Below are 254,166 nucleotides of genomic sequence, written 5' to 3' on the forward strand. Positions count from 1 at the left end.
TGTGTTTATTCTGCCCAAAATTATACTGTTTCTGAAGTAGCCAACAAAGGAGACAACATCATTCAGATTCTGGTCATAGGTAAATATTTTCACTCCTCAAAGCATCATGTCATTTTAGTTTCTTTCCACTCATTTTCTCCTGCTGCCATGCAGCCAATGTTCTCCCCGCAGATATTTCAGTAGTTGGTCCATCCACTGTTCATGAGGGAGTCAATGTTGAATTCCGCTGTACAGTTTCTCAACACCTGCATACACTTGGTGAATGTAAACTTATCTACTCTTACCTGAGGAAGAATGAGACCATCCTCCGAGTGCAACCCTTTCATGTCACTCAAATGCAGACAACTTTCATCATTGAAGGTGCAGTTTTGAGGGATTCAGGTTATTACAGCTGCATAGTCCTGCCATCTAAATGCATCTATGAACACGAGTACACACTTCATGGAGCCAATAACGTATTTCTTGAGGTCAAAGGTAAGGCTGCAGCAGCTCAAAAATGCTTCCAGAGGACCTTTCATTTTTTTTCTTTTTAAATAATAAGATGTAAGTAAAATATAGTTCATCGTGTCTTTTTGTGTGTTCCAGTGGATTTGGTCCCTCCTCTGTTAATCCACTCTGGAGTGATAACTTTGATGCTGTTACTGGGGGTTTGTCTTTGTTGGATCTCAAACAAACAAGGTCAAATAAATGCAATCAAAAATCATTTTTTTAGCAAGTCATTCTGTATGATATTAAGTTTTCTCACACTAGTCACACTGTGTACTTAAATATACCTGCATGTTATATTTTGCTTTAAAATTATATCTGTTTTGTGCTTCAACAGTTCACTCAGCTTTGTCCGGACCACGGTGAGCTTTAATTCAGTCCTACTGATGTTTCTAGAAGCTTCTGTATAGTGTGTACATAAACATTTTAGAAGAAGGAAAATGAATTTGCTCTGAGGTGTGTCTTAGTGTGTAAAATACAGTACAAATTGAATGCAAAAGTGAATGTGCCACTGAATTGTGTTTTTGTGCAGTGCAATGGCTCAGCAGGCAAATGCAAACATGTTGGAGGAACAGCAGGAGCAGAGAGAGCAGGAAGATCTGGAAGCACACGATGGTATGTTGAAAATGGTGTTTCAGCAGAGGCATACTCTGGAAAAATTTTTATAGAATTACATATGATGACTTGGAAAGTTGAGTTTAGTCCTGTACTTTTCTAATCCCAAAAAAGAACATCTGTGAATTCCCATCAACGTGCATACTCTCATTTTATCTGAAAGCTAAAATATAAAAATGTAAACTAATACTTCTAATCACATCTCTTTTATTAACTGCATAATAAAATTGCAAAAACTCTGTTGACATCTCAATAACAGAGCTATAAACAGTTGTTGTAAATAACGGTTTAATTTTGAAAATGCTAATAGCTTTTATTTTTGTCTCAAACATTTTTAAACATGTTCTTTTGTTTGTGTTTTTATTAGCATTCAGCTCAGAGGATGATCAAGAGTAAGAAAATGAATGTTTTTGAAATACAGTTGCAACTTTTATCAACATGTTTTTAAAAAATATATAATAACTAAAGCAGCACGAGAATTAATGAAATCTTTTCATTAACATTTTCTCTTCACGTGCCATAACAGTGTAGTAGCTGAGGGCTCTGAGCAGTCTGACAGTTTCGAAGACGTGTACACTGTAGTAGGTAAGTGAGTGCATAGTGTTTAGCTTCACTGTGCTGCAACAAATAGTTTTAAAGCCTTAATTTAATTTTAAAGACCATAATTTACATTTCTTTGGTTTTCAAACATGCAGATTCAAGAGATGAGTGAGATGAAATCAATCAACAGTGTGCCACATAACACATTTTGAGTATTAAAGTTACTGTTAATTTAATAGCTATCATTATAATGCAATGTATGCATATCAAGTGCAACATTTATTACCTACTGTATGGGTAGCAATTTTGTCTTCCTATCATCAGTTGAACTCAAAGTACTGTAAAATTAATAGCTATCAATATAATTATATTATTATAATACAATATACGTATACATAGTGAATCACAATTGGCAATATAAGAAGTGCAGTTGCTTATCAGATGCAACATTTATTAGTCATGGGTAGCTGTTTTTTCTTGTACATCCCAATAAAAAGGTTAGATTGAGCACAAAGTTAAAAGAATTAAACTTAATGTTACAAACTTATTATTGTGCTGTTTTCATTACTTCACACCAGCAGATCTGTTTTTTATAGTTCACTGAGTCTTACAGGAAGACCACAAGAAAGATTGTTTCATTACATGCTGCCTGAATTAGAAGAGCTAATTCTGCAGAGGTGACAAAAGTACACACATTCTGTACTTCTAATTAAGTATTTGTGTTAACTTGCGCTTGTGTTAAAAAGTACTCTGGTAAAAGTTCAAGTACTAATTCAACTTCTTTAATCAAGTAAAAGTAAAAAGGTACAAGCTCTGAAATGTACTCAAAGTAGGATTGTACAAGTAACTCTTTGGAGGACGTTTCTAACGGCTATTTTTTGTGTAAAGCGACATGAACCTGATATATTAATATAATAAGAAAGTGGTATTACATGAGAATACAGACATTATTTCAGCTTAAATTCTAATGAATGCACTCAGCTTGAATATGTTATCATCATTGTAGAAGGTAACTTTGTCTACACACATAAAGACAAATATTAGAATAATCAAGGGTTGCAGTGGGATTTGGCAGGTGGGGGGACTCTAAGATCAGTTGTTGTGAACCAGCGTAGGGAAAAGAATTAATCATTTTTATTGAGCGCTCCAGTAGATTTTCTTTGCATACAGGCTATGATCAGCTGACCTGTGCTGCTGCTCTGGTTTACTGCTCTTGGTGTCATGGCGTGTGTGTGTGGCAGGCAGAATTGGACCCCAGGATGCAGACTCAAACAAACAGGATTTATTGGAAAAATACAAAACAAACCTATACTGGGAAGGAACTAAACAAAAACCTGAGGAGGAGCAGGGAGACACACAGCGAGGGAACACTGAAGACGACGCGACAGAGAACAAAACAAAACTGAGGGCTTAAGTACACACTGGGTAATCAGGGCAAGAGGAAACAGCAGGGAACAACAGGTGAAGCAAATGAAACTAACAACATGGGAAGCAAAACTAAACACAAAGCACAGGGAACATACGACTGTCAAAATAATACAGGAAGTGACTAACCAAGGCGCACGCAGACTACATACGGGGGACTGGCACACAGACACGGGGCAGAGACACAGACTAGTCACAACACTAGGAATAAACTCAACATGAAAACACAGGAGGTCAGGGACAAGACATCATGACAAGACCATGGAGCAGGGGAGACAGGGACGAGGGGAACAAACGTATCAAAACAACTGAAAAACAACAAAACTCAGGGAAGACAGAACTAAACACAAAATGCTGGGCAGACGGCCCAGGACCATGACAGCACCCCCCCCTCAAAGGCCGGCACCCGACGGCCAAAACAGGAAACAAAACCAGACCAGGGAGGGAGGCGGGGGACCAGGACGGAGGGACCGGAACAAAAACAAAACCAGGCAGGGAGCAACAAAGGCAGGGAGCAAAACATCAAAATCACAAGGTTAGAACAAAAACAGCAGGGGCACAAGGCCGGGACAAAGTCCAAAAACAGGGACAAAACACAGGGATGAGAAAAAAAAACAACTGGATGAAACAAAAAGCGACGGCACAAGGCCGGAGAGCTCCAATGTCCAAAACAGGGGGTCAAAACAAGAAACAGTTCAGGAGCAATGACAAAAACAGAAACAAAAAGAGCAACGGCCAGGGGGAACAAACAGTCCATAGTTCAGGGGGCCGTCCAGGCCAAGGGGCCAAAAAGCAGAGTCCAAACCTCTCAGGCGGGCGACCGCGGCTCCAGCGGCGGCGACGAGGAGTCGTGGCAGGGGGCCGACCGCGGCACCAGCGGCGGCGGCGAGGAGTCGAGGCAGGGGGCCGACCGCGGCTCCAGCGGCGGCGGCGAGGAGTCGAGGCAGGGGGCCGACCGCGGCACCAGCGGCGGCGGCGAGGAGTCGAGGCAGGGGGCCGACCGCGGCTCCAGCGGCGGCGGCGCGGAGTCGAGGCAGGGGGCCGACCGCGGCTCCAGCGGCGGCGGCGAGGAGACGAGACTGGGGGCCGACCGCGGCTCCAGCGGCGGCGGCGAGGAGACGAGACTGGGGGCCGACCGCGGCTCCAGCGGCGGCGGCGAGGAGACGGGACTGGGGGCCGACCGCGGCTCCAGCGGCGGCGGCGAGGAGACGGGACTGGGGGCCGACCGCGGCTCCTGCGGCGGCGGCGAGGAGACGAGACTGGGGGCCGACCGCGCTCCAGGCGGCGGCGAGACGAGACTGAGGGCCGACCGCGCTCCAGGCAGCGGCGGCGGCGAGACGAGACTGAGGGCCGACCGCGCTCCAGGCGGCGGCGAGACGAGACTGAGGGCCGACCGCGCTCCAGGCGGCGGCGGCGGCGAGACGAGACTGAGGGCCGACCGCGCTCCAGGCGGCGGCGGCGGCGAGACGAGGCAGGAGGCTCGAACTGAGCCCAACGCTCCAAGTGAGCGTAACCCTTGGGCTTCAAACACGGCGCCGACTGAGCCGGACCCTTGGGCTGAACGGGGCCTACAAGGTGAGGCTCCGAATGTGCAGGCTGGGTCTGCGGTGTAGGGCACACAGCTACTTCACTGAGCAGCTGGGGCTGCTTGGGGGATGGACCAGGTGCATGTGATGGGGGGTGCGTGGAAGCTGACGCTATGGAGGGTGAGGGAGCTGACGCTATGGAGGGCGAGGGAGCTGACGCTATGGAGGGCGAGGGAGCTGACGCTATGGAGGGCGAGGGAGCTGACGCTATGGACTCTGACTGCAGGGAGGCTGAGGGAACTAGGGGGAACGAGGGACCAGGAATGGAAGCACAGGAGGGAATTAAGGAGACTAAGGGGACCTGAGAGACTAAGGGAGCTGGGGGAACTAAGGCTGACACTGGGGGAGCTGACACGGAGGGCGCTAAGAGCGTGGAAGCTGAGGACGGGGAAGCTGACACTGGGGAAGCTGACTGCGGAAGAGGTAAGGGGACTGAAGCTAACTGCGGGGAAACCGGAGTCGGGGGAGCAGGAGCAGAGGAGGCTGGGACTGAGGCTGCAGGGGGAACCACAACTAAAGGAGCTGAGGGACCAGAGGAGGGAACAAAGGGAACCTGAGGGACCGGGGAGACTAAGGGGACCAAAACTGAAGGGACTGAAGCTAAGGGAACTAGCACTAGGGGCCGCGTGGAAGCAGGCCGGGAGACGACTGGCTGCGTGGAAGCAGGCCGGGAGACGACTGGCTGCGTGGAAGCAGGCCGGGAGACGACTGGCTGCGTGGAAGCAGGCCGGGAGACGACTGGCTGCGTGGAAGCAGGCCGGGAGACGACTGGCTGCGTGGAAGCAGGCCGGGAGACGACTGGCTGCGTGGAAGCAGGCCGGGAGACGACTGGCGGCGTGGAAGCAGGCCGGGCGCTAGGGAGAGCCGGCTGCGTGGAAGCAGGCCGGGCGCTAGGGAGCGCCGGCTGCGTGGAAGCAGGCCGGGCGCTAGGGAGAGCTGAAGGGACTACGGGGACCTGAGGGACTGGGGGACCAGAAGTGGAAGTAGAGTGGGGGACTACGGGGACCTGGGGGACTACGGGGACCTGGGGGACTACGGGGACCTGGGGGACTACGGGGACCTGAGGGACTACGGGGACCTGAGGGACTACGGGGACCTGAGGGACTACGGGGACAGAGGGCACGGACGAAACCGAAGAGACTGCGACTAGAACTGAAGATGAAACTAAACTGATTGGAGAGACCAAGGGATTTAAGGGAAGTGACGCCACTGAAGGGGGCAAAGCTGAGGCAGGGGGAACTAGAGCGGCTGGAGCTAGAGCTGACTGAGGGCGAGGGAGAGCGGCTGGAGCTAGAGCTGACTGAGGGCGAGGGAGAGCGGCTGGAGCTAGAGCTGACTGAGGGCGAGGGAGAGCGGCTGGAGCTAGAGCTGACTGAGGGCGAGCCGACTGCGTGGAGACTGACTGAGAGCTAGGGCGAGCTGACTGCGTGGAAACTGACTGAGAGCTAGGGAGAGCTGAGGCTGAGGGAGCTGAAGCGGGGAGAGCTGCAGAGGCTGACTGAGACTGAGCGGAGGCCGGAACTAAAGCTAACTGAGACTGGGAGGTGGCTGGAGCTACAGCTGACTGAGACGGGAGTGACTGGGGAGGAGCTGCTGCAGGCGGCGTGGGTTGCTGAGGCTGAGGTGCTCCCACCCGCGGAACAGGAGCGGGTGCAGAGTGAGGCTTGGTGGTTGCTGTAGCGGGCGAAGATTGTGAGTTCAGTGCTCTGATGTGGGCTTCCACACGAACAGCTGAGTTCATCCATCCTGCGATAGTGGGCGACAGCAGCAAGCGTGGGTGAGCATTCAAAAGACCAAGCACAGCAGAAAAACCAACGGAAAAAGCCTTAGAGTCAGAGCAGTTGTAAATCCGGGAGGAGATTCTGAAAAATCTGTGAACCTCCGGTCTGAGCTCCTTGTCCATGAAAATAGCGGTGTCTGCCGGATCAATCGGAGAAAGAATGGATTCTGTGTGGTGAGGTGTGGCTGTGTGCAAGGTGGAGGTTTCGGGGACCGGTGTCAAAACAAAGTTATTACTGTTCATGTCAACACAGCCTTCATCCATAGAAGGCTGCCGAGAACTCACAGTGGCCGATGCAGGAGACGAGTCAGAATCTGGTAGCTTCGCTTTACTCCTGTGGCGCCGAGAATTCCGCTTACGTGCCGGCGTAGCGGGTCGTGAAGGAGGTGTGCTGGGGCATGACGAGGCCGGTGGAGGCGAATCTGATGCCAGGGAGAACCCGCCCAGCTTAATCCCTAAAGGCTGGGGTAGAGGTGGGGCAGTGGTATCGAGCGGTTGCTGCAGTGCGGCTGAAGAACAGGGCTGTGGCGGCGGAGGTGGAGAGAGCGGCAAGCTCTGACGCGGAGACCCTTTAACCCAGCTGGAGTCTCCCCAAGCGCGGTGAGAGCGGCGGAGCTGTCCCTCATACTCGGGAGCCAGCCACGGCTTCCTCCTCACCACTTCCTGCAGGTGAGCTTGCACAGCTAGCTGCCGTTCACACAGGTCTGAGTCCGCGGGGTCTTTGAAATGGTCGCGTCGTTCTGTCATGGCGTGTGTGTGTGGCAGGCAGAACTGGACCCCAGGATGCAGACTCAAACAAACAGGATTTATTGGAAAAATACAAAACAAACCTATACTGGGAAGGAACTAAACAAAAACCTGAGGAGGAGCAGGGAGACACACAGCGAGGGAACACTGAAGACGACGCGACAGAGAACAAAACAAAACTGAGGGCTTAAGTACACACTGGGTAATCAGGGCAAGAGGAAACAGCAGGGAACAACAGGTGAAGCAAATGAAACTAACAACATGGGAAGCAAAACTAAACACAAAGCACAGGGAACATACGACTGTCAAAATAATACAGGAAGTGACTAACCAAGGCGCACGCAGACTACATACGGGGGACTGGCACACAGACACGGGGCAGAGACACAGACTAGTCACAACACTAGGAATAAACTCAACATGAAAACACAGGAGGTCAGGGACAAGACATCATGACAAGACCATGGAGCAGGGGAGACAGGGACGAGGGGAACAAACGTATCAAAACAACTGAAAAACAACAAAACTCAGGGAAGACAGAACTAAACACAAAATGCTGGGCAGACGGCCCAGGACCATGACACTTGGTGGATGAAGTGAATTCAACAAGATGTAACCCAGTATTTAATAAGCTATCTACACTGACAGCATACAGTTGGTATAAAGGTTGAATCCAGTGAATGAATCTAAGCATCATCAGCCTCAATTTCAACTCATCTCTGCTACACTTATTTAACCTGACCACGAGCACCACAGCTGCTGTGCACAACACAGAGCTTCACTGTAAATTCACCACAGTACAGCAAGCTAACCTGTTTACCCTGCACTGTACTGCAGTGTTTTCATGCAACCTTTGAATAGCACAAAGTTAGCATACCTCAAGTTTTTTTACAGGACATTTCACAATATGAAACAACATATCTTCAAATCATGCACAAATCCAATATCTATTTTTAAATTGAGGATATTACATAAAAGCTTTAAATTTCAAGTTCATCAGAGGCCACTGAGCAGGCCTTACCTTTATATTTATATCTTCTCTTTCTTATATCTTTCTCTCTGAGTGAACTTCTCTGTCATTCTGGGAAATGCAGCAGCTTGACCTTTAGCTAACAGACACACTGTGACAAAGTGCACACAAACAGTTTGTGTGTTTGCTGATATTTGTTTAACTGATGGAAACTTTGTTTTAAATTACCTGTAACAAACTTTACTCCATTTCTTTTTGCTCCTCTTCAAAAGTGCCAGCTAAATGTTGAAGTACTACAACAACAACTTACAAACATCTGCACCCTGTAACCTCTGACTACAATGCTATAAATGATGCATAAATTATATGGTTTTATCATTTCATATATACAGCAAGCCCTGGTGATGGAGGTTACTCTAGTAAGACTGACTTCTGTGTGTAATTGTTCCTCCATTTACTATCAGATCACTTTGATGTTTGAAGGCGAAGTGACCGGACAAAACTCCCCTCAGCTGCATTAATCCTAAAGTGATAAGCCTGTTTTGAAATGTAAGGAGTAGAAAGTACCGATTTGTGTAAAAATGTAGGGAGTAAAAGTAAAAAGTTGTCAGAAAAATAAATACTCAAGAAGTGTACAGATATCTGAAAAATCTACTTAAGTACAGTAAGGAAGTATTTGTACTTCATTACTTCCCACCTCTGTAATTCTGTCATGAAAAGCAGTAAACAGAAAAGAGGCAAGAGTATATGCATGAGTGTATAAACTAGAGAAAACCACAACCACCTTTTAACTGCAAACTTTCCTACCACAGGTGATCTGCCTGCAACACCAAAGCCAGCATGTCCTTTCAGAACAAAGGGAAGAGCCCCCCACCCTGTTTCCTCTTTAGTCCTGGTTCCAGCTAATTCATGAGTGAGGGCAATGATACTCAGAATGAATGATGTTTTCTGAAAGCACAGAGGCTGTGAAACATCTGAAATCACACCTCTATCAGCACTGCAGCTGAAGAAAAACTTACTGCTTGTTCACCAACTTGCTGTTTTTTCTTTCTTCATTTAACATTTTGATTAAAAGCATACGTGTCCTTATCATGTCATACAATCAGTGCTTTATAAAATAGTGTTTGCTTTTACACAAAAGCATTGTCAGTACTGATGCTTTTTATTCTTCTTAGTGATGTTTAGATTAAATGTCATACAAATTTGTGACCTGTTATTTTCATCATACAATTATAAAAATACATAAAGTACAATAAAAACATTGTTTCCATATACTCATTGTGTACTGAATTCAGTAAGTAAATATAATAAATGTGTGTGTGTGTGTGTGTGTGTGTGTGAGATTTAACTCTTTCCTGTACACTCCTGAGAATGTAAAAAAGAAGTAAATAAATATAACATCTTTTCAGTGTTACACAGCCTGACATGTCCAAACATCACCCTGCATAAGACAAATAGGAGAAGCACGTTCTCCAGTATCATCGGGGGACTTACAGCCTGTGAACACGGGCATCAGTGTTTTATGGTTGTAATTTTTATTTATTTGAATGAACGTTGTTCTGTGGGACATTCGCTAACTGACTGAGTTCAGCTGTAGAGGTGGCCACTGAGGGGCATCGATTAGAATGCACAGTCCAGAGCTTTGTCACTGAAGATTTATTGTGGGATTGATGGAATGATACAACAGGATAATATCGCTGAGTGTGTGGGTATGTGTGTGGTTCTGAAAGAAACAGAAATATAAACATAACTAGCCATGGACTGATAAGTTCTCATCACCACAATACATAAGCTCACACATGCAGCTTAGCTTGTAGCATAATTCAGCCTAGTCATGGTTAGCATGGTGTAGCTTAAATGAATTAACAGCTTTAGCCTCCATACATGTAACTAGAACAGCTGGAACAAGGCCATCTCTATACATTCCAACAAACAAAGACACAGGAATAATAATAATAGTACTGACAAATATACAAATATTCACATGACTTGTGATCGCTATCTGGACAGCTAGGTCCGCCATTACACAAACTACGTTGCACTCGCGGTAAAAAATGCAGCCACGATAAGGCGATTATTAACTAATTACAAATGCGAACACTTACTACAGCTACACAGAGTACTTGGACGAATACTCACTTGTTATTGAACGCACACAGGGATTAATGTCAAGCCAGAAACTACCTACAATCACACAGGTCCAAACAATAGCGATCACAATACTAGCACTCTCCAGCCACTCTTCTTCTCCTCCCGACAATGCTACAGCTCACACAATGCTGCGCAGCGCAGCGCTCCCTCATCAGCTGGGTTCCGGTGCAATTGAAGGCTGATCTAGGGTCAGCCCTTTGTTACAGCCGCCCCAAATTTGTACTATCAAATTTGTCACTTGACAAAGGGCTGATCGGGTCCATGTCTGGGATGTCTGGGAGGGCGATGAGGCGCGCCACAGGCCTCGTATAGGTCTTGTCCTTGACCTGGACCACAGCTGTCCTGACTCTTCCATCTGTCCCTGGGATGACCTCTGTGACCCGGCCAATTGGCCACAGGGCCCGAGGGAGCTGGGGATCCACTACCATCACGATGGTTCCTAGTTTCAGTTGGGAGGTATCTTTGTGCCACTCCAGAACTGGTGTGCCAACACCTGGGTGTGTCTCCAGCGGCGGCGGCTAAGCATTTCTGTGTCAGTGTAGACTGCCTGTGGCAGTGATGGGTCCGGCCGCCCCATGAGGAGGAGATTGGGGGTCACAGGATCCACATCAGCCACATCTGTGGAGACATAGCCGAGAGGTTTGGAGTTTAAAATCCCCTCAATCTCAATTAGCACTGTCCAGAGGACTTCCTCTGGGATAGGCTGAGGCCGGATGGTGTCGTACAAGGCAGCCTTCACCGACCTTACTTCTCTTTCCCATATGTCCCCGAAATGTGGTGCATTTGGTGGGTTGAACTGGAACTGGATCTGGTATTTGGCCAGATGATCCTGGAGGGTGGGGTGCATTGCCTTGAAAGCATCTTTCAGCTCTCGTTCCCCTCCGCGAAAATTTGTCCCCTGGTCCGACAAGAGCTCAGCCGGTTTTCCTCTTCGGGCAATGAATCTGCGAAGAGCCATAAGGAAGGAGTCGGTGTCGAGTCCAGACAGGACATCTAAGTGCACGGCTCATGTTGTTAGGCACTTAAACAGAATGCCCCATCTTTTCTCATGACGACGGCCCACCTGCACTGTCAAGGGCCCAAAACAGTCCACACCTGTGGAGAAGAAGGGGGGTTTCATTAGCCGCAGTCTCGCCGGTGGCAGGTCGGCCATTCTTGGCACAGATGGATTAGCTCTCCACCTCTGACAGTCAGGGCAGGAACGCTGATGCCACTTGACTGCTTCGCGACCCTGCAGAATCCAATATTTGCGACGTAGCTCTGCAAACAACCGTTCTGCTCCAGGATGGTGCAGGCTCCTGTCGGTATCATGGATGAGGAGCTGGGACACTCTGTGCCGGGGGTCTAGGACCACTGGGTGGATGGCATCTAGGTCCAGCTGGTCACTGCGGCGAAGACGCCCTCCAACACGAATCAGCTGCACTGTCTCATCATACTCTGGGGCAAGACAGCGGAGCCTACTGGTGGCTGGCACTGGCTTGCCAGCCCTCAGTAGGTCCAGTTCCTCAGGGAAACTGTCCTGCTGGGCCCTTCTAAGCACCTCTCTCTCAGCTTCCCTGTAGTCTTCGGCAGACAGACATGCCTGGTCTGCAGCTGCCCCATGCAGGGCTCGAGCTACAGCCTCAGTCAATTCCCCAAAGGAGGAGCACTGATCAGTATCAGGCCCCAGTGAGGTTGTTACTGATGTAGTGAGGCAGCAGACAGTTGGCCTTTGCAGCTCCGCCACATCCTCGGCCTCTCCTACTACAGCCGCAGGCTGTGCCGGCCAAAGGTTTGTTACCTGTTGCAGGAAGGCTGGCCCATGCCTCCACCTGCTGTCACTGGCCAGCTCTAGCAGCGTCTTCCCCCGAGTGATGTCGTCAGCTGGGTTGTTGGCTGAGTCCACATACCTCCAGGCCTGGGCATCAGTAAGCTCCTGGATTTCGGCAACTCGGGTGCCGATAAATACCTTGTATCGACAGGAGTCAGACTTGAGCCATGTGAGGACTGTAGTGGAGTCAGTCCATAGAATGATGTTGCGGATGGGCCCAGTCAGCTCTCTCTGCAGCAGTGAGGCTAACTGAGCAGCAGTTAGTGCGGCACACAGTTCAAGTCTCGGCATTGACAGCTGTTGCTTTGGCGCAACTCTAGACCTCGCTGACAGGAAAGCCACTTCCACATAGCCATCTAGGCTCTCTGCTCGCAAATAAGCTACTGAGCCATAGGCTTTCTCTGAAGCATCTGCGAAGATGTGCAGGTCTCGATGACAGCGGGGGCTGTCCATTCCTGGGCTGACGTAACAGCGGGGCAGTGAAATCTGGGAGAGATCCTGCAATTCCTCCTCCCATGCCAACCAGGGTTGCAGCACATCATCAGGTAGGGAGGGGTCATCCCAGTCTCTGTGTTTGTCCCACAACCGCTGTACTAAGACTTTGGCCCGTGTCGTGAAAGGGACAATAAAGCCCAGAGGGTCATACCGACGGGCGAGGACTCTATAGATGTTCCGCAGAGTAGGTGTGGGGTGATCCGGTATCCGGTACTTGTACCCCATGGTGTCCGAGCTACAGAGCCAGCGAAGCCCCAGGGCCAGTTCTTGAGGGTCGGTGTCGGACTCCGTGAGCCACAGCTCATTGCTCTCCGATCTGGCTTCCTTTGGGAGGTGACTGATGACCGCAGGCATGTTGCTGGCCCACTGGCGCAGCACAAATCCACCCATCGCTAGCAATGCATTGAGCTTGTCAACCAGGTGTTGGGCTTCTTCAACAGAGCAGAAGCTCTGCAGGCAGTTGTCTACATAGAATGACCGCTCTATGGATACGCGGACATCCTCGCCTGGCTGGCTGTGGTCGAACACGTGCTTCTGCAGTGCAAATGTGGCACAACAGGGGCTGCAGGTTGTGCCAAATGGAAGGACTTGCCATACATACATGCTGGGTGGTTCCTCTGTCTTCAGGTTTCGCCACAGGAAGCGGAGCAATGGCTTGTCCTCAGGGAGCAACCTCACCTGATGAAACATACCTTGGATATCGCTGCTGACCACGACTGTGTGTTCCCTGAAGCGCAGGAGGACTCCTAATAAGCTTGCACTCAGCGGGGGGCCTGGCAACAGCAGCTCATTAAGATTGTCTCCCTTGTACACATAGGAGCAGTTAAACACGATCTGGTTCTTCCCGTTATGGGTTACCATGTGGTGTGGGATGAACCAGGATTCAGCTGCCCCTTCCAGCTCCTCTTCTGGCACCTTCACGGCATAACCGGCTTTCTCCAGCTTGTCTATCTCCGCACAATATGCCGCGGCTTTGTCAGGGTCTCTCCGCAGGCGTCTCTCTGTGCTGCGGAGACTGGCTAGTACTGCCTCCTTAGGTGCTTTAAGTTGTGGCATGTCCTTCACTCTGAGAAGGGGAGTGGTGTAGCGCTGGATACCGTCGACATTGACGCGAACAGTCTTTGTCTCTAGCAGGTGGACAGCGTCCTGGTCCTGCCTGGAACGTGTGACTAGCCACTCATTCTTGTAGGGAAGGACATCTAATTGCCACAGTCTCTCCACACTGTGAAGGAGCTCAGCCGTCGGGGAGAGAGTGGAGAGATGCAGACACTGCTGTGTGATGGACTGCTGCTTGATGTGCTTGGTTGGCCCCTGCAGGGTCCAGCCAAGCCGTGTCTTCACTGCAGCTGGAGCTCCTGGAGGACCCAGGTGCACCTGCTCCACAGGTGTGATGAGATGAGTGTAGTCAGATCCGATTAGCAGTAGAGGGCGCACCCTGTTCAATGCTTGGAGGGGAAGGCCTCGTAAGTGTTTATGCCTTCTCTGAAGGGCTTTCACAGGGTGGGTGTGCTCCGCCAGTCCCAGTTGGTCCGCTGTGAATGCTCTGTTTATCTTGAAGGACCTTTTTGGCTGATCAGCGGGTGAGAGGGAGAACGACACTGCGGCGCCGTGTATCACTTGAAGGTCCTGCCGCACGGTCCGAAGAGCCAGGTCTTCGGCTTCACCTCTCAGTTTGAGCCTTTTTGTTGCCACCGGGAGGATTATGGTCCGCTCTGATCCATCGTCAAGGATGGCATAGGTCTCAATGGCCAGGGGACCGTTGCGTAGCAGCACCTTGCTGACCTTCAGCAGTACTTGGCTGCATCCTGATCGCCGATCAAGGTATAGGATTTCATTGGTTGTGCTAACAAGGCACGCAGTGTTCTCCGTTTGAGGCTTGGCATTCACCTCATGCAATGCTTGCAGGTGTCTCCCTTTGCATTTCTCACACAGCATCTTCAGACGGCACTGAGCAGCTTGGTGCAGGCGACCGCATCGCCAGCATCTCCTGTTCGTCTTGATCCACGCTGTTCTCTGGTCCACTGTGAGCTGTGAAAAGTTAGCACATTGGTCAAGAAAGTGCTGATTATTGTTGCAATAGGGGCAGTACGCCGTTCTATTGGCTCGCTGGGCTCCAGCAGGTAGCTTTGCTGCCGTGGGGGTACTCTCGGGCTGATCAGCAGCAAGCAGAACACTGATGCTCTTTCCCCCTTTGCTATCACGACGTCGCTCGGGCTTGGACCCCGCGCTGTTCTTGTCCTCGCGATGCAGGGACTCATACACTGTCTCCTGGATCTTCAGCTCGTAGTTGAGCCAGTCAGAGAAGTGCAGGAGGCTGGGGATGGTGATGCGCATGGGATACAAGAACCTCTTGAATTCTGCCCGCATGTCTGGAGACAGCTTGGAGAGGAGTCGGGTGACGTGGGATCCGCAGCGGAGCTCTGTCTGTCCACTGTCCCCCAGCTGATCCAGCATGCCCACTAATGCTCTGACTTTCAGTGCAAACCGCTTGAAGCCACTGACATCACCCCGTGCCACACTTGGGGCTTCCATCAGGTCTGCAATCCTTTTGAGAGCAAGTTGGTGTGGCTGCCCGTAATGCTCAATAAGGCTTGCCATTGTCTCTGTGTAAGGATAGGAGGAGCTTGTGTACGAATCTGCGATGAGAAGGGCCTCCTCATACTTCAAGTGGTCGACAAGAATCTGGTACTTGAAGCGCTCTGTGGCGTCCTCTGGCAACAGATTCTCCAAGGCAACCTTGAGCCTGGCAAATTCCCTCGGGTCCCCTTTAGTAAATAGAGGGATAGTGGGTTTTGGACCACGGTAGACTAACTCACGCTGATGGATGCCGAAGTCTGACTCCCTCTCTGCTGGTACGTGAGGCTGGCAGTAGTCGGGGGTTCGTGGCTTTGGTACGGGGTGTGGCTCTGGGTGTGGCCCCTGTTGCTTTGTCTTTAAGTCCCTCAGCAGCTCTGTGAGTTCTGTAATCACATCTGGCCCCAGAGGTGGCAGTGGGTCATCTGTTACTGGAGGTGGTGGCTTTGGCCAGATGCCGTCACCTCCCGGAGGTGGCATATCTCCAGCTGTTGCTGGTGGAGGTGGAGGCAGTGGTGGGATCTGGTCCATGCCATCATGCTGCTGCAATGGGTGTAGCAGGGAAGCTGCCTGCTCTATTTGCTGAGAATGGGTAAGCGAGACCATGTGTGGTTGCGGGACCGGTGATGCTCTCTCGTCAAGTCGCCGCTGCAGTTGCAGCATCTGCCTTTGCATTCTCTGATTCTCCTCCATCAGTTGGTGAAGAGCATTAAGGACTTCTGGTGTAGCTCCTGAATCCTGCTTTGGCCGTGGTGTAATAGGCGTGCTCTGGAAAAGGGGGTCTGCCTCATCCGACACATGCCAATGGTTTGTGCCTGCTCCAAGCTGAGCATACGAATCAGCATACTCGACTGGTAAAGAGGCGAGAGGCGTCATCCTGGCGGGTCTCTCCGGTGTTCCTTTCAGGCTACGACAGGGTGGCTGACGCGGGGACAGGTAAGCTGCATCCGGGGGGCTGAAGGCCACTTGTTGTTCTGGGAGGGAGACTACATATTCTTCCATCCAGGCTGGTTGCCGCGTCATGCGTCGTGGGCGGGCACCCGCTGCATAATAATGTGTTTGCTGGTCTTGGGACATCTCTGGCAATCCTCAGTAACCACAATAAAAGGATCTCGCTGGAGCCTCCAAATGTTCTGTGGGACATTCGCTAACTGACTGAGTTCAGCTGTAGAGGTGGCCACTGAGGGGCATCGATTAGAATGCACAGTCCAGAGCTTTGTCACTGAAGATTTATTGTGGGATTGATGGAATGATACAACAGGATAATATTGCTGAGTGTGTGGGTATGTGTGTGGTTCTGAAAGAAACAGAAATATAAACATAACTAGCCATGGACTGATAAGTTCTCATCACCACAATACATAAGCTCACACATGCAGCTTAGCTTGTAGCATAATTCAGCCTAGTCATGGTTAGCATGGTGTAGCTTAAATGAATTAACAGCTTTAGCCTCCATACATGTAACTAGAACAGCTGGAACAAGGCCATCTCTATACATTCCAACAAACAAAGACACAGGAATAATAATAATAGTACTGTAGCGTCCCTCAAACAGACCACAGCGAAAGCTTGTGCCAGTTTACTTGCTGTTTATTTGGAACCAAACACAGGCTACTGTAGGCCGTAGCCAACGCCAAAACAACAGAACTGTTCCTAGGAACTACTGCAATGCTCATCAGCCGTCTCTCTCTCTCTCTCGCACGCGGGCCCCAGCCCACACTCCCACCCCCCATGCACTCAGCCAATCACCAGCATGTTCTCTTGTAGACTCTCTATCATAGGTAACTAGAATGATTGACAAGCTTTGCAGCCTCTAAGTCATTACACATTTAAGGACACTCAGTTAATCCTATTGCTGCAGTGTAAGAGTGCCTCTGCCTTAACTAAATAGGAATTCTGAACACTATAACGTTAACACATCAAGAACTTATAACTCAGTCTGTTACACTACCCCGGCCCCTCAAAGTCCCTCGCCCACGAGGGGCAGATAAAGTCTCTCAGATGACCAGGCAGCCTGTGAAGTCTCCTAGGGCGAGAGCATCCAGAGGAAGGAGCAGGCAGGGATGGAGAAGGGCCCAGGCAACGAGGCAACAGGGCTGCATCAGAGGGGGCCACTGGCCCAGGAGACACAGGGCTCACGGAATGTGGGTTTGAAACAGGGGAATCAGGCGAGGCCACATTGTTGGTGGGAGGACCTGTAGACTCCGGGTCTGCCTGTGATCCACTAAGTTGCCCCAGGAAAGTAGCTGTGCCCTGATAGGGAGCCAGTCTGTCACGGTGTAGGGCAACCTTCCGTCCCCTTGGGGGTAATTGGACCCTGTACACCACCTCCCCTAAGCGCTCCAGAATCTTACAGGGCCCAATCCAATCACTGTCCAGTTTGGGGCACCTACCCTTCTTCCTCTGGGGACTATACACCCAGACCAATTCTCTAACATTGAAATGTCGGCCCCTGGCGTGTATGTCATAGTTCCTCTTTTGCCTTGCCCCTGCACTCAACAGTTTCCCCCTTGCAAAGTCATGTGCAGACTCCATGCGATCCTGAAGCTTCCTTGCATACTCGGGTCCTGGTGGGACCCCAGCAGTGTCAGGGGGTCTGCCCATCATCATATCTGCAGGAGTCCGAATCTCCCTGCCCAACATCAGTAGGGCAGGGGAACAAGAAGTGGAGTCTTGGGCTGCTGAGCGATAAGCCATGAGGACCAGGGGAATGTGAGCATCCCAGTCACGCTGGTGTTTAGCCGTTACTATCGCTAGCTGCTCAGCCAGTGTGCGGTTAAATCTTTCAACGAGTCCATCACTCTGTGGATGGAGGGGTGTTGTACGGGTCTTATGAGAGCCCAATTTCTCACACATGGCCGCAAACACACGGGACTCAAAGTTCCTGCCCTGGTCCGTATGGATTGCTTCTGGTGCCCCGAACCTGCTAAACATCCCCTCCACCAGTGCATCCACAATGGTCTCAGCTTCCTGGTCAGGCAGGCTGTATGCCTCTGGCCACTTTGTGAAGTAGTCCATGGCTGTGAGGACATAGCGGTTTCCGCTCTCTGTACGGGGAAAAGGACCCAGGACATCAATTCCCACCCTCTCCATGGGGTATCCCGCCGGAAACTGCTGGAGTTGGGCATGAGACCTGGCCACTGGGCCTTTTCGTGCTGTACAGCTGTCGCAGCGGCGGCAGTAGTCCTCCACATCACGCCTATGCTGGCCCCAATAGAAACCCTGCTGGAGGCGGCGAAGCGTCTTGGTGACCCCAAAGTGGCCAGACCCTGGGGCCCCATGCATCGCCTGAAGCACTGTCCCCCGCAGTGTTCGTGGCACTACCAATTGCCACCTCGTTTCTCCTGTGGCCGGCTCTATCCAGCCCCTTTGCAGCATCCCATCGTTCCGCCGTAAAGCGTCAAACATGGACCAGAGTCCTTTTGTGGCCCGTGATAACATGGCAATCTTCTCCCACTGGGGTTTTTTCTGCTCCTCAACCCACTGGAGTACCGGGCTGATGTCAGCATCCTCCTCCTGTTGGCGCTTCCACTCTTCTGCATCCACAGCAACCAGCCCCCAACTGTAAGACTGTTCCCCCAAACCTGCCACTGCACACCTTACGTCAGGCTGCGATTGGTCCCTCTCCTGAACCTCCTTTCTCTCACAGTAGTGGCATCCATCTGGGTCACAGGGTCTGCGGGATAGTGCATCTGCATTTCCGTGGCGGCCCCCAGGTCTGTGTACCACCTCGAAATCATAAGCCTGCAGTTCCTCGATCCAGCGTGCTAGCTGTCCTTCTGGCTCTTTAAAAGACATAAGCCACTGCAAGGCAGCATGGTCGGTCCTGATGGTGAAATTGAGGCCCCCGAGGTAGTACTTAAAGTGCCGTATGGCGCAGACCACTGCAAGCAACTCCCTCCTGGTGACACAGTAGCGGCGTTCAGCCTTACTGAAAATCCTGCTGTGGTAGGCAACCACTCTCTCTCCATCTGGTGTCACCTGGGCCAGCACAGCACCTAATCCAACACTGCTGGCATCAGTATCGAGGACAAAAGGCAGCGTGGGGTCAGGGGGAGAAAGCACCGGGGCCTCAACCAGAGCTTTCTGCAGTGAGGTGAAAGCTGCCTGGCATTCCGCTGTCCACTGGAAAGCCACACCTTTTTGGAGCAGGCGGAACAGTGGTGCGGCTATGCAGGAGAAGCCCCTCACAAACCTTCTATAGTAGGATGCCAAGCCCAGGAAGCTCTTTAAGTCCTGCACGGATCTGGGGGTGGGCCAGTCCCTCACAGCTTGGATCTTATCGTCCATGGTGCCAACCCCCCCGGCTCCCAGTTTGTGGCCCAGGAACGTGACTTCACGACGCACGAAGCAGCATTTCTGTGGGTGGAGTTTTAACCCTGCTGCTGCTACCCTCTCCAAAACCTGCCTAAGGGCCCCCAGGGCACCATGAAAGGAGGTACTGTGGACAAGAATGTCATCAAGGTACACCACACACTCTCTGCGTGGGATACCAGTAAGCACCTTGTCCATGAGTCTCTCAAATGTGGCAGGGGCATTGCAGAGGCCAAAAGGAAGAACTTTAAACTGCCATAAGCCCCCACTGGTGATGAACGCAGTCTTTGGTTTGGCCTCAAGGGCAAGGGGTACCTGCCAATATCCACTGCGCAGGTCCAAGGATGAGAACCATGAAGATCCTGCCACCGTGTCCAGGGTTTCATCAATACGTGGAAGGGGATATGGGTCTTTTTTAGTCACTTTATTCAGTGGTCGGAAATCTATGCAGAACCGCCAATCATCCTTAGACTTCTTCGGAACCATAACAACTGGGGAGGCCCAAGAGCTGGTGGATGGTTCAATGAGCCCAGCCCGTTGCATCTCTTGCAGGGCCTTGTCTGCTGCAGCCTGTCTAGCCAAGGGGAGGCGTCTAGGCCTCATCCGAATGGGTTGTGCATCTCCAGTGTTGATGTCATGTTGAATGAGGTCAGTTCGGCCCACATCACCTTCTGAGAGGGAGAAGCAGTCTTTAAAGTCCAGTAAAAGCTGCCATAGAGCGCCCTGTTCACTGGCAGTCAGTCCATCACAGTTCTTCCTCCACACCTCCCTCACAACTGAAACTCTCACTTCCTGATCAGGTTGTTTAGCAGGGGGAAAAAATGAGCAGAGATTAATGTCGGCTACAGGTGAAGTCGGAGCAGCTGGATCGCTGGGGAAGGCAAGGCTGGGGGTCGCGTCCGGTGATGATTTGGCTGTCAGCACAGTAATGGTATGGGCTGCTGGGCAGTCTGGTTGAGGTGGCCGCCGTGACATCTGGATAATGTGTCCGTCCGGGAAGGAGAGCGTTCCTCTATTGGTATCAATAACACAGTCCAGTGCCCCAAGAATGTCCAGTCCCAGAATACAGTCCTCAAGGTTTGCTACCCACACCGAGCAGCGGACTGACTTCCTCCCAACACCCAGGGTTAACAATGCCTCCCCCAACATGGGGGCCCGCTCCCCTGTTACTGTCTGGAGCTTCACTGTAGTAGGAAGGACAGTTGTTCCATTTCTGACAACATCAGGTCTCACCAGGGTCGCTGAAGACCCTGTGTCCACTAGGGCTGAGCAGCATAGTCCATCAACCTCAACTGGGGCATACCAGCAGTTCCCAACCCAAGTCCGGCCTAATGAAACAAGCTGCTCTGACAGCCCATCGCTAGCCCCAGCGGATTGTCGCCCGTAGTCCACATACTGAGCTGTTCCTCCATGCACGGAGGACCGGGACACAGCTCCAGGGTCCCGCATTGTCCCGGTTATGCGGACCCTTCCCCATTTCCCTGGTCCCTGGGGGTGCGGGGGCAGTCTCGGGCTAGGTGGCCCGGCTGTCCGCATCCCCAGCAGACCCCAGGCCGCCTCCTCGACCGTTGTTCTTTCTGTAGTGTGACAGCCCTCACCAGCTGGGTCAGTTCCTCTGCCCACGCAGGTTTAGCAGTGCCTGGCCCCATCCCGCTCGTGGTTCCCGCAGGTGATGGTCTTCCCAGTTCGGTTAGGGAATTATTGCTCCCAGCACACAACAGCTCCCTCTCCATGGCTAGTTCCAGGGCCTCTTGGAGAGACCTGGGATGAGCCAACAGTGTCTGGGTTCGCAGGTGGTCCGGCTGCAGAGCTTGGAGGAAGTGGTCCCGGGCTAGTTCGCACTGAATGGCAGGGGGCATATGGGCATAGGTCCGGTGAACCAGTCCCTCGATATCATTAGCCAGGGCTCGAATTTGCTCTCCTGGCTGCCGTCGCCGGCTGCACAGTTCAGAGCGGAGCAAGCTTGGAGTGGAGCACGAACCAATCCGCCTCTTCAAAGCCCCGACCAGAGCCTCGTAATCACTCCTATCCTCTGGGCTCAACAGCAACAGGCTTGACAGGGCATCACCAGTAAGGCACATAGCTAACTGGAGGGCTTTCTCTTCAGTGGACCACCTCCCAGCCCGCGCCAACAATTCAAACTGTGCATGAAAGGCTTCCCAGTCGGCCTTGCCATCATACCTAGGGGTCTTCATAGAGGCGCAGAAGGGGTTCCCACGCGCATGCATGTCACTCTCAGTACTCCCAACAGCTGTCCCACAGGCGGCACGTTGGACACCCGAGCGATTAGAGCATGAAAAGCCAGCTTCATTAGCCATATTGGCAGTCATTTGCCTCACCTGCTCTCTGTGCTCTGCAAACATCCAGTCCCCAGCTGAGCTGGAATGTCTGCGTGCATCTGTGTCAGTTTCCCGCTTAATCTTGGAGCAGTCTACTGGAAGCATTGTTGTTACTAGCCACCAAGCTCTGCAGCCCACACAGTAAGAAAAAGGCGGGAAAAGGGAAAAAAAATCCAAAGGCGAGCTTTCCGTTTACTTCTGACACCAGTTGTAGCGTCCCTCAAACAGACCACAGCGAAAGCTTGTGCCAGTTTACTTGCTGTTTATTTGGAACCAAACACAGGCTACTGTAGGCCGTAGCCAACGCCAAAACAACAGAACTGTTCCTAGGAACTACTGCAATGCTCATCAGCCGTCTCTCTCTCTCTCGCCCGCGGGCCCCAGCCCACACTCCCACCCCCCATGCACTCAGCCAATCACCAGCATGTTCTCTTGTAGACTCTCTATCATAGGTAACTAGAATGATTGACAAGCTTTGCAGCCTCTAAGTCATTACACATTTAAGGACACTCAGTTAATCCTATTGCTGCAGTGTAAGAGTGCCTCTGCCTTAACTAAATAGGAATTCTGAACACTATAACGTTAACACATCAAGAACTTATAACTCAGTCTGTTACAGTACTGACAAATATACAAATATTCACATGACTTGTGATCGCTATCTGGACAGCTAGGTCCGCCATTACACAAACTACGTTGCACTCGCAGTAAAAAATGCAGCCGCGATAAGGCGATTATTAACTAATTACAAATGCGAACACTTACTACAGCTACACAGAGTACTTGGACGAATACTCACTTGTTATTGAACGCACACAGGGATTAATGTCAAGCCAGAAACTACCTACAATCACACAGGTCCAAACAATAGCGATCACAATACTAGCACTCTCCAGCCACTCTTCTTCTCCTCCCGACAATGCTACAGCTCACACAATGCTGCGCAGCGCAGCGCTCCCTCATCAGCTGGGTTCCGGTGCAATTGAAGGCTGATCTAGGGTCAGCCCTTTGTTACAAACGTGTTTCCCAATAGCTTTGACGTGTAACATAACTCATCAAAACACAACAAAACTACAGCACTGAAATCTGACAAATAACACAAAACAGTATCTTTTCATTTCTTATTTATCCCATTAGTTTTTCTTTTTAGGCATTTTTCAAGACATACCAGCCTGAAAAGCACAAGAGTTGAAGTAATTTCTGCAGCAGCAGCCAGAAAAGATAGAACTACATCTACAGAGTGGTAGGAATACCAGGGCATTCCTGTATGGCCTTCAGGCAGTTTTTCTCTTGATCTACTGTGGCTAATGTAAGAATCTTAGCTGCTCCTTTCACTTTCAAGTGAAGCAGGTTTTCATACTCATCAAAAAACACAGGTAAGCCCATGATGGAAACTTCCTGAATTCCATTTGTTCCTCCATGTGACACAAATAATTTGACCTTAGGATGTCCTAAAAGGTCATTCTGTGGCATCCAGTCAACTAATAAAATGTTGTTACCCAGAGCAGCTGGCCTGTTGCCTTTATTGTTCCAGATGATTTTCTGTGGCAATTTAGCAAAAGCTGCAGCGATCTCATTTGTTACATCAAGCCTCTATCAGGGCCATCTCCTTTAACTTGTTCTTGTCACTAAATTGGTCTCTCTAGCATTATGTTTGGAATCACTCGTCAATAGTGATTTAAGATATTTGCAGAGCATGTATATAATGTGGTTAGCACTGTTCCTCACAGTGAGAGGGTCCTGGGTTTAAACCCAGGCAGGGATGTTCTTTGTGGAGTTTGCATTTTCTCCTTGTGATTGCCTGAGTTTTATCTGGGACCTCTACCTTCTGCCATTGAGAAAACATGATAAGTTAATGTTGCCTATTGTTACATGCTGCAGAGCTGAGTGTGTGCGGTGCTGCCCTTTTTCCTTTATCTCCTTCTCTTGCTCTCCAATTTCCCTCGCTCCCACTCAGGTGTCCCTTGTTTTCCCCAGTCTGCACCTGGGCTCACGCAGCAATTAGGCCATGACATTATAAAAGCCAGTGAGTGCAGAACTGAGTGGAGAAAGGAGAGTGCCAGTGGTCGCTGGTTAAGAGCAGTGTGTAAGCTGAAAGTGAACAAGGGTTTTGTTGGTTTTTGTCATCTAGTGAGTAGTGTGGACTGTAGAAGCAGAACCCTTGGCTGACTGTTTGTTTTGTGTTCCATTTGGGCAGGTTAGATTGTGTTCTTTGTTTTGAGTTTTCTTACTGATAACGATGTTGCTGTCTCCTTGTGTTGGGTCTCCTTATCAATATACCAGTGCTGACGACTCGTGTTTTTTTTCTGTTGATAGCAGCATTGCTGTCTTTTGAGTTGAGATTTTTCCTTTTTGTTTTTAAATAAAAACCAATATTTAACACTGACTGCCTTTTCCAGGCTTTGTTTATTGTTGCTCCCCACATCACCACACACACACACTCCCCACCCCCTGACCTCATCATAATGCGTAACACCTATCTTGACCTAGGACACACTTGCAAAAGAGATCCAGAATCAAATCTTTCTCTTCTAAATAAAGACTGTGACTCTATTTAATATTTTAAATTATCCCACAGCTCCAAACTAGGGTTTTGTGTGTTCAGCCTTTTAACATTTTGATTTAGATTTTCATGTTTGAGAATCAAAACAGTGCAGACTGTGCTCAAAGACTGACCTCCTGTGGTAAATCTTTGCTACTACAGCTTACTTCCTCCATCCATCCATTTTCTTCCGCTTATCCGGTTCAACTTCCTGATTGTTTTAAAGGGATATCTAACCCTATTGCTGCTGTAAAATGTTCTCATTTGATTGCACATTAAAAGTCACAAATGCATTAAAAGCGCTGCTGCTTAATTTTGACATATCTACTTTCTGGACAGCGTAATGATCTAAAAAATGCTGATATTTAAATATTGTGTACATAGAAGAAAAGTTGTTTGTAAATAGTACAACCATGTGACCTACTCCTGGATATACATTGATCTGGGTTCATAAGAAGCTAAGTTTGAATGCCATATCCAAACAGACACACACACACATGAATTCAGTGTACTGCAACTTTAGTTTGAAGTTGTATGAAAGCAGTGACATACAGCCCATAAAATTAAAAGCAAATAAAATTGTTTGAGTTTATCTGCCATTTAACTGACTCCAAATTATTGTCTATAAAATGAAAAGGTCTGTAAAATGAAAAGGTTTGGTCCAAAGCAGCACAGTCTGTTTAAATCAGCTGGATCAGAATTATTGTTTAGTCGGTCAGTGTGTAGTCTTAAGTCAGCATTCTACCGTGTCTTAGGGTCAAGTTTTATTTAGAAAAGACATGTATATGCATGACCATCTTTTTATTTTGCTACATTTGAGGATGAAGTTCCCCCTGTGTTAATCTGGGGGAACGGTATCTGATGGCTGTCCCTGGGCCATCAGAATGTGTTCTCCCAGTTTAACACAGGGGGAACGGTATCTGATGGCTGTCCCTGGGCCATCAGAATGTGTTCTCCCAGTTTAACACAGGGGGAACGGTTTCTGATGGCTGTTATTAGGCTATCAAGATGTGTTCACCCAGTTTTGGGTTATATAGAGCTATCCGCATGGGCTATATGGAGTATCTATCTATCTATCGATAAACATCTAAACAAAGAGAGAGAGAGAGCGCACGTATCTGATGGGAGCGCATTTGCAAAAAGTGGGACAACTTCGCCGAAACACGTTGTTTGAGCTTTCACGGTGTCCGTAGTTCTCTTGCGGCTCAAGCACGGCGGTGTGGTTACGAGCGCTGAACAAGCACGCGCGATTTTTGCCGCGTGGGCGGCGCAGAGACGCTGGGCAAACCGTATCTGATGGGGAAACGCGGCTCGACGTAACACCGGCTCCCGTCGTTCACTTCAAAGAGCCGGCTCTTAGAGCCGGATCGTTCGCAACCGACCCATCACTACTAGGGCTTTCTGCCTAGCCTTTAAACTTTAATCTGGCTCGTAACAAGTGCACGGATCTATAAGGGGTAAGCCACTATAACTAACGGGGCTGAACTTCGGGGCCAGCTGCAGAAGAATTCCTGACTGGCGGCATCGGAGAGCAGAGGAAGCGGGGCAGACGTTAGGATTAACAGTGGGTAGAAGCCAGGCGAGTTACCCCGCCACAGCTTTAAGTAGTGTTACACTGAATCAGTTGGGGTAATACTCTGCTGCTATTGAACGGAGAAGTTGTCACAGCCATAATCTGTGGGATCTAACACATGCAACCTTTGAATAGCATAAAGTTAGCATACCTTAGTTTTTTTTTACTGCAGCCACAACTTATGGACAACTGCACCCTGAGTACATTGCTATAAATGATGCTATAAATGATGCAATAAATGATTTTTCATTTCATATATTTGATAAGCACCAGTGATGGAGGGTACTCCAGCAGGATTGGCTTCTGTGTGTTATTGTTCCTCCATTTAGGCTCAGATCAGTTTTGTGTGTGAAGGCGCAGTGACCAGAAATAAAAATGTCCCTCAGATGTTAAACCTAAAGTAATGAGTCTGTTTTGAAAATGTAAGGAGGAGAAAGTACGGATAGTTGTGTAGAAATGTAGGGAGTAAAAGTAAAAAGTTAAATAAAAAATACTCAAGTAAAGTACAGATACCTGAAAAATTACTGAAGTACACTAGCAAAGCATTTGTAATCCCAAACTACTGCATGACACATAAAACGAATGAGCTTTTGAAGATATCACTGAATATTATCCTAAGATTGGATTTTAAAAACATGAATGTCATAGAAAAGGGAAAAAATGATCAGTGGAAGGTAACTAGGCATTTAAAGTATTTTATAGTGAAATGGTTTCAAGAATACAGTGTGGTGAGTTTGAATTTTTTGCTGAAATATCACATGGCACCACAGAAGGAACAACAAGTGGTTCATTATAGTTGTTGCACATTTACTCTTTGACCCTCTCTGTGGTTTCAGAGGTGACTTTAATAGGCCCGTTCAGAAGCTTTCACAAGATTCTCTCTAAAAGCGCCTCATTGCCTGTAATGATGAACGTAATAATCATTCTTCTGTGTGAGTACATAAACAGGTAACATCTACTTCATTCACTGGAGCTGTTTTCTGTCCATTTAAGCTGATCGGATTAATCTGATTTTTCACTTTTTCTTCAAGGTACCCTGGCAAATCAGGTCATAAGCCAAACCAAAGGTAAGTTCAGTTTTCTCATTACAAGTTATGTCTCTTCTGTATTCATTAATATTATTAAGCTGCCCTCCTTGTATATATAACACAATATCATGTCATGCAGATATTTCTCCTGCAAAGATCCTGGCCCAGCAGACAACTTTAAGTGAAAACAGTGACCTTTATTTAACCTGCAGCACATTTGGGAAAAGAAAAGACTCCATGGTTTTGTCATGGCGTGTGTGTGGCAGGCAGAATTGGACCCCAGGATGCAGACTCAAAAAAACAGGATTTATTGGAAAAATACAAAACAAACCTATACTGGGAAGGGACTAAACCAAAACCTGAGGAGGAGCAGGGAGACACACAGCGAGGGAACACTGAAGACGACGCGACAGAGAACAAAACAAAACTGAGGGCTTAAGTACACACTGGGTAATCAGGGCAAGAGGAAACAGCAGGGAACAACAGGTGAAGCAAATGAAACTAACAACATGGGAAGCAAAACTAAACACAAAGCACAGGGAACATACGACTGTCAAAATAATACAGGAAGTGACTAACCAAGGCGCACGCAGACTACATACGGGGGACTGGCACACAGACACGGGGCAGAGACACAGACTAGTCACAACACTAGGAATAAACTCAACATGAAAACACAGGAGGTCAGGGACAAGACATCATGACAAGAACATGGAGCAGGGGAGACAGGGACGAGGGGAACAAACGTATCAAAACAACTGAAAAACAACAAAACTCAGGGAAGACAGAACTAAACACAAAATGCTGGGCAGACGGCCCAGGACCATGACAGCACCCCCCCCTCAAAGGCCGGCACCCGACGGCCAAAACAGGAAACAAAACCAGACCAGGGAGGGAGGCGGGGGACCAGGACGGAGGGACCGGAACAAAAACAAAACCAGGCAGGGAGCAACAAAGGCAGGGAGCAAAACATCAAAAATCACAATGTCAGAACAAAAACAGCAGGGGCACAAGGCCGGGACAAAGTCCAAAAACAGGGACAAAACACAGGAATGAGAAAAAAAACAACTGGATGAAACAAAAAGCGACGGCACAAGGCCGGAGAGCTCCAATGTCCAAAACAGGGGGTCAAAACAAGGAACAGTTCAGGAGCTATGACAAAAACAGAAACAAAAAGAGCAACGGCCAGGGGGAACAAACAGTCCATAGTTCAGGGGGCCGTCCAGGCCAAGGGGCCAAAAAGCAGAGTCCAAACCTCTCAGGCGGGCGACCGCGGCTCCAGCGGCGGCGACGAGGAGTCGTGGCAGGGGGCCGACCGCGGCACCAGCGGCGGCGGCGAGGAGACGAGGCAGGGGGCCGACCGCGCTCCAGGCGGCGGCGGCGAGGAGACGAGACTGGGGGCCGACCGCGCTCCAGGCGGCGGCGGCGAGGAGACCAGACTGGGGGCCGACCGCGCTCCTGGGGGCGGCGGCAAGACGAGGCAGGAGGCTCGAACCGAGCCCGACGCTCCAACTGAGCGTAACCCTTGGGCTTCAAACACGGCTCCGACTGAGCCGGACCCTTGGGCTGAACGGGGCCTACAAGGTGAGGCTCCGAATGTGCAGGCTGGGTCTGCGGTGTAGGGCACACAGCTACTTCACTGAGCCGCGGGGGCTGCTTGGGGGATGGACCAGGTGCATGTGATGGTGGGTGCGTGGAAGCTGACGCTATGGAGGGCGAGGGAGCTGACGCTATGGAGGGCGAGGGAGCGGACGCTATGGAGGGCGAGGGAGCTGACGCTATGGAGGGCGAGGGAGCTGACGCTATGGAGGGCGAGGGAGCTGACGCTATGGACTGTGACTGCAGGGAGGCTGAGGGACCTAGGGGGACCGAGGGACCAGGAATGGAAGTACAGGAGGGAACTAAGGAGACTAAGGGGACCTGAGAGACTAAGGGAGCTGAGGGAACTAAGGCTGACACTGAGGGAGCTGACACGGAGGGAGCTAGGAGTGTGGAAGCTGAGGACGGGGAAGCTGACACTGGGGAAGCTGACTGCGGGAGAGGTGAGGGGACCGAAGCTAACTGCGGGGAAACTGGAGTCGGGGGGAGCAGGAACAGAGGAGACTGGGACTGAGGCTGCAGGGGGAACCACAACGAAAGGAGCTGAGGGACCAGAGGAGGGAACAAAAGGGACCAAAACTGACGGGACTGAAGCTAAGGGAACTGGCACTAGGGGCCGCGTGGAAGCAGGCCGGGAGACGACTGGCTGCGTGGAAGCAGGCCGGGAGACGACTGGCTGCGTGGAAGCAGGCCGGGAGACGACTGGCTGCGTGGAAGCAGGCCGGGAGACGACTGGCTGCGTGGAAGCAGGCCGGGAGACGACTGGCTGCGTGGAAGCAGGCCGGGAGACGACTGGCTGCGTGGAAGCAGGCCGGGCGCTAGGGAGAGCCGGCTGCGTGGAAGCAGGCCGGGCGCTAGGGAGAGCCGGCTGCGTGGAAGCAGGCCGGGCGCTAGGGAGAGCCGGCTGCGTGGAAGCAGGCCGGGCGCTAGGGAGAGCCGGCTGCGTGGAAGCAGGCCGGGCGCTAGGGAGAGCCGGCTGCGTGGAAGCAGGCCGGGCGCTAGGGAGAGCTACTGGGAACTGAGGGACTGAGGGACCAGAAGTGGAAGTAGAGTAAGGGACTACGGGGACCTGAGGGACTACGGGGACCTGAGGGACTACGGGACCTGAGGGACTACGGGGACCTGAGGGACTACGGGGACAGAGGGCACAGAGGAAACCGAGGAGACTGCGGCTAGAACTGAAGATGAAACTAAACTGATTGGAGAGACCAAGGGATTTAAGGGAAGTGACGCCACTGAAGGGGGCAAAGCTGAAGCACTGGCTGTGGGGACCGGGGAAGCTGACTGGACTGAGGTGACTGAGGAAGAGGGGACTGAGGTGACTGAGGACGAGGGGACTGAAGCTGAGGAGGATGAGGGGACTGAGGTGACTGAGGACGAGGGGGCTGAAGCTGAGGAGGATGAGGGGACTGAGGTGACTGAGGACGAGGGGGCTGACGCTGAGGAGGATGAGGGGACTGAGACTAAAACTGAAGATGAAGGGACTGGAGGTGAAACTAAACTGACCAAGGGGATCACAGAAAGAGAAACCACTGGAGGGGGCAAAGCTGAGGCAGGGTGAACTAGAGCGGCTGGAGCTGCTGCTGACTGAGGGCGAGCAGGCTGAGAGCTAGGGAAAGCTGAGGCTGAGGGCGCTGAAGCGGGGAGAGCTGGCACTGGGGAAGTTGAAGCGGGGAGAGCTACAGAGGCTGACTGAGGGAGCTGGGGCTCTGATGGGAGTGGCTGAGGAGCTGCTGCAGCTAACACTGGGGGCTCTGACTGCTGTGGCTCGGAGGCTGCTACAGTGGTCTGTGGTGCAGGCGGCGTGGGTAACTGTGGTGCTGCTGCTGGTGATGCTGAAGACAGAGAGTTCAGTGCTCTAATCTGTGCCTCCACACGAACAGCAGAAGCCATCCAGCCGGCAATAGTGGGTGACAGCAATAAGCGAGGGTGGGTGTCTAAGAGACTGAGCACAGCAGAAAATCCAATGGAAAAGGCTTTCGAGTCAGTACAGTTATAAATCCGGGAGGAGATTCTGAAGAATCTTCGAACCTCTGGCCCAAGTTCCCGGTCCAAGAAGACGGAAGCATCTGCAGGATCCATTGGAGGGCTGGCAGAGTCAATACAGGACATCTCTCTCACAGTGACTGATTCCTGCTTCTTGTCATGGGTTGCTGGCTCCGTGCTCCTCTTCCTGAATCGCGAGCGCTGCTTCCGCGTCTTAGGGAGAGGAAGGGAAGCAGAGCTGGCAAGAGAAGCAGCAGGCAAAGGACTGTCTGATGAGGAAGTGAGCCCGCCCAGCCTTTTCCCGAAAGGTTCGGGCGGGGGCGAATCTGATGCCAGGGAGAACCCGCCCAGCTTAATCCCTAAAGGCTGGGGCAGAGGTGGGGCAGTGGTATCGGGCGGTTGCTGCAGTGCGGCTGATGAACAGGGCTGTGGCGGCGGAGGTGGAGAGAGCGGCAAGCTCTGACGCGGAGACCCTTTAACCCAGCTGGAGTCTCCCCAAGCGCGGTGAGAGCGGCGGAGCTGTCCCTCATACTCGGGAGCCAGCCACGGCTTCCTCCTCACCACTTCCTGCAGGTGAGCTTGCACAGCTAGCTGCCGTTCACACAGGTCTGAGTCCGCGGGGTCTTTGAAATGGTCGCGTCGTTCTGTCATGGCGTGTGTGTGGCAGGCAGAATTGGACCCCAGGATGCAGACTCAAAAAAACAGGATTTATTGGAAAAATACAAAACAAACCTATACTGGGAAGGGACTAAACCAAAACCTGAGGAGGAGCAGGGAGACACACAGCGAGGGAACACTGAAGACGACGCGACAGAGAACAAAACAAAACTGAGGGCTTAAGTACACACTGGGTAATCAGGGCAAGAGGAAACAGCAGGGAACAACAGGTGAAGCAAATGAAACTAACAACATGGGAAGCAAAACTAAACACAAAGCACAGGGAACATACGACTGTCAAAATAATACAGGAAGTGACTAACCAAGGCGCACGCAGACTACATACGGGGGACTGGCACACAGACACGGGGCAGAGACACAGACTAGTCACAACACTAGGAATAAACTCAACATGAAAACACAGGAGGTCAGGGACAAGACATCATGACAAGAACATGGAGCAGGGGAGACAGGGACGAGGGGAACAAACGTATCAAAACAACTGAAAAACAACAAAACTCAGGGAAGACAGAACTAAACACAAAATGCTGGGCAGACGGCCCAGGACCATGACAGGTTTTCATTTATTTATTGAAAAATGGATTTGTAATTGAGAAACTGACACAGAAGCAAGATCAAAACGACATCACGTTCTGCATATCCAGAGTCGGTCTTCATCACAGTGGAAATTACAGCTGTGTTTATTCTGCCCAAAATTATACTGTTTCTGAAATAGCCAACAAAGGAGACAACATCATTCAGATTCTGGTCATAGGTAAGTATTTTCACTCCTCAAAGCATCATGTCATTTCAGTTTCTTTCCACTCGTTTTCTCCTGCTGCCATGCAGCCAATGTTCTCCCTGCAGATATTTCAGTAGTTGGTCCATCCACTGTTCATGAGAATAGAATAGAATAGAATGCCTTTATTGTCATTATACAGGATGTACAATGAGATTGGAGGGCCACTCCTGTTCAGTGCCATGTAACAGAAAATCAAACTCTCTAAAATGAAAATAAAAATATTATAAAAATATTATAATCTAGTATAATCAATATGATCAAGAGATATACAGAAAATAAGGGTAAAATATACAAAAAATAGAATGTATAAAAATATATACATACATACCTACATTGGTGCATCTGTACATTGTAAGAACGTAAATGCGTGTATACATATAATAATGAAGATGATGAATATTGCACTTGGTGAATGAATATTGCACTAGTGAATGAATACTGGATATTACACAATATAGGAGTGATAGATATTGTTCAGTATGAATAATATAATATTGCACAGAGATGTGGGTGTTGCACAGTTACGGTGGGTGAGTGTGTGAGTTCAGGGTGGTGATTGCTCTGGCGAAGAAACTGTTCTTGAGTCTGTTTGTTCTGGCTTTGATGCACCTGTAGCGCCTGCCAGAGGGCAGCAGGTCAAACAGGTCAAAGCCAGGGTGTGAGCTGTCCTTGATGATGTTCCTGGCTCTGCTGATGCAGCGGGAGGTGTAGATGTCCATCAGGGAGGGGAGAGGGCAGCCAACGATTCTTTGTGCTGTCTTGACTACCCTCTGAAGCCTGACCCTGTCTGCCTCAGTGCAGCTGCCGTACCATACTGTGATACAGTACGTCAGCAGGCTTTCAATGGATGAGCGGTAGAAGGTCAGCAGCAGGTTTGAGTCCAAGTTGTTCTTCCTGAGGACCCTCAGGAAGTGAAGTCGCTGCTGAGCCTTCTTGATAACAGCTGTGATGTTATCTGACCAAGAGAGATCAGCAGAGATGAGGACACCAAGAAACCTGAAGGTGTGGACCCTCTCCACACGCTCGCCGTTGATGTAGAGGGGAGCTGGGTCAGTCCTGTGCTTCCTGAAGTCGATGATGATCTCTTTGGTTTTCATGGTGTTCAGTACCAGGTTGTTCTCTGAACACCAGGCTGTCAACTTCAGGACCTCCTCTCTGTAAGCTGCCTCATCTCCCTTTGAGATGAGTCCGACCACTGTGGTGTCGTCAGCAAATTTGACGATGAGGTTGTTATTGTGGGCCGGACTGCAGTCATGGGTGTAGAGGCAGTACAGGAGGGGGCTCAGCACACAGCCCTGTGGGGAGCCAGTGCTCAGTGTGCGGGTGGAGGAGAGATGGGGGCCAAGTCTCACAGTCTGGGGCCGGTTGGTTAAGAAGTCCTTGATCCAGGAACATGTGAGAGGGGGGAGGCCCAGGGTGTGCAGTTTGGTGGTGAGAATGTCCGGGATGATTGTGTTGAACGCTGAGCTGTAATCCACAAAGAGCATGCGAGCGTAGCTCTGCTGCTGCTCCAAGTGGCTCAACACAGAGTGGAGAGCTACAGCGATGGCGTCCTCTGTGGATCTGTTTGCACGATATGCAAACTGATGGGTGTCGAAAGTGGGGGGCAGATGGTCTTTGATGTGCTGGAGAACCAGCCTCTCAAAGCACTTCATGATTACCGGTGTGAGGGCCACAGGGCGGTAATCATTTAGGCTGGTGACAGATGACCTTTTGGGCACGGGGATGATTGTGGCTGTTGTTAGGCAGGGGGGGATGACTGCTTGGGCCAGGGAGAGGTTGAAAATCCTGGTGAGAATCAGGGTGAGCTGGTGGGCACACGCTCTGATCACCTTGCCAGGTACTCCGTCTGGTCCGGCAGCCTTCCTGGGGTTCACTGCCAGGAGCATGCGCCGTACCTCATGCTCCTGGACAGTGAGTGGGGTGCAGCCTGGGGGAGGGGCAGGACTGGAGCAGATGGGTGGTCCTGAGGCATCTCAAAGCGAGCAAAGAAACAGTTAAGTTCCTCTGCTAGTGACACACTCAGGTCTCCTGCAGTCACATCACAGCCTCTGAAGTTTGTGATGTTCTGAATGCCCTGCCACACCTCCCGTGTGTTATTGCTGGACAGATGGGACTCTATTCTCCTCCTGTAGTCCGTTTTGGCTTTTTTAATTCCTCTTTTCAGGTCAGCTCGAGCAGCACTGTACAGAGCTCTGTCGCCTGACCTGAAGGCAGCATCACGGGTTTTGAGGAGTGAACGGACCTGGCTGTTCATCCAGGGTTTCTGGTTAGGGAAAACCCGGATGTTTTTGCTAACAGTCACATTTCCGATACAGAACTTAATGTAGTCCAGTACCGTCCCTGTGAATGTTTCTAGGTCCTCGTGTTCGAATAAGTCCCAGTCTGTGTATGCAAAGCAGTCCTGTAGGTCGGAGAGTGCGTTTTCAGGCCAGGTTGTAATGGTTTTTACAGTAGGCCTGGCTCTCCGTCTGAGGGGGGTGTATGCTGGGGTGAGCAGCAGGGAAAGATGGTCGGACTGGCCGAGGTGGGGGAGGGGTTTGGCTCTGTAAGCGTGCTTAATGTTGGAGTAAACATGGTCAATGGGGTTTGTCTTTGTTGAGGGAGTCAATGTTGAATTCTGCTGTACAGTTTCTCAACACCTGCATACACTTGGTGAATGTAAACTTATCTACTCTTACCTGAGGAAGAATGAGACCATCCTCCGAGTGCAACCCTTTCATGTCACTCAAATGCAGACAACTTTCATCATTGAAGGTGCCGTTTTGAGGGATTCAGGTTATTACAGCTGCATAGTCCTGCCATCTAAATGCATCTATGAGCATGAGTACACACTTCATGGAGCCAATAACGTATTTCTTGAGGTCAAAGGTAAGGATGCAGCAGCTCAAAAATGCTTCCAGAGGACCTTTCATTTTTTTTCTTTTTAAATAATAAGATGTAAGTAAAATATAGTTTGTCTCTTTTTGTGCTTTCCAGTGGATTTGGTCCCTCCTCTGTTAATCCGCTCTGGAGTGATAATTTTGATGCTGTTACTGGGGGTTTGTCTTTGTTGTTTCATTACATGCTGCCTGAATTAGAAGAGCTAATTCTGCAGAGGTGACAAAAGTACACACATTCTGTACTTCTAATTAAGTATTTGTGTTAACTTGTGCTTGTGTTAAAAGTACTCTGGTAAAAGTTCAAGTACTGATTCAACTTCTTTTATCAAGTAAAATAAAAAAAAAGTACAGGCTCTGAAATGTACTCAAAGAAGGAATGTACAAGTAACTCTTTGGAGGACTTTTCTAATGGCTATTTTTGTGTAAAGCGACATGAACCTGATATATTAATATAATAAGAAATTGGTATTACATGAGAATACAGACATTATTTCAGCTTAAATTCTAATGAATGGACTCAGCTTGAATATGTTATCATCATTGTAGAAGGTAACTCTGTCTACACACATAAAGACAAATACTAGAATAATCAGGGGTTGCAGTGGGATTCGGCAGGTGGGGGGACTCTAAGATCAGTTGTTGTGAACCAGCGTAGGGACAAGAATTAATCATTTTTATTGAGCGCTCCAGTAGATTTTCTTTGCATACAGGCTATGATCAGCTGACCTGTGCTGCTGCTCTGGTTTACTGCTCTTGGTGGATGAAGTGAATTCAACAAGATGTAACCCACTATTTAATAAGCTATCTACACTGACAGCATACAGTTGGTATAAAGGTTGAATCCAGTGAATGAATCTAAGCATCATCAGCCTCAATTTCAACTCATCTCTGCTACACTTTTTTAACCTGACCACGAGCACCACAGCTGCTGTGCACAACACAGAGCTTCACTGTAAATTCACCACAGTACAGCAAGCTAACCTGTTTACCCTGCACTGTACTGCAGTGTTTTCATGCAACCTTTGAATAGCACAAAGTTAGCATACCTCAGGTTTTTTTTACAGGACATTTCACAATATGAAACAACATATCTTCACATCATGCACAAATCCAATATCTATTTTTTAAATTGAGGATATTACATAAAAGCTTTAAATTTCAAGTTCATCAGAGGCCACTGAGCAGGCCTTACCTTTATATTTATATCTTCTCTTTCTTATATCTTTCTCTCTGAGTGAACTTCTCTGTCATTCTGGGAAATGCAGCAGCTTGACCTTTAGCTAACAGACACACTGTGACAAAGTGCACACAAACAGTTTGTGTGTTTGCTGATATTTGTTTAACTGATGGAAACTCTACGTTTTAAATGACCTGCAACAAACTTTACTCCATTTATTTTTGCTCCTCTTCAAAAGTGCCAGCTAAATGTTGAAGTGCTGCAACAACAACTTACAAACATCTGCACCCCGTAACCTCAAATCAAATCAAATCAAATCAAATCTACTTTATTGTCCCCACGGGGAAATTTGTCTTGGACATCGTACACAAAGCAAGCTGTTACCACAATAATACAGTATAACAATAAAGGTAAAAAAAACAAAACAAAAAAACAATAGAACACATATTGCACATGTTGTATTCCCACATAATTCCTACAGTGAACAAGCCAACAAATCAATTGGATAGAGCGTCAGAGAATGACAAAAACTATAAAAACTATATGCCTACTTCATTTAATAATCTAAATGAGGTAGGAATAAATGAGTTTTTGAATCTGTTAAGTCTGCAAGCCGCAGTTCTAAACCATTTGCCAGATGGTAACAGTTCGTATTGCAGGTTGAGGATGTGAGCGGGGTGAGACAATACCCTCCAAGCACGTCTGAGCACAGACTCTTCATAAATGGACTGCAAGTAGGAGTTATCACCTTCATTGCAGTTTGTACCATTTTCAACCTCTGAGTACAGCGCTATAAATGATGCATAAATTATATGGTTTTATCATTTCATATACACGATAAGCCCTGGTGATGGAGGTTACTCCAGTAGGACTGACTTTTGTGTGTTCTTGTCTCAGATCAGTTTGATGTTTGCAGGCACACTGACTGGAACAAACTTCTCTCAGCTGCTGTAATCCTAAAGTGACAAGCCTGTTTTGAAATGTAAGGAGTAGAAAGTACAGATATTTTTGTAGAAATGTAGGGAGTAAAAGTAAAAAGTTGTCAGAAAAATAAATACAAACTTTCCTACCACAGATGATCTGCCTGCAAGATCATCTGCAGCATGCCTGTATTCCATGTCCTTCAAAACAAAGAAAACAGCTTTGCCACCTACCATTTCCTCTTTAGTCCCGGTTCCAGCTAATTCATGACTGAGGGCAATGATACTCAGAATGAATGATGTTTTCTGAAAGCACAGAGGCTGTGAAACATCTGAAATCACACCTCTATCAGCACTGCAGCTGAAGAAAGACTTACTGCTTGTTCACCAACTTGCTGTTTTGATTAAGCTATTTAAGTTATTGAAGAAAGTGTTTGATACTGTTGGTCCTGTACTTGTGACTTTTACCACTCTTGTCTTAGCTCAGGGACTGTGCCCAGGATCTTTAAACATGCTATTGTGAGGCCCCTTCTTAAAAAGCCTCATTTAGATTCTTCAGTTTTATCTAATTTTAGACCAATTTCTCATTTATCCTATCTTTCAAAAATCTTAGAGAAAATTGTCTCTCAGCAACTACAGGCCTTCTTAGAATCAAATGATATTGTTGAAAAAATTCAATCAGGCTTTAGATCTAGGCACAGTACTTAGACTGCCTTGTTGAAGATTCATAATGATATTGCTACAGTATGTCTGTTGATAATAGATACCCGGTTATTTTAGTTCTGCTGGATCTTACAGCAGCTTTTGATACAGTGGATCATTCCATCCTTCTGTCTCGACTGGAGCACTTCGTCGGTATTCGCGGTTCCGCCTTGAAGTGGTTCATTTCTTATTTAAAAGACAGAATGTTTTCTCCATCCATCCATCCATTCGCTTCCGCTTATCCTGGTCAGGGTCGCGGGGGGGCTGGAGCCTATCCCAGCTGTCATAGGGCGAGAGGCAGGGTACACCCTGAACAGGTCGCCAGCCTGTCACAGGGCCAACACAGAGAGACGAACAACCTTTCACACTCACATTCACACCTATGGGCAATTTAGATTAGCCAATTAACCTAACCCCAGTAAGTGCATGTCTTTGGAATGTGGGAGGAAACCGGAGTACCCGGAGGAAACCCACGCAAGCACGGGGAGAACATGCAAACTCCACACAGAGAGAGGGAGAGGCCTGGGCCAAGGTGGAATCGAACCCAGGCCTTCCAGATGGTATTCTATCTGTGAGGCAACAGTGCTAACCACTGCGCCACCGTGCTGCCCAGAATGTTTTCTGTTATGATTAATAATGTATCCTCTTCATATGCACCTCTTTTATGTGGAGTTCCTTAGGGTTCTATCCTTGGTCCTCTTTTATTTTCCATATATATGCTGCCATTGGGGGAAGTCATATCAGCGCATAATGTATCTTTTCACTGTTATGCGGATGATTTACAACTTTATTTGGCTCTTAAACCAAATATGGCTAATCCGATTTTATCTTTTATTGATTGTATAACTGATGTTAAAAAAAGTGATAACTTTTTGGTTTTAAATCATCAAAAAACTGAGTGTATTTTATTTGGTGATGCTGCTGTCATAGACACCAGTGTTCTGCCCTTTAAGTTAAACATTACAGTTAGAAATCTTGGAGTCTTATTTGATCAGGAATTCAATTTTGACAAACAGATTCTAATTCTGTAGTCCAAACTAGTTTTTATTACTTGCGTCTACTGGCTAAAGTCAAATCTTTTGTAGATCGCACTGATTTAGAGAGGGCAATTGACGCTCTTATTAGTTCCAGACTTGACTATTGCAACAGCCTCTATATTGGTGTTCGTCAGTCTTCTTTGAGATGACTTCAGCTCGTCCAAAATGCTGCTGCTCGTCTCTTAACTAACACCCCTAGACGCGAACATATTACGCCTATTTTGTTCAATCTCCATTGGCTTCCTGTTCATTATAGAATTCATTTTAAAATCTTGTTTGTTTTTAAAGTGTTGAATGGATTAGCCCCACTGTGCTTATCAGATCTTTTAAGTTTTGCTGTATATGAGAGATCTTTGAGGTCTTCTAATCGTCTTTTACTAGATGTCCCGAGAACCAGGTTAAAGCATTGGGGTGATCGGGCCTGTCAGTGGAAGTAAATAAATATAACATCTTTTGAGTGTTACACAGCCTGACATATCCAAACATCACCCTGCATAAGAGAAACAGGAGAAGCACTTTCTCCAGTATCATCAGGGGATTTATAGCCTGTGGACAAGAGCATCAGTGTTTCATGGTTGTAAATTTTATCCATTTGAATGATCGTGTTTCGCAATACCTTTGACGTGTAACATCAAAGCACAAGAAAACTACGGCACTGAAATCTGACAAATGAGGCAAAACAATATCTTTTCATTTTTTATTTATTCCATTAGTTTTTCTTTTTAGGCATTTTTCAAGACATACCAGTCTGAAAAGCACAAGAGTTAAAGTAATTACTGCAGCAGCAGCCAGAAAAGATAGAACTACATCTACAGAGTGGTAGGAATACCAGGGCATTGCTGTATGGCCTTCAGGAAGTTGTCGTCTTGAACTACTGTGGCTAATGTAAGAATCTTAGCTGCTCCTTTCTTTTGCAGGTTTTCATACTGGTCAAAAAACACAGGTAAGCCCATGATGGGAACTCTGTGATAAATAGCTTCCTGAATTCCATTTGTTCCTCCATGTGACACAAATAATTTGACCTTAGGATGCCCTAAAAGCTCATTCTGTGGCATCCAGTCAACTAATAAAGTGTTGTTACCCAGAGCAGCTGGCCTGTTGTCTAAACCCAGGCAGGGATGTTCTTTGTGGAGTTTGCATGTTCTCCTTGTGCTTGCCTGAGTTTTATCTGGGATCTCTTCCTTCTCCTGCCACTGAGAAAACATGCAAGGTTAATGTTGCCCATTGTTACACGCTGCAGAGCTGAGTGTGTGCGGTGTCGCCCTTTTTCCTTTCTCTTCTTCTCTTGCTCTTCCATTTCCCTCGCTCCCACTCTGTCTTTCTCTAGGACTCAGGTGTCCCTCGTTTTCCCCAGTCTGCACCTGGACTCACACAGCAATTAGGCCCAGACATTATAAAAGCCAGTGAGTGCAGAACTGAGTGGAGAAAGGAGAGTGCCAGTGGTGGCTGGTTAAGAGCAGTGTGTAAGCTGAAAGTGAATAAGGGTTTGTAGGTTTTTGTGTACTAGTGAGTAGTGTGGACTGTAGAAGCAGAACCCTTGGCTGAGTGTTTCTTTTGTGTTTCATTTGGGCAGGTTAGATTGTGTTCTTTTTCTTGAGTTTTCTTACTGATAACAGTGTTGCTGTCTCTTTGTGTTGGGTCTCCTTATCAGTACACCAGTGCTGATGACGTGTGTTGTTTTTCTGTTGATAGCAGCATTGAGTTGAGATTTTTCTTTTTTGTTTTTAAATAAAAACCAATATTTAACATTGACTGCCTTTTCCAGGCTTTGTTTATTGTTGCTCCCCACATCATCCCACACACACACTCCCCACCCCCAGACCTGATCATGGGGTGTAACACCTATCTTGACCTAGGACACACTTGCAAAAGAGATCCAGAATCAAATCTCTTTCTCTTCTAAATAAAGACTGTGACTCTATTTAATATTTTAAATTATCCCACAGTTCCAAACTAGGGTTTTGTGGGTTCAGCCTTTTAACATTTTGATTTAGATTTTCATGTTTGAGAATCAAACCATGCAGACTTTGCTCAAAGACTGACCTCTTGTGGTAAATCTTTGCTACTACAGCTTACTTTCTGATTGTTTTAAAGGGATATCTCACCCATTTTGTCTCTATTGCTCCTGTAAAATGTTCTCATTTGATTGCACATTAAAAGTCACAAATGCATTAAAAGCGCTGCTGCTTAATTTTGACATATCTACTTTCTGGACAGCGTAATGACCTAAAAAATACTGATATTTAAATATTGTGTACAAAGAAGAAAAGTTGTTTGTAAATAGTACAACCATGTGACCTACTCCTGGATATACATTGCTCTGGGTTCATAAGAAGCTAAGTTTGAATGCCATATCCAAACACACACACACACACCCACACACACACACCCACACACACACACACACACACACACACACACACAAGAATTCAGTGTACTGCAACTTTAGTTTGCAGTTGTATAAAAGCAGTGACATACAGCCCATAAAATTAAAAGCAAATAAAATTGTATGAGTTTATCTGCCATTTAACTAACTCCAAATTATTGTCTATAAAATGAAAAGGTCTGTAAAATGAAAAGGTTTGGTCCAAAGCAGCACAGTCTGTTGAAATCAGCTGGATCAGAATTATTGTTTAGTCAGCATTCTACCGTGTGTTAGGGTCAAGTTTTATTTAGAAAAGACATGTATATGCATGACCATCTTTTTATTTTGCTACATTTGAGGATGAAGTTTCTACAAAGATTGTACAGCAATTTTGTAAGTTTTTATTTTATATGTATTTCCCAGTGCAGTGATAGTGATAGAAGCTGAGCATCCTGACTGACTTATTTTACAACGGAAGAATCAGAGCAGCTGATGAGGCTGCATTAATTGAATGCTTGCAGAGAAGCACAGACAGATGCTGTAGTAACTCTGGCTCTCATCTGATAAGCAGAGGTGGCAAAAATACAGACATACTGTACTTAAGAAGAAATACAGATACTTGTGTTAAACAAAATACTCTAATAACAGTTAAAGTGCTGAGTCAACTTCTTTACTCAAGTAAAAGTGAAAAAGTAGGCTCTGAAATTTACTCATAGTAAGAAAGTAAAAGTAGCTCTTTGAGGACATTTCTACCAGCTATTTTTGTGTAAGGCTAACTGAACCTGCTTTATTAATATAATAAAATTGGTAATACATGAGAATATAAACACTATTGCAACCTAAATTCTAATGAATGGACTTGAATATGTTACCTTCATTGTAGTAGGTGGCTCTGCCTCCACACAGACAAAAAAAAAAAGAAAAGAAAATGGGGGCAACTCAAAGATTGGTTGTAGTGGCTCTGCCTGGAGGAATAAATCACAATAATTTCTGTTCAGAGCTCCAGTAGATTGCATAAGCATAAGCAGCTGACCTGTGCTGCTGCTCTGGTTTACTGCTCTGGGTGGATGAAGTGAATTTAACAAGATATAACCTATTATTTAACAAGCGACTGATTTCCAGCCCTTACACTGACAGCATACAGTTGGTATGAAGGTTGAATCCAGTAAATGAATCTAAGCATCATCAACCTTCAATTTAAATTCATCTGTTACATTTGATGTAACCTGATCATGAACACCACAGCTGCTGTGCACCAACACAGAGCTTCACTGTAAATTCACCACAGTACAGCAAGCTAACCTGAACTGCAGTATTTTTATGCAACCTTTGAACAGCATAAAGTTAGTATACCTCAGTTTGTTTTACTGCAGCCACAACTTATCGACAACTGCACCCTGAGTACATTGCTATAAATGATGCTATAAATGATGCAATAAATGATTTTTCATTTCATATATTTGATAAGCACCAGTGATGGAGGGTACTCCAGCAGGATTAGCTTCTGTGTGTTATTGTTCCTCCATTTAGGCTCAGATCAGTTTTGTGTGTGAAGGCGCAGTGACCAGAAATAAAAATGTCCCTCAGATGTTAAACCTAAAGTAATGAGTCTGTTTTGAAAATGTAAGGAGGAGAAAGTACGGATAGTTGTGTAGAAATGTAGGGAGTAAAAGTAAAAAGTTAAATAAAAAATACTCAAGTAAAGTACAGATATCTGAAAAATTACTGAAGTTCACTAGCAAAGTATTTGTAATCCCAAACTACTGCATGACACATAAAAAGAATGAGCTTCTGCAGATATCACTGAATATTATCCTAAGATTGGGTTTTAAAAACATGAGTGGAAGGTAACTGGGCATTTAAAGTATTTTATAGTGAAATGGTTTCAAGAATACAGTGTGGTGAGTTTGACTTTTTTGCAGATTTTAATTTTCAACCCAAACAACAATGCTGAAATATCACATGACATCACGGAAGGAACAAGAAGTCGTTCGTTATAGTTGCTGCACATTTAATCTTTGACCCTCTCTGTGGTTTCAGAGGTGACTTTAATAGGCCTGTTCAGAAGCTTTCACAAGATACTCTGCAGATTCTCTCTAAAAGCGCCTCATTGCCTGTAATGATGAATGTAATAATCATTCTTCTGTGTGAGTACATAAACAGGTAACATCTACTTCATTCACTGGAGCTGTTTTCTGTCCATTTAAGCTGATCGGATTAATCTGATTTTTCACTTTTTCTTCAAGGTACCCTGGCAAATCAGGTCACTAGCCAAACCAAAGGTAAGTTCAGTTTTCTCATTACAAGTAATGTCTCTTCTGAATTCATTAATATTATTAAGCTGCCCTCCTTGGATATTTAAAACCATATGATGTCATGCAGATATTTCTCCTGCAAGGATCCTGGCCCAGCAGACAACCTTAAGTGAAAACAGTGACCTTTATTTAACCTGCAGCACATTTGGGAAAAGAAAAGACTCCATGGTTTTCATTTATTTATTAAAAAATGGATCTGGAATAGAGAAACTGACACAGAAGCAAGAACAAAACGACATCACGTTCTGCATATCCAGAGTCGGTCTTCATCACAGTGGAAATTACAGCTGTGTTTATTCTGCCCAAAATTATACTGTTTCTGAAATAGCCAACAAAGGAGACAACATCATTCAGATTCTGGTCATAGGTAAGTATTTTCACTCCTCAAAGCATCATGTCATTTCAGTTTCTTTCCACTCATTTTCTCCTGCTGCCATGCAGCCAATGTTCTCCCCGCAGATATTTCAGTAGTTGGTCCATCCACTGTTCATGAGGGAGTCAATGTTGAATTCCGCTGTACAGTTTCTCAACACCTGCATACACTTGGTGAATGTAAACTTATCTACTCTTACCTGAGGAAGAATGAGACCATCCTCCGAGTGCAACCCTTTCATGTCACTCAAATGCAGACAACTTTCATCATTGAAGGTGCAGTTTTGAGGGATTCAGGTTATTACAGCTGCATAGTCCTGCCATCTAAATGCATCTATGAGCACGAGTACACACTTCATGGAGCCAATAACGTATTTCTTGAGGTCAAAGGTAAGGATGCAGCAGCTCAAAAATGCCTCCAGAGGACCTTTCATTTTTTTTCTTTTTAAATAATAAGATGTAAGTAAAATATAGTTCATCGTGTCTTTTTGTGTGTTCCAGTTGATTTGGTCTCTCCTCTGTTAATCTACTCTGGAGTGATAACTTTGATGCTGTTACTGGGGGTTTGTCTTTGTTGGATCAGAAAAAAACAAGGTCAAATAAATGCAATCAAAAATCATTTTTTTATCAAATCATTCTGTATGATATTGTGTTTTCTCACACCACTCACACTGTGTACTTAAATATACCTGCATGCTATATTTTGCTTTAAAACTTTATCTGTTTTGTGCTTCAACAGTTCACTCAGCTTTGTCCGGACCACGGTGAGCTTTAATTCAGCCCTACTGATGTTTCTAGAAGCTTCTGTATAGTGTGTACATAAACATTTTAGAAGAAGGAAAATGAATTTGTTCTGATGTGTCTTATTGTGTAAAATACAGTACAAATTGAATGTAAAAGTGAATGTGCCACTGAATTGTGTTTTTGTGCAGTGCAATGGCTCAGCAGGCAAATGCAAACAAGATGGAGGAACAGCAGGAGCAGAGAGAGCAGAAACATCTGGAAGCACACGATGGTATGTTGAAAATGGTGTTTCAGCAAAGACATACTCTGGAGAAATTTTAATAGAATTACATATGATGACTTGGAAAGTTGAGTTTAATCCTTTACTTTTCTAATCCCAAAAAAGAACATCTGCGAATTCCCACCAACGTGCATACTCTCATTTTATCTGAAAGCTAAAATATAAAAATGTAAACTAATACTTCTAATCACATCTCTTTTATTAATTGCATAATAAAATTGCAAAAACTCTGTTAACATCTCAATAACAGAGCTATAAACAGTTGTTGTAAATAACGGTTTAATTTTGAAAATGCTAATAGCTTTTATTTTTGTCTCAAACATTTTTAAACATGTTCTTTTGTTTGTGTTTTTATTAGCATTCAGCTCAGAGGATGATCAAGAGTAAGAAAATGAATGTTTTTCAAATACAGTTGCAACTTTTATCAACACATTTTAAAATAAATGTATAATAACTAAAGCAGCATGAGAATTAATGAAATCTTTTCATTAACATTTTCTCATCAGGTTTCAGAACAGTGTAGTAGCTGAGGGCTCTGAGCAGTCTGACAGTTTTGAAGACGTGTACACTGTAGTAGGTAAGTGAGTGCATAGTGTTTAGCTTCACTGTGCTGTAAGAAATAGTTTTAAAGCCTTCATTTAGTTTTAAAGACCATATTTTACATTTCTTTGGTTTTCAAACATGCAGATTGAAGTGATGAGTGAGATGAAATTAATCAGCAGTGTGCCACATAACACATTTTGAGTACTAAAGGTACTGTAAAATTAATAGCTATCATTATAATGCAATGTATGCATATCAAGTGGAACATTTATTACCTATGGGTAGCTGTTTTGTCTTCTTATCATCAGTTGTAAAGCGCAATAAAAAAAAGGCTAGATTAAGCACAAAGTTAATGTTACTAACTTATTGTAGTGCTGTTTCCATTACTTCACACCAGCAGGTTTGTTTCTCTTAGTTCACTGAGTCTTAGAGGAAGAACACAGGAAAGAGTGTTTCATTGCATGCTGCCTGAATTAGAAGCGCTAACTCTGTCATGAAAAGCGGTAAACAGAAAAGAGGCAAGAGTATATGCATGAGTGTATAAACAGGGATGGCCACGACCGCCTTTTAACTGCAAACTTTCCTACCACAGATGATCTGCCTGCAAGATCACCTGCAGAATGTCTCTATTCCACATCCTTGAAAACAAAGAAAACAGCTTTGCCACCTACCATTTCCTCTTTAGTCCTGGTTCCAGCTAATTCATGACTGAGGGCAATGATACTGTTTTCAATATGAATGATGATGGTTATCAGCACTGCAGCTGAAGAAAGACTTCCTCCTTTTGCAGCAACTTGCTGTTTTTTCTTTCTTCATTTAACAGTTTGATTAAAAGCATACGTGTCCTCACCATGGCATACAATCAGTGCTTCATAAAATAGTCTACGCTTTGCTTTTACACATTGTTGGTACTGATGCTTTTTATTCTTCTTAGTGATTTTATGTTGATTTTATTATTAAATGATGAAAATAACAGGTCACACATTTGTATAACATTTAATCTTTCAATTATAAAAATACAATAATACATATACTCATTATGTATTATATTCAGTTAGTAAATGTGTGTGTGTGTGTGTGTGTGTGTGTGTGTGTGTGTGTGTGTGTGTGTGTGTGTGTGTGTGTGTGTGTGTGTGTGTGTGTGTGTGTGTGTGTGTGTGATTTAACTGTGATTCTTTCCTGTACACTCCTGAGAATGTAAAAAAGAAGTAAATAAATATAACATCTTTTCAGTGTTACACAGCCTGATATATCCAAACATCACCCTGCATAAGACAAATAGGAGAAGCACGTTCTCCAGTATCATCAGGGGTTAGGGTTCATGTAGCCTGTGAACACGGGCATCAGTGTTTTATGGTTGTAATTTTTATTTATTTGAATGAACGTGTTTAACAATAGCTTTGGCTTGTAACAAAACTCATCAAAACACAACAAAACTACTGTACCGAAATCTGACAAATAACAAAAAAACATTATATTTTCATTTTTTATTAATCCCATTAGTTTTTCTTACCAGCCTGAAAAGCACAAGAGTTAAAGTAATTTCTTCAGCAGCAGCCAGAAAAGATAGAACTACATCTACAGAGTGGTAGGAATACCAGGGCATTGCTGTATGGCCTTCAGGAAGTTGTCGTCTTGATCTACTGTGGCTAATGTAAGAATCTTAGCTGCTCCTTTCACTTTCAAGCGAAGCAGGTTTTCATACTGGTCAAAAAACACAGGTAAGCCCATGATGGGAACTCTGTGATAAATAGCTTCCTGAATTCCATTTGTTCCTCCATGTGACACAAATAATTTGACCTTAGGATGTCCTAAAAGGTCATTCTGTGGCATCCTGTCAGCTAATAGTGTTGTTGCCCAGAGCAGCTGGCCTGTTGCCTTTATTGTTCCAGATGAATTTCTGTGGCAATTTAGCAAAAGCTGCAGCGATCTCATTTGTTTCATCAAGCCTCTATCAGGGCCATACCATCTCCTTTAACTTGTTCTTGTCACTAAATTGGCCTCTCTAGCATTATGTTTGGAATCACTCTTGTCAAAAGTGCTTAAAAATATTAGCAGAGCATGTATATAATGTGGTTAGCACTGTTCCTCACAGTGAGAGGGTCCTGGGTTTAAACCCAGGCAGGGATGTTCTTTGTAGAGTTTGCATGTTCTCCTTGTGCTTGCCTGAGTTTTATCTGGGACCTCTACTTTCTGCCATTGAGAAAACATGATAAGTTAATGTTGCCTATTGTTACATGCTGCAGAGCTGAGTGTGTGCAGTGCTGCCCTTTTTCCTTTATCTCCTTCTCTCGTTCTCCAATTTCTCTTGCTCCCACTCTGTCTTTCTCTAGGACTCAGGTGTCCCTCGTTTTCCCCAGTCTGCACCTGGGCTCACGCAGCAATTTGGTCCAGACATTATAAAAGCCAGTGAGTGCAGGACTGAGTGGAGTGAGTGGAGAAGGGAGAGTGCCAGTGGTGGCTGGTTAAATGCAGCGCGTAAGCTGCAAGTGAACAAGGTGGTTTTTGTCATCTAGTGAGTAGTGTGGACTGTAGAAGCAGAAGCCTTGGCTGACTGATTCTTTTGTGTTCCATTTGGGCAGGTTAATTTATGTTCTTTATTTTGAGTTTTCTTACTGATAACAGTGTTGCTGTCTCTTTGTGTTGGGTCTCCTTATCAATATACCAGTGATGATGACTCGTGTTTTTTTTTCTTTCTGTTGATAGCAGCATTGCCGTCTTTTGAGATGAGATTTTGTTTAACACTGACTGCCTTTTCCAGGCTTTGTTTATTGTTTGTCCCCCATCATCCACCAGATCATGCGGCGTAACACTTATCTTGACCTAGGACACACGTGCAAGAAAGATCCAGAATCAAATCTCTTTCTCTTCTAAAGGATTGTGACTCTATTTAGTATTTTTAATCATCCCTCAGTTCCAAACTAGGGTCTTGTGTGTTCAGCTTTTTAACATTTTAATTTAGATTTTCATGTTTGAGAATCAAAACAATGCAGACTGTGCTCAAAGACTGACCTCTTGTGGTAAATCTTTGCTACTACAGCATTCTTCCTGATTGTTTTAAAGGGATATTTAACCCTATTGCTTTTGTAAAATGTCCTCATTTGATTGCACATTAAAAGTCGCAAATGCATTAAAAGAGCTGCTGCTTAATTTTGACATATCTACTTTCTGGACGCGGTAATGAACTAAAAAAATACTGATTTTTAAATATTGTGTACAAACAAGAAAAGTTGTTTGTAAATAGTACAACCATGTGACCTACTCCTGGATATACATTGATCTGGGTTCATAAGAAGCTAAGTTTGAACACCATATCCAAACAGACACATGTACACAGGAATTCAGTGTACTGCAACTTTAGTTTGCAGTTGTATGAAAGCAGTGACATACAGCCCATAAAATTAAAAGCAAATAAAATTGTTTGAGTTGATCTGCCATTTAACTTATTGACAAATTATTGTCTGTAAAATGAAAAGGTTTGGTCCAAAGCAGTATATTCTGTTGAAATCAGCTGTATCAAAATCATTGTTTAGTCAGTCAGTGTGTAGTCTTAAGTCAGCATTCTACCGTGTGTTAGGGTCAAGTTTTAGAATAGAATACAATGCCTTTATTGTCATTATACAGGATGCACAATGAGATTGGAGGGCCACTCCTGTTCAGAAAGTCAAACTTTCTAAAATAAAAATATAATATCCATCCATCCATTCATCCATTCTCTTCCGCTCATCCGGGGCCAGGTAGCAGGGCAGGAGCCTAAGCAGAGAAGCCCAGGCTTCCATCTCCCCAGGAAACTCATTTCTGCCGCTTGTATTCACGATCTTATTCTTTCGTTCACTAAAGCGCGTGACCATACTGTAGGTGAGGGTAGGAACGTAGATTGACCGTTAAATCGATAGCTTCGCTTTTACACTAAGCTCCCTCTTCACCATGGCAGACCGGTGCAGCGTCCGCATCACTGCAGATGCAGCCCCACTCCATCTGTCGATCTCCCACTCCCTTCTCCCGTCATTTGTGAACAAGACCCCGAGATACTTGAACTTGGGGCAGGAACTCGTCCCTGAGCCGGAGAGGGCACTCCACCCTTTTCCGGCTGAAGACCATGGCCTCAGACTTAGAGGTGCTGATTCTCATGCCAGCCTGCTTCACACTCAGCTGCGAACCATTGCACTGCGAGCTGGAGGCCACTCCCTGATGAAGCCAACAGGACCGCATCATCTGCAAAGAGCAGGGATGAGACTCTGAGGCCACCAAAGAAGAAGCCTTCTGCCACCTGGCTACGCCTAGAAATTCTGTCCATAAAAATTATGAACAGAATCAGTGACAAAGGGCAGCCCTGACGAAGTCCAACACCCACAGGAAATGAATACGACTTATTACCGGCTATATGGACCAAGCTCTCACTGCAGTTGTACAGAGACTGAATGGCCCGCTACAACGGGCCAGACACCCCATACTCCCGCAGGACCTCCCGCAGGATACCCCAAGGGACACGGTCGAATGCCTTCTCCAAGTCCACAAAGCACATGTAGACTGTTTGGGCAAACTCCCACGCACACTCAAATATCCTTGAGAGGATAAAGAGCTTCCACGACCAGGATGAAAACTGCATTGTTCCTCCTGGATCCGAGGTTTGACTAACGGACGGACCCTCCTTTCTAGCACCCTGGCATAGACCTTACCAGGGAGGCTGAGGAGTGTGATCCCCCGAAAGTTGGAACACACCCTCCGGTCTCCTTCTTGAAGATGGGGACCACCACCCCGGTCTGCTAATCCAATGGCACTGCCCCAGATCTCCACGCGATGTTACAGAGGCATGTCAACCAAGACAGCCCTACAACATCCAGAGCCTTCAGGAACTCAGGGTGAATCTCGTCCATCCCAGGGGCCTTGCCACCAAGGAGTTGTTTAACTGCCTGAGTGACCTCACCCCCAGTGATGGGCAAGTCATCCCCCTCGTCCCCAGACTCGGCTTCCACTACAGAAGGCGTGTCAATGGGATTCAGGAGGTCCTCAAAATATTCCTTCCACCTTCCGATTATAGCCTCAGTTGCAGTCAGCAACACCCCAACCACACTATAAACCGTGCGAGTGGAGCACTGCTTTCCCCTCCTGAGTCGCCTGATGGTTTGCCAGAATCGCTTAGATGCCGTCCGAAAGTCTTTTTCCATAGCCTCACCGAACTCCTCCCACACCCGAGCTTTTACTTTGGCCACTGCCCAAGCTGCATTCCGCTTGGCCTGCCGATACCTGTCAGCTGCCTCCGGAGTCCCACAGGCTAACAAAGCCCGATAGGACTCCTTCTTCAGCTTGATGGCTCCCTTCACCGCCAGTGACCACCATCTGGTTCGGGGGTTACCACCACAACAGGCACCAACCACCTTGCAGCCACAGCTCTGAACAGCAGCCTCAACATTGGAGGTGCGGGACATGGTCCATTCGGACTCAATGTCCTCAGCCTCCCTCGAAATGCTGTCGAACTTCTGCCGGAGGCGGGAGTTGAAGATCTCCCAGACTGGGGCTTCTACCAGGCATTCCCAGCACACTCTCACAATATGTTTAGGTGCACCAGGTCTGTCCAGCATCTTCCCCCGCCACCTGATCCAACTCACCACCAGGTGGTGCTCAGTTGACAGCTCAGCTCCTCTCTTCACCCGAGTGTCCAGAACATATGGCCGCAGATCTGATGATAGGATTACAAAATGAATCATCGACCTGCGACCTAGGGTGTCCTGGTGCCATGTGCACTTATGGACACCCTTATGTTCGAACATGGTATTCGTTACGGACAAACTGTGGTTTGCACAGAAGTCCAGTAACAAAACACCATTCGAGTTCAGATCAGGCAGGCCGTTCCTCCCAATCATGCCCCTCCAGATCTGACTGTCATTGCCCACTTGAGCGTTGAAGTCTCCCAGCAATACTAATATAATAAATATATAATAAATATAATAATATAAAAAAATATACAGAAAATAAAACAGTATGTATAAAATATACAGAAAATAAAATGTATAAAAATATATACATTGTAAAAAATGTATAATATATAATAAGTGTATACATATAATAATGATGGTGAGTATTGCACTTGGTGAATGAATATTGCAGTAGTGAATGAATATTGGATATTACATAACATAGGAGTGATAGATATTGTTCAGTATGAATAATATAATATTGCACAGAGATGTGGGTGTTGCACAGTTACAGTGGGTGAGTGTGTGAGTTCAGGGTGGTGATTGTTCTGCCTAAGAAACTGTTCTTGATTCTGTTTGTTCTGGCTTTGATGCACCTGTAGCGCCTGCCAGAGGGCAGCAGGTCAAAAAGTTCAAAGCCAGGGTGTGAGCTGTCCTTGATGATGTTTCTGGCTCTGCTGATGCAGCGGGAGGTGTAGATGTCCGTCGTGGAGGGGAGAGGGCAGCCAATGATTCTTTGTGGTGTCTTGACTACCCTCTGAAGCTTCACCCTTTTTTCCTCAGTGCAGCTGCCGTACTATACTGTGATACAGTACGTCAGCAGGCTCTCATTGGATGAGCGGTAGAAGGTCAGCAGCAGGTTTGAGTCCAAGTTGTTCTTCCTGGGGTGGCTGTAGCTCAGTAGGTAGAGCGGGTCACCTACTGATCGGAAGGTCAGTGGTTCAAATCCTGGCTACTGCAGGCTGCATGCCAATGTATCCTTGGGCAAGATACTTAACCCCAAGTTGCTCTCCAACTGTTCTGTCGGAGTATGAATGTGAGTGAATGTTAAATAATTAAAGCACTTAGCTTAATTAATTAATCATGGAAGTGCTTGTATGAATGGGTGTGCATGGGTAAATGTAAAACGTGTTGTATAAGCGCTTTGAGTGCTCATATCTGAGTAGAAAAGCGCTATATAAGAACTAGTCCATTTACCATTCCTGAGAACCCTCAGGAAGTGAAGTCGCTGCTGAGCCTTCTTGATAACAGCTGTGATGTCATCAGACCAAGAAAGATCAGCAGAGATGAGGACACCAAGAAACCTGAAGGTGTCGACCCTCTCCATATGCGCACCATTGATGTAGAGGGGGGCTGGGTCAGTCCTGTGTTTCCTGAAATCGATGATGATCTCTTTGGTTTTCATGGTGTTCAGTGCCAGGTTGTTCTCTGAACACCAGGCTGTCGATTTCAGGACCTCCTCTCTGTAGGCTGCCTCATCTCCCCTTGAGATGAGCCCGACCACTGTGGTGTCGTCAGAAAAGAAGACATGTATGTCATGGTTCTGGGCCTTATGCCCAGCATTTTGTGTTTTGTTCTGTTTTCACTGGGTTTTGTTATTTTCTAGTTTTGTTTTGATCTTCCTTATTCATCTTAGTTCTGGCCTTATCAGTTGTAGTTTTCTAGTTCCCTTTTTTCCTGTCTCCCCTGTGTCTATTTCTCTGTATTTTTCCCTGTTCCTTGGTCCATGTTTAGTTTTCCTCTGTGCCAGCCCCCTGTGTTAAGTCTGCATGTACCTTGTTTGGTGTTTCCTGTTTTACTTTGACAGTCTTGCGTTCCCTGTGTGTTGTGTGGAGTTTTGCTTCCTGTGTTTCATTAGTATGATTTTGTCCACCTGTTTCTCCCCAGCTGTTTCCTGTTTTCCCTCGTCATTCCTGGTGTATTTATTGTCTGCGTTTCCCTTTGTTCCTTGTCACGTCCTCCCTCATGTAGGTGTGGTTTTGTTCCAGTTCTGCCATCTGACCGTTTCTTCAGTTGTGTTAAGTTTGCCTAGTTTGTGTGTATTTTTGGATCATATTCTGTAAATAAATCTTCACCTACATTCAGTCCTGTTTTGGAGTTCTGCTTTTGGGTCCACCTTGCTTGCCACACCACCCTACCGTGACAGTATATGCATGACCATCTTTTTATTTTGCTACATTTGAGGATAACGTTTCTACAAAGATTGTACAGCGTTATAGCTATTGTCAGTTTTTATTTTAAATGTATTTTCCCAGTGCAGTGAGAGTGAAAGAAGCTGAGCATCCTGAATTGGGTACAATTGTCAGTCCATCAGACTGACTTATTTTACAACTGAAGAATGAGAGCAGATGATGAGGCTGCATTAACTGAATGCTTGCAGAGAAGCACAGACAGATGCTGTAGTAATTCTGGCTCTCATCTGATAAGGAGAGGTGGCAAAAATACAGGTATTCTGTATTTAAGAAGAAGTACAAATACTTGTGTTAAAAAAATACTCTGATAACAGTTAAAGTACTGATTCAACTTCTTTACTCAAGTAAAAGTGAAAAAGTACAGGCTCTGAAATGTACTCATAGTAAGAACGTAAAGTAGCTCTTTGAGGACATTTCTACCAGCTATTTTTGTGTAAGGCTAACTGAACCTGTTATAATAAAATTGGTAATTCATGAGAATACAAACATTATTCCAATCTAAATTCTAATGAATGGACTTGAATATGTTACCCTCAACGTAGTAGGTGGCTATGCCTCCACACATAAAAATAAATGGGGAGAACTCAAAGATTGGTTGTAGTGGCTCTGCCTCGGAAAATGAATCACAATTATTTCTGTTGAGAGCTTCAGTAGATTTTCTTTGCATAAGCAGCTGACCTGTGCTGCTGCTCTGGTTTACTGCTCTGGGTGGATGAAGTGAATTTAACAAGATATAACCTATTATTTAACAAGCGACTGATTTCCATCCCTTACACTGACAGTACACAGTTGGTATAAAGGTTGAATCCAGTGAATTAATCTAAACATCATCAACCTTCAATTTAAATTCATCTGTTACATTTGATGTAACCTGATCATGAACACCACAGCTGCTGTGCACCAACACAGAGCTTCACTGTAAATTCACCACAGTACAGCAAACTAACCTGAACTGCAGTATTTTTATGCAACCTTTGAATAGCACAAAGTTAGTATACCTCAGTTTGTTTTACTGCAGCCACAACTTATCGACATCTGCACCGTGAGTACAGCGCTATAAATGATGCTATAAATGATGCAATAAATGATTTTTCATTTCATTTCATATATTTGATAAGCACCAGTGATGGAGGGTACTCCAGCAGGATTAGCTTCTGTGTGTTATTGTTCCTCCATTTAGGCTCAGATCAGTTTTGTGTGTGAAGGCGCAGTGACCAGAAATAAAAATGTCCCTCAGATGTTAAACCTAAAGTAATGAGTCTGTTTTGAAAATGTAAGGAGGAGAAAGTACGGATAGTTGTGTAGAAATGTAGGGAGTAAAAGTAAAACGTAAAAAAAAAATACTCAAGTAAAGTACAGATATCTGAAAAATCTACTTAAGTACACTAGAACAATATTTGTACTCCCAAATTACTGCATGACACATAAAACAAATGAGCTTTTGAAGATATCACTGAATATTATCCTAAGATTGAGTTTTTAAAAACATGAATGTCACAGAAAAGGGAAAAAATGGTCAGTGGAAGGTAACTGGGCATTTAATGTATTTTAAAGTGAAATGGTTTCAAGAATACAGTGTGGTGAGTTTGACTTTTTTGCTGAAATATCACCTGTCTCCACAGAAGGAACAAGAAGTGGTTCATGATAATTGCTGCACATGTACCATTTGACCCTCTCTGTGGTTTCAGAGGTGACTTTAATAGGCCTGTTCAGAAGCTTTCACAAGATACTCTGCAGATTCTCTCTAAAAGCACCTCATTGCCTGTAATGATGAACGTAATAATCATTCTTCTGTGTGAGTACATAAACAGATAACATCTACGTCATTCACTGGAGCTGTTTTCTGTCCATTAAAGCTGATCGGATTAATCTGATTTACACTTTTTCTTCAAGGTACCCTGGCAAATCAGGTCATAAGCCAAACCAAAGGTAAGTTCAGTTTTCTCATTACAAGTTATGGCTCATCTGAATTTATTGATATTATTAAGCTGCACTCCTTGCATATATAACACAATATGATGTCATGCAGATATTTCTCCTGCAAGGATCCTGGCCCGGCTCACAACCTTAAGTGAAAACAGTGACCTTTATTTAACCTGCAGCACATTTGGGAAAAGAAAAGACTCCATGGTTTTCATTTATTTATTGAAAAATGGATTTGTAATTGAGAAACTGACACAGAAGCAAGATCAAAACGACATCACATTCTGCATATCCAGAGTCGGTCTTCATCACAGTGGAAATTACAGCTGTGTTTATTCTGCCCAAAATTATACTGTTTCTGAAGTAGCCAACAAAGGAGACAACATCATTCAGATTCTGGTCATAGGTAAGTATTTTCACTCCTCAAAGCATCATGTCATTTTAGTTTCTTTCCACTCATTTTCTCCTGCTGCCATGCAGCCAATGTTCTCCCCGCAGATATTTCAGTAGTTGGTCCATCCACTGTTCATGAGGGAGTCAATGTTGAATTCCGCTGTACAGTTTCTCAACACCTGCATACACTTGGTGAATGTAAACTTATCTACTCTTACCTGAGGAAGAATGAGACCATCCTCCGAGTGCAACCCTTTCATGTCACTCAAATGCAGACAACTTTCATCATTGAAGGTGCAGTTTTGAGGGATTCAGGTTATTACAGCTGCATAGTCCTGCCATCTAAATGCATCTATGAGCACAAGTACACACTTCATGGAGCCAATAACGTATTTCTTGAGGTCAAAGGTAAGGATGCAGCAGCTCAAAAATGCTTCCAGAGGACCTTTCATTTTTTTCTTTTTAAATAATAAGATGTAAGTAAAATATAGTTCATCGTGTCTTTTTGTTCTCTCCAGTGGATTTGGTCCCTTCTGTGTTAATCTACTCTGGAGTGATAACTTTGATGCTGTTACTGGGGGTTTGTCTTTGTTGGATCAGAAACAAACAAGGTCAAATGAATGCAATCAAAAATCATTCTGTATGATATTGTGTTTTCTCACACCAGTCACACTGTGCACTTTTATATACCTGAATGCTGTAATTTGCTTTAAAATTATATCTGTTTTGTGCTTCAACAGTTCACTCAGCTTTGTCCGGACCACGGTGAGCTTTAATTCAGCCCTACTGATGTTTCTAGAAGCTTCTGTATAGTGTGTACATAAACATTTTAGAAGAAGGAAAATGAATTTGTTCTGATGTGTGTCTTATTGTGTAAAATACGGTACAAATTGAATGTAAAAGTGAATGTGTCACTGAATTGTGTTTTTGTGCAGTGCAATGGCTCAGCAGGCAAATGCAAACAAGTTGGAGGAACAGCAGGAGCAGAGAGAGCAGAAACATCTGGAAGCACACGATGGTATGTTGAAAATGGTGTTTCAGCAAAGACATACTCTGGAGAAATTTTAATAGAATTACATATGATGACTTGGAAAGTTGAGTTTAGTCCTGTACTTTTCTAATCCCAAAAAAGAACATCTGCGAATTCTCACAGCGCACATACTCTCATTTTATTTCAAAATTTTTACATCTCAATAACAAAACTATGAACAGCTTAAGGTTTAAAATGCTAATAGCTTTCATTTTTTCCCCAGACATACATTAAACATGTTTTTTTGTTTGTGTTTTATTAGCATTCCACATGGAGGATGAAAAAGAGTAAGAAAATGAATGTTTTTTCAAATACAGTTACAACTTTTATCTGCACATTTTAAAATAAATGTATAGTAACAAAAGCAGCACGAGCATAAATGAAATCTTTTCATTAATATTTTCTCATCAGGTGTCAGAACAGTCTGGTAGTTAAGGGCTCTCAGCAGTCTGACATCTACGAAGTCATGTATTGTAGAAGGTAAGTGATTACATAGTGTTCATTGTGCTATAACAAATAGTTTTAAAGCCTTTTGACAGTAAATTAGATTTCTTTGATTTATAAACATGCAGATAAATGAGATGAGTGAGACAACTGACACATTTTGAATGCTAAAGGTACTGTAAAGTTAATAGCTATTATAACGAACTATACACATACATAGTCAATCACAGTTGGCAATTTAGAAAGTGCAGTTGCTTATAAAATGCAACCTTTATTATTTAGCTGTTTTGTCTTGTCTAGTGCAATAAAAAGGTTAGATTGAACATAAAATTACTAAGAATAAAACTTAATGTTACCAACTTATTATAGTGCTCTTTTCATTACTTCACACCAGCAGGTCTGCTTCTGATGGTTCACTGAGTCTTACAGGAAGACCACAGGAAAGATTGTTTCATTACATGCTGCCTGAATTAGAAGAGCTAATTCTGCAGAGGTGACAAAAGTACAGACATTCTGTACTTAAGTAGAAGTACAGATGCTGTTAAAAATGCTCTGGTAAAAGTTGAAGTACTGATTCAACTCCTTTACTGAAGTAAATGTGAAAAAGTACGGGCTCTGAAATGCACTGTAATATATAATACAGTATAAAAATAAAATCGTATTGCATGAGAATACTGTAACGTGTTGCTGTGTTGCAGGCAGGGCAGGACCCAAATGTAGGAAGCGAGGCCAGAAACTGAACTTGAGTTGCAGTTTTTATGAAGATACTTGAACGACCAAAAAATACAAAAGTTCAAAATCAAGGCAGGAGCAAAGACCAGAATTACTAAAGCCCCCATAAAAGGGACAGCCCAGGAAAGCGCACACAGCTTCCAAAAACACAAATGATGACACAACAACGGACAGGGGGAAAACACAGACAACACACGTTAATAAAAGAAGAAGAAACAGCTTGGGAGAACAAAACACACTAACGTGATAAAACTAAGCAAAACTAAACACAAAGCACACAGGACAAGTAATTGCCAAAATAAAACAGGAAGTGACTAAACGTGACACAACGTAGACTTGACAAACAAGGAGGCTGGCACACAGAGGTAATCTAAACATATGACTAAATGGAAATCTATTACAACACACGGGCTGACATGACACAGGGAAGCAAAACAGAGAAGACACAGACACCTGAAACACAAACACCCAAGACTTGACACAGGAGGGATAACACAGACCAGAACACAGGGAGACAGATACACTGAGGAGAACAGACACAGGAACACAGAAATACAGGAAGACAAGAACACAGGGAAACCAGAGTGAAATACAAAAATCCATAATAACTATAACCAAATACAGAAAACTATAGAAAACTGAGAAGCCAAACTATAAGAAAAACTAGTAAACACAGTTATAACAAAAAACAGAACTTCACTAAAAGAACTCAAAACACTGGGTCCAGGACCACAATACATACAAACATTATTCCAACCTAAATTCTAATGAATGGACACAGCTTGAACCTACATTGTAGAAGGTGACTCTGTTGCAGTGGGATTCAGCAGGTGGGGGAAACTCTAAGATTGGTTGTAGTGGTTCTGCTTAGAGAAAAGAATCACAATAATTTCTCTTGAGAGCTCCAGTAGAAGGACTAAAAGTAAAAAGTTGTCAGAAAAATAAATACTAAAGTAACGTACAGATATCTGAAAAATCTACTTAAGTACAGTAACACTTACAGCTGTTAAGTATTTGTACTTAGTTACTTCCCACCTCTGTAAATCTGTCATGAAAAGTAGTAAACAGAAAAGAGGCATGAGTGTATAGCGAGAGATGGCCATGACCGCCTTTTAACTGCAAACTTTCCTACCACAGATGATCTGCCTACAAGACCAAGGCCAGCATGCCTGTAATCCATGTCTTTCAAAACTTCAAAACAAAGGGAACAAAGGAACCCCGTTTCCTCATTAGTCCTGGTTCCAGCTAATTCATGACTGAGGGCAATGATACTGTTCAGAATGAATGATGATGTTTATCAGCACTGCAGCTGAAGAAAGACTTGCTGCTTTTGCAGCAACTTGCTGTTTTTTCTTTCTTCATTTAACATTTTGATTAAAAGCATACGTGTCCTCACCATTTCATACAATCAGTGCTTTATAAAATGATCTACAGTTTACTTTTACTCAGGAGCATCGTTGGTACTGATGCTTTTTATTCTCCTTGGTGATGTTTAGATTAAATGTCATACAAATTTGTGACCTGTTATTTTCATCATTCAATCATAAAAATACATATGCAATAAAAACATTATTTCTATATACTCTTGTGTAGAGCATTTAATGTATTTGTATAAGACCAATAGGAGAAGCACGTTCTCCAGTATCATCAGGGGACTTATAGTCTGCAGACACGGGCTTCAGTGTTTTATGGTTGTAAATTTTATCCATTTGAATGATCATGTTTCGCAATAGCTTTGACTTGTAACATAATTTATCAAAACACAAGAAAACTACGGCACTGAAACCTGACAAATGACACAAAACAGTATCTTTTCATTTCCTATTAATCCCATTAGTTTTTTTTTTTAGGCATTTTTTAAGACATTCCAGCCTGAAAAGCACACGAGTTAAAGTAATTACTGCAGCAGCAGCCAGAAAAGATAGAACTACATCTACAGAGTGGTAGGAATACCAGGGCATTTTGTAGGATGTTGCCTTCAGGTGAGCTGCTCCTTTGTGTCTCATGACAAACTCTATCCAGAAGAGGGCGTTATCCAGTGGTGTTACTGGCTTATCTCTGTGTAGCTTGGAAAGCCTCTGCATGTTCTTCCTGTAGGACGGGTTGTTCAGGACTTCCTGTATGGCCTTCAGGAAGTTGTTCTCTTGATCTACTGTGGCTAATGTAACAATCTTAGCTGCTCCTTTCACTTTCAAGCGAAGCAGGTTGTCATACTGGTCAAAAAACACAGGTAAGCCCATGATGGGAACTCCGTGATAAATAGCTTCCTGAATTCCATTTGTTCCTCCATGTGACACAAATAATTTGACCTTAGGATGTCCTAAAAGGTCATTCTGTGGCATCCAGTCAACTAATAAAGTGTTGTTACCCAGAGCAGCTGGCCTGTCACTTTTATACTTCCAGATGACTTTCTGTGGCAATTTAGCAAAAGCTGCAGCGATCTCATTTACCAGGTCAGCAGGAAGTTCACTCACAAATGTCCCCAGAGACATGAGGATGAAGCCGTGCTCTCCAGAACTCTGCACAAAGTCCTCCAAGTGTCCAGGAAGTGGTTGTGAAGGTTTACACTGAAACCCTCCTATATAGATAACATTAGGCATGGTGGGGCGAGGGAACTCAAACACAAAGTCCACTCTCATGAGCCACAGGTCTGCTCCCTGTAATAAGCCACTATATGTAACTTCTGGGCCAAAGAATTTATTGCAAACGGCTTGATACTGAGGACAGATTAAAAATATGTCCTGAGCTTTCCAGATGACATAGAAAATTATATTTTTGACTCTTTGTATGAAAGTCATGCTGTCTGTTAGTCCAGAACCAGTTATTGGGATATAAGATATTGGTGAAGGTGCAATGGCCAAATGTCCCTCCCCGCTAGTTGCGAATCGCACATTATAGATCAGAGGTACCTTAAGAGCATGAGCCAACAGTATGCCTGCACCCCATGCTGGGTCAGTGAGGACCAGGTCATATTTACGGGCCTTTAAATTACTCATCAAGTTCTCATCTTCAAACATGGTAGTAGCCATTTTGCATATCATTCCATGCATATCAATCATGGCATTAAACATTTCAATCTGCAAACTCAAAAAGCTAATAACAGAGCTCTCCCCCCTTTCTATGCCGATTACCTTTTTTACAGTGGGGTTAATAAAATCCTGATTAAAAGCTTGAGCAACAGGAACTGTGATTGTTTTGTAATGTGGGGAATCATTTTTGATGTACCAGCTTTTGTTGGTTCGTACCACATCGACAGAGTGGCCTCGAGCATGAAGAGCTTTGATAATGATGTCCATGTTCACCCAGTGGCTTCCTTCTAAAGGAACAATCAAAATCTTGCCTCCACAGCCAGCTCTCCATAACAAGATTACTGCAGATATAAAGAGAAGAAATGCTCTTGCATTTCTAGTGGGGGTCATCTTTAACCTAGAAGACAAAATAAATAAAAATCCTGCTGATTCACTCTGGAACCCTAGGAATAGATACAGTAAACTTCTGTAGCATCCTGGCTTCATTTTAACAAAACCAAATTCAGCAACATTTTGCACACAAGATCTGTAACATACCTTTTTTACATGAAGTAGCTCCAGGCTTGCATGTATTGACTTGTTTCTTAGATCTCAATAAGGAATTCCCTTGGTACGATTGAATATATAATTACAAAATCTAAGAGAGCTTACATAAGTGGATTATGATAAGCTTTTCTTCAGGAATGGAGAACAATGTGGCTTCTTTGTTGCAGTGGTGTGCAAGAGCCTCATGTGGATTTTGTAGATTTCCTTGTAATTGGGTTTGGGTTGTGGGAGCAGCAGTCTAAACAGAAAAGCCCAGACTTCCCTCACCCCAGCTGCCCCTTCCAGCTCATCTGGGGGGAATCTGAGTTGTTCCCAAGCTAGCTGAGAGATATGGTCTCTCCAGCGACTCCTGGGTCTGCCCTGGGCCCTCCTCGAATCACTGAGTTCATCACCCTATCCCTAAGGGAAATCTCAGCTACCCTTAGAAGAAAACTCATTTAATTTCCACTGCTTGTATCCATGACCTAATTTTTTTGGTCATTACCCAGTGACCATAGGTGGGGGTAGAACATAGACTGACAGGTAAGTCGACAGCTTTGCTTTTATGCTCAGTTCTCTCTTCACCACCAAAGATTGGTATTGCATCCGCATCACTGCAGATGCTGCGCCAGTCCATCTGTCAGTCTCGTGGTTGGATGCCTCCTGGGTGATGTGCTACCCTGAGGCATTTCTACCTATTTTTATATATCAGACATAGTTTATGCTTAAAGGCTTACACTAACACTATAAACTGATGTGTTCAATGGAAGTGCATTGAAGTTTTCCTGCTAGTGTGATTACAGATACAGTGAGAGCCATGTTTCCCAGGCTGCCACTGATGACATCCTAAAGCCTTCAGCCTGCAGCAAATAGAAGTAAGTAAGTAAGTAAAACTTTGTATAGCACATTTCAGCGGCAAGGCAGTTCAAAGTGCTTTACATCATAAGAACATCAAACAAATGTGCAGTAAAATCATTAAAAGCATTAAAAACATCAATCAATTACACAATAAATCATCAAAACATCAGAATCATCACACAAAATCCTTAAACCATCAAGCAGATACACATGATAATCATAGGGAGATGGTCGATGTGTAATAAGATATTTTGCTTAGAGCAGCTTCCACCCGGATTTGTTTGCAGACTACTAATCAAAGGCAGCTCTGAACAGGTGGGTTTTCAGCCTTGATTTAAAGGAATTTAGTGTTTCGGCTGTTTTTAAGTTTTCTGGGAGTTTGTTCCAGATTAAAGGTGCATAAAAACCGAAAGCTGCTTCTCCATAGAAAAAGGTGTGCTGCTGTCCCTGTGCAAGAAGATGATCCTACTGCTGCTTCACATAAACAAACAGAATTTGGATGGAGGACTGCATGGTGCAAGAGATTTTTGTTAGACAGATGGACTAACAGATGAAGCACTTATTTATGTCCAGAGATGGCAAACAGAAGGTGAAGCAGTTTCTTGTTTGGTGACTCAAGCTCAGTTCTCGGTGGTTCCCACACATTTATATTGTTTCTGTGGGGTGGGTGAGATTATGTGGACGTTATATAACTCCAAAATATGAATTTAAGACAGCCTGACTGGTTTCCTTAGTTTTGTTCATCTGAGTTGCACATAATGATTTTGAGCTTAATTGGCTTAAACTGATGCGTGAATGTCTTGAGCTATGTTGTTAAAATTGAAATGCTTAAGATTAAGAAAGTTTATACTGCAGTTTATGACCATTTGAATTTTTAAGTCCTTGTTCAGTAAACATTACGCTCATTGGCTGCAAGAAGCTTTTTTTTAAATAGAGGATTTCATTTCTGCTTTACTGGATACAAAATGTTTAAGATTTCCAGACAAAAACAACTTTGCTTTAATATGTCCAGTGTAAACATTTATAACCTGATCTAACATCAGCCTATGACAGCCATACCACAGTTACTATTAATATAAACCCACTTTTACTCTTTAACATTCAACTAAAAACAGATGACTGGCGTGTTTCTGGTGCTGTTGATCTATAAAAACATTTTTGTACAAACCTATTTGAATAACATCAACATTTAGCTGTAGATCCAGAGAAAAACGAATGTGTGTCAGTTAAACATTCTGCGTAGTGAGTCCTGCTGTCAGTCCGCTGTTTAACTCAGATGTCATTTCTTTGTGTCATTATGCACTCAATGCATCCGATTTCAGATACATATTTACACCAATAACCTAGTATTTAACTGTTTCATCTTTAAAACAAACATGACATATTGTGACTGTACTTTTACAGACCTTATGTGTGAAAAAATAATGGATTTCCTGCGAAAACATGAAAAAAATCATGTTTATTCACAGGTCAATTAAGACGTCTGTTTTTGTTATTTTTATTGATATTTCAGATATTTCAAAATAATAGGAAAATTCAGTCAGAATAAATTCTGTTAAGTCCCATTTTTTTTACAGTGTATAAACCTTCTCATTGCTTCTTTGGTAGTCATACAACAATATAAAACTGAAGTTGCTTTGGTGAAGCACCGTTTCCCCCATGTTTTCCTATTCTTTTGAGTATTCTCAAAAGAATGGAGAGTGTGAGTTCAGAAGGGGCTGCTTTTCTTTTCAGTGCTTCTTCAGGAGAAGGTGGAGGGGTGCACCTCACCACTGTCTCAAGACTGTCAGCAACAGCGAGTTCCTGGGGGAAACCACCGGGCAAAGCATTCAGAGACTCGCGCCTGAGAAGTTTGACAAGCTATGCCTTGAGCTCTTGAATATGGTCATAGATTTAAAACTTATACTTAAAAGAATCATCTTGCTGATTGAAGCCCTAGAAGAAAAAAAAAGCCAAGCAATCCTGAAAAATAAAGGCTACTAAACTAAATGCTGAAACATTGTAACAATTGTCCCTAATGAAACCATCTTCAAAGAACAACTCCCCATCATTTCTACAGTAAGACTGGCCACATACAGTTCAACAAGCATAGTACACTATATTGCCAAAAGTATTCACCTCTCAGCCATAAAATAATTGATTGTGTATTATTTTAACTTGTAATCTCTGTATTTACTGGTATCTGAAACTCAAATGTTACAGATTTCATCAATACGTTCACGATTTTAACTGTAATGTGAAAACGCGGCCATGCGGGGGCAGTGCAGGCTCAACTAAAGGGTGGAGACACAGATAGTCTGCTTGGTTTTTCAAATGTTTCCAGTGGTGAAGTAAACCTTCGACCTTTTATTCCATTTCATCAGAGAGCATTATCCGATATATCTGTTTGAACAGCAAAACAATTTGGTGAGATTTTTTTTTTTTAACATCCTCATATAGCTTTGATTTTGTACTGAGCTTCAATGAAATTAAAAAAAATCCTGTCCCTGAAGTGCCTTTTGTGCTCTTACTCAGAATTCCCTGCAGCCTCCACAGAGAATGCAGCAAGTGTGCTCAGGGAGAAGGGAAGTGCTATGAAATTCAAGACCTGGCAAGAAAGTCTGCTCTTTCCCAGAGGGGGTGAGGTAGAATGAACAAAGAAACTATTTAAATGGTATTATTTCCCTGTAAGGACATGTCTGACTCACATGTGTCTGTTGTATAGGCCTGTTGTCAAGTTTCACATGTACCTGCAAGAATAGGTTTTTTTTTTTTTTTTTTTTTTTAAAAACCTAATAATGTTTATGACATTGCTGATACCAGGGCATAAGGTATAAAAGTGAGACTTAGGATTATGTTCTACCGTTCAACAGATCATCATTCAAAACTAGTACATAAAGCTTAGCACAAAAAATATGTCCCAGTGCATTCATGTGGTATGCTTTTCCTCATGAAGGGATTTAGGGGAATCTGTGGGATTTGTTCTTGCCATATTGTATTGTGCCTTCTCCAGAACCAATGATAAATCCTCTTGGTGATGCCAGTAAGCACGCAAGGCCAAATGAGTGGATCGTATTGTTGTTTATTTATATGTGAAATGTGGACAAAAATGCAGATATTCTTCTTTAGGTAATCTTTAATCTCAAATGCAGAATTTAGATTAAAACCAAATACACCATACATAGTAATTCTATGTACTCTGCGACATACCAATCGTCATATACTGTTTCCCAAAAGATTTCCGGAAATTTCCTTGCTCCACCAGTGCCACATTTTATTACTAAGGGCTCTTCTGTTTCATTTGTGCTTTGTTGAATATTATTATTTATCACAAACACACTCACAATTTGACAGTATTTAGTATAAATGCCTACTTTGAGTATACTTTTATTCATGTTTCCAGTCTCAATGCAATATACTGAAAGCCTGCATAGGAAGAGTACATATTACAGATTTGAGTCACAGCCTGTTTCTCTCCACTCTGCAAGCAAGACACCCAAAGCTGCACCTGTGCAGCTCTGGCACACCTGTAGCACACAGAATAACCCCGATGAGGGCTACAATCATATCTCAAATATGACTTTAAGTAGCTGTGTATGTCCTTTGCTTCCATTTGTGGTTAGGTTAACTGTGATTATTAGAGGGTACTCCCAGCATGGTCAGGGACAATGATGTTGGCCCATTTGTAAATAACTGGGATGAAGAGGAGAGCAGAACCAAGGACTGACACCAAGAGGAAGGCCCACAAAAACATTCGATCCAGAACCTGGGCTACAAACTTCCAATCTTGAACAACCTGTAACAAAGAAGAAGCACATGCCATTCTCTATATTCTTAATAGTTATGGACAGAGTCATATATGGGCCAAATGAGGGTAATCAATCCATAGTTTCTTCCCATTTTGTAAAGTTTATGGTCTTTGTTATAATTTTGTTTCACAAAAGAAAAAAAAAAAACCCTCAAAACTCACCTCTCTGACCTGATTTTCTTTAACCACGTGCATGGTAATGTAGCGAATAGACTCCAAAGCAGCTTCTAGGTTGTGTCGTGTGTAGAGAAGTTGAGTGAGCTCAGGTGTTGAGTCCTTTATCCCATCCAGTCCCCCTGATTCTCTAGATCTGGCCACTCCAGCTGTGGCATAACGGTCCACGTGACTGCGCATGCATAGCAGCTTAGGAAGTCGATGCAGGAAAATTCTTCTCACCCATGGTGCCATGCCGTGATGTGTAGAGGAAGAGCGGTGGTGGATGTTGATGGCAAAGACAGTAATAATGATGGAAAGTGTGACAAAAATCATGGTAAAGACCAGATACTCCCCAATGAGCGGGATTGCCTTTGAAGAGGAGGGAATGATCTCCTCAATGACCAGGAGGAAGACAGTGAGTGACACCAGCACTGAGGTGCAGAGAGAGATCTTCTCACCACCATTTGAAGGCAGATAGAAAACAAGGATAGTGAGAAAGGACAGGCCAATGCAAGGAATAATGAGAAAGAGGGTGTAGAAAAGAGGCAACCTGCGGATAATAAAGAAGTAGGTAATGGTGGGATAGGAAGAGCTGCCATCAGCTCTCAGACCACGGCTGCCTGTGGCCTTCACTATCTCCCATTCACCATTATCAAAATAGTCCTGCTTGTCCACATGGAATTCCTCAAGAATTATGTCCACCTGTTGAATCCAGAGGGGAATCTCATTATTCACTCTTTATTACAGTGTTAATGTACTGTGCATGCTGCTATAGAGCAGAGATTCACCTGGGAGCCATCATAGGTCCAGGAGCCAAACTTCATCGAACAGTTCTGGAGGTCAAAAGGGAAGAAGGTGACATCAATGGTACAGGCTGACTTGTAGTTGGCTGGGGGTGTCCACGTTATTGTTCCATTGTACTTCACAACAGCCTTGGTGACAGTGCCCTCAAAACGTCCATCTGAACTATTTAGAAACATATGCCAAATTGTTAGCTAACAGCTTCTTTAATGGTAAATGTTAGAACTTCTACAGCATGCAGAGCATGTTCCTTTACTTGCTCATTTTCATTTGTGGTTCTCCCAACTTTTTTTCTTTATACTGCATGATAAGCATTTGGAACAACCGGAAAATGTAAAAAACAGAAAAGAAAAGAAAAGAAAAGAAAAGAAAAGAAAAGAAAAGAAAAGAAAAGAAAAGAAAAGAAAAGAAAAAAGGTATTCCATTGTATCTTTTAATAACTTATTTATATACCGTACAGTGACATACTTATCATACAGCACAACATCAGGCAGCCAGATCCTGTCTGAGGGAACTCGGATAGATGTGATGCCCAGGTATTCATCAGGATTCCACCTGAGTTTCATGTCAGTCCACTCCTACATAAGGGAAAATAGTGACTTTAATAATGAAAACCACAAATAATCTACCAATGAGGTGTTAAAGGACGTTGTGTGAAGAAGTTAACTGTTGTTTTTGAAAGATGTGGTATAATTATTATAATAATTATTATTATTAGTAGTAGTAGTAGTAGTAGCAGTAGTAGTGCATATTTGCAATTCATATCCTTTCTTGAGTCAGTTTTGTAATAATGTCATGGCTACACCTAAGCTAGCAGCTGGCTAACTTAGCTTAGCACAGAGCCTGGAAACAAGGAAAAGCTAGTTAGGAGGCATCAACTTGATTCGACAGGATCTACAGCGAGGACATTGACTTGTCATTGGGACTGAACAAATTTGGTAAAGGTGGCAAAGACAGGGGAAGTGATAAGGATTGTAACTAGAAGCCTGGATAGTAGAAAAATGGACAGTTACAAGCACTTGGCTTTCCCTCAGGCCATCCATGATGGAGATACACGACAGCACAACAAATACTTTATTTAGGTAAGGGTGTATTTGGCTGGTAAAAGGTACTGAGGAGATAGTTTAGTGATAGAAATACGATCCAAGCCATCAGTCCTTGCCAATTATCAGTTAGCCAGCTAGAATAGTATGGTAAGTTCCAACCAAAGGGCAGCACCTTGTAAATCTACAGCAAATGGCATAGAAAGGCATATCAGGGATATAACAAGGAACATCCATGAATACACTGCTAAGTGTGCCACAGTCAGGACAAGACAGAAGGTGACGTGAATGATGACAAAATACTAAGCTAGGCCTTTCCCCTCAATGGGTGTATCACTGGCAGATAAAGAAAGATAGTTTTTGCCGCACCAAGTATTGGTTAGAAGACTCCAAGTCCCAATAGGACACACCCCTGAAAGTACTTGAGAACAACAGTACAAAGATCCTTTGGGATTTCAGCTAGCAAGCAGACCAGATGTGGTGGTTCACAGTGAACAGAAGAGGTGAATTGTGACAGATATGGCAATCCCAGCTGAAAGGTACCATCAGGAAGAAGAGGCATAAATTATATTAATTAAGTATGTAGCTGAGTATGGTAAACCAATACCATCTACTGTATGAGCAATAGTTATCAATGAAGAGGCCATTGCCCTTTCACTTTCCTTTTTACATAATGTAATCCATTACTGTGAAACAGAACAACTGACCTGAATGGCAGGACCTGGTCTATGGGGATAAATCATAAGATATGTGGCAGACAGGACACCCAAGACCACAAAAAAGTAACAAGAACAGAGCGGAGAGGAAATGGCTTGTGGAGGCAGGTGCAAGGGACTCAAAAAATTAGAACACAGTGAAAACCACTAGACAATATTTAAACTGCCATGTAAGTCAGAGATTACCTTATCATTTTACATCTGAATTTTAAGTGCAATTGAATCTTTTAAAATAACACAACACATATCACCCCTTACACATAACTGGGAAAACACTTGTTTGTTTTTTTGTTTCTTTGTTTGTTTTTACACTGGGTTTAGACATTAACTCCCTCGCTTTGATGGATTTTATTTTATTTATTATATTTTCACTGGATATAAAATGCACCTGGACTTCTCTGAGTTTCTCCCAGTAAGTAGTGTCCATACAAATTTGAATAGCAACTCAACTACAGATTTTGCTGACATTTAGCAGAGTTGGATTCTATAGTCGCTGCGGCAATCTCAATAATATCATCAATAATTTCTGCACCAAATACTACCTACAACAGCTTGGCAACGCAGTCCTTTAAAGCATAAAAAAGAGAATGTAGGAGGGCTGAACTTCAATAAAAATAGTCTATGCTTCATTGGCTCCATATTAGAGAGTTGTTGTTTTCGCTGACCAACTTGATAAAGCCTGTGAGACGTGCTTATGTTTCAAATATGGTTACCATAATGAAACATACTAACACTATAAATAGTCTCAGAGTAAACTCTGTCACCACCACTGGTGAAGACTGTGAGAAGTTCCACAATATTTTACCAAAAAGACAAAAACATTAAGGCATGATGTACTGTAGTCCTACTGGTTATTTTTTATGCCCCAATATTTACCATGTTAGAGCCATCCCCATTACTCCAAAGGGTAAAAATGACACTGTTTCACATATAACATCTAAATTAGACAGGTTTTCAAAGACATAGCCCTTGTAGCTCATTGTGGTTATACATTAGACAGTTTTATCTGTCTGTGTACCAAACTATCATAAGCAAGCATGTATCCAAACCCTCCTTAAGAAATCAGGTTTATGGGGTGCTATTATTGCTTGTGGGGTTGAACTGGAGGCCCATACACCTTAAGGCTATTGCAGAGGCCAAGGTTCAAAATCTGTTTTGAGCCATTTACCACATGCATTTACCCTACTCTCTCCCCCAGCTTTCCTGTCCACTCCCTGCTGTTCTGTCATAATAAAGGCTAAAACGCACAGCTTATAACTGGCACAAAGCAATCTGTGGGAAACCTGGGCATAATTTTTAATCAACACTTCATTTTCAACCACCATATCAAAAATCTAGTCCAGTCTTGCTTTGTACAGATTAGAAATATTGCCAAGCTCAGACTGATACTCCCCAATGATATACTGCTCAAAAAACATTAAAGGAACACTTTTTAATCAGAGTATAGCATCAAGCCAGTTAAACCTCTGGGATATTGATCTGGGCAGTTAAATAGCAGAGGGGGTTGTTAATCAGTTTCAGCTGCTTTGGTATTAATGAAATTAACAACAGGTGCATGAGGAAGCCCCCCCCCCCCCCCCCCCCCCCCCCCCCAAATTAAAAAAAAATTTTTTTAATGGTTTTATAGGTGGAGGCCACTGACATCTTTTCACTCTCCCTCTTTACTGACATTTTTTTTTTTTAACTAGTTTTGCATTTGGCTAGGGTCAGTGTCACTACTGGTAGCACAAGGCAATACCTGGACTGGACAGAGGTTGCACAGGTAACTCCCCTATTATACTGGTGCAGTGAGTCCTGGGTTGCTCCCAGTGCACAACAATGCCTGGCCTCATGTGGTGAGAGTAAGCAGGCCAGTCCTGGAGGATAAAGGACCTGATACCATTTACTGGCCATCACACTTGCCTGACCTAAATCCAATAGAACACCTCTGAGACATTATGTTTTGGTCCATCCGACACCCCAGGTTGTACCTCAGACTGTCCAGGAGTTCAACAATACCCTTATCCAGATCTGGGAGGAGATCCCCCAGGACACTTGTCTCATTAGGAGCATGCCCAGACATCAGGCATGCACACAACCATGTGGGTGTCATACAAACCACTGAGCACCACTGCGAGTTGCAGCAATGAAATTTCGGCAAAATGGACTAGCCTTTTTTTTTTTTTTTTTTTAACTTTGATTTTCGGGGTGCCTTTGAATTTAGCTCTCTGTAGGTTGATAATTTTCATTTTCATCAAACAATGTGACATCCTTTCGTCTCTAACACATTACCCAGTTCATATCAGTATAGACATCCAGCTTGATTTTTTTTCCCATTGAAATCTGATGTGTTTTCAAAGTGTTCCTTTACATTTTTTGAGCACCATGTAACTAAACAACTTTCCACACCCTCATTTCTTCCTGATTAGATTATTGCAACTCATTGTATACATGCTTAAACAATGCAACAGTTTCCCCATCTACAGTTAGTACAGAACAAAGCAGTAAGGCTACTCACAAACACTCCATGCAGGGAACATATTACATTCCTTGCAGAGCAACACTGGCTCCCCATTTCCTGCAGAATCCAATTTAAGATTTTATCAGTTAATTTCAAATCATGACATGGTAGGGCTCCTCGTTATATCTCAGAATACTTAACTCCTTATTAACCAAACAGATCTCTCAGATTGGAGAATCAATTGCTATTACAGCTTCCACATTCACGCCTAAAAACAAAGAGGTGAACATGCTTTTACTGTTTTAGTTCAAGCACTGTGGAATAAGCATCCTCTTACAATGAAATAAGCTCAGTCAGCTCCCATTAAAAAAAAATACTGTACCAACTGGCTTTTGTACAGTGTTTTATAATCTGATATTTCATTGGTCCTCTTTGATTCATCTGTTTTGTTTTCATTTCCTCTTTTCTCTCATTTTATGAATTTTGTAATATTTTAAAGGCTCTACTTTTTGTAAATTCTGTGAAGCATCTTGTAACTTTGGCTTAGAAAGATGCTATAGAAATACTGATGGTGAAATGCAATGCTACATCATTTTCTACATGTAGCTATACAAGTGTACTTGCCTGTTTCATCCAAACATTAGTTGTCATTAGTTGGTTTTTCTCATCCTGGAATGGCAAAACAAGACATATGAACAAAAAAGTTCAAACTTTATTTTATGTGATACATCTGTGAAGCGTTTTTTTACAGAGCAGTGATTTAAATAGCATTTAGCCTTTGAACAAACTACTTTATGCCCTTTATATATGGTATGATTCCTTGGTAACACATTCATAGACACTATCACAGTCATGATTGGTGCTGCTTTATACTCACCACATCAACTAGCTGGGAGATAGCTAGCCCAAACTTCACACGGATTGTCTGGTTTAGGTACTCCACAGGACGAACCCATTTCTGGTAGTTTTCAAAGAGATATTTGAATAGTTTGTCTTCTGCTTTTGCGTAGGAGGAGAGTTTTGGAATCCCTAAGAGATGTGAAATGACACAATTTTTTAAAAATGTATAGGTTTATTTTAAGGTAGTTCAGGAAATATAGCATTACCTTTGATTTATCAAGCAGTCTCGGACTCCATGGTTAAAAACTAAGCCATTCCATGCTCTATTTCTGGTAATGTTTTGAAACAGCACTGCATTCACCTTTCTGACCTTTCTACTAATTTGACACCTCTCCAAATAGTGGACAAACATCTTTCATCACAAAGAAAGGTATTTTTAAATGTAGCAGGCATGAGTGGTGCATTTTTAGTGTTTCGCTGGAATGTTTGGATGCATGGAGGTCAGCTAGAGCATAATTCAGAATTTCAACAACATTTTTTTTCTTTCAAATTAATAGTCCACTGGCTGTAATACACCATCAGTTAATTGTTGCAGAGTTTAGACTCAAACAGATATCGAAATAACACATTGCAGTTAGAATGTGCTTCATACAGGTTTACTAATGACTTGTATCTATGCAATATTAAAATGTAATCAGAGAAAGCAGTGCAGCAGTTTGGTCCATTATGACAAATGATATGCTGTTTCGTCGCCACTGTAAGAATCTGATATGTCGCACTGTGACTCATATGCAGTGGTGATTGTAAATAATGCAGGCTTTCTCGTTTGAAGGACAATCCTGTTCATTAAAAATCACTGCTTACTAATGTATCTTGGCATATTTATTGCATATGTAACAAAACGTAAACATGACAAAAGTTAAAACATGACTTGAACTTGGATTGGTGGTGATGCATCATGGAATTGGTGTTGATGCTAAATTTTAAGCAAAGTTTTTTTGGGCTGATGCGCAAAAAAACCCAGAAGATCTACAGGGTGCAAAGACACACTGGGTGTTTGATCACCAAATTCATTTAAGCTTTCTTTGTCCTCTATATAAACTAGATTTATTTATAATCAAAGCACTTAGAGACTAGGTGGCATTGAATATGGTCATGACATTAATGCAGTCACACCATATGATTGGTGTCTCTTGTCCTGTCTCCCTCCCCTCACCCCTAACTGGTTGCAGGAGATGGCTGTCCCTCCCTGAACCTGGTTTTGCTGGAGGTTTCTTCCTGTTAAAAGGGAGTTTTTCCATCTCATTGTCGCCAAGTGCTTGCTTGTAGGGTCTTTACCTTACAGTATACAGCACCCTGAGGCAACTGTTTTAATGATTAGGTGCTTTATAAATAAAACTGAATTGAAATGAGCTGAATGGGTTCAAATGTTTTACAACTGCCGCATTGCTTTGCTGTATCTCCAGTTCAGAGAAGCAAATACTGATTTTTCACCTACGTGGTAATAAACTCAATTTATGGATAGTGAATATGGCTTGAAAATCTACCACAGGACTGACCACAAATATATGGTGTCACTCTCAGTGTGTGTGGATCAATAAAGACGAGGCTTCAAACACCCTCAATCAATGACTGTGTGATCAGCAAATTCATCATCCCTTTGAGCTTCTTCTGCACTGTCACCAGCGTCCTGCTTGGCTGAAAAACAAGCTGGAGAATCTTCTGGATTCTACATTCATCACTGATGATTTATTGGTAAATTGGGAATGCCCACAGTCATAAATGAAGAAGTATAAAAAATTCAGAATGTGCCATGAGGAAAAACCTGGAGCTCAGTCACTGTCAGTGTCAGTGGAAATTTATACCTGAATACTGGGTAAAAATGTTTCACTCAAGGTGACGCTAGCTTCTGTTTGCTCAGTGCAGTGTGAAGCATCTCAAAAAACAAAGCATGTTATGAAATAAACATGGACTATATGATGGGAGATGTTGAGGATTGCAGTGATGAGTAGTCTACTTATCGAGATGATACGCTGCTACAGTCGAGCAAATATGTAAAACATCAGTAACAAGAGATAAAATTTTTAAAAAGTACTGGACAAATAAAGTACATATGCACAGTGTCAGGATGACAGCAGTTTCTTCCCTCCTGCTGGTGTAATTCATATTATATTTCCTTTCCTTCCTCTTCTACTGTTCCTCACCGGCACACGATATGTCACCACTAACTCTATTCTTTAAGAGTAACTTCAGCTATTCTTTATTCATAACCAAAAGGAATGTTTTCCATCTGTCTTATTCATCTGACATGACATGACATGAACATGGACATTATGCCTCTATTTCAATGCATGTCTGCATTTATGATTCAATAATATCTACCAAAAGACTTGAGTTAATGGTTGATCCCACAACATTAAAGTATGAGACCAAACTTTTGTCTCATAGTGAACTTTTCATCTATATAATTTCTATGTGTAATTTTTCATATATATATATATATATATATATATATATATATATATATATATATATATATATATATATATATATATATATATATATATATATATGTGTGTGTGTGTGTGTGTGTGTGTGTGTGTGTGTGCGTATGTTTATAATACCTTGTGGGGACAATTTTCCTGACATATACTATGTTGTGGGGACCAATTGCTCCTTGTGGGGACTGGAACCTTGTCCCCACAAGGGGAAACCCTGTTTTTGGGTCAGGGGTCAGAGTTAGGGCTAAGGTATGAATTGAGGTTAGGTTAGGGTTAGGGTGAGGTATGTGATGGTTAGGGTTAGGAAAAGGGTAAAGGTAAGGTTTAGGCTGTAGAAATGAATGGAAGTCAATGGAAATTCCCCACAAAGATAGCAAAACACACTTGTGTGTGTGTGTGTGTGTGTGTGTGTGTGTGTGTGTGTGTGTAAAAAGCTGTGCTTTGTGTTTGACCAATAGTCATAGCTGAATAGCTGACTTATTTTTCGATTGTCCAGCTGAATGATCAATTTCCAAACAACAGAAATCAAACAATGTAAACAGCTACAAAATGGGATATGTGAACATGTTGAAACCCATCACAGTAATACCACTGCTTATAACTGGACTCGAGTGATTTGTGACTTTCTAAATATTCTATGTTTCTATATATCTGCTTAAGTTAGGCTTATCTTTGTGTATGCAACCTGCTAATCTGTCATGAGGTGTCCCCAGTTCTTAAAACACTTACGCAGTGAGTTGCACAGGTAGCACCAGCACAGCAATGGCAGCAGCAGTGTAAGAGAGGTGGCTGCCCCTCCTGCTCCCCACATCATATCAGAGGTGGCACTTGATCCACGCAGCTGGTACCTTTGGCATCCCAGAGCTGGGAAATAAAATATTAAAAACAGTAGTTATTAAAACAAAGTAGCCTCATTGTACATCTCAGTATTGGGTAAATAAAACATGCCTTGGGTAAATCGCGAATCCCAAGTTATTCCTCTTAAAGCTGAATAAAAATCACATTTAGGATTTCAGGGAAAAGACTGTGCAAAACAAATAAGCATTGTCTACACTAAATAACAAACTGCAGTCACATAACATACATAATAACATCTGCATAAGTCAAGAATGTGTTCTAACCTCACCTTGCTAAGATGACCCTCTGCTAGGCATTAATTACATTTCCTACATGAGCATCCAGCTGCTGTTTCCGTACCTGCTCTGAGTCTATCCCATTAACAGTGATTAACAGTGGTTGTGGAGGTACTGAATGTCCAGACAACAGCAACAGTGCTGCACTAGCGCTCCTCCATTCCATGCAGGTTCTTTCTCTCGCCACAGATGCTGCTTCTCTCCCTGCTGTCTCCAATTGTGCACAGGCAACGCATGCTCATCCCCTCCTCCTCCTGTTCCTTCAGAGAATCCGCCCCCAGCCTCCAGCACCATCACCGTTATCCATCCCTCCCCTTTCTCTAACATTCTCGTGGTCACTAATAACAGGCAAGAATAGTCGCACCCTCCATGCAGCTACCTCACTGCCTCTCCACAGCAGCAAATGATAAGCTCTGCCACTGAGACTGTGCCTTGCATTTAAATAACAGTTTCCAGATCATTATTTGGTGTCCATTGCCATACATGATGCTGCATTTTAAGCCACCAGTTTCCCCTCACTGTCTCTGATATGTGAATACGTTTGCTTCCCTGGGGACAGCATATTTTGGGATGCAGATATTTTAACTTGAAATGGAAACATAATTATCATCCAACTTGTGTTGGAAATTCAATTTCCAAAGTCGGTTCAGTTTTACTGGGCATACTGTATTATTGTTACAATCTTTGTCTTGTAAAACACACACATACAGTAAACACACACACACACACACACACACACACTCACTCACTCACAGTTATGTTATTCTGAAATAAAAGACAATTTTGAGTGAGTTTGTAAAGCTTAGAATCTGTGTCTAAGCCCAATCTTGTTTTTTCAGTATTACAAGCTGTTAAATATAACCTACTATATGTTTCATGTCATCTGTGAAATGACTCTGGGAGAGCTACCTAAATTTATTGTTATAAAGTGTTGCTTTATTAAAAAAAAAAAAAAAAAGAAAATCCTGCTTATTCCAGGATTTGCATCCTCCTATTGGCATGTTTAGTGTGAATAATTCCAAATTGCAGACTTGAAGACTAACTTAGCAAACAAAAAACAAACCTCCATTTAGGTGAAGCAGAAAGTCCAAATGGACAAAAACAGAGCAGTAAGTGGCAGAAAACAATGTCTATTAATCCTAATCAGGGAGAAAGCTCACATACAGGGAACAAACAATATGATGCAACGACAAACTAAGGCAAATTGAGGCTTAAATATACTGAAGGCTAATCAGAAGGACAAGACACAACTGAGGAAAAGAAGGCATGGGGAAACTAATCAGTGAGAACAAGACAGGGGGTGTAAACTAAATACAATGCATAAGGGCCAAAAGACCAAAAGGGGCCAAAAGGGGGTTGGTCTGGACTTGGGGCAAAGCACAGGAAATGTAGCAGTGCAGAAGGCTGGCCAGGTTGCCAGCAGCGAAGACAGAGCAATTCAGGGGGGGGCTGTTCTGCAGCTGGCCAGGTAGCCAGCAATGGAGATGGACCTTGGCAGGAGGCAGAGGTGGAAGTGATGAAACACATCAAGATACTTGGTTGTAAGCTGGTGAATGCGATGAAGATCTTCTGTTGTTGTGGCCAGAGGCCAACAATGGTCCTCTCTAGTGGTTTGGCTGGAGGTTGACAATGGCAGAGGAGGAGACAGGTCACCTCAGGAGGCTTGAAACACAAAAGCTGAGACCAACAGAGGGACTGTTGGCTTAGGCTTAAAAAACAAAGACTTCTAGGCTGTTGAAGTAACTACAAACGTTGTCATTTCATCTAAAGCCTCGAAAACACCTAAATTATTGTGTAAACTAAATGACTCAAAAACACAAAACTTCATTTCTCTGTTAGGTTCAGGAGAAAAGGGGCAGCTGGGCCTCCAATGGGCTGGACAGCAGCATCAAGGCTGCAAGTGGGTCAGACGAGGCTAAATCCAACAGCTTGAAGACCAGTTCATCTGATGTAATGAAGTCTTTGGGCTGAAGACTGTGCACTTTCCCCCCCTTTCAAGATAGGGAGGCAGACGAGGAACTGGCTGCGGGACAGGTGAGTGGTGTGGCCAGGGGAAAACTAAGCCACCCCACTCTTATTGCTGGGGATTCAGGTGGAAGTGAGGCAGCAGCCAAATGGGACTGCTGTGGTGGCGAGGCTTGGGAGCTGGGCAGCTCCTGCAACAAGGCTTGAGTGCTGAGGCACTGGGAAATATGGAGGAGTGTGTGGAGTTGAGTTAGGAGTCAGTGATTTCATTTTGCTTAACTGTCCTTCCATTTGGGTGTATGTGAAGTAAATGTCCAAAATAAATGAGGACTGAAGCAGTTGAGGATGTTTGTGGATTATGTCTTTCATGGCAGAAAGTCCCAGTGTCAAAACATTAATGTCTTTGGAGTCAGAGATCCGAGCAGAAAATTTCAAAAGCCGTGAAAACTCCTCCATAAGCTCCCCATCCAAAATAATGGTGATGTTTGCTGTTTGACGCAACCATTTTTTGGTTGTGTCATGCTGTCTTATTAAGCATGGATAATATGAACTCAGACCATGCAAAAGGCAGGTGGGGTCATCGATTGTTGAGGTGCATATTTTTGTCCATATAGTGTATAATATAAAAAGGTGTGGCTGGGGAGGAAGTGGGTTGCAATGTGCATTACACATGTGCCAGCAACTGTAGGCTGGCTAAAGCAGCTCAAATAGTGTAAAGTGTATACCCTCTATGAGATTTACCAATGAGTCAAATAGAATGATATTACCTGTGTCATCAATTGCTGTGTGATGGAATTTATACCAGCTTACCCAGTGGACTCATTGGGTCGAGCTTGACTTCCTGGTCTGCCTGAACTAATGCTGTACTCAGTTTTTTGCTATAAAATCATAGCTTGTGGCAACAAGTATGAGAGCTTCCATTCAGTTCTGATCAGATAACATATTAGTTACATAAAATGCAAATGCATGTTTCTTATTTGCTACTTCTGTAACATATTCTAACTTTATCAATATAATATTAAGTTGCATTGTTCAGTTTTGGGAATTTAGACCCAGTTATTTAGACCCAAAAGTAACACGTTCAGATGGAAAGGTTTCAAAAACAACATCTGTTTACACATAAACGCAAGACATTGAAAATGCTGTAGTTCCCATTGCCAGGCCACAAGTGTGGATATAGGAGTCATAGTACCATAGTACGCATGTGCCAGTACCCCAGTTCTACTCTATTCTATTCTCGTTACCATGAAACAGAAGAGCATTGTGAAGATCTTATTAACTTCTTCTAATGCGTTTAGGATTGTGTGCTGTTCAAGTCTGCTGGACCCATTTTAAATGTTTACCAAAACTAAAATTATGCAATTTTTATTTATTTCAACTTCAGATTCCTTGTCTTTGGCTCATTTTCTGTGAAGAACACATTTTCAGTAACTTCAAACTGTAATATCCCTACACATTTATAGCACATGTGGTGTTCAGGTCCACTGGAGCCATGGGTCATAAAAGTACAGAAATGAGGTGTCACCAAATTGCTGGCTGTCTGTGGTTTCCAAGAAATGATGTGGGCTGAATATATAATTGGGAAACATTCTGAGGAAAACCCTGCCTTTTTAGGAGTGGACACATCCATGCCACTTTGGATGGCGCAGCTTTCATGTCTAGAAATCTGCCCTTATGCCCTCTGGCATTGGACGAGTGTTTTCAGTGGCCGCGCTGTCGTTTTGCCGTTTTCATTTTCAAAAAGTAGGTGCAGACGAAAACGTTTCAGAAACGATCTCTGTTTACACGCTGCAGTTCCTATTAACAGGCCACAAGTTAGCGGTGTGGATTTAGGATATAGGAGCCACAACCATAGTGCACATGTCCGAGTGCTCCCGTCTGCAAAAAGTGGTGTTTTAGTCCGTTTACACAGAAACGGAAACCGGAGCATTTTGAAAAACGCTCCACTCTAGAGCCCGTTGTCAAAAAGTATAGTTTTACACGCCGTTCTCATGTAAACTTTATTCATTGGCTCCAATCATTCTTCTCACATACAAGGTCTTGAATAATCAGTCCCCATCTACTCTTAAAGACCTTGTAGTACCACTTCACCCCAATTTGGTTCTATATAAATAAAATAGAACTGAATTGAAATTTAACTGACAAATTGTGCTTTTATTCATGAATGTGCTCTAACAGAGGTATAAGTCTAGAATTAACCATATATCTGGTCTACATTGCTTTGAACTGTGATAAAGTATACATCTCTTACGTATTTTTATATATATATATCAGTGACGTGCAGTCAGGGGAGGCAGGTGAGGCACGGCCTCACCTGTCATCGTGGAAATATAAAATTAAAAAATAAATTAAATGGTTATATTCATTCAGTGATTTGTATTTTAAAGTTCTTTTCCATTTAACTACACCATTTTTAGATTAGTTTTTTCAAAATCGCTGAATTTTTGCATTTGCCGGTCAAATACTAAGAGACGAACGGTGAGGCACCAGCCCGGCGAGCCGCACCACGGATTGCGCAATCCGTGGTGCGGCTCAGTATAGTCATTGCCAATGACTACTAACTGTGCTGGCATGCTATGCAGTGAGACCGGATTACTTTCCGGTCTCACTGCACTTTTACTATATGAACTAAATTTCCATATTTTAGCTGGTGTATATAATGCACAGTTTATTTTTTGTTTTTTCATTAACAACTGTATGTGTGTGTAATGCATTCTTGTGTTGAGCGATCATGAAACTGCTGCGAAGAGACACTAGGTGAGGCACGCAGTTCTCGTGCCTCATGGTAGGGGGCGCTGGTGAACCCAGGGACTCTACGACTCCTCGGCGGCAAGCTACCATAAACAGTTAGCAAGGCCAGTTAGTTTTTCCTGTTGCTTGGCCTTATGTTCAACATGGAAGATTACATAACTCAACTGAAAGAATTTTCTAAACTGGACTTTCAATCGAAGCAGAAGATAATAATTAAAGGAAGACCAACACCGGAGCTAAAAGGTTTGCTTCAGACTATGTTAATGTTAAACAAAACAACTGTTGCCAATCAAATGGTGAATAAGCTATATGTTTGTAAATCTGATGTGATGACGTCACCAGTCACGACCCTCACCGCACGTCACTGATATATATATATATATATATTTTTTATGAGTGAACTGATATGAAACCCAGAAATGCAGTGGATCTACCAGACCCAAAAAAAACAGGAAAACCAAGCAAGGGTTAAGCAACGCCCTACGCCCTACGTGATAATGTAAGGGGGGTTATTATTCAGCATGCACTTTGAACTCATTATGTCTCCATAAAGAATTGAGAGTAAATTTTATTGTGCTGTATCAGTCAATGAATAACCTGATTACCGCAGCTCTTTGTGCACAGACGCGTTTCTCATTTTCGGGGAACTCGCGGAGCTCCTGGGTTTCAGTCGGTTTTTAGCTCCTCCCCTCCAGATTACACACTCCTCGGTTTGGCGCTGTACAAAGCAGCTCTCTTGACACCGTGTGCTTTCCTGAATGAAAAAAAACAACAGTAAGCTGGAAAAACTTGGTTAATGTGTGACTGTCGTCATATCGACTCCGTGTTCCTGGAATTTACAAGTTTACTTTGTTACTCGATTAGCGGAAAACGGTGCTGAGAATGCGGATAGTCCGTGAATCACTTGCTATATAGGCCGCTTTTATTAAAGTAATGATAAATACCAAGCGGTCTAATTGTCAGTGTGTTTAAAGGACTGATCATTCTCAATAATTAATACGCTGCTGTTCGTGCTGTTTTAAAGATGCACTTTGAGTCCAGAACACTGACTTTCTATATTTGCAATGAGGGAAAATTACGTTTCGGAGGTACAGCACTTTTTAGTGCGAAATTGCAACTAATTTTAAAGAAATGCTATTTAAATCCATAACAGGGCATTTTAGGAAGACAGTGAAAGTAAAATGATGTGAGGAACTTGATTTTTCATTTCAGATGAAGCTGCTCTATTGCTGCACTGCTTTGCTCATGCTTATTCCCAAAGCCTGTGAAGGAGGCAACATCTTAGTCTTTCCATCTGACGGCAGCCACTGGATAAACATGAAAATTCTACTGAAGGCTTTGCACTCCAAAGGACATAATATCACTGTTCTGCGTGCCAGCAAAAGCTGGTACATAAAAGATAAGTCGTCTTATTATAATGCCTTTACAGTTTCAATGGAAAACACCCTGGATCAGAAGTTTGTTAGCAAACTCGTATCTGAGATTATAGAATTTGAGCGAGGGGCTGTACCCTTCACACAGTTTCTCTACATGAGTGTAGGGATGTTAGGCGCATTTGTTGAGGTTCACAAAGCTGTAGGTGAAATGGTAACAACAATACTAGATGACACTGAGATGATGAGAAAATTGAAAGACAGCAAGTTTGACCTGCTAATTGCTGACCCCTGTTGGTGTGGTGGAGTGATTTTGGCCAAATATTTGAGCCTTCCTGTGGTTTATAATGTTCGCTGGCTAATAGGTACAGAAGCTCATTTCTCCATAGCCCCTTCACCCACATCTTATATTCCTATAACAGGAACTGGCAATACAGACAAGATGACCTTTTTTCAGAGAGTGAAAAACATGGGTTTACATGTAATAACCCAAATACAAAGTGACCTCGTAGTTAGACTAGTATACCAGAAAATAACTGACAAATATCTTGGGTCTGGTCACGACTTTAATGAGTTACTGATCAATGCAGACATTTGGCTGATGAGAGTGGACTTTGTGTTTGATTACCCGCGCCCTACAATGCCTAATGCTGTTTACATGGGAGGGTTCCAGTGCAAACCTGCTAAACCTCTGCCTCAGCACTTGGAGGACTTTGTGCAGAGTTCTGGAGAGCACGGCTTCATCCTCATGTCTCTGGGGACATATGTGAATGAACTTCCTGCTGACCTGGCAAATGAGATCGCTGCAGCTTTTGCTAAGTTGCCCCAGAAAGTCATCTGGAAGTATAAAGGTGATAGACCAGCCACTCTGGGTAACAACACTTTACTGGTGGACTGGATGCCACAGAATGACCTTTTAGGGCATCCTAAAATAAAACTCTTTGTGGCACATGGAGGAACAAATGGAGTCCAAGAAGCCTTGTATCATGGAGTCCCAGTTGTGGGTATACCTGTGTTTTTTGATCAGTATGACAACCCGCTTCGTCTGAAAGACAGAGGAGGAGCTAAGATACTTACAATATCTACAGTGGACAAAGACAACAACTTCCTGAAGGCCATACAGGAAGTCATGAATGAGCCCTCCTACAGGAAGAACATGCAGAGGCTTTCAAAGCTGCACAGAGACAAGCCAATAACACCACTGGATAACGCCCTCTTCTGGATAGAGTTTGTCATGAGACACAAAGGAGCAGCTCACCTGAAAGCAACATCCTACAGAATGCCCTGGTATTCCTACCACTCTGTAGATGTGGTTTTGTTCCTGGCTGCAGCTGTGCTGCTGGTGCTTTTAACCATTTACTTCTGTATTAAATATTTATACACTGCAGTGTGTAAATATAAAGTGAAACGTGAGTAATGAGGAATGGTAGATAAGATAAGATAAGATAAGATAAGATAAGATAAGATAAGATAAGATAAAACTTTAATGATCCCACGACGGGGAAATTTGCGCATTACAGCAGCTCAGTACAGAAAACTAAAAATAGAATAGAATAAAATAAAATAAAATAAAATAAAATAGAAAAACACTATACACATATACATAAGCACTATATACAGAAAATATATAGTCAATACACACACGTATATATACACACATATACACACACATCAAAACACTATATACAGATATCAAAATATTATATAATTAATACAGCATTTTGACAACAAAGTGTTAAGCTGGATGTAATTTACATGTTTTTACATTTTATGTTCTTATATTTTAGTAAATTTCATGACTTTTGTGATGCTGATGATAACCAGCATTACAAATAAAACAACTGAAATGATTAAATTGACCACAATGTAATTGTTTCTTTTTTTCTTTATTATACAGGTATTGTTTGTGTTTTGTTAAAGGAAGGACCCAAAGCTTTCTTTTATGTAGAATAACTGCATTTAAATCAGATTCACTACAGTCAAAATATTATTCCCCCTGCAGTAATTAGTAGTAGAGGTATGACTGTTCTCTCTTCTGACCTCTCTGCCCCTCTACTGTATGTAGAAACATGGAAAGCCTGAGGGAGGGAGATGGAACAGGTATCAACAACAGATGTGACACTGGTTAGTTAACAGATGAAAAGGAGTTTCTGGAGGAGGAAGTGGGCTGGTTTGCACATGTACCAGAAAGCAGCTTAGATAGCACGCTGTATATGAGATTATTATTCAGATAATTAGAATGATATTTGGTATGAATATAGGTTGGAAAATAGGTGGAATTTATTTACAATAATTGAGCTAGCTGGGAATGTTCCCACAACATGTTAGCAAAGGTGGCTGCAAAAGCAGTGTAATCTCCCAGGTCAAAACTGTTTGCAGTGTGACATGAAGACTACAAACAGACAAACAGGTTTTGATATTGTTTCCATGCACATCAGGGGTCCAGACAGCTTTTCTCTTACAAACCAAGAAATATGTTGTCACATTTTTGTAATACAAAGTTACATTTAAAGTGAAATGTATGTGTCTTTAATTTAATCCTTTCAAAACTTTTATTGACCTTAAAACTTTTATTGACAACTAATCTGGTTACTAAATAGTTGTGCCATGATCAGGGACCTAAAGCAGGTTTAGCTGAAAACTCTAGGTTTGTTGAGCCTAACTATTCCAGAAAGTGAGCTAACTTCAACTCAGAGCCAGTTACAGACTCTGTGAACCTAACCTGCTCGCTGGCAGGTTTTAACCAACAAACTCTGAGTGTCTGTCTGATTCCTCCCCTCCTGCTGCACCTGAACCACCTGTCTGACACTCTGATTCATTTCCTCATCATAAAGTCGCTGTCAAAGCGTGAGAGGAGTGAATTAATCTGCAGTTGTTTATGTTTTTACAAGCACTGAAATCCCAGTTAGATGTGAGTTTGTTATTTTTGTACATAACATGAGCGCTTTTACAGTCGTTCACTCATCAACAGGCTGTAAGGACGGAGACAGCGATGATGTCACGGATTTATAAACAGCACAGCTGCAGCTGTCAGACTGTCAGTCAGTTCCTCTGAAACATTTACTGGAGTTATTGTAGCATCACTGTTACATCACACTGATCTGTAAGAAGCTTTGAACAGAACACACTGAACAATCATCAATCAATAGAATAGGGCCCTGTAGCCAAATAGCCATACGAGTAAGTGTTATTGTTTCACATACACTGTGAACTTGTTACAATATGTTACAGACTTGAAAGTAAATTTCATTGCATTTTTTCCATCAATGAGTAACATCATTACTGCTACTCTTTATGCACAGATTACATTACTGCCGCAACTGCTTCTCAAAAATGAGAAGCAGTTGCAGCAGCAATGTAATCTGTGCATAAAGAGTAGCAGTAACCTCATTACTGCTACTCTTTATGCACAGATTACATTGCTGCTGCAACTGCTTCTCATTTTTGAGGAACTCGCAGAGCTACTGGGTTTTAGTGCATCTTGCTTTGTGGTTCAAGACTTAAAAACTGAACTAAATGTATTTAAGCAACTTAAATGTTGCCAATATTTTGAAAGTTATGGTGTCTGAATTTCAGAGTATGAATCTCAACATGTTTTCCAATGAAAATCACCTTGATCATGGGCTCTAAAATGGATCAGCACACCGTGTCCGAATCCACTTGCACAGCAGGAGAATCCAAACAGATCAGGATCACAAGTTCATAAACTGAACTGTCATAAACTGCAGCAAAAACGTTTTTTATTAAATAAAACCTGACCTGAGGTCAGCTCTGCCCCCGGAGTCTGCTGCTGTCTCAGTCACTAACACACAGGTCCGTCAGTAAACTCAGTCTGAGCAGTTTCTCCATTTCTCCATTTTGTCCGTCAGGCTACAGCTGAAAAATTAGATTTTAAAAAGTAAATGTAAAATTAGGATTCAGCTGCATCTGATGAAAATTCGAGTTGGGCAAATGATGACAGAAGACATTTTAAAAGAAATTATATATTTTATAACAAATGTTTATTCTGCCTATGATGATGACAGAGTGGGGGAAGATGATTAAAATGACTCCTCGTGCTCCACACTGACAAATAAAATCCTCGATCCACTGGGTTAAGATGAAGGCTCAGCTCTTGATTTACCCGTTGTCATGGTGAATCCTGGTATCGCCGCTTCATTGATGATGGCTTGCTTACTTACGCACGCGCTAACTCAGGATGAACATACTCAGGGCAGATTGATCTAACTCTGATCAGCTGTTCTTCAATGGAAAGTCAGAGCTGCCCATCACAGAGTTGATCAGCTAGAGTATCAACAAACTCAGAGTAAAACTCGGAGTTAGTTGAACCTGCTTCCGGGAATACAGCCCTATAGCCATATGAGTGGGTGTTAGTGTTCAGCATGCACTTTGAACTCGTTATGTCTCATTACAGACTTGAAAATAAATTTAATTGCACTGTTTCCGTCAGTGAGTAACTTCATTACCGCTGCTCTTTATGCAAAGATTACATTCCTGCCGCGACTGCTTCTTATTTTTGAGGAACTCGCAGAGCTTCTGAGATTTAGTGCGTCTTGCTTCGTGGTTCAGCTCCTCCCCTCCTGATTACATATCGCTCCTCGGTTTGGTATATACTGTACCGGCGCTGTAAAAAGCGTCTCTCTTAACACCGTGAGCTTTCCTGATCACGGTGAGCTAAAAACACAAACAAAAAAAAATTGGGTTGATGTGTGACAGTAGTTCATACGACCGTCGTCATATAGACTACTGCATGTTACCGGAATTTAAGTTACTTTTGCTACTCGATTACCGGAACAGAATTCAGATAGTTTGTGAATCGCATTTAATCCGGAAGCAGTTAAAAGGTGAGTGTGTGCTATTTTTTCACTGGTGCTGTGTTTTTGTTTTTTCTTTTTGTTTGTTTGTTTGTTTTTTATTCATCAAATTATCTGAAAATTATAGAGATTGTTCAATAATATGCGCTTCACGATTAAAATTAATATGACGTAAATTAACTGAATTATGTTTTTGATTATTATTATTATTATTACTATTATTGAATTTCATGACATTTGTTGTCCTCTGGGGTCAAAAAGACAGTCAAACTATGCTGGGTCATATGACCTCAGAAGACAAAAGGAGTATGGCAGTTGGGAGGATTAGCGAGGGATAGACTTGCTATAGTAGGCCGCTTTTATTAAAGTAATGATTAATAACAAGGAGCCTAATTGTCAGTGTGTTTGAGGACTGATCATTCTCAAGAATCATTGCGCTGATATTTATGCTGTTTTCAAGATCTGATGCACTTTAAGTCAAGAACACAGACTTTCTATGTAGAAAAATTTACACTGATGAAAAATTAAGATGTTAGGTAATCTTGAAAGTAAGCGCAGCACTCTTCATTGGTGGCTTGAAATTGCAACTAAGGTTATTTGATTATTTTAGCTTTTTAAAGCTGTAACAGGGCTTTTTCACTATGATTTTTTTTTAAAAAAAAGAAGAAATTAAAATCACGTCAGAAACTATTTTTCATTTCAGATGAAGCTGCTCTATTGCTGCCCAGCGTTTCTGCTGCTCATCCTTATTCCCAAAGCCTGTGAAGGAGGCAACATCTTGGTCTTTCCATCTGATGGCAGCCACTGGATAAACATGAACGTTCTTCTGAAAGCTTTGCACTCCAAAGGACATAATATCACTGTTCTGCGTTCCAACAAAAGCTGGTACATAAAAGATGACCCATCTTATAACACCATCACAGTTCCAGTGGTGAACACTTTGGATCAGAAGTTGATCACAAGAATTGCATCTCAGATTATAGAATTTGAGCGAGGGGCTGTCCCCTTGATAAGTTTTATCCACATGAGTGTAGGGATGGTCAGTACATTTGTTGAGGTTCATGAAGCTGTAGGTGAATTGGTAACAACAATACTAGATGACAGTGAGTTGACGAGAAAATTGAATGACAGCAAGTTTGACCTGTTACTTGCTGACCCCTGCTGGGGTGTTGGAGTGATTTTGGCCAAATATTTGAACCTTCCTTTGGTTTATAATGTTCGCTGGCTGATAGCTACAGATGCTCATTTTTTTATAGCCCCTTCACCCACATCTTATATTCCTGTTACTGGAACTGGCAATACTGACAAGATGGCCTTTTTTCAGAGAGTGAAGAACATGGGTTTACATGTAATAACCCAAATACAACATAGCCTCGTAGTTAGACTAGTATACCAGAAAATAACTGACAAATATCTTGGGTCTGATCATGACTTTAATGAGCTAGTGATCGATGCAGACATTTGGCTGATGAGAGTGGACTTTGTGTTTGATTACCCGCGCCCTACAATGCCTAATGCTGTTTACATGGGAGGGTTCCAGTGCAAACCTGCTAAACCTCTGCCTCAGCACTTGGAGGACTTTGTGCAGAGTTCTGGAGAGCACGGATTCATCCTCATGTCTCTGGGGACATTTGTGAATGAACTTCCTGCTGACCTGGCAAATGAGATCGCTGCAGCTTTTGCTAAGTTGCCCCAGAAAGTCATCTGGAAGTATAAAGGTGATAGACCAGCCACTCTGGGTAACAACACTTTACTGGTGGACTGGATGCCACAGAATGACCTTTTAGGGCATCCTAAAATAAAACTCTTTGTGGCACATGGAGGAACAAATGGAGTCCAAGAAGCCTTGTATCATGGAGTCCCAGTTGTGGGTATACCTGTGTTTTTTGATCAGTATGACAACCTGCTTCGTCTGAAAGACAGAGGAGGAGCTAAGATACTTACAATATCTACAGTGGACAAAGACAACAACTTCCTGAAGGCCATACAGGAAGTTGTGAATGATCCCTCCTACAGGAAGAACATGCAGAGGCTTTCAAGGTTACACAAAGACAAGCCAATAACACCGCTGGATAACGCCCTCTTCTGGATAGAGTTTGTCATGAGACACAAAGGAGCAGCTCACCTGAAAGCAACATCCTACAGAATGCCCTGGTATTCCTACTACTCTGTAGACATGGTTTTGTTCCTGGCTGCAGCTGTGCTGCTGGTGCTTTTAACCATTTACTTCTGTATTAAATATTTATACACTGCAGCGTGTAAATATAAAGTGAAACGTGAATAATGAGGAATGGTAGATTTAATTAATACAGCATTTTGACAACAAAGTGTTAAGCTGGATGTAATTTACATGTTTTTACATTTTATGTTTTTATGATATTTCAGTAAATTTCATGACTTTTGTGATGCTGATGATAACCAGCATTACAAATAAAACAACTGACATGACTAAATTGACCACAATGTAATTGTTTCTTTTTTCTTTATTATACAGGTATTGTTTGTGTTTTGTTAAAGGAAGGACCCAAAGCTTTCTTTTATGTAGAATAACTGCATTTAAATCAGATTCACTACAGTCAAAATATTATTCCCCCTGCAGTAATTAGTAGTAGAGGTATGACTGTTCTCTCTTCTGACCTCTCTGCCCCTCTACTGTATGTAGAAACATGAAAAGCCTGAGGGAGGGAGATGGAACAGGTATCAACAACAGATGTGACACTGGTTAGTTAACAGATGAAAAGGAGTTTCTGGAGGAGGAAGTGGGCTGGTTTGCACATGTACCAGAAAGCAGCTCAAATAGCATGTGGTATGAGCTTATTATTCAGATAATTAGAATGATATTTGGCATGAATATAGGTTGGAAAATAGGTGGAATTTATCTACAATATTTGAGCTAGCTGGCAATGTTCCCAACATGTTAGCAAAGGTGGCTGCAAAAGCAGTGTAATCTCCCAGGTCAAAACTGTTTTTAGTGTGACATGAAGACTACAAACAGACAAACAGGTTTTGATATTGTTTCCATGCACATCAGGGGTCCAGACAGCTTTTCTCTTACAAACCAAGAAATATGTTGCCACATTTTTGTAATATAAAGTTACATTTAAAGTGAAATGCATTTTTTTAATCCTTTCAAAATTTTTATTGACCTTAAAACTTTTATCGACAACTAATCTGGTTACTAAATAGTTGTGCCATGATCAGGGACCTAAAGCAGGTTTAGCTGAAAACTGTAGGTTTGTTGAGCCTAACTATTCCAGAAAGTGAGCTAACTTCAACTCAGAGCCAATTACAGACTCTGTGAACCTAACCTGCTCGCTGGCAGGTTTTAACCAACAAACTCTGAGTGTCTCTCTGATTCCTCCCCTCCTGCTGCACCTGAACCACCTGTCTGACACTCTGATTCATTTCCTCATCATAAAGTCGCTGTCAAAGCGTGAGAGGAGTGAATTAATCTGCAGTTGTTTATGTTTTTACAAGCACTGAAATCCCAGTTAGATGTGAGTTTGTTATTTTTGTACATAACATGAGCGCTTTTACAGTCGTTCACTCATCAACAGGCTGTAAGGACGGAGACAGCGATGATGTCACGGATTTATAAACAGCACAGCTGCAGCTGTCAGACTGTCAGTCAGTTCCTCTGAAACATTTACTGGAGTTATTGTATGTAGAGTCATTGTTTGAATCACACTGATCTGTAAGAAGCTTTAGATGCAGAACACACTGAACAATCATCAGTGGTCACTGATCACTGATCAATGATCAATCATTTGTTGTGTTGTAAAAGGTCACACTGATGGAAAAATGTCTGGATCTTGGAGATTATGTGAATTTTTGAGTGAAGATGAGGCTGAAATTATTTTAAGACTTAAAAACTGAACTAAATGTATTTAAGTGACTTAAGTGTTGCCAATATTTTGAAAGTTATGGTGTCTGAAATTCAGAGTATGAATCTCAACATGTTTTCCAATGAAAATCACCTTGATCATGGGCTCTAAAATGGGTCAGCACACCGTGCCCGAGTCTACTTGCACAGCAGGAGAATCCAAACAGATCAGGATCACGAGTTCAGACCAGATAAGATTCAGATCCAGTTCAGGCTCCAGTCATTTCCCAGCTTATCCAGTCTGGATCCGGTCATAATGGCTTAATTTTCCCGACATGATCTGCATTCTTTAATTAAAATGGCTCATCCTCCCAAACCTGCACTGAAATATTTAAAATGCATAAAGCTGAGACATTTCTGATAACATGTTTGCCTTTACTGGTAAAGTTTTATATTCATTACAGACTTGGAAAGCTACTCTCCATGTTTTCAGCTAAATATGAAACTATGACTGAACTCTGACCTTTAACAGTAATGGGCTCGACACACGGGGAGCGACAAACGACAGCGACAAATGGGTCGCATCGCCACTGGGGTGAAACCGAACACACGGGACGCGATAGCGACGGCAGCTTTGCGAATCGCGCTCTTACGTCACTCGTCTCCAAGAAATGTGATTGGTTATGAAACTGGAGGGATTTAGACATTTTCAAAGCAGTCCGTGTCAGACACGGCAATAAAGATGAGGAGTCTGAAGATTTTATTGGAACTGACAGAAATCTTGCTGTTAAGTCTCCTCTACAAAAGAAAAAGACAACCTCGCGTTCATCCTATATTAGCACAAAAGTCCTCTCTATCCGTCTGTTTAACGTTAGTGTTACACCAACACGTTCTCATATGGCTGCCTTTTATATTTAACTCGATAACTGCCTGAAGTGTCATATAATATAGGAAAGTCAAACCCAGCTAAAACGATGCTTTCCTTCCTGCTGAAAGTGGTTGCAGACTGCAGTGTGTAGCATACTCTTCGCTCATTGGTCAGTCAATGAAACTCTTGCTGATTGGTTTAGTGCCACGCGACAGCGACAAAAGTAGAACATTTTCCAACTTTGTTGTGTCGCGTCGCCTGGTCGCGTGTGCACGTCTACGTGTACGAGCTTGAAATTTCACATGCACGAACGTCGCCGGTCGCTTAGCTGGAGGAGGGCAAGCGATTGTCGCCTCATCGCACAAGCTCCATAGGAAATGAATGGAGAGCGAGCGACGTCGCTCCCCGTGTGTCGAGCCCATAACTAAGTGAAACATCTCTGCTGTAGCTGTCAGAGAGCAGTCATCTATCAGTGAAGCTGATCTTAGATCAGATTAGAAATGGTTAAACTGGAAACATTAAAGCAGTTTTTCTCTAAATCTCATTTATCATCTTTATCCAGTAATGGTAGAAATGATTCAATTCTCCATTTAAAAATAAATAAAGTGAGGTTGCTATTCCATCATTAGATTAAAATTTTACTGAAGTATTATTTAAACAATTAAATGGTCATAAACTGAACTGTCATAAACTGCAGCAAAAACGTTTTTTATTAAATAAAACCTGACCTGAGGTCAGCTCCGCCCCCGGAGTCTGCTGCTGTCTCAGTCACTAACACACAGGTCCGTCAGTAAACTCAGTCTGAGCAGTTTCTCCACATTTTTATTTTCACTTTCTGTTTCCTGCATTTTGTCCGTCAGGCTACAGCTGAAAAATTAGATTTTAAAAATTAAATGTAAAATTAGGATTCAGCTTCATCTGATGAAAATTCAAGTTGGGCAAATGATGACAGAAGACATTTTAAAAGAAATTATATATTTTATAACAAATGTTTATTCTGCTTATGATGATGACAGAGTGGGGGAAGATGATTAAAATGACTCCTCGTGCTCCACACTGACAAATAAAATCCTCGATCCACTGGGTTAAGATGAAGGCTCAGCTCTTGATTTACCCGTTGTCATGGTGAATCCTGGTATCGGCGCTTCATTGATGATGGCTTGCTTACTTACGCACGCGCTAACTCAGGATGAACATACTCAGGGCAGATTGATCTAACTCTGATCAGCTGTTCTTCAATGGAAAGTCAGAGCTGCCGATCACAGAGTTGATCAGCTAGAGTATCAACAAACTCAGAGTAAAACTCGGAGTTAGTTGAACCTGCTTCCGGGAATACAGCCCTGTAGCCATATGAGTGGGTGTTAGTGTTCAGCATGCACTTTGAACTCGTTATGTCTCATTACAGACTTGAAAATAAATTTAATTGCACTGTTTCCGTCAGTGAGTAACTTCATTACCGCTGCTCTTTATGCAAAGATTACATTCCTGCCGCGACTGCTTCTCATTTTTGAGGAAGCCGCAGAGCTTCTAGGATTTAGTGCGTCTTGCTTCGCGGTTCAGCTCCTCCCCTCCTGATTACACAATTACACACTCCTCAATTTGGGATATACTGGACCTGTAAAAAGCTGCTCTCTTAAAACCGTAAGATTTCCTGGATAAAGAAACTATACTGATCACGGTGAGCTAAAAACAAAACAAAACTGGGTTATTGTGTGACCGTCGTCATATAGACTGCTGCGTGTTACCGGAATTTAAAAGTTAATTTTGCTACTCGGTTAGCGGAAAACGGTGCTCAGAATGCGGATAGTTTATGAATCACATTTAATCCTCGTGTTGTCACGGGGTCTTTTGCCATCAAAATACAGAAGCAGTCAAAAAGTGAGTGTGTGCAAACTTTTGACCGGTACTGCATGTTTGTTTTATTTTGTTTGTTTTTTTATTCATCAAATAATCTGAAAATAATAGGGGTTGTTTAATACTATGCGCTTCATGATTAAAATTACCTTGAAGTAATTTGATTGAATTATGTGTTTTTTTTTGAATTTTTGGGGTCAAAAAGACAGTCAAACTATGCTGGGTCAGAACAAAAGGAGTATGGCAATCGGGAGGACATAGCCCGCTTTTATTAAAGTAGTGAAAAATTGATAGTGATGAATTTGACAATTTTACAATGATGAAAAATTAACATGTTATGCAATCTTGAAAGTAAGTGCCGCATTCTTTATCATTGCACAAAAATTGCAGCTAAGGTTGTTTTTTTTTTAAACTGCTTTTTAGAGCCATAACAGGGCTTTTTCACTATGATTTAAAATAGAAGAACAAATGAAAATCACGTCAGAAACTATTTTTCATTTCAGATGAAGCTGCTCTATTGCTGCCCAGCGTTTCTGCTGCTCATCCTTATTCCCAAAGCCTGTGAAGGAGGCAACATCTTGGTCTTTCCATCTGATGGCAGCCACTGGATAAACATGAACGTTCTTCTGAAAGCTTTGCACTCCAAAGGACATAATATCACTGTTCTGCGTTCCAACAAAAGCTGGTACATAAAAGATGACCCATCTTATAACACCATCACAGTTCCAGTGGTGAACACTTTGGATCAGAAGTTGATCACAAGAATTACATCTCAGATTATAGAATTTGAGCGAGGGGCTGTCCCCTTGATAAATTTCATCCACATGAGTGTAGGGATGTTAGGCACATTTGTTGAGGCTCATGAAGCTGTAGGGGAATTGGTAACAACAATCCTAGATGACAGTGAGTTGACGAGAAAATTGAAAGACAGCAAGTTTGACCTGTTACTTGCTGACCCCTGCTGGGGTGTTGGAGTGATTTTGGCCAAATATTTGAACCTTCCTTTGGTTTATAATGTTCGCTGGCTGATAGCTACAGATGCTCATTTTTTTATAGCCCCTTCACCCACATCTTATATTCCTGTTACTGGAACTGGCAATACTGACAAGATGGCCTTTTTTCAGAGAGTGAAGAACATGGGTTTACATGTAATAACCCAAATACAACATAGCCTCGTAGTTAGACTAGTATACCAGAAAATAACTGACAAATATCTTGGGTCTGATCATGACTTTAATGAGCTAGTGATCGATGCAGACATTTGGCTGATGAGAGTGGACTTTGTGTTTGATTACCCGCGCCCTACAATGCCTAATGCTGTTTACATGGGAGGGTTCCAGTGCAAACCTGCTAAACCTCTGCCTCAGCACTTGGAGGACTTTGTGCAGAGTTCTGGAGAGCACGGATTCATCCTCATGTCTCTGGGGACATTTGTGAATGAACTTCCTGCTGACCCGGCAAATGAGATCGCTGCAGCTTTTGCTAAGTTGCCCCAGAAAGTCATCTGGAAGTATAAAGGTGATAGACCAGCCACTCTGGGTAACAACACTTTACTGGTGGACTGGATGCCACAGAATGACCTTTTAGGGCATCCTAAAATAAAACTCTTTGTGGCACATGGAGGAACAAATGGAGTCCAAGAAGCCTTGTATCATGGAGTTCCAGTTGTGGGTATACCTGTGTTTTTTGATCAGTATGACAACCTGCTTCGTCTGAAAGACAGAGGAGGAGCTAAGATACTTACAATATCTACAGTGGACAAAGACAACAACTTCCTGAAGGCCATACAGGAAGTCGTGAATGATCCCTTGTACAGGAAGAACATGCAGAGGCTTTCAAAGCTGCACAGAGACAAGCCAATAACACCACTGGATAACGCCCTCTTCTGGATAGAGTTTGTCATGAGACACAAAGGAGCAGCTCACCTGAAGACAACATCCTACAGAATGCCCTGGTATTCCTACCACTCTGTAGATGTGGTTTTGTTCCTGGCTGCAGCTGTGCTGCTGGTGCTTTTAACCATTTACTTCTGTATTAAATATTTATACACTGCAGTGTGTAAATATAAAGTGAAACGTGAGTAATGAGGAATAATGGATTTAATTAAGGCAACATTTTGACAACAAAACAATGTTTAGCTGGATGCAATTTGCATTTTATGTTCTTATGATATTTCAGTAAATTTCATGACTTTTGTGATGCTGATGATAACCAGCACAACAAATAAAACGCTTGACGTGACTAAATTGATCACTATATATATATATATATATATATATATATATATATATATATATATATATATATATATATATATATCCATCCATCCATCTTCCGCTTATCCGGGGCCGGGTCACGGGGGCAGGAGCCTAAGCAGAGAAGCCCAGGCTTCCCTCTCCCCAGCCCCCTCCTCCAGCTCATCCGGAGGGACCCCAAGGCGTTCCCAGGCCAGCCAAGAGATATAATCTCTCCCGCGTGTCCTGGGTCTACCGGGGCCTCCTCCCGGTGGGACATGCCCGGAACACCTCACCCAAGAGGCGGCCAGGAGGCATCCTAATCAGATGCCCGAGCCACCTCATCTGGCTCCTTTCGATGTGGAGGAGCAGCGGCTCTACTCTGAGCCCCTCCCGGATGGTCGCACTCCTCACCTTATCTCTAAGGGAAAGGCCAGACACCCTTCAAAAGGAAATTCATTTCTGCCGCTTGTATTCGCGATCTTATTCTTTCGGTCACTACCCAAAGCTCGTGACCATAGGTGATGGTAGGAACGTAGATCGACCGGTAAATATAGAGCTTTGCTTTTACACTAAGCTCCCTCTTCACCATGACAGACAGACCGGTGCAGCGTCCGCATCACTGCAGAAGCAGCCCCGATCTGTCTGTCGATCTCCCGCTCCCTTCTCCCATCACTCGTGAACAAGACCCAGAGATACTTGAACTCCTCCACTTGGGGCAAGAACTCGTTCCTGAGCTGGAGAGGGCACTCCACCCTTTTCCGGCTAAGGACCATGGCCTCAGACTTAGAGGTGCTGATTCTCATGCCGGCTGCTTCGCACTCCGAACCGTTCCACTGTGAGCTGGAGGCCACTCCCTGATGAAGCCAACAGGACCACATCATCTGCAAAGAGCAGAGATGAGACTCTGAGGCCACCAAGGAAGAAGCCTTCCGCCACCTGGCTAAGCCTAGAAATTCTGTCCATAAAAATTATGAACAGAATCGTAACAAAGGGCAGCCCTGACGGAGTCCAACACCCACAGGAAACAAATCCGACTTATTACCGGCTATACGGACCAAGCTCTCACTGTGGTTGTACAGAGATTGAATGGCCCGCAACAACGGGCCAGACACCCCATACTCCCACAGGACCTCCCAAAGGATACCCCGAGGGACATGATCAAATGCCTTCTCCAAGTCCACAAAGCACATGTAGACTGGTTGGGCAAACTCCCACACACACTCGAACATCCTTGAGAGGATAAAGAGCTGGTCCAGCGTTCCGCGACCAGGACGAAACCGCATTGTTCCTCCTGAATCCGAGGTTCGACTAACAGACAGACCCTCCTTTCCAGCACCCTGGCATAGACCTTTCCGGGGAGGCTGAGGAGTGTGATCCCCCGAAAGTTGGAGCACACCCTCCGGTCTCCCTTCTTAAAGATGGGGACCAAATTTAAATATATATATATATATATATATATATATATATATATATATATATATATATATATATATATATATATATATATATATATATATATAGTGGGATGGCTGTTCTCTCTTCTGACCTATCTGCCCCTCAACTGTATGTAGAAACATGGAAAGCCTGAGGGAGAGAGATGGAACAGGTATGAACAACAGATGTGACACTGGTTAGATAACACATGAAAAGGAGCTTCTGGAGGAGGCTGTAAAGTAGTTTGCACATGTACCAGAAATTGCAGGCAGGCTAAAGCAGCTTAAATAGCACACCCTATATGAGATTATTAGTCAGATAATTAGAATGATATTGAGTATGAATATAGATTGGAGTTCATATTGGCTGTTAGCATTTGATCTAGTGGGATTGTAGGTCGAGCCTGACTTTGTGGAGTAATGCTAGGCTCAGTTTATTGCTCTGAAATAATTTCTGCTCAGGGAGACAGAATCTGACAAAAATGCATGTAGAGCTTGTGGCTGTTGCCCCAATATTTGAGCTATCTGGGAACTTTTTCACAACATATTAGCAAAGGTGGCTGCAAAAGTAACGTAATCTCCCGGGTCAAAACTGTTTGCAGCATGATAGGAAGACTGTAGCACAGACCAACAGATTTTGATATTGTTTCCATGCACAGCAGGGGTCCAGACAGCTTTTCTCTACAAGTCAAGAAATATGTTGTCACATTTTTGCAATTAAAAAGCTACATTTAAAGTGAAATGCATGTGTCTTTATTTTAATCCTTTCAAACCTTTTATTGACAACTAATCTGAACTAAAACAGCACTTTGATTTTCTGAGAGGCTCCATTTCATTCTAACACATTTGTGACAAAAAAATGCCAATGCATCTTTCTGATTTGCTGTATATTCTAACCAAAACCCCACAGCATTGCAGTTACAGTTGTGACTTTTGACATTTCATTTCGCTGTCATCACTCAGTGAGTGAAGAAAAGAAGAATCAATCCACAAAATTCTGCCAGCACACTGACAATTTCTTTAAAACCGCACAAATATCAGCACAGTTAAAATGACATCATGTGTGGCTTGTTCTGTTTGCCTTTATTGCTAAGAACTAAGTAGATCAATTTATTGACTTATTATAGTGATATTAGAGTTATGTATAACAAAGGGGTAATTGTGATCCAGAGCTAGAAAAAAAAATAGATGCATATACGAGCATGCCAAAATTTCATTGTACTGATTCAGTCGTTGTGTAACCTCATTATCAATGATCTTTGTGCACAGATTGATACTGTTGTGTCCTTCACCTTCCAAAGGTTCATTGAGCCACTGGGATATAGTGCCTCTTACACTATGGTTCAGCTCCTCCCCTCTGGATTAGAACTACACATTCATCAGGTTTGGTGTACTGGTGCTTTGCAAGGCAGTTCTCTTAATATTGTGATCTTCCTGGATAAATAAACTACTCATAATACAGTAAGTATAAAAGTGTTGGTTTAATATGTGACCATTTCTATAGAAGGCACTAAATGTTCTTGAAATTTACAAATTAACACAGCAGAAAAGTAGTGCTCAAAATACTGCTGCGGTTTTTAAGTCACATTTAAACTTGCTTTACTGAACCTAATTGTCAGTATTTGTGATAGACTGGTCAGACCCAATATGCAGCAGTATGCATGCATTTAAAAATAAATGCCTTTTATCTGAAGGGACAAACATTCAACTGAATAAGTATCATTGTGGAAAGTAACCAAGTAAAATATGCAATAATGAAAAATGATGGAGATATAATATCATACCATTCACTCTTCTAGTAGCTAATGCTTTCAGCAGCGAATTTTTCATTTTATTTTTTTGTTTTTGAAACAAAAAAAGGTAGGATAATTTTTTAAAAAACTTCTAAAATGTTTGGTAAGAACCTTTGAAAAATGCTTAGCAATAACATAGTTTGAACACTGCAACCTAAACTTTCCTCAAAAGGTTTCTCACATGTTCCCAGAGTTAAGTTAGTTTGCACTTTCTTTTTTGACATGTATAAAATGACCCAATATAAGTCTGCTGGGGGTTGGGGAGTCTACCGCACTTGATTTTGGGCGAGAGGAGGGATACACCCTGGGCATATTGATAGTCTGCCACAGGGATAACAGAGAGAGACAGAGAATCATTCACACTCACACTCACACCTACAAGCCAATTTAGAATAAAAAATGAATCCCTGCTCTATACCCAGAGAGAACCTGTGGAGGAACAGGAAGGACATGAAAACAACACAGACAGTCTTTAACCAGCCAGCAGATCTGAACTCAGAAAACTCTTGTTGTGAGGTGACAGTGATTAGCAGTGCATTAAAAATGTCACATTTAAAATAAATAAACTGATAAGGTTTCATTCCTTTTGAATATACAATGTACTATTACTACAGTCATCAAAGTTGCCATTTAAGTCTGATAGCAGTCACAAGGTCATCAAGTCCACAAATCCTAACTTAAGTCAGGGTCAGGATTCACTGACTGAGCATGAACGTGATCACCAAATTCCATGGTAATCTAACCAGTGCATTTCAACAGTTTAAGGATGCAGAGACTGACCATGTTTAAAAGGAATGTTTTATACTCTGTTACCCCAATAACACTCCAACACATACTCAAAATATTTCAGGTGAATTGCTGTTTAAATAAATTTTGAAGAGCATTAAAAAAAAAAGAGATGCTCTGTCACCTCAGAAATCAGTTAAGTCCTGAAAATGGATGCAGAATGTTTCATTGACAGTGTTTCAAGAAATATGTTGTCACATTTTTGCAATAAAAAGTTACATTTAAAGTGAAACGCATGTGTCTTTGTTATTTTAATCATTTAAAGCCTTTTATTTACAACTAATCTGGCTAATAGTTGTGTCATGATCCTGGGTCTGTGACCCAGTGTTTTGAGTTTATTCATTGTCCTTGAAGGTTGTTCTTATTTGTGATTTCCTGTTTTATGTAATAATGCTTATTATGTATGAGAGTTTCTAGGTTTTTTTTTTTTTTTTTAATTCAGTCCTCAGGTTATTTTCATTAGGGTTATTTGGTTTTGTCTCTGCTTACTTTTCTTTGCCTTCTCTTCGGTGTCAGCTTCGTAGTTAGTCTGTGTTTCCCTGTTCAGTTACTTCCTGCTTTATTTGGTTAGTTTCTTATCACCTGTGCATTTTGTTAGATTCTGTTCAACTCTGTCTTGTTTTCCCCAGTTGAGCTCTCGCTCCATAATTTCCTCATGTGTGTATTTGAGCCCTCAATTTTTGACAAATGTTTGTCACATCCTCTCTCATCCATCGTGGGTAGTGTGTCTTGCTCTGTTTCCCAGAGAATCTTAATCAGTTAGATTAGTTGCCCCTGTAAAGCTTTCCTTGTTTCTTGTGAGTTACCAATAAACCTGAGTTTTGTGGTTCACCCTCCTGTGTCCTGCATGGGTGTCCACATCCTTTGAACATGCTTTGAACTGCGATAAAGTATTTTTACACATTTTTTTTTATGAGTGAACTGATATAAAACCCAGAAATGCAGTGGATCCACCAGACCCAAAAAACAGGAAAACCAAGCAAGGGTTAAGAAACGCCCTACATGATAATATAAGGGGGTTTTATTGTTCAGCATGAACTCATTGTGTCTCCATAAAGAATTGAGAGTAAATTTCATTGTGCTGTTTAAGTCAATGAATAACCTGACACCGCAGCTCTTTGCGCACAGATTGATGCGCTTCTCATCTTCGAGGAACCCGCAGAGCTACTGGGTTTTACTCGGTCGTGGTTCAGCTCCTCCCCTCCAGATTACATAATTACACACTCCTCGGTTTGGCGCTGTGGAAAGCAGCTCTCTTGACATCGTGAGCTTTCCTGAATAAAGAAGCAACACTGATCACAGTAAGCTGGAAAAACCTGGTTAATGTGTGACTGTCGTCATATCGACTCTTTCGTGTTACTGGGATTTACGAGTTTACTTTGTTACTCGATTAGCGGAAAACGGTGCTCAGAATGGGGCTAGTTTTTGAATCAGTTTGAACCTTGCTATAGTAGGCCGCTTTTATTAAAATGATGATAAATAACAAGGAGCCGAATTGTCAGTGTGTTTGAGGACTGATCATTCTCAGTAATTAATGCGCTGCTATTCGTGCAGTTTTAAAGAGTTGGTGCACATTGAGTCAAGAACACTGACTTTCAATGTAGAAAAATTACAATGATGAAAAATTAGGAAGTCACGCAATCTCGAAATTAAGTGCAGCACTCTTTATCGATGGCACGAAATGAAGTTTAAACAACATTAGGTTTAAGTTTTTAAAAGCCCGATTTAACTCTATAATAGTGTATCATGACTGTCATTAACAAAAACAAAAAATTAAATTCACGTCAGAAACTTGATTTTTCATTTCAGATGAAGGTGCTCTGTTGCTGCCCTTTGCTGCTGCTCATCCTTATTCCCAAAGCCTGTGAAGGAGGCAACATCTTGGTTGTTCCATCTGAAGGAAGCCACTGGATAAACATGGACGTTCTACTGAAGGCTTTGCACTCCAAAGGACATAATATCACTCTTCTGCGTTCCAGCAAAAGCTGGTACATACCTGTAAAAGGTGATTCGTCTTATAACATCATCACAGTTCCAGTGGAGAGCACTTTGGATCAGAAGTTCATCACAACGCTTGTAGCAAAGGGCATAGAATTTCAGCGAGGGTCTCTCCCTTTAACAAGTTTTCTCTACATGAGTGTAGGGATGTTTGGCACAATTGCTGAGGTTCACAAAGCTGTATGTGATTTTGTAACAGCAATACTAGATGACAGCGAGCTGATGAGAAAATTGAATGACAGCAAGTTTGACCTGTTACTTGCTGACCCCTGCTGGGGTGTTGGAGTGATTTTGGCCAAATATTTAAACCTTCCTTTGGTTTATAATGTTCGCTGGGTATTGTCTACAGAGGCTCACTTTTCCATAGCCCCATCACCCACATCTTATATTCCTGTTACTGGAACTGGCAATACAGACAAGATGACCTTTTTTCAGAGAGTGAAGAACATGGTTTTACATGTAATAACCCAAATACAAAACGACCTCGTAGTTAGACTAGTATACCAGAAAATAACTGACAAATATCTTGGGTCTGATCAGGACTTTAATGAGTTAATGATCGATGCAGACATTTGGCTGATGAGAGTGGACTTTGTGTTTGATTACCCGCGCCCTACAATGCCTAATGCTGTTTACATGGGAGGGTTCCAGTGCAAACCTGCTAAACCTCTGCCTCAGCACTTGGAGGACTTTGTGCAGAGTTCTGGAGAGCACGGCTTCATCCTCATGTCTCTGGGGACATTTGTGACTGAACTTCCTGCTGACCTGGCAAATGAGATCGCTGCAGCTTTTGCTAAGTTGCCCCAGAAAGTCATCTGGAAATATAAAGGTGATAGACCAGCCACTCTGGGTAACAACACTTTACTGGTGGACTGGATGCCACAGAATGACCTTTTAGGGCATCCTAAAATAAAACTCTTTGTGGCACATGGAGGAACAAATGGAGTCCAAGAAGCCTTGTATCATGGAGTTCCAGTTGTGGGTATACCCTTTTTTTTTGACCAGTATGACAACCTGCTTCGTCTGAAAGACAGAGGAGGAGCTAAGATACTTACATTAACTACAGTGGACAAAGACAACAACTTCCTGAAGGCCATACAAGAAGTTGTGAATGAGCCCTCCTACAGGAAGAACATGCAGAGGCTTTCAAAGCTGCACAGAGACAAGCCAATAACACCACTGGATAACGCCCTCTTCTGGATAGAGTTTGTCATGAGACACAAAGGAGCAGCTCACCTGAAAGCAACATCCTACAGAATGCCCTGGTATTCCTACTACTCTGTAGATGTGGTTTTGTTCCTGGCTGCAGCTGTGCTGCTGGTGCTTTTAACCATTTACTTCTGTATTAAATGTTTATACACTGCAGTGTGCAAATATAAAGTGAAACGTGAATAATGAGGAATGGTAGATTTTTTTTAAAGCAGCATTTTGACAACAAAATCGTTTTACTGTATGCAATTTACATTTTTTAATTACAACATTTTATGTTCTTAAGATAGTTCAGTAATTTTAATTGATTCTGTAATGCTGATGATAAACAGCACAACAAATAAAACACTTGAAATGACTAAATTGATCACAAGGTTTTTAAAAAATTATTCTTTTTTTTCTCACTCAGCTGCATTACCTGTTACGGAGGTTGACTTACGGAATCAAATCCGTAACGGAGCTCACTTCTATGTGCTTTTTATTGATTAATTATAATCTTGTTAATTTTTGTTATAGTGAATTTACTTTAATAATTTCATGCCAGACAAATTTGAGTAATGATCCTATTTGAATTACCGAAAGAGTTCTATTCAATTTGTAAATGCTGTTAGTTAAGTTGATTATTAATGTCAAAAAATAGCAGGGTGGTGTTAACATCCTGTATTACACAGAAGCTGTGTCCCACTTAACCCTTTATAGGGTAAGAGAGTTTCCTGGTAATTTCCACACACTTTATGATGACCATCCCAGGCTTCAGTGAGGTTAAAAAGAATGTGGCCATGAAGAACTGGCCTAATGTTGTTTAAAGTTATAATGTGCATGTTGTAATGTTCTAAAATACACATTCCTCTTACTATATGTGTGTTTTTCTTGTATTTTTTATATATACACTTCTTGGAATTTTTTTTTTTTATCATTTCTGGGCAAGGAACCAAATATGGTAACTTCATTTTATACATGAAAATGAAATTTTGAAAAATGTCACAAAAGTAATGAAGTCTTGTTATTTGTTAAATGTTGAATTTCAATGAGTGCCCTATAAAGGGTTAAAGTTATGAGGGAATCTAAAGAAAACTAAATGGTTGTTTAAAAAAAACTGTTTACCTTAAGTAAAGGCAACATCGCAGTGCTTTTCAACAGTTGAAGGATGCAACTTGCAAATGTAACTTTTTTAAAAGTAAAATGTTGGTTGCAACACGTTCCAAAGTAACGTGTTACTGTAATCACATTCCATTTTTCAGTAATGTAATGCATTATTGTACCAAATTCAGTAATCTCATTACAGTTACATTTATGTCGTTACTTGCGTTCCAAAGCTTCTTCAGACACGCTGGGCGGACAGAAAGTGGGGGAAACGTCAGACGCGTCTTCTTCTTCTTCCTGAGTCAGCTGTTTTTGGTTCGTGTGTGCGGGGAGGAGGCAATTGTGGAGCGGTCTACAGCTTTTGGTGAGTGGAGATTTGAACATTGTATTTTTATTGCACTAAAAGGACAAGAGCGTGATGGTAAAGTGCAACAACTGGACAGAAAACAACGGTGTTAGACTGCTACAACATCGGCTGTTTGCAGGCATGTGCGCTGACAGCGTGCTGACACGGAACTAGCGAAGGACCCAGAGAGTGATGTTAAAACTGAGTATGCTGAGACCCCATCCCAGCAGCCAAGACCCCGAGAAGCAGTCATTCCTACCTGTACATGTTGCTGAGGCTGGTTTTCAGTTTTGTGTCGCCGGTTTTGTGTTCAGTAAACACAAAGATCGTGTGTGACCGGCACTGTAGCCTCAGGTCACGTTATGGGGCAAAGCAATGTAACGAGATGTGTAACGAACTACTTTCTCCAGCGAGTAATCATGTAATGTACTGCATTACTTTTAAGAAACATAAGGAGTAATACGTAATAATGTACTTTTTTGTAGTAGCGACCCCAACACTGGCGAGGAGGGTAGACACCAAAAGCATTGATCTATCAGCGTCAGTATGATGAAATCAAATAGTGGGATAACAATAATAAAACTGAAGAAAAAAGGGAGACGCAGATTTGGTTGCGTTGGATTAAACAGTGTATTAGTGATAAAAGGTGAACAACTGAAAAATGTGATTACTGTGGGCGGGATGAAGATATAGATCATGAGCGATTTTGATTCAAATCAGATCTCAAATAATTATTTAATCATATAAGAAGAACTACAGAAATGAATTTTATCAAGTTTTGTTAGACAAACATTTTTGAGGGTCATTTTTTTTTCTACAGCTGATGGTGGTAATGCCTCAACTGATGTATGCTGACCAAGAAGAAGTCCTAGAAAGAAGAGTGCTTATATAAAATTATGGTGAGCTGTTATCACACAGGAAAGTTTGTAAAATTGAAATTCAAAGCAACAAAAGGGCAGAGTTGATGTCATTGCTATGAATGATCTCATTGTTCATTAAATGAATGTTAACCATTAACCATTAACCATTATTATTATAACCATTATTACCATTATTATAAAAGCCTGACAGTGCCTTTTTGTCTTTCTATAAGCATGACTTATTGAGTACAGTAGACGTGCTTCACAAGGGGTGGAGATTCTGCACAGGCCTGTGTTGCCACCATAATTTAAAATTCCTGGATCAGTGCCCACCTTCTACTGTAGAGCCAAAATAGTCATTTTATACCTGAGTGTTTGTCAGTGTTGCTCTTTCCACTCTTAATATTTTTGCAGATTTTTGAATGACGCATAGTTTCAGATCAGCTTAGTTATAATATAATGTCATTTTAGTTGGATTGCATACTTTGGATGTTAATGAATAAATGTCCCTTTAAAGAGACTTGAGTTTAACTGTAAACGGGTTTACACAACTGCAGGGGTGAGGCCAAAGAGAGAGAGAGAGAGAAAAAAAACCAGGAAGTGTTTTTTTTCTCTTTTCTTCCACCCCCACTGGTTTAAACTTAACCCATTCCAGCTGTGCCTTGACAGTGTTAAAGACACATTCAACACAAGTGAGAGCATTTAACTGTAAGTTTGTTATTTATGTTATTATGTGTGTTCTTTTTTGTAGTAATGATGAGTACATTTGATATATAAAGCATGCAGTATGACTCATACTGTACAATATGCAACACTCCCTGCTGCTGTGTCTGTATGTATGTTTTCACACCGCTGTCATTGCTAAGAAATAAGTGTGAGCAGTTCTCAGTTTTCATTTGCTTGCTTGCTTAGTGTGCCGTCTAAATTATAATATCTGTGGCACAAATTCAGTGCTGTTTTAGAAACAAGCTTGTAAGAGGAACCTGTTTTTAAGTTGTGCTTTTGTCCCTTTAAGGCAGTGGTTCTCAAATCCAGGCCTCGAGGTCTGGTGTCCTGCAGGTTTTAGATGTGTCTCTGCTTCAACACACCTGAGTCAAATATAGAAGTCATTAGCAGGACTCTGGAGAACTTGACTGCATACTGAGGAGGTAATTCAGTCATTTGATTCAGGTGTGTTGGATCAGAGACACATCTAAAACCTGCAGGACACTGGGCCACGAGGCCTGGATTTGAGAACCACTGCTTTAAGGCATCTGCCTCTAATGCAGACACTGTGCACTTATTGTGTGAGAGATTAAAATATATAACTCTTTCCTGGATCATTCAGTTCATTGCACTATTGTGGTTACAGTTCCCTGGTTAGACAGGAAAGTCTTGAGGCGGAACAAATGAAACCAAGAAGTGTCAGTCTCAGTGACTTGCATTTAGTGCCTTTTGTTTGTTTTGTCTTGGTTACAGTGATTTGACAAGAGGGTTCTGTTGACATGCCAAGGACGTTTCCAATATAAGCATAACATTTATATCTTTTGCTTTTGGTTGGACGCAAAAGAAACTGTTAAGTGTTGAAAACAAACCTTTTTATTCCTACTCCACTCTCAGGTAATGCTGTGACAGGGAGTTGAGTGTTTATAAAGCCAAACATTTGAGAATACATAAGAAAATAGATGCATATGATTTGCTAAATGTGCAGGGATTATTTATTTTCTTAAGGTGAACATAGTCATGGTTATAAAACAATTTCTGCTCAGGGAGACAGGGATCTGACACAGAATACAGGCAGAGCTCTTGGCACAGCACAGCACTCTATTTTCCTGAGAGGGGCTCCATGTGCTAGATACACGTGAGGGCTGTCAGAAGGAATTTTCCCATGCAAATAATGAGACAACTGAATGGAACATCACTGCAGCTCTCTCTTATCCTGATATATGAGTGACCATTGTGCACACATTTGCTGTGACATTGTAATAACATCTCTGCTTTTTGTGTTTTGTTTTGTTTTTTTTTGCCTCTATTTCTATTTCAGAATACACCATTTAAGAAGATTTGAAGATGTTTTTGTCACTGGCTTCCATCCTCTCTTTTTTGGCTGTTTTTATTCCTGTGGCCCATGGCGGAAAGGTTCTGGTATTTCCACATGATGGCAGCCACTGGGTGAACATGAGGGTACTTGTTGAAGAGCTCCATTTACAGGGACACAATGTGACAGTGATTCGGAATGCAGACAGCTGGTACATCAGGGAAACATCTCCACATTACAGTACAATCACAGTGGATGTCGATGGGGGTGGAAATGAAGAATTTTTTCGTGCCTTTGTCTCCGAAGTTATTAAAATCAAGCGAAGCAAGGGGTCTGCATGGTCTCGCTTTGCTTTAGACATGGAGTTAAAGGACAATTTCTATGAGCTGCACAAAAAAATCTGTGAAGTGGTCGTGTTCATCTTTGAAAATAAAGATTTAATGAAGTCCTTAAATGATGCCAAGTATGATGCGGTTTTGACAGATCCTGCTAATGGTGGAGGAGTAATGCTGGCGCACTACCTTGGCTTGCCGGTGGTGTTCAATGCTCGATGGACAGTTCATGGTGAAGCCCATTTTGCTATTGCACCCTCTCCGCTTTCCTACGTCCCACTTCCACCTTCAGAGTTAACGGATCGAATGACTTTTTTTGAGAGGCTCCAAAACATATTATTTTACACCATGAGAATGCATCTGTACAAGCAGATAGTTGGGCCGCATTATTCTGCATTGTCAAGTCGCTACTTTGGCTCTGATGTGGACTATTTCTCCCTTTTTCAAGCTGCAGACTTGTGGCTAATGAGAGTGGACTTTGTGTTTGAGTTTCCACGTCCCACAATGCCTAACGTAATCTATATGGGAGGTTTCCAATGTAAACCTGCAAAACCTCTTCCACAACACTTAGAAGAGTTTGTGCAGAGCTCTGGAGAACACGGAGTCATCATCATGTCACTGGGAACTTTGATTGGAGAGCTTCCCCGTGACTTGGCTGATGAGATTGCTGCGGCTTTTTCTGAGTTACCGCAGAAAGTTATATGGAGGTATAAAGGTGACAAACCAGCTATTCTGGGCAACAATACATTGCTAATCGACTGGATGCCACAGAATGACCTCTTAGGGCATCCAAGTATTAAATTATTTGTAAGTCATGGTGGAACTAATGGGATTTATGAGGCTATATATCATGGGGTTCCAATTGTAGGGATTCCCATTGTGTTTGATCAAGCTGACAATCTATCCCGAATGAGAGCAAAAGGTGTTGCGAAGGTTTTGGATGTTTCAGATTTGGATAGGAAAATATTTAAGAACGCAATACAGGAAGTCCTGAATGAACCATCCTACACAACGAACATGCAGGGACTCTCCAGGCTACACAGAGATCAGCTGGTGAAGCCACTGGATCTTGCTGTCTTTTGGATCGAGTTTGTCATGAGACATAAAGGTGCAGCTCATCTAAAAACTGAGTCCTACAAACTCCCCTGGTATTCTTACCACTCTCTAGATGTCATATTGTTTTTACTAACAAATGCACTACTTATAGTGCTGTTTTTTGTTATGTTGGTACGGTTTTGCTTTCGATTGTGTTTGAAAAAAAAAGAGAAATCTGACTAACCAGGAAAAGGTTATTTTTGTATATGCCGATATATTGTTGCAGCACAATCAGTTTGGGGGTAATTAGTTAAATATAGATAGAAATCAGTGCTTTCTCAATGTTTCCAGTTTCTCAGAAATGTCTCCTGCAGTCCACCCAAACCTTTACTTGGTTTACACACAAAAATCTGCCAAATCAAATATGCAGAGCCATCCAGTGTGGCAAATGCTTGTGAATAAGGGAGCAGGCAAAAGAAGCTTTATGTTTATTTATATGGCCTCCTGCTGTCCACCTGAAGTACTTTCATGGCCCACCAGGGAGCTGTCGCCTACACTTTGGGAATCACTGCTGTTTATAGTATGTTCTGTTTAAAAATAAATAATAATAAATTCACATGCACTTTTCTGTATGTGGTTCTGATAGGATTATTTATAACATATATTGGTTTTTCAGAAGAACCCCATCCTAGCATTATGGACCACAAAACTAATTGGTCACACCATCAAGGCTGCGGGCTTTAGCAGTGAAAGCTAACAATAGTGAAACCTTATCACATCTATAATCAAGTCTATAAAGTCAATTTCTAACTTTGGTTTATGCTGGGAAAGTGCTCGTTTTTCCAGTGGACGGGAGCCACTAGGTTAGCAGTAACAGCATTATTGTGGACTTGCTGGAAATCCAGAGGGGAGGGATGTCTGCCTGGAAATGCTTTAAACTGGAAATGGAATGAGCAACAAAAGCCTCTGAAACGCACAAGAATTCAAGCAAATTGCTTGTTCTGAAAACAGTAAAGGAGGCACAATATGATCTTGTCCTGACAGATCCTGCTATACCAACAGGTGCCATACTTTCCCACTACCTCAAGTTGCCTCTTGTTTTTAATGTCAGATGGACTAGTCAGGGTGAAGGTCATTTTTCAATTTCACCGTCTCTTCTCTCTTACGATCCCATGACAGGGACTGAGCTAACTGATAAAATGAGCTTTCTTGAGAGACTCCTAAATGCCCAAATTTTTGGCTTCACAGAATATCAGATTGCACAGTATGCAGTAGTATGCAGACTTCTTTTCCATGTTTCAAGCTGGCCTGTGACTACTGAGAGTGGACTTTGTGTTTGGGTTTCCATGCCACACCATAGCTAATGTTATCTATATGGGAGAGTTCCAGTGCAAACCAGCAAAACCTTTTCCACAACATTTGGAGGACTTTGTGCAGAGTTCTGGGGATCATGGGGTGATCTTCATGTCTCTGGGAACTTTGACTGGAGAACTATACCCTGACTTAACTGAAAGGATCACTGCAGCCTTTGCCAAATTACTCCAGAAAGTAATTTGGAGGTATAGAGGTGATAGACCAGGGAGTCTGGGTAACAATACTTTGCTGGTGGACTGGATGCACATTTTCTTTCAGGGTCTTACAAAGTCCTGCCTGAGCTCTCATGCAGGATGAACATATAGAGATTCTGCAGGCTGCACAGAGATCAGCAAGTGAAACCACTGGACAATGCCCTCTTCTGGATAGAGTTTGTCATGAGATACAAAGGTGGAGCTCACTTGAGAATGGAGTTCTACAAACTGCCCTGGTATTCCTACCACTCTGTAGATGTGATGTTTTTCTTAGTTGAAGTTGTGCTGATTATTCTGGGCATCTTTGCTGCCTTAATAAAATGCCTATGCTCTGTGTGCCTGAGAACAAAGTGTAAACTTTGAAATGTTGGATTGTTGTGTGATTTGATGGGGATAATAAATGACAAGTTGCTGAAACTAATAAATAGAAGACAGCAAATATAAATGATTAATTGTGCTCTTTCTGTGTATTTCACACTACATTAAATTATATCTGTCAGTATACTTAAGTACTTTTCAAGACATATAGGCCCTTGATATACTGTATGTAAAATCAAACCAGGATTTTACTTGAACCCTTCAGTGAAGCAAACTATATAGTTAATGTCACTGTGGAATGAAAAAATAAGACACATGTTTTGAATATGTTTTCTGAAAATGTATTTTCATACATTTTAAAAGGTACTCATACACTGGAGCCCAATATGTTTTGCATGCTTAAAAGACTGCAGTCTTTCCTGAGTATTACACAGTATTGAAGATTCATCTCCTTATCTCTTCCAAGTCAAGTGTAGGCTTGTGTAGATTTAATCATATCCAGTTTCACACACACAAAGATTCTGATGACAGACCAGCGTTATAGGCTTAAATCCTTGCTTTTTGTATAATTAATGTGTTTTTACTTGTATTCTATTTCACACTCTGTTCAAGCTGGCATAGTATTTCTGTGTGGTGGAGACTCTATTCCCATTTCCAGCTAATCATCTGACTTTGAGATTTTATAGAATCCATGTGGCGTCACTGTATTCAGGTGGTTTTGAAAACTTTTCATTAATATAGTATTTGCATTTTTTTCCAGCTGTCGTCTGGAGTGCTATGAACACTATAGCTACAACTGAAGGAAATATCTATGCATCCACTTTCAAACTTACAGTTGGAGGGGTTCCAGAGCCCTTCCTAGCTTACATAGGGCAGAGGCCGGGTACGCCCTGGACAGGTCACCAGCCCATCACAGGGTAAACACTGAGAAACAAACAACCTTACACTTTCACACCTATGGCCAGTTTAATCACCATTTAACCTAACAAGCATGTCTTTGAATCATGGGAGGAAGCTCGAGCACCTAGAGGGAACCCACACAGGCTCAGAGGAGAACACGCAAACTATGCACAGAAAGGCCCAGAACCAGAAAAGTTCTTTCAGTGCTAACCACCGCACCACTGTGCTACCCTTGTAGGTGAGATTTCCATAACAAAAAGGTAAGATAGCTACAGGTTTTGCTATTGTATCACTGAAATTCTTAGATGCTACTGTGTGAGACACATTTACCATTAATTTCAAGAAAAATGAGACAAGCAATAAAGTAGTTTGAGATTCTCAGTGTGGGAATACACTAGCCGGCCAATGAATATGATATCCTGCTGTGTCAAAAACTGAGGGGAGTGGAGTAGATAAAGACAACAACATCCTTAGGGCTAAATAAGAAGTTTGAATAAGCCATCCCTCAGGATGAACATGTAGGGCCTGTTGCAATTTCAACACTTAATAGGTTTAACTGCCACTTGGGCAATATTGTAAACAGCAAGAAAATACAATTCAGAGCTAAAGTACTGCTGTTAACATCAGCTTTGCAAGACCAGGAAGGGCTCTTCAGGCTGCAGAGGGATCCCAATAAAGGAACTGAAGAATGATCTCTTTAGGATAACAATTTTCCAGTTATTTAACTTTACTAAAGCCCTAAACATGCTTTGTTAATTTTATAGCAGAATCTTTTTTAATTCAACTTATTATATTTGCCCAGCACTATATAAATTGCACAATGCACGCCTGAGAGATGTTAGGGTTTTGTCTTCAAGAGCTGATCACACTCGAAGACAACTCAAATTCTCAAGTCTGGAGATTTATAAGGCCTATGGATATGTTTTTGAGAAATGATCATACAGAGTGTTTAACTTAAATAAATAAATTCTTTTATTACAAAAAGATTAAAAAACGTACCGCATGTACTGTTACAGAATATTCACCAATGACCATCTCTAACTGGCAAACAGGTAAAAACATTAAGATTCCACTTCAGTCTGAATTATTACTGTTACTGAAAATTAAACATAACGGGGGGGCTAACATCTTTTGCTACAGGAGGGAAACAAGAAGTGAAGTTTCACCTTTTTGAAGTGAAATATTCGCATTCTTCTTTTGGCAAACACACATAAAAACAAGAGTACAAGTCAACTAATATTAGTCAGATCAATATTAGCTGCCTGGTGGAGTCCACTTGTGTCAAGACAAAAAACAAAACAAAAACAAAACAAGAAACTTCCAAGTTTAAAAAAAAAAGAAAAAAAGATGTATCATATTTTCAAAATTTTAAAACTTGATTGCATGACAAACTGAAACATCACTTTAAAGGGCAAAAACTGGGTCCAGAAAATTTGAATCTTGATCATGCTAAAAAAGAAATAAATTAGAAAGCACATATCTGTGCAGTAAAATTAGGCAATTAGGCAAATTTAGGTCATTAACTAAGGACAAAAACTGGAAAAAGGAGGAAATATTTAATTCACAGTCATGGTGCTTAACGTCTGATAAGTCTTTAAGTCTGATAGGACATGAATCGGTGATCCTCACGTGTACTAATCCATTACTTTTGCAGACAGATATGAGTATGGTCTGATCATCTAAGTTCTGGTTATGGAAAAAAGAACCATGTTTTTCAAAGCGCACCACAACTTTAGGTTAAAAAAAGTGCACCGATGTATCAGATGAACACAGGCACAATACTGACTATATATTTATGTATCATCACCTATAATAAAACAAGAATAACAGCTGGTTTCAATAAAGTCCACATTTATGGAGGCTTCATATGGCAGCATCAGTTGCCATTCATGAGGCACTATATATCCAGCTTCTATGGGGGAAATACTCAAATGGCACAGCAGTTACAAAAAACTCATAGTAAAAGACTGTTCACAGGGTATTTACAAGTATCCGTGCCAGCAGGGCAGGTGTTGTGGGCGGTGTGTGTCTCCTCAGGATGTCCGGGTCCTTAGAGAGCTCATCCTGAGCACAGTGAGCTCAGCTACATTTGCATCCTGCATCTCCACGTCTTGTTGGCAGCTTTCTCTGATTACATACACTACGAGACCCACACAGATGAAAATGAGGAGGACTATGCCTATAACCTGGGGTACAGAGGAGCACCACTTTGTTTAGTAAATATCACCATAAAAAGCATCATGTTGGTCAATAATGCCTAATAACACCTATAAAAAGTTTCACATGGATATGTTCTATAGAGTGCATACTCTGAGAGATGAGTGCTTTTATTGTGTTCATCCTGCACAATCATTTGTTTAAAAAAAAAAAGTAATCAACTCACCTGAGAAAACACAAACAGCTGCTGTGAGCGGAGCATTAGTTCTTGTGTGGTGACATCTCCCTCTCTAATTGGCTCACACCATTTCTGTGGAGCTGCCTTGTCAACTAGTACAAATCTACCCTCCCAGTCTGTCATAGCACAAGCAAAGTATTGGCCATCGAGGAACAACAAAATCAGCCACACGATAGCGGGAACAAAACTGGAGAGGGAAACAGTTTTCCTGCACCACGTATCACATCTGCATCCTTGAATGATCAGCATCAAAGTGAAGGCCATGACGGCAGGAATGATGAAGAATGCTGATGAAAACACTCCGTTCCATTTAGGATTGCAAGGACACTCAAACTCCAGCTCCACCAGCTTCTCTAGTCCCATGAGGATAAAGCCAAAAGCCACATTTGATACCAGGGGACTGTTGCTAAGTTCATTTTTCAGCCTGGTAAGCCATTGTTGTCTACTTTCCATACTAGATTGACCAAAGAATGAAGACAGTCGTTGTAAAAAACCCAAAAGAGGATCCTCCGTTGTGAACACATTGGCAACAGCTAAGTGATGCGTAATTAACGCATCCAGGGGTAAGTTTTCCCCTCAGGCAAAATGCCACACTTCCACTCTCATTGGTTTTGAACAAAGGAGGGTGTGCCATCGGCTCTGACATTTCTCTAGCTGATTGGACTGTGTGAAGTTTCAGGTGGGGTTACTTTTTAAATGTGGTCTCCCATGGACAAACTGGAGGGAGGGCTGTAAAGTGGAGGGAAGTTTGTTCTGCAGTTGAGCAAAGATTGGCATTTTGCAACCAAAAACACACGAAGGTGTAACCATATATCAAAGGGCAGGCCTTTACACCGAAGATTCAACTTGCAATCCCACATTCACACAACAAAACAAAGAAAGGCATTTCAAAATTAAAATCACATTCAACTAGAATAGAATAAAATAGAAAGCCTTTATTTGTCATTATACAGAATATATAGTGAGAACGGACCCATAATTTACAACACATAACTACAGCTATAAATGCATCAAGTACTCAAGCGTTTTTCCTCACTTGTTCCAAGTGTTTGGAATTCCAAAAATAGATGGAAGTTGACACTTTTTACTTTACCTCTATTGACCACGGGAGGTCGCCCATACAGCGGGGCAGCGCAGATTAAGGATAGAAGAGGATTACAGGAGGCCATGTTGAACTTTCAAGGGGATGTGGTACATACAGCTCGAGAACACCCAGGCGAGGGATGTGATGACATAATTTATAAATGACCTCAGTGAGCTCAAGAGCATCTCCATAATCTCCTCACGTTAAAACCTGACAAGAGACAGTATTTAGGCGCTATGAAAAAGGCTGGGAAATAAGCCACTGGTGGAAACTGCGACTGAATTGCTTTCAGATGATGTGCACGATGGCAACTTATATATATAAAAAAATAAAAATAATTACTCAAACTTGTGTTTGTCTTGTGGCAAATCTAACTTGACTACTGGCCTCGATTTTCACTGTAAAACAGTTAAAGGAGCAACTCTGTGAGCGGGACAAACGTGCACCTGTCATCTCATGAAAAAATAATTAGAATAAATATAATGGCTAAAGAGGCGCACAATAACTACCTGAGTTCACCAACAGCATCAATTAGCTACATAGGATATGATTGTGTGTATTCATCCACGGTCATGAGCGCACTGGGCACGCGCAGCCTGTCGTTGCTGCCGTCGGTGTCCTACCAGCATCTGTTCTTCTTTTGGTATTAAAAATAGACCGGTACTGATAACAGACTTATGTTTCGGCTGCATCACTTGCCCTCGGGAATCTTTTGTGCGCTACTTTCATTTTAATCACCGAACCGTTACCGCGAGAGCGCAAATGCGCATCGGTCTGCGCATCTTTGAATCTTCAGAACCACACTGTGGACAATCTCCCTGACACCCAAGGACCTCTCCCCCGCAATCCTACGAGGCTTCTTCACCGCTTATGGCCGCACATCGGCATCCCTGAGCCGCCGGCCTCGTCCCGGACTTTTCACTCATCGCTGCTCTCAAAAGGTCTCAGAATCAGGGAGACATTTCTACAGGCACATCGAATCCGTGCTCGGCTGGCTATTTTTAAAGAACCCGGTGCAATGCTGGGCCCATCTCTCTAGAGCTTGTGATCACTAGCCTGCACGATCTCTCCTCCCACATTCGTCCGACCAAGACCCCGGTACTCTCATCGAGCCCAACGATGCATCGTAACGCAGTGATGCTCGCGGCGGTCCTTTTGGGGAACTTGATGTTACCTTTCATCTCCGCACAAAACGGTAAGCACACAGATGTGACCATGACATTTACTGTTACCATCGCACTGAGGGGAAGTGACTTGGCTTGTGCGAGGACGAATTGTTTCTAAAGAGGATTTTGAGACCGCGTTAAAGCCCTAATTTCCCCACCAAGACCAGAATGAGACATTAATGTGAACAACTGAATTACTGCCCACGTAACGCAACAAATGCATGTAAAAAGACGACTGTGCAGACATTTTTTTTCTCACAATGTTATTTTTTGCTGTACTGAGTTTTGTTGGCGTGTTTGTAGGAAGAATATGCTGTCAAAAAGTCGATCATGTTGCAAGTTTTTCAGGCTGTCGTTGGGAAGTTTTTTTTTCTTTTTTCACTTTGCAGGGATTAATGGTCTAAGATTTACAGTTTATTTTCACTACCCACACGAGGTAGTAGCCTAAGGCTGTCAGTGTTAAGTTTGTTTAGTCAAAGGGGGTGGGGTGGGGGTAGTAAGACTGTCAGGCACGACTAACCTTCTCTGGAAGCTGATCAAGTAACATTATCAGCAGCAACCACAGGCAGAAGACTCACCTGATGTGTGTTGTAAACACTGCAAATACCAGGCCCTTCTGTATCAGAGATGTGACTGAGCTTCTGCTTGACTGAAACTGTTCCTGTGTTGTACCACATTTTCTGCCATGCCAGCATAAATGGACGGTTCTTGCTCAAATGATTCTGTCTGTAGTTTATTTTTTAAAGTCTATAGTAAAACAAACAAACAAAAAAACAGCCTCATGTCCCTTTCTCCAGATCATTTTTTGAGCACCAGAAGTCTTACCAAATAGTCAGAGTAAACAAAGTATTTGGCTGATAGAGACACAGGGATGTCAAGGATACTTGGTTGAGAATTTTAAAAGTTCACTGTCCGTTAATCATAATGAAACAACATGACAAATGTCAGCAACATGCTCTTGGGTGTTCCAGGCTGTCGTCCTCTGATGCAGCATGTCCCGACTCCAAATTCTGTTGAATCACATCACCCGACGGGGCTCACATATCAGCAGCCATTCATGAAATGAAAGTGGAATCTTTTGAGTCTTTATATCGTTAATATTGCAATATTATGTGGGTTTCTTTAGCAAGCATGATTATGAAGAATGTAGTAAGATGATATGCATCTGGAAACAAAGTGTTTGAGCTTTTCTTACCAATCTAATAACTGAATATCTTTTAACAGTCTGCCACATGTCAGAACCCACGTGCTCACAAACGAGTGACACTTAATCCCCATCACAGAAAACTGTGGCAGAGAATTATGGTGCATACTCATAATTTTAATGCTTAATGTCCACCTCGGCTTTGCTGCGGGGGATAATCGAACACCCACTATGCAGGAATTAATATAACATGTGTTTAGATGGTTGAGAAGGTTGTGAAAACTCTCGGTCCAGCTCTCTTGTAGCTTTTTAGGGATTTAATTTTGCCAGTATTTCAGATGCAAAATGTTCAACATTAGTTTAGTTTAATCAACACGGTATAACAGCCTGTACTGTTTTTTTTTTTATATAATACTGATAAAAAAAATGCTAAAATAAATAAAGCACAACAATAAAAAATATTGATCATTGTTCGTTTAGCATGTGAGAGACTCAAATACCACCATAGATAAATAAAAAAACATATTATTACTTGAGTTCCTTTCTTTCTTCATTGTTAATGTCTTTGAAGTGCCTGAAGTGTGTGTGCATGCAGTGAGACATTCTCTCATCTTGCTATCTGGAAAATCAAATACCCAATAATCCCTCTAATGTTTGACAAAGCTCGAGCAAAGGCTTTCCAGACACTTCCTGTGGTCTTTGCCCAGTTTTAGTGCCCACTCACTGAGGTCCAGTTCACACTACAGAAACACGCACACACACAAATGCATCGAGTGGTTAGCGAGAGAGGAGCAGTGCCACCCAGGTGCAAAAACTGTCTGTGTTTCATCTGTGTTATGCAGAAATGTATGCCATTCCAAGTGAATAGAGCCTATATTTTTTTATAGGTTAGATAAGAGTGGTGATAAACTACAGTACTGTTAATAGCAAAGGTAATATTTGCTCACATTGCACGCAAAAGCTATTTAATTTCTCTCACACAGTTCAGATTTAGGGTAATCGGTGCACGGCTTCTTATGCAATCCTAAATTTTCCTGTGATATTACAGAGTTGAGACAGTGATGTGGGGACAATAATAATTATAAGTGCATGAGATGTAATCACTGTATCTAGGAAGCAGAGGGAATTCAAGTCATTATTTCCTCATTTTCTGGGAAACGCAGGCCCATATAGGTGCGGTTTCTGTGACAGAAATTTGGGAGGACTGTAAATAGCATCCGTCCATTCTGCCTCGTTTCTATTTTTACCACCGAGACACAGCACGGAGAACTGTGGCTTTAAGGTCCTTTTGTGAAAGTGAATCCATTAACTCTTAATGGATGGCCTCCTTGTGCACAGCTGCACGGCTCTCTAAAGAATCACTAGGTGGCTGTGGACTATTTAAGCTGGGAGATGATGTGATCTTTATGCAAAGAAAAGTACAGGCTGTTGAGAAGGTAGCTAGAGCTGACCTGAGGAAGTGCCTTTGCCTCTTACATAACTTCCCCCTACGAATCATGTAGCCCGCTCTTCTTTATTTTTGCATCATCTGTGTCTGCGCGAATCAAAACATGAAGGTCATGCTAAGATATTTAAGATAATGAGCTGATATTACCACTTACATGTTCAAATGTAACCATTGTTTTCTGTCCTTGAGTGGCTAAGTTAAGACTGAGCATATATACCATCAAAGATGGCTGCTTCTTCTTCAGGTTTTACAATCTAAGTACAAAGATAGGAAAGCTGACAAGCCACACCTCAATGCATTGCAATATGTAAGCAACCAAAAATAATCACAATAATAATAGTATATATATATTTTTTTTTAAACAAGTGGCCTTTCCTTTGTTCTTCTTCATGTCACTTAAGCATTCTCATCAAGTGAGGCAAACAAAGCATTTTAAGATGATACCAAGGTTCATTTGCGAGTCTGGAAAATATGCTGTGGGATTGTAGCCAAACTCATACACTGAGTCATGCCTGCCCACTGTGAAATCTGATACGGCTTGCACTGATTAGGAGCAGCATCACACTGTATTAAACACGTTGCAGGCATACAGAATAATGATGCACATCTGTAACACAAGCAGTGATTTTGTTTTTAATAGTTTTTTCTTTTTATAGTGATTTGTCTTGGGGAGCTTTTTGCTGAGCAAGCACATTGCTATTTTTTTTTTTTTTTAGTACCTCCCTGCTTTGCATTCAGATTCGCTGCTGGAAGCTCTCCAGTTGAGCTTCTGTCTTGTGATACTGACTGTTCTGTAGGAGCAACTCCAGCTACGTGTGTTGCACAAGGACTCCGGGTCAGACACAGAATGTTCCATTTTTCTAATCGGCATGAGTGTTTTTCAAGTGACAGAGCACAACAGAAAGTTGCCTTTTCACCTATAAGCTAATGTTTTGCTCACATCTATCTTGACAAATAATATTAACTAAAAGTACAGTAGGAGACTGGGGAATAGCATTTGTCACCTTGCACAGTAAACAGTAGTTTGAGGAGATGAGTGTAGTTCTTTTCATTTATGGAATTATTGTATTGTTTGTTTTTATCAGTTACATCAAAAATTTAGAATTCCCCTCCTTTCACCTTTGAGCAGAAGTCAGAAGTGTTAAGCGGTTTTATGGGATTAAATAATTTTTACCCCAAACAAGGTTTATTGGGATTTACATCTCATTAATCTGTTGCCTCTCGTCTATGATCTCAATAACAGATTCAAGTATTACCACTAAAACTGAAATAGTGAGTCTGAGGCCTCCCTTTTCTGAGAACAATTTGTATAGACTTTTTATTGAATATGTGAAAACTGACATGTCAGTCATTTGCAGGTATTAGCATTTATACAGATTTTACCCCAGATTTTAGTACTGATCATTTAGCAGTTATATAAATTGCATGCATATATTCATTTTGGCGTATATGAATACTGATTTATAGAGACTTTGGCGACACTATAATATTGGACTTAAGAGTGGACTTTGTGAAATTTCTAAGCCTCTGTTGCCAATCAGCAATAAATCTTATGTGCAGTAATTATTTACCAGATTCAAAGTCATATTTGGGTTCTAAGTTTGGATTTCCAACAAAGAAACTTTTGCAATAATTTGCAACAGTAATAAAAAAAAAAGAGTTAAGTTTCAGTACCGCCCTTTTCTCAAACATGCCGCTAGATTTGAAAGATGAGCTTCATATTCACCACTGCATGTTTGGTGGGTATTTAAAATAGTATAACTTATAGAAATAGTTCTCAGTGATGTAATGTGCTGGTAATTTGTTGTTGATAGGCTTTAGGATACATAAACATGATGTTTGGGTTAATTAAAGTTTGAATCATCTTGATGAAATATACATCAAAAACTGGTTCCTTCTGTGTATGTGTGTGTAAAGATACTGTTGCTGATCTAGACATACGGATCTTGTGCAAGATCATGATTCCATCTGCTAATGTTGTTGTTAATGATAGCTTCCCCTGGTACTAACATTTACAGCACGGAGGCTGTTCTTCGCTGCTGTAGATGCAACATTAATGTTTTTAAATAAAGCAGACTACAAATCATTTGCTTTGCCCCGCTGGAGTCGGTTGAGGTCTTGCGATGTGCACCAGTGTGTATTGGCGAGCTTGTCTCAGTTGTTACTGCTGCAGTTCGGTTCTCCAGCAGGGTCAACAGGTGTTGGGGCACGAATGAGAGAGCGCACAGAAGCTCTTACTTAAGCCGAATCTGATGTTCTCTGACGATTGCCTACAGATTTCGTTTGACCGATATCTTCCTGATCTTCCTCACTTGTCTTGTGGCACCTGTTAGGGCAGAGCATATTACACTTTTATGATTGTTTTTTTTTTTTTTTTTTTAATATTTGGAGATTAGTGACCTTGGTTCACTTGGATTGCTAAGCTTAAATTCACCCTGAAATAATCTTTAAACTCTAACAACTGAAAACACCTGTATGGACGGCGTTATAGATTACATATTCACAGCTTCTAAAATCAAAAAAGTGAAAAGCCAAATAAGTAATAATATAACAAACCCAAAAAGTTTACTGAACTCTACAAACCCCTTTTTGCCTCCTACTGTGGAAGTTATCAAGTATAATAAAAGTAATTAAATACAACAGTGGCCAAAACTATAACACATTTCAAATGGCTTGTAAAGGCATGTATATATCTGTCACAGCATCAAGCAGGTTTTACCTGCATCAAGCAGGTAAAACAAAGATGCTTCCACATTCACAAATTCAAACACTTGCAAATACACACACACACACACATTGCTTAGTACATAACTAGTTCATTGGCCCTAGGGGTTTCCTACCCTCTGCTTTCTCTGTCTGTGTTGTGGGACTGTGGATGGGGATCCAGGTTGTAGGCAGGCAGCTGACTCACTCTCAGGCTGCGTAGTGGTGGTGTGGGGCCTGTTGTCAGTCCTCAGGGGAGCTCTCTTCTCTACCTGCATGAGAAGAGCATGTAAGCTTTAATATCTGTGACTTCCATTCAGCTTTAGACAGAGCGTGTCACAGAAGACCACAGGTTATTTTGTGATACTATTGTGCAAATGTCAAGTGGAGGTAAAGTAAGCTAAAACATTTAAGTGGGACCTTGACACTTTGATGGATTCATTATTTTGTGTTTGGAATAGTTGAAAGCGTTCTGACGTATGAGAGTTTGACTTCCTTGGTTAAGTAAATTGAAGCTGAGGTAAATAAAGGTCACGATAGCATCAGCAAACTCTTGTTTATTTTCTCTGAAAAAAAAAAAATAAAACCACAGTTTGAGACCCACTGCTCATATTTGTTTCCTGTAATATAGAGTTCTCTTTTGAGGATGTTGTATTTAAAAATGTAACATCCAGGGTTCACTTTGTTGCTGATTACCCATCTCTTCCACAGCATGTGGCTAATACTTTTAGATTATAGCCATTTGTATCATTTGAAGCATTTTGTTGGTCTTGTGATGCGCAACAAAGAAAAAAAGTATGCACAAGAATACACAACAACCAGATAAGACACTTGTGTAGGTAAAGGGGAGGTTGACTAAAACTGTCAACATGTACCTTTTGTAGCTTCGCTACAATTAGAAAATTGCCACCTTTAGTAACTAACCGCGAGAAATGTACTGTGGGATGCATAATGTTGAAAGTACAACTGTGATGTAGACACCAACTCAGTTTTCAGAGCTATCTTTAAAACTTACAGCCAGAATGTAAATGATACTCTAAAGATTTTTGGAATAAACATTTCTGCGCCCTCTGCAGAGCTTTCAAGTGCCTGAAATTTAAGCAGAGTCTTTATTTGCTTGCCTTCAGTAGCTGATGAGCAGCATACAGGATTTCTCCTCATAGGCAAGTCTACTTCTCGTTTGACTTTTTTTTGATTTATTATTTCTGTTGTCGGGCTGTTATATACAGCGTGTTATGTTCTGTTTTTATTGCATGCACTGTGTGCAAACAGCGAAACTGCCTAATGTGATGCAAGTCACCAAGTCTCTTGCACCAAAGCTTGTTTTCAGTGCTGTGTGTTTTTAGTAATTGCACAAGACCACACCCAACCTCAGGCAATGGCAGTGCAGTATATTGGTCTATAATGCATAATGCACTTCTTTTATTCATAGGTTTTGCAATTCTGTTGTTCATTGATTTTACATTAATAAATAACTTAAGTCATTTACACATAAACTGCAATTCACACTTTTATATTGTTGAAACTTTAATGTATAGGCATTTTTTTTTTTTTACTTTTGGTCAGGCAGAAATATAAATTAGAAATTATTTCACCCACACTGTCAGCACCTCCTCTATAAATATAAATACTGGTTAGTATTACATTACTACAGTAAAAGTGGACTCAGCTTTATAAAAATGTGTCTATTTTGCATTTGTTTAGAACAACCTGATTGGCAGATGTGTTGACTTAAGTTTCATTCAGTTGACTGTGACCTTCCCCAAGACAGACTAAGCTCTCCTCCATCACCAAGTTGCTCAGATCATTCCAACATTCATGCCGCCATTCTCTGTCACTTCTCGTCTCCCAACATGATTTGAAATGAATAAGTACCAGCTGGCTGCTTTGCATTTTGTTTTCACTGCCAGTGTAAGCTCCTTGTTTAAACAACTTGAAAATTGGTCTGCTCGTTGGCCTGGTGTTGTCTGCAGTTTGTTTCTGTGAGTATTTCTCAGTTGTCTGCAGTTTGTTTCTGTGAGTATTTCTCCAGAGCGTCCCTGGGCTTGAATTTAAATCAAGTCATCAGTTTCTTTTTCACCTTGGAGGTCATTCATTACGTTTTTCAAGTAGTTATACTGTGATTATGTGATCTCATGCATGAATGACTCTAGTTGTATGTGTCATGTGCCACACCTGGCTACTGAGAGTGGGATAGTAAGTGTTCAGTTATACTGAAATATTGCTTTAAATGTGTAGGCGGATAGGCTGGGATTCACCCTCTGGGATTATGTGGTGAGCTTGATGGGCCCAGATGTTTCCAGAGAAAAGAAACAAATGCTAATTGCTCTGCATATCTCTAGGCATCGCACATAGAAACACAAGTTGTTGCACCTAATGTCCTTAGACACATCTCTAGCAGAAAGAGTGCAATTTTTTTGGTTTTTGTTTTTGCGAAATTCTTTTCGCAAATCTTCTTTCGCAAATCACAAATTATTCTCACTTGGTTTTGAGTAACCAGAGGGGTGTTGGCTAGCACACTTGTTAACTTGCAATCATTAAATCTTGAATGTTGAATCAGATATTTTAAATGAAATGTTACTGGCTTCACTGTGGGGATGAGCTGAATGCTGCAGTTGCACTCCTTCCTCGGGCTTCTACAAGCTTATCTGTTCATGTGCCTAAGATACTACATAACTTTGAGCAGGATGGACAGATCTAGGAGGGCCTGTAAGCCGTTGCATTTAGACACAACAGTATAGCACTCAAGAGACCAAAGGCTTTTTGTTCCCATTTCCTGTGCCACAATTAAGGGCAGTGTTAAGGAAGTGCGTTTTTCTAATGATTTAAGCACATGTGGTTTACAGCTGACAGCCTATAGGGCCAGCAGAGAACAGTGTCTGTGGCCCAGGTGATTTGTCATTAAATGAGGTTCATTAAGTCTGTCTGTGTATTGCTGGGCAAACTACTGACATGAAACAGGGTTGTGAACCAGGTACAGATGGAGCAATGTAAAGCTGCAGTTGTGGTAATAATGCCCATGGATGGATTATGGATTTCATTATGAAATTCACCATTTCATGTTTTGTATTTCACATAAGGAGAGTAAGGCAGTCTGTCCGAGCAACAGACTGCCTTAATGGGGAGATAGCAGGATTGGAGAGATGGTGGGCATATTCAGGTTTTATATTACTTTAATAAAGATAATTTTTCTGCACTTACCGTTGAACTTGAACTGTGCCATATGTGAATTTTGAAACCCTGCTCTTAAAGTCCAGCTTATCCAAAATGTAAGCAGCCTGACCTCATTTCTAGCGTTAGCAGGAAGAGGCAGTATGGATAAAAAGGAGATTTTAGTGCATCATACAGTTACATTTATTTTGGTGACAATTTTGGTGAAATGCTTTACATAGACATTGCAAGCTTTGGGGAGAATTATACATGAGAATTGACATAGTTAAACTTTTTATTTATTATTTTTCAGGGTATAAGTTTAGTATGCTGCTAAATAATCAACAAAAGTTTGTTAAAGATTATAGGAAAACAACGGGGTAAAAAGTCACACAAAATCTGGTTTCCATGAGCATATTCAGTTTCCCCCCACAGTTTAGTGACATACATTCAAATGAATAGGTGAGTGTGTCCAAACTTAGTGTACATGTTATGTGAACTGGTGACACTAAATTACCCCTAAGTGTCAAAGGGGGTGTGAATATGTTTGTGTGTCTGGATGTATTAGCCCTGTGACAGACTAGTTGTACCTCACCTTTCACCCTAGATGTGCTGAGATAGACTCCAGCAACCTGTGATCCTGAAAAAGATCAGTGAGCACGGGAAATGAATTGATCATTATAGGAAACGGGTATGTCAAGAATTTATTTATGAGATATTTGTCTAACTAACATCTTTTAGAGGTAATAATGTGATACCCAGGAATCTGCAAAATTTTACAAATTAATTTGAGAGTTCAACAGTGAAGTAAAATTCCTCCTTCTGACAGAGTGGCATCGGTGATAATTAAGTTCAAGGTAAACCATTATCACTGCTTTTGACAAATCCTATGGTTTGGTACAGTGTTCTTATTCAGCAGTGATAAATATGGAGGATATGCCATTTTCATGTTAATGTTCTCAATAGACACAATAGATGTAAAATAGATTTAGGTGATTGTTCGCTTGGCAAAACAAGCCATTAAAAAATGATCTGTAACTGATTAAGTTCTATGACACTTGGTAAAGAGTTCCCCTTCACCATATACTGCATTTTTTTGTGTATATGCACTGCGTTTAATTTACTGCAACTAATGTTATCTCTGTTTGCTCAGGCATAAGCACATGGAAGGTACATTCCAAAACTCTCATAGCACTCATCTTCATAAGATTACATATCCAAGATAACAGCATTATTTGCAGCTGACATGGATTTGGGAATGGTTGACTATGACGTTGTGTGAACAGTTGGCCGTAAGTGGGCCAGGGAACCTTGACATTGAATGGACTGGATTTAGAAAATCATTAACCTTTTCTTTTTCCACCTATCAATAATTTGAGGCTTGCTTCTTTTTGATTTGCCTTTAATCATCCTCTCTTTTGTTGTATGTACTCTGATCCTATTAATTTCCTTTTCTATCCTTGGCCTTTCATGCCTTCCTTCTGCTCTAACCCTCTTTCTACCCTTTCCTTCCCTGCCATCCCAATACACTTTTCCTCTCCAGCTGGGTTTGTGAAGTCGCCACTCTCTGAGACTAAGCTTACAGGAGACACCTTTGAGCTGTACTGCGAGGTGGTTGGTATCCCCACTCCAGAGATCCAGTGGTGGTATGCTGAGGTCAACCGAGCTGACTCCTTCAAGCAGCTGTGGGACGGAGCCCGCAAACGTCGGGTATCCATCAACACGGCCTACGGCACCAATGGGGTCAGTGTGCTCGGCATCACACGCCTCACACTGGAGGACTCTGGGACCTATGAATGCCGGGCAAGCAACGACCCCAGGCGCAATGACCTCCGACAAAACCCGGCCATCACTTGGATCCGCGCCCAGGCCACCATTTCGGTGCTACAGAGTGAGTGGGTCTATGTCCTGTAGTACCTAGATGGTCAGAAAACTACAAATCCCTTCTCCCAACCACGCCAGCATGTTAAAACCTCTCAAGAGCCCACCCTCACTGCAGTAGTTACTGGCCAGGCTTGAAAGAAAAAAAAGAAAACAAAGAGCAACCACGTTATTTATTCAAATTCCTTTTTTAACTTGCTTTTTTATAACTCTTACAGAAGGAAAATCAAATCATTTAAATCACATATGGCAGTGGCTGCCTTTTGTTTTCATTGATATTAAATTAGGTTTGGTAAATATTATGTTCTCCTCTCCTCTTAAAGTCAGTAGATTCCCTGTCTCTCCAAAATCCATTGAGCATCTTGTTGTAAATGACCACAAACCCAGGAACTTTACCCAGTCTCAATCTACATTTTTTTTCTTTCTACCCACAGCAGATCTTTGTTCTTACTGTCTCATGTGTCCTTTTACAATATTCTGATCATTATCTATTTCTCTGTATCCTAATCCCACCCCATTTCTTATTCCTAGATTATTTGTGATATATATATATATATATATTGCCTTAACATTAAGCTGTGTCTCTTGCATTGTGTGGCTTGTTTTTGTTTACTTCAAAGACCTGCCTGCTAAATGCAGTGGAAATCTAGTGGTGCTTTGAAGTAATGGTGCTTTTGATTTGGCTTTCTCACTCCGGGCACGGTGTAAATGGGACTGAAAGAAGACACAAGGAGGGCTCCGTTAAGGTGCAAAACAGTGATTCCTGCTGTCAACTCCTTCCTGATAAAAGCAAACATTTGCCACTTTCAAATTTGTGTGTGGTAATCCAATAAAGGATGAAAATGTAAAGGGGCTGTGCACGTCTCTTTCGAGATGAGACAGACTTAACTTGTACACAACAGTCCCTCCGGACCTCCCTGTGTATTACCTTGTGCCTTCTCAGCCATGACGTGTGTGACTGTGAATCAGTAATGACATTATATCCTTTAACCCGCTACTCAATTCACACAAGCAGTCATACAAACTGAGTTTTAACTGGACCCTTCTATCCTGTGCATGCTTCAGTGCTCTGCCCACTAGAGCACAGGGACATGTGGAATGTTGTTAGTCACAGTGAAGCTCTCTGAGAAGTTTAGATGAGTCTGGTTTTTGCTGGCTCTTCTGATTGGACTAGCACATTTTGATTCATGTGTGAGTGCTGTCTTTTCAGATTGGGGCTGATTTAATTTCCATCCTTATACAAGTGGTGAAAAGGACAGCAGGGGTGGGGGTTAGCAGTTCACTCGGGTTATTTACATGTTATCTTCAATCCTACTTTTTAATCAAAAAGATCCAAATCCCTCAGATCCTAAATATATTCTGTCATTACTGAGGAGTAAATGCTCTTTGCATATACATGTAGTATGCACATATTGCATGTATATTACAGGCTATACGTTATAGCCTAGTAATAGCTTGTCACTAAGGAAATGTGCAAAAGTCTGATTGTCTTGTTTTGGTCCTCCTTTTTTTTATTATTTTACTTTGTTACTGTGAATCATTCTAGAGAATACCCCACAAATATCTGAATATGTAAATATATATGCAGTATTTCATTTCAGCTACATGGCTTTTTAATTGCTACTCTTTTTATCTTTTGAGTAAGTTCCATCCATCCATCCATCCATTCTGGAAAAAACAAACACAACAAAAGCATGCATGCATGGCTGAAATCTACTGCAGATATATATATATATATATATATATATATATATATATATATATATATATATATATATATATATATATATATATATATATATATATATATATATATATATATATATATTAAATATGTAATTTCTACATGTGTCTAAAGTGATACTGTACCCAAAGCTATGAAACACTCAAATATTTTTGGTTTCATAATAAATGAAGAGACATTTGGGAATCACTGAAATGATGAATGCTACAGCCAGTTACCTTAGCTTAGAATGGGAACACAGGTAAAAAGCAGTAACTCCAAGGCTCACCAATTAACCAATTAATCTTTACAAAAACTACTTACTGTTGGATAATCTTTATGCATAAACTGCAAGGCAGCTGTCTGTAGCTTCCTTATATTGTAAACTGACATTAAAGCGATTGGCCTATTTTCAGTTGATTCTCAACAAGAAATAGAATAAGCATATTTCCCAAAATGTTGTTCTTTAACTTTAACTTGCACTTTAATTCCTGTCACTTACAGCCAAATCCAATAGTGAATTTTTTTGTTAGGAAAAAAAAATCATATTTACAGAAACTCCTCTGCATCTGTATCATTACTGTTTTTTCCCCACCAAAATATGGCTAAAATATTCCTTCATGAAAGTCTAAAAAGGAATTATTGTGCTGGAGTGGTTTGAGAGATTATTATAGATATTTCTCCATCTTCCCAGCATAATAAATATTTAATTTTTATAATTGTGACCTATGCCAATTCAAATTACACAGCTGTTTTTTTTTTCTGAAAAAAATTAACATACAGATATTTTCATATCATTTCAGGGGTTGAGTGTTTCATACTCAGATATATTCACTTGGCGTTTGTGTGGAGTGTCTCTTGAACTAACCACACACAACAAATCTCAGTGGATTTTGAATACAGACATACGGCACTGCCTGAAAGCAAGGTAGCATCCTAATTGTCATAATGGTATGAATCACAAAGTGAAACAAATGCATTGTTCTTAATAAGATAAATATATTCAAATTTGCATATTATTATTATTATTAAGACTGAGTGGTTCAGATCATTTAGCTCAACCACATGCTCAGTAGGCCCTCTTTTACATGCAATAACAGTTGCTGGCTCCTTTCTTCGAGAGTGCACCTTTTTTCTTTTTTTAATATGTTACAAAGTGGTTATTTGAGGCCTGCCCTGTCTCTTACAATGTTCCCTTTGACACAGATATAGCTAAATTGATTACTGTGTCTAAGCTGTTTAGTTTAATTGATATCATAAATCTTGGCAAATTGTAATAGAATCCATCTTTACTTGGCATTCAAACAAACCTGTCAAGTGTCTGTCAGTCAGTTATAATAATCAACATCAGGGTAGTGTATCTGCCAGAGGAAAATACCAGGTTTTATGACATTTTGACTCATTTAGAGACACACTTAATATTTGCTTACATTCTGGTATGATGATATATTGTCCAGCAGTTACCAGATTTAAAGTTGTGACAAGGTGTCCTACAAACAACCTTCTGATTAAATTGCCTGTGGACCACTGTGCCGTGTTTGCTAAATGTTAATTTATGTACCACATGTTGTGTGTTTTGTACGCATGACTCGAAGATACTATTAATAGTACATGTGGCTCTGCTTGGTAGGGGAGAGAGAGAGACAAGGGGGGAGGGGCGAGATATCCCCTTAGCTTTTGAGTATACGGAATTACAGGAAGAGGGTACTGTGAATGCTAACAGAAGTCAATTGACCGTCTCAGTAGCCCTTCTTTCCCCTCTCTCCCTGTGTGCCTTGCTAGTGGCCTTGCAGAAGCAGCTAGTAGTAGGATTATGATGCTTCTCCTCTCTGCTCCTCCCCTCGGGGGCTCCATTGTTGCCATGGTTGGCTAGCCCTGGAGGAGGAGGAGGGGCAGTGCAGAGGAAGCTTCGTGCTCACTACTCAAGGCAGAGCAAAGGGCACCTCGCTCTCAGATGACACCTTCCCTGATCGTCCTTGAGGAATTGACCGTGGTACTGTTTGGTAACCACTGTGGTTAGCAATTTAAAAGTTTAGGTGCTCATTCAGCTGTATAATGTCAAAGGTCTGATCAGTTATATAAATGATCACGCTGCTCAAAAAATTCAAGGAACACTTTGAAAACACATAAGATCTCAATGGGAAAAAAGAACATGCTGGATATCTATATTGATACAGACTGGGTGATATGTTAGGAATGAAAGGATGCCACATCGTTTGATGGAAATGAAAATTATCAACCTGCTGAATTCAAAGACACCCTGGAAATCAATTTGAAAAAAAATTGATACAGCAGACTAGTCCATTATATTGAAATTTCATTGCAGCAACTCAAAATGGTACTCAGTACTGTTTGTATGATTTCCATGTGCTTGTATGCATGGCTGACAACGTTGGGGCATGCTCCTAATGAGACAACGGATGGTGTCCTGGGGTATCTCTTCCTAGATGTGGACCAGGGCATGACTGAGCTCGTGGACAGTCTGAAGTGCAACCTGGCAGCGTCGGACTGAAACATAACGTTCCAGAGGTGTTCTATTGGATTTAGGTCAGGAAAGCATCAATTCCTCCATCCTCCAGGAAGTGCCTGCATACTCTCACCACACAATGCCAGGCACTGTCGCTCACCAGGAGGAACCCAGGACCCACTGCTTTAGTGTCAGGTCTGACTGTGGGTCCAAGGATTTCAATCAAATACCTAATGGGAGACAGGATGCCATTGCTTAGCCTGTAGAGGTTTGTGTGTCCCTCCATGGTTATGCCTCCCCAGACCATCACTCACCCACCACCAAACTGGTCATGCTGAGTGATGTTACAGGCAGCATAACATTCTCCACGACTTCTCCAGATCCTTTCACATCTGTCAGATGTGCTCAGGGTGAACCTACTCTCATCTATGAAAAGCACAGGGCGCCAGTGGTGGACCTGCCAATTCTGGTATTTTACGGCAAATGCCAATCAGGCTCCACAGTGTCGGGCAGTGAGCACAGGGCCCCCTAGAGGACATTTGGCTTTGTTTCTGATTATTTGGTCAGAGACATTAACAGCAGTCGCCTGCTAGAGGTTATTTTGTAGGGCTCTGGCAGTGCTCATCCTGTTCGCCCTTCCACACGAGGAGTTGATACCGGTTCTGCTGATGGGTTAAGGACCTTCTATGACCCCGTTCAGCTCCCCACCTGTCTCCTGTAATCTCCTCCGTGCTCTTGAGACTGTACTGGGAGACACACGAAACCTTCTGGCAATGGCTCATATTGATCTGCCATCCTGGAGGAGTTGGACTACCCTGTGTAACCTTTGTAGGGTCCAGGTATAGCTTCATGCTGTGAAACCATTCCTGTTTTGGGGGTTGTCTCATTGTTGCCCCTCTAGTACACCTGTTTTTTAAATTTCATTAACGCCAAAGCAGCTGAAACTGATTACCACCCCCCTCTGCTCCTTAGCTGACCAGCTCAGTATCCCAGAAGATTAAGTGACTTCCTGTTATACTCTGATTAAAAAGTGTTCCATAAATTTTTTTGAGCAGGGTATTTCAGATGCCTCATTTGTAAAACTCTGTGTAAATCACAATCAACTAAAAAATGTGACCTCATGTTATACCCTAGACTCCCGCAGTTAACTGTATACGGTCAATGCAAATCACTCATGTATGAAATTATGTACATATTTTTCCTGTGACTATAGATGAGGCTACAAACATAGCAAAGTTTAAGAGGTTGCAATAACTATTGAAGCAACAGTCATATATTCAGGGTTACTATTAGGGAAAAAACAAGTTTAATTATAGCTTAATCATGAAGCACAAGCAGTTTATAACACTACTGGCCTAGAAGGACTCACCGTGGATGATTTGGGTGATTATTTTTTTTTCAATGATGAAATTTGTTCTATAAATGGTTATAAATGAGGCCCATCATCCCCAGGTACATGTTATGAGCTGATGATGTTTTCGGACAAGCTGACGGTAGGTTAATCAGGAATCTGGATGGCATACCATTCAGGTTCCTGATTAACGTTACTGCCGATGTTAATTATAACATGTTTGCATTAGTAGTAATGTCCCTGGAGACACTGTGACAGTCACAATTCATATTTGGCCATGGTAGATCAATGTAGCCTTAATGTTTATTGCTGTAGACAAATGAAGCATTCACACACATTTATAAATAGCACTGTACATAATTGCTACATTGAAGATAAATATTATACGCAAGGCATCCTGGTGGTTTCATGTCCTATTATGCTTTTTGTTTATTTGTTATGTGAACTTCACTTCATAGACACCCTCCTACACAGATCATACAAAAACAGCATACAGCCTACAGCAAGTACAGCATGGCAAGAAGGATTAAAACAGATTCGAGCCTTATGTTCTGGGATAAGGTTTGACTCTCTCTGTCTTCCAGAACCAAAGATCAATGCCTCTGATCAGACCATCCTAACAGCAGATGCCTCTAGCAAACAAGTTATCCTGCAGTGTAACCTCACCACTGCCCATACACGTCACAAGGAAAGCTTCTGGATGAAAAATGGGCAGGAGATCGGCAACACACGGACAGAACGCAAGGACACAGTATACAGGTGACACATGGCTTTTCCTCCTTGTTGTGAGTTGGACATACAGCATGTTAGGAGAGAAGACAATAATGACATTAACTGATTTCAGTAATGTAAAGTGAATGAGAATTAATCTACAAATGATCTAAATGATTCGTGTAAAGTGGAGGTTATTATTCCAGTAAAAAACAGTGCCAAGTTAATCTTGCATGGTCATACTTGTCTCTGCGGGGGACTTGAGCAATGCCTGAAGAGCAGGACCTTGCAAAGACAAAGCCTTACACTAATTAGGTCTAAGCCTGAAATGTGACTGTTGTACAGAGTTAACTCAGGTTGGTGTTTTTGCTTGGGTAAAGGATATAAGCTCTTGTAAGTAGGGCACAGGCCACAGTGTTTCCTTTTCTACAATATACAGTCAGTCTGACTGTGCTGAGTTTCTGTTGACACAGGAAAGATAGCAACTACATTAAAATTAGCTTGTACATGCAGTCTTACTCTGTAATTTAAGGAGGCAGTATTAGTCTCAATTTAATTTAAAAATCCAGGTAGTCCAGACTTCTTGCAAACTCTGCTGTATGTGATTCCTTATCCTTTTTAAATATGCAGTTATTAAACTGGGGCTGAGATTAATTTCTGTGACTTTCTCACCCATTTACAAAAAAATCTCACAGCTTATCAGTTAAACTGATCTTGCTGCATCTACGCATTTATCTAGAAATGAAAAAGTGAAACCTTTATTACATCCTAAAGTACCAACTAGTTGTTGGGTCCTGTTGTCACACAGTATAATCATTGGAGCACAAAGCTACTGTCGCCCCCAAAGACATACCACAGACTCTCTCTACCCACAAGATAAGACCAATTGGTCACTTCCTTGTCACATTACATCAGTGATACACTGAAGAGTACAGCTAAAATGCCTGTGGTGCCCTTCTCTGCAGTATGCAGAGCTGCTGTTCCGTAATATAACAGAATAATGCCAACATTTTGTCTCCAGTGGCCTTGTAGGCTTTCACTGTTGCAGTCCAGTAAACTAATTATTGAACCTGACTTGAAATTACCTTACAGTCCTTGACTGCTTAAAGTGTAAATGGTTGGTAAATTAAATGTATAGATTCATTTGTTTTGTTGTTTATTTCTTTATTTTGTTGTAGAATCAACAAGCCACGTGCGAATGATTCCGGGGAATACATGTGCGTTTACACATTTGACACGGCACCAAATGCAAACGCTACAATTGAAGTAAAAGGTAAGACTCCTATGTGTCATAAAACAAACCAACAGGAAAAATAATTACAAGACAGCAATAAAATTGCTCGGCATCAACAAACATGATATGATTGAATAATGTTAACTCACCTCCTCCCTGGTGTATTCAAATTTTGAGAAAGCACTGACATTTTAGCTCACTACATGATGACACGGTAATGTCATCTGCGGTTTTCTGAGAGGTGGAGAGGTAAAGGTGTCCTAAAAACATTAACCACCTAAAACTCTGTAAAGAGAAGCCTTGTTGACAAAGACGCTTGAATTCATCTAGTGCAGTCGTGATGACGGCGAGCATTCCTGAGGCTGCTGTCAGTCTTGGCTTTCACTGAGACAACACTAGCAAAATGGACAGGCACTGCACATGCTCTCCAAAACACGCAAATCACAAAGCCCACTTGGAGGTATCCTTTTTGAACAGTTTACTATAAAAGCTGGATTGATATGATGTTTTTTTTTGTTTGTTTATTTTTTTTTTTAGGTAGAATTAATAATAGAGAAAATCATTTAGGCCATTTGATGTAACAGCAGGAAAGCTAACCAGAGAACAACTGTGTTGGTTTCATTCAAGCTGACAGTGAAGCCATCAACTTGAATAAGGAATTGAGAAAGGGCAAGTGAAACCCTCTTCAAGAGAAGCTTGCCTGTGTGTGGTGCTTAAGCCAATTTGCTGTGGCATGGCTATGGTGCATACTGAGCATGCCCTGCCTCTTACTCTGTGGCTGTCTTAAAGCGCTGCCTGGTTGCATAACATGGATGATGACCGTGTGCGTTCTGCTTTCACTGGATCGTGAGATGACGGGACACATCGCTATTCAAACTGAAGTGTCCTAGCCATCACTGTAACGCAGGCCTCTGACTTTTGAGGCTCGCTATCTGTCCTGGAAAGAAAAAAAAATCAGTAGATTGATTAAAATAATTCATCATGTGATGAATTATTTTGTCTATTACATTTTCAGACATTCTATATGTAAAACATATTTTAATAACCGAGGATCTTGGTGTCCAGTGTGGGTGCTATTGCTGGATCTAAATAAAGAATTTTCTTCAGTTATTAAATGCTTTTGTGATTTTCTAGAGGTGTTTGAGATCTTTTGTGACCCAGGTAGCGAGCCCACTGTTAAGCAAGCCAGCTTTGCACTGCACTACTGGCAGCAGTTCACTGAGATCCCTCGCCTACAGTGTCCTTGGCACACTCATCCTTGCAGGACTCAGCTCAGAGGCAACAGATGGAGGGTTCTGTGATGTTGTAGGATTAAGGCTCTGAATCCGGTCCCAGCCATCTCTGTGGCAGGAGTAGAGTTTATTGTCTGTGACACTAAGCTTACCACAGATACATATTTGGTACCTCATATTTCACAAATTTCAGTAAATGCTAAGCACATTCCCCCCATGCAAATGTCTTAATTTGAATACTGATCATTTTCCTTATGGGAAATTGAGAATGCACAAATCAGAATCACAATATGTGCTGCAGGTACGTACCAAAATTATAATGAGAAAGGCTACTAAAGATTTAAAAACTATTTAACATCTACTGTCATCACCAACTTAAAAATTTTTCCTATGACCTTGCTCTTTCTGACACACACCTCTCACATCCATGTGTTACATTACTTCTGTCTAGCACACAGAGATTAATAATCACAGTCAGGAGAGTGAAATGGAGGTTTCTGCCTGCTTTAGCACCACTCTGAGGGCTGTCTCTGTGCTGTCAGTCACTGACATAATACAGTCAGGATAAGGCACAAATGAGCATGGCCACTCCCCTGCTCAGGGAGCACGTGTGTGCCATAATTAGAGTGGGATGATGTCACAGAAGAGCTCAGACCCCTCCTGCTCCATCCAGGCGCAGCTGAAAAATGCTCACTCCAGGCCTCTCTTATCCTGCTTAATTGCATGGAAGGAATTATTGTAATTTTTTGAGGATTAGTGAAAAAAAAAAAAAACAGGAACAGCCATCTTCTTGATGCTGTGAAGAGTTAAAAGGAGAGTTCATGTCTCATCTTTCAGAAAGACTGTTCCTTTTATCTATCAATATGACTTGGCATGTGTTGCAGTGCTTTATGGCATATGCCTGAATTTATTAAGCTCATAACCCCTGTTTAATTTCCATTATCAGTTAATTCATTAATTAGAGCCAATTTGCACACTTATTTATTTATTTATCCATTCATTTATTTTATTTTTGCTCACAATCTCTTTTGTGGAGTTCACTGCAGAATTATTTTGAATTGAAACATCTGGAGGCACTCATATCATACTGATAACCCTCTTTGAATTGTATCCGTCTGCTTTTTATCTTTTCCAATGTGATATTCTTTGTTGCAGGTCTCGGGTTGGGGGTGTAGAGTACATGCTTACAAAATAACTAAACATCAAAAATGGCACTTCTTAATGCAAGCTGTAGCTCTAACCTGCTCCTTGGCAAGCCTCCTTTCTGCTAAACGAAATACTGTTTTGCACATTGGGTTTATTTTTTTGCTCTATCTGCTGAGCTAAGAAAGTCACAGATGATTTGGTCTCCATATTTAGGCTAAAAGGGTATGTATGTATGTACTACCAAAAATACTATTTGGAGTAGAAAGAAATATAATTTTTACCAATGTCTTAAAATTTTTAAGCACAAAAAAGCTGCTCCCATAAGTTTTTGATTGCATGCCTGTGTCAAAAATGAAGACTAATCTGAAAAGCAAACTGGCAAATAAAGTACAGATAACCAGTTACCTTAGCAAACCAGATTAATAGCAAGGAGACAAAAAGATATATATGTCTATAAGATGTCAAAAAACAGCCCAAAAAAGGCATCCATGTAGTCTTTATTCATGCCTCTGGTAGAAGTTTAAATGTTGCTTTGACCGTCTAATTTCTACCACCTCAGCTAACGATCAATATATTTTTTTTTTAAACTTTTTCAGCAAAACCTGATATCATTAGCCACAAGCGAAGTGAAAACAAAAATGAGGGGGAAAATGCGACGCTTTACTGCCGGTCTGTTGGTTACCCACATCCCACCTGGACATGGCATAAGATGGATGGAACATCCCCAATGGTATATGTACATATTGTGTATTGTTTACAAATATAATATCTGACACAGAGAGAAACAGACTGACAAGTATAAGAAAATAAGATAAGAAATACTATATTTATATAAATGTAAATTTATAAACGTACAACAGATATACACGACAGGTAAACATTCAAACATGTTTTGAGTTTAATTAACTTAAATAATCATTATGTTCCAATGCAGGAGCTCGACAACTCGACTGGGCGAATCTTCATCACTAACAGAGACAGTTACACAGAGCTCAACATACTAAACCTGGATATCAACACAGATCCCGGAATATACGAGTGCAACGCCACTAATGCAATTGGAAACACTGCCGAGACTACAATACTTCGAGTGCGCAGCCATCTTGCACCGCTTTGGCCTTTCCTGGGTGTGCTGGCAGAAATTATAATCCTAGTCGTCATCATTGTTGTGTATGAGAAACGCAAGAGGCCAGACGACATTATCGACGGTAAGAAAATGTTTCCTCTTTAAATAACTACAAATATGGATACTACTTTATATTCACAATGCAGCTCAACAATTTGAATCCTGTGAGAGATTTGTGTTTTTGACTTAAAACTAATAGAATGTTTTCAAAGATCAGTAAAAATTTTCTCATATATTTTAAGAAATTTCAAATAATTCCCTTTTCCAAAAGGACCGTTGCAGTAGGGTCATTTGTCATCAACAAAGGACTGCAGCCAACTTTAAGCTACTAGAACAAGTAAACTTCCAACCATGAGGTTGCATCTGCTGTCAGAGGAGATCTGTAGTGGCCAGCTGATTTGCCTCGTTGCTCCTGAGTGGTGTAACAAAAGGAGAACAGGAGAACAGATAAGGAATATATTAAATTGGGCACAGGAAAATTATGGCATAAATGTGCATGTAAACAACAGGGGGCATAGCTCACTGTTCAAACAGTTGGCTGTTGGTGTACTATACTAACGGCAATGGTAACCAAACATTTGTTTGTGAAGCAGAGTAAGAGAGTTCGTATTAGTCCCAATATATATCTTAACTGGTTAATTCTTGTCCTATTCCCCCTTCTTTCCAAATGGCAACATAATCTAAATGGGTGGTAAGTGAGCGATCCTGCATGAAATATTTTTTTCTGTCACTGAATGTTTTTACAAATCTACAGTCCATCCAGAAATGTTTGATGAGATATTGCTACAGTCACTGAAGTTGAATTTATACAAGTCATGGTAGAATAGAAACATGCCTTATTCATTTCCATTTCCATTAGGCCGATCAATTTCACAGGCAATAATCAAGTATTTTAATTGATATTGGAATCAGTTTTGTATGTCACCAGAGTCGCAATCAGAATGATTGTAATCATATAATGTAATTAGAAGCAAATAAATTATATATAACTAAGTTAGAATTATATATTATGTATGGAAAAAACATTGTGTGTCCATTAAATAATCATATAATAAAATGCAGATATGAAGCAGTCCAGGTTCAATAATTGAATAAATTAAGAAAATATAGTGATAAAATTGTGTAAACCAGTTCAGTTATGTAAGTAAGATATCTAAAAAAAAAAAAGCCAGCAAATATGCACGACTTAAGTATTCATTATTATTAACTTGTACATTTTCAAAAGTTCCTCCAGTTCCTTAGCAGCTCCTTGCTTTGCTGCTGTGGACGAAAAGGTTACAGTGTGAGGGGGAAAACAAGCTACAGAAAATTATTAATATAATCAAACCCATATTTAATATGGACAAGAAGCTCAAGTAAGGATAGAATTGAAAAACTAAAAATTATTTTGTATCTGTCTACTTATTTATTTTACACTTGGTTTTTTTCAACAGTTTCCTCATAAATAAGATCTTATTAAATAACAGAAGTTTCAAACAGAACTGATTGATAATTTGCCAAGTCTGACCTCTACACTAGTAGCTTTGTCCTCTTTTCATTCTCAAACACAACATGAACACAAGCAAAAAAAAAAATTACTCCAGCGAGGCGCTCCAGCTCTAAGTCACGCTCAGACTTAACAAATACCGATTCAGGGTTCGTCCCGCAATTTATCGACGTTGTCTGAACAAAACGAGGTTTACAAAAAAATAAAACGTGCAAGTAATATTTAGAAAATGAGCAAACTTGATTAGGCTGCAGACTCTTGATTCTGCAAACTTTAACCACAAAAATCGCACAAGAGGTGTCGTGTTAATCCTCAGATGGGGTCCATTTGTTGATGCATTACAGGTCATTTAAGAACCATTTCTGTGTGAACTGTACACATAATATTACCTGATGTTTTCAATGATTAGCTATTATTATGACTTTATTAATTTAACAAACTAGCATTTTGTAATTTGTTACATTGTTTTTATTAATTACAAAACAGAAAAAAATGCTATTTGTGCTTAAAATGCAAGCACACAGCCACAAAAAACTAAGCCACAAGTCTAAAGTAAGCTCTGTGCACAGCCTCTCATTTGGTTTCATCTACTGGAAAAAAAAAAAAAGCGATTAAGGTAGATTATATTTGCCATGTTGATGCCATTCAAGTCAGGAATGAGGACTCCCAGCTCACGATGCACAGCCTTTCTAAAATCTCCTTTTAGCATCCCGTATTCCCAGAGGTTTTGGCCCCTGTCTGTGTGCATTATGAATTCTGGTCTCTTGATGGCTTAGCTGTGTTTGAACACTTTTACACTACACAGGCAAAGGCTCTCACGCAGGCTGACATTTCTATCCTGTGTTTCGAAACCAGTTGCTAAAATTACAGGTTTTGCTGTGTGATTATTTGCTAAATAACAGCTCACTTTATGTCATGAAACAAATGCTATAAAATTTGCACCGACATCTGTTTTCTTAAGTTTAAATATGACACATCAGCTGATGAAATCAGACTTCATGTGCCTACCGTGATTATCCACGTTCGAGTACTAATCTCACACAGTAAAAATCTGTCATTTGTTATTGTGCTCGCAAAGCTGTAATAATAAACATAGCTTTTGTGGTGTATACATATGAGGTGTGAAAACGGTGTTATATGCTGACAGCTGTTCCTCCTTTAAGTACTCACAGAACCACGCTGTCTAACATTAGAACTGCCATAATTTGCTCCATTTTAATGCCATGGAATGCTGCTAATGCTGCTAATCTCAGACTTATAACTGCATGGAAAATATCTCACTGTGACTTGCTACTTACCTGTTAGCACATTTCATCTGTATGCAAAGCACCAACCCTGAGGCTCTGGAACTAACTTTTCACTCAACCCAAACTTCTTTTTTTTTTTTTATTACCAGTTTCTCTTCTTCTGGTATTTCTTTTTTGTTACATTGTGATTTACTGTTATGTTTTTATTGCACTGCCTTACAATGACAGTTTTCTATAATTGACCCTCAAAGAAAATTATTTTTTCACAAATCTATATTGCCATTAGGTTTATGTGTTACTGCTTAGACTGGATAGATTCTCTGGATGTTCAGAGACAGCTTTAAGGAGATGCATGCTTTTTATGCCAAATCAGCTACACTACCACACTCATGTACCAAACCCCTTCAAAATCACTATGAAATCACAGAGTGTAATTAAAAGATGGCTTTAAGTGAGCCATCTGCAACCCTCCTACACATATGCTCAGCCTGAAATGAACAGGAACCCCATGAGATTCAGATGGCGTGTGAGGTTAAGTTTACAGTGCTGGGTGTTAAAGATGCTCTTTAAGGGGCATTTCCTTGGTTTTAATTTACATTTCAGTCCTGCTACTCCAAATATGCCAATGTTGACCATTTTCCAAAGGCAAAGTAAACAGCTCTTCTTTTCTCACTTATTTATTTAAACCAAGCCATCATTAATGTCCACAAACACTGTAAATGTAAGAAGCTGTCTATTTCACACTGTACATATACTGCATATACTGTACATGCACATGACATGCAAGCTGTTAAGCAGCTGACTCCATTATTGGTGTTTGAGTGTCCTACCTGTGCATGACTCTGCCACAAATGCTTTTAGCTGCACTGCTGCAAAATATTTGTTAATTGCTTAGATAATTTTCTAAACTTTAACAAATTTAAGATTATCGAAAGTTACATTTTTACTGTAGAGATGTGAAGAAAACTGCAACACAGGTTTTCGCATTTGTTATTATCTCACATTTAACTTGTGTGCCATTTTTGTCTTGTTTTCTCCTCAACTCCTCAAAGATGATGAACCAGTTGGACAAATGTAAGCAAATGTTTATATTGCTACAAATATAATTCATATGGGGATGCTGTAATCTGAATGCCCATTATGTTTAGGTTACTAAATTTTAAGTGCTCCTTTTCTAGGAAAACAAATTCAACAAACAACCACAAGGACAAAAACATTCGCCAGAGGAATACGAAATAAGCAATTTACTCAAGTAAGACACTGTTGTAGAGGATTGGGGCTAAATATAGAACTCACTGTGAGGATTATCCGTAGTCACGCCTTCTCTTGATTTTCTCTCCACAGATGAGATGGCTAAACTGCATTTTTTTGACTACAAGAAGGTATCAGAAGTGGATAGAGCTCCGGGCAGTTTTGAAAAAAAGCATATCTTGTCTCATTTTATGAGAAACAATATCAGCATAACACTGGCAACAAAAAGAACATAATGGCTGTCTTAAGCATGCCTTATTCAGTCTTGAGTGGAGATTTCAGGATGAAGAATAATGACTAAAACCACCACAGAGGTGTACACATTTTTAATGTGCTGTTGATGTCTCCTTTATTGATTTTATCATGTCCTCAAATGAGGTGATCCCTTTTGTATTACATATCATGTACAATGCATGCAAGATAATTACAACGCAATAGGATACTCAGAATAGACATTTTCTGTTGTTATCCCTCGTGTGGCTTTTTTGCATCCAAAATGACCTTTTTTATGGAGTCATCATATATATATATATATATATATATATATATATATATATATATATATATATATATATATATATATATAAAATATGTCAAATGTTTTATTCTTGAAAATTTGTACAGCATATCATGATCATTTAAGTATATTTGATTTGTGACAAGATGTCTACTTTTAACAGAACTTTTATTGTGAAGCAAGGGCTTCAATGACTGAAGCAATGACTTCAATGACTGGCAGTATTTAAATTTAATTGCGAGTGCTTACAGAAAATGACTACTGTGTGTTTAACTATCTTAACAAAAATAATATACGTATTATTTTTATTTTCTTTCCAGAGTAACTTAGGTGTCTTGTATATGTTGAAGTATGAGTGTTCAAATGATAGGAAAGGTGTAAAAAATATTTTTTTTATAATTCCCGATTTCATTAAATGATTTTTATTTTTTCCTCTCTTTAACTGTATAGCATGGCTATAATCCTATGCAATATGTATTCTTAAATAGATATATGGAGGGCAGTTTGTTTTACTCAGTGAAGCTTTAATATTGTGGGATCACTTGGAAGCTGGCATAGCCAAATTCACTGCTGTAGCTGCATGACTCCTCTTTCAATACAATGTATCCATGTGTGGTGCGGTGGAAATGGACCTGCATTAAGGTGGGAACGAGGGACCAGAGTACATAGCCACGATCAAACATATAAGTGAGACCAATAGTTTTTTTGTTTTGTTTTTTTTAAATAAAAAAACGTAAAAATGATTTCTTGTTCATTTTGTAAGTCCTTTAACCACCAAAAATTAATGATATTCAAATCATCCTCTTTGGGCCATGCAACATAACGACTAATTTCAAAGAACACTGGCACCAAAGCAAAAAAAACACTCCTCCACCAACAGGCACTGCCTACACAAACCTGACCTTTCTGCCTTCAGCTATTGTTAAGATTCTTTACTCTTGAACCAGTTTCCTCAGCTCCCCTTCCACCTTCTCTACAAGTCCATAAAAGGTGGGATCCAGCAGACAAGCACGCAGGATATGCTCGAAGTCCCCTTGTTCAAAAGAACTGTGTTGATATACTCGAGGTAGAGTCACAGCAGTGTCTCCCAAGAAGTGCTGTGGGAGGTCCAGAAAATATTTAAGTAAAATCAAAAAAAGAAACTTAAGAGCCCTGTGTGAGCTATTATAATTAAATCAAAACCCACACAACAATCAGTAAAAAAAAAAACGTTGCATTTCCAAATTAAGCTTACCGCAAAATTGCAATTAACATGTTACATAGTTGATAGTTGTTACTTTTTCTGCCTCTCACTTTACAGTCAATACCTGGGTAAGATGCTTGATGGACACAGTTCCTTGGACAACCTCAGGTTCAATTCCCACAGCTTTTTGCTGACAAGTCTGCTGGCACACGATGACAAAAAAGAAAAAAATATTGATATGCACAGCTCGACACAAGAGGGTTAAGAGACCAATCAGTGGCCTTATTACTAATTGAAAGTTTTCCACCCCTCAAAATCCTTTCATCTCAGATCCTTCACTCTGTCTGTTTGCTAAAGGTCAAATTCAGCCCCACAGTGGAGTCCGTTCCTTTCCCAGTCCTCCATGTTTAATGCTGTGAAGACCAGAAGCCTGGATGTAAATTTTACTCAGAATTCAATTTGCTAAAACGTATGCTATGAGTGTTTTTAAGTTTAAAAATAAATAAACGCTGACCAGCTTACGTCTATGAAGAATAATGAGTATGAATGATAAAGAATCAATACTACAATCTCACCCCTGCAGTATGTCATTTATAGAATTTAACTTATAATTGCTGAAAGGTTTTCATAGCATTTTTTTTGTTTTGTTTTTGTGTTTAGCTTTTGTACATACTTGTTTGTTTTCATAATCAGCAATTTCAATGTTAAAGGCATTATTAAGAAATACCTTTATCAGGGGCTTAGGGGGGGCATGCCTTTTAAATTGTTGAATTCATAAATTATTTAATGTTTTTTCTGCATTCCAATATGCTTAATGTGTTTGAGATGCTGTATTCTAAACCATATCTTTTACTGTGATTGGCTAATGATTAATAGTCTATGTCACATACTGTAGCTGCAGTGTGACCTCTAAGAATAAGACAGTATTGTCAATAGCACCATCTAGTGAGGACAATATGGGTTTCGTATCCTGATGAGGCTGACTACAGCATAGTGGTGCCACTATATAGAAAGCACAGAGTAATGCCTGTATGATAACTTTAATTATGGCAATTTTCATTATGGTGAAATTCTTGTTAAATTTACAAAATAATGGTTACTATTGAGATCCTTTTCCCAATAAAGACTATACCAGGAAAAAACTCTTTGACACTGTAAAGCCACACGTTAATCTCTATGTGGGGATTTCTGTGGGTGAAATCTTTTAAATGCATGAACATGCACCAGTCCTGTTTTTGATGTTGAAATTGTATTTAATGAAACATAAACTGGGCAACCTGTACTGCTGGTGCAGGGACCGCAGCAGGGGGCTGATTAGGTTGTGGTGGGGCGCCATCCTGAGTGGTGACAGGTATGTACTCCATCAGTTTTTCCACAGCACTTGAGCACTCATTTATAGCCTCTGCCATGCTACGTCCATCAAACTGCATCCTTATCATGCGGCTCTCTCCCTGGAGGAATCCACAAATACACTCAGTCTGTATCTGTCAGTCTAAACTGCACCAATAAAAACACAATCTCTAAAAACAAACAAACAAAAAAAAGCTTGGGTATTTAAGAGACTTAAATGTAATTTTCAGGCAACTAAATAATAAAGCAGCCATGTCTGTATGCACTTTAAATTTGTTATGGCGTCACGAATGTAATGATCTTGCATGGGAGTTAAGGTATTGCCATGAACATTAAGATGAATTCTACTCATTGTGGGATTGAAATACATGTCATGTCATCACTTACTTTCACAATAAATCGAAACCTCAGATTATCAGATTTCTGGTGCACTTTAAGAGAATCTGAGCCACACAGCAAAGGAATTGTATCCTGAGAAAAGAGAAAACCAAAATCTTTAGCAGCAAAAGCACAAAACAGTGTAATCAACTGGTCACGTTAATATATAAAGGATAATATGCACGAATATAGGAAAGACCCTTAAAAGTTGATTTTGATTCATTCATCTAGAAAACTCAAAAGTACAAAAGAGAGCATTATGGTTTAATAAAACTGTTTGAAAAATAAAACATGCTACCCAAACCTGTCTGCAGGGGTCTCTATTTGCTCAATAACCCCAGAGTTTCTGCTCTGAGGCGCCTGTTAAGCTTTTTCACAAAACCAGGTAAACAAGCTATAAAGAAACATTAGCCTGTTATTAGCAATTACTTAAAAACCCTTTACAAATATATTTAACTTATTAAAATAACAATGTATGTTAATCAGGCAGGTTTTACTTAGAACAACTGCACTCTAAGTGGGGTAAGTACTTCTATAGTACTACAAGATCATCATTCTACATCACGTGTAAACAAATGCCAAGCAATATCATGCTTGGTTAATTAATTCACCTTTAGATGTCTTTCACTGCAATGAAAAATGTATTCCCAGAAAAAAATACATATTGTGACTGTTATTAAGACATGCATATTAGTTTTGTGTCTAAACTTCTTTTTGGTGGGATACTCAAATAGTCACTCAAAGTCAGTCTAAAAAGCCATTTTTAGGTACCAAGTTTTAATAAAGCACAGTCTTTATCAGTCAGCTGTACTCTTTGTAAAATTAAAGGAAAACCTGAAGAAATACTTGTCTAATAAAACAAATATCAGGTATGCTTAACGACAATTCAAAACATTTCCTTCAAACCTTACATAACCTGTAGACCAAGCTTTCTGTATTGAAACTTGTTGAGCATTCAGTGCACCAACAATGTATATCAGACCAGTCTATCATCCTCAGTGAAAGCTTTCTGCAGTTTGACCTGATTATCTGTCTGGCTCGCCAACCTGCCACAGCAAGATAGCTATGTCTCCTGCCAGAGCACCATTAATGAGCCACTGTGTAGTCCAATAAATTTCTGCTCTATGTATGGCAGAGGTAATTTTTTTTTTTTATGTCAAAATGTCACAACAAATATTCTACTGGTATTATTTTTACATACCAAAACAAGCCAACAAAAGACGAGTTACAAGACAAAAGCTACATGTCAAAAACATTTAACAGAGTCCCTGCAGTTTTTTTTGTAGTTTTGTAGGCTTCTAATCCTAGCTTACAATGGGGTTGAGTATACATGTACAGGTAGACATGACTGGTCCACATACTAAAGTCAGTGAGTGTATTTTACATTATTTGACAGGAATATATGTTATTTTACTTCTGGCCATTTGATGAATAAAACTGCCTATTATGCCAGAGTAAATTCTCAATATAGAAAACTGGTAAATGCCTTAAATGCTGCTGAATACCCTTTGGCTCTGGCTAGCACCTCTTCAGGTGGTGTCAAAATGTTTTCTATGCAGGAAAAACCCTCCATTGACTGGCCGCAACTGGTACTGTCCTACTTGTGGAGTTACAATGTGTTGAAGCATATAAAATAGAAATGTATTCAAGGGATGTTGAAGTGTTAAATGTTGAAGAAGCCTTGAGTTCTTGCTTAGAGTATTTGTAATAGTATTAGAATATTATTAAGGTAATTCTAAATTTGCACCAAGACGTTCAGAGGGATATTTGGTATGATCCATCCAAAAGAAGTCACTCAAATCCCACCAGATTTGGGCAGAAATGTCAAGCTCTTCAACAGAATATTTCATATGGCCTTAACTGAAAACTTTTGTCTGGAAAGCAGATTCAGAAATTCTGCACTTTTTCTCTCATTATTATTATGTTAAAGGTTTATTTCAAAATTACATATATACTACATATACTATTTTGTGTAAACATTTAGATAATTGTTCATTTTTTTTCTTCATTAGTATCATACAAATGCAACAATGTAGTAGTATGTGACATACACTAACCGGCTACTTCATTTGGCACACCTTGCTAGTACCAGGTTGGACCCTTTTTTGTCTTTAGAACTGCCTTAATTCTTCATGGCACATTATATTTAACAAAGTGCTGGAAACGTTCCTCAGAGATTTTGGTCCACATTGAAATAACAGCATCAAACAGCTGCTGCAAATTTGTCAGTTGCACATCCATTATGTGACTCTATCACTGCACCACATCCCAAAGGTGCTTTATTTGATTGAGATCTGGTGACTGTGGATGCCCTTTGAGTACAGTGAACTCAGTCATGTTCAAGAAACCAGTTTGTGATGATCTGACCATTGTAAATGTTATCCTGCTGGAAGCAGTCAACAGAAGATGGGTACACTGGAGTCAGAAACAGGATGGACATGGTCAGTACTGTTGCTGATGATGTCCACAATGCTCAATTGGTCCTAAGGAGCCCAAAGTGTGCCAAAAAAACACCCCCCACACCATTACACCACCATCACCAGCCTGAACTGTTGATATTGGGACAGGATGGATCTATGGTTTCATGTTGTTTATACCAAATTCTGGTGATAACATTTAAAACAGAAATCAAGACTCATCAGACCAGGGAATGTTCTTCTAATGTCCTGCATGAACTGTACCCTCCTGTTCTTAGCTGAGAGGAGTGGCACCCGGTGTGGTCTTCTGCTGCTGTTGCCCATCTGCTTCAAGGTTTGACTGTGTTAACAAGGTGAATATGCATACCTAATAAAGTGGATGGCTAATAACTGATTTAGTGTTGCATTAGTATGGGGTAGGAGAGCAAACAATAAACAGTATAATCATTTTTTAAAATAAATCTCATGAAAAGGTACACCACAGTAAACCTATTCACTGCTGCAGAATAGCTACAATGTATTTCAACATGTGACTCATGTCTAAAAACACACTACATTTTGTCTTATTGAGCATATTTTAATCTTTGATAAGAAATCTTCCAGAGATCAAAGTATAAAGCACCATATGAACATACACAACCTAGGTATTATTTTCATTTGTTTCCTGAAGGGTCACGTTACAATTCAAACCATTTATTTAAAAAAAAAAAAAACAGATTTGATTATGTAATTGTTTAATTTCAACCAATTATAAAGTGAATCATATTAGAAAGTGACTAAATATAAAAAATGCTTGTTAAAAGAATACCCATCCCACTAACAACAACCACAAACTATAGAGCATACCAGGATCCAAGAACTAATGTTTAATCCTCAGCTGTTGTGTGTACATGGGGAAATATATGTAAACAAAACACAAAACAGTCAATATAGCCACCTTCTCTCCTTACCAAGCTTTCCTGTCCCTGCAAAACCAGCAAGTATCCAGATTCCACAATTGTGAGGACAATTTCAGGTTTATTGTCCTTTGCCTCAAGAACCTGGTGAAGAGAAAAAATATTAAATTATTAGGTTTCCTGGCTATGACTTCATATATACATTTCTGAAGGATGTAAGATGCTTTTTTGAATTATAATTTTGCTATTTTTACTGATTAAGACAGCATATGTAGCTCATTAATATAGCAAAGATGGTAATGTTCTTGGTACTGTTACATTTAAAGTACCTGCCCAAAAAAAAGGCAATGTGTACTTGACATTATTTACTGAAAATGGTTTAAAATTTTCTTTAAAAAAGTGCACTAACTAATGCCTCATAAGTATCTGGAATGACTCATTATCATTATTATAAAATCACTCAGATAAAATCTTGTAATTCCATGCTCACAATCTGCCTTACACTCAATTTTACAGCTTACAAGTTGCTATAATATTGTGATGGTTGTAAATGCACCTTAGCTCATTTTAAAGCATTTTGAATGAATCCTTCTGAGTTGTCCTATAATTTAGACATGTTCTGGCTTCACAGCCACCCATGTGTCTTCAAAATAAATATACAGCTCTAGCTTGCCATCTAGAGTCTGGTGCAGTTAATGAAAGAAAAAAGGCACAAAGATTAATGTTAGAATTTTTCAAAGTTGAAGAAAAAAAGCATAAAGAAACAAAAAGGTTTCAACTTGGAATATAATTATTTAAAATTTAAAAGAGTTATATTATTGCAACTATTAAATAGATAAATGCGCTTTCTCTACCATCAGTTGTTTGTGACCTCAGCTTCATGCTGAAAGCTGAAAGCACATAGAGACTACAACTGTATGCTCTATTTGATTGAGAATCTGGGGAGTCTGGAGTCTGGGTCAATGCCTCGGCCTATTAGTTATGCTCCTTGAGCTCTTCTTGAGCAGTTTTTGCACTGTGGCAACAGACACTTCCAAGCGTCAAACAGGAGGGTCCATTGCCATGAGGGTGTCTGCTTGGTCTGCAAAAACCTTTTGGTAGGTGGTGCCGTTCAAGTAACATCCACATGAATGTCAACGCCCCAGATTTCCCTGCAGAAACACTATATGGTTTTAATGTTAAAGCTCATAGTTCTATATTGCTAGAGAGACAACATTAGAGAAAATGAATGTAAGAAATGTTATGAAACTGCAAGACATAGAACCCAAAGTGCATCCTGCCACTACAGTAGTCTTAAATGTTGTTTTATGCTGCAACTCATAGATATTAACCACAATTTTGATTAAACTACTGTTCTATTTTTACTCTGTTTCTGGCGATTTGATTTTATGTCTTGAAGCACATGTGAGTAGTTTTTATATCACACGTGCATGTGAATACCAAAACTGAATTTAAAGCAGGGCTGGGAATTACAGCAGAACTAAGTAAACCTTCAAACAAAGGTCCTATCAGTCAACACAAATTCCCCCTGGCATAAAGTGGAAAGCCAAAAACTAAATCATTTTTTTCCAAGCTCAAAATAGGTCTTTGAGGGGCGACTATGTAAAAATCTCTGTACAGAGCCCCAAATTAAAGCAGTATGCAAATAATGCCTTTCTCACATTTGCATCACAGTTTGAATCTGTGCTCTAATTTACAGTCATACTACATTTACCATTATAAGGAAATAAAAAGATAAAAGAAAACTGACTATATCTAGAAAACAAATTATCCAGACCTACCTGGCCCTATGTGAAAAAGTAATTGCCCCCTACACCTACAGTAATAACTGGTGGTGCCATCCTTGGCATCAAGAACTGCAATCAAGCATTTGTGATGACTGACAATGAGTCTTTCACATCACTGTGGGAGAATTTTGTACCACTATTCTTTGCAGAATTGTTTTAATTCAGCTAAATTGGAGGGTTTCTAAGCATGAACAGCCTGTTTAAGGTCGTCAAAGCATCTTAATTGAATTTAAGTCCAGTCCATTTAAGTGTGCCTGTGCTTCAGGGCACAAACTGATGGCTGGATTCTCCTTGATGATTTTCTAGTAGAGAGAATTCGTTGTTCCATCAATTAGGGCAAGTCATCCAGGTCCTGAAGAAGGTGACTCTGCGGTGAGGCTACGTCTTAATCAGCTGTTCGCGCCTTGTAAGGTCAGGAAACCCAAGATTCAGCAGCGATCGCCTGGCGTTAAAGGATTATTCTGATAGAGTGTAGACTGCAAATTTAAAATTTAATATCCAGCAGGCTGCACAAACAACCTACATAGGTACTGTATACGAATTGTTCATCCCTCAGTGTAATTAGAAGGACAAAACAGGGCAGGTCATCAGGCAGGAGAAACAGGATCACCTCCTCAAAGGCCCTTGTTTTTTTTTGATTTCCAATCTTTTGTTTTATAATTTGTATTTGGAGCACTCTATTATATGTTGAGTATATAAAGAAATGTTTAATATAGGCCTAATGTATGCTTTTACATTAGTAATTAATTTTTACACTTTTTTAAAAATTTAAATCTAAGGAGCCATTTGGGAGCCGAAAGTGCCGGCTCCGGAATTCCCATCACTATATGACGTTCTTTTTATAAAATGTTGTGTTAGTTTTAGACTAGATTTGTCTCCAATTCACGTATTTTCCCAAAAGTCTTTGGGATCATCAACAGGTTTTTGGCAAATTTTTGGCTTTGTGTTCTTTCTGGTCAGCAGTATTTTTTTTTTTCACCTTGGAACTCACCCATATGTAATTTTTGCCCAGTGTCTTTCTTATTGTTTAATCATGAACACTGACCTTAACTGAGGCAAGTGAGGCCTGCAATTTTTTTTTCATAGATTTTTTTCCCTTAATAATTTAAATCATTTAAAAAATTTTATTTTTTATTCAGTCTTTGTCTAATAATAAAATCTGGTTGATGATCTGAAACATCAAACAAATAGGATATATGCACAATGTACATAGCTTGTTATTCTTCCAGAGTTATATTTATTTTTATTGCATGCTTAATTTGATCTATTTTATCTATTTTTTGGTATTTTGACATCCAGTGTGGGCAGCAAAGTAAAAATTTCATTGTACTGGGAAACAATGTTTCTGCACTGTATATATGACAATAAAGTTTTGAAACTTTGAAACATGTAAGTGTAACAAATATACAAAAAAAGAAGAGAAAAAGCTCAGAAAATTAGCAAATACTTTCTCACAGCACTGTTCGAATTATAAAACATTACTTAAAATGATTCCAGTAAAAATGGTAAAATCCCTCCAGTCTGTTCAGGTTTTTATCAAGGGTTAAAAGGACAAAGAAAAGCTCCACTTTATGAGTCACAAACTGGGATGGATTTACTAACTAGCAGGTAGGCTCTAAATAAAATTTTAATTAACAATAACTGAGTTTTAATTCACCTACATATTCAGCTACTACACTGCAGTGATTAAAGTTAATGCCAGGCATAATGCTAATACAGCTCGGTTAGCTTAGGGAAGTTTAGCTAGCTAGGGCACGGTTATTCAGCAATAATTAAATGAAGGTCAGTTACCTTCCATGGTGTTACTCCTGTCCCTCTGGAACCAGGGATGAAGCGCCCATAGCGTTTTAATTTCCATGTATGAGTGGTGGTCATTTCCAGTAGAGAAGCTGTCCCTTGATATTTTCTGGCAAATGTACACCTGACCTGCTAAGGAAGAGTCCAGCCCAGCAGAGGAGCCTGATAGGCACAGAAAATAGATGGCGCGAAAATGAACGCCTTATTCAGCCAGCAACAGAGAGAGAGAGAGACTGATTCATAGGTACTTTGTTTTATGGTCAAAGGTGACAGTAAGATTAAAAAGATGTGGCACTCAATGTTGGGGTGAATTACCCCAAAACATTTTCCCCAAATCTCTGCCCAACACCCTTGTGAAATGTCTGTATTACAGTATAGTATATACAGTAGCAGTGGTAAGAAAATTTAGCTTTGGAAGGACCTATTTTGAAACACGACATAAGTGCATTACAAATTCAAGGTTCAGCATCACTTCCTCAGCAGGAAGCTGGCTCATGTCTCCACATGTGACCCAGCAAGTGTGGAACACATGACAGCAGTTGGTGCTGTATGGATGTAGGAGTGCAACCCCACTTTCTGTTCAAGGATGGCCTTTGGTGGCAGATGCAGATGGATCATCCTTCAGCCATCTGACAGCTGAAGGGTGACTTTTGGTTTAGGGTAAGTTCTGACTTATTTTGAGCATAAGAGTTTCACCAACAGCCTGACATGTTTTACCACATTTAGGGAGTCTAATGTGATGCTGTGGTACATCAAAGAAGCCATGAGCATACCTTACTGGACTTGGACTCTTAAGAAATAAATATGTAAAATTACAGAAACAGCAAACCTGAATTTTGTTCTTATGTTAATTCACAAAAAAAAAATGTAAAAAATAATATAATACTATAGATGAAAGTAATTGATCATCTATAGTGAAAAAATATTAACTTTTCTGTAATTTAATGGAAATCCTTTTATTTAATGGTTTATGCATTACTTTGGTGTAATATGACAGGCTATGATGTCCTCAGTCAGGAGGCTGTAAAACTGATTCAGCCCTACAGTATGGCTCAGATGGAATCACCAATTCAGCCTCTCATGATGCTATTCAGTCCATAATGTCTGCTCTCCTTTGCAATTTTCACAGTTTGCAAAGCCACCCAGTGGGCCAAATGTATGTTTGTCACCCCTGGTGTAGAGGGAAGCATTTCTTACATACGATACAAATAGATCTTTTTTTTTGTTTTGTGTTGTTTTGTATCACAGTGGTTACAAACACAGTCCTTTTTTAATTCTTTGTCTTAAACTAAAATGTCAGAAAAAGTGTTTCCTGCATATTTGAAACAAGTCGGGTAATTAATATAGGACCAATATAACTGACAATCATCTTGTATTAAAATAGAATCTCAGAATTATGCAATTAAACAATCTAACCCTGGTGAGGTATTAATGAAATGACATGTTTTTAATTGTTCCCCCTCCACCATATGTAACTGACTCTGTGCTCTTTGACTCTGTGCTGATACAGATGATGTTTGAAAGTTAAATTTCTTTAAAAATATTGACTAGTTAGTAAGTGGTTTTGTTAATAGAATTGTTGAAAGGCACTACTTTGAATATGTGTGTCAACTGGCAGGGCTTTCACTACATGCTGTTCAGGTATTTGTGGCAGTGATTCAATTCATTTTATTCTTTTTTTTTTTGGATTAGAAGCCTAAGTTACATTATGCAAATTCAACACAGTAAAAATGTCCTGTAAATTAAATTTACTTGTAGCTATTACATTAGCAAACTGCCTTCTATTTTTCTTAAATGTTTCGAACAGCACGTCCATATTAGTCCTACGTTATCCACTAGAATTGATGATAAAAGTTTTTATATATATAAAACCTTCCTGCAGAGCCTGTTGGCACTGATCTTTCTCCGTGTAAATGTTGGTGAAGTGATACCATCTAACATAATTTGTTAGTAGTGAAACAAGTCTGATTAAGTCAGATATGTTTATCGATAATCTACTAAAGATTATTGATAAAATAACATTTACTAAGGATTTGTAACTGGGTTTGTTTAAGAACACCAGCTATTACATCAACTATGTGACTTTTCCCAAAGCTGTACTGAAGATGGAAGATACGAGTGTGAAAGATATCCTTCTAATGAAACTGTCATACTTCTGCTTTAGGCACTGTGAATAAATGAATGAAAACAAAATCAGAATTAAGGTTACTTTTTCATTCACAGTGAAGGCACTTGTGAAATTAAATAATTAAATTAAAGCTTCATTCACAAGATACAATCCTTTAGCCTAATTTTTGTTCTTTATCAGCTGCAAAAATCAGACTGCAAAAAAAAAAAAAAAAAGAAACAAAAGAAAAACAGGAAAATATTTCCATTGAACAGTAACAACACATGGGCATGGCATTCCTTTATAAATACATAATTGGACAAATAATCTTGACTTAGAGCGCTTTCATATTTGTTTATTGCCATTTGAGAAGCCACTCGCATACCAATAATTTTATACAAAAGCTTCTTACCAAATGATAGACGACCCTATTCTAGCTTCATCTGTATTAGTGTGCGCAAATTACGCAGTAGATCAGACTGATTATAGCAATGGCAAGCAGGCTTCTTGGTCTCTCCTAACAGAAGACAACACCACGGTTTAACAATGGGCATGCTGGCTACCTGTAGCCTTAACTTAAAAGAACGGGAGAGCATTTTAAGAATGGAGAGAGCTTTCCCCTTTAAACAAGGTGGGCTGAGCTTATTTGCAGTTCTCGCTCCTATGGCAACCCAATAGATCAGCATCATGAATATTCACAATTCACCAAAACGCACCCCGACTATGGATCAGTGATGTCAGCGGTCCCTGGAATGCTTTACTGTATTTTTGGACGATTGTGTTGCGTTTTTATTTTTTTATGACAGCTGGCAAGACGTCTTGTGAAAAGAGCATCCTTCGTCGTGCATGACCTTTCCCTGGTCTCCATATCACCGTCCGTCGGCACGTCTCACATGTCACGCTAAGGTGACTTTCAGGCAGTTTTTCCACTTTTGCGCACAATGTCGGAACGGCACAAAGATGTACATCGGGGACGCAGTGGGCATGCGGACCGCCCAGGGTGTGCGTGAGGACATATGCAAACTGTCAGGTAGTCTGATTATGAAAAAGAATATCCCTCATCTGTTTCAGTAGAGCCACGGCGGTCCGTGTCATGTGTAGCAGGCTTTCAGGGATTCAGATTAGCTCCAGACTGATCGCTCTCACAAACAGATAGGGAGCGCGGGGCTGGTGGCAATAACCAGTACAATACAGGCTAACAGTCTGGATTTATTTAATTTTTCCCACTGTGTCTCAATGTCATAATGGACAGGTTGCACTCCTCCATGCGTAAAAGGCTCTACAGTTTGCCACAGCACATTGGACAGAAAGCATCTATAATGGGTGAAGGAGAAGACGCAGACAAGGACACCCGGAGGAAGAGCATTAGGATGAAGCCTCTACCGTCACCGTCGCCGACCTCTGGAGGAAGCTGTAAAGGCATCGGCGAGACCAGAAGTGGGGAGTCTGTGATCATGGAGACGGACATAGGGAGACCGATGAAGACCAGCTCAAATGGAGATTGTCGGAGATTTCGAGGCAGCCTCTCGTCCATCACAAGTCGACATGTGCACGACTCGGACTCGGCGGAGGAAAGACGCCTCATCACTGAAGGGGATGTCACCCCAAGCGAAGAGAGCCCCCCTGGAGCCATCGGTGACGGGCAGCCGGATCAAGGTGCGCAGGAGGCCAGCACTGGCGCTGGCGGTGGTGCCCAAACTGATTCTCCAGACCAGCAGTCAGGGTTTATAAAGTTGGATGGCATTGATCAAATTCTGCCGGACGACGAGAGATTATATCAGGCTGGGTTCATACACAGACAGTTAGGAGCAATGCTTCAACCAGGGGTCAACAAGTTCTCCCTGAGGATGTTTGGAAGTGAGAAGGCAGTTGAACGGGAACAAGAGCGGGTTAAATCCGCCGGATTTTGGATAATTCACCCCTACAGTGATTTCAGGTAAATTTAGACGCATCACACTTGCTCATCTCAAAAAAAAAAAAAAAAAAAGTTCACAGTAAAACATGATGTTATTGTCGACAACCTGAATAGGCCCAGATGTTTTTCATGGTGTGTCTCATTTATTGGGGCATTCGTCAATTCAGACCCCCCCCCCCCCCCTTTTTTTTTGTTAAGTTTTGCACAACCCCATCTCCCATCCTACTCTTTCACATTAAAGATTACATTTTACAAAGTCCACAACATTAACTTTTTGTTTATATATATTTAATAGCATTAACTATGTGCATAGATTAATTCAGATTTTTTTTTTTTTGAGTGTCATATCACAATAAAAGAAATATTCATTAGTTTTAGAGTATGAATTACTATGGAGGCCTATAGATACATTTGTTATAGAACAACCCATCACATGACACAACCCAATTCCAATTAGGATTAAAATTTTCCTATATAATATAGTCTATTCAGTTTGATATATTTATTCTTTTTGGTGGTTTCTTCTGCTATTTTGGAGAAAATATGAGCTGACATTTACCATTACTAAAAGTTCATGATGAGGTCTTCATTTACAAAAAGCTCTAAATGATTATTTTTCTCCTTTCTTTATACATTATATTAAAAATAGGGTTTTTATTTTATTTAAAGTGAATGCAAGTCATGGACTGTTTTTGAAATGATCATATTTTATTCCTACTCAAATGACAGCAAACATGAATAAAGGAAGTCAGAGTAAGCACTCAGTTGTAGGCCTGCAGTTTTCTCGCTGGTTTTAGTGCCCTTCAGTTTGTTATTGGCCAAGTAGCTTTGATTTATGGCTACGTGGAGGCTCTTAAGTGACAAGTAAGACTGGCTTTTATAGCTTTTTAAACCAAACTACATTCATGTACACTAATGATACTATATGATACTGGTGTGTAAACATTATTATTGGGTGGACTTCTCAAAGTTGTATGGTTTTATTGCGCTCACATTATCTGTGTAAATTCAAACACACTTAGGATAGACCATGATGAGGCCATGATGAGGACGTGAGATATGTATTAGACAGCTTGCCATTTTTGTTATGCTCCTTCCAGCTGGTTGTGTTTCCTCTGACCCCCTCTACTCTCTTACTCACCATGTTAAATGTCAGGTGAAGGGTGATTTGGCGCTTGGGGAGACTGTCCTGATACCGAAAGGTCAGAGATTTGGCACCAGCCACTGGTTTTGAAGTGTCTTTGAGCAAGACCCTAAAATGAGGACTCTATTCTTTTAGTGAAGTAGATGCTTGTTTGACTCTGTCCTTGAGAGCTGCCAAAATAAATAGATGCACTGAGAGAGAAGTAATTAAATAAAATTGAGGTCAGCCACCCACTTGTTTGGGGCACGATGATGGATACTGTATATTACCATAATTAAACATTTTGGTGATCTGAGAACCAATTGCTTGTGGTACGAGCACTCAGCGCTTTGATTTTGCAATTACTCAACTCTACAATTAAAACCACAGATGTGCCGCTCAATCAGGACAGCAAAAAAGTTGTGTCTTTGCTTCAGTTAACTCTGCATGGAGCTTTGCATATTTTGCTGTGACTGACATCAAAAAAGACAAAAAACACTTAAATGCATTTTTTTGTATTTTATTGGGGTAAATTACCTGCTTTTAATCCGCGTTCATATTTCTCAAATAGCATTTTAGACCAATCTGCATGCAAGGTGGGAAAACAGCACATTATGTTGGAGAGCCTGTTGCCATTGAGTTATGGCTACTATTTCATTTTTGACAAAGTGAAGCCGAAATGAGATACATGGATGCCTACATCCTTAAAATCAGGATAAGGGACAGGACAAGATGACTCTAATTAAAGTACACAAGGAGATATGTGGGACTTTTTAATGGGCCCGGAGAGGAGAAGGGTCTCTGTGACTTCCCATGTCTGCATCAAAGCTTTGGCTGTATAAGCTCAAATTAGAGTGTCACAAGGAATCACAGTCATCACTGTAGCAGAATTCAGCAAAATCTCCTCTTGTCAAGTTTTGTATAACACTAAGAAGCAGGGGAGGAGCAATATCTTGCAAGGGAAAAAGGCAGATTAAAAATGGCATCATAATCCAATCTACAGCCTCATTTCCAGATCCAAAGCTGAGCAGCCTCCTTCGATTCTGAGCAAGCATCTCACAGTGAGCAGATGCGGTCAGTTAGCCAGAGGGTGAGGGAAAAAAATAAGACCAGTTTATCAATGTACCCTTTTATATAAGGACAAATATTAATGTTCTGAATGCTGCGATGGCCATAAAATATCTGTGGGAGGGTAATAGGGTTGTTGAACAATACATATGATTGGTGCTGAGATTAATGCCTGTTCTCTTCTGGTTCAGACTGGATGATTTTGTCAGTGATCCTTTTTGCAAGTTTTCTTGTCCCAATCATGAAAAAGTGATAGCGCTGACACCTATCAATGCAGCATGTCCTTGAACTAAAGAGCGATAAAAGTCATAGAATATTTATAGATAGGATATTTTGGTGCTTGATCGGCAGAACGATAGCCCTCTCACAGAATAGATCCTCTGTCTTCTTCTTATGATGGAAACCAGGTGATTATTATTTTCTTACCTGTTTGCATAGCGCCTTTTGACTGGAGTCTGTCAAAGGAACGGCATTGTGCAGGATTCTACACAACTGATGAGGTGCAATATTAGTATGCAACCCTCTGATCAAGAAGAGCCTTTTAATTATCTAGCAATTCAGGGCCCAGAGGACACATCTGTTGGAAAGTATTCTACAATTCCCCAGAGAGATAGAAAAGAAGATGTCATACATTCAAACTTTTTTTATTATTATTATAATTATTATTAAGCTTTGGAATTTTATTGCCATCGCATTCTCAGAGTCTGGTCGGCTGTCCTGCGATTTCTGTCAATCAGTTAAATCCCTTTGCAACAGTAAAGCAAATCTCTTCTGCAAGGTCCACTTTTACAACAGACTTTTATTCCTCATGTGCATTCAGTTCTATTCTGGGAAAAATAAAAGTGAGCAGACAACTTTGCTTCTTTTGCAAAGAACACGTAAAAGAAAAGTAGAGCAAATGTAGCAACCAATGGGCACATTAGTGCGGTGATAAAGTTAAAGGGAAGCAACTTTTAGGCAATTTAATGACTAGATAAAATTACATTTAATGTTCCTGAAGGCATTTGCTGTATGTTGCTGTAGTTTAACCAGGCTTGGTTTCAGTGCTTGAGTTATGATTTTTTTTCTTTTTATAGCTACAGTTTTTAGAATGCTAAACTGGTAAGAACACTCAGCGTACTTGATTTGAATAAATTGTGAGTGGTATCTGTGCTGCTTCTACAGAGACTATCTTTATGCTTTGTGACATATTGGGGAAATAAGCCCCTTCGTTACTGTTCGCTTAATGAATTCAGAGATATTTTTAAAAGTTGTGCAGTTTAGCTTTACAGGTCTTATCAAGAATTAGCAGCCTTATCAAGCATTAGCAGCCACTAACAGCTGCTGGCTTTCTGTTGAGGATACAGTACACTTACTGTACGAGCGTGAGTGCTCGCATGCGTATCTGTGTGTATTATGTTTGTGTGTTGAGTGTAGGGATCTGATTGAATAACAGCATTCTCTATTTCAGTCGGGTTGACTACAGTTAATTTGAGACTACATTTTTCCATTGATTTGTTTGGGTCTCATGGGGCCTCCAGCTTTCCATCGTTGGATTTATTGAAAAATGAGATGGAGCAACATACAGTACATGATTGGAACAAGGGTGATTCTCTTCCTTGTAGTGGACAGGAGTCGTAATCTGGGTGCAAGTTACCTAAAGCCTGCATTTTGGAGCCCAGTTTAATATGTTTTTGACATTCAGAGAGCAAAGTATGTAAGCATGGTCTGTCATCCACCATATCCTATTCTCTTATAGTGCTAATCTACATAGGAAAGTGGGGGAAATGGTTGCTCGAGATTGCATAGGATAATGACACTATTTCTCTTTCAGTCCCCATTAAATAATTCCTTCTTTAATGTAGTGATGGTAAAACATGGAGATTACAGATGGTTCTGGCTTGGCCTGAAAGTGGGGTAATCAAAATAGGCTTCTGTGCTCAGCCACCAATATTGGGAGCCAAGAGATTATTACAGCACAATTTATTTAATGGAGGGAGCCCAGGGAGGATGTGCGTGGCCGGTGGGTGGAAGGTTGCCTGTCATAGTGGCAGAATGATTGAACGGTGCTACATGACCTCACCAGGCACACTTGTGTGGGAGTGTTTAATCAGGACACATGGCCGCAACTGTGGAAGAATGGCCTTTTTTCTTTTTCTTTTTTTGCATTACAATTTTTCTCCTCCCTATATGGTATTGAATTCAGTGTTATGTATTAGGTAGAAATTGGAGTTTAACCTTGGCAAAGTGATGGTAATGTTGAGGTGAGATTATATCGATTGTCTGGACATCACATGCATTTTGAAAATGGGAAAGCCTGTTGGAAACATTTTTTGCTTAGTACCGCATGTCACCCAGCTGGTATGCCTGACGTATGCCCTTCCCGCTTCACTATCCTTTGCAATGCAACATCAATTTATAATGTCTCCAGGTGGATGCACAAATCTAGTCAGCCAAGACACACTTTTCTCTTTTAACATTTCAGTGTTATTTTTATTTTTATTTCCAGTGGACAGCTATGATTGTTGTCCCACTGACCAGAGGTAACTGACCAGAGGTAAATACATTCACCGGCCACTTTATTAGGCATATATTACGCATACTGTTTCTATTGCTCGTTAATACAAACATACAGAAAATAATCAGCATATGTAGTGTCATTGAGCTCTCAATGGATTTAACCATGTAGACATGGTCAATGGGGAAGAAAGGTGACTTTGAAGGTGGCATGGTTGTGTCAGTCTGGGATTTTCCCACACAACCATCTTTAGGGTTTATAGACAGTGGTCTGGAAAAGAGAAAATATCCAGTGAGTTGACAGAGGAGAATAGCCAGACTGCCTTGAGCTGATAAGAAAGCAGCAGTAACTCAAATAACCATTTGTTACATCCGTAGTATGCAGAAGACCATCTCTGAACACACAACACATTGAACATTAAAGCAGATGGGCTACAGCAGCAGAAGCCCACACTGGGTGTCACTACTGTCCACTAAAAACAGCAATCCGAGGCTACAAATTGCACCTGGTGAGTCTTGATTTCTGCTGCAACATTCAGATGGTTAAGTCAGAATTTGACGTAAACAGTATGAAAGCATGAATCCATCCTGCCTTGTATTAGGGGCAAAGGCTGCTGTTGGTGACGGAATGATGTGGGGGATATTTTCTTGGCACACTTTGGGCCCCTTAATACCACTTGACCACACAGCCTACCTGAGTATTATGAACACAGCGTACCCATCATCTGAATGCTGCTTCCAGTAGGATAGTGTGCCATGTCACAAAGCTCAAATCATCTCCAACTGGTTTCTTGAACATGGCAAGGGGCTGAAACTTGCTGTTGCTTACGAGAGTGATAGTAACTGACAATTTACAGTGATGGCTTACTATATCCTTCATTATTTTGGGACTTTTTTTGGATGTAGCAGATTGACAGTTATTATTTAATCAAATGGTTGTGCCCATGATGCAATCAGTGCTGTTCAAAAGAGCAGTCATCATAAAAAGACATTAGATACTGTAGGTGTAATCTTCAAAGGAAACCCAACAGGGAATTCTTTACTTTGATTATAGGTAATGTAGTGACACAACCTTGAAAATTGAAAACTCTGAAAACAAGAAATCACTTGTTTTCTAGCAATCAAGGAAACACAGCACAGTGTATTTTATGGGATACGTGAGCATGTTTGGAATTACTAATTAAGACTTCTTGAATTTAAAAACCTGCTGCGGGCTATCAGTTTTCTCTGATGTCTCCTATTGAGCATTCAGGGACACTTATTATACAGACCTGAGTAAAATACTGTTTGCATTTCTTAGTCTATTTTCTATTTAAGTGCCATGTGGCTGGGATTCATTAATTTAACAATGCAGTGAGGTTTCAAGTAAAAAATGCCATCCTTTTGCACCCCATGAGGTTTTAAGTAAATGTAAATATTACAGTAATTATGCCCTAAAATCTTGTATACTGCTACTAGAGAAAATTGTTATGCTTAATGTCTTCCTAGTGTTTTATTTTACCCCTGAAATTATCCTGTTACTTTCTGCATGATTTTATATATTATGGCAGCTAAAACATGATGACTATATACATGTTGAAGCCCCAACCCTCTCATGTCTCCTCACAGAGATTCTGATATTTCTAGTACATACAGGTTGACCTTTTAAGTCCTGTCTGTGTCCCAGGTGGATCCCCCACCCCCAGTCCTTCTGAAATTGGATTGTTCATCAAGCAACAGGAAATGCCCGAGATGGGAAACTGTCACCAATATGGTGCTCCAGGGGTTGGACACAATAAAAATAATGACATTTAATTAAAGATGCTCACTACTACAGAATCATCTATGCACAAAAATGCCCTTAACTTCAGACTCAATTAGCAGACAATGCTACAAACAGTAGGTGTAGGTGGATCAGAAGAATGACCATGTAGAGGCGGCAGTTACATCATATTACAATGCATTTAATGTTTTTTGCATTTTTTACATTTTACAACGTCTTTTGGTTTTTCTTACCTTTTGATTGTCTGGTAATGTGTACAATTCTAGAAATGCAAACAACAAACATAGCCATTTCATTTCAGAGCTTGTGATTAGTGCAACTGAACAAAATTCAAGCCAACTAGTTAAAGAACACATAAAGGTGAGGGTTTATACCAGATTGAATACTAAGATCATCTGTGATTGCCATTGTGCCATTGCTAATATCACTCTAGCTATCTGCTATCACTTCAAGATACCTTTCCATTGTTGATGCTTTGCAAATGTATAGAAGACTAAAGCGCTTATGAAACAGTAGAGAGGAAATACTTACCGGGATCAATGTGTTTGGCCTGGCCCCGCCACATGCTGTGTGTCTCAGAGACTTTGACAAATGGTTAGATTATTAGACAGGCAGTGGTGAGAGACAGATTGCTCACTCTATAGGGGTGATTTATCTGCACCATCTCAGTAGCAGACAGCGTGTCCCCTTTTTCTCCACACCAGTTTTGGTCCTAACAAGTTACTCAGTTTTTGATTCCATAGGGAGGCTCCAGCAAAGTTAGTAGGTTTAAAGCTAAATCCTGACCATGTTTGGCATCTAGAAATTACAGAGCTAACAACAAAAAAGAGAGAAAAAAAAACAGGATGAATCCTGCACATAAGCCTCTGCTTTTGCTTGCTCACGCAGACCAGTGAAAATCAGACACACTGTATCTGCTGAGATTTAGTTTCATTTCATGCTCAATGTCTTCTCACTGAGGGGCTTCCAACAGTTTCAAAGCTTTATTAACTTTGGTCTTATTTATCTCTACTTTTTATGTTTCCAAAAACAATGGTTTTAAAAAAATAGAGGTAAGGTGATCAGTTTTCATCTATATTATATCCAGAAGACTATACTAACTTGGATCTTTCCTAATACTGCTGCACTTAGTTGAAATGTTGGTTGTCCTAGTCTTATTTTCTGTCCCTACTTTTACGCTTTCTCTCCACTATGTTTGTTTTGTTGGGTTTCATGCTCCTATACTTCGTCCTACCCTTTCAACTCAGAAAGGAGATACATACTAAAGTTTTTTGTGTGCATGTGTCTACTCCATGTCTGAATAGCGGCTTGCTAAGTGGTGAAAACACTGGCCCAGCACTGGTGCAATCCTGCAGTAAGGTCATGAAGTAATGGTGTACACTGTGACCCATAACAGGTATGATAGTCACTACATTATCGTAACATCTCATCTGCGGTAGGAGAATACCCATTGCTCCATCTCTCTCCAAGTCCCACTCCTCTATCGATATGAGGTTCTTGCTGGTAGTGGGAGAGGTTTTGAATTAATCTGTGGGGGACCACTGGCCAGAGTTTGCTCTGTTTGGCTGTCAGGAGACTCCTTTGACATGACATTAAGGACCCTATGGGAGATAACAAGGCATCATGATAAAACACAGGCGCAGTTAGTGGCAGGATCACAGCCTACAAATCAGATATTGGCACATGCTAGTAGGATAAATGCATGCTCATGACAAAGCTCATGCTCACTGAGTGCTCTCTCTCCTCTCTCTGCCTTTTACAGCCCTGTCACTCACACTTTCTCTGTTTTCCCCCGCCGAGAATCTACTTATTTGTTGACTTTAGACTACCCGTGTATAGTTTTTGTTCCAGAGAGCAGGTTGTACTTTGCTTCGAAAGACGGTGATCCCAGTGGTACCAAAAGAGGGTAGAAAAGACAGACTTGGCTAATTCAGGGCATTTTTTTGTCAGTGGGCTCTCTGATTACATCTGGTCAGTTTGCAAAGTGGCTCTGGTGATTTTATGATTTAGTCAGAGCTTTCAAGAGCGTACTTCAGAGCTATTCAAACGTCAGAGCAAATTTAGGCTGGACATATCTCAGTGAGTGGCTCTGGGACATATTCTTAAATGTCTGGAACTGACACTGTGGCATTTAGGAAGTTTCTCTAAGATGGCTAGCCAGGTTACAAGCTTTTGAATTACTGCCTATACTCTGTCATGGAATTTGAATGGAGAAGAAGTGAAAAGAAGCAGAACGTTCAGTGATTATTACATTACCAAGCTGTTTAAATTCCCTTTGAGCCATTTACAGAGAATAATCATTCAATGAATGTGCTGTTTTTGACAGAAGTAACTTGCATTATTAACTTGTCTGTCTGTTTTAGTGGAATTCTCTCCAAAATCATGCATTGTATACTTCAAGATAATGAACTGAGCACTGTAACACTCAACATTAATCAGCTTGTATGGTACATACAGAAAAAAAAGTTTTTCAAATTAAAACTGTATTATTTAATCACATATTCAATTCAATTCAGTTTTATTGCTATAGCACCAAATCACAACAGTCGCCTCAAGGCGCTTTATATTGTAAGCTAAAGACCCTACAATAATTACAGCGAAAACCCAACAGTCAAAACAACCCCCTATGTGCAAGAACCTGGTGACAGTGGGAAGGAAAAACTCCCTTTTAACAGGAAGAAACCTCCAGCAGAACCAGGCTCAGGGAGGGGCAGTAATCTGCCGCGACTGGTTGGGGCTGAGGGGAGCGAGAACATATGTATAAAATATTTTGACATAACTATACAGACTTTGACCTATAAATGAAAACATTTGCATCGAGTTTGTTAGCCGATGATTGTCAGTAATATTTATCAATGCAGGCTGTTTTTCGTCATATAAAACAAATAAATGATATCTAAGTGTGGTGAAGCGCTAGTGAAAGCATTGATCAACTTCAGAGAGCAGGCTACACTCTTTTATTTAGAATTTGAGATGTCAAGCAGCTCCTTCACTTACATTTGCCAGCGTTTGCTCATAACGGGCCAAACTGCTTCTCTTTTAGAGTTTACTACTGCGGTATTCATGACGTTGTCTAAAGCGTTGTCTTCCCCCTGTGCTGTGTGTGCTGAATAACAGTCCCAGACAGCATTTTAGAGGTGAATGAAAAATCACACCCAGTACCTTTAACTTGATGTCCCACCAATAAAACTGCTAGCAATCTTATTTATGGATCTCTTTTAGTGGCGTTGGGTAAGGCTGACCCTTTTCAGATGATTTTGCTTCTCCTCTACCCTTGGTAGGCATTTAGTAAATCCCTGTTTTCTCTTAGCCTAAGGTTGGGGAGATTTGCTTCTACCTCTGATGGAATCTTCTTAGCCTAGGTTTGATAAAACTGCGTGCCTCACCTAAATATAGCCTCCTGCAACTGCACAGCCCCAGTGTCAATGATGTGCTTGCAGTGTGCCTGCTGGCTGTGCTTAGCAAAGACAGCACTGTTATGACAGTTCATTGGAGCGGATGACAACAAAAAATAGGATTAACCCTTTTAACCTGATTTTTTTCTCCTAAACACTTAAATCTTGCTGTGTTTGCCAACTGGCTTGTTTAAGACCAACGGACTGTGCTTTTATGGGCAGTAAACAGGCATTTTTTTTTTTTGTCACTGCAGATGTTATTCTCCTGTTTGAAAGGCTTTACCATAGATTTCATTTCCCTTTGGCTAAGTGTAGATTATGTAAAATTAAGTGATTTTTTTTTTCTGTCTCACAAGAGCTTTCATGCTTAATTTCCATTCACACTCCCTGTTCACTTATTCAGAATTGGCAGTGGACTAAATGAAGCTGTTGCTCTGTCAGTTATCATTTGAGTTGAACTGTAATATATAAGTGGTTCTGTTAAGTTGGTCCCATGATGTTTAATCACACCTAAAATACAGCTGTGCTGCAGTGAAACACATATTTCAATTGCTCTGGATGGAAATATATGTTGCTTTTCATTATTTTCAAAGGCAGATAAAATCTGTCAAAGAACACTGCATTACATTCACACTTACCAAGAGTAAAAGACATTAAGGATCATCAGATTTAGGGTGATTTTTCTCCAGAAATGTGTTAGAATAGTAAAGTGTGTTGTCTGTGGCTAAGGCCCCGAGGTTCTACAGTTACTCAAAAGTGACATATGAAACACAAAGGGCTTTTTGCTTTTATTTCTTTTTTTTGTTTTCATGCTTAAGTTACAGTCGATCTTCTGTATGTCTGGAAATGGGAGGACTGAATGAGGGATTTTCAGTTTGTTGCAATCTGCAGCCTCACCACAAGACGCCTCTAAATCCTGCACACTGGTCTTTAAATGCTTTAATTTTTTTATTAGAAGACACTGTAACAAAGATTTATTTTGTTTGTTTGTTTTTGCTATGTGTCCTAGAAAAAACATAAGTTCAATATTATTTAATCTAAGTACATTAAAAAAAATGCTGTAATGTCTAGTTTCAGGTAGAAACTAGACTGTAGAAATAAAGATGTTTTTTTAGATAACGAGTCCTATTTCAGACTAACTACACACAGAAAGAAGGTTGCCCTCACCAAAAGAATGACAGCAATAAAAACCGAGACTCGTGGTCATTCAAATAATGGTGTTTTTCATGACCTCCGGCAGCAAAACATTTTAATACAGTCAGAAAAATAGGTTAGAGTAGGTGGTTTGGTGTGATGAGGATTAGACAATGGGCACCCTGATTAAAGTCCTCCCTTTCCTCTTTCTTACCCACAGTCAAAGCTTCTCACCATCACAGATATTCTCTCACCTTAGCCAAGTAATTTTAACCATTATATGGGTCAACAAACCAGTTGTAATCTATGTACTATAGGATTGGTGGGTTTAAACTACTCAGCTAATGACAGATTAACAGCTCCAGTGAAATAACTCATATACAGTGTGAAAACATGCAAACTGATATTTCCACATAGAAGAAAAACCCTCATGTTCTCTTACACAGCTGAAGTTTGTATTGAAAGTGCGTAGCTTTGTGGTAATCAAATTGTACTGACAGAGGGACTGGCTTTTAAAGCTAGTCCCCTTTCCAGCACTTGTCTTGACTTTACTGACCACTCAAAGTGCTTTACAGTACAAGCTACATTCACTTTCACATGCTGTAGAGCATTTATCTATCACACTCACTTTCACTGGAGGAGCTGGGGATCAAAAGACAGGTTTTCTGATTACTGGGTGGCCCAGTCTACCTCCAGCGCTACCACCACCCCCAGATAAACTGAAATGGTAGGTTTGTGTTGCTAATACTTAACATGACATGAGGCAGTCAGAAAGTGAGCCTGTACTTCTGAGCAGGACTCCTGATAACGAAACCAAATCTTCAAAGAGAAAATGGGAGCAAACATGTTCATACATATGCACCCACATGCACAAATGAATTATTTAAAAGGAAATTTTTTTTGAATGGAAAAAAAGAGAAATTTCAATCACTTCATTTGCCTGAACCACATTTACAATGCAGAAACTTGTTCTCGTTAAAGTACAGTCATGAAGCACCCACTGTTATTGTCCTGTTCCCATTCAGTCAGTGTTGTGAGTAATAAAGGTAGGACCTGTTAACTGTTGGCTGCTACATGCGCCTGATATGACAGATGATCTGATTGCATGTCATTCCATCATTTTCTCAGCATGGTAGCCAGCAGACAGATATCAAAATGTAAACAGGTTCACAGACACACGCATGCATAAATATGAGCATATGCTCCCTGTATATGCAGACCTATATATATTCCTTTTTTTTAAATTCTCTAGGCCTCCTCAATTTAGATATAAGCCACTCTGAAAGGTAAGCGTGTGTCGATCTCCGGTTGTTTGTGGTGACTCTCACAATCCCTTTCAAGTACCCTGGCTGGCAGGGTGAGGAGAATGAAAGAGGCTTATCGTGTAGTTAGATGCACTCTAAGGGTGACAACATGTTCCTGCTGTCCCTGGTCACCCCACCGGAGAGCACAGTGATCTGTGGCTCTGTCCCTGCAGACAGCAAAATGTCAGGGCTCCCTTCATCAGTACAGTGAACTCTTAGCATCATAACAAGTTAAGTGTGAGTTGTCCCTCTGCTATCTTTTTCAGTTCTTTCAATTTTTTTTTAAATGTTTGTTTTGCACACATCCATCAGACGAGCCTTCCCGTGATTTACTTTCTTGTTATGCAATCTCTGATGCTCCTCAGGGATCAAGTAATTGCTCAAAGCATGCAAGCTCTGGCCACATTTTTCTGTATCTTGTTATATACTCGGAAGTCACTTTGTCACTGTTTTCTTCACTGTGTTTTACAAAATAATGATTCATGTGGAGCTAATGTAATGAACTCAGATTCAGACATAAAAGTAGTATCCAGTTGCTTTCATTGCATTATTAGATACATTGGAATTTCTGGAACACATTTAGAGTTGATTTGACCATTTTGCCATTTTTGTTGCACTTACGTGGCAATAATAACTGAGGCATCAATAGGGAGCACTATGACAATTATGCAACAAAATAAAAGCACTGCTGACCTGGCACTACTAGGTGGCTTCCTTTTGCTTTTATTTTATTTAAAGACAGGTAGTATCCCATCACACAGCTGGAAACTGTGATTTGCTATGCACATAGAGATATGGGATTGTTTAATGCCTTTGAAATGTCCGTCTAACATCCCAGGTTCACCCAACTGTATTTATAGAACAATGTCTCCTATGTCAGGGTCCTAGTGCATAATAAAACACAGTAAATGGATCCCTGCTATGTTTAGGTGGCCTGACCTCCATTAGGAGGCAACCACAAGGCTAAAAAAGAGAAATCATGAGCATTTATTCATACATGCACACGCACGAACAAGCATGCACATAACCACAGTCTACTGGTGAAGACACACAAAGTTCACAGAGATTTATACACTGCTCTTTGAAAGTATCTCTTCATACCTAAATGTTATAATGGACCAATCAAAATTATTAGCAAATATGTGATTTTTTATTGATTTTTTACTGATAATTGTGTCAGTGGCTATCATATAATTTCATTGAAGAAAAAAATCCATGATGTGACTTGCTTTTTTCCTTTTAGTTATGTAGAGCCATGTATCTTGCAAGATATATGTGGACAATAAGCATACTGTAGCTATTGCTAAACTTACCAATCCACACACGTCCATAACAAGTGAGATTTGGTCAAACAGGTGGCAGCAGTAACTGTGTTGTGCCACCAAGAAGTCTTAAACACCATTGCGTCTTGTTATTCCTCCTTCAAAGATGTTGCAGAGATTTCATCTATCAGGTTTATTTATTTATTTAAAATTTTTCGATTCTTGCATGTTTGTCAGGTCTACGTTTCTGTGGCTTTCCTTCTGCTTTTTTTCAGTCCTGAAAGATACCCAGTTTAATTCTGAATGCATTTGCAGAGTGTCTGGTTTGTCTGAAGATTCCATCTGTCCAATATTTTTGATTTAAGACCAAATATTGTTCACTATAGCTTTTTCCGCATAGAGGTACAGTAATTAATATTTTTTGGCTATTTAGAGAGTGCTGTACTTTTAAATATACATGTAAGCATGTAATTACATCTTCCAACAAATTGCTGCATTTAAACTCAGAACTAATTCATTAAAAATACAATGGAGCAGGCACTGGTTTGTGGGACCATCCATGCTGCCCTGCCATCTTTAATACAGAGATGGATATCACCAATCTGCTTAATCATGTTTTATGTATGTGGCTAGAGACTGACCACATTTGTAGTATATTAGTTATTAGTTAGCTTATTAGTTAGCTTTTTCACACTATAAATGATCACTTTACATTTTTATGGTTATACTTTAATTATCTCATATTATGTCACTCTCCACCTCCACCACTGCTCTCTCTCCTCACTCATTTCCACCTCGTCCTCTTCCTCCGCCACTCAAGCTCCGAACACACCTGAATCAAATGGCTGAATTACCTCAAGTTCTCCAGAGTCCTGCTAATGACTTGTATATTTGACTCAGATGTGTTGAAGCAGAGACACATCTAAAACCTGCAGGACACCAGACCTCGAGGCCTGGATTTGAGGATCCCTGACATAGAAAGTTTCAGTAACACCAGCTAACATCCGCTAACAGTGGCAAAAACAGCAGTGCTTACCAACACAAAAGTTCAGGAGATTATCCTCAACAACTCACCTCAGTATTGCTCTCATCAGACAGAAGTTAGTTTCACTGACTCATCGACTTGCATCGGACTTCTTTCACAAAGTTTTACTGCCTCTTCCAGAGTAAATAGATGTGGACACCCAGCATATTAACACTGCAGTCATATTGACAGCTGTGGTAAACAGCAGACTGACAGCCTACACTTGCTACAGATGAAGTTTGGCTGGAGTTGTTTGTCCTATAGTGACCACTGTAGCTAGGATTATGCACTTGATTTGGGAGGAGTAAGGGTGTGTCCCAATTGAGGGTCTGCATCCTTCTAAGGCCGGAAGTGAGAGGCAGTCTGGCCTTCATATCCGCATCAGCAGCTATTCCCGCTCTTACCTCAGTGTAGCTCCTGTCATCTAGCAGTCATGACAGTGCAAAGCACAGATGTGGAAAAAAGTTGTTAAAAGCCCGAACTTTTGCTCTTTTTTTTTTTTATTTAATCCTGGAGGAACTGCAGCGTCGTTGCCGGTACATTAAGGAATAAAGATAAGCAAATGATTAATTTCCAAATATACTGACAGCTCTCCAATAGAGTTAAATAAAACTATCCAGTTATGAAGCTTAACTTTCATCTCAGCCAAACCGATTTACTCAGGAACAAATGAAACACTGAAATAAACCAAACATCAACCACTAGATATCATCTGAGTAAATTATATCTGCGTTTAACTTCCACTCAGCGTTTAACTTCCACCCCGCTGCAAAAGCCAGCGGGTGTTTGAAGACAATGTCAGGCGTTCTCTCCCGGTAGGGTGAGCCTCAACCCCCCGGTCAGCTGACAGCGTGGCGAGGCAAATTGGCTGTTAGACCAGCGGGAACGATAAATCAAGCAGGTATTTAAAGTTTACATATCTACATTCTCCCCTGAAAACATCGTAAAAATGTTGTGTCACAGAAACAGTAATATTTCAAAATTTTTGGCCACTCTCATCTGCCACTCCGGGAACAGGCTTCAGCCTGCTATGAGTCACGGCCTTCGTTGTCTGTCTGTGACATAATGCCATTTTAATCCTTAAAATGCAGCCTTAGAAAGATGCAGCCCCTGAATTGGGACACACCCTAAGAAAACAGAATTCAGTTGACTACAGTCTGCAATCTACTGACACCTAGTGGATTTTATACACTGTACCTGTGGCATAAGTTTCCCAGGATATTGATTAATCCTAGTCCTAGACCTTAAAACCTTTTTAATAGAAGTCCTCACTAAATTTGTGTTTGTATGTGTGTCTCAATATTCATAACTAATACAAATCCTAAAATGAAGTTTACAAATTTTGTAAGACACTTACTTACCTTATCAAATAATGCATAAAGACTGTTTACATTTTTTTATATTGGGAAATGTGCCAGTATGAAGCACAACTGTCGTTACCAATGTTTGCATTTCTCCTGGGCTTCCGTCTTAAGCACACAGTGGTGGCAAGGCTTGTCTAAATATAACTCCACTCCATATAACAATCTGGAAAAGTAGATACCCTTTTACTTTGAAGAATTCCAATTACTGTCACTCTTTTCTCACTACATGTGTGTCTGTGTGTGCAATACACATAAAACTGAGATGTAGTCTACATGTCTGCATGCTATAGAGTGAGCTCCCCGTGTAATAAACTGCTATCCAAAGACCCATATTTGCTAGATAACTGCTTGTGTTATTTTTGAAGACATTTTTATCCAGAGACATAAATTCTCTCAACAGATTTGTGTGTCAGAGGCCGTGTGCTCACACATAACAACGACAACCAGGAAGAGGGAGACTATATTGCAAACAATATAAATTTCTGATGTTTGCCTTTATTCTGCACCAGTAAAAGCACTTTGTCTTGTACACAGTTCAAAGTCCTCAAACTATTTTCTGTAATGTGGAATATCAGTGAATATTACAGGTGTATAGTGACGAACATTACTTGAACTTCTTGTGTATGCTCTGCTTAATCACACACGTCTCATAGTGCTTCAGAAAGAAAATGCTGTTTTTGTTTTAAGTGTTTAGCAAAAGAAATGCAGAAACAAATAAAATGAAAAATATTTTGTTTTTTCATGGTTTTGCTTTATGAAACCACCAGTGTGTACCAAACTGTTTATATATATATATATAAAAAAAATAGATATATATCACTACATTTTCACTTAATGTGATTTGGACCAGGGGTCTGTTGCAGGTCTAACACAGAGACAGACAATCACATTCACACCTACAGCCAATTTAGAATCACCAACTAACCAAACCCCACTAATTGCATGTTTTTGGGCTGGGAGAAAGCCGGAGTACCCGGAGAGAACCTATGCAGACACAGGAAGAACACACAGAAAGGCCCTGGATTCAAATCCAGGGCCTTCTTGCAACAGTGTTAACCGCCGTGCCACCGTTCTGTCTCCTGAAGCATTCATTCTTCTTCATTTTTTATAGTTCTGCTCTTGTTATAAGTTTTGCACAGAAACAGATCTTTATAGCCCAGTTAGAAGGGGGTGGGTAAATCACTGCATCAATGCACAGTGATTCAATTACCGAGCCAGCAAGGAGTGCAATTTATATTCAAACTCCCTGGTTTGGAAGATTGATGAGATTACAGTACAGTTTGCAATTAACAGTTAGCCCTCACTGACCTTTGAGGTGTGATTTACAGGCCAAACACACATGCTTTCGTGTCAGGCCACCTTCTGCCATGGGGACATAGTGGGTACATAGTTTATTAAAACAGTGTTACACCATGTGTATGCAGGCTTGCAAACACCACATATGCACAATAGTAAAAGACTAAAACTGATTAGTGGTGACACTTTGCTGGTGTTTGTCCAACAGTGGAAACTGTGCGTACAAACCAGTGTACTCATAGTGCTGGTCAGTAGAAGCAATTAAATTCAGTTCAATTCAATTTTATTTATATAGTACCAAACAGTCACATCAAGATTGTAAGGTAAAGACCCTACAATAATACAGCGAAAACCCCAACAATCAAACAACCCCCTGTGAGCAGGCACTTGGCAACAGTGGAAAGGAAAAACTCACGTTTAACAGGAAGAGCCAGGCTCGAGGTGGTTGCAGCCATCTGCTGCAACCACTTGGGGTTGAGGGGAGAGAGACAAACCAAAAACACATGCGAGCCAGAGATTAATAATAACCAATGATTAAATGCAGAGTGGTGTATAAACACAGAGGTGAGTAAAGAAGAAACTCTCTGTGCATCATGGGAAGCCCCCCCAGCAGCCTAGGCCTATTGCAGCTTAACTAAGGGAGGGTTCAGGGACACCTGATCCAGCCCTAACTACAAGCTATATCAAAAAACAAAGTTTTGAGCCTAATCTTAAAAATACAGAGGTTGTCTGTCCCCCAAATCCACACTAGGAGCCGGTTCCACAAAAGATAGTAATATGTATCTTTCTAGTCCCTGTCAGTAATGTTTCTGCAGTACTTTGGATCAATTGAAGACTTTTCAGGGAGTATTTAGGACAATCTGATAGAAATAAATTGCAACCTAGAAGTAATAAGTGCATGAACTCGTTTTTCAGCATCACTTTGAGACAGGATGTTTCAAATTTTAGAGATATTGCACAAATTCAACAATTCAGTCCTACGTATTTGTTTAATATGTGCATTGAAGGACATATCCTGCTCAAAAATGACTCCAAGATTCCTCACAGTCTTACTAGAGGCCAAGGTAATGCCATCCAGAGAAAGTATATGGTTAGATGCTATATTTCTAAGATTTGTAGGGTCGAGTACAATAACTTCAGTTTTATCTGAATTTAGAAGCAGAAAATTCGAGGTCATCCAGGTCTTTATGTCTTTAAGAGATTTCTGCAGTTTAACTGATTGGTTTCTGTTGTCTGGCTTCATGGATAGATAAAGCTGGGTATCATCTGCATAACAATGAATATTTATTCTATGCCTTCTAATAATGCTGCCTAAGGGAAGCATGTATAATGTACAGTAAATAGAATTGGTCTTTGCATGGAACCCTGTGAAACTCCATAATTAATCTTAGGGTGTGAAGAAGACTCCCCATTTTCATGAAAAAATTTGAGTCTTTTAGATAGATATGATTCATACCACTGCAGTACAGTAACTTTAATACCTATGACATGCTCTAGCATTAATTCAATTCAATTCAATTTCAATTCAATTTTATTTATATAGCGCAAACTCACAACAAACAGTCATCTCAAGACGCTATATATTGTAAGGCAAAGGCCCTGGACTAGTGTAGCAAAAGCCCAACAATCAAAATGACTTCCTATATTCAAGCACTAGGCGACAGTGGAAAGGAAAAATTCCCTTTTAAGAGGAAGAAACCTCTTGCAGAACCCAGCTCAGGGAGGGGCAGCCATCTGCCCCTGGGGGTGGGGTGAGGGGAGGGAGACCGGGCAAAAGACAAGCTGTGGAGAAGGGGCAGAGACTAATAATAACACAGAGTGAGTGGAATTTATGATACAAATTATTTGAGCAGTTTTGTAGGAATGAGGTCTAATAGACATGTTGATGGCTCAGAGGAAGTAACTACTGAAGTTAACTAAGAAAGATCAATTGGAGAGAAAGAGTTTAAATAAACATCAGTAGTACTGAAAGTAGCTGTACATAATGATACGTCTGAAACATTATGAATAATTATTTTACTAATGGTTAAAATTTTCTTTGTGTAGAAATTTATGAATTCATTACTAGTTAAAGGTTACAGGAAGCAGAAATAGTCAGCAGCTGACTCTTTGTCAACCTGGCTACAGTGCTGAAAAGAAACCTGGGGTTGTTCTTATTTTCTTCAATCAGTGATGAATAGTAAGATGTCCTAACTTTACAGAGGGTTGTTTTTTTTTTTTTTTTTTTTAAATAGAGCAACAAACTCTTTTTCCAGGCTGAATGAAGATTGAGACACCATTTCCTCTCCAGCTTATGAGTTATCTGCTTTAAACTGTGCATTTGTAAGTTATACATAGGAGTCAAGAACTTATGATTTGGGGCTTTCTTTTTCAGAGCAACAATATCCAGAGTCATACGCAGTGAGGATGTAACACTATTAATGAGATAATCAACTTCTATGGATTAGAGTTTAGGTAGCTGTTCTGTATTGTGTTAGCACATTGCATTGAAGAAGATAACAGTGGAAGAATTATATCCTTGAACTTAGTTACAGCACTTTCAGAAGTCATCTACTGTAATTTATTCCCCACTGTTGTGTAATCCCTTATTGTACATTTAAGTTTTATTCAAAAATGATCAGACAAAAGAGGGTTTTCAGGGAATACTGTTAAGTCTTCAGTTTCTATGCCATATGTCAGAACAAGATCTAGAATGTTATTAAAGTGGTGGGTGGGCTCATTTACATTTTAAGAGAAGCCAATTGAGTCTAAAAATAGATTAAATGCAGTGTTGAGGTTGTCATTTTCAGCATCTACATGGATGTTAAAATCACTAACTATAATTATTTTATCTGAACTGAGCACTAAACCAGATAAAAAGTCTGAGAAATCAGACAGAAACTCTAAATAAGGGCCAGATGAGTGACAGATAACAACAAATAGAATTTAGTTTTTCAATTTGAAAGTCAGGCTTTCAAATGAAGTCAAACTCTGGGTCTTTGGTTGATTAGTAAGTTGGAGTGGAAGATTGCTGTTACTCCTCCTCCTCAGCTTGCGCTTCGAGGATTGATGATAATGATGATGATGATACTTTATTGATCCCACAATGAGGAAATTACAGTTAACAGAACACCCATCCAAGAAGACAAACAAACATGGGGAGATAGGTGAACTGTGGCCATGCTGCCCCCCTTCTGGAGGCGCTGCCACTGCCAGGATTCTGAAGTTAGTGTGACTTGGTCATGGACACCACCCAGAGAGCCAGCAATTTAAGGAAAACGTATCACTCCTGGTCCAATTGGGGAGGGGCCCAGAGAAAACTAGACTGACATTGTTTTGGCAAAAGCAAGACAGAATACATGTTTGTGAATGAGAGGGAGACAGGTGTATAAATGAAGACATAGTGATAGTGGATAGATTAAACAAAGGATGTTGAAGATGGAGCTGTCAGGTGGGAGGAAAAGAGGAAGACCACAGAGAAGATACATGGATGTAGTGAAGGATGACATTCATGTTGGTGTGACGAAGGAGGATGCTAATGATAGGGTGAGGGTTGCTGTTTTAAATTCAAGTATCAATGAGGTATACTTGAATTTAAAACAGCAATCAAAATAAAACAGCAAGCCACGTTACTACGTCCTACATAATTAGTAAAAAAAAAATCACACTACTGATCACACTATTTACAAAATTCTGTCTTCTTTTGCATTTTTTTGCAGGCAGTTAAATTGTATAATTTCTAGAACATTTATTCTCCATTAATTTAGGTTTTTTTGGATTTCGTTGAAAGAAAAGCACAATAAAGTTACTTAATATTTTTATATTTTGACTTTAGTATTTATTATATCTCTACCTGTCTCCATTTGTCTCGCTAACAAGGTTTTACTGGGATTTGACCATGCTGCTACTGATGGTTGGAAACCTCATCATCATCCCTGTGGGCATCACCTTCTTCAAGGATGAGCACACACCCCCTTGGATTGTGTTCAACGTTGTCTCCGACACCTTCTTCCTCATGGACCTGGTTCTTAATTTCAGGACGGGTATCGTCAAGGAGGATAACACGGAAATCATCCTGGATCCGCAACAGATCAAGATTAAGTACTTGCGGAGCTGGTTTGTGGTCGACTTCATATCCTCCATCCCTGTAGACTACATCTTCCTCATTGTGGAGACGCGCATTGACTCAGATTTCTACAAGACAGCGCGCGCCTTGCGGATTGTCCGCTTCACCAAGATCCTAAGCTTGCTGCGACTCCTGCGCCTCTCTAGACTCATTCGCTACATTCACCAGTGGGAGGAGGTAAGAAATCATTTTCAGGATGTTAAGCTGTATGTGAACAATTCAATCCAATTTACTGTATAAAGTGTATGTTGTGAGCTCCTTTACCTTGTCCTTGAGAAAATGCATTCCCTCGTGGATCCCTGGATTTACACATGTAAAAGAGACAGAACAGAAAGAATAAAAATACTTAACATATGATGATAATTGCAGTGATCATCATGCAAGAATACTATTTCCTAAAACTATTTAAACAGGGATTCACTTGCTCAAGTTGTATTCCAAATTCTACTTCTGTCCTAGGGAGCCACTGCGAGCATGTTTGCTTCCCCTTTTCCTTCCAGGAAAGAAATATGGATAGATGCTGTGTCTGATTGCATCCACCCTTGAAAAGAGCAAAGAGGCTCTTTTGCTGTGTACCAGTCACCAATAAGTTGATGAAAGTGGGATGTTGATTAGCATTTTCTCACTGTGTGCCCATCCTGGCAGTGGAACCCCAGAGCCCAAAGAGGCAGTGCTGCAGTACAAGCATGATTATGATTGTGGCAATAATTAGAAAAGTTCCAATTACTCTCACTGGATGGGTTTTCTTATTTAGTTTCATACCTAAAAGGTGCAAAGTGAAGCAATAGAATCTCAGCATGGGGTCAACAAGAAGACACTCCATGCTGCTGCTCTGTATCATTGTGGAATTAGCCATACAAAGCAATATTTCAGCTACTAGTCAGACTGTAAAATTCCAGGACCAGAAACCATTTAACAGATGTGTCATCGGCTTGATGTAAGCAGTATATCTAATGAAATAATGAAATTGGATGAGATGAAATGATCTTCACAGTACTGACATTTTTCTCTGTGTTTATTTCTGGGAAAATAATTTTTGCATCCAGATACTTTCCACCTGATCAAAAAATTAGAAATAATAAGTACATTTTTACTGATTTAGACTTAACTTTTAATTTGTTATGTTGAGCTTAATAATTTCTTTGAACTGTTAGTTTTTCAGGTTGTAATGAGTGTACATACAGTATATCTTTAATGATTTAAAAAACAAAAATTGGGTGCACAAGTTTGAATTAATTTGGATCTTCTGTACCCCACCCAAGTTCAAAAGTACAGTACCAGTACTGTACAGTCAAAGGTTTGAACACACTCACCTTGAGTGTGCCCAAACTTTGACTGGTACTGTATATCCATGGAGCGATGTACAGACGTCTACAGGCTGACCCTGACTGCCATTTGGCTACCACCACCATGCTTGACAGTTGGTACAATGTTCTTACATTTGAAAACCTTGCCTTTACTCCTCTAAACATTCCTTTTGTTATTGTGACCAAATAGCTCAGTCATTGTCTCATCTGACAATACAACTTTTCTCAAGAAGGAAATTTTACTTGTAAATAAGGGCAGCTGCAAATTTAAGTCACGCTTGAAGGTGTTAATTTTGGAGCAGGGTCTTCTTTCTTGGATGGCATCACTATGGTCTTGGGGGCCAAGTCCATGGCGATGTAAAACTTGCTTCACCACGGACAGTGATTCATGGCAGACTTGAGCCTTGGTGGTTCCTGCGTTAGTCCTGAACATCCTAACCAATTTCCTCTCATCTGAGGGTGACATTTTGGGTCTTCTTCCAGACCTTGGCAAAGTGGTGACACAACCGAATAACCTGTAATTGTGTCCAATTGTTTGAACTGATGATCTTGGAATTTGTTATTTAGAAATGGTTCCACGAGATCTTCCCAACCTGTGTAAAACTACAGTTGTCCTTCTTAGATCTTCACTGATTTTCTTGGAGTATTGGTCAATCCAACGTGTACTGCTAAACGCATGCTTTTTATGCTGGCAAAGAAACTACCAGTTATAGCCAATCATGACCAATAACGAGAAGTTAACAGGCCTTCACCTTGTCGAGATAAAAGACATTGTAAAACCTTCATCACTGCTTATTAAAAGATTTAAGTGAATGTATGTATATATATTTTAGCCTGTGTACTTTTGACCCTGTGGGATTAGAGAAAATCCAAAATAAATTCAAACTTGTGCACCCAGTTCTAGTTTTTTAAAGTCATTAAAGATGTATGCTGTACAGTCATTCCATCTTTGAAAAAGAACAGTTCAAAGAAATCATTAAAAGTCCAAAATTACCATGACAGTCATGTCCATGGTGAGTATAGGTAAACTTCTGACCATGACTGCACAACCTAATAATTTCAGTTTACCTGTATGATCAAATGTAATCTTTTTTTATTGTGATAATATTTAGTGCACATGTACACAACTTACAATTTAAAAATGTTAAAATTCTCTTTCAGTTTACATAAAAATGGAATTTCAAAACTTTAAAAGTAGATCTGCTCCAGAACAGTTAATAGAGCATTTTATTTTTAATGTTTGTTTCAAATGAAAGGAAATCCCAGAATAAAGTGTTTTAGTAAGAGCCAAAGTGTGCCATCAGAGCAGCTTGGCACACAGTGACTTCTTCAAGTCTCTGGAGCTGGTGGGAATACTGTAGCTTGTAATTACTATAATTTTCAAAATCATCAAACCATTCAACAACCCCTTGTGCACTATGGAGGCAACCAGCTCCGTTTAGTTGTAATTCATTCAGATATAGCTGCATGTCGGCTTCAGTATCACATCACTATTCAACTAAAAAACTACAGTCAACAATATATATATATATATATATATATATATATATATATATATATATATATATATATATATATATATATATATATATATATATATATATATATATATATATATTGTTTTTCGTTGTTGGTTGTATTTGTGTCACCACTAATTGTAGGTATTTAATATACATTTCAGAAAACAAAGGCAAATCTTAAAAAGTTAACTAATGACTTAAATCAAGGACAGTCTCTGAAATTGACCCAGATAGCAGCTATACAGTTGAGATCATGATTTTTTTTTAGTTTAGTTTCATGTGCATCTTTGCACAGTTTCTCTTTTTTCACATTGAACTTACATTACAATATTACAATTAAACATTATTAGCTGATTTCGACATCATTGTACTACTATCTTCATAGCACTACTATATTAGTAAATGATTGTGTTCACCTGATTCTATAGCAATTGGAAAGGCTAAATAGCAAACTATTTGCCAATCAAAGCAATCTATATCCAGACCTTTCAGCATGAATTCAGAAGTTCCTGGTTTTCAAATATTTAGCTGGATAGAACAGCTGGGTAGAACACTGTATATATGTGTGATGACATTAATCATGCAGAGCCTCTGTGATGCCATTTCAAAGGGAGGAAAAGTTCAAATAAATCACTGGGGGTAGATTCCTTTGTCACCCTGTGTCTCTATGGATGCCTGCTGCTGTGCTTCTGAACCTAAAATGAAGGCAGAGATACATGTATTTCAAGCTAACCTTGATTTGAATAACATGGACAGTGGGCTGTCACATATTCAGGCTGTGCAATGAGGTAGCAAAGGATGGTGGGGAAAGAGAAGGAAATTGTAGAAGAGGGGAAATACATAAAAAAAAAATAGACATAAAATTTGCACACATTTAGACAGCTATCAGTCAAGTTATCATTTCCTGCCTCGCATTATCCCTTTAAAAAATGTTTGCTTTATTGTGTCTGTTTCATAATCCTACTGCTTTACTGGAAGTAAAGCAAAACAGACAAACGGGAGAGTAAACAAAGAAAAAAAATTATTCATAATAATGTTAATGGGAAAACTTGCAAGGACACTGCAAGGTAGTGATGACTGCAGCATCTATAAAGCACTGAAACAATACAACAACGAAATGGGGCATTACACTCACAGTCAGTTGCTATTTAAATGTGCTGTTCTTGTGTGGGTGTGTATGTGTGCGAGACACTGTGTGTGAAGGTTTGCTGATGAATGCTAGTTAGGCAGACAGAGTGAAAGGCCAGCTTTGCCTCAGTGCCAGAGTACTCCAGATGAAACCTCACTGAAATGTCATCTGTCACTGCAGAATAACTTGTCGCCAAGATCTCACCACCCAACTGACTTTTTGACTTTTCCTATTAGCAGCTACACTTCAGACAAGGTGTATGCATTTTATCACCATTTGAATGTTTTGGTAAACATCACACTGACCTTATTCCCATCTATTTACGTACATATTGAACTTTTGAAAGACTAGAATAATGGAGAGAAACACTGTTCTGTTAGTGGTACAGTGTGTTTCCACTTTTGCAGATAATACAAAGTAACACACTAAAAAATAACCATAAAAAATTTATTATTTCTCTTTGTTTTACAGAATTGAGGCAGAATCTTTATGATCCATGGCAATGTGCAATTTATCCTTCTGTACAATCAACAAATGCAATTCAGCATTACTTGCCACTCTAAATATGGCACGATGAGATGTGTACTGACATAGCAGAAGCTGCAGACCTGTGATGCCCCGATGTCCTCCAAAAGGCAAAGCTGATTTATTTCACTCATATTTCACAAGTGTCTGCAAGCTAGAAATAGTTCTGCACAAATTCATTTGGTTTGTTATTGTTTGAGTTTCATTTCCTCTTCTGTAAGAAGTCACGCAAAGGACATTTCTTCTGGGAAGTGCTAGATACAGCTCAGTGAACTCTACTGCATGGTTTAACGCCTTGAAGAGTGATACTGTGGGGAACAAATTTTAAAATTAGAATCTTTTTTTTCTCCATGTACTGAATTGCAGTGAATAATGCTTTTTAGGAATCAGAACAGGACAAAGGACTATAATCATATCAAAGGACATAAACAGGGATATAGTTCAGAATGTAGAAAAAACTTAAGTGCATTAAAAGTGCTTTTAAGACATAAAAAAATAGCATAAAATCATACTCACACAGCTTATATATTATTTCAAGACAAATTGCATAAAGAAACTTGACTAAGTTTAGAATTTATCATTTGCTTTATTGTGACCTGCACATTCAAAGCAATAGGCTGGTCCAAGACGTCATAAATCTGTTTCATAATCTTTTGGGGACAGTTACATATACATGGAGCAGTATCATTGGTCACATAATCATAATATTATAAGTGACATAGTTGTGCCTCAGAGATGTAAAGGGACTGAATCTAACTGATGGCTCCTGCATGGGAAAAATTTTGTAAAGACTATCTTAGTCTTGATTTAATGACATTTTTTACAGGTCAGGAAAGTAGTTCTAACTTGTACTTGCATGCACATGCAAATACATATTTGTCTAATGTACTGCAGTCAGAACACAAAATCATTCATAATTATACATGTATGCCTTTACTGGATTTGTTGCAAGGGAGTAAAACTGCATAGCCTCTGGAGAATATTCTGCACTAGTGCCATATAACTCAGACATGTTGGCACATAACTGCAAACTGTTAAAGTGTCCCTGAGCATAATTGTTGATTGTTAAACTACTCCACACAGAAAAATACATTTATGTTTTAGGCATTTTTTTGTTTTAGTTTTGTAATTTTTTAAAATTGGGATTTTAAATATTTGCCAATAAGCCCTTTTTTTCTTATTATATATTACTAACCAGACATGGATAAATATAACACTGACAGTATACTATGACTGGAAGGACGTGTTTCATACAATCGCTTGATTGTAACATACATTTTCCTGCTGCCCTGTGAATTAATATGAAATATGTGCTTTGCACTCATTGATGGATAAATTAAACTGTAAAGGAACCTGTTATGCTTTGCTATTTTATGCTATCCTTTTGCATAGCTAATGATGTTCAATATGATATGCAGATATCCATTGCACTCACACATACAGGGCAGACTGTCATTATGCGTCTCTCCTGTCTCCATCTTGTCAGCTTCCTCTTGTCAATTTTCATTGGGATAAAAATAAGACTGTGACCGGATATTCTCCTCATTGTCTCCTGTTGACGAACCAGTGACTTGGATGAGATTAGTCATCCTGTTAAATCAGATTCAAGGCAGTGAACTAATGATAAAGCTCTAAGGAGCTTCCTCTCACAATGCCTGATGCCTACAACAAAAGCGTTTCAGTTGGCCGACCCAGTAAACGTTACTTTCAGTGTGGATCAAGATGAGTTTCTGAGTGAAATAGGTTATTTTTTTATTTGTTTGTTTGTTTATTTTATTGCCACAATGTAAAAGTTAAAAAACACAAGATAGAGTTAAATAGTGGTGACGGATATATCATCTGAGTGGATGTCAAACAATTACTTTACAGTAAAGGTGTGGGAAGCAAAGTTGACCAGTTGCATCAAATCCAGGATAATGTGTTGGTGTATGGTAGAGCTTTGCTAAGTGTGTAGGTTTGTGTGAAAATACAAGGTGGGGAGATATACACGTTGTGACAAAAAAAGAGAAAAGGAAAGGAAAAATGTGAAAATAAGAGCAGAGATTTTGTACTGAGGGGGCTGAGCATTTAGACGAGAATGAAAAGTGTGTACATATATATATATATATATATATCCCACCTCGCCCTGCAGGCAATCTTTTGTCCTCCAAGCTCGGGTCCTCTACCAGTGGCCTGGGAGTTTTGAGGGTCCTACGCATTATCTTAGCTGTTCCCAGGACTGTGCTCTTCTGGACAGAGGTCTCGGATGTCGTTCTTGGAATCTGCTGGAGTCACTCTCCCAGTTTGGGGGTCATGACCCCAGGTGTTCCAACTGCCACAGGAACCACTGTTACCTTTACCTTCCACATCCTCTCTAGCTCTTCTTTCAGCCCTTGGTATTTCTCAAGCTTTTCATGTTCCTTCTTCTTGATGTTGCCATCACTTGGCATTGCTATATCTATCACTACAGCTTTCTTCCTCTGCTTGTCCACCACCACTCTGTCCGGTTGGTTAGCCATCACCAGTTTATCTGTCTGTATGTGAAAGTCCCACAGGATCTTAGCTTCGTCATTCTCAACCACCCATGGGGGCATATTGCATTTTGACCTTAGGACTTCTAGGTCATACTCGGCATAGATGTTACTGCATATTGTGCCATCGATTTGGTTATGGCATTCCATGTATGTCCTATGTGCTAGCATCTTGCATCCTGATGTTATGTGCTGGACTGTCTCAGTGGCATCTTTGCACAGCCAGCACGTGGGGTCTTGCCTTGTGTGGTATACCCCAGCCTCTATCGATCTTGTGCTTAGAGTTTGCTCTTGTGCTGCCATGATTTGTGCCTCTGTGCTGTCTTTCAGCCTAGCTTTGTCCAGCTATGGGCCTGTCCTTCTATGATGGTTCCTGTTCTTGCTCCTCATCTTTCTTGGGTTTCTGCTGCCTGAGGTATTCACTAAGCACATGATCAGTTCTTACCATCTTCGTGATGTACTCATGGATCTTTGTTTTGTCCAGGATAGTGGTTCTGACACTTACTAGTCCTCAGCCTCCTTCCTTCCACTTAGCTAGAAGATGTATGTAGCACTACTATAACCATCACTGAAACCAACCATCTGATCTATGCTATGGCAGTAGTGATCCTTGAGATGCTTGATTATAAGATGAACAGCCACAAGAGGTAGTACCCTCTTTGGAAAAGAAGACAAGAAGCTAAGTTAGCCAGCTCAGCTATCAGAGCTGCAGAACGGTGTGATGAAGAAAGGGTGCCTAAGAAGTACAATAACCTTTTCATACTTGAGGCCTTAGAAACTGCCAAGCAAAGACTCGGTCTTGGCTAACTGCTTGAACAGGTATACCACACATACAGTACCTGTCAAAAGTTTGGACCGTCCAAACTTTTGACTGGTATTGTAGAAGCCAGGAGAATAAATCAGATGTTCTCTACTGAACTGTCCAAGACGTAATCTCAGTGGCAGGGGAACAATATGGGTACCCCCACCAAGGCTGTAGATGAAGCAATACTAGACGAGTCTCACATATGAAGCGTTGGACAGGACTAGGCCCTTATATGATTAACACCTACTGGCTAAAGAAGTTAACTGCACTCCATGAGTGCCTGGCAGCATAAATGAACCAGATGCTAATGTATAATACACACCCAGAATGACTGACTGAAGGCTGGACAGTCCTGATCCCCAAGGATCCCCAGAAAGGACCAGTCCCATCCAACTACCAGCCAATAACCTGCCTCAGTACAACATGGAAATTCCTGTCAGGCATCATAGCAGCTAAGATGAACAGGCACATGGCTCAATGCATGAGTGGGGCCCAGAAAGGAATTGGCAGTAACACCAGAGAAGCAAAACACCAGATACTGGTAGATAGAGCAGTCATTCGAGACTGTAAGACTAGACTGGCCAACCTGGGAACTGTCTGGATTGACTCAATTATTCATACACGGATCCTGGAATGCCTTGGACTATACAAGATCAACGGGAACCCAAGGGCCTTCATCAGGAGCTTAATGGGGATGTGGAGAACAACACTAGAGGTCAACTTCAAGTCAATTACACAAATCACCATCAAGCTCGGAACTTACCAAGGAGATGCTCTGTCCCTGCTGCTGTCCATTTGCCACCTCCTCTACATGGTTGACATCAAGCTGTATGCCAGGAGTGAACAAGACATCGATTCACTGATTCAAACCACTGAATCCACAGCAGTGACACTGGAATGTCATTTGGACTGGAAAAGTGTTGTTGGATGGTAACAAAGACATGGAAACCATCATGGAAAGACAGGCCCCTGGACAGCATGTATCACCAGCACATAGAAGGCGTGGCTGATATCACACACTGTAAGACCCTCACGTGTAGGCTGTGCAAAGATGCCCCTAACACAATCCAGCACATAACAGCAGGGTGCAAGATGCTATCAGGCAAGGTATACATGGAACACTATAACCAAGTGGCAAGCACGGTATACAGGGACATTTGTGCTGAGTATGGTCTGGAAGTCCCAAGGTCAAAATAGGATACTCCCCCACGGGTGGTTGAGAATGACGATGCTAAGATCCCATGGGACTTCCAGATAAACACAGACAAATTGGTGAAGGCTAACATACCGGACAGAGTAGTGGTGGACAAGCAGAGGTAGAAAGCCGTAGTGATAGATGCCAAGTGCCAAGTGATGGCAACATGAGTGATGGCAAGTGATGGCATGAGATGATACCTGGACCCTACAGGGGTTGCACAGGTAGTCCAACTCCTCCAGGATGGCACATCAATACGTGCCATTGCCAGAATGTTTGCGTTGTCTCCCAGTACAGTCTCAAGAGCATGGAAGGAGATTCCAGGAGACAGGCAGGTACTCTAGGAGACCTGAACAGAGACATAGAAGGTCCTTAACCCATCAGCAGGACCAGTATCTGCTCTTTTGTGCAAGGAGGAAGAGAGCACTGTCAGAACCCTACAAAATGACCTCCAGCAGGCCACTGGTGTGAATGTCTTTGACTAAACAATTCAGAAACAGACATCATGAAGGTGGCCTGAGGGGCCCGACATACTCTAGAGGGCCCTGTGCTCACTGCCCAGCACCATGGTGCCCACCTAGCATTTGCCATAGAATACCAGAATTAGCAGGCCTACCACTGACACCATGTGCTTTTCACAGATATGAATTCCTTCACCCTGAGCACATGTGACAGTCTTGAAAGGATCTGGAGAAGCTGCAGAGAACATTATGCTGCTGCAACATTGTTCAGCACGACTGGTTTGGTGGTGGGTCAGTGACAGTCTAGGGAGGCATATCTATGGAGAGATGCACAAACCTCTAGAGGCATGGAACGGCACCCTGACTGCCATCAGGTATCGGGATGACATCCTTGGACCCAGTGTCAGAGCCTACAGTGGTGCAGTGGGTCCTGGGTTCCTGCTGGTGCACGACAATGCCCAGCCTCATGTGGCAATAGTGTGCAGGAAGTTCATGGAGAATGAAGGAATTGATACCGCTGACTGGCCCCCACGCTCACCTGACCTAAATCCAATAGAACACCTCTGGGATATTATGTTTCAGTCCATGACACACCGCCAGGTTGCACCTCAGACTGTCCAGGAGCTCAGTGATGTCCTGAGCCAGATCTGGGAGGATATGCCCCAGGACACCATCTGTCGTCTCATTAGGAGCATCCCCCAACATTGGCAGGAATGCATACAAGCATGTGAGGGCCATACAAACCCCTGAGTACCATTTTAAGTTGCTACAATGAAATTTCGACAAAATGGACTAGCTTGGCACATCATTTTTCACTTTGATTTTTGTGATGTTTTTGAATTCAGCCCTCTGTAGGTTGACAATTTTAATTTCCATCAAATTATGTGGCATCCTTTCATTCCTAACATATTACCCAGTCCATATCAGTATATATATATACAGCATAATTTTCTTTCCGATTGAGATCTGATGTTTTCCAAGTGTTCCTTTAATTCCTCTCGCTCTTAAGGAAACTTTTCTTTAAGGAAAGTGTTGTTTGGGAGCGCAAGAGAGGGAGAGAGACAGCGAGAGAAAGTCCAATTTTCTGAAAAAGTATCAGGAAGTCAATCTTTTTTTAATATTTGCAACTTGGATTAAGATTTACATCCCTGTGGTGGCTTTGTGCTGCAGTTTCCAAGAAACAAAGCGATACGTCAGGTATTGTGATGAAAGTCAGCCATGTGGCTTCCTAGTGGGTCCAGTGATGGAGCAGAGCACCTTTCATTTCCACCCAGTAGATCTGTACAAAAGTATTTAAATAAGTTAAATCAACTAATCAACTCCCTACTCACTGACCCATTACCTTAGCCAAAGACTGGTCTTTCAGAGATAAGAAAAGCAGGAAGAATAGATTTAATGGGCTATTATTGAGTGCACAATGAGGCTTGCCAGCAACAGTGACAGGTCCTCAAGACTCTGAATGAGTCTATTGCAATATGAATACCCAAAGTGAGTTTGCTTAAAAAACTGTTACACTGAAATGTGTAATGCAGCGCAAACCCAAAGGCGCACCTTGGTGCGGAGCATAGCTAGAGTGTTTTTTTGTGATCTGAGCCCTCCAGGCCTGTTTAGACAGATGATGGAAGGGTGTTCCCTGTGGTCCACTACCAGGACTACTTTGCATTCTCCTCATGCTCTTTGTCCACCATGAAAGTATGCACGAGCATGACATTTTGGTCGAGGCATTTACAGTGAGAAATCTAACCCCTGCCCACAGCCTGTTCCCCTGAATCTGCCATCAGGCTGGATAATTAAAAAATAACCCTGAGTAGTGTAAGGGTTGATTTAGTTTCTAAACTGCGCTACTTATCACACAGAAATCATATCTCACTCTCTAACATAGGAAAATTAGCAAAATAAAGGTACTGAACTGTAAATATCCAGTAGGCTACTTGGACAAAATTAAAACAATTTGGTGAGACAAGACAGATTACACTAAAACAATCTGTATGGTCACCAGATGTCTGCTACCTGTGGATCTTTAAAATAAAGCACTTTTTAATCTATAGCTAAAACTCTGTGCCTTTCAATAATTAAACAACTGATTAGTCAAATTTAGCTCATGCTTTCAAATTTAGATTTAATACCATATCTTTTTTATTGCAAACAAATGATCAGTTACTCCAAAGTACAATGCGACATCCCCATATTGCCAGTGCATTAACCAGACAATCAAAGTGGCATCTCCATGATGAGTTTTAGCTTACTCTATGACCAAAGCTATGGGATAAAATGCCCTGTGTTCATTATTAGCTGTAACAGCAATTTAGCTTTCACAGTTTAAACTATATGCATTTTATAAACTAGCAAAAGTAAATTAACATTCAAGCCTGTAATACTGTGCAGTTTTAAAAGCAAACAGTGATAGGTCTATGGAAAATAAGGCATGTTGAAGTCAGTCTTCAACATGGCATCAGAAAAATGATACGAGTGAAGGATTTTGTTTTTTCACATGTGTCAAGACACCATCACGCCAAACATTCATCATCATTAGCAGTGTGAGCGGCGAACAACAGATGCTTCAGTATAGTGCTACAATGACTGTGTCTGGACAGCTACCATCAGCACCACGGGACAAACGCATCTATTCTCTCACCTGGATCACACTCCTCTCACTCCATCTGTTTGAGATGAAGCTGCAGCTGCCTTAATTTTCTCTTTGCCTGTCTGGGCCTGACGCTGTTTGTGACTGTAGTCACATTTTTGATCCTTGGGTTTATTAGTCATTATTTGTGTATGTATGCAAGGTTGAAGTGGCTTTTCCCAAACAATTATAGCCTCCATCTCAAAGTGCTTACAACCTTTTATAACGTGATCTGGATAAATAGTCAAATATAACTGGCTGCAGAGTGGCCATTAGTTCCTGATGAAGGATACCTACTAAGTAGTTCCAGTGAAACAATCTTTTTATTGCTCTAAATCAATGAGTTTACATAACCTGTATTGAAAAAGGTTAACCAAAGCAACCGGGGAGTGCTGAAAGCCCTGTTTACAGTTTACTGAAACACATTAAGCTAACTTCTAATTAAGTACAGAAATGAATGGCTTCATAATTTCTATTAACCTGTTTGGAGAATATGACACATTTGATGAATGGCATGGATGTAGCTGAAGAAAAAGAAATTGAAAAAAATGGCACAGCACACTGAAAGATTTTCTAAAACTAATAGTCTTAAAGTTTGAAAACTACTCCACTAGTGCTCTGAATGCTCCCTGCAAAGGGTTTTAAGCTGTTGTTCAAGCCACCAAAGCAGCATGAGTGTCAGCAATGAAAGCGTAAGTAGTATGATGGCCACTGTTAACCATCATTTAGATGAATTTATAACTACCAGCCTTGACTATCCTCATATCTCTGATTAGACCTTGAACTCAATTGAAATTCTGCTGCAATGTTTCGTGATATGCCACTTGATCTGGCCAGAAAATACTGTTCAACATTCAACTATGTTTGATGGCTTTGCATAGAGGGCAGCTAGTGGCTCACCACAGCATTTTTTTATCCTTCAGAGAGATGAGGATGGGGTTGAATATGTCAGTCTGATGCATAATCCACTGACTACTAATCATGAGGACCCAAATGACTCATACACTGAAAAATGAAGACTTTTTATGTTGGTGAGGCCCAAGGATCCTTGCAAGTTTAAGAAATATAATTCAAAATGTCCAACAGATTTTAGAGCTCTTTACCTCCACCCAGGGAGAGCTATGCAGTCCCTGACTATGGTAGACTTGGACAGAGACTTGTATCTCTATAAAAGTTCACAACAAATGAAAACATCACATTTAATTTCACACAAGGCAGCCCATCCATCCATTCTCTTCCACTTATCCTGTTCAGGCAGGGGGTGGGGTGGGGCGGTGGAGCCTATCCCAGCTGTCATGGGGTGAGAGACAGGGTGCACCCTGTACAGGTCCCCAGCCTAACACTAACTAACACAGAGAGACAGATAACCATTCACACTCACATTCACACCTATAGGCAATTTAGAATCACCAATTAACCTAACCCCACTAAGTGCATGTCTTTGGACTGTGGGAGGAAACCTGTGGGACTGTGGGAGTGCCTGGAGAAAACATGAGGGGAGAACATGCAAACTCCAAACAGAAAGGTGGATTCAAACACACACCTTGTAGCTGTGAGACAACAGTGCTAATCACCACACCACTGTGCTGCCCACACAAACGGCAGTACTGTTGCTGTATTTCCATTGCTGCATGTCTATGCTTTGGTGTTTCAGTGTTTATTGAACCTTCTGACAATTAAAAAAAAAAGAAAAAGAAATTAAATATCAATGTGCATATATGATGTTTAATTTGCATCATTTTTGCTACATCTGGCATTTTTGTGCACTTTATTGCCCAAAAAATGTATTGTGCAATTTATTCAGGTTTTTCAGGAAAAAAAAAAAACACACTCCTGATGTAGAGGTCTCAAAAACTCACAAAAACATATTAAATATTATACACTTGATGTTACAGGGTTAATATGATTTCAATTTGCACATATTTGTAGAGTATGTTTTTTACAATAAATTACTGTGTTTAAACACTGTCCTCACTGCTATATCGTAAAAATTGTCATAACTACGACTATAATTATCAGTATTATAACTGCTTATGTGCTCCTGAGCTGCCATGAGCTTAGTCATGTTAGAAATTAAGTAAAACTTTCTGATGAAGACTTAAAGTCCATGTAAAAAATGCCATGTGTTTCATAGCTTTACTTGCACCACTTCATATCTAGCAAGGCTTCTTGGAAATAGTTTTTTACTTCTAGCTGCCACACTGAAGAGCACCTGTTGTGCCAGCTGTTAGAGCCATGCAGCACTACCTTTCTAGCTGCAACATGCCATGTTGTGTAATGCTGTGTGTGCAAATAGTGTGTGGATGCACATTTGTCTTTCTGTTTCTTTTAAATACTGAAAACACAGAGTAGACTTGCTTAACAGTGTGCTGGAATCTAGAAGAACCATTAGAAGTGAAAAGAGAGGATATACACAGACCTCCCTCTCTCGCCTGAGAATAATGATTTTTTAACCACCTTCTAACAGAACCAATCTCGGGAATAATTTTTGTCGTAACTGGAAAGTCTGTTCCTGCTTGGCAGGGTTATATTCGAATTGATTGCAGCTGTGGAGGGAGATAGGGGGAATCACCTTCCTCCAGTGACAGCACAGTTTGGGTTACAAACTGGAGATTTGCATTGCATTACCCGTCACAGTTTTCATAGGCTTTATTCTGTTAAAGTGCCAGAGGTCTTTTGAGGGCATATCTACAGTAGGAAAGTAGCAGGAGTTATTGTTGAACAGTAATAAGTCATTCAGGCTGTGCCACAAGATATTGAAGGGAATCTGTCATGCTTTAGAAATATGCTGACATTGCTGAGTTTGATATTATTCAGTATATTGACAGGTTCAAGGACAGCCTGTATATTAATAAAAGATATGTCCCAAGAGGAGCCAGTGTTGTGTACCATTTTAGATGCTTGTCATAACAACTGCTTATCAACGTTATAATGATGCATTTACATGTAGTTTCTAAAGGGAACACTATAGAAATGTTGTATTATTGTTTCTTAGGCTTGAGGACTCACAAAAGGTAGAAATATGTAGTTGAGGCTAGGATAATCTAATGGCAACGCACTATAAAAATATAGAGAACAATACTGTACAATACTTTTTACATTTAAAAGTATGAAAAATGACTACAGTGTAAATTTTATATCTTTAGTGTATTTCAGTGTTATTCATAGGCTAGCTTGTTCAGATATTTTGGAAAAACTTTCACATGGCAATCTAGTTCGCCTTAATTCTAAAAAGCTGCTGCTGCAGGGTAGCTTTGTGCTTCATTTAATAAAAATATGCTTTACTTTCACAATTAGCATGAAGGTAAAGTAGCTCGAGTATCACATAATTCTACAAACAAGTCTAAGCAATACACTGTATGCTTGTATGCGTCATATCTGTGCCAATCCTTTGTGTCCTAGGAATAGATGCTCAGTATTTGAATTTGCAGATGACTTTGCAAGTTTTTATAGACTTTAAAGAATCTTGTGTTTTATGAAGCATCCTCTTCCTGTCTGGAATACCATTTCACAAATGAAAAATATATCAGATTCAATGCAGAAGATGGAAAGGGGTCCCTCATGATTTATTTATTTGCCACAGAGTGAATTTAACACTTTAATATTATGAAACGCTGTTAGAGCTTCAGTCGGAAATTTGACATCACACATCACTGCATATTAGCTAGCATAACTTATTTATGGCTGTATTTTAAGGAAAAGGGGCTGGGTCCTAAAAGAAAAAAAAAATAAAAAACAAACAAAAAAACAAGAGCTCATATTTGTCTTGTAGAAAGTGTGGAAAAGAGCGGATTTGGTGGGTTGAGTAAAATACTAGCATTTTTAATAATTTGGTAATGTAACCCCCCCTCTCCCCACGAAAACTTGGTATCACCCAACCGGCTTTCTCTACCATGCGACAGCGTTCACCGTTTGCGTGTGGAAGCAGCTGCTGGGGAGTGGGTGTAGTTAAAAAAAAAAAAAAAGAATATAGCGCCCAAAAAACGGACAACCAACAATTTTTCATTGTTGGTCGACAGCACCTCCTTGTAAATGAATGATCTGAAGCTACCGCAGTCTTATATAAATTAAGTATACAGCTGCAACTCTCTTGTTGTCTTTAGGTAATTTTAAGCTGATTTCAAAATGTACAATGTCATCTACATTTAAGCATAATTGCTGAAAATGAAATGAAGGGTTTTAGTCTGCTCTTGTTTAATTACTAATGGCTATTTTTGTGGAATTGTGTCGTAATTTCTCCTAGCCAAATTATAGTGCACCAGGTAAATTTATACACTTGGAAAATTGAGAAATTTAGGTGTGTCATATAATAGATTATAAAAATGTAAAATATTTGTTAATGTTGAAAGAAATGTGGAACATGTGAGCCTTTTCTTAATTGTTGAAGGTGCAGTGTAAATACAAAGAAAGTTAAATAAATACATAAAAGCCTTACAATGTATTTCTAATACGGTTAACCCATTTACTTTTGATTTAATAAATAAATAGGTAGAGAGCTTAACCCCCGCAATGTTGGTCCCAAAGTTACGCCCTTGGGTTGAGTGCAAAAAAAAAGGTGCGGCTGGGTGAATGATTCAGCTTTGGTGATGTATAAGCACTCAAGGCTAAGAATTCTGAAGAAGAACAAAAAGAAAAAAAAGGGACAGGGTTGGAGAGGAACACACTGAGCGTCTGACAGAGTGCGTGAGTGAGGATGTCTCCATCCACTCTCAGAAGCACAGTTTTCTGGGCATACCTCTGGCTTCATGCTAGCTTGTTGACAGAACTAAATTGATGTGATTTGATGGTGCAGCAGCACCCACACTGACAAACACAACACCAATCCCTGCCAGCTTCTTCCTTAACAAAAGCGTAGATAAAATACACAGATACACACTCGCATTTGTATGCCTTCAAATGGAAACAGAAAAATAAACATACCCGGTGCTTTAGGAACAACGACTAAGATTAAACTTTGGGTGACAATGTTGTCTTTATCTTGCTTTCTCATTTTCACCTACTGCTGAACAACAAAGTAAAGATGAAATATCCCCCCCTTAGTCACGAGCCCTTTAAAGGCACTGAGTGTATTTTAATAAGGAGCCAAGTGGTTAGCAATGCACACCGTAGTCTTCAGTGGGATTAAGAGGCTTTGAATGGTTGAGGCCATTAAAATCTACACCAGCCCAGAAGTCCTGGAGCGCCTTATGAGTATCATTAGGATTAACAAACCCAGCCTGTGAAAGCTCTCACCCCAGGAGCATAGCCACCTCTACCCTTGCACCATTATTGTGTTTGGCTGCGTGCCTGATAAGAGTGATTCAGCAGCACACGACGAAGCTCTGGTCCCAGTTTGTTGGCCATCCCCAGTGAAATGTTGTCGCAACTGCAAGATCTACATCCACCAGCTCATCCTGTGAAATCGAAAAAGCTACAATGTCCTTTAATTCTAATACCACAAACCCTTTGCATGACACGTGCAAAGAATAGAGCCAGAAATCTTTGAAATGCTTGTGGAGGAAGAAAATCTTCTTTGTGCATGTGTGTGTGTGCTTTGCGTTCTAGAGAGATTTCAGGGATTTGATCATCAGCATGTTGAGTCATCATTCCCTAACTCATTTCCTGCTTCCCTCCTCTTCAACCCCTCAGATCTTCCACATGACCTATGACCTAGCCAGCGCCATGGTGCGGATAGTCAACCTGATCGGCATGATGCTGCTGCTCTGTCACTGGGATGGCTGCCTGCAGTTCCTGGTGCCCATGCTGCAGGACTTCCCTGCCGACTGCTGGGTGTCCAAAAATAAGATGGTGGTAAGTGCTTCTCCTGCACAGAGTCTTCCTGCCTGCTCAAATCAGATTGTGCTCTGTCTTATCTTGTCCGTCAGCCTCAGTAATTACTGTTCTAAAGCACTTCAGCTTCCTGGGTAAGATTGCCTTACACATCTGTCATTTTAAACCCCTAGGCAAATATATTTATCTGCTACATTTGCCCATGTTTATTCAATTTGCTGATCATTTTTATTTATTTAGAGCTCTTGACATTTGTCATTATTGTGAAAGGAGGATATGCATGGAACATTGACTTTTCTAAGGTGGACAGCCAGCCCTTGTCCAGTATTGGCTGGATATTGACAGTTTCCAGTGAGCACACATGCCGGGCTTTAATTTTGTTGTTTTGCTGAAACAGCTGCAGCTGAAACAGTAGCGGATCACTGGAGACTTCTTATTCATTATCCGGTGTGAGGGGACTGCCTCACACCGGATATGGCATTTACCTAAGACTGATGGCCTCATGTTAACTTGTGATGTTATAAAATCATTCAGTTATTGTCAGGTTTTGGGCTAAGAATTGGTTCAATGTTCAATGAATACTCATTACCTCACTAGAGCTTGACCGATCTATCAATCAGCTAACATAATTGGCTGATATTAGCCTGCTGTAACATCAACATCGACTAGAAAAATTCAGCATTAGTGGGCGCTGCTCTTCTAATCTTCTAATGCTCATTAATAAAGGAATAGGATTTCATAACTAGCATTACCACCTACCCCCATTTAGGTACACAAGTACATTCTAGTACATTCTGTACTTGATTCATTCTCAGCCTGAAAAATTTGGGCACAAAGGTTCTTACTGTACGATGTACGACTCACTTCCTGCTCAAAGCAAGTGACTAACACTGTGTGACTTTCCATTTGATTATTTAGCAGCTGACAGCCATATGTTCAGTCAGTGAGTGAATCCCGAGTGTCTTTTCAAACCAATTGCCTGCCTGTGGGACATTTACAATCATTAATATAACTTATAATAAGTTGCAGCATCTGCCTATAGTCAGCATGTGAGGCATTTATTGGATACTGCAAATTGTAGCTACAGAAAATTACTAGGCTTACACTCTCACCAAACAGGCACTGCACTAGCACCAGTAATTAATTTAAACTGAGTAAGTGCCAATAGGCTAAAGTTTAGGCTGATGTGTAATGGAATAAAAGTCTTCTAGACTGAATGAGGTTTGACCAAGCATGCTTTCCTTGATTAACTTACTGCTTTTCACTCTGCTGTTGCATTTGTATAAAGATCATTATCGTTCTCTCTATTGTAATTATTTTTTGTAGCAAAACAGCACATTATTTTCAGCAGAATTTGAGAAATATATGCAAGTTATTTATTTACTTAACTAGTTACTAATAAAGTAAACGAAGGAAGGGAATACTGAAGGTATGTATAGAAAAATGATGGATAAGGAAAACATAATAAACATATACTTAAGGACTAACAAAAAAAAAAAAAATCATATAAGAAAACCCATTTTGAAATATACATAAACCAGCTTCAGTTGAACTGTATGTTCACCTCTCCATGCCAGAACAGATGCCACATGAATAGTTACATTGCTCAAGGTATGATCTATTTGGTTAAGCATGCCTCACTGCCTCCTTGACATGCTCACTTGTTTCATTGAATCTGCCTCTCTTATATTTAAGCATAAGAAAGAGCAGATGTTGAAAACTACTGTCCCTTGAGATGCTTCACACTTAAGATAATTTTAGCTTGTATTCTACACGTGTCTCAGTGCAGAGATGCACACCCAGAAGACTGGGTGCTTTTCGGGGACAGTATGAGACAGCCTCTTTGATCAGTCTCCCAATCTAATCAACCTCTGTGTTTAATTATTGTGATCATTTTTGACAAAAGATGAAGACATATATTCAGATTTATGTTACTCTTCCAGTTATCTGTTTGTTCCCTTTGCTAAAATTAAATATGCCTTTTTTCCCCCCACTTTGATATTTCATACATTAAGCAAACTTGCAAGGGAATTATCTTAAGTTACATAAGGTTGAGCTGCTGTAATACATAATGCAAACTGTGGCTCATGATTAAGTTACAATAAAGAATGCATGAATTACAATTGGATTTGATGTTTTCCTTTGCAGCACAGAAAACTAGGATATGATTGTTTTTGTAATTTCTTTGTTTTGTTCTGAAAAACAAATTTGAACTGTGTGCACATCGCAGATTCAGATATAATACCGCAGGATGCATAAAGTCACAGCAAGGTGAAGTAGATTTAACAGTCCTGCAAAACAAAAACAATCACATTTTCCTGCTGTATGTGTAACACCTTAGTCACTGCAGTAACTGGACCGGATACTAGGTTCGGCTATAAGAGAGCAGTGATAACTTCACTCTGCTTAAGGAGCACAGACCAGGGAATACATTTAAATTGGCCAGCAAGAATTTATTTACACACAAAAAAAATAGACAAAATTTAACAGACAGAAAACACAATATCATACACCTGCCTGGCGTATAAATCCCTTTAGTTCCTCTAACCAAAAGAAATGATCTTAAATTAAGGTTAAGTTGTTTGTTCAGTTCAAGTTTGTTCTTTTGAGTTAACTCAGTGATCAGTACATCTAGTTTAGTTCTCTAGTTTTGAGATGTGTTTTGGTTGTTTTAATCTAGTGTCTACTTCTTTTAAGTTCCATGTTAGGACTCAGTAGTCTCAATGTTTGTTATGTTTAAACAACAAAAATAGTTCACATTTGCAGTACCAGTCACAGCAGTACCCCACAAGGTCATCCGATATTAAAATAAAATATTGAAAAGGTACAAAACTCAAAAACAATTCAGCAGAAGACTGAACAGACTCTTAATACAAATAAACTCTCTTTTCTTTTCTCCTTCTGTTGTTCCATCAAGTGTCCTGAATTGTTAATCTTGTGCTAGTCTTGAATCCACTGAATCCACTGTTCAGCATTTTCACAGGTCAACAGGTCAGTCGGCTCGCCATCTTGTTTCACCGCATATGAAGTCCAACTTCAGTACTACCTCAGTTTTTCTTCACCTTTCTCCAATCCAACTTAAACGGCTTAATGTTAACAACATAAAATATCAAGAAATAAGCAAAATAAAACACCGGCTGCTTTAAACGACAACCTAAAGTTTGTTTCTTGCTTAATTGATGATCGTGCGCTGCCGTAATGGCTGAGCAGAGACAAGTCCTTACACTGAACTTGTAACTCAAATTAACACATATGCACTGTAATAACCATCTTTTAAAACATAAACCAACATAAATCTTCAATCTTAACTTAAACATTTTACCAAATAATCCATTTAACTTAAAATCTAAAAATACATTTTTATAGACTCACCATTTCCCATTCAGCAACGTGCATCACGTCTGAAAGGCCAGGATAGATTGGGGGGGGGGACTTCTCAAAAGTGAAAAAAATAGAGTTTCTAGATAACTTTACCTTTTTTTTTTTTTAATAGCAGCAGCTCTACACCTGTGTGTCTGCATCGCTCTGGCTTAGAACAGAAAAAATCTGGTTGGCTGCTGCCAGTCACATGGGCTACGGAGTGACACTTTGAAAATAAAAGCTCATACATTTGAACCATTTCAAACATATATGCATGCACGTATTTTTTAATCAACCAATAATTCATGAGTTGCATGTTTATTTGTTTTTAATCTTTTTAAACCTATATTTAACTCAGATGAAATGATAATAAAAAAATAAATGTTTATTAACAAACTATCATCTACTGTGCACTGTTAACCTGGGTTACATATGCAAGCATTTTTAGATAAATATTGCCTATTGTACTTAATACAAAATCTTGTTTTTTACCTAAACTTAAATTTAAGTTAAGGAGTTTTTAAACATAGCAGTACCCTTATTTCTTCATCTCAGTAACTCCTCACTAGATGATTTGATGGAATTCTGTCTAGATTAGATTCAGGCATTTTCTCTTTGTCATTTTATTACAGCCAGAGTTCTGTATCCATAACTTCCAGTGGCTACTTCCTCAGACTGCAGCTCCCAAATGCATCCGGCAGTGTGAAGAGGCCCTGAGATGTGAAGGAAAAACAAAATCATAATGTACTTGCTTTAAATCCCTGTGTGAGGGATGTAGCCTTTCATTAACATCAAAATGGAGTTTGTTTTGTTTCACACAGTAAACACTGTCTAATTAATTGCATTACTTACAACGGTTTTCAATGTGACAGAATAACAAATATATTTTTCTGAATTAATTTAAGCCTCAGGCCTTAGAGCAGGCATTTATCTCTGATGGAAAGCTTGTCATGTTTCGCTCACATTACCTGGTAGAAGAAGAGGTTGTTAGTACAGTAGCTGTCCTATTATCTTGCTCGGTCATCACTCCTTACCTTTCCAGGAGGGCACTAATAAAATTGCTATCAGTCCTGGCTTTTCCACTGTGGAAATGAGTTTGAAAGCAATTTGGACATGTCACCCCCGGGAGAGAGTTGATATTGATTTGCCATGAACCACCACTGGGAACTAAAGGAAAAGGGGCAATTTATCTACAAATTAGAAAACTCAGAGAGAAATCACATTTTTCTAAATAGCTGACCTACTTTCTGTCATGCAAGCCTCCAGTGTCTCACGCTCTTTCTGCTGATACCCAGGGCTCTGTTTTAGGCGCCTACCCAAATGTCTGCTTGCTCCAAATGTTTGTATACTGAAGAGTATATTTTACCCTGCCAGCTGCTCTCTATTGGACTGAGACCGTTTGAAATGGACATCTGCCATTAGTTTTGTCTTAAGTAATTGGATGTGTGTGTGAATGTTTGTGAGCTGCCAGGGTGCTCTTTGACCTTAAATGTACCATCAACACCCGTGTTGAGAGCGAGAGCGAGTGAGCAGGCTAGAAAGTGTTTAGATGTTCTCACCCTAACTCACCCTGTCTCCTCTGTTTCATCTAGAATGACACATGGGGACAGCAGTACTCCTACGCACTTTTCAAAGCTATGAGCCACATGTTGTGTATTGGGTATGGCATGTACCCCCCAGTGGGCATGACAGACGTGTGGCTGACCATCCTCAGCATGATTGTGGGTGCTACTTGCTACGCCATGTTCGTGGGCCACGCCACTGCGCTAATCCAATCTCTGGACTCATCTCGACGGCAGTACCAGGAGAAGGTGAGTCAAGATGACGTGTTATTGATGGTTGTATTGTCTTGATTTACTTCATTGAGAGGGTGGGGATGCAGGTTTCTGGCTTTTTCCTCAGACTGATACGTATTTTTCTTTTAGCTTTTACTCTAACTTGTTACTGCCAAACTAGATTTGAGATTTTATTGATTTTTGCACGTGGCACATGGCTCACGCACAGCTAGGTACAGTATGACAGAATGGTTCTTCTGAGCCAGGGGTTTTAAAAGTCTGACACTGCGGGCCATTTCTTAGAGAAAATTGAGACAGCTGTGCCCGCACAACTGTGCATTGTTAATAGAAAAAATATAATGATTTCCTTGAAAAGTGTGTATGTCATTTTGTATTTGACTGAGTGATGACTCACAGAAGAAGTATGACTTCTGCACTAAGAGTTTTGTCTTTATCTTTCAGCTCACACACTACAGAATCTTTATGTCACATCTTGTCTCTCACCTTGAACCCTTCTGCTGTCTTTTCTGTTCTTTCTCTCTCTCTATGAGGAATCATGCCCTGTAGTTGAAAACCTATTTTTAGCAATTGCGATGAAACATAATTCAAATTTTATTAGACCATATGACAAGGCTTTACTCTCAATTCTAATATATCATTCAACATTGTACTAGGTCTGCAGTAATGAGCATCATCTCATCATCTTTTTATGACATTACAGAAGCAGCCTTTTATTCAGGTTTGTGCTTTTTTAGCGAACCTAATGGGGTTTTAAATAATTTATCGCACTAAATAAGTATATATCAGAAAGGCATGAAATTACTGAACTTACATATTCACAGAAGGCAAAATGGTTAAACATTAGTCCCCATTTCCTACATAATGTATAGACACAGAAGCCAAGCTTTCCCTAGTTTAGAAAAAGGAAAGCCCTGACGGCTGGCTGTGAAGGCTCAGACGTGTTCCACGCTGCCATGCCCTCTGTGGGCCCAGCGTGGGCGATAATGAGCTGAACTGCTCGCCTGCCACATTAACCACGATCTGTAACGAGGAAGAGTTGGGAGAGAATGACCTCCAGGGAATGGAGACAGAGGTTCGAGAGATCGCACCTAAATGAAAGAGGGAAAGTGGAAGTGAAAGATGGCAGGGGGAAAAAAAGGACCAGGCAGACAGGCAGAGGAACAGATTAGCTGATGTAATGTGTGTGTGTAGTGTTTCTTCAAAAAGAGAGAAACTGCACTAGATAAATTAACACTTCAACATTCTAGGGAATGAGTAACAAATAGATTATTTTCCCCCAAATTCTCAACAGTTAAAAAGTTGAAAAATCCAGAAAGTTCAGCATGTGTAAGTAGCTTCATGATTAATGCTGATCTTAGAAGCTGTTTAATGAAATGGGGATAAATGGGGACACTCTCCACATCTGCTCCTCTGCTGTAGAGATGTCTTGCTACCAAGTAGACTGAACAGCTGGTCTGCCTCAGCACTTGTCAGTACGTGCTACAGAAGCCTTTGGCTGCCATTTCTGGGATCACCCCCTAAGGCACCTTAAGAATCCCCCAGCCACCTGAAAAGTGTCCCCTGTGTTCCCACTGGTTCCCACAGTGCCACTGTGTAGAAAGGTTATTACTGCAGACTGCAATTAATTTTTAAGAGTCTAGAGTCTCTCATTTATCTTTCCACAAGGCTCAGTGATAACACATGCTCAGAGTCCACTGTCACTGTGTGCTCATCTGGCTGTGAGAGCAAGATAGCGGTGATTTCTACTACACTGCACCATACACATTTCTCCTTTCTGCTTATCAGGGTTAGCTCATTCAAAGACATAAACCTTTTTCTCATTGCCTGTTGCATCAATTGTGTGACAATGGGATCTGCTTCCTGCAGATTTTCCTTTTCCCTTTAATACCATAATCCACACGCTCAAGAAGTGGGCAATCCATTGGCAATCCATAGAGGTTTGAGAAGACTGGTGGCTTCATTCAGATGGCCGTTGGGCTGCCATGACAGGGACAGCTGTTCTTGTCTGTGGGGACTCAGACTACACAGAAATCTGCTCGCAGAGCGGGCGTTACCAAAGCCAACTGCCAGCCGGTCATCATACAGGAAGTTATTATACACATGTATTTGTTTGACTGAATGAGTCTGTGCTGCCTCATTAGCTTGGGTGCATCTCTTCAAACAATCAGGTCAGGGTGTGATTAAAAGGCATTTGTATTTTGCATGCAATTAGTTGACCTTTAATAAACTATTCACAGCGTAACGATGGGAATATGACAAAAACAGTGTTAGCTTTACATATTTGCATATGACATGGTGGGTACTTAAATAAATAAGAGGATGCATTGTACATTGATCGCTGCTCGTCTCACTGCTAAATTTTGCGATTTTGATTGAATTGACAAACTTGGTGTTGCTGAAACTGTTGAATGTACACTCACACTATAGGCTGTAATGTATTGTACATTTTAAGCATATTGTCAAGATAACAGAACAAGTGGTTGTTTAGTTATTAAGTGTGGCATAATATTTAAGAGGAATTAAGGGAAAGAGAGGAATACGCAACATAAATCAGAAAATCTAATAAAAGCTTGGGAATATGCAGCTGTGTGATCAGAGACAAATTCTGCAAATGATACAACACAATAATCACGGCATTCAAATGTACTGATTTAAATTTGTTTTTTGTTTTTTTATTACCATATTCTTTAATTAACATAATATACCCTGAGTTAAGAAACCCATTTTGGACAGCATAAAATATATTGCCATACATATACGTGGAATCAGAATTCAAAGAAGGCCTCTTTTACTCAACTGTTTACAAAACGAATTATGGAACACACATATTAAAAACTCAAATTATTCAAAAATGAGTGAAATGGTGGTCAGCACCGTCACCTCACCGCAAAAAGGTTCTGGGTTCAAATCCGCTGGCTCAGGCCTTTCTTTGTGGAGTTTGCATGTTTTCCCCATGCCTCCATGGTTGTGAATACTCTGGCTTCCTCCCACTGCCCAAAGGCATGCCAGTTTGGTTAACTGGTGATCCTAAAGTGGCCATAGGTGTGAATCTGAGCACTGTGATAGGCTGGTGACCTGTCCCTGGTGTAAACTGGCTCTCACCCAAAGGCTGACGGACTCAAACCCAACCATGACCTTGAATTGGATAAGCAGAAGAAAATGGATGGATGGATATTATTCAGATAGCTTGTATTTAAATATATTGCAACTTTAAATTGACATGTCTTTGCAGTCTTCTTTTGCGATTTTTGATAGATGACCAAAACTTTTCTTTCAGTCTTAAACACAGCCTTTATTAATTTTAATACAAACATTTCTATTGTTTAATCAAATATCTATCTAGATGCCTATGGATGACTTGGACTTTATAAAAACTTTGTTTTTCAACTCTCATAAATGTGTTTAAATTGTGTTACAGATATGTAGGTGGTCCTTCAAAAATCACACTGTTTTAACATCTAATTTGCTGTGCTGACTTAAGCCATGCATAACAGATTTTGGAAACTACAGTCTAAAAGATAGAAGATTAAGACACTTGGATTAATTAGTAAATATTGCCACTAACGTTGTTCTGTTGATTGTTTGATAGATGAAAAGTCTCTTTTTTTTATTGCTTGGAAGCCTGACATTGATACACCAGAGATGTTATAAACTACACTGCAGAACTGCATCATTTGCATGCACCAACAGTTCAAAGGACCCTGAATCATAACATGCTTTATGTTTCTTATTACACAGTTGTGCTACCATGGAAAGCTGGATACATGCTCTAGTAAGCAGATATATTGTACTAGATCGTTATTGTGACTGTGCTGCGGGTGACACTGGACCTGAGCCATCCAGCAAACAACCACAAGGCGACAGCACAAATACTGCTGTCAAAGTGGGACTAGGGTAGATACTGACCACCAATTAATTATTGAAAGAAATGCAATATTGGATTAGCATTGAGCCAAGCAGCACTGATACCATATTTACCACATGCTCTCTATTCATCTGCTGTTAATGAGCTGTAAAAGAGTAAGGCATCCAGCTCTTGTACACATAGCTATACGTCCAAGCCAAGAGGCCATCTGTGCAGTTGGCATGCAGAGGTGATGTCAGGTAACTTTCATGTTTTGATGGAGACAAATCAGTGAAATCCCTATAAGGGACAAAAAAAAAAAAGAAAGAAAGAAAGATTGAAAAAAAAAAAATAACAGCATATGCAGGAATGCATATGCAGAAGTGTACTCATGGGAAAGAGGAAAGGATGGTGGGGGGGAGCTCGGCTCGCAAAGATGGTGAAAATTACCATCAGAAAGCTGGGGTATAATCTTTTCTGAATAGAATTCTATTACAATGTGGCACCATGTGATAAATGCCTGAGCTGTCAGAAGCTAGCAAGCGGACTCAAATGAGCTCTTATGAAGCAGGCAGCATTTTAACTGTTATACAAAGTAGGGAGCCCAGCAATCACACTATACATTGGGTAGTTGGCGGTGTTGAAGTGTAGCCCACAGTGAGATTAAAAAAAATTATTAGATCCATTTTAAAAGTATTAAAATATATTCCTGCCACCAGTTGTTAGCCGTGTGGGAACAGAGTAGCTAGTTTGATAGTAATAAACCATGTATATTCACTATGTTTGCTACTCAGCAGATATATATATCACATGTCAGAGGAAAAGAGATAGACTGCAGCCAACTCGAGCTGGAATTGACACAAGCTTTTCAGTGATGCTACCGTTTCAAGTTAGCACCTCAACAAGGCTAATTTCTGAGTGGCATTTTAGATCAAATTTGTTTTCTTCTGACTAGTGATGCATACTGTGGTGTCTTTATCTGAACTCTATACTCCCTGCCAAAACAGTGATTTTCAATAATGATTTTCAGTATTAGTTTTTATTCAAATTAAAATATGAATCATTTGTTTTATGCTATGTGTGAAAAGAGATGAACAAATTTTCCAGAGCCCAACGTAAAAAGTTACCATTGTTTTCTATATATATTTTAATTACAGTGATGATAACAACAACAATAATAATAATTCATAGAAACACTTTCATATGTAACTGTACTTGTTATTTTACACATTGAACAACTGTGTTATACCTTGCTTATTACACATCGTGAGCTGGAATCAACCAGTCAGTTTTAGTTAAAGAATCAGCATACAATGTGGTCCCAATACACTCTGCAGTTAAAGACAAAATACATGACAAAAAATAAACTGCAAACATTTTTTTTTTTTAATCAAATAAAAACTGCATTAAAACATCAGTGTTAAAATGAGGTTGTAAAAGAAGGTGTTAAGCATCAACCAAAATCCCACAAGAATTCTTCCCTCTTGTCTCAGGCATGCTGAAAATCATTATCGCACAAAAAGAATTACATCTCTGCAGATTGGGGGCACAAGATGGCTGCACATGTGACTGTGCATACAGGGTATGCCTGCCACTCCAGCTCTCTGTAAGCCGCCGCTTATCTGTCACTTTGGCTCTCTACTGTGGTAATTTATATAGTACACAGAGATAAAGATGGAGACAGCAAACAAAAGAGATAATCTCATTCATTTGTAGGTGACTTATGATCCTTGTTGTCTCACTTACCGTACAGAAACTTTCTGATGTTCTCATCCTTATGATCCTTTATACTATAAGTTTTTTATATATATATTTTGCTCAGTGTGAGATAACTGTCTGATTGATGCGCTGTTTGTTGCTGGCAGTTGGTGATGAAATCAGGGATACCCAGGAGATAGCATGTTGTGGCATGCCAGTCCCAAATGGCTTTAGAAGCAAATGGCAGTGGGGTTTTGCAGCCCCTCCTTTTTAAATCTCTAATTAACACTTGGCAAATAAACATAGCTCTTTGGGGAATAGTTAATAAGAGACCCAAAGCTGATTATTTGTGTGTGTAGAGGCTCTAGAGATCCACCAATCAAGACCATTGGAAATACAGTAAACATTCATCAGTGGGAGACTATGTTTGTACTTGATAGAGTTGTCCCTTTCTTTGGGAGGAAACGAAGGAGAGTCATGGCATCAGAGAAGTAGTACAAATTACATTTCTAATGATTTCTATGTTTAGGCTACCTAGTTGTCCTTGTTTTTTAGTGATGAACATGTTTTATCCAACAACAGCAGTAACTTGGTATTGCCCTGTATAGGTTAAGTCATGAGTTTCCCATACAACTGACCCAAGGACAAAACTGTCAACAAGTTGAGGGGCTTAAGTCTAATTCTGCCTTACAGTAAGAGCTGTTCCCCTTAGTTGGGACCTGACTGATGACATTAATCTAAACCCTGTTACATTCCTTTTCCTCTGTCTGCCACACAGCTTTTACTGCTGAGTCAAGGAGTGTTGACATGCCTCAAAGGCACTCTAAATCTCTCTAACCAAAATCAAAACTCCAACCACTGTCAATGTATTACATATACTTTATGGAATATGAAATGTATGCTTTCTGCAGTGTTTCTAATTGTGTTTGTCAAAGCTGTCATTTATCCTGATGCACCACTTTTAATCAGTATGTTCTCTGATGTAAAATTTGTAGAGCGCAAGAAAATCTTGCTTGGCTGGGATTAACTAGAATTAACCATTAAGAAATCATACTTTCTTTATTAAAGAGTTACTTTTGTGCGTGCCCTAGTTGGAATAGAAGTGTGGTAGAGGGTGTGTTGATTCCAGCACAGTGATGCATTTCAGTCTTGGTGCTGAGAATCATCTTGATATGGTGATGACTAATGGACTGCTCTTATTCACAGAAAAGATAAAATTTAAGTATATTTAAGTATATTAAGTGTATTTAGATTTTGAAATTTTATATTAGTTTTCTCTGAAGCAAAATAGTGACGTTGGTGCATTCCCTACAGCATGAATCTCTATATTTGTGCATATTATTTTAGCCTAAATATGTAACACATACCTTTTGACCACACAACTCCAGGTTAGGAAGAAGCTAAGAGAGCACAGTGGAAATGAATAAATGTTTAAAAAAGTGTAATTAAGTGGCCAATATCTCTTTTGGGAAATAAATTATTCATGTTTTATTTGGTAAAAATTAGCATCTGTTTAGAAAGCTGCATGAGAGAGAAAGGAATCTGAAAAAAAAAAAATATGAATGATTATATAAGAGGAAAGTCACAGACAGAAAAAGAACAGTCTAGACTAAATAAAGGCCACATGTAGAATTATTAAAACTTAGGAGGGGAAAGATTTAACAGAATGGAGCAGGTAATTATGCACTATCACCAAAGCTTAAAACTACTAGTCTCATCTCTGCACAAAAACTGTAATTTTATAATGTCGTTTATTTGAAAGGTGGTACTTACATTACATTATAAGCACAGTTCAGATGTCATGAGAATAACATTTATGTATAGAAATGTATTATGTTAATACTGTGTGTGCCTTTTTAGATGCAGCAATATGCTGCAGTATGTGGTTAGTAGATATATTTAACTTATTTTAACAAGCCTTCAATCATATTAAAAGCAGAGACTGTCACAACTGCAGCAGTCAGGCTTTGTAAAAACATACAGGCTGGTGGTCCAGTTGAGGACCCCAAATCACTTCTGCACTGACTGTGGCTCCAAAACTGGAAGCTCAGCTTCCTTAAGCAGGGAATTGTGGCTTCACTTTTTTACAATGGGAGGGAAAAAAAGGAGTCAGGTCATCCATTTTATACAGTCACTGGATTCAAGCATTTGGCTGAGAGAAAATACAGCAAAGGTATGCATCAATCAGAAAGAGGATTTCAATTCACCAATCAGACGATGAAATTAAAATGAAGCCTAGCTCGTCAGCTGTCAGTTGTTCACACCTGTGTCAGGTAAGCAGCAGTTAAAGCTGCTATGATGCTGTGTGACTAACAGAAAAATCTGTGACAGATGTCCCTGTTGAGGAACACCTTATAAAGTCAAAACCACAACTTGTATTGATGTGTTGCTCTGTGCGAACCCCAGATCTGTGTTTTTTTGTGTTTCTGTGTGTGGGTTCCTAGTGATGTGGTCACAGAAACACGACAGAGAAAGAGCAAATTTCTGCTTTTCTCCAAAAACATTTGATGAAATTATAATGGATCTCTATGGGGCAGTTACATGATAGTCCTCTCACTCAGATACCTCAAGATCAAGGAGTGTAAGTCTGTGGACTCTGAAAAAGACATAATTTCCTATTTTTTTGGTGATAAAATGACTCCTATAGAGTGAAAAATGTGAGCTCAGTGGCAGGTTAAATATAAATATTTCTGAATAATTTTCCTGCTTCTCCATCTCTGACGATTAACTCTGAACATTCAACCCAAAAAAGAATGTTTTTTTTGTTTGTTGCAATAAATCATTAAATATTTCAGAAATTGTAATGTTTACATCTGAGAAGAGTAATAAAAGGCATCAAATGAGCTGGTCACCTCAGCGTTTATATATTGTTTCTTCAACAAACAGTGCAGGACTAATTAGGCGCGAATCTCTTTTCTTTATGCTGAATACAAAGTTGCCAGAAACAGTTGGTTAGGTTAACTTGCCACAGAATGGCAATCAGGGCTTGCCAGAAAAAGGTAACAATCTTTATTTAAGGTCAACAAATTCAGAGTAACAACACCACAAATTATACCTGTACCATTGTTCATTTGGGGTGCATCAAATTAAAGTGTTGTCATCATCCTGAAATTACCAGAGTAAAGGAAGGATGGAGGAAAACTATAAAAGAAAGATTATCTGAGATCCATACTACAGCCTCAAACCCTCTATTTTTCTGATAGAAGCAAAGAACTCTGATGGTGAAATAATTATCACCTTAATGCAGACTGTGATTTGATTTGGTCAAGTAGATCAGGAGAGCTGGGATCTTCCAGCAATAGAATAATTTCCTCCCAGAGGGATTTCATCAGCCTGTCATAGCATCAGGAGAAGGATGCCTTCTCCACCCTACCCCTCAACCCCCCCCACCCCCCACCCCCACCCTTGCTGATCAGCGTCTTTGCATCCATTGCAGTGATTAGTAAATTTGAAATGCTTTCAAGTGTGATGCCGAGTTACTGTGTGTAATACAGTTATTCATCAAAATTGCAGAAGCAATAAGATATTATCTTGCATTTGTTCACTTGACTAATACTCTTTTGTGCTGAGAGAACCAGACAGCTGTGGATAAATTAGATGTTGAAAGTTCAAATGACATTCTCAATAGATAATACTTCATGCATTAAAAAAACAAAAACAAAACTGCACCATACTGTAGCATGTTTAATGCAGAAGACAACAGTATTAGATAATATTCAGAATATGGGTTACCTGTCATATTCACCCTGCATCACATACAGAAATGCCATCTTTGCTGCAATACTTAGCAGTGACTGCACCTGAATATGTCTACATTTATCTTCACCTAGAGCATCTGTGCAGAATAGGGGATTGTGTGGATAAAGATTCAGACTCGTGCAGTACCCCACAACATGTCTCATTCATGTCATATATTTTAAGCATTCTGACTTATCTGCTGAATTTTGCTGTCCTGGATTGACAGTGGAGCCATGCAATAGTTCATAACTAGCTGTGTACAGTCAAGGGAGCATCAACATCAGTATGCACAGGGACAGGGGCTCAAGGCTCTGGTCAAACAAAGAGTCACTAAAACTCATCTAAATGTGGCAATGAGAAGAAAGAATCTGACCCTGGAAGAAATTAAGGAATGTAGGTCTCAAATGCTGGTGTGAGGATAGAAGATATCAGAGTCAGGAGTTAAAATCAACCAAGGTCTTAAAGTATCCTTTAAATTCACTGTTGGCATTAAATTTGATGGTGTGTGTTTAAGACTGGTTAAAAAAAAAATAAAAAAACAGAAAAAAAACAAAAACAGCATTTCCATGCAAATATATTCAGTTTACTGCTGTGTGGTAATGAAAAGCTTCAAATTCTGTGTTGTATGGATTATTGAACTGTTGAATAGTTATAATGGTATACTTACTTGCTCATGAAAACCTGAATGTAATACATCAATTTGACAGCGGTTTGCCTTATATTTCCACAAAACAGGGCCTTTGATGAATTCCTTCAAGATTAGTGGTAACTAGAGTAGTAGTATTATGAGATAAAAAAAAAAGGAGGCTTCTAAGGTCAGCTGTGTCAGTCTGCGGTAAATCTTCTGGCAGCGTAGAAACTGTGATCAAAGAGCACCACCAGCGTCACCGTATGAATGGTTAATTTCTTTTTTTTCTTTTTCCTTATTTTCTTTCACAGCAGGTTAAGGATTCAACCCATTATTATCTCCAAGGTGCTGCCAGTGTTCTTTGATCTGCATCTCTGCTGCCAATGCATTAGAATCAGTCAAAGGCTGCTTGACACACATTTAAATAGTTATATCTTTCAACAACAGAGGATTTTAATCCACAGTGTTACTGTAAAAACAGAAACACTTTTACCTTTTATTTTCCCCCTGAACAACATGTACTATCTATTCTTCTCTACGTAAACAAAAAATATTTATTTAAAATTCATAAATTTCAACATCATTCCTTCTTTTTCACACTTTGAATTTTTATAGACTGCAAACTAAACTCATATGAGCAGCTTCTGGTCTGTAAACTGTCCAAAGAGAAATTAAAATTGGCTTTGGATGTACAGTATTTTAACAATTCTTTACATCATATTCAAATTAGCCACTGTAGTGTATTTTTAAAGGTCAGCTTGACATCGTACTTCATGACTTTAGGCTTCCTTTCTCTCACACTTATCTTTTAAAAGTTAGAAGTGAGCAAGCATTTAGGACACTGTGACTTTTGAGGGAGACAGAAAGACAGTAAGAGACCTGATCAAAGACTGGAAAAATGCTATCTTGTTGGATGTAACCTCCAAGGGCACTGATGGCCATCCTGAATCCGTCTCCATTTCCTTGTGTGTCTGACCTCAGTACCAGCTGCTCCCTGTGGCTGTGTATTTGTGCTATAGCCCTATGGCCTTTGGGTAACCTGAATGTTGTGTGTTTCTGTGTCCTTGCAGTACAAACAGGTGGAACAGTACATGTCCTTCCACAAGCTGCCTGCAGATATGAGGCAGAGAATCCACGACTACTACGAGCACCGATACCAGGGCAAGATGTTTGACGAGGAGAGCATCCTCGGAGAGCTGAATGAGCCACTCCGAGAGGTGGGATGAGTGTTTCTGTCTTGCTTTAAAACAGCTGTATTCCCTTCATTTCAGTTCACATTCTCCGACATTTTAGCCTTACACAACAGCACAGTGTGACAATTTTTTTTTTCTCAAATTCTAACAACAAAAACAAAAAAACTGAGAAGGGCTTAGAAAAAAGTAAATGCATGTCTGCACAGCTGATATCTTTCCTGTTGTTGCTCTAATATCCCAACACTGTGACGAGTCAGTGCATTTTGTAAAGCCACAGCTCTGCTTTGCCATTGTTTCTAACTGCTGTTTTTAATCTCTCTCTGTTCAAACAGGAAATTATCAACTTTAACTGTCGAAAGCTGGTGGCATCTATGCCTCTATTTGCCAACGCTGACCCCAACTTTGTCACCTCTATGCTCACCAAGCTGAAGTTTGAGGTGTTCCAGCCTGGTGATTACATCATCCGAGAAGGCACCATTGGAAAGAAAATGTACTTCATACAACATGGGGTTGTCAGTGTTCTAACCAAAGGCAATAAAGAGACCAAGCTTTCGGACGGCTCCTACTTTGGGGGTAAGATGAGCTGGTGCTGGTACAGGCAGCCAAACTCAAAGGTCGCATGCTTTAACACACACCTTTCTATGGCGCTTAAATCTAGTCTCTTTTAATATTAATAATGCTATCCTTAAGCACTTTAAGAGGTTGGCCTGGGATTTAATTTTTATTTGTGATGCAGTAGCATTTGGATAGAGCTATTCTGGGTCTAATATTAGCACATTGTGAGCTTGAAGTGGTATGTTATGCATTACTTGTCACCTCACTTAAATATTCAGCTTCATGGTTTATGCAGGACCTTTCCCTTAATTCACATCATGAGCTGCCTCTTAAATGTAGGGCATATCCAAATTATAAAAACAGTACTTGCTGTAGTGCAACTTAAGAAATATGCACTGTAATGTCAAAGAGGTCAGGAATCTGTGAAATTACACACTATCAACTCTGTATGCTTTAGGGCTACTATAACCCATAGTTGTTATGCACTTAACTCTATGTTATGTTCTTAATCAGGGTCAGATAATGCTTAGCCTTCTCTTGGTCCCAAAGAGCCAATGACACATGTAGGAGACAATGCTGCCATACTGCCCTCACCAAATACCAATTAATTTGCCCAGTGACAGCATATCATTTAGACTATACTGTTAAGTAATTAGAAGTGGTGGCAAAGCATTAACAGCACATGACCTGCCTGCAGAAGTTTAATTACGCCTTGCCTGTTCAAGTCCATCTCCATGCCCTCTCTCCAGGGGGTTCCAGAGAAATAATGAAAAGATGGCAGGCAATCTATCTCTGCACATGCCAAAACTAATCAACATTTTCAACAACATGGCCCCAGCTCTCTCTAGGGCCATTTTGTCTCAAATGTTCTCCAAAATGTTCCCGCCGTTGGGCCCTCTTCAGCAAGACAGACTTCAGATTCAGAGAAATATTCAATCTGCTTAAAGGCTTGTTTCCAGCACATGTATTCCAGTAATGGCACAGTTTGTGTGAAAGCTTGGCCACTTGAAGATGCCCAGTCAAAGCTATCCAAAAGGACAATTTCATTTAAGTGCATTAGAGTAAATGCATCTGCATTTAGGTTCTTTTGCCCTTAAGTAAACATAAGTATCACAACACACAAAAATGCAAAAGCACTGATTCTGAAGCAAAAATTGGCTTGCTTGTTTTAATCTTAAGTCTTGGATCTGTAATTATTTTCCCTCTCATGTAATATAGGCACAAGGCTTTTGACTCCATTATCCTGTAACTATTGCTGGCAGCGCCACTTTTCTGGGGGTGTAAGGGTGGGGGTTAGTGAGGTACGCCTAGAGCCACTGGGAGTTTGTTACCAAACATGAGTTAGTCATTCATGAAATTAATTGGTGCAGGATCAGTACGGGGCGTGTGTGGCACATGTGGGTTTCAGTTTGGCTGTCAGTATCAGCAAACATGATTTTAAAAGCAATGAACATTATTTTTTCTTTGTGACTGAACAGAAATATGGACATCTACCGTGCATAGATTGTGATATTTTGTGACTGTCTGAGTATATGAATGAGAAACAGAAACTGTCCAGTTGCTGAAATGTTCTTCTTTTTGTCAAACTGTGTCATTGTCAGTGGGCTCCAGTTTGCAGTACAACAAATGGCATGTGTATTTGCTCATTAGCATCTCAACAAACTCAAATACCCTACATGTAACTCATTCAGTTATGGACAATCTGAATTATTTACACAATTATATACTCAGCAGTCCGCTCCAGTTTGTTAGCTGTTGGATTAGGTCGAGCCACAGAGCCTAAAGTCTAAAGTGGACACGACATGTCCTGGATGGGAGCGTCGGCTGGGCACACAGCAATCCAGTTGAGAGGGGAAATGTAATGTGACTGCAGCACTAACGCCAAGGGACACATGGATCAGTGCCAAGGCTGTTCTCTGGATGCTGCTCTGGGCTCAAAAAGAAAACATGCACCCGCCACCACAACCCTCCACTTGCCTCTTTCTCTCCTTATAGTTCAATATTGAAACACTTATCTGAACAGCATCTCTGCTACCCTATTAGTGCCCAGGCTAGGGAGGTTATTGTGTTCTTACAGTTCATCCTTTGTTGCCTGCAGTGTTGCCAGTGCAGACTGTGGGTCTCTCTTGGTTAGAGTAGAGATCAGTGACCTTGTGGTAATCGTGCATGCCAGTCAGAGGTGCTCATCAAAAGCTGCCTTTGACTGCACCTCTAAGATGGCTCACTTTGCCTCTTAGTGCGTGGTTTGTAGTAGCTCTGAGCTGGTTGGGAAAAAAAAGGGTCAGAGAGAGAGGGGATGGGGGAGCGAGTTGACTGCACAGTTTTCAATCTCCTCTGTCATCTTTTGGCTTTACTCACTCTGAGTGGTTCTCTGTAAATGGTGCTTTCTAAATCCGTAGTCTTGTGAAATCCTAGGTTAAGGAACTAATACCCTCCCATTTATTCTCACTCTCAATTCTTTCCCCCCACCCTCGACCCAACTGTCTGTGTTCAGACTGGCTGTACTATATAGCTGCCAAATGACCAGCCTGACCGAGTGAGTCAGTGCAAGGGGCTGGCAGCAGCAAAGGCCCAGGTAATCCTTGAGTCCTTAACCCAGCTAACACCTCTGCAGCTCTTCTTCTGACTGAGTGACAAAATGGGGGATAATCTATATAGAGTAACTATAATTAATACAGGTTGGATAGGATAGGATAGGATAGGATAGGATAGGATAGGATAGGATAGGATAGGATAGGATAGGATAGGATAGGATAGGATAGGATAGGATAGGACAGCACAGGACAGGATAGGGTGATATATTGCTGTGTTTTCTCACATTGTAAGATGTGGTATGACATAATGTGCTATGACACATGGTTGGGCTGCATCATTCATACACTAAGGGTGCCGTGCTATCAATTGGGAATATGATGTAATGCCACAATATTGTACACTGATTAGCCACAGCATTCAAACCACTGACAGGTGAGGTGTATAACACCAAGAAGTTCTGCTGGGAAACCATGAATCCTAAACTTCATGTTCATGTTACTCTGATACAGTATGTGCCACCCACCTAAAACATTATTGCAGACCAAGCAGAAATACCCATGGCAACAGCACCCCCAACAGCATTGGCCTCTTTCAGTAGGACAGTATGCCCCACCATACTACAGAAATTAACCCTGGAAAGGTTTGAGGACTTCAGCAAACTCAAGGCACTGACCAAGCATTCTAAGTCCCCAGATCCCAAACTAATGGATCATTCAAAAGATTTGCAGAATAAGCATAATCATTAGGACCCACAGGGTTTACTGCCAACATCACTGGGTTACCCTGTTGTTTCTGGCACCACAGAACAACCAAAGAGGTCCTGTGTCCATGCTCTTATAGGTCCAAGCTTTCTTTCTTTCTTTTTTTTTTTGGAGATTTGTATTTCAATCTTCTTTAGTGTGCCTTTTTCAACTCACCAACTTACAGTACTCTGCAAAAGTACATGCAAACATACATGGAACTACAGTATATGAGGCAAAAACAGAGGTTGTACAATTCCAATGACCTGTCAATATTTGTTGCAGCCACCTTTGTTCTTCAACACAGCTTCAACTCTTTTAGACCTTTTTTCTGACCTCAAATCATGACCATTTGAGAACTGGACATTATTTCCCCCTGTTCCCTTCCTTAAGATTGGCTTCTTGACAGCCAGCCTTCTATTAAGGCCATTTCTGATGAGGCCTCAGTGAACAGTAGCTGGATCAACTGAAGGGCCAGATGCTCAGGTCCTCAGGTCCTGTGTCAGGTTTTTGCTGGATTTTATTTTATTTTTTCCCTATTTCTAAAGGACAGGTAATGCTGGTGATATTTTTTAGGCCTGCCACTTCTTCTTTTGTCCTCCATTTTTCCAGTTTCCTCAGATTTTTTTAAGGTCATAGCATGCAGAGACATGCCAAATTTTTTACCTAATGGCTCGTTTGGATTCACTAAATTGGTGTACCAATAGCATTTTATGTCAAACTGCGTAATCTTCAGCATTTCTTGTAGATCCATATAAAGAAATGGAACAAATTGTATGGCTTTACAACAGGTTGCTAGTAACAAAGTGCTTATAGATACGATTTAAAATTGTTTTTTGTTAAGTTGTATGTTTTGTGTATAGAAACACCACTGGTAACTGTGGAGTGGGGTATTGTTTTTGGATGTTTGTCTGTTTGTTTGTAATATTAAAGCAAGAGTACAGCAAAATTGGTCTGATTTATACCGAATTTATATAAAAGATGGCCAGCGACCCCCAGACCACCTGATTAATTTTTTGCAATAATTGGGTCAAAGTTTAAAAAAAAAAAAAAATAAATAAATACAAAAAAAACCTGAAAATAAAATTATTTTCTCTGGCCCTCTGGAGTCCATGTCCAAATTACACTGTCGATTTAATTTGATGTATCACCAAGATGCAGCCACGGTGAGCCTCCATTTCAATTTGTATTGAAAGTACGAATTTTTAGGTCCAGTGTGTTAATATGTCAAAATGAAAAAAATAATTGTACATTCCCACGAGGTTGTGCTGAAAAAAATGTTAAGAAACAAGGCAAGGTCAACAGTTTTTAAGGTGAAATATAAAGGTAAAATCAAAAGTAGTCAAAAACGGCCAATTATTATCTGGATTTGCAGCCTACTTGAATTTTACATGGGGAAACTCCATTTGACACATATTTTTGCCCATGTGGAGCTGAAAAAGGCACATCATCCTCATTTGTTGCAGTAAGAAGCAAATCATTATTGTTCATGTAACATTTGATTGGGATGTGATCCAGATACGTGAATATTTGACACAACTTTTGACTCTATCAATCCGATCACTCAATTCCCATATTAGCGCCCACCTGTCAAATTTAGTATTTTCTCATTATAAGAGATAAATCGTTTACAAAAAATGAAAATGACCATAAAGTTAAAGTTATTTCACTTCAGCTTTTTAAACCTTGGAAATTTATGGGCATAGATAATGTTTGGAGATTGACATATTTGTGAGACGGACAACGTTCAAATCAGCTAAAATGAGTGCCGGGGATGGGGTTTGTTGTGCTCCAGCACCAATCCTGTTTGAATTCAGTGTTAAGTACCTTAATAAGCAAACAAACAAAAGAAAAACCTTTCTCTAAAAATGGTCAGGTACAAGTACTAGACTAAAAATGAGTGAAATGTCAATAGAAAAACTTTGACAGACCTTCAGAAAGCCTGGAGAACTATTGCTCAAGACCATTTAAAAAATTACAGGAAAGTCTGGCTCTTTGGAAGTACAACAAAAAGAAATGAGGGGTGGCTCAAGACTTTTGCGCAGTGCTGTAAAAATCACCCAGCTTAAGTTCAAGCGGTTGAAAAAGAGACGATGAGATCTAACAGGACCTCAGCATCAGCCATGATGCTGCAGAAAAACTCCAGAAATTGCCTACCTGTCTGTGGTTGCTAGCCAAACAGAAGGTGTTCGTGTGGCTATGTTAATGCTGTGAGGGAGTTAACATTACATGTCACTGGGAATCAGTGAGCCCATTGTGGATGTTCCAAAGGTCAGAGTGTGTCCGCTCTGTAGGCTGGGAGCAGTGTCGGGAAGGGAGATGGGAGCTGACAGCAAGACTCAGAGTCCAGGTGAGCTTTGCCACACCAGGCTGCAGGACACAAATTCTTTATCACAGACCAAGGAGGCCTGCTCATATTCATTAATTCATTCACGTTCACACACATACATACACATGCGCGCTTATAAGCATAGAAAAAGGCAGGTATAACCATACACATGTAAACATCATGCAGATAGATGCACACTCAGACTTAAACCTATTTAAAAGCACATTCAAAGGGCAGAAGTTGTATTAACTTACATTCATTACTTGTACCTTATGTATTATGTGTAGACACAACACTGGTTCTTCCCTTGAGTAAGGTGCCTTTTTTATGCTTGAATGACTCGTGTTAAGTAGCTTAACAAAGAAACAAAAAAACAGGCTGGCAAACAGGAAGCAAAGTATGTTGGCTGGTACACAATGTAAAATCTAATGTACCAACCTGACCATAGCTACAACTGTGGGTTAGAGAGCATTCTGGCATATACTGGCAGGAAACTTAGGTTTGATAAACTACAGAAGCTTATAATGATGCATATGTACGTCAGGAGCTGAAGGGAGCGGCTAAACCCAAGAAAAACATGTACAGTACACAGACAAACAGGGAACCACAGGAATCAAGTGAGAAGGGGTTGGAAATTGGTTGGCAATCAGAGAGGACATATGTTGTCCAGGTTGGTGGGGTTTTGTTTGTTATTTTAATTTTCTCAGGTTGTAGAGCAGCCATCATGACAAGCAGATTGAGCATATTAAAAACATCATTGATGGTTCCAAAAAGAAGGCTTGTCATTTGAGGAAAATATATTGCCTTTTTAGCTTTGACAACATTCTGCTATAACAGCTGTCCCTTGAAATGTCAAAAGACAGCTGGAACTTGTCTTTTTTTTTTTTTCCACTTGCATTCAGCTTTGCTATATTCTCGTCTGGTAGCGTGAGTGTGTGTCATTCAGTGATGATTCAGGTTTCGATTTAGATACGAGATTTTCAATGATGTGACAGTATCCAGAATATTTTGAGAAGTAGAATGAACCGAGGTCAGCTCAGTATTGAAACAAAGGGTGGGTTGTGGTTGGTTTTGAGCAACATGAGCACCAGAGAACCATAGTACAGCAAAAGAAGAGTTAAGTACAGAGCAGGAACGAGCTGGAGCAGATGGTATTGCAGTATGACAGGGGAGAGAGCTCTCAAGTAATGCAGGCATGCAATCACCGAAAACTGCATTGCATAAATGGGTAGACTAAAAGTTAAAAGAAGCCTTAATATGCGCCCATGCTTAAGACCTAAAAGATTAAAAGAGGAAAAACAAATGTCTTAGAAAGTCTTTAACCGACAACTTAGGAGGACAGCAGACGCAGACGTGAATAGTAAAACCTCCAATGATTAAACACTGCCATATTTTGCCATAATTTCAGTCAAGAAATCAGATAAGTAATTGATGAATATCCTTGTTATGTTTAGGTGGTTGGTAACTCACAGCCCACAGTACTGGGTAAGGAAAATCCACCTTGAACATATTCACTTCAAAGGTAGAGTTACCTAAAGTGAAAACTTTAGGCAACTCCTCCTCCTCGTCCAGTAGTCAGATGTAGTACCGTCCAGTTTCATAGTAATACGTCTGAAAACGAGCTTGACTCCACAACACTCGGGCAGTTTTCATAAGAAATTCTACATGTGGAAATTGAAAAAGTTGTTCAAAAGAAGTGATTTGTTTGCTAGCCACTGAGCGTTTATCGTGGCTGTCCTTGTAAGAGCTGGGACATTTTCCATCCGGGGTGCCTGACCCAGCGGCTAAAAGCTTTAGGAACCTAGGCTGGTTCTTCAGGTTCCTTGAAACTTGTTTTATATGTGAGTTAAATTACATACCTAGTCAAAAATGATGAGGAGATGAATAAATGTATGTATACGCATATATCATTGTTACATGTATTTATCATGCTGTTGTTAAGTTCTTATAAACAACCAAATATTTGCCATCTGACTATGTACAGTAGTTTAATGAAGATATTAAGACTAACAAGATAAATTAACCATACGTGTCTGTGCCATACTCGAGCAAAACGAAAAGGCACCGTAGGCTAGTAATAACTAATAATAACTGGCTAAGGAAGGCATGTAGAAGGTGAAAAGTATCAGTCTTAAAGATGACTTAAACCCCCTCTAGTGTCGTTCCTTTACCCCATTAATTTGTTCCACTTGTCAAACAAATCAGGGTCTGTAGGAAATGGGGGTGAATCACAGCAAGAAGTGCTTGAGCTCGGATCCAGTGGCTGGCGGAGGCCTTTCTGAGTGGAGGTTGCATGTTCTCCCTGTGTCTGCGTGGGTTATCTCTGATTACTCTGGCTTCCTCCCCCAGTCCAAAGACATGCATGTTAGTTTAACTGTTGATTCTAAATTGGCTGTAGGTTACAATGTGAGTGTGAATGTTTGTCTGTCTCTCTGTTAGCCAGAGAACCGGGATAGGCTCTAGACACTCTGCAGCCCTGACCTGGATAAGCAGTTAAGAAAATGGATGGATATTAGATGTTCAGTCTGAAAAAAGGTGACTTTTTCAAGCTCCAGAGACTACTATGACCTGGATGACTGAGAATCTACACAGACATATGTTCAGTTTGTATTCCATATGTCAGAATGAAGGAAGGTTGTGAGTGTGATTAAAATGTTTTAAGAGTAGCTACTTAAGCCTAATCATGAATGTTTAGTATTAATGCAGTGCTGTCATTCCCAACATTTAAAAATCACCTACAATTGCTTGTTATTCTGTAATAAACACTTTGGTTAAGGCTTGGGTGGACAATGCACAATAACAAACTGAACATTTTTTATATTTTCCTAGTTAGATTTTCTCTTAAAGTGATATCTGGATTTAAGGGAACAACTGGGTATTATATATTCTAATTGTATGCAGTGGTATTTTAGCCAATTAATTTTTTTTCCCAGTGCATTTTTCTGTATTTCTACCTTTCTTGCTCTTTTACCCACACACTCAATCTGCTCTCCTCTTTGAGAGCTTGTGGAGGGACCCAGGGGAGCCATCTTCCCTGTACTAAGAGCCTGGGACATGTGGGCTGCATCATCCAACAGAAGACCATGTGTGCCTTGACCTTGGTGAACACACATGGTCTTCCACTGGGTGATGTCTTTGTCCTCATTCAGCAGAGCAACATCCAATTTTAATTAGCATCATTCAATTTTAATGACTACATTGTCAGTTAAGTTTGATAAAGGACTGCATCATCGCAGTGGTAAAATGTTGTGTCTTCAGCATTAACGTGCCCAAGTACAGTTTTGGAAACAAGTAGAACTGCTAGGTTTGATAAAAGCAGAACAAAACAGAGAAGCGGAAGAACAACAAGGTTTATTAATTTAGTCTTACATTGCAAAGTAGCAGCCTTGCACCTGCATTTTCTCATTTTTTTTATTAAAAATCCCATTTTGCTAGTAATGTAAAAAAAAAAAACAAAAAAAAAACACTACCTATTTGTCATATTTTAATCACAGCAAGTCAACTATTTTGTATGATAATGATATTATAGCTCTGCTCATTTTGGATAACAAAGCCCAGAATTTGGACCAATTAAGAATTATCTCATCATTTATAAAGACCACACAGTAATGGGTACTTGTAGAAGCAGCAGTCATTTTGAAGAGAAAATACATGCCCCTCACAGAACACAGGCAGAGCTACACCATCTAAGCCTGTTCAATGAGTTCATGCAGGATTTGGGGAGTATTGCGATGAGTCAGAGATGTGAGTAAGCAGTGGGACTAGAGCATTCATAAATAAATTGAATGTAGCTTACGAACCATCAGCAAAAGCAGTCTCATGTTGAAAGAGAGTGCAGAAGTGCTCACCAGTGTAACATATTTTGTGTTTTACATTTTAGTGGAGACCAAAAGTGTTCAAATGAAACACGCACGCACACACACACACACACACACACACACACACACACACACACACACACACACACACACACACATATATATATATATATATATATATATATATAAATGCAACAGAATTAATGTTTGTATTTAATGTAAAATTTCTGACTTGTCATCACAGAGGAGTTCATATGCCCCAGCTGCTAGCTTATGTTGGCTCTTCTTTTGTTCTTCACAGAGTCCTTTGTCTTTCTTTTGGGAATATCTTTATAATCATAACAGCTTCTTAGTGGGCCCAGATGCTTCCAGTGTTAAAATTCTTAATATTTAATGTTGAGCTTCAAAGTACTGCATTTAACTTCTTAGCAAGCAAAGATTGCCACTAATCTTATTTGGCTTTGGCATTTATTTATTTATTTATTTACATTGCACTTGCAGTTCAGATGAAACTGTGCTTTGACGTCCCTCTCTTTCAGCAAAAACAGTTATAAGAGGCCTGAGTGCTCATTGTAGCTCAATACCTCACCCCGTCAATGTTGGCTTCATCCAGAAAGCCATAGAACAAGAGGATTTAATACAGAGCTGTGGCACTCCTCTCCAGAGGGGATTATTGGAGCAATGCTGTGGGAAATGGACCCCTAGCACAGCTATAGCCAGGGCTGCCCTGCCAGGACACACACACATACACACACACACACACACACATACACACACACACACACGCACGCACACACACACACACACACACACACACACACACACACACACACAACACATCTGCAAACAAAATTTGTACCTACACAGTTGTTTTACTGTCTCATCCACTCACCTCTCTTACTAACTTAGCTATTGTCTATTCACACTCCTACACACACAAACAGTCCTGCCAAATCATGCATTCTCTCTTCATTAGTTCCCTTGTCTCAATTTTCAAACCACTGCACACAATCATAACCACTTTACACTCAGTGACCAGAAGAATACAGGGCCTTATGCAGTCTAATGCAAGTCAATGCAGTCTCTGTGCAGTAGTTTGTGAAATTTACTGTCAACTTTTAGTGTGTTTTTTTGGCTTTTATTATATAGAGATGCACAATTGCACTAACTTCCTATATGTGGAAAGGTAGGACAAATGGCATTTTCACTCTATTCCTATTTTAGTTCTTACTTTTTTATTTCACTAACTAATTGGCAATGTTACAGTGACCACATCAGTCTCTCATATAGTATATGTGCTTATCAACATCTGTCACTGACAACTTATATCACTCCATGAAAGCTTTCATTTTAGGTTAATGAGCTCTTTTTCCAGGGTATGATAAAATCAGGTATAGGTGGCAACAACCCAATGTATCAGCTGATCTATGCAGTTCAATCCTATCTATTCTGTACATTTGCAAACAATTTTATTTTACTTTGCACAACAGCCTGGTCACCAGCTTGGTTACACAGTGCTGTGGGATAGCATCCCCATTCTTCAACCTTTGTCCCAAATCACCCAGTGTGGTTGTGTTGGTCACTCTGGTACAAACAGTGTGCCCAAGCTGATCCCACAAGTGTTTAAGGAGGCTGACGTCAGGACTGCAGGCAGGCCATCCCATCCTGTCCACTCCCAAATTCTGGAGGTAGTCTCTGATAAACCCTGCTCTTTGGGGGCGAGTGTTGTCATCTGTGGAGATATGGGATTGCCACTGGTTGCAGAATCTCATCTCATTATCTCTCTGCATTGAGATCACTTCCAGTGATGACAAGCCTGCTTGGTGTACCAGGAGCTCAAGACTAGAGTTAACCCTCATAATGTCCTTGGGTCTTTTTTGACCCCAGTTGAAATCTATTGCTATCAAAATATGTTTTGCATTCCTCAAATGATCTGAAAATAAGAGGGGTTGTTCAATACTATGCGCTTTATGATTAGAATCAATTTGAAGTAATTTGATTGAATTTTGCATTTTTATTGAATTTAGTAACATCTGTTGTAATATAGGGTCAAAAAGAAGTCAAACCAAGTGGGGTCTTTTTTGACCCCAGAGGACAATAAGTGTTAGGAAATCAGGAGCTGTTTGGCTTTTGCGTAGAAGATTTGGACAGTTTTTCATGGGCGCAACCCACACACTCAACTCTGCTGCTCAACCCACAAATCCATTGTCCTTATAAATGTGGCACCATTTAAGGGGAAATAAAGAGGCTTTCCAATGGTATAAAGTTTATTGCCAAGAAGCATTGTTACAATAAAGAAATAATTGACCAAACACAAATTTGCTGACTTTTTGTGCTAACTTTATAATGCACGCATGCACGCACGCACGCACGCACGCGCACGCACGCACGCACACACACACACACACACACACACACACACACACACACACACACACACACACACACACACACACACACACACACACAGATTGCTGTCATTACACCCACAAATAAAAACTGGCACATCACAGAGAGCTACACATGCTTATTTAAAAAAAATATATATTTAACTGACATTTTCTCCATTTTGGGGAAAGAGATTTTTAATGTGCATAAAAACAAAATCTTACACATTAACAAGTAAAATAAAAGCAAACAACAAAGAAGGTAAATAAATTTATAGTTGAACGTCAAACTATTCTTGTGGTTTTCTTTAACAGTTTGATCTGATAAAGGATGAGGGGTTTGGGAAAGTGCACTTTTTTGAGAACATGCATATAAGAATGAGCTGGATATTGGGTTTATAAGTGCAACCTACATGCAAACATATCATGATGTGGAGACTCAGGCTCTTCTGCAGACACATGCCACTTAAATAAACAAGCTCTTCATGCAGCAGAGACATATTTGCACCCACACACAGTTCTGTGTGCTGGAGCTCTACAGTAGGGCAGCTTATTAAATGGATCATTCGTTTTCCTGAGCAGTGCTGGCAGATAGGGACCGGGAGACACATGAACTTGGAAAAAAAAAAAAACAGAAAACTTTAAGTGCTGTGCAATAAGATCTATTTTTTAATGCCATAAAAGGAAACCTTTAGTGTTAAATTATGTGCAACACTTTGCATACTGCATTTTCAGAAAAAGTCACAAAAGTCATGAAATTATATATTTCAGAAAATAATAAATAAATGGTTTATATTAGTATCTGTTATTTATTTAACAAGGATACAAGGATTTTTCTTCTGCTATATGGATGGAAAATTGATGATACGTTTATTTGTATGCGAAAACATATTTGCCTTTTATGATGTGTATTTTGTAACATGCATTTTATGCAGAAAGGAGGTCTTGTATAGTACTACCACAGGTATTTTTTTTTTTAATATGTTAAAAGACAGGTGAGCTCCAGATTTAAACCCCAGAACATAACTGTGACATTTCTGTTGTGTTTTATTGCAGAGATTTGTTTGCTCACTCGGGGCAGAAGGACAGCCAGCGTCCGAGCTGACACGTACTGTCGTTTGTACTCACTGTCTGTTGACAACTTCAATGAGGTACTGGAGGAGTATCCTATGATGAGAAGGGCTTTTGAGACTGTTGCTCTGGACCGACTGGACCGTATTGGTGAGAAAAATAACGTTTTATGACTGAAATTGCATCCAGTCTCATCTATTTAGGCCATTGTGCAAACCAATGCTACATACATTATTTCCAGTTAGTGAGATTTGATGGCATTTGCATCAGGAGAACAAACATTTTCAAACCAGAACTGGAGCTCTCAGAGAAAGCTTAAGGACTATAAAAATGTTCTCACTGATACTCAATGACTGAAATTACTTTCAAAGTCATCTGCATATAAACATGCAGATAGAGCTCTGGTTTGAAAATCCCTCTGTGAATTCTCTTACGCATACAATTGATATTCTCTCCATATCCATCACTGTTCCCAGGCTCAGCCCAGGCAGATGAAAAATTCACAATGAAATGCATGCCTGTATCATCACTCAGCCTTCACTGCATCCTCTGTTTTATCCTCAGCTATGTTTAGAATGGAAGATAGAGAAATTGCTTCAGGGGGTCTCTTTGTAGAAAATGGCTGCTTTGAAAAAGATGTGGTGGGCCGATAGTTATGTTTCTCTGAAATGGTCTTCTGCATCCATCCCATCTCTTGGGCTTGATGTTTATGTTCACCCTTATTTCCTAACAAAGTAACTGATACAGCAGAGATCCTTAAATTAATTACTCTCTTGATGGACTTGGCACAATCTGATTTGAGGTGTGCAGGTAATAAAAGGTCAGGTGGTACCAGGTCAGGCTGGATATAGTTGGACAAATTGATCTGGGGCTTATAGCATTTGCAATATCATCAGATTTCACAACCTTTTGTTAACACCAAATTGAAAATGGCACTCATATCAATTAACCCTGTCCCTGCTAGCACAACCATTCAGCAATGATTAATGGACTTTAGCATCTGGGTTGTGCACATTTTGTTAAGAGGGTGGTTCAGCAGTTTATATGCCTGCCATGGTGACTCTAAACTTACCTCTTTGACCTTGTGCACACCTCACACTTCAAAGTACACGTATTCCTAGAGTGAAAAGTGACAGAGCACAAACAGCTAGGAGCAAACACTAGTCAATTGGACAAATGAACATAGAACAAAGATTATTCAGTTTTTTTTTACAACGATTATTTGATATTTACAGCCAATAATAGAAAGAAAATATGGCACCAAAGGTATAGTTTTAGGAGCTCAGTGCAGTTCACAGTCTTGAGCCTGCATCTTGTGTTACCATTTTTGCTTTAAGATTTCTCCTTTTTTAACTAGGAAATTACAGTAGAAGCTAATGTAACATACCAGCTACACCTTAGGTTGTCATGCATCCTGGGTTTTTGTCTCTGGGTAATTATATCCTCCCACCTGTCTTTTGTTGTTGTCTTATTCTGTTTTCTGTTTTTTTTTGTTTTTTTTTTTGTCTTTCCCATTCTGCCCCATGCCCTTCTTCTTTATTGAATCTTTTCTCCAACCTTTTGCCACTTGTAATTTTCAGGTACTTATAATTTTTCTTTACCAGGTCCTATGTTTTCTTTTAGAAAGGGTTGTTGGAATAATCTTTCTTCTCTTACTTTTCACTCTTGTTGTCTCTGTGTCTCTTTTTTGTGTTTGTGTGGACACGTTTTCTTAAAGGCAAGAAAAACTCCATCCTGCAGCACAAGGTGCAACACGACCTCAGCTCTGGTGTACTCAACTACCAGGAGAATGAGATCATCCAGCAGATTGTGCAGCATGACAGGGACATGGCCCACTGTGCACACCTCATGCAGAATGCCCCACCACAGACACCTCCCTCACCTACCCCTGTCATCTGGGCCCCACTCATCCAGGCACCTCTCCAGGCAGCAGCCGCCACCACGTCTGTAGCCATCGCCCTGACACGTCATCCTCACCTCCCACCAACTCTCTTCAGACCTCCAGTTTCTGTCCTGGGTTCTCTAAAGGACCCTCCCAGCCGACTTAAAAAGTTTCACACATTTGTTCCTTCATCCACATCACCTGGCTCTGCTGGGGACTCTCCTTCTAGCACACCTTCCAAGCTGCACACTGGGATGGACATGCAATTACTGGCCTCTTTCCGGGCCCAGCAAATTACATCCGATTCAGGGGCAACTGGTTCTAGCCAGCATGCTTCAGGTAGCGGAGTCCAGCGAGGATTTTGTGGGTCTGGGGCTGGGTCCAGTGGAGGAGGAACCTCTGTGTTCCCCTTTGGTCAGTTCTCGTCTGCTGGTTCACCTTCATCTAGTATGGCCCAGCTACACCCTCAACCACAAAATCAACAATCCTTTCGCTCTGGAACACCACCGCTATCAAATCTCTTTCATCAAGGATCTATAGGTGGAAGCACAGGGTCAGGACTAAGTGGAAGTGTAGCTGGAGCTTGTGGTGGTGCTACAGGGTGGTCTTCGGGTGGAGCAGTTGGAGGTTTTGTGGAAGGAGCCACTGGAGGGGACACTGCCTGGGCTGGAGAGGACTTTACGACTGGGGTGTCAGAAGTAACTCCTGGTGGGCACTTTGGGTTGGGAGGAGCTATTGGCGGATCAGTAGGAGTGATCTCAGGGGAAACCATGGTGGGAGTATCTGAGGGATCAGTGGGTGCTGCTTATAACAGGTTATCGGGTGGGGCATCGGGTGGCTCAGTGGTACCCATTACATGTGGGTCCATAACTGATACAGCCAAGAGATCAGTGGGGGGGACTTCCAGAGGATCAATAGGAATTGCTTCTGGGGGATCAGTGGGTGGCAGTTCTGGAGAATCGCTGGTAGTGACAACCACTGGAGGATCATTGGGGAGGGCTTCTGATGGATCAGTGGGATTGGTTTATGGTGCAGCCTCAGGGGGAACATTTGGAGGGTTTTCTAGTGATTCAACTCAAGGGACTCATGGGGGATCATTGGGGAGGACTTCTGGTGGATCAACAACTAGCCATATAGGAGGAGGTTCAAGTGGGACAGGGGGAGGAGTGATTGGAGGGCATATAGGCAGAGCAGTAAGTGGTGCAGTTGGAAGCCATATAGCAGGGTCTACAGCTTGCCCTGTTGGAGGAATTCCTGGTGGAATTACCGCTGGACTTCTTAGTTCCTCTCGCTGCCAGAGTCCTATATCTAATAATCCCCTTTCTGGTCAGCTTCTCCAAAACCAGCCATCTGCCAAGCCTCTTCAGGTGGCTCCGCTGCAGCAGTTTGCTGGAGGAGGCAGGACTAGCAGTGGATTAAACCTTTTCCAGTCCCCCCAACAAGGCTCCCCATCCTCTAGTAGAGGACAGCACAGTCAGCAGCCTACCGAGGGCTCCCCATCTTCCCTCAGCCATTCTAGCCTGGTAGGCCTCCAATCTGGCTGCTTATCTCAGCAGATGTCACTGGAGAGGTCTGCATTGGCTTCTCTGGCCCAGTATGGTTCAGCAAACGCCTCTCCCTGCCTTACCCCAGTGGCACCCAGTCCCACTGTTCAAAGCCCAGTGGCAGGCAGGACTTTCCACTACAGCGACCCTTCTAGTGTCACAGGATCCCACAGTTCTTTGCTCATGCCTCAATATTCTCTTCCTTCACAGCTTCCCAGCCAGCCACACACAACAGGGAGAGATTCTCCTCTGGGACGTTTTTCTGAGGACCTAAAGCTTTTATCCAGCTCTCATCCATCTCTACCCCAGGAGGTGGCCCAGGCCTTAGGCCACCAAACTCCTTGCTCTTCTGTAGAACCTGGGTATTATGCTTCTCCATTTTCCTCTCCTACTCTTGTACCTAAACCCTGTAGCTCAGTGCCAGAGCACATGACTCCTCCAATCCAGATGTCTCCGGGGCACCCTCACCAGACTCATTCCCCCGGGGCCTCCCCAGCCGTGTCTTTACGGAGGGGCTCTGCTGCCTTTTCATCAGATCTAGAACCTCAATCTGTCCGCTCTAAACTCCCTTCAAATTTGTGAGGATTGATCACACCCTCCTGTGCTCCTTTGAACTAAACACACACAAACTATCTTCATTTGTGACATTGTTTCTGTCTTCAGACATCACTGTTTCACTTTTAATTTTACAAAGATTTTACATTTACTGTGATTTAAAAGACACTTTATGGGGTAACTCAGAGCTCTATAGTACACTTTATTTGATTTATGCTTTGTCCTTTTTTCATTCATTAATACTGTATATAGATTGAGTTATATTTAACTGATAAGTTAATCAAGGTACTGGGGGGTGTGAAAATGATCTTCATTTAAAAGACAGTAATTTTCTTTATTTCTAAAACTATGCCAAATTCATGTGTTGATGTTTGAAGGTAATTCAGTGGACTACACAGTAATACTCTTTTTCTGCAGGAACCTATGCACTAACACCTGCATATATAAATGTTTTTTTTTGTGTGTGTATGTGTGTTTAAAAATTATCTAAATTTTTAGCTAAAAAAAAAAATGCTTTGAGACAGACTGACTCTTGTATTATCTCATTTAGGATCACATATTGTTGATCCTTAAATGTATCTATTAGATTGTACTTATTTATTCTCTGTATAATCTTTTCAAAACCTTGAGGGATGGAGAAGAGATTTTAGGAAACCAAAAAGACTTTTCCTGTGGGATAATACTTCAACTCTTCTTGACCCATCAATCCTTGTTTTATACCACTTTCTCATATTATTACTGTTTTTAAAGCAGGGGTAGAGGGGTTCAGCGAGCTGCCCTCCGTTTAAAATATTGAGACATAACAGTATGTGAGTGGCTGGCTTTCTGCAGAGTCCTCAATCATGTCCTAACAAGCTCACTTTGTCTTCCAAGCTCATGTTGCTAATGTGTATAGAAAGCATGTGCAAGCATATTTTTCTTCCTGACTGTGGGCAACTGTTAATGCGTGAGTGTTAGGAGAATAAGTGTGAATCAGTGGAACAGTCAGATGCAAAGCAAGACTTTTTCCTGGACTGATCAAAACAACGTTTGCCTTTTTACACAAAACCTAGGACTTCCATTAATCACAGAGTGTATGATGCACTGTGTAGCACTCAGACCATTTAAAGTAAAAAAAAAATAAAAATAGCCAGATGTTTAATATCCCACAAACTAGACTTTCACATAGACTTTCAACAAAAATTGTATATTCAGTACACATGCTGAAGTATTTGAAAAATGCTGGAAACTGAAATATATCTTGATATTTAATTACTTCTACTTTAGCTGCATTACTTTTACGTTAGCTGATACGTGCTGTCAACAAAGACATGGCTCCTCATTTTTGAAGGCTAATGCTGAGTTTGAGATGTTGAATGTATGTACATTTGTTGTTGCTTAAAGTAAGTACTTTTGCTATTGTAGATTTACTGAAGGAACATTGCCCCAGGGAGTAAAGAGACCATTCCACCAATGAAAAGGTCATGGATTCAATATCTTTGATAGACATTTCCATCAGCAGGAGCCATTTCTACTGCCAAAGTGTCCTTTATCAAGACACAGAATAAGTACTTGCTAAATTGTTTGAGTTTATTGGATGTGTTACTCACTAAGTTCCCTAAAACAGGTCACTCCTCTGCATGTAAAGTATTGCTGTACAACCACACTGCCAATATTAACCTGACAAAAATTGTACAATTGCAATATAATCTACAATACATACACTGCAATATAATCTACTATACATACACATACAATACATACAGTAATTTAAAAAAGTATACTGTCATGTGGAAAAAGACAGTACACCCCATGATTTAACAGTTTGTGAAATGACCTTTAGCAATACCTTGACCGACTTCTTTACTATGTTGCTTCACTTCTTTAAGGTTTATGGGCATGCATTTATACACACGTCCCAATCCCACCACAGCATTTCAATCAAGCTGACTAGACATTGCAACTCTTTTCTTTTCTTTTCTTTTCTTCTTTTTAATGCCCTAAGTATTTTTTTTCATAAAAGACAAAAAAAAAAAAAAAAAAAAAACTGAACCAAACATAGAAAATATCATGATTTAGGCAAAAATAAAATTTTAATTAAAAAAAATGGCTTAGGCTAATATTTTAAGAGGTATGACGATATTGCATAACCCACGTTTGGCCTAGTTTGAGCTGTTAGACAGATGGCCTCACATTGGACTCTAAAATACTTTGGTATACAGAGGAGCTCATGATCAACTCAATGACTGCAAGGTGCCCAGGTCCCCTGTGGTTGCAAAACAAATCCAAGTCATCACCCCTCCACCACCATGCCTGACAATTGGTGTGAAGCGTTTATGCCGATGTGCTGTGTTTTGTTTGCACCAAACATGGCGCTGGTGAAATATTTTGGTCTCATTTGTTCAAAAAACATTGTTCCACATTGTTCAGAGGCAACTTTGCAAAATTAAATTGTGCTGCCATGTTTTTTTGTTTTGTTTTAGAGAAAAGAGGCTTTCTCCTGGCTACCGTTCCAAACAAGCAATCCTTTTTCAATCTTTTTCTAATTGTACTGTCATGAACTTTAACATTTGACATTCTAACTGGCCTGTAGAGTCTAAGATGTAGCTCTTGTGTTTTTTGTCAGTTTCTCTGAACTTGGGTTAAATTTGCTGCAATGACCACACCTGGGAAGATTGTAGCATTGTGTTAACTCACACCTGAATTAAGACCAGCAAACTGCTAAAACATCTCTGTTTATAGAGGTGGCATTGAGAGTGTACTTAGTTACTCACAAGACTGCATACAGTCCTGTGAAAACTTTCTTTCTCACATGACTGCATATATATGAAAGCAAGCTTTTGATCCAGTTTGATGCATTGCTTAAAGATAGATCTTATAGACCTTACAGATAGATCTTATAGACCTGACACAACTACAAACAAAAGTAACTTTTTCAATTATTTGTTCAACAAAAGTCTCAATGGCTGTAATAGTCTTGTGGAAAAAGTAAGTACAGTTCTTTAGCCCTTTTGTACTTTGGCTAGCTGTCTGACATTGGCCTGCTGAAATTTTTCAACTCAAACACACATTTTAACATAAAATGGTCTTGGCTTTCACTGCAGTATTGTTTCACTTGCTGTTCCTGTTACAATGCACAGTGGTGTTTTGTGTAGCTCAGTTTTGTGTAGGTCATTTAATTATAACTCTTTAGATAACAACTTATTCCATAGTGTAATTTTCACATGCTTTATCCAAAGTGTGTTTAGCTGCATGGTCTCCTTGAATTCCTAGCTGTCTGAGTGGTGTGGACCTTATAGATAACTGGGAAACTTTCTGGGGAAAACTTGGTCTTGTTAGGAGAGATGGCATCCATCTTTGCATGGATCAAATTTATTAACCCCCCCAAATCGTGACTATCCAAGTTTGAGACCAGGAAGCAGAGCTGCAGTCACATATGCCTCTCTGCAGCTACTCTCCTCCTGTATTCCACCATTAATTAATGCTTCAATCTTAAATATGATCTATCTGTCTCTACTAATGGGCTATGTACCACAGGCCTTTAAGGTGGCAGTAATTAAACCATTACTTAAAAAGCCATCACTTGACCAAAATGTCTTAGCTAATTATAGGCCAATCTGCAACTTTCTATTTATTTCAAAATTTCTAAGAAGAGTAGTAGTAAAACAGCAAAAACTGATCACCTGCAGAAAAATGCTTGATTTGAAAAGTTTCAGTCTGGTTTCAGAATCATCACAGTACAGAAACAGCATTAGTGAAGGTTACAAATTATCTTCTTAAGGCTTCTGACAGTGGACTCATCTCTGTGCTTGTCCTGCAGACCTCAATGCAGCGTTCAATACTGTTGACCATAATATTTTACAACAGGAGTTAGAGCCTGTCATAGGTATTAAAGGTACTACTGCAGTAGTTTGAATCAAACTGTATCTATCGAATAGACTCAGATTTGTTCATGTCAGTGGGGAGTCTTCTTCACTCACTAAGGTTAATTATTGAGTTACACAAGGTTCTTCACTTGGACATTATACATGCTTCCTTTTGGCAGTATTATTAAAAGGCATAGCATAGATTTTCATTACTATGCAGATGATACTCAGCTATATCTATCCATGAAGCCAGATGACACACATCAACTAGGTAAACTGCAGGAATGTCTCAAAGACATAAAGACTTGGATGACCTCTACTTTCCTGCTTCTAAATTCGATGAAACTGAGGTTATTGTACTGTGATGAACTCTTAAACCAGACTGAATCCAAGTACATTGTCTTGGCCTCCGGTAACAATGAGAAATCTTGGAGTCATTTTTGACCAGGATATGTCTTTCAATGCACATACTAAAAAGATATGTAGGACTGCTTGCTTGAATTTGCGCAATGTCTCTAAAATTAGAAACATCCTGTCTCAGAGTGATGCTGAAAGGCTCCCTAAAATCCAAAACGCTGCAGCAAGAGTACTGACAGAGACTAGAAAAGGAGAGCATATTTCTCCCATATTGCCTTCTCTTCATTGGCTCCCTGTTGAATCCAGTATTGAATTTAAAATCCTTCCTCTCACATACAAGGCCTTGAATAATCAGGCCCCATCCTATCTTAAAGAACTAATAATACCATATCACCCCAGTAGAGCACTTCATTCTCAGACTGCAGGCTTACTTGTGTTTCCTAGGATATTTAAAAGTAGAATGGGAGCCAGAGCCTTCAGCTTTCCGGCCCCTCTTAAGCTTATTGTTCGGCCTGGATCAGGTGACCCGTTAGTTACGCTGCTATAGGCCTAGGCTGCCGGGAGGCTTCCCGTGACTGTTTCTTCTTCACACATCTCTTTTCACTCAATGTGTTTATACTAGGGGTGGGACTTTAACGCGTTAATTTCGATTAATCAATTATGGGAAAATTAACGCGTTAAAAATTTTAACGCATTTTAATCACAGTTTGCACCGTGGAACGTTTCTCAGTGCGCGAGTTCCCGGCATACAGATTATATCGACCCACAATGTCCAAATTAGGGGCCGCATCCTGCGAAGGACCCGGCCCACGTCTTTCGCAGCCCACGAACACCACAAAGGCCGGAAGTGAGTGGCTAGCCTTCATATCAGCTGCCGTCACCTCTGCGTAGCTCATGTCGCCTAGCAACCGTGAGTGTGACGCACAGCTGTGTAAAAGCAGCTGTTAAACGGAGAACGAACTTTAGCTCCTTTTTGTGGTTTAATTTTAAGTCTTTAATTTAAAATAAGCTGCTAAAACAAACATAACACATTTCAACATCAAGGAATACAGCTGAGAGAATGATTAATTTCCGACTATAACAAGTGAGACATTAATGTTGAATAAAACTATCCAGTTATGATGCTTAACTTTAATTTCAGGTGTTTGCTTATCACAGGAGCACTTCCACCCTTCATTGGTCTGTGTAGTAGACTGGTGGGAAAATAAACAAAATTTTGAAGTTTAAGCTTATGTATATTGATTCATTCATCAACTAAACTTAAATTAATATTTCTCATGTCAAATATTGAAATGCGATTAAAATGCGATTAATTTCGATTAATTAATTACAAAGCTTGTAATTAATTCGATTAATTTTTTTAATCGAGTCCCACCCCTAGTTTATACACAACTCTGCATTTAATTATTAGATTTTAGTAATCTCTGGCTTTTTGTCTTTTGTCTTGCCTCCCTCCCCTCACCCCCAACCATTCACGACAGATGGCTGCCCCTGCCGAAGCCTGGTTCTACCAGAGCTTTCTTCCTGTTAAAAGGGAGTTTTTCCTTCCCTCTGTCACCAAGTGCTTTCTCATAGGGGTTCCTCTGATTTTGGGGGTTTTCTTTGTATTATTGTAGGGTCTTTACCTTACAATATAAAGCTCCTTGAGGCACAATTTAATTTAATTTAATTTAATTTAATTTAATTTAATTTAATTTAATTTAATTTAATTTAATTTAATTTAATTTAATTTAATTGAAAATTCCATTAGGTGCAAAATGTTGGAGGTTTTTCTTGCATGTGCTTCCCATTTTACCCTCAGCCTTTCAACAGGATTCACATCTGGGCATTAATTTTATAACTACTCACATTTCTTTATTTGGGCCATTGCTTGGTTGATCTGTTTGTGTGTTTACACTAATTATCCTAATTATCCACTTCTGGTTCAAACATTGCCTTTCATTGTCTTCAGGCACTCTTCAATATTGCTGAATTCATAGTGGGATGAATGACTTTAAAATGTGCAGCCAGGCAGCAAATCGTCTCTAACCACACAATTTGATGATGTATTCCCTGATGATTTCATAGATACTGATATAAGGTTTTTACTTCTGAAAAGTTGACTTTTTTCTGTCTCAAACATATCTACAATTATTATTGCCAAAAAATTAATATTTGATTTCTCTTGTCCCAAGCACATTGTTCCAGAAGTCCCAGTCCTTGCATATATGCTCTAATGCTCTTTACAGATGGCAGAGTGACATAAGATTTGACACCAGCAGATAACAGAGTTTTGCAGATTGTTTGATGATATTTGGGGGTTTCGGAGACTTGCATCAAATAGTCTGCTGTTTGGCTCAATTCTGTGGGCAACCATTCCTGGACAAATTGACAGTCATTTGAAATATTTCCGTTACAGAAGAATTATTTGTTTCAGATGTTTTGGAAATGTTTTTTAAACCTACAACATTTCTCTGACTTTTCAGATATTGATACAGCACACACATGAAAAGTGAATTTTGTCACAGGTTTAAATGCAACAATTTCAACCTGTTACTTCCTAAGGAGGGTGTAATTATTTCACCAAATCTGGAACATCTGATTCCAATTTTATGGATTTGAAGGATGATAAATATCTATATTTGATGTACTTACTTTTTCCAAGTGACTGATTTGTTATTCCTTTTTTTGTTTGTTTATTTTATTGAAATGAAAATGGCTAAAAAAATTCATCAATTTTTGTCTCAATTGTTTGACTTTATGAGAATAATTAATAGGCAGTGTTTCCAAGAGCATCAGATGTTTGCTTGTTGAAATTAAAGAAAAAAGTAAAATGGGGTGTACTTACTTTTTCACATGACTATATATATGTATAGTAGATTACATTTAAGTAATTTTTGACTAGTTTCCATTCAAAAGTCATAGATAAGAGTCTAAGAGTTTAAATAGAGTTTAAATATAAATATACATTCAAAGTCTGTTGGCACTCAAGAGCCTTGCAGTGGTTAAAGGCTATACACACAGGAGAGGAAGGTATCACTAAAGTCTCAAAGGTGAGGATCAGTGATATGTTTCTACATGCTTGTTTGTAGCTCATCACATAGACAGACCCAGGTTCCACTGAGACAGCTGAGTCCATAACTAAGTCACAGCAGTCAGCCACTGCAGCCTAATTTAACAAGACATGTCTGTAATCCCTTGACCCTTAAAAAATATCCAGGAGTCACACACAGAGGTACATAGCTACCATGCTCTCCTCTTATTACAGTTACCTAAATTCACTGTAACAAGGTATAGCAATACACATGTCATGGCACACAGTTGCATACATGCATATTTACAGACATGCATATGTCCAATAGATCATATTTTCCTTTTGTAAAGATAAAAAAAATTTTAATTTCCCTTTTTTAAATTTACATTTCATTATATATATACAGTACCAGTCAAAAGTTTGGACAATGGTTGAGTGTTTCCAAACCTTTGGCTGGTACTGGGGTGTGTGTGTGTGTGTGTGTGTGTGTGTGTGTGTGTGTGTGTGTGTGTGTGTGTGTGGTTTTTCTTGTGCTAAACAAACTGAGTTACTAATAGCTATAGCAGTGCTTTGTTAACCTCTCCCACATCTAACACTTTTTCTACATTAGCAGTAAACAGCTATCTGAAAGGCTCTAAAACATTTACTTTGGCTTCACAACTCATGGGGTAAAAAGAACGGAGCTCTGCAACAAAATCAGAATAACAAAGGCACAGAAATGTTTCACATCGGAAATATTGATTGTCTGCACACAGTCTAGGCATTTAAAACCGCAATTGTTCTGTACCTGCTTCCATCACAAAGTCAGACAAGGCACTGTGCCTCCAACATTAGGAAAAAGCCCCTGTTTTTTCCTCGCAATATGACCTTATTAAGGCATAGAGTTGGAGGACAGTTTGAAGCCAGCCTGTGAGACAAAGGAGCCGATGTGAGGCAGCGCTGATGCACTGCGGGAATGACATAGTTGGACACTCAGCCACAGGGAAGACAAGTAGCCCCACAGGCACCCCCACGTGGGATTCATGTTGATGGGTTACTTGTGGCATATTGCCCCCACCTTATGATTGTTGAATGCTAGTGGATGTTTTTCAGCATTACTGATTGGGAAAATATGAGGGGAGGCTTTGAGTGATGTTATGTTGCTAGCAGCTATGCGTGTGTGTGTGTGTGAGAGAGAGAGAGAGAGAGAGAGATAGCTGAGGTCTTGTCAGAACAGAGTGGGACAGGGGTGCAAAGTTTAGATCCTACAGAGAGGCAGACATTGTACAGGAATTGATTAGTTGGCTTTAACCCATTATGGTCCATTATCACAGATAAGTGGTTTAGGAGAGTTGTGGGTTTGTTTGCAAATAAGTCATATTCTTTTCATGTTAAAAAAACAAAAAAACTGCTGATTACTATGAAGTAAAAGAAAACCAATTATTGATTGATGATCATGCAGCTTAAAATATGTAATGTAAATGAAAGGGGAGGGGCTCATAAGCCTTAAGGTCATGAAATATATTCAACTCACAGAAGATTTCATTCATGTAATCCTTCATTCAGAGTAAAGACATGAAAATAGCCAAAACTGGAGTAACAAGATTTTCACCTGACAGCAATGTTTATTCTTCAAGGGGATTTTCTGTTTCCATCCTCCTAGACTATTTTCTGCAGTTGCATCTGGAGCATAATGTAGTATAGAGGCAGTGTTTTTTTTTTGTTTTTTTTTAGAGGAATCAGCTGGGAATTAGATTAGGAGGCTTTGAAACTTTGTGTCGTTTGAGGCGAATAAAGAAAAACAACGGTGACTCACTCACTCATGCAGAGAACTATTTTCATTATGTCTCCCTGTGTCTCCCATCCAAACGTGGGAAGAAAATGGCTGTTTGAGAGCAATAGAGGAAAACTGCAATGAAGGGGCAGCTGAAGGATCACAACATCTGCCAGCTTTCTGTCAAACTCTTGGAGCTAGTTTTTCAGAAATCTGTACAGAGGAAACAGCACAAAAGCGCCTGACATGCCTGTTTTCATCCTGAATAACTTTATTGAATCTAGGTCAAGGCTACCTGGTCTTGATAGGGAAGGTTTCCTTAAAGAAAATGCTTTTCTGTAGCATAATGTCTGGCCAAAGTATTAATCTTTATTGACACCAAAACTGTCAAAGCTGTTGGCCCAGCCTAGCTAGATGTGCTGTGAAGGCCAGCGGGTTTGTAAGTTGCTCCTCCCTCACCTCCAGCTTTGGTGGAGTTCCACATGGCACCTGTGTACCATTTACAAGTTGCTTCTGTTGGGCAGCAGTTGGTGCATTTCCAATTCCGCTGGTTAATCTTAGCCTTCCCTGTCCCTTTGTGCTGCCCATGGGCCAGTAAATCAGCAGCGCACGCTAGTGAAATCATTTACTGTGACTGAGGATTAGATGTAGCAGCAGCGGAATCAAACCTCCAATTTCTCAGGGGAGAGAATTTTATTTTATTTTTATTTATTTATTTATTTATTTTTTTTGGGGGGGGGGGGGGGGGGGGGGGGGGTCCAAGACCCTCGTTATTCATTCATGACTGCAAATTCCTTCTACCTTTCCATAATTGTTCATCATATTTCACACATGACCACCAGAATCAGGAGTTTTGGAGGACAGGGTAACACAGAGTGGTTGGATATGATATGAAGATGGCTATATATGATGAAAAGTTGTTTACTGTAGCATCTAATAAAATTGATCTCATTCGCTGCTTCTCTTGTGAGATGAAATAAAAGAACAATAAGGTTATTTTGACCACAAAGCAGGCTGTTGGGCAGTAGAACCTGTGCATGACCCATTTTAAGAATAACCTGGAACAGCAGGGTGCATGTAAGTTCACACCTACAGATTACCCAAAAGATCCTGCAGGGTAATGCCAGTAAAATATGTGAAAATACATGTTACATATATTTCTCTTCAGAAAATCCTGTGTTGAAGCCAAAGGTGGGGCTGCTCTTCCCTGGATTAGTGTGGGGAAAACAGAAAGGGCACATTTATATTCTAGTTGGAGAGATGAGGGTTTAGATTAAAAAACAAACAAACAAAAATAAACAAAATCTGCCTCTTAAAGCTGTCTTTCATTTGTGAAAGTACTATAACTCCATTTAATCTAATGTTGGCATCATGACATTGACAAGTTACGTACTTATACAGCTATTTCCATAGGACCTATTTATATTTCTGCATTTATTTTAGACTACTTAATAAGTAATGTCAGCACCATACCAGATTATAATAAGCAATGTTCACCAAATTGTGTGTTTGTACAGAGTTCATAACATGTCCATGATTTTTAAGGAATTTTGCATTGTGTAATCTCTATACTTTGGTACAGCGCAGGAGTGGGACATTTTCATTACATGACGCTACAGATGAAGACTTTCTACCTGAAGGCTCAATTGTTTAGTTTTATGAAGGCAGTGACTGGTTCAACACTTCTTATGAGGACTAACAATCTTTTGAGGAGGACAGTATTTTGATCGCTTTGCTATTGATCAATGGATATCTATTTTTTCTGCATTTAAAATGGGAACTATGAGAACAAAAGCAATAAGGGAATTGGGAACTGTACATGTATCGTGTGAAAGGTAGCTATGGGACATTGCGCTGACCCACACAGCAAGCACGGGCAGAGTAGCCGTGGCTTGTAGTTGGTGTAGCGGTGAAAGAAGTGAACTGTTGATAAGCACACATACTGGATGAAATAAAACGGTATAGAATAAAATATAAGGAACACGTGCTTTGAGTGTCTTTTTTCTCTCTCTCTCTCTCTCTCTCTCTTTTGTATTAAATGCAGCATGTTTTCAATTGTACTTCACAAACTCCTCTAGCAGCTATTTTCCCCCCTCCATCTTGTGAGATGTGTCAATAAGCAAAAGTCTTTCGTGCACACTTTCACTCGGATGCACACAAAGAGCGGTCAAGAGACAGGTGAAGCTCCTCAGAATCCTGAAAATGTTGGCAGACTGTAAAAAAGAGGACAGTCTGCGTCTGCCCCTGTGAGCTCTCAGCCATCTGCTTCATTAGAATTCCCCCTTGAGCTAACCTTCCCTTCTCCAAGAGGATCTCATTGAAAGTGAAGGGCTTTGTTTTAGATTGTCTATTGTAATTACGCATTATTCTCCTCCTCTGATGCCTGCCTGGTGAGGGAAGAGGAGCTGGCTTACAGCCGCCTGCTCATCATCTGATGTGGACAAAGACGCACATGCGAGTGTGGTGTAAACGCCGCATGGCAGCTATTGCCACGTGAGCCTGCTCTATGCTATATCTGTGTGATTTTATGCAATGGCCCAAATCAGTGAGGTCACGGTGACGTCCTAGCGGTTGAGGTGGCTGTCATTCTGGTACCATGGAGGGAAGAGACAGCGCTAATGCCTTCCTCTGCAGTATCTGGGATAATCTGCTCTAGTTCTCCTTGGGTCAAACTCAACAGTAATTAATCCTACCATTACCCTGCTAGCCTGAGGGTTAAAGCACTATATATGAATCTGTCTTGAGTTTTTTTTTTCCTCTTTTGCCAGATAGCCCCTTTCAAATTGACTGTGGTGCTGAGAAAGAACGAAAGCATAGCATGACTTTACATAAATTAAAACAGTGACATATGAGAAAGTCATGGAGATTAGGGGGAATATCAGCTGCCCATAAGGATGAAACTTGAGTGCCCTGAACTACAGTGCCTCTAAAACATATTTCCTATATCACAAGAACACAACAACTGTGTTGTCAGTTAAAGATCCTCCTTTTCAAATTTCTTACAAACCTTAAAAACATACTTGTTGGCTTGTTTCTATGAAGGAAAATAGTTTTACTTTCCATATCTTCTCACGCTCGTGACATGCCTGCTTGGCACTGCAGTTTTTGGCAGCCCAGGACTCACAGCACTCAAAAACACACACAGTAACTACAGCACATCCGTATTAGTGCTTTTTTTTTCCCTCTAAAACCCTACCATCAAAGCCTTTTGACATCTGCCAGTTTGTTCGCAAATACCGTCCAAATGCCAACTTTGCAATGCTCTAGCTTTTGATGCACATGGCTGAAAGTTTTCTTTTTGTGTCAGTGCTGATGTGTGTACTCATGCACGTGAGTGACTCCGTGTATGTTTTTGTGTGTGCGTGTTTGTGCCTTGTGAGATTAGGTTCGTGAAAGCATATGCATGGATAACATCAGAAGGATGGCCACAGGTTGCCAACCTGATGTCCTCTCTCAACCTCTTGCTCTGCCAATTATGCCCCCACCACCACCGTCACAACCCCTGAACCCATCCCCCAACCAAATAAAGCCCCAGTCCACTGCTCACTTCGTCCCTGTGCTGCTGCAAAATTATTGTGGTCAGAAATGGGCTATATTTGCCCTACTTAGAGGTAGGGAAAAGTGCTGACTGAAGTGTGGGTGTGTTAGTATTAAAAAGGTGATGATATGATCTGTCTATACCAGCTACTGGTTTCAATCAACAGAAGAAGACATGTGACACATAATTAGCACAGTGGTGAATGTGTAGCTGTATTATTGACTCACAGACTTTGATGCTTCTCTATTCCTTCTTCTTCTTTTGACTGTTCCCTTGAGGGGTTGCCACGGCAGATCATCTGCCTCTGTCTCACCCTATCCCTAGCATCATCTACTGTCACACCAACCTTCTGCATGTCCTTCTTTACTACATCCATGAACCTCCTCTGAGGTCTTTGTCTTTTCCTCCTGCCTTACAGCTCCATGTTCAACTTTGTCCAGTACACCCACTATTCCCTTTACTTTACTTTATTACATTTTTAGAGCACTTTAAAGTGCTGTACAAACAATACAATTACACATTCACATAAAACACAAAATACTTAACAAGAAGAACAGGCTAAAAGCAACAGTCTTAACCTCGGAAAGCTAAACGATAAAAATGGGTCTTAAGTGAGCCTTAAAAGTAGATAGAAAAGGAGTACTCCTAATATATGATGGAAGGTTATTCCACAGTTTAGGAGAAAGCTCTATCTCATCGAGTTTAAGTTTTGACCTACGTATTCTCAGGAATAGTTGGTCAGCTGACCTGAGCGAATGAGTCGGAGTATATGGGTCAAGTAGCTCAGAGAGATAAAAAGGAGCAGAGCCATGTAAACAGTCAAAAACAAGTAAAAGGATCTTATATTGAATTCTAAAATGTACTGGCAGCCAGTGCAGGGAAGCCAGTACAGGCTTATATGTTCTCTCTTTTTAACTCTAGTTGGTAGCTGAGCAGCGGCGTTCTGAACCAGCTGGAGACGCTTTATGGACGACTGGCTAATTCCAGAGTAAAGAGCATTACAATAGTCCATCCATCCATCCATCCATCCATTCACTTCCGCTTATCCTGTTCAGGGTCACGGGGGGGCTGGAGCCTATCCCAGCTGACATAGGGCGAGAGGCAGGGTACACCCTGTACAGGTCGCTAGCCTGTCGCAGGGCCAACACAGAGAGACAGACAACATCCACACTCACATTCATCCTCTCATTCACGCCTATGGGCAATTTAGCCAGTTGTCTGAGATGGTAAAAACAGGACTTAACCACTGACCTGACTTGGCGATCTAACTTGAGGTCACTGTCAATCTTAAAACCCAGATTTGTAATGGTCTGCTTTAAATAGGGCATCAAGGGCCCCAGGTCAACAGAAGATCCTTCACATGAACTGCTAGGGCAGAAAACCATTACTTCTGTTTTATTATCATTAAAATTTAAAAAGTTTAAGGCCATCCATGCTTTCATATCCTCAAGGCATCGCAGCAAGGGCGTGATTGACAGCGCATCTTTTTGTAGGGGCATATAAATTTGGCTGTCGTCAGCGTAAAAATGGAAAGAGATCCCATGCTTTCTAAGTATTGAACCCAGGGGTAGTAAATAAAGAGAAAAAACCAGAGGACCAAGAACTGATCCCTGCAGGACCCCATAAGATATGGGAGCAGATATGGATTCATAGTCAGCTATGTTTACAGACATAGTTCTGTCTGTTAGATATGATGTAAACCATTTTAACACAGAGCCACGAAAGCCAATCTGGGTCTGTAAGCGGGATAATAAAATATTATGATCTACCATATCGAAGGCAGTAGTTAAATCCAAAAAGAACGAGAACAACATATTCCCCTATATCGTTTGCCCTAAAAACATCATTTAAAAACTCTCACCAGAGCAGTTTCTGTACTATGATGAGTTTTAAAACCAGACTGAAAAATCTCCATAAAACTTCCCCTCTGCACATGTCCAACCCGTGTACATGTGTCAACCGTGCTTCTCCAACCTTTTCACGAAACCACTCAACCTGAGTAGTCTCTCTGATATATGCATTTCTAATCCTGTCCTTCCCTAATTCTGGTCACTCCCTGTGAAAACCTAAACATCTTCAACTCTGCCACCTCCAACTCTGCCTGCTGTCTATTTGTCAGGTCTACCATTTCCAAACAATACATCATAGCAGATCTCACTACCATCTTGTAAACCTTTCACTTTTGCTGATATCCTTCTGTCACAAATCACCTCTGTCACTCATCTCTACCCACTCCACCCTGTCTGCATTCACCTCTCTTGTGCACTGTCTGTTGCTTTGGATGGTTGACACCATGGAATCTAAATCCATCTGCCTGCACTATCTCCTATATTCCTTGCATGTTTACCTTTCTACCTGTCTCCCTCTCATTCACATACATGTATTCTGTCTTGCTTCTATGACTTTTATTCCTCTGCATCTGGTGCATGCCCCTCTGTCTCTAGACTCTATTCCACCTGCTCTCTACTCTCACCACAGATTGCAGTGTCATCTGCAAACATCATAGTCCACAGAGACTTCTGCCTAAACTTTCTTCTTAACCTAATTTCAACAGTGCTTTCACATATCTTTATGGCATGATGCATAAACTTTATCCTTGTGTAGTTACTACAGCTCTGCACTTTACCCTTGTTCTTGAAAATCTGAACCAGTACACATCTCCATTCCTCAGGCATCCTCTCATTCTCCAAGATTGGGTTAAACAGTCTGGTAAAAATCTCTACTGCTCTCTCTCCTCGACATCTCCGTACCTCCACAGGTATGTCATCTGGACCAACTGCTTTTCTGCTTGTCACCCTCTTCATAGCTGCCCTCATTTCCTCATTACTAATCCTCTGCACTTCCTAATTCCCTAACTGTCCTCCATCCATCCTCCTCGCTCTCATTTTCTACATTCACCAGCTCCTTAAAGTACTCTTTCATCTTCTCAACACACTCTTCAGTAGTTAGCACATTTCCATCTCTATCCTTACACCCTAACCTGCTGCACATCCTTTCCAGCTCAGTCTGCCTGACCAATTCATATATCTTTTTCTCCTTCCTTAGTGTCCAGCCTCAAACACAACTCGCTATAAACCTTTTCCTTTAGCGTTGCCACCTCTCTCTTTGCCATACACCTAGCCTCCCAGTACTTCTTCATTTTCCTGACATGTTTTCTTTGTTAACATCTTTCTTTGAATACTTTCCTGTACTCCCTCATTCCACCATCAAGTCTCCTTGTCCTTTTTCCTCCATCCAGAGGCTACACCAAACACCTTCTTGGCAGTTTCCATAGCACTACAGCTGTACTTTCCCAGTCATCTGGTAATTCTTCCCTGCCACCCAGAGCCTGCCTCAACATCATTCCTTCTTCGTCTTCCACTTTTTAATCTTTGCCTCTCTCTCTTCTTGATGTCCGAAGTCATCCTACAGACTACCATCCAATGCTGCCTAGCTACCTTCTACCTTCTCCCCTGGCACCACCTTGCAGTCTCCTATCTTTTTCAGATTGAACCTTCTGAATTAGAAGTAGTCCACCTGTGTGCACCTTACACTCTTATATGTTACCCTATGTTCCTCCCTCTTCTTAAAGTGTATGCTTACCACAGTCATTCCCATCCTTTTGGCAAAATCCATGACCATCTGTCCTCCATTATATCCATACCTGCCCAACACCTCCTCTTCACCTCTGTTCCCTTCCCTATACCACATGCCCATTAAAGTCTGCTCCAATCACCACTCTCTCCACCCTGGGGACACTCTCTACTACTTCATCCAACTTACTCCAGAATTACCTGGGCTTGACTGTGGCACTAGGAGTACACTGTTTTGTGCCTTCCTTGTGGCTGGGTTGATGCCTCTTTATTCCAGCAATGGAAAAAAAAAGTAGACTGCTTTTCCAGTTTGTCTGCACTAAGGTACAATTTTGAAGTATTTAACTGACAGTACAGTAGCATTTTCGTTCTATTTGCTTTATACTACCCCACTACATTTCAGATGGAACTGTTATGCTTTTATTCAGTTGTAATAATTTGGTGATGAAGCCCCTTGTTGTTAGGGTTTTTCAGTTAAAAATTAATGCCTGGACAAATAAGAAGAAGAAGAGGGAGAAGAAGAATATGACTTTATGCAACATCTTACAAAACACAAGTATTTTCCCCAAAGCAGCATTCCCTCTATAACTTAATAATAAAAAAAAATGCTTTTTGTAACTCTTCAGTATTTCATAACATGTACTGATGAAAATGTATTTGCCATTGTTTTTTATTTTTTGTATCTCTTAATCCAGTCTTATGATATTTCATAATAGATCAGATTTATTTTGTGACCTCTTTTGTTTTAGGAGACCTCACCCTAAGGTTGTGAAACACACCCACTTATGGTTTTGGTAACACAAGCTTTAAAATAAATTGATACTTTAGTACAACCTAATAAGGTATTAGCTAATTTTAAGGAAATACTCTTAGGAAATATTCACATTATGTTAAAGGTAAATTTCAATTTTTTGTAAAAAAACAACAACAAAAAAACCCAACTTTAAGTACTTCTTTCTTTTGTTGTCTGTTGTTCTCACTTACAATTAATGCACATTGGAATATATAATATAATCACACATTTTTAACATTGTTAATGGAAACTGAGAGAGATGGACTTTGGTGTGATGATGTGCTGCCTTGAGCCATGACCCCACTGTGATATGTCAACAGAAGAACCATTAGCTCGAGTTGTCACCCTGCCATCTGCTAACTGTTCATTTCTAAGCATAGCCAATCCCCTCTCCAGACACTCTCAGAATTTGATACAGTTAGCTGCCTATTTCTGACTACGAAGGCTTAAGTCCATCTTGCAATGCTCATAAAAATGTTTAAATATTGCTTATTGAATGGGTTCTTGAGATTGAATTGCAGAGATTAATTCCAAAATGTGATATCTCCTATTTCCAAAATATGATCCCTACCCTGCTTAACTGATTGCTCGCATGACAGTGAAAAATTCCAGTGGATATTTTTGGCTTTTAATTTAAAGGAGAGTGATGCTTAGTGGTGGTTTTTGAAATGCGGAACAATAAGCTGATATTTCAACTCTACAACAAACATAGGATTTAGCAAAGAAACCAGATACATCTGAGTATATTAGCATGCTATATTGTTCAATGGATGATTCTTGCACATTTTATGAAAAAAAAATCCGTCTCTCTTCTAAAAAATAATAATTTAAAAAGAAACCCAGAGGAACTCATTTGAAAGAGAGGAAAATACTTTTTTTTTTTTTTTAGATTTAGCATTTATAATCCTCCATGGCTGGTGATCTCTGCAATGCCATCCTCCTCCTCTGCCTCCTTTACCCCATCCAGAGTTGATAGGGGGATAAAACCTCCCTTCCTCACATCCCTCTTCTTCCCCTTGACTCTGCAGATGGAGCATCCCTCACTTTGCCATTGCTCACTTTTCACAGGATGAAGCTAAACTGTAGAAGCAGAAAGCCCAACCCCCAGCCTGCAAGCCACTTTCCCCTGTTTATCATATTAGCCTGTGCCCTTGAGCATTTTGCTGGCAGATTCAGGCTTTGAACTAAGGAGAAAAAAAGAAGACCGGGGTCCCTATACCATAAATTATATGGGTATAAATTCAAACGGTAAATGACCTGGTGCTAAACCATCTTCAGGCTTGATAATGGAACATCTTGGCTGCTTTGGTAGGCTTGTATTTCTGCAATGGCCCTTCCAGCTTTGAGAATATATATATATATATATATATATATATATATATATATATATATATATATATATATATATATATATATATATATACCCAATAAATGGTACCAGCACAATATATATATCATGTTGGTGTGACACTCAACTAGAAGAGTTGGGGAAGCCAGGATTAAATTACCCACATATGTATGTAGAGAGGCTTAATTACACCAGTTCAAGACTTGCCATTGTTCAGAATAATTAAGACAGTTTGAAGTGTCATTACCACAACCATAATTATAATTTTGCAGAAGAGCTAGTTTGTCACATCACTCCTGGAGGCGAAGACAGAAGACGAGCAATTTCGAGTCAGTCAGTGTTCTGAATGTCACAATGGCCCTTCTGACCTCCGTGCTTCATGTCACCTGTAAATAAATGTCTTGGCTCCCGGTGGGAGGGAGGGAGGGAGGGAAGGGGTGTAGCCTCTCGTGAGGTAACCATGTTATACGGACAAGCTGCGGATTCATGAACAAAATGTTTTTTGGCAGTCAGGTAACAGATGGAACGCACATGGTGAAAGAGTCAAAGCCAACATCGCAATCATCCTCCTTATGTCAAGTGGCCTGTAATGTTATGTCATATTGCCCAGGAGAGCTGTTACATATACCCGCACTGACTGAAATCTGAATCAACTGTGATTGTTAGAACTTAGTACCATTGAAGCCTGAAAGGCCTTCTGCTGAATGATTGCTTTTCTTGTTGTGGAACTTAAAAAAAAAAATGGGCACCCCTGGTGTGTTTAAGATTCAGAAAAAGATCTCACTGTGAGACTTAAAAGACTGCTGCACAATCGACAGTACATTCACAAAAAGAGGACTGTGGTGGTGAAAGAAAATGGGCAGGTGAGAAAGGAGCAAGGTACACAAGACAAAAGAATGAGATGTGAGTGAAAAGGGAGTCCTTGTGCAGCATTAGCCATGGTTAATACAATGGCTGCAGAGTATAAATTATAAAATACCTATGTATTGATTGACATTCTCATTGACCAGGTGTGGCCCGCTTTTGGCTGTCGTCTGTAAAGGGCACTTTGAAATGATTTCTGTGCTTTTGCCAATGTGGCTTCAGAAAGAATCAAGTCACATACTGCTCTAGGAGATGAGCGGATCATTCAGGCATTTGGTGATTCTCTCCTTCTGCCTGTCAGCACTGCAAAGTTGTGCCATTTATGTCAGTCTCTTGTCAACAGAGAGACCTACACATCTGAAAAAGTCACTGAGGAAAATACAACAGCTTTCATTCATTTAAAAGAAAAAGTGCAACAAGAAAAAGTGCTTTTAGGATCTTGCATACGTTGGTTAGTTTTAGCAAAATGAATGAGTTGGTAAAGTATTATTCTTTTTTTTAATGATTTTTTTAAAGTCATTTGGTGGCAGCAGAAAGAAGTGGGCCAGTACCTGATATCTAGCTGTCACCTGGTATCATGTCCAAGTCAAGAATTTCCTCTTTTATAGATTCCTTTTGGTCTTTTTATGGCTATAAAATACAGTCTGGAGAAATAATTCCTACAGCTAACCCATCTTGTTTTTTAGGATTGGCAGAAATAACTTATGCACATTTTTATTTGTTGCTGTTTGTTTGTTTGTTTGTTTCAAAAGTCATACCACATGGCATCCAAACAGCAGGTTCCACAGAGGCTATTGTCTTTATATAACATGAAGGAAGCAAATACAAACTGAGTAAAGGATGACTCACTTTCATTAAAGGAAAAGGATCCTTCTGAGCTTTGATGTTTCCTCCTTAGGTGTGTCACAGGGAATCATCTTTATTTGCAAAATGTGCAAAATTTATATTGCTTGAATTTGTCTGTGTGGGTTTGTAACCACATAGCTTACAGCAGTGGGTTCAATCGACAGTTGCAGTATGGCGCCAACTCACCCAAAGCAAAATAGAGCAAAAACAACAAGAGGGAGGAGTGGGGAAATTATCTTGTGTGTGAATGTGTGTGCTTATATATGTGTGGCTGTGCCTGTTTGGCTGTGTCTATGAGCGTGTGTATTCTTGTGTGCCAGGACACAAAGGCTGTACATTTGCCAGTATGTGCAAATGTGTGTGCTTTGTGGGTGATAAGAGGGCTGCAGGAGGGGATGATGGAGAAAAACCAGAGCGGCGATACAGTAGGAAGAAGGAGGACACGAGAGGGAAAGAAAAGACTTGGTGAGGTGATGGGTGATCAGTGGAGTGTATCTGAGTGTATCTGTGTCCAGGGTGACTATTTCAGGTTTGCATGATATAGACATGGAGGCAAAAATTGTGTGTGTGTGTTTAATCCCATCCTTTATGTTTAAAAGAGGTAGTTACACTTTGAATATTTTTTGTTTATTTGTTTTTACCCATCAACCAAAAAATAATTATCATGATTGTTTTCTTGTTCACCTGTAGCTCCCCTTTTTCCTAATTATTACCCCATTTATGATTCAATATCACGTGGGAAGAAAAGGAAGACTCTGAGATTATCGCTCAGTATACTTAAGCTGATAAATCTATATTTTAGATTTAGTTACTATTCATCCAGCTACCTGGACCTGGAACCTCTCCTAGGGCTAGAGGCAGGGTTCACTGTGGACAGCTTGCCAATGTGTCACAAGGATAACAGCATAGAGACAGGCAACCATTCACACATGCATTCACACCTACGGTCAATTTAGAATCACCAGTTAACCTAACCCCATGCATCTCTTTGAACTCTGGAAGGAAGCTCCACACAGAAAGGCCCCAGACTGGACTCTGTGAGGCAACAGTGCTGACCACTGCACCATCATTACAATGGACTGTGAATAATTCAGAAAACTAATAATAATTCAGTAACATTATGTTTACAGTTGCCTTAGCTAATGACACTTAGCTAAGGCACAGTTAACACAAAGCTAAAAATGATTTTAGTTATTATTTTTATCAAGTAATTAGGCACAAGTGGGTGTGGTTTTCAGAGGATGAAGCCTTGAGCAGCATCTGGGATGAAACACATTTGAAGCTGTGGTGGTCACTGACCAAACTGTGATCCATCATGGATGATTCTGACCACACTCTGCACCACTTACTGGAAAGGCAGTGGAGCACCTTCTCTAACAGGCTGATTCAGCTAAGCAGAAGAAATCTTTCATACCTCATGCAATAACATCTGCCTTTGTATCATCTGTGCATTTCAACCTTGCATTCTCACAACACTTGACACTAAGCCACTTCATTGCACCACACTGTCCACTCCACTGTGCACTGGTATATTGCAACCCTTTAATTGCTATGCTGTTTTTACTGCATTTAGCAAGTCATTTTAAATTTTGTTTAGTTTTGGGGGGTTTTTATTTCAAAATACTTTGTTATACATTATATAATTTTTTTTAATTGATTAATTTTTAACCTTATATAGATATTTGCTTGGTCATTTTGTTTTGTTGAGTTACATACCATACTTATTTTAAGCTATTTGTCACATTTGTTGTGTGTAACTTAATTTTTAACTGACATTTACCAACTTTGGAAGAAATAAATCTTATTATAATCTTATTTATCTTATGACTTTTTTTTTCATAGGTCAGTCCAGAAGTTAACATTATCCTGGTGCAATTGACATATTTACATTATTTTTAGCGAGATAATATCCATAATCCACAGCTTTTTTTTTTTTTTTTTTTTTTAATTTGAATGCAAGTACAAATGGTGCACAATAGTCACATGATTTTAACCTTAGCACCAAGTTCATGGTTTGGCTTGTCAATGTTTGTAGTGCCATTTGCTACTTCTGAGCAATACATCCTTATGTTATGTTGTAGATTGTGTCTGATACAAGGGAACCAGAAGTGCAAAGAGCTGGTTAATTTCCTTGATTTTAGAACTAGTTTCTGCCAAACTCTTTACGGGAAACATTTAGTTAACATAAACTAACTTGATGGAGCTGATGAAAAAAAATTAAAATAAAAACTATGACTCTCTGAGGTGGACATTAATTTCTAGTTTTTTGAGTGTCATTGCTTTGACAGCAAAAGCAATCAAATTTTATATAGATGTGTGTGTGTGTGTGTGTGTGTGTGTGTGTGTGTGTGTGTGTGTGTGTGTGTGTGTGTGTGTGTGTGTGTGCGTGTGTGTGAGAGAGAGAGAGACAGAGAGAGATCGTGAAAGTTCTATCCAATTAGTGTAGTGACCACAGTGAATTGTCTTAAACCATGGAGGGAGCTGCAGAGTGAATTCCAAAATTCCCACATACTGTAACACTGAGCTTGTGCTCAGAGAGATATCAGTGAGGTGAAATCCACCTCCTAATCCCCCTCCAAAAAAAACTCAGCTGGAAAAAAGAGAGAATTGGTTTTCCCCTGGTTTTTGTTGGTTGGTAGTTTCTAGGCTCTAAAGCTCCAATAAGGATCCTGTGCTGTTTCTTTCTCTCTCTCTGGCTCCCCCACCTCTTCCTTTCTCTCCCTCCAAAGCCCTAAATCATGCTTACTGTGAACAAGCATACAGTTAATAAACCTAACATTCAGCAGGAAAGTACCTGTACCTGTGTGTGTGAGAGAAAGAGAGAGAGAGCGAGTGAGAGAGCAAGGGCAAGGATAACGTGTGCATCTGTATATTAAGTCACTTGGCAAGAAAGCACCATATGCGATACTGATAGTACCCTGGTGTCATAACTCCATCCAGCATATTAGAGCAATTTTTCACCTTGCAGCTGTATAAATATATATTCCAATTTCATACTGTAGAGGAACAACTGTATAGTAGATGATGGAAAATATTTCTCAGTAATAACAACAAAAAAAGCTCAAAATTTCTGGAGATATGGTTCATTATCATTATGCACGGTGATGATGAGGCATCGAAGTCAATGCTGCGTTTAGGTATGGATGCTCTGCACTGTGTCACATAGTTTGATATGCAGGTGCACGGAAGCACAGGGTTTCCTGCAGCAAGCAGGCAGCTCTCTTGTCAGAGGTGTACCCAGGCATGACACGCAAAGACACACATGCATACACACACGATCATGCACACTCATGCACGCACACACACTCGCATACACACACACACATACACGCACACGCTTCCCCTCTTGGCAGCCATCCGCCGCAGGATGGCTGATAAAAATATCACAGGCCCTATCAGGCAATTAAACAGGGAGACGCAGCAGAGTGTGTTGGCTGCTTAATGGCTTCGGCCTTCCCGCAGAGAAGTCAGTGTGACTGGCCAACAGGGGGGATACAGACCACTGATGGAGTGGGAAATCAAAAGGTGGGAGAAGCAGCTACATTGGTCACAGTGAACAGTTATGCTGTCATGTGGTGGAAGAGGATTAAAGAGAGAAAGTTTCTGTGGAAAAAAGGAGGTTTAGATGTAAAGTTATGTTGAAGGATATAATAAAGAGATTAATCATTTATTTAAAGAATGTTTTCTTTATACTTGGGGTAAAAACTGCAAACCATAAAAATATCAGTAGTTTGCTGGTACAACTTTGTGGTGAGCCACAAATATGATTAGTCACAGTTGTTTTGCAATAGTTATTAGTCAGAAATCTGACTAATAAAGAATCCAGTCATTTACTCATTTTATTTTTGTAGTAGGCTACACTTGAGATCATCATGGGTATGGATGCTTGGATGTCTACATTGCTGAATAGCTGATATCACCTCTATTTAAGTGCCCTGAACAAAGCTCTCAGTCACTACAGTCTCTGGTGATGCTGCTATGTAACATCACTACAGTCCTACAGTTAGGACTTTGTATTCTGAGTCATAACTAAGACATAACCCTGGAGTTGCTTCACTCCTGAACATGTAGAACACAGTTGAGGTAATGGATCCACACTCCACAATGGACGTTCCTCAGACACTCTTGGGTGCTATCAGCTGGGTGGTAGAGGTTAGTATCTGCTCCATATCTCGGTTCCAGCCATGTCTACCACTCTCACCTCAGCAGGGGCTCTGTGATGGAGTCCATATCACCTCACACAATCTCACTGATACAAGGTGGAGACACAACTTTGGTTTGTTATAGTATGTGTGTCTGAGGGAAACAGATACAGTAACAAAAAAAGGAAAGTGAGTGAGTGTGGGCTCGTGTTTCCTAGATTCACTATGCAGTTAATAGAGACAGTACTGACTCCACTGGAAACAACAGCGCTGATAAATCAAACAGACAAACATTCACCATAGGGACAAAACCTGGACTCAAAGGGCTTTCTTTGCTGGTTAGAACAACCTTTTCAAGCCAAAACACATTTTAGTGAATTGTTTATCATGAAAACTCACTTTGTATGTCTGCCTGCAGGTTTGGTCCAAATGTTGATATACAACAATGACACAGTGCAAGTGTGAAATAAATTTACTTTAAACTGGGTTTGGGATTAAGATTCAATGATTTGGAAGGGGGTATTACTGAGCACTATACCATTAAGTGTGCTAAATTTGGATTAACATCAGCATCAGCGACTAAATATACAATACTGACTAATGTAAAACTATCAGCCATATTATAATCAGCCTGCTGAGTGTATTCATTATCATCACTGCATTTCGAGATAAGCTGCCTCACCATTGCAAATTTGAATTTGGATGGAATAAAAACATGAAAACACACAAAGATGATTGAAATGAAAAACTTGAGATAATAGCTCTTTGTGTGGCTGAGCTCAGTCTACATTCTCCCCTCCTCACCAACGCTAACATCCAAGTGAAGGGCTGCTAAGTCAGCTCTGGTCCAGTCTGCTCTTGCTCCATAGCTCAGCCTCCCTGTGTGTGTGCTGCAGACAAAGATAGGACTCTCAAAGGGCCAGCACAATGCTGGGCAGCTCAAAGGCTCCCATTTCTGCTTGCTCCTCTCACTCCCCCTCTATCACACTTTTCCTAATAGAAAAAAAAAAAAAAAAAAGCCTAGCCCACACATCAGAACATGCAGTAGCATTGACAAAATGACTTATTACCCCTCGCTGCACACTTCCTTCTCCCTCCCTAGATTCATCAAACTCCCAACCTCCCCTCAAAATGGCTGGCACTTCGTGGCACTCATCTAGCCTGCCACTCGTCCTCTGCAGTGACCTTGAGAGAAAGATGAAGCAGTGATGGGGCTCCCATAACTGCTGCAATACTACACCCCCACCCCCCTTACCAAAAGAAAAAAAAAAAATGCACATCACCAAGCTCTCACTTTCACAGCTGGAGGAGGGGAGGGGGTAAAGAAAAATCCTCTGCATATCTACTTCAATCAAAATGGGATTAGGGTGCCTCTCTCTGCTCCTTTCCCCCCTTTACTTAACATTGGTGATGAAATATCAAGCTGTTTAATGGTAACTGGGTTTGTAAAGCCACGCTAGATTTTACTCTTTTCACAAATGACCTTAAATTTAAAGTGTTAAATATCTTTTTTTGGGGGAGGGGTCAAAAAACAGAAAACAGGTAAGGTTTAAAATTTTGATTATTTAAGTTTTGAATATTTTAGTTGCAAACCTCTTCCATATATATTTTTTCTTGAAGTACTGGCTTGGTTATTATCAGAAATGTTCAATTAATGCTTGTATATTGTAAATGTTGGGGGGGGGGTCTTTTTGACAGCAACACAGATGAAATGATACCTTGTGTGAAATAAAGCTGCCTCCTGTGATCAAACACCTTCACAGGCAAATTTATCGGCCCATTCTAAAGAAACTTGTGACTCATCATGTGACCCGTCCAATGTCATTCTTTCATGTCCCAGTGGAATAGGGATGCAGGCAAGAGATAATGCATGAATTCTTAATCAAATAAAGACAGTGAGAAGTGATAGGAGTGGAATGCAATTGTCCTGGCCTTGCTGAATTAATGAGTTTCCTGGTTTCTTCCTGCATGCCAGGTTTCTGACTGTCTCGGTTCA

At 40.8% G+C, this 254,166-nt stretch overlaps 6 protein-coding genes and 5 pseudogenes across 11 annotated transcripts; 8 read left to right on the forward strand and 3 right to left on the reverse strand.

Annotated features, from left to right (window-relative positions):
• Positions 1 to 59,580: 59,580 nt before the first annotated feature.
• LOC115772364 (UDP-glucuronosyltransferase 2C1-like) lies at positions 59,581 to 61,077 on the reverse strand. The gene has a single exon (XM_030718564.1). It carries the CDS (start codon positions 61,060 to 61,062, stop codon positions 59,581 to 59,583), a length of 1,482 nt encoding a protein of 493 aa, XP_030574424.1. The 5' UTR covers positions 61,063 to 61,077.
• A 4,269-nt stretch (positions 61,078 to 65,346) lies between these two features.
• Positions 65,347 to 75,799, reverse strand: chrna5 (cholinergic receptor, nicotinic, alpha 5). The gene is made up of 8 exons (XM_030718552.1): positions 75,660 to 75,799; positions 75,192 to 75,326; positions 71,999 to 72,150; positions 71,746 to 71,790; positions 67,391 to 67,500; positions 66,910 to 67,087; positions 66,128 to 66,823; positions 65,347 to 65,953 (listed from the first exon to the last, which is right to left on the reverse strand). The coding sequence occupies exons 2-8, from the start codon at positions 75,274 to 75,276 to the stop codon at positions 65,795 to 65,797; spliced, it is 1,425 nt and encodes a 474-aa protein (XP_030574412.1). The 5' UTR covers positions 75,277 to 75,326; positions 75,660 to 75,799; the 3' UTR covers positions 65,347 to 65,794.
• A 5,215-nt stretch (positions 75,800 to 81,014) lies between these two features.
• On the forward strand, positions 81,015 to 83,200 carry LOC115772346 (UDP-glucuronosyltransferase 2C1 pseudogene; annotated as a pseudogene).
• Positions 83,201 to 86,218: 3,018 nt separating this feature from the next.
• LOC115774327 (UDP-glucuronosyltransferase 2C1 pseudogene) lies at positions 86,219 to 88,831 on the forward strand (annotated as a pseudogene).
• A 3,948-nt stretch (positions 88,832 to 92,779) lies between these two features.
• Positions 92,780 to 95,215, forward strand: LOC115774420 (UDP-glucuronosyltransferase 2C1 pseudogene; annotated as a pseudogene).
• Positions 95,216 to 98,012: 2,797 nt separating this feature from the next.
• On the forward strand, positions 98,013 to 106,950 carry LOC115776551 (UDP-glucuronosyltransferase 2A2-like). Of its 4 annotated transcripts, none has more exons than XM_030724275.1 (5): positions 98,013 to 98,174; positions 101,102 to 102,555; positions 103,816 to 103,946; positions 104,749 to 104,827; positions 106,812 to 106,867. In XM_030724275.1, the coding sequence occupies exons 2-4, from the start codon at positions 101,102 to 101,104 to the stop codon at positions 104,781 to 104,783; spliced, it is 1,620 nt and encodes a 539-aa protein (XP_030580135.1). In that variant the 5' UTR covers positions 98,013 to 98,174; the 3' UTR covers positions 104,784 to 104,827; positions 106,812 to 106,867. The 4 variants fall into 4 exon arrangements, with proteins under 4 accessions (XP_030580135.1, XP_030580128.1, XP_030580142.1 ...); XM_030724268.1 differs by lacking the exon at positions 98,013 to 98,174 and adding an exon at positions 100,516 to 100,593; XM_030724282.1 differs by lacking the exons at positions 98,013 to 98,174; positions 104,749 to 104,827 and adding an exon at positions 100,516 to 100,593 and having other exon boundaries at positions 106,812 to 106,950.
• On the forward strand, positions 105,413 to 109,126 carry LOC115776573 (UDP-glucuronosyltransferase 2A2 pseudogene; annotated as a pseudogene).
• Positions 109,126 to 109,863, forward strand: LOC115776594 (UDP-glucuronosyltransferase 2A3-like; annotated as a pseudogene).
• A 5,169-nt stretch (positions 109,864 to 115,032) lies between these two features.
• On the forward strand, positions 115,033 to 141,066 carry LOC115776583 (neuroplastin). 2 transcript variants are annotated; one of them, XM_030724310.1, is made up of 9 exons: positions 115,034 to 115,632; positions 125,591 to 125,938; positions 132,054 to 132,228; positions 133,359 to 133,453; positions 136,389 to 136,522; positions 136,727 to 137,000; positions 140,704 to 140,725; positions 140,830 to 140,903; positions 140,996 to 141,066. In XM_030724310.1, the coding sequence occupies exons 1-8, from the start codon at positions 115,557 to 115,559 to the stop codon at positions 140,888 to 140,890; spliced, it is 1,185 nt and encodes a 394-aa protein (XP_030580170.1). In that variant the 5' UTR covers positions 115,034 to 115,556; the 3' UTR covers positions 140,891 to 140,903; positions 140,996 to 141,066. The 2 variants fall into 2 exon arrangements, with proteins under 2 accessions (XP_030580175.1, XP_030580170.1); XM_030724315.1 differs by lacking the exon at positions 125,591 to 125,938 and having other exon boundaries at positions 115,033 to 115,632.
• A 430-nt stretch (positions 141,067 to 141,496) lies between these two features.
• Positions 141,497 to 151,387, reverse strand: rec114 (REC114 meiotic recombination protein). Of its 2 annotated transcripts, none has more exons than XM_030726104.1 (6): positions 151,222 to 151,387; positions 147,698 to 147,787; positions 144,340 to 144,423; positions 143,880 to 144,053; positions 142,727 to 142,801; positions 141,497 to 142,516 (listed from the first exon to the last, which is right to left on the reverse strand). In XM_030726104.1, the coding sequence occupies exons 1-6, from the start codon at positions 151,303 to 151,305 to the stop codon at positions 142,352 to 142,354; spliced, it is 672 nt and encodes a 223-aa protein (XP_030581964.1). In that variant the 5' UTR covers positions 151,306 to 151,387; the 3' UTR covers positions 141,497 to 142,351. The 2 variants fall into 2 exon arrangements, with proteins under 2 accessions (XP_030581964.1, XP_030581963.1); XM_030726103.1 differs by having other exon boundaries at positions 142,727 to 142,804.
• A 2,487-nt stretch (positions 151,388 to 153,874) lies between these two features.
• On the forward strand, positions 153,875 to 228,311 carry hcn4 (hyperpolarization activated cyclic nucleotide-gated potassium channel 4). Its single transcript, XM_030726102.1, has 8 exons — positions 153,875 to 155,270; positions 176,336 to 176,759; positions 194,286 to 194,447; positions 199,379 to 199,597; positions 210,561 to 210,707; positions 211,016 to 211,256; positions 224,104 to 224,268; positions 225,836 to 228,311. Exons 1-8 carry the CDS (start codon positions 154,579 to 154,581, stop codon positions 228,124 to 228,126), a joined length of 4,341 nt encoding a protein of 1,446 aa, XP_030581962.1. The 5' UTR covers positions 153,875 to 154,578; the 3' UTR covers positions 228,127 to 228,311.
• The last annotated feature ends 25,855 nt before the right edge of the window (positions 228,312 to 254,166 follow it).

Source organism: Archocentrus centrarchus, chromosome 3, assembly GCF_007364275.1.
Source record: "Archocentrus centrarchus isolate MPI-CPG fArcCen1 chromosome 3, fArcCen1, whole genome shotgun sequence".
NCBI classification, from domain to species: domain Eukaryota; kingdom Metazoa; phylum Chordata; class Actinopteri; order Cichliformes; family Cichlidae; genus Archocentrus; species Archocentrus centrarchus.

Excerpts from the sequence above, each read along its gene's own strand:
- hcn4 (XM_030726102.1), top strand. The coding sequence starts at position 154,579 with ATGGACAGGTTGCACTCCTCCATGCGTAAAAGGCTCTACAGTTTGCCA. Across the intron at positions 155,271-176,335 it reads CACCCCTACAGTGATTTCAG|GTTTTACTGGGATTTGACCA; the intron begins GTAAATTTAGAC and ends CTCGCTAACAAG. Across the intron at positions 224,269-225,835 it reads GGACCGACTGGACCGTATTG|GCAAGAAAAACTCCATCCTG; the intron begins GTGAGAAAAATA and ends GTTTTCTTAAAG.
- LOC115776583 (XM_030724310.1), top strand. The coding sequence starts at position 115,557 with ATGCATCGTAACGCAGTGATGCTCGCGGCGGTCCTTTTGGGGAACTTG. Across the intron at positions 125,939-132,053 it reads CACCATTTCGGTGCTACAGA|AACCAAAGATCAATGCCTCT; the intron begins GTGAGTGGGTCT and ends TCTGTCTTCCAG. Across the intron at positions 140,726-140,829 it reads GATGAACCAGTTGGACAAAT|GAAAACAAATTCAACAAACA; the intron begins GTAAGCAAATGT and ends CTCCTTTTCTAG.
- LOC115772364 (XM_030718564.1), bottom strand. The coding sequence starts at position 61,062 with ATGGACATCATTATCAAAGCTCTTCATGCTCGAGGCCACTCTGTCGAT.
- rec114 (XM_030726103.1), bottom strand. The coding sequence starts at position 151,305 with ATGACCACCACTCATACATGGAAATTAAAACGCTATGGGCGCTTCATC. Across the intron at positions 144,054-144,339 it reads GGTTTCGATTTATTGTGAAA|GGAGAGAGCCGCATGATAAG; the intron begins GTAAGTGATGAC and ends GGATTCCTCCAG. Across the intron at positions 142,805-143,879 it reads TCCCTGCACCAGCAGTACAG|CAGACTTGTCAGCAAAAAGC; the intron begins GTTGCCCAGTTT and ends ATCGTGTGCCAG.
- chrna5 (XM_030718552.1), bottom strand. The coding sequence starts at position 75,276 with ATGATGTGGGGAGCAGGAGGGGCAGCCACCTCTCTTACACTGCTGCTG. Across the intron at positions 67,501-71,745 it reads CTAATGTTTGGATGAAACAG|GAGTGGACTGACATGAAACT; the intron begins GCAAGTACACTT and ends TCCCTTATGTAG. Across the intron at positions 65,954-66,127 it reads AAGAAAATCAGGTCAGAGAG|GTTGTTCAAGATTGGAAGTT; the intron begins GTGAGTTTTGAG and ends TCTTTGTTACAG.
- LOC115776551 (XM_030724275.1), top strand. The coding sequence starts at position 101,102 with ATGAAGGTGCTCTGTTGCTGCCCTTTGCTGCTGCTCATCCTTATTCCC. Across the intron at positions 102,556-103,815 it reads ACATCCTACAGAATGCCCTG|CTTCTTCAGACACGCTGGGC; the intron begins GTATTCCTACTA and ends TGCGTTCCAAAG. Across the intron at positions 103,947-104,748 it reads GGAGCGGTCTACAGCTTTTG|CTGATGGTGGTAATGCCTCA; the intron begins GTGAGTGGAGAT and ends TTTTTTCTACAG.